The 288,358-nt window shown below is 40.4% G+C and overlaps 2 protein-coding genes, 1 long non-coding RNA gene, 1 other non-coding gene and 1 pseudogene across 5 annotated transcripts; 3 read left to right on the top strand and 2 right to left on the bottom strand.

Moving 5' to 3' along the window:
- The first annotated feature begins 7,939 nt into the window (after positions 1-7,939).
- On the top strand, positions 7,940-8,074 carry LOC120862293. The gene has a single exon (XR_005720723.1). It is a non-coding gene; the product is annotated as a small nucleolar RNA SNORA70 (small nucleolar RNA).
- Positions 8,075-31,042: 22,968 nt separating this feature from the next.
- On the bottom strand, positions 31,043-32,053 carry LOC120861720 (protein Churchill-like). The gene has a single exon (XM_040237468.1). The coding sequence runs from the start codon at positions 32,018-32,020 to the stop codon at positions 31,703-31,705; it is 318 nt and encodes a 105-aa protein (XP_040093402.1). The 5' UTR covers positions 32,021-32,053; the 3' UTR covers positions 31,043-31,702.
- Positions 32,054-71,082: 39,029 nt separating this feature from the next.
- On the bottom strand, positions 71,083-75,099 carry LOC120861722. The gene is made up of 2 exons (XR_005720592.1): positions 74,683-75,099; positions 71,083-71,621 (listed from the first exon to the last, which is right to left on the bottom strand). It is a non-coding gene; the product is annotated as an uncharacterized LOC120861722 (long non-coding RNA).
- ELOVL6 (ELOVL fatty acid elongase 6) lies at positions 73,988-222,623 on the top strand. 2 transcript variants are annotated; one of them, XM_040237469.1, is made up of 5 exons: positions 73,988-74,099; positions 74,254-74,374; positions 170,190-170,321; positions 206,292-206,443; positions 218,319-222,623. In XM_040237469.1, the coding sequence occupies exons 2-5, from the start codon at positions 74,292-74,294 to the stop codon at positions 218,744-218,746; spliced, it is 795 nt and encodes a 264-aa protein (XP_040093403.1). In that variant the 5' UTR covers positions 73,988-74,099; positions 74,254-74,291; the 3' UTR covers positions 218,747-222,623. The 2 variants fall into 2 exon arrangements, with proteins under 2 accessions (XP_040093403.1, XP_040093404.1); XM_040237470.1 differs by lacking the exons at positions 73,988-74,099; positions 74,254-74,374 and adding an exon at positions 75,222-75,455 and having other exon boundaries at positions 218,319-222,622.
- LOC120862211 lies at positions 130,021-147,401 on the top strand (annotated as a pseudogene).
- Positions 222,624-288,358: the final 65,735 nt, after the last annotated feature.

Genomic DNA, 288,358 nt, shown 5'->3' on the forward strand with positions numbered 1-288,358 from the left:
AATTAATTACTGCATGTGTATACGCTATTTAACATTTGTATCCATGTAATCAATAACCATTTTACTTTGTTTTGTTGTATTAAGACCTGAAACTGGTGTGTATTTTACACTTATAGGACATCTCAATCTGAGCCAGCCACATTTCAATGTTTAAAAGCTCCATGTAAGCTAGTAGCTGCCATACTGGACAATATAAGTCTAAAATTTACTCTTTTTTAGACTTCCTTGTGGTCCAGAAGCTAAGCCTCCAAGCTCCCAATGCAGGGGGCCCAGGTTCAATCCCTGGCCAGGGAAATAGACCTCACACGCTGCAACTAATGATCCCTTGTGCCGCCAAGATTGAAGAGTCCTCATGCCACAACTAAGACCCAGAGCAGCCAAATAAATAAGTAAATAATAAAATTTACTCTCCTTTGTCAGCTGTAGGAAAACTTAATTTTTAAAAATACCCACTTGGAAATGGTCCCCCCAAAAAAGAACAATAATAACTGTCAGTAAACATTATAATTTTCCTAAGCCTGGATTATCTATTCAAGAGTTATTCCACAGGCCAAGATCAAGGTCTTCACGACATGCCATAATTGGACATTAAATCAACAAAATTGTTATGTTCTTCTAAAATGAGGAGTTATAATACGACTCTTTCTAGTGAATGAATTCACTAGAAGAAAGATCTAAGAATTTTTTCCCCTATTTTTAAAGTTAGCAATCTAAAATCTTTCAGTTCAATATGGGTAAAAGTATGGCATTGGCATAAATTGAAGAGAACATGGTATCATTTAATAATTTTAACATCATCAGTTTTCCAGTGAACATGAAAAATCCCCCCAGTGAAAGAATTATTCTTTATTCCATGAAGTCAAAGTGAATAAAGGACACAGACTGTCTTATGCTCTGGACAGCCTCTACCTATTGCCAAACCATTGCAAGTGCATGCCTTGACTGCGTGCAGACTTCTTTAAAACACTCAACTATTGGCTGAGATTATACTTCTACTGCCAAAGTTCTAATTGGACTAACTTCAGTGCAAATATTGGACCTATCTTATCCCCTCATTTTGGCTAGCTTCACAAAGAGAAAAAACAAGCAATTGAAATAACTCAGTTCAGTGTTGACAGAACCTATTTCAAACTGTCAGCACAATTGTTCAAAATGTTCCCCACATAAGTCAGTTTGAATGAACCTGTTTAAAATTATCAAAATTCTGCCTAAATTGCCAGCAACTTGACTAGAAACACAGAAGGGTTTTTCTCCTTCCTTTTAGAAGCTATACTTCCAGTGGAGAAAGATTATTCACACCATTTCTTATTAGGTAAGATTTAATTTAAATGCAAATAATTTAAAACTTTAATTCTCTCACAATTCATTTTGATATCTGTCTTTTCTTTTTCATTTTTTTGGCTTTTGTATGACATACATGCTTATATATATGCACACACATATATATGTTTCATGTGTACAGCAATATAATTCAACATCTGTATATACTACAAAATGATTACTGCCACTAGTCTAGCTATCATCCTTCACAATACAATTGACCTTCTTCATTCATTTCACCTACCCACCCCCAACTGCCTCTTCCCTCTGGTAACCATTAGTGTGTTCTCTGTATTCATCAGTTTGTTTTTGTTTTATTTTATTCCCCCCTTTTTTTTAAAGAATCCATATATGAGTGAAATCATATAGTATTTGTCTTTCTCCACCAGAATTACTTCACATGGAGAAATATCTAAGAGGACTCTTGGCATGAGGACTCTTCTATCTAAGATAAAGATATCCTAGCATAATATCTTTAAAGTCTAGCCAGGTTATGATAAATAGCAACATTTCATTTTTTTATGGCTGAATAATGTTCTATTGTATGTATACGTGTATATACATACTATATCTTCTTTATCTGTTCATCCATCAATGGGCACTTATGTTGTTATCATATTTTGGCTATTGTAAATAATGCTTCAGTGAACAGAAAAAGGCATATTTCTTTTTTAATTAGTATTTTCATGTTCTTCAGTTAAATACCAAGAAGTAGAATAACTTGGTCATATGATAGTTCTATTTTCAATTTTATGAGGCATCTCCATACTGTTTTCTATAGTGGTTGCACCAGTTTATATTCCCACTGACAGTGTACAAGGCTTCGCTTTTCTCTTTGTACTCTCCAACATTGGTTGTTTCTTGTCGTTTCCATTATAACCATTCTAATGGGCATGAGGTGATATGTCATTGCATTTCCCTAATAATTAGACATGTCGAGCATCTTTTCATCTGTCTCTTGGCCATCTGTATATCTTCTCTGGAACAGAAGAAATGTCTATTGTCCACATTTCTATTTGGAATAGAAAATGTCTATTTATATTCTCTTTCCACTTTTTAATCAGAATGTTTGTTTTTTGTTGAGTTGTATGAGTACTTTTGGAGGAGGCAATGGCATCCCACTCCATTACTCTTTCCTGGAAAATCCTATGGACAGAGGAGCCTGGAACACTGCAGTTCATGAGGTCGCTGAGGGTCGGACATGACTGAGCGACTTCACTTTCACTTTTCACTTTCATGAACTGGAGAAGGAAATGGCAACCCACTCCAGTGTTCTTGCCTGGAGAATCCCAGGGATGGGGGAGCCCGGTGGGCTGCCGTCTATGGTGTCACACAGAGTTGGACACAACTGAAGTGACTTAGCAGTAGCATGAGTACTTTATTAATATTTTAAATATTAACCTCTTATCAGATACATGATATGCAAATATCTTCTTCCATTGAGTAGGCTACTTTTTCATTTTGATGTTGGTTTCTTTCACTTTGCAGAAACTTTTTAGTTTGATGCAGTCCCATTTATTCTTTTTTTTTCCCTCTTGTCTATGGAGACAGATAAAAACAAACAAACAAACATCATCAGTAAGCCAAATCTCAGCGAAGTTACTACCTTTATTTTTTCTTCAAGGAATGAAATGATCTCAAGTCTTACATTTCATTGTTTTGCCTTCCAGATCACTGATTTGTTGTGCCTCATCTATTCTGATACTGAACCCCTGTAATATATTTTTCAGTTCAGTTTTAAATTGTTTGTTACTTACTTATTTTTTCTATCTCTTTGCTGAAGTTATCATTCTGTTCATCCATTCTTTTCCCAAGTTCCGTGAGCATCTTTATGACCAATACTTTGAACACTTTATCATGTACATTGCTTATTTCCATTTCATTTACCTCTTTTGCTGAGGTTTTTGTCTTATTCTTTTGATTGGAACATATTCCTCTGTCTCCTCTGTTTGCCTAATTCTCTGCATGTTTCTATGTATTAGGTATGTCAGCTGTGTCTCCCAGTTTCAAAGGACTGTCCTTATTTCAAGGATGTCCTGTAGGGCTCAGAAGTGCCATCAGAGCCAGGAGATCAAAGGGTATCCCCTGTGGTCTGTGTGTGCCCTTCTGGAGTGGTTGGGCTATAGCTACTGCAGGGTGCTGGTGGGTAGAGATGGCCTCCAGATGGTTTTAAGACCCAGTGGTAGCTGCCTCAGTGCACCAGTGGCTATTAGGTAGGTGTAAGGTCCAGCTAAGGTGCAGTGTGGGTGGGCCTTCCTGTGGAATGTGCCCATAAGCGATAACAGGTTAGATAAAGAATTCCAAAATGGTACCTGCACTTCCTACTCAATATTTTTTTCTTCCATCTTTCTTTCACAGAGGTCATACCTGAACTAGAATTCTCCCCTGAACTAAAGCCTCCTCCAGCTTCCCCCTCATTTTCCCTCACAGTCATTTTCCCCAGGAAATAACTTGCATATTTAGTTCCCTTCTGGTGTCTTCTTCTCAGAGGAACCAAACTAATACAACATCATTCTTGTTTCTAGTCTTAAGAATATATTCCTTCCTCCTCCTGCTTAAGGACAGCTCATTCAACAGTGCTTTTAACCACAACCCCTCCTGTCATCTCCCGTACTTTATTACCTACACCATTATTACTTACAATACTTCCATTTTTCTTCTTGGTATTTACATTCTTTCCCAACCAAACAACAACTACCAACATATATACCCAGAGAACTGGACTCTTTCAGTCTGGATTTGGTTATGAAAGTAGAAGTGAAGTGAAGTGAAGTCACTCAGTCGTGTCTGACTCTTTGCGACCCCGTGGACTGCAGTCCACTGTCCATGGGATTCTCCAGGCAAGAATACTGGAGTGGGTTGCCATTTCCTTCTCCAGGGCATCTTCCCAACCCAGGGATCGAACCCAGGTCTCCCGCATTGTAGGCAGATGCTTTAACCTCTGAGCCACCAGGGAAGCCCATTATGAAAGTAGAGAAACTTTAAAATTCCAGAAATAAAGGGTTTATTATAAGAGTAAGGATTTATCCAAAGGATAGAAGAACTGAGGGAGCAAAGGTCAGGGATTTCACCACCAAAGTTCAGAAAAAATGAAACAGACACTGATGACCACAATCTGAAGCACTGAAGCAACAAGTTACCCATCTAAAGTTCATGTGAAACTTGGAATTTTCAAGTTTAAAAGTTTTCAACTAATTTATTCCAAAGCAATGAAGCAGATGGTTCTCAAACATTAAAAAGATTGTAGATCTCATTCAAGTATAGCATTAGCAAAATCTATGATCATATAACCAGAATCATATCATAATCAGAGTTATCAGAGTTTACAACGACCTAGAAAACTTGTGATTGTGAGAACTCTGGAAACCTGGGTCATTTCAATACCTCTCTCTACCTCTTTCTGCTTTCAGCTCATTGGTCCTCATGGCCAGGTCTGAGTTTCACTTAAACCTCCAAAAATAAAAGAGAAAAACCCACAAAACTATATTTCTCTTACCTAATTCAGAAAAGAATATGAGGAGAATGCTACCTTTCTTAGTACTATTTTAACAGGTCCTCAGAAAATTCTGAAAAAAATTCGAATTTCTGATCACATATCTATAGCAATTAGAAAGGAAACATTAGGTTTGTTATTTCTTTATTTGAAGACAAATGGTTAAATTGCAGGAACATGAGGTATTCATTCCTAGTCTTTGTTAAGAATGCAGGAGATCAGATACTCTGGCTCATAAGTGTTTAACAACTTATGGCAAGCATCCTGCTTATGCTGAAATATTTTTTCATGTATGCTAACTATTTATTGAGCAGTTGTTTCATTTGTTGTTTTGTTGTTCAGTCCCTAAGTCATGTCCAACTCTTTGCAACCCTATGGACCTCAGCACACCATGCTCCTCTGTCCTCCACTATCTTCCAGAATTTGCTCAGATTAAGTCCATTGAGTCAGTGATGCTTAACCATCTCATCCTCTGATACCCCCTTCTCCTCACGCCTTCAATCTTTCCCAACATCCGGGTCTTTTCCAATGAGTCAGCTCTTCACATCAGGTGGCCAAAGTATTAGAGTTTCATGTTCAACATCAGTCCTTCCAATGAACTGATTTCTTTTAGGATTGACTGGTTGGATCTCCTTGCAGTCCAAGGGACTCTCAAGAGTCTTCTCCAACACCATAGTTCAGAAGTATCAATTATTCGGTGCTCAGCTTTCTTTATAGTCTAACTCTCATGTCCTTACCTGACTATTGGAAAACCATAGCTTTGACTATATGTACCTCTGTTGGCAAAATGATGTCTCAATATGCTGTCTAGGTTGGTCATAGCTTTCCTTCCAAGGAGCAAGTGTCTTTTAATTTCATGGCTTCAGTCACAGTCTGCAGTGATCTTGGAGCCCAGTGCTTCCACTTTTCCCCCTTCTATTTGCCATGAAGTGATAGGACTGGATGCCATGATCTTAGTTTTTTAATATTGAGTTTCAGGCCAGCTTTTTCACTCTCCTCTTTCACTCTCATTAAGAGGTTCTTTTAATTCCTCTTTGCTTTCTGCCATTAGAGTGGTATCATCTGCATATATGAGGTTGTTGATCTTTCTCTTGGCAATCTTGATTCCAGCTTGTCAGCATCCAGTCTGGCATTTCGCATGATGTATCTGCATTGGGCTTCCCTTGTAGCTCAGCCAGTAAAGGATCTGCCTGCAGTGCAGGAGACCCGGGTTTGATCCCTGGGTTGGGAAGATCCCCTGGAGAAGGAAATGGCAACCCACTCCAGTATCCTTGCCAGGAAAATCTCATGGACAGAGGAGCCTGGTGGACTGCAGTCCATGGGGTCACAAAGAGTCAGGCACGACTGAGCGACTAACACTAACACTAAGCAGGGTGACAATATACAGCCTTGTCATACTCTTTTCCCAATTTGGAACCAGTCAGTTGCTCAATGTCTAGTTCTAACTGTTGCTTCTTGACCCACATACAAATTTATCTTGCTTCATATTCACTTCTAAATAATTACCCAGAAATTTAGAAATATATGTTCAATTTTCTCTCACATAAGTACAAAACATATATCCAGATAGCTACTCAGAACTGTTAAGAATCCATAGGTGGGATATCATGTCTGTCATGCTGGCTGTGGACATCTCAAGAGCCAATTGTATTGACAGCTATAGGAGCTGGGGAGAATGCAGTTCATACATACAAAAGGGCTATAACATCAGTTCAAGGACTGCAGCGTAAAATATATTACAAGTTAGCAGAAACTCAAATGTTTAAGAAAGGGAGCAGTCATCCAAGGAGCATACTTCTAGAAACATAACTGAACCAAAATTTCCTAGTTCTTAGGATTCCTTTTTGTATGCAAAGTATGTATTTGCAGAAGCTGGAAAAATTTGGAAGAATGTGATTTTCAGAATTATAAACCTGGCTTGTTCACGTATTCACCAAAAGACCTGGGGAAAAATAACTTTTGTAGCATCTCAAATTCCTCATTTGACTTTTAAAAATAACTATCTTAATTATCTCCAAGGGCTATTGTGGAAATCAAAGGCAACCTTGTGTGTAAAATAAATACACTCATACAGAATAAAATAAAGGTAAAATAATTGTTGCTTCCTAAACACTATTTTTGATTAGACCCTGAGAAAGTTAGGTTCATTCTGTATCATAGCATCATGTAGTGATTAAGATTGTAATATAATAATGTGTCCTTTCTCTTTTTATTAATATATGTTCTTCTTGTTCTTCAAAACTCAAGCTCAAATTTTCTACAAGAAGTTTAAGAGGGTGTACAGTTCAGTTCAGTCACTCAGTCATGTCTGACTCTTTGTGACCCCATGGACTACAGCACACCAGGCCTCCCTGTGCATCACCAACTCCCAGAGTTTATTCAAACTCACATCCATTGAGTCAGTGATGCCATCCCACCATCTCATCCTCTGTCGTCCCCTTTTCCTCCCACCTTCAATCTTTCTCAGCATCAGAGTCTTTTCAAATGAGTCAGTTCTTCACATCAGGTGGCCAAAGTATTGGAGTTTCAGTTTCAGCATCAGTCCTCCCAATGAATATTCAGGACTGATCAACTTTAGGATGGACTGGTTGGATCTCCTTGCAGTCCAAGGGACTCTCAAGAGTCTTCTCCAACACCACAGTTTAAAAGCATCAGTTCTTCAGCACTCAGCTTTCTTTATAGTCCAACTCTCACATCCATACATGACTACTGGAAAAACCATAGCTTTGACTAGATGGGCCTTTGTTGGCAAAGTAATGTCCCTGCTTCTTAATATGCTGTCTAGGTTGGTCATAGCTTTTCTTCCAAGTAGTAAGCATCTTTTAATTTCATGGCTGCAGTCACCATCTACAGTGATTTTGAAGCTCAGAAAAATGAAGTCTGTCACTGTTTCCACTGTTTCCCCATCTATTTGCCATGAAGTGGTGGGACCAGATGTCATGATCTTAGTTTTCTGAATGTTGAGTTTTAAGCCAACTTTTTCACTCCTCTTTCATTTTCATCAAGAGACTCTTTAGTTCTTCGCTTTCTGCCATAAGTGTGGTGTCAGAAATATTCAAAGATGAAATGTCATTATATCTGCAACTTATTTTGAAACGTGGCAAAATGTTAAAAGTGGGAATCTATTTGCATCCAATAAAGCAGGCTGTGTTCCTTTCCCCATGGGCGCCCAGTGTGCAATGACTGCAAAGAGCAGCCTTCTTGGTAGTGTACGCAGCCTGTTGCCTGTACAGTGTGCCCTAATGGACCTTGGAGACAACTCTTTCCAGGGGACAATCACGACTTGCATGCTGTCCCCAGTCTAGGCTCCAGACAGGTACGTGTGGTACATTTGGAAAACACCAGGGCATAGTGGCCAGGGTCCACATTGGCAAAGTCATAATGCCCATCCTCACCAAGCTGCAGAACAAGGAGCCTGTGGTTGAGGCCAGACCTTCCACAGGGCCAAGCTCAAGTTCCCTGGCTGCCAGAAGGTCCATATCTCCAAGAATTGGGGATTTACTAAATTAAATGTGGATTAATTTGAAAACATGGTGGCAGAAATGCAGCTCATCCTGGATGGCTGTGGGGTCAAATATATCCCTAATCATGACCCTCTGGACAAATGGCAGGCCCTGCATTCATGAGAACCTTGGCTCTGTCCTCTCCTTCCTTACTCATGTCCACCAATAAATCTTACTTTCCTATCCAAAAAAGAAAAAAGTGGGAATCTAAAAGAAGAATGTTCATTAAACTGTTTGTTTAACTTGTCTCCAAGTTAAAACATTTTCAGAATAAAAAGTTGATGGAGGAAGCAGAATACATTCCTCACTTCAGTCCTTCACACAGCTGTTCTTTTTCCTAGAACAGCTTTTCCCTTCACCTCTGTGTCTAGAATTTATTACAGTGATGAAGTTTAGAGTCATAGATCCTGATTCTGCCACATGCAAGGGGTTATGGGGCCTCTGAAATGTTATTTCACCCTTTGGAACCTCAGCTTTCTTATTTGTAAGGCAAGGATTTTAATAGTATTGGGTCTGAAGGCATACAGTTGATAGAACCTAACTCATGAGTTTATTTACTTTAAACCTATGCAAAGTAGCTTCAGTAACTTTTTGAGCTTCAGCTTTCTTACCCATAGATGAGGAGCAATGACACCTTATAGAATTGTGAAGATGATAGGTATGATCACTGTGAAAATATTTTGTAAAACACAATGTTCTGTTATTATTATTATTAATTTTTAAATTTTAAGTGCCTAATATATCATACTAGCCACATAGTATGGGCTTAGAAATAATTATGGATAGGTTTTTTTTTTTTTTTAAGCTTTCAGCATAAAGCTTTTTCTACAATAAACTGTTAGATTAGACTCTGTTCCCCTCAGCAGGTAATGTATCATGTTATGGTGTGAATTTGTTGTCCATGTACTGATGTCCCTAGATGTTAACAGCACCTGTTGGGAGGGAATCCAGTACTGGTCAGTTTGGGGACCATACCCCTCCTTTAAAATTGTACAAGACCCCTAATATTTATATAATTTGGTAAAAGTGAGGAAGATCTGGTGTTCATTCCATTACATCACTGCTGAGATGCTTATTGTCCAAGTCTACATGGTCCAGATGAAGATCAGTGAGTCAGTGAGCAGTGTCTACACCCACTGAGGCAAGTTTCACCACTGGGACCTTTGCTATCCAATCAAGGGAACAGTGTGAATGCCCAGTCCCCAGGCATCCACACAGTCAACTCTATCAGGCCAGTGCACTGATCACCACAGAACCCTTCTACCCTTCAGTCCTTCTAGTCTTGATAAATCCAACCCTCTTTCCAAGGTAAACCCACATCCTTGTCTTACTCTGGCAGAGCAGATGTTTCCTTTCACTCCCCACTTAGTACGCTCTTGGTTAGTATCAGTGGACCTAACACACTCAGAGCACAAAGAGCTGGCTGAGCATCCACAAAAGCAAAAGGAGAGGTAATCTTCGATTCTTTGTCCCTTCCTCCACACCAACAAAAAGACACTAAGTAATTAATCAATAACTCATCCATGACAATACAGAAAATTGCACTGACTCTTGCTAGGTCATCAGGATAAACTCTTCTCCAATTTTTTGATAATTCCAAGATACGACTGGAGTCTGCAGATGTAGTTTCAGATATTCATGGCTCTCAGGTTTAAGAAATCGTGATTTAAGGCAAACAGGTGATGATGTAAGCAAGCAGATGATATCAGGACCCTGATGAAATTTCTCCTCTCTCCAGAATTTCTATTTCAAACGTTCAGAAATTGATTCTTAAAATAGCTTCGTGTCTTTCCTTCTAGTCATCTTACTGAAAAGTTTTCAAATACCTGCGATTATTTAAACACTGAATATGTTGTCTTAATAGAAAATGGTATAGAGCCTGTTACACTAGATAATTAAATGCGATTCTTTCTTTGGTTGTCATGTATTCTTTTCTTAACTCACCACCTTCATAATCTCTGGTACCACTGCAGTTAATTAAATTCTGTTATCTAAAGATTTAGGAATGATAAAATCAAAACTAAAGGAGAATCTCTGGTTTGCTGGGTTTAGACTATAAATACTTAAGATATTAGATTCAGGGGGAAAGGTAGTCATTTTAATAGGCATGAACATTTAAAAGCTAAAAGAGGATAGAATCCACTTAGTTCAACTCATGTATTACAAATAAGAAGGATCAAAGAGATTTTTTGTCTGATCACATATTAAGGTAGTTATTAAATTATTTGTTTCAGTACAGAAACATTTCCATGAATATGTCTAGAATGAATGGTTGGTTCACTATCATCTTTTAGACTGGGCAATTGGTATTTGCTACTTCTTTTGGGTCACTTTTAACTTTGAAAAAAAAGAAAAGAAGAATGTACCTAATCTTTTGAGGAGCTATTAAATTTCATTTCTATGTTTTTTATTTGATTTCTCTCTTTTATTTTTTAAAAAATTTATTATTACTACTATTATTTATTTATTTTATTTTATTTTTATTTTTGGCTGTACTGGGCCTTCATTGCTGTGCCTGGGCTTTCTCTAGTTGCAGCAAACTAGGACTACTCTCTGGTTACAGTGCACGGGCTTCTCATTGTGGGGGCTTCTCATTGCAGTGGCTTCTCTTGTTGTGGAGCATGGGCTCTGGGGTATTCAGGCTTCAGGAGTTGTGGCAGATGGGCTTAGTTTCCTCAAAGCATGTGATTATCCCAGACCAGGGATCAAACCTGTGTCCCCTGCACTAGCAGGCACATTCCCAACCGCCGGAAAAGCAGGGAAGCCCTAGTGGCTCTCTTTTAGTTATGCCTTACCTTTCTTTGTTTATCCACAAGTAAGCCAGAATGATGGGTCCTCTTAAGCAGACTATGCTTCCATCCCATGCTCACTGAGATAAAGTCACAGTGATTTATCACAACCCTTCAAAATACAAACCTAATCCAAATTATGGTCAATTAGTACAGATTTTCCTAAAGACTTATTTACAATCATCTCCTCTCCAGCTCCCAGTGTTCCTCTCTTACAATCCAGTCATTAGATTATCTTTTCCTGTTTTCATCCCAGTGTAACATCTCTATCCGTTATTAATCTGTTGTCCCTCAGCTTCAAACTTGCCCCTTTATCTTTGTGATATTGAGACTGGGTTTCTGCAAATACTTCTATGGTTTCCTTTTAGAGGAAAGTTTCACCAGTAGGAGAAACTAGAGGGTGACCAGAAGGCAGGAGGAAGGAGAAAGAATTCACCATTTCCCTTTTTGCTTTCTACTGCTCTGTGGGTCACCCTAGTATGGCTCTTTACCCAAGTAGCACAGTTGGTTCCAGAAGCAGGTAGTTCCAGTTTCCAGGTTTTTCCCACCTCTTGGATCCAACCTCATATCAGGCCCCTTAGAGAGGTAACCACCAGGCAAGCAGTTCTGAGGAAACTTGCTCCAGGTGTCTAGGTTTTTTGAGAACCCTAATCTCTTCCCTTTGTTTCCCTAGTACTAAAAATGAAGGTACTTCCTGAAGTTAGTATCTGTTTTATTTGTATCCCTTCCATTTCCCATTTGACCAACTCCCCACATTAAATTGTCTTTGTTAAAACAGTTGTTGGGGTTTCTCTTTTCCTGACTGGACTCTGACTGACACATGCTCAACATCCTTTCTGTTGTAAAGAGAGAGGTCTTTAGCCCTATCACTCCTGAATTTCAAATCTCACATCTCACTTAGCAAAATGTTAGGGCACGTGCGTCTGTGCCAAGTCGCTTTAGTCGTGTCCAACTCTTTGTAGCCCTGTAGACTGTAACCCGCCAGGCTCCTCTGTCCCTGGAATTCTCCAGGGAAGAATACTGGAGTGGGTTACCGTGCTCTCCTCCAGGGGATCTTCCCGACCGGGGGACTGAACTCACATCTCCTGCATTGGCAGGCAGGTTCTTTACCACTAGCACCACCGGGGAAGCTTGTTAAGCACACACCTTCATTCATAGTTTGTCAAATACATCCCTGTTCAAGGTGATAGTTGGGAAAAGGGCTTCAGTTGACCTGTTTCCACCCCTTTTTGTCTCTCAGTTTCAAATGATGCACAGAAAAACTGTGCTCAAAGGGAACGAGATCAGGATAGTCTTGGTCCCAAATAGAGAAACTGAATGCTCAGTATCCTTTCTTTGGCTGTCAGAAACATCATCAAAACAGATATCTTGGATCAGTTTTTCCATGAATCCTGGTCTTAAATTCGGGATCTTAAAACAGATTTAGAGACTTGCAGAAAAGCCTCTCATCTGGGTTACCCAGAGGATCACAGATTGACGCTCCCCCATAGGGAAGAAAGAGATATAACCCCAAAAGGCAACTCAAGCTCTGACATTGTTTGAAGACAATTTTGTATGAATTAAAAGCTATAGCCTGAAAATTACAGGACCAAAGCACCCATTCTGAACAGCCCAGGGAATGAAATGGAAAAGAAGTAGGTGATCTGAGGCACTTAGGTCTAGAAAAGTGTCCAATAGGTTTAAAACTCTCCAGAAGATAGTTTTGGAGTGGAAACACAGTAAAGAATTTTTAAGTATTTCTATGTCATTTATTATTGACATGGATAGTTAGGGTTTGTTTAAATGTCTAACATAAATTACCATGTTGATAGCTTTTAAATTATTTTTCTTAGACTCATTTTTTCACTCTATTTAAGTTTGATAACTGACAACAAAGCTTTAAAGGTAAAATATGATGCTTCATGAATGTTGACTTGACCTCCTGAATATTTTATTAACAGCTGCTTCATTTAGTAAAATTAATAAGAAAAAAACCAGCTAATCAACTGTAGTAACCTGTATATCATTTAAATAAAATAATTATGTATTAATTAAATAATCTGTATGGTTTTCTAAATGACATCAATCATACTGTGCATTTTTTACATTTGATAACTGGTCTCTGGGGGTAGTTTTTTAGTTAGTAGAAGAAAAAGACAGGAAAATAAAAGGTATGGACAAGTCAGAAAGTTATGATTAAAAGACCATCCTTCTTGAACAAATCCTTATATTGTGTTTAATTTATTTATTAACTTATGCCCACATACCTATATCTGAAAAGAATTTGAGACAACAGATAAAATACATAAAATTAAATGGGATAAATTAGATAAAAGAGTCAAAGTGAAGGGGACTATGGGAGGAAGAGTAAAATAAAGCCAAAGTAAAATTTCCAAAAGTTCTTACACAGCTACTGAAGGTAAGGAGCAGATTTAGCTTTGAGTTTCCTAGCCACCAAAGCAAAGAAAGAAATTAATAAAATACATGAATCGAGTACACATTCAAAGCCTGCTTGTTGCACAAAACAAGCATAGCTTTTTTCTGGTATTATGGCTTTTTTCCCCTATAGATATTTATGAAGGGTTGATAGTTAGGTGTGTTATAGATGATGTTCTCAATATCATCCCCACAGTAAATATACCTGTGAGTTCTCTCTCTTTTTTTTTTTCAATTAAAAAAAATTTTTTTATTTATTTTAATTGGAGGCTAATTACTTTACAGTATTGTAGTGGTTTTTGCCATACATCAACATGAATCAGCCATGGGTGCACATGTGTTCCCCATCCAGAACCGCCCTCCCACCTCCCTCCCCATATCATCCCCCAGGGTCATCCCAGTACACCAGCCGTGAGCACCCTGTCTCATGCATCAAACCTGGTCTGGCAATCCACTTCACATATGATAATATACACGTTTCAACACTATTCTTCCAAATCATCCCACCCTTGTCTTCTCCCAGAGTCCAAAAGACTGTTCTTTACATCTGTGTCTCTTTTGCTGTCTTACACATAGGGTCATCATTACCATCTTTCTAAATTCCATATATATGAGTTAGTATACTGTATTGATGTTTTTCTTTCTGACTTACTTCACTCCGTATAATAGGCTCCAGTTTCATCCACCTCATTAGAACTGATTCAAATGTATTCTTTTTAATGGCTGAGTAATACTCCATTGTGTATATATACCACAGCTTTCTTATCCATTCATCTGCTGATGGACATCTAGGTTGCTTCCATGCCCTGGCTATTGTAAAGAGTGCTGCAGTGAAAATGGGGGTACATGTGTCTCTTTCAATTCTGGTTTCCTCGGTGTGTATGCCCAGCAGTGGGATTGCTGGGTCATATGGCAGTTCTAGTTCCATTTTTTTAAAGAATCTCCACACTGTTCTCCATAGTGGCTGTACTAGTTTGCATTCCCACCAACAATGTAAGAAGGTTCCCTTTTCTCCACACACTCTCCAGCATTTATTGTTTGTAGACTTTTTGATTGTAGCCATTCTGACTGGCATGAGATGGTACCTCATTGTGGTTTTGATTTGCATTTCTCTGATAATGAGTGATGTTGAGCATCTTTTCATGTGTTTGTTAGCCATCTGTACATCTTCTTTGGAGAAATGTCTGTTTAGCTCTTTGGCCCATTTTTTGATTGGGTCGTTTATTTTTCTGGAATTGAGATGCAGGAGCTGCTTGTATATTTTTGAGATTAATTCTTTGTCAGTTGCTTCATTTCCTATTCAGTTCAGTTCAGCTCAGTTCAGTCACTCAGTCGTATCCGACTCTTTGTGACCCCATGAATCACAGCATGCCAGGCCTCCCTGTCCATCATCAACCCCCAGAGTTCACTCAGACTCGCGTCCATCAAGTCAGTGATGCCATCCAGCCATCTCATCCTCTGTCGTCCCCTTCTCCTCCTGCCCCCAATCCCTCCCAGCATCAGAGTCTTTTCCAGTGAGTCAACTCTTTGCATGAGGTGGCCAAAGTACTGGAGTTTCAGCTTTAGCATCATTCCTTCCAAAGAAATCCCAGGGCTGATCTCCTTCAGAATTTTCTCCCATTCTGAAGGCTGTCTTTTCACCTTGCTTATAGTTTCCTTCATTGTGCAAAAGCTTTTAAGTTTAATTTGGTCCCATTTGTTTATTTTTGCTTTCATTTCCATTACTCTGGGAGGTGGGTCATAGAGGATCCTGCTGTGATTTGTGTCAGAGAGTGTTTTGCCTATGTTCTCCTCTGCGAGTTTTATAGTTTCTGGTCTTACTTTTAGATCTTTAATCCATTTTGAGTTTATTTTTGTGTATGGTGTTAGAAAGTGTTTTAGTTTCATTCTTTTACAAGTGGTTGACCAGTATTCCCAGCACCACTTGTTAAAGAGATTGTCTTATCTCCACTGTATATTCTTGCCTCCTTTGTCAAAGATAAGGTGTCCAGAGGTGTGTGAATTTATCTCTGGGCTTTCTATTTTGTTCCATTGATCTAGATTTCTGTCTTAGTGCCAGTACCATACTGTCTTGATGACTGTTACTTTGTAGTATAGCCTGATGTCAAGCAGGTTGATTCCTCCAGTTCCATTCTTCTTTCTCAAGATTGCTTTGGCTATTCGAGGTTTTTTGTATTTCCACACAAATTGTGAACCTATTTGTTCTAATTCTCTGAAAAATACCATTGGTAGCTTGATAGGGATTGCATTGATTCTATAGATTGCTTTGGGTAGTATACTCATTTTCACTATATTGATTCTTCTGATCCTTGAATATGGTATATTTCTCCATCTATTTGTGTCATCTTTGATTTCTTTCATTAGTGTTTTATAGTTTTCTATATATAGGTCTTTTGCTTCTTTAAGTAGATATAGTCCTAAGTATTTTATTCTTTTTGTTGCAGTTGTGAATGGAATGGTTTCCTTAATTTCTCTTTCTGTTTTCTAATTGTTAGTGTATAGGAATGCAAGGGATTTCTGTGTGTTCATTTTATATCCTTCAATGTTACTATATTCATTGATTAGCTCTAGTAATTTTCTGGTGGAGTCTTTAGGATTTTCAGTGTAGAGGATCATGTCATCTGCAAAGAGTGAGAGTTTTACTTCTTCTTTTCCAACCTGGATTCCTTTTATTTCTTTTTCTTCTCTGATTGCTGTGGCTAAAACTTCCAAAACTATGTTGAATAGTAGTGGTGAGAGTGGGCACCCTTGTCTTGTTCCTGACTTTAGGGGAAATGTTTTCAATTTTCAGCATTGAGGATAATGTTTGCTATGGGTTTATGATATATGGCTTTTATTACGTTGAGGTATGTGCCTTCTATTCTTGCTTTCTGGATGGTTTTTATCATAAATGGATGTTGAATTTTGTCAAAGGCTTTCTCTGCACCTATTGAGATAACCGTATGTTTTTTATATTTCAATTTGTTAATATGATATATCATATTGATTGATTGTGGATATTAAAGAATCCTTGCATCCTTGGAATAAAGCCCACTTGGTCATGATTTATGATCTTTTTAATATGTTGTTGGATTCTGTTTGCTAGAATTTTGTTAAGGATTTTTGCATCTATGTTCATCAGTGATATTGGCCTCTAGTTTTCTTTTTTTGTGGCATCTTTGTCAGGTTTTGGTATTAGGGTGATGGTGGCCTTATAGAATGAATTTGGAAGTTTACCTTCATCTATAATTTTCTGGAAGAATTTGAGTAGGATAGGTGTTAGAACTTCTCTAAATTTTGGTAGAATTCAGCTGTGAAGCCGTCTGGTCTTGAGCTTTTGTTTGCTAGAAGATTTCTGATTACAGTTTCAATTTCCATGCTTGTGATGGGTCTGTTAAGATTTTCTATTTCTTCCTGGTTCAGTTTTGGAAAGTTGTACTTTTCTAAGAATTTGTCCATTTCTTCCAAGTTGTCCATTTTATTGGCATATAGTTGCTGATAGTAGTCTCTCATGATCCTTTGTATTTCTGTGTGGTCTGTTGTGATTTCTCCATTCTCATTTATAATTTTGTTAACTTGATTCTTCTCCCTTTCTTTCTTGATGCGTCTGGCTAATGGTTTGTCTATTTTATTTATCTTCTGAAAGAACCAGCTTTTAGCTCTGTTGATTTTTTGCTATGATCTCCTTGTTTCTTTTTCATTTATTTCTGCCCTAATTTTTATGTCTTTCATTCTACTAACCATGGGGTTCTTCATTTCTTCCTTTTCTAGTTGCTTTAGGTGTAGAGTTAGGTTATTTATTTGACTTTTCTCTTGTTTCTTGAGGTAAGCTTGTATTGCTGTGAACCTTCCCCTTAGCACTGCTTTTACTGAGTACCATAGGTTTTGGGGCGGCAGCTAGGAGGAGCTACCCCACACCCAAAGAGCAGTGGCTGCACAGGCACAGGAGGGCCTAGAGGAGCTACTCCACGTTCAAAGTCAGGAGGGGTGGCTGTGAGGAGATACCCCTCATCCAATGTAAGGAGCAGTGGCTGTACTTTGCTGGAGCAGGCATGAAGGGATACCCCACCTCCAAGATAAGAGAAACCCAAGTAAGATGGTAGGTGTTGCAAGAGGGCATCAGAGGGCAGACACACTGAAACCATACTCACAGAAAACTAGTCAATCTAATCACACTAGGACCACAGCCTTATCTAACTCAATGAAACCAAGCCATGCTGTGTGGGGCCACCCAGGACAGGTGGGTCATGGTGGACAGGTCTGACAGAATGTGGTCCACTGGAGAAAGGAATGGCAAACCACTTCAGTATTCTTGCCTTGAGAATCCCATGAACAGTATGAAAAGGCAAAATGATAGGATACTGAAAGAGGAACTCCCCAGGTCATTAGGTGCCCAATATGCTTCTGGAGATCAGTGGAGAAATAACTCCAGAAAGAATAAAGGGATGGAGCCAAAGCAAAAATACCCAGTTGTGGATGTGACTGGTGATAGAAGCAAGGTCTGATGCTGTAAAGAGCAACATTGCATAGGAACCTGGAATGTCAGGTCCATGAATCAAGGCAAATTGGAAGTAGTCAAACAGGAGATGGCAAGAGTGAACGTCGACATTCTAGGAATCAGCGAACTAAAATGGACTGGAATGGGTGAATTTAACTCAGATGACCATTATATCTACTACTGCAGGCAGGAATCCCTCAGAAGAAATGGAGTAGCCATCATGGTCAACAAAAGAGTCCTAAGTGCAGTCCTTGGATGCAATCTCAAAAACGACAGAATGTATCTGACTCTTGCGACCCCATGAATTGCAGCACCCCAGGCCTCCCTGTCCATCACCAACCCCCGGAGTTCACTCAAACTCATGTCCATCGAGTCGGTGATGCCATCCAGCCATCTCATCCTCTATCGTCCCCTTCTCCTCCTGCCCCCAATCCCTCCCAGCATCAGTCTTTTCCAATGAGTCAACTCTTTGCATGAGGTGGCCAAAGTTTTGGAGTTTCAGCTTTAGCATCGGTCCTTCCAATGAACAGCCAGGACTTATCTCCTTTAGAATAGACTAGCTGGATCTCTTTGCAGTCTAAGGGACTCTCTAGAGTCTTCTCCAACACTACAGTTCAAAAGCATCAATTCTTTGGTGCTCAGCTTTCTTCACACTGCAACTCTCATATCTATAAATGACTACTGGAAAAACCATAGCCTTGACTAGACAGACAATTGTTGGCAAAGTAATGTCTCTGCTTTTCAAATATGCTATCTAGGTTGGTAATAACTTTCCTTTCAATGAGTAAGCGTCTTTTAATTTCATGGCTGCAATCACCATCTGCAGTGATTTTGAAGCCCCCCAAAATGAAGTCAGACTATGTTTCCACTTTTTCCCCATTTATTTGCCATGAAGTCATGAGACCAAATGCCATGATCTTCGTTTTCTGAATGTTTAGTTTTAAGCCAACTTTTTCACTCTCCACTTTCACTTTCTTCAAGAGGTTTCTTAGTTCCTCTTCAATTTCTGCCATAAGGGTAGTGTCATCTGCATATCTGAAGTTATTGATATTTCTCCCGGCAATCTTGATTCCAACTTGTGTTTCTTCCAGCCAAGCATTTCTCATGATGTACTCTCTGCATATAAGTTAAATAAGCAGGGTGACAGTATACAGCCTTGACGTACTCCTTTTCTTATTTGGAACCAGTCTGTTGTTCCATGTCTGGTTCTAACTGTTGCTTCCTGACCTGCATATAGGTCCCTCAAGAGGCAGGTCAGGTGGTCTGGTATTCCCATCTCTTTCAGAATTTTCCACAGTTTATTGTGATCCACACAGTCAAAGGCTTTGGCATAGTCAATAAAGCACAAATAGATGTTTTTCTAGAACTCTCTTCCTTTTTCCATGATCTAGCGGATGTTGGCAATTTGATCTCTGGTTCCTCTGCCTTTTCTAAAGCCAGCTTGAACATCCTTTTTCCTGTAGTTGACATCTAATCTTACCACATAGTGATCAGAAAAGATGCTTAAAATGATTTTAATGTTTTTCAGTTTACCAAGGCTAGATTTATGGCCCAGGGTGTGATCTATCCTGGAGAAGTTTCCGTGTGCACTTGAGAAAAAAGGTGAAATTCATTGTTTTGGGGTGAAATGTCCTATAGTTATCAATTAGGTCAATCTGGTCCATTGTATCATTTAAAGTTTGTGTTTCCTTGCTAATTTTCTGTTTAGTTGATCTATCCATAGGTGTCAGCGGGGTATTAAAGTCTCCCAATATTATTGTGTTACTGTTAATTTCCCCTTTCATACTTGTTAGCATTTGTCTTACATATTGTGGTGCTTTTATGTTGGGTACATATATATTTATTACTGTTATGTCTTCTTCTTGGATTGACTCTTTCATCATTATGTAGTGTCTTTTTTTTGTCTCTTTTCACAGCCTTTATTTCAAAGTCTATTTTATCTGATATGAGTATGCTACTCCTGCTTTCTTTTGGCCTCTACTTGCATGAAATATCTTTTTCCAGCCCTTTGGCTCAGACGGTAAAGCATCTGCCTGCAATGCGGGAGACCTGGGTTCGATCCCTGGGTCGGGAAGATCCCCTGGATAAGGAAACGGCAACCCACTCCAGTACTCTTGCCTGGAAAATTCCATGGACAGAGGAACCTTGTAAACTACAGTCCACGGGGACTCAAAGAGTTGGGCATGACTAAGCGATGGCACTTCACTTCTTCACTTCACTTTCAGTCTGTATGTGTCCCTTGTTTTGAGGTGGGTCTCTTGTAGACAGCATATATAGGGGTCTTGTTTTTGTATCCATTCAGCCAGTCTTTGTCTTTTGGTTGGTGCATTCAACCCATTTACATTTAAGGTAATTATTGATAAGTATGATCCCATTGCCATTTACTTTGTTGTTTTGGGTTTGAGTTTATAAACCTTTTCTGTGTTTCCTGTCTAGCAAAGATCATTTAGCATTTGCTGAAGAGCTGGTTTGGTGGTGCTGAATTCTGTCAGCTTTAGCTTGTCTGTAAAGCTTTTGATTTCTCCTTCATATCTGAATGAGATCCTTGCTGGGTACAGTAATCTGGTTTGTAGGTTTTTCTCTTTCATCACTTTAAGTATGCCCTACATTTCCCTTCTGGCCAGAAGAGCTTCTATTGAAAGATTAGCGCTTATCCTTAGGGGAATCCCCTTATGTGTTATTTGTTGCTTTTCCTTGCTGCTTTTAATATTTGTTCTTGCTGCTTTTAATATTTGTTCTTGCTGCTTTTAATATTTGTTCTTTGTGTTTGATCTTCATTAATTTGATTAACATGTATCTTGGTGTGTTTTGCCTTGGGTTTATCCTGTTTGGGACTCTCTGGGTTTCTTGGACTTGGGTGGCTATTTCCTTCCCCATTTTAGGGAAGTTTTCAACTATTATCTCCTTAAGTATTTTCTCGTGGCCTTTCTTTTTGTCTTCTTCTCCTGGGACTCCTATGATTCAAATGTTGAGGCATTTGACATTGTCCCAGAGGTCTCTGAGGTTGTCCTCATTTCTTTTAATTCTTTTTTCTTTTTCCCTCTTTGCTTCATTTATTTCCACTATTCTATCTTTCACCTCAATTATCCTATATTGTGCCTCAGTTATTTTACTTTTGGTTCCCTCAAGAGTGATTTTGATCTCAGTTATTGCCTTATTCATTATTGATTGACTCTTTTTAATTTCTTCTAGGACCTTGTTAAACATTTCTTGCATTTTCTCAATCCTTGTCTCCAGACTATTTATCTGTAACTCCATTTTGTTTTCAAGATTTTGGATCATTTTTACTATCATTATGCTTCATTATTCTGAATTCTTTTTCAGGTAGTCCCTATCTCCTCTCTTTGGTTTGGTTTGGTGGGCATTTATCATGTTCCTTTACCTACTGAATATTTCTCTGTCTTTTCATCTTGTTTAGACTGCTGTGTTTGGGGTGGTCTTTCTGTAGGCTGGAAGTTTATGGTTCCTGTTTATTCCGGAGGTTCCTTCCTGTGGGTGGGGTTGGACGAGTGACTTGTCAAGGTTTCCTGGTTAGGGAAGCTTGCGTCAGTGTTCTGCTGGGTGGAGCTGGGTCTCTTCTCTCTGGAGTGTGATGAAGTGTCCAGTAGTGAGTTGTGAGGTGTCTGTGGGTTTGGTGTGACTTTGGGCAGCCTGAATATTAATGCTCAGGACTATGTTCCTGCATTGCTGGAGAATTAGCCTGGTATGTCTTGCTCTGGAACTTGTTGGCTCTTGAGTGGAGCTTGGTTTAGTGTTAGTATGGATGCTTTTGGATGAGCCCTTGTCGATTAATGTTCCCTGTAGTCAGGAGTTTTCTGGTCTTCTCAAGTTTTGGATTTAAGTCTCCTGCCTCTGGTTTTCAGTCGTATTCTTACAGTAGCCTCAAGATTTCTCCATCCATACAGATGATAAAACATCTGGGTTAATGGAGAGAAGATTCTCGACAGTGAGGGACACCCAGAGAGGTTCACAGAGTTACATGGAGAAGAGAAGAGGGAGAAGGGAGATAGAGGTGACCAGGAGGAAAAGAGGGGGAATCAAAAGGGGAGAGAGCAATCTAGCTAGTAATCAATTCTCTATGTGCTCTCCACAGCCTGGAACACCCAGAGAGGTTCACAGAGTTACATACAGAAGAGAAGAGGGAGGAAGGAGGTAGAGGTGACCAGGAGGAGAAGATGGGGAGTCAAAAGGAGAGAGACAGGTCTAGCTAATAACCTGGAATTCCACAGCCTATGTAATAACCTGGAATTCCACAGCCTGGAATACTCGAAGAGACTCACAGAGTTGGGTAGAGAAGAGAAGGGGGAGGGAGGAGATAGAGGTGACCTGGGGGAGAAAAAGGAGAGTCAAAAGAGGGAGAGGGCAATCAAGCCAGTAATCACACTCCTAAGTAAAAATGAGTACTGAAGATTGGATTTTTAAAGGTACTAAATTGACAACAAATACCAAAAAGTAAAAATTAAAAATCTAGATATAGGTTAGACTCTCAAAAATACAATATTAAAAAAAATCATAAAAATTATAAAAAGTATATATGGAACTTCCTTTAAAAATAGGGTCTTTTATTTTGCAAGGTAATAGTAGGTTATAAAAATGAAAATTAAAGGAGTAATAAAGGACTTAAAATTTTAGAAATTTAAAATTAAAAGAATGATAATAGTAAAATATATCTAGGAATTTCTTTGGAGCTGTGGTGGCTATTGTGGGGTCAGTTCAGTTTCAGATAGTTACTTGTTCCAGCTTATACTTCTTCTTGAGGTCTATAAGCCCCTTCCAATGTAGTCGGTGCTAACTACAGGGGTTTAATCTGTTGCACCTGTCACTTCCAAAGTGGTTCCCTCTGTTTATTTTGACTTCTTCTGTTTGCAAGTCTCTTCAGTGTCTAATTTCTGCCCTGACAGAAGGCGACGGAGGTGGTCACTTATTTAGGCTCACTTGTTCAGTCTCGCTGTGGGGAGAGAGGAACACTGCAAACAAATATCACTGGCATGTATGGGGAGTGCTCATAGTGTCTGGGCCACACTGGCTTTTCCCCCACTCACGGCGTGTGTTCTTTCCCAGTCTACACTACTCAAGCTCCAGGTTGCACTGCAGGGGAACTGTCTAAAGCAGGCCCTGGGTTGCACACACTTCCCAGGTCTAAGCTGCTCAGGTTCAGGTTCTCGTGTACTCCACAAAGGAATAGACTCGGTTGGGCCTGCGTTTTGTGCCCTTCCCAGGTCCGAGCAGCTCAGGTGACCAAGTACTTGGCGAGCACACTCTCCCCAGGTGGGCGGTGCATCTTATCATCTCCCCCATCCCAGCCACTCGGTTTCCTGGGTGCAAGCAGGAGTGCCGTCTCAGGTGTGCCGTGTGTCTCCTCTGGGGAGCTGATCTCTGGCTGCGACCCTCCTGGCAGATGTCAACTGTCCAGGATCCCAGGAAGACTTGGTTAGCAACTGGGAGCCTGCTTGCAATTTGGTAGAGGATGCCGTCTCTAGGGCCGAGATTGCCCCTCACCCTCCAGCTCTGGCTGTTACTTGCCTGCCTCTTGCCTCCCGCCGGCGGGGAATGAGCTGATCCGCAGCCGACTAGCTCTCCTCTGGTATTCAATCAGTCCTTTGTTCTGTGAGCAGGCCTGGCAGTATCTTAGGTTAGAGCTTTTCACAGGAAAGTTCTCCCTCTCCCACTCTCTTTCTTTCTTTTTCTTTTTTTCCTCTCTCTGGCCATGCCATGTCTGGGTTGCTATCTCAAGTTAGTTCCCTCAGACTGCCCTCAGGGCATGCAGGCCCAGTCCTTACCCTAAGCAATGCAGCCCTCGCCTCCCTGTTCAGATCCCACTTGCTGGTTGCTATCAGGAGCGTCTGAGCTATTCTCTGCTGGGAGTTGTGGTTAGGCACGTAATCTGTGGGTTTTATTTATTTATTTTTTCTTCCTGGTTATGTTGCCCTCTGAGAATCCAAAATTCCCCACAGACCCGCTGGTGAGAGGGTTTCCTGGTATTTGGAAACTTCTCCTCTTTCATGACTCCCTCCCTGGGACGGGTCTCCATCCTTAATTCTTTCATCTCTCTTTTTATCTTTTATATTTTGTTCTACCTCCTTTCGAAGACAATGGGCTGCCTTTCTGGGTGCCTGGTGTCCTCCACCAGCATTCAGAAGTTGCTTTGTGGAATTTGCTCAGCATTCAAATGATATTTCAATGAATTTGTGGGGGAGAAAGTGGTCTCCCCATCCTATTCCTCCACCATCTTAGGACCACACACCCCCCACCACTAGTGAGTTCTTATTGTGTGTGTGTCTTTATTATTGAGTCTTGTGAAAGTGAAAGTGTTACATCAAAGCTTATTTCAGTAAAAGTAACCAGGAGTGACAAGGATACTCTAAGAAAAATCTTACTGATAATCTGGCTAGATTCAGGACTAGTAAATTTAATAATACCCAAAAGGATGAAAAGACAGTGTATTCAGTAGGCATGGGTATCATTTCTCACAAAGGAGTTTTTACTGAGAGAACTTCTCTGGAATTAAAAATTGATGGGAGTAATCAGAAGGTTAGATTGATGTTGTATAGTTTAAATCAATTTGATGAATGAGAGGCCAGCCTGAATGGATGTGGAGATGGGGTGATAGAGTTCCTATGGCTAAGTCCTGTGTGTCCCTCAGAAAATGATTATAAGATTGTGTAACCAAAAACAAATGAACTAACAAAGAACCCAGGTTCCATGTGATTGTTAGCTAGAAACTTCCCAGAGCATGTTTTCCAGCAGCTACAAAGTCATAAACACAAAAATCTCAATAAGAGAATCCTACCATGGCTTTCACATGTCCTCCTTGACCTTCTTTAATATGAGGAAAACTCATACAGGTTTGTCGGATGAAAGTCAATTAATAAAAGCTTTGGTTTTTCCAGTAGTCATGTATGGATGTGAAAGTTGGACCATAAAGAAGGCTGAGTGCCAAAGAATTAATGCTTTTGAATTGTGAAGACTCTTGAGAGTCCCTTGGACTTCAAGGAGATGAAACCAGTCAATCTAAAGGAAATCAGTCCTGAATTTTCATGGGAAGGACTGATGCTGAAACTGAAACTCCAATACTTTGGCCAGCTTATGTGAAGAACTGACTCATTGGAAAACACACTGATGCTGGGAAAGATTGAAGGCAGGAGGATAAGAGGACAACAGAGGATGACGTGGTTGGATGGCATCATTGACTCGATGGACATGAGTTTGAGCAAGCTCCAGGAGTTGGTGATGGACAGGGAAGCTTGGCATGCTGCAGTCCATGGGGTCACAAAGAGTCGGACACAACTGAGCGACTAAACTGAACTGAACCTAATGGAAGTCAATTAAATGATTGAAGATGTCTGCCCAAAATGCAATTTGGGGTTTAAGTTATTTGTGTTTACAGTAATTAGATAATATCCATTTATTCAACAATAAAACTTGACAATCTATTAGGTATCAGCAACTGTTCTGGACTTTGAGACAGAAATGCCAGCCTTCAGGGGACTGAAATTTTTCTAGTAGAACCACATTAAGCACATAAATAGTAAAAAAAAAAAAAAAAAAAAAAAAAAACCAGAAGTGCTATGGAAGATATTAAAGCAGTGAAGGGGGAAATAAAGTTCCAGGAATTAAAACAGGACTGCAGTTTTAATAAGAATTTTCAAGGAAGGCCTTTTATGTGTATGCTTAGTCACTCAGTCCTTTAGGATAGACTAGTTGGAATATTCTTTGGAAAGACTGATGCTGAAACTCCAATACTTTGGCCACCTGATGTGAAGAACTGACTCACTAGAAAAGACCCTGATGTTGGGAAAGATTGAAGGCGGGAGGAGAAGGGGCCGACAGAGGATGAGGTGGTTGGATGGCATCACTGACTTGATGGACATGAGTTTGAGTAAGCTCTGGGAGTTGGTGATGGACAGGGAAGCCTGGTGTGCTGCAGTCCATGAGGTCGTAAAGAGCTTGACATGACTGAGCTACTGAACTGAACAGAGTCACTCAGTCATGTCCTACTCTTTGCAACCCCATGGCCTGTACCCAGCCAGGCTCCTCTGTCAATGAGGTTGCTCCAGACAAGAACACTGGAGTGGGTTACCATGCCCTCCTCCATGGAATTTTCCCAACCCAGGGAAATTTTCCCAACCCAGGGAATTTTCCCAACCCTGGGATTGAACCCAGGTCTGCCACATTATAGGCAGATTCTGTACCATCTGAGCCACCAGGGAAGCCTGGCTCCCTAAAATATCACTAAGATAACCTGCTGATAAGACAAGCTAAGCTTATACCTACCTTAGTTAGAAAGAGCACAGAGTCTGAGCATCTCAGAAGGAGGAGGGCAAAGCGGGGATATTTGATGAGACCCTGAGTCAGTTTAAGGCAAGTCTTTCAATGGCAGCCTAAGGCCAGGATCCAAAGCAAGCCAAAATGACCAAACTGACCCCTATTTCCTAAGCACCTGAATCTCAAACTTTTCTAATCCAGAGGGAAAAGTTTGTCTAACAAAAAGCAGCAGCAGGGGAGTGCCGAGAGACAGAACAAAAAAGTTGGGTTCTTCCACAATGCCAAGAGACTCACTCCTTCCATGGGCTAGAGGAACAATCTAGACCAGCTTACTTCACTAGCTGTCAGAAGAGAATGCCCACATAATGGCAAAGAGTCCACCAAAGATCTGGTAGGAATCACAGTGCTGGCTACCTGGGGGAGAAAGTATTGACTAGGAAGGAGAACTAGGAAACCACCAGAGTCACAGACACATTTCTATTTTGATTTGGGTAGTCATTGCATGTGGATATATATAGGCAAAAATTCTTCCAACTGTTCACTTAAGATTTGTGCATTTCATTACATGTAGATTATACCTCAAGAAAAAAGGGGGAGGACATTTTTTTTAAAAAAGGAGACACATAGCCAAACTTTTTTCCAATAAGAAAAACTTTCAGACTTTCTTTAATTCTCTGGATTTCTGGAAGTGATAGATCCCAAAGAAAGAATTAAGGGGCAGTCATAAAAGAAGACCATGATCACAGAGCAGGATAGTTTCCATTTCCCTTCAAACTCATGGCAAAGCAACTGGAAGAGAGACAAAGAAATAATGCCCTCATCCCATCATGACTTAGTTCTCATGAAAGAGAGTGCATCACCAAAGTCATCACCTGTATGTACACCGTGACTTTAAAGCCCTTTCATGAAAACAACGAGGGCTCCATCCCAGAGAAACCTGGCCATATAGAGATAATGAGTCCAAACTGCTGTCCAACCCTTGAGTAACCTTCTCTGGAGGCAGTTTCACAAGTATAGTTCAGTGCAACTAATGTACAGATATATTCTTAGGGATGTGCCAAATGATTTTAATTTTTAGTTATTTTTGCTTTTACTTTTTGGCCACAAAGTGGCATGTGAGATCTTAGTTCCCTGACCAGGGAGTGAATTGATGTCCCTGGCAGTGGAAGCATGGAGTCTTAACTGCTGGACCACCAGGAAAGTCACAAATGACTTTCTCTTTAAAAGGGCTGCTGCATTATTCAAATTGGGGAAATAATGCCTCTGGGGGCCTTAGTTAGGATCAACAAAAAGAACACAAGAAAAAAAACTTTATTTGATATTTTAAAATATTAAAATATTCTTATACCCCCACTCCTCAATATTTTCTTCTCTAATTCCCCGTTTGGCTCCCCACACACAAACTACCACCACCATCAGAGAACCAGATGGTTCTACCTCCTGAACTACAGGAGGGGATGTGTCAACAAATTAAAAGATTTTATTCTTAAAAGATTTAATTTTTAATTTAAAATTTGGAATTTTAAAACTTAGGCAGTTTGGAGACCAACAAAGAACCATGATAGATACAATATAAATGGGAAAGTACCTGATACATAAGAGAAAAATATCCCATCCTCACTCTACTCCCTGTCAATCTCCAACCTCTAAAGTACAAAGGAGTCCTCAGGCTAAACGAAGACTCCACATTTTACTGCAATGGAAACGCAGAAGTGGTAACAGAGCATCTAAAGGGTCCCAGAAAGAGGAAGCTTGCCCTCGAGTTCTTGGGTTGAGTTCTAGGAAGGATTCAAAACCCCTATATGGGCCAGTTGTCTCTGGGAGGAAAGGAAACCAGCTCCCATTGTTTAGGCAAAGCCTGTGGAAAAGACATAGCCTTGGAGGAAAAGTTGTTACATGGCACGCCTACCCAGATGGCATTGGAGGCAATGCCTTAGGCTTCCCCACGCCCCAGCACAGACTGGATGATTTACGTGGCTCCTCAGAGAAGCACAGAGAGAGTGATAAAAGTGGAGGGCTCATGGATGGGAATTAGGTACAACTAGGCAATTACATAGACCTTCATTTAAAGACCAGATAGGATGACTGTTCCAATGGATGCCAGACAACATCAAGGACAACACTGACCTCCTGTCTTCTCCTCAATATGCAGCCATGACCACTGCTAGCCCACAGGGACTTTTGTGCAGCTTAGGAAAAATACCTGTAAAATGTATACTACTTAGTGAAAGGAGCGGTTAGCTTTCAGCTGGCTTTTCTCTCTACCTACTCCAACCCCCAAGCCATGGTACTTAGAAATAGAACTCAGATGGTCTAACTCTTATACCTGAGCCACATCAACTCCAAACCTACCTGAACAGTTAAGACTAACCCATCTCAGGAAATTTATCTAAAACTTCATGTAAATTAAATCTATCCCAATAGATAATCATGGTATTAAAAAAAATTATAATTAAGAAAATTGAAACTTATGCAACCAAAGATATAAAGGAGAAACCACAACGCAATGGTAGAAGGTACAGAGACATAGTCAAGACACATAACCCTAAATGGGCAACTCACAAATGGGAGTTGCAAATTAGAATTGCAGAGCTTCTCCCCAAGGAGCAAGGGGTCTGAGTCCTACACTGAGGTCTCCAGTCCAAGGGTCTGGTACAAGAAAGATAAGCCCCCAGAATATTTGGCTTTGAAAGCCAGCAGGACTTACTTTCCAGAGGGGCAGAGAGCTGTGGGAAATAGAGACCCCACTCATAAAGGGCACCTAGAAAATCTCACACACTCCAGGACCCAGAGCAGAAGGAGCAATTTGAAAGGAGCCTGGGTCAGACCCACTTGCTGATCTTGGAGAGTCTCCCAAAGAGGCAGAGGCAATTGGAGTTTATCCTGGAGACATAAACACTGGTGCCGGTCATTCTGGGGAGCTTGATCTACTCTGAGGACACTGGTTTAGGCAATGGACTGCTCCCTTTAGCTTTACTAGCGCCTGGGGCCCAGGGCCCGGGCCTGCCCACCAGCCTGTGGCACCAGTACTGGGATGCCAGAACAGTCTGGTACAGGCATAAAAACAGACACAAAAGCTCAATGGAACAGAACAGAGGGCCCAGAAATGAACCCCTCTTATATGGGCAATTAATCAATGACAAAGGAGCTAGGAATATAAAATGGAGAAAAAAACAAATAAACAAATAGATTCTATGATAAATGGTCTTAGAAAACTGGACAACTACATGTGGAAGAGTCAAAGTGGACTTTTCTATTGGGCTTCCTTGGCGGCCCAGCGGTCAAGAATCCGACTGCTAATGCAAGAGATGCAGGTTCAATTCCAGGGCCAGAAAGATCCCCTGAAGGAGAAAAAGGCAACTCACTTCTGTATCTTGCCAGGAAAATCCCCTGGACAGGGCAGCCCGACAGGCTACAGCCCATAGAGTTGCCAAGTCAGACACGAATGAGCAACTGAACACATTCTATCACACCAAGAACAAAAATAAACTCAAAATAGATTAAAGACTTCACTTAAGATCTCTGAAACCATGAACCCTCCGGAAAATAAATAGTGAAGTTAAATAGTGAAGTTCTCTGCTGTCAGTCTTAGCAATGGTTTTTTGGCTATGTCTCCTCAGGCAAGGAAAACAAAACAAAGAGAAAGAAATGGGACAACATCAAACTAAAAGGCTTTTGCATAGCAAAGAAAACTATCAGGTAAAACAAAAAGGTCACCTACTGAATGGCAGACGATGTTTGCAAATGATATATCCAACAAGACCCAAAATATTCAAAGAACTCATACAACACAACACCAAAAAAAAAAAAAAAAAAGATCTGCTTAAAAATTAGGCAGAGGATTTAAATAGACATTTCTCCAAAGAACACATACAGATAGCTACCAGGTACTGAGAAGGTGCTCAACATCACTGATCATCGGGGAAATGCAAACCAAAACCAGCTGTCATATAATGGCTGTCATCAAAAAGACAACAAAGAAGAAATTTTGGTAAGGATAAAGTGAACGAAAAAGTCCTCCTACACTGTCAGTGGGAATATAAATTGGTACAGCCCTTGTGGAAAACTGTGTGACGGTTTCTCAAAAAATTAAAATGTGAACTACCACATGACCCAGAAATTTCACTCCTGGGTATACATATGAAAAAAATACAAGCATTATTAGTAAAAGATACATGTATCCCCAATGTTCATAGCAGCATTATTTATGATTGCTTAGATATAGAAGCAAATTTAGTGTCCATCAACAGATGCATGGACAAAGAAGAAGTGGTATGTATATTAACATGGAATACTACTCAGTCATAAGAGAGAAAGTTTGCCATTTACAGCAACATGGATGGACTTGGAGGGGATGACACCACCCTTATGGCAGAAAGTGGAGAGGAACTAAAAAGCCTCTTGATGAAAGTGAAAGAGGAGAGTCAAAAAGTTGGCTTAAAGCTCAACATTCAGAAAACTAAAATCATGGCATCTGGTCCCATCACTTCATGGCAAATAGATGAGGAAACAATGGAAACAGTGGCTGACTTTATTTTTCTGGGCTCCAAAATCACTGTAGATGGTGATTGCAACCATGAAATTAAAAGACACTTACTCCTTGGAAGGAAAGTTATGACCAACCTAGATAGCATATTGAAAAGCAGAGACATTACTTTGCCAAAAAAGGTCCATCTAGTCAAGGCTATGGTTTTTCCAATGGTCATGTATGGATGTGAGAGTTGGACTGTGAAGAAAGCTGAGCCCTGAAGAATTGATGCTTTTGTTTTGTTTGGGGGGTGGTTATAATCCAATACTACTTTATTTTGTTGCTCAGATTATTCCAGCCTTGGTCACTGGGAGGTTCTTTGGGGGGTTCTTCTGTCCCTTTGATATACTCCCAATCATTGTGATTTCCCTTCAAGCTCTTCCTTTTTTTGTGGCTCAAGATACTCCAAGCTCATCTTATATATTTACTGCCCCGGTCCTAGACTCAGTCACTTCTCCAAGGAGCCCTAGATTCCTTTTGTTGGAACCAAGATCTGGGCACTAAATGTGCTTTCCATCCTAGTTATTTTTCGGCCACATAACAGCTAACAAAGATGCCTCATTCTGGCTGCACTGATATGCACTGGGAACTTTAGCAGAAGAGCTCAGCAATTTCCTAAGTTACTTTTTTTTGTGGGGGCAGTGGGGCCTGCACTATACAGCTTGTGGGGTCTTAGTTTCCCAGCCAGGGACTGAAACCTGGCCACAGCAGTGAAAGTGCCAAGTCCTAACAACTGGACTACCAGGGAACTCTTTTTCTTTCAAAGAACAGGTGAGTCTAAGCAGCAAAAAATAATATGCAAATAATTTCCATTATAAACTAAGCAAATCATCAGGTTTGCTGTATTGTAAACCAACACAACAGTATTACTACAGAACTGCAGAAGGATCCTTAGAATAACAGAGTCATTTGTCAGGGGTCATCCGGGAGAATGCTGATAGTATCTTTGGCTTTACCACATAACAGACACAGCATGGTATACTCCTGAAATTCATCCATGATACTGAATGTATACTCATGCCTGGCTATTACATGATGACAATTCTTACAAAGATGATCATAGGTAACTATTTCTTCTCCATCTTCCTCTTTCAAAGATTTGTTTGTGAACAGCATAAAATCTCGCTTACTGCACACTGCACAGCCTGTAAAGTTCAGCAAGAAATATCCATTTTCCAGGCAGATGTTACCCCGGTTGGGATATTCCTTCTCCACACAGTCCACACACATTGCAATGCCATTAACAGTGAAGATCCTTCGGTGCTTCCCAGAATTGATGCTTTTGAACTGTGGTGTTGGAGAAGACTCTTGAGAGTCCCTTGGACTGCAAGGAGATCCAACCAGTCCACTCTAAAAGAGATCAGTCCTGGGTGTTCATTGGAAGGACTGATGCTAAAGCAGAAACTCCAATACTTTGGCCACCTGATGCAAAGAGCCAACTCATTGGAAAAGACAGATGCTGGGAAAGATTGAGGGCAGATGGAGAAGGGGGCAATGGAGGATGAGATGATTGGATGGCATCACTAACTCAACCGACATGAGTTTGAGCAAACTCCAGGAGATAGTGGACAGGGAAGCTTGGTGTGCTGCAGTCCTTGAGGTACCAAAGAGTTGGACAAAGAGTTGAACTTAGAGACTAAACAACAACAAGTAGTACTTGTACTGTAAACAAAAAGAACAGAGTATCTCTCATTATTCAGTTATACAAAGAGTTAAGTTTCATCCCTTATTGTGACTGTGTGGATCACAATAAACTATGGAAAATTCTGAAAGAGATGGAAATACCAGACCACAAGATCTGCCTCTTGAGAAACCTGTATGCAGGTCAGGAAGCAACAGTTAGAACTGGACATGGAACAGACTGATTCCAAATAGGAAAAGGAGTGCGTCAAGGCTGTATATTGTCACCCTGCTTATTTAACTTCTATGAAGATTATATCATGAGAAACACTGGGCTGGAAGAAGCACAAGCTGGAATCAAGATTGCTGGGAGAAATATCAATAACCTCAGATCAGATGAAACCACCCTTATGGCAGAAAATGATGAAAAACTAAAGAGCATCTTGATGAAAGTGAAAGAGGAGAGTGAAAATTTTGGCTTAAAACTCAACATTCAGAAAACAAAGATCATGGCATCCACTCACCATTTCATGGCAAATAGATGGGGAAACAGTGGCAGAATTTATTTTTTTGAGCTCCAAAATCACTGTAGATGATGACTGCAGCCATGAAATTAAAAGACGGTTACTCGTTGGAAGACAAGCTATGACCAACCTAGACAGCATATTAAAAAGCAGAGACATTACTTTGTCAGCAAAGGTCCATCTTGTCAAGGCAATGGTTTTTCCAGTAGTCATGTATGGATGTGAGAGTTGGACTATAAAGACAGCTGAATGCCAAAGACTTGATGCTTTTGAACTGTGGTGTTGAAAAAGACTTTTGAGAGTCCCTTGGAGTGCAAGGAGATTCAACCAGTCCATCCTAAAGGAGATCAGTCCTGGGTGTTCATTGGAAGAACTGATGTTGAAGCTGAAACTCCAATACTTTGGCCATATCATACAAAGAGTTGACTCACTGGAAAAGACTCTGATGCTAGGAGGGTTTGGGGGCAGGAGGAAAAGGGGACGATGGAGGATGAGATGGATGGATGGCATGCCCAACTCGATGGATGTGAATTTGAGTAAACTCCAGGAGTTGGTAATGGACGTGGAGGCCTGGCATGCTGTGGTTCATGGGGTCACAAGGAGTTGGACATGACTGAGTGACTGAACTGAACTGAAGTTTCACCCCTCTGCAGTTGCCAAGGACAGCTGCCCTGAAGGGAATTTGGGCTGGAAGAAAAATAGGATGAAGCATTCATATTTTGGATATATGTATCCCTAGATAGTTCAGAGAAGGCAATGGCACCCAACTCCAGTACTCTTGCTTGGAAAATCCCGTGGATGGAGGAGCCTGGTGGGCTGCAGTCCATGGGATCGCTAAGAGTCAGACACAATTGAGCGACTTCACTTTCACTTTTCACTTTTCACTTTCATGCATTGGAGAAGGAAATGGCAACCCACTCCAGTGTTCTTGCCTGGAGAATCCCAGGGACGGGGGAGCCTGGTGGGCTGCCGTCTATGGGTTTGCACAGAGTCAAACACGACTGAAGTGACTTAGCAGCAGCAGCAGCAGTCCCTAGATAGTTAAGATACAGATCTAAGAGAGATCTCAGTGACACTGGATCTTATATCTTCCAGTAAAGAAGCACTGAAATCATTAAACTTGAAAAGTTAGTTTTGTGTGTGTGTATGATTAGCAGTAATCTTTTACTGAGATGATGCTTGACTATAGACTTTCCAAGTGGTCAGTAGTAAAGAATCCACCTGCCAATGCAGGAGACAGGGATTTGATCCCTGGAGAGGGAAATGGCAACCTGCTCCAGTATTCTTGTCTGGGAATCCCATGGACAGAGGAGCATAATGGGGCTACAATACATGAGATAGGAAAAGCGTTGGACACAACTTAGCAACCGAACAACAACCACCACAAATGCTTGACTACATCTATTTCCCAGATTTTAAAAAAAATTCATATATATATATACAGCTCCTCCCCTATCTCTTTGGAACAAGTCCTCCCAGAGCTTCTAAGAGGCTGTAGTCCTCAGGAAAGTGAAAGTGAAAGTCGCTCAGTTCAGTTCAGTCGCTCAGTCTTGTCCAACTCTCTGTGACCCCATGAATCGCAGCACACCAGGCCTCCCTGTCCATCACCAACTCCCGGAGTTCACTCAGACTCACGTCCATCGAGTCCGTGATGCCATCCAGCCATCTCATCCTTGGTCGTCCCCTTCTCCTCCTACCCCCAATCCCTCCCAGCATCAGAGTCTATTCCAACGAGTCAACTCTTCGCATGAGGTGGCCAAAGTACTGGAGTTTCAGCTTTAGCATCATTCCTTCCAAAGAAATCCCAGGGCTGATCTCCTTCAGAATGGACTGGTTGGATCTCCTTGCAGTCCAAGGGACTCTCAAGAGTCTTCTCCAACACCACAGTTCAAAAGCATCAGTTCTCCGGCACTCAGCCTTCTTCACAGTCCAACTCTCACATCCATATTTGACCACAGGAAAAAACCATAGTCTTGACCTTAGTCGACAAAGCAATGTCTCTGCTTTTCAATATGCCATCTAGGTTGGTCATAACTTTCCTTCCAAGGAGTAAGTGTCTTTTAATTTCATGGCTGCAATCACCATCTGCAGTGATTTTGGAGCCCCCCCCAAAAATAAAGTGTGACACTGTTTCCACTGTTTCCCCATCTATTTCCCATGAAGTGATGGGACCAGATGCCATGATCTTCGTTTTCTGAATGTTGAGCTTTAAGCCAACTTTTTCACTTCCTCTTCACTTTCTGCCATAAGGGTGGTGTCATCTGCATATGTGAGGTTATTGATATTTCTCCCGGCAATCTTGATTCCAGCTTGTGTTTCTTCCAGTCCAGCGTTTCTCATGATGTACTCTGCATAGAAGTTAAATAAGCAGGGTGACAATATACAGCCTTGACGCACTTTTCCTATTTGGAGCCAGTCTGTTGTTACATGTCTGGTTCTAACTGCTGCTTCCTGATCTGCATACAGATTTCTCAAGAGGCAGGTCAGGTGGTCTGGTATTCCCATCTCTTTCAGAATTTTTCATAGTTTATTGTGATTCACACAGTCAAAGGCTTTGGTATAGTCAATAAAGCAGAAATAGATGTTTTTCGGAACTCTCTTGCTGTTTCCATGATCCAGCAGATGTTGGCAATTTGATCTCTGGTTCCTCTGCCTTTTCTAAAACCAGCTTGAACATCTGGAAGTTCACGGTTCACGTATTGCTGAAGCTTGGCTTGGAGAATTTTGAGCATTACTTTACTAGCATGTGAGATGAGTGCAATTGTGCGGTAGTTTGAACATTCTTTGGCATTGCCTTTCTTTGCGATTGGAAAGTCGCTCAGTCATGTCCAACTCTTTGTGACTCCATGGACTGTAGCCCACCAGGCTCCTCTGTCCATGGAATTCTCCAGGCAAGAATACTGAGTGATTCTTTTGAACTGTGGTGTTGGAGAAGACTCTTGAGAGTCTCTTAGACTGCAAAGAGATCAAACCAGTCAATCCTAAAGGAAATCAGTCCTGAATATTCACGGGAAGGACTGATGCTGAAGTTGAAACTCCAATACTTTGGCTATCTGATGCGAAGAACTGACTCATTGGAAAAGACCCTGATGCTGGGAAAGATTGAAGGCAGGAGGAAAGGGGGATGACAGAGGATGAGATGGTTGGATGGCATCACCAACTCAATGGACATGAGTTTGAGGAAACTCTGGGAGTTGGTAGTGGGGTCTCAAAGAATGGGACACAACTGACTGAACTGACTGAGTGACTGAATGCTGGAGCGGGTAACCATTTTCTTCTCCAGGGGATTTTCCCAACCCAAGGATCGAATCCAGGTTTCCCACATTGCAGGTGGATTTTTTTTACTGTCTGAGCTACTAGGGAAGCCCAGTCCTCAGTAAGGTGCTTGAATAAAACTTGGAGCTTTTATGTTGTGTGTTTTTCTTTCAGTCAACAAGTTGTTTAGTTGCCAAGTCATATTTGACTCTTTTGCAACCCCATGGACTGACAGGCTTCTGTGCATGGGACTTCCCAGGCAAGAATACTGGAGTGGATTGCCATTTCCATTTTCAGAGGATCTTCTCAACCCAGGAGTTGAACCCAGGTCTCCTGTATTGGCAGGCGGATTCTTCACCACTGAATCACCAGGGAAGGCCATAATTGATATACAGTCTCATATAAGTTACAATAGAGTGCAATAGAGTGATTCAAAATTTTAAAATTTATCTATTTACAGTTATTATAAAATATTGGCTATATTCCCTGTGTAGTACAATATATTCTTGTAGTTTATTTTTATCCATAATAACTTGTACCTCTTACTCCCTTACTCCAGGTCGCCCCTCCCCCGTTCCCTCTCCCCATTAGTAACCAATAGTTTGATGCTTATATCTGTGAGAGACAGACAGATATAATTTTAATCACTAGAAATATTATGAAATAATGGCCAATAAAATCAGAAGTTTTGCATTTAAAAAATATCGTTTGTCTTGCAGAAAGTAGTTTTAAGTTGACCTTTTCCAGGGAGGATCAAATTAAAAGTGATGACAACTAAAGTCACAAACCACAAATGTTCATTTTATTCATACCCAAGAAATTGATGAAAATATTTAATATGCATATCCCCTATAATCAGGAACAGAAAAGAAATAATTGAGCTAATTAAATAAAGCACATTGCCCACAAAAATATCCCTCACGCTTAATGTGCATATTTTCATTCACTGACTCTTCAGCAGAGTTTAAACTGTACCCTGACAGGTTTCAGCATATTAAAATCAAGTTGCTAAAAATGAGTTGGTGTGAGTAAACTTACAAGAAGATAGGAAGATAGTTGAGAAAAATGATACCTACTTTCTCAATCTTCCAGGGCAAAGAGATGACCTCCTGAGAATGAAAGTTTTAAGTTAATGCTCAAGAGAATTTGGAATAGTCATTGAAGAGTAGAGCAGAGAAAGCTGAATGTTGACAGGTGGTATGGAAAGCTCATAAGATTGAATGGAGATAACAAGTTTGTGATGGTGCCAATCCATATGTCTCTCCAGCAGTACTCGCCGTCCAAGTTCAGAAGGATAGGACAGTTGAATACTGCTGCTGCTGCTAAGTCGTGTCAGTCGTGTCCAACTCTGTGCGACCCCATAGACAGCAGCCCACCAGGCTCCCCCATCCCTGGGATCTCCAGGCAAGAACACTGGAGTGGGCTGTCATTTCCTTCTCCAATGCATGAAAGTGAAAAGTCAAAGTGAAGTCGCTCAGTTGTGTCCGACTTTGCAACCCCATGGACTGCAGCCTATCAGGCTCCTCCATCCATGGGATTTTCCAGGCAAGAGTACTGGAGTGGGTTGCCGTTGCTTTCTCCGAGGACAGTTGAATAAATAGGACAAAAATACATATTGCCATCCTTGAATACCAGCAGTTTTGTTTGTACAATTGTCATAAGGGATCCATTGAAGTTCTTTGACTATTGAATTGTATTAGAGAGCAATATCTTGCAACACAGTATGAAATGGGGAGAAACTCCATGAGTTCACACATCAGGCTCTGAGAACAAGAATGGGGGCAGAAGCAGTGTGAATGTAAGGAAGCGAATAGGGTTAAGCTACATGCTAAGAAAGTAAGATGATTTTTTGATTGAGCAATCAAATGAAAGTAATGGAAGTGTCTAATATTTTGCACCAAGTTAATATGAAGAATTGAACAATGAATTTCCTTGTGCATCCCAAAAGAATATAAAATCAATCAATATACTGGAAAAGTTGATAGAAAAATCTGACATATTTTTTATTGTGTTGTTAGGAGGAAGGAGCCTTGAAACAAGTTATTTTGAGATGAGAGCAAGTCCAGCCAAGGGAGAAATAATAAACAGGCCATTGGTGCTGTTAGATGTCATGGCAGGACTGAAAATTCAAATGAAAATCGCCTAGAAGGGGTTGCTAAGGTGCAAAAAGAAAACAGAGAAGGAGAGAGAAGAAAAAAAATTGTAATCAGAGAGCCAAAAAAATGGAAAAGCTGTAAATAAATATTCAGTAGCACCAACAATATCATATTTCTGCAGTAATCACTGGAGGGGTGGTCTTCTCCACAAATGTAAATTACTAAAATTGACTGGAAAAAAAAAAAAATAAAGTTGACTGGAGAGGAGGCAAATCAATAATACACACTTCTCCACAAAAGATAGCATTGCTCACTATTATGTGTGTATGTAACACACAGATGGCACGAGTAGTAAAGAATCTGCCTGCAATGCAGGAGACGTAAGAGACACGGGTTTGATCCCTAGGTAAGGATAATCCCCTGGAGGAGGGCATGGCAACCCACTCCAGCATTCTTGCCTGGGAAATCCCATGGCTGGTGGAATCTGGCAGGCTATGGGGCCCGTGGTGTCTCAAAGGGTTGGACACGACTGAACACAAGCATGATGCACAGTATATGTATGTATATACACGGTTGACCATTGAACAACACAAGTTTGAACACAGATTTGAACTGTGTAAGTCCTCTTATATGTAAATTTTTTTCAATAAATACTGCGATACTCCATGATCCAAAGTTGGTAGAATCAGTGGATACAGAGGGCCACTATAGAACCGAGGCATGGATTTTCGACTATATGGAGGGTCAGCACCCCTAACCCTTATGTTATTCAGGGTCAACTGTATACCCTATTGCTTCTGTTTCTCTGGTGAATGTAATACACCATATATTTAATCTTTTAATCAGTTTGATGAACTAAAGTCCAGTGTGACTGGTTTGGGGGGTCAAGGAAGACATGGATTGAACTGGGATCACCTCAGGTGTACTCAGAAAATATAAATAGCATTATTATATGATTATTATGAAATTTAGTGAGTAATATAAATAAATTTCTAAAAAATTCAAACAAACAAGAATTCAAAAATGTTAGTATAACTACCACCACCACAATAATAACAGAACACCCTAGAGCAGTTTGATCCCAGGTGGGAGAACTAAGATCCCACGTGCTGCATAGTGTGAAGAAAGAAAATTAAAATATTTCTTTAAAAACCCTAGGCCAAAATAAATAAATAAATAAATAAGTAAATATAAATAAATAAATAAAAATAAAAAACCCCAGGCCATTCAGATGATATCCACCCCCTGGTTACAAACATTTAATGGCTGCACATCCCTTTTAGGATAGTTTTGAATCCTCCACAATTTATAAAGCACTCACTAATGACTCTCTTGTTTCCCTCTCCAGCCTTAATTCTCACCTTGTTAGCCTTAGTCTTGGTCTGCCACTTTCGGTTTCAAGCATCCTAATCTCTCCATGATTCACTAAAAATAGCACATATTCCTTCTCCCTTCTTCCATTGGCTCATCCCTACTCACTCTACATGCCTTAACTCTGGCATCCTTTTGTCAGGGGGCCCCAAGCTTCCAATTTTTAATTCTGAGTGTTTCTTACAAACTTCCATAAAAACTCTAATTCTTCATCTGGCAGCATCTATCACAGTAAGCTTTCCTCATCAGTTTACCTGTCTGTATCGTCTTGGGATACATAAGACCCTAAAGAGTGAAGACTAACTCTTATTCAATATATGTTTCCAGTGTCTCGCATACTGTTGGACATAGAGTAGTTCCCTAATAACTATTAGCTGAATTAAGATTATATATGTTGGAAGTTCCCTAGTAGTCCAGTGGCTAAGACTCTGAGCTCCCAATGCAGGGGCCATAGGTTTAATCCCTCATCAGGGAACTAGATCCCACATGCTACAACTAAGACTGGGTGTAGCTAAATAAATAAATTTTAAAAAAAGATTATATATGTTGAAGATCTATTTTATGCCAGGCAGTGTGCTGCTTGCTTTATAAATAGTATCTCATTTAAACCTCACCAAAACCTCCCTCAAGACACCAGTTTTTATCATAGGGAAATTGGGGCTCCAAGTAGTAAAATAATCCAGCTGGACCTGTGGTTTCCCAGCAGCCCACTGGCGAACAGTCTCAACAAGAGGAACCGCCAGAGAGTGAGGACATTCTACCTGGTCAAGGGAGAGAAGAGGAAGGAGTACCTGTCTTTCAAAGACCCAACCTGGAAGTTGATCGACTGGAACTGACTGGAGGTGAGTGTGGAGAGGGTCTAGAGGTCAAGAGAAAGCTTCTACCCAACCTTGAACTCACTGAAAGACAGTTATAGGTTTAAAAGAAGACAAACTGAAAGCATGTCATTTGTTCTTATACTGGACATTTATTAAGATTCTCTCAGTAAAGTTTTACAATTTTCTCTTCAACAGGTCACAAAGATGGTAAGTGGTGAGGGAAGATTTGAACCCAGCTTTGACTTTAGAGCAAAAAATATATTTCATCTATCTCTGAGCTTCAAAATGAATTAAAGAAAATTATATCAGAGTTGCTAGAAGAACCTTCATTATGATTCCAGGTCAAGGTGCCAGAGTGTGTGGCTCTGTTTTTTCAATATGTTTCTCTCTATGAGAACTTTTCAAGCTGTGCTGCTGGGTGGCATTTGACAAGTTTACCTTTCTCAATATAACCCTTTTACTTAATCACACAAAGAAACTTGTCTTGATGTGATAATGGTATAGAAATGGGAAAAGGTGAAAGGATGGTTAGTAAGAACATGAAATTCTGAGTCTTTAAATTTTACTCACAAAGATCCACATACTAGCAGAGAAATCCCTGAAAGAAAGGCAGGCGAGTCATCTTTTCCTGGTGGGACATCTCTTGGTCTTTAACATCCATACCTCATGATGGTACATATCTCTTAGCACAACATTTTGAGAAATAATATTTACATGGGCAAAATGTGTATGTATGTCTTTAAAACTCAATACAACATTTTAAACAAAACAATACACATAAAAAGCCTCAATTATTTTCCAAACTGACAGAATGAAAGAATCATATGAAAAGAACCCCAAGGGTCAGTTAAGTGGATGTATAATTCTTGCTGGCACCAAGAGAGGTTGTATTAACTATAGACAAAGCAAATAAATTAACATCCATATTAATTTTTTTTTGGTGACTGGGAAATGATATTTTAAACATTTTCCATTCTTATAGACAGTTTATTTATTATACATAGTATTGGATGTGTTTACATTTCAAGAAGTTGGCTCAGAGTTTGGAATTAATATGCAGCATTATATAATTTTTATAATTTAAAATAATGTGATATATATTTCCTGTGAATGTTCTTGTATTAATACCATAAAGTCTGATTATCAGAAATGAATTACTGGAATTAAGCAGGAAATACCTATCTATGCATACAAAGTAAAATCAGAAAGAGAGCTAAATTGTCACTCCTGCCCAGAAAAAGAAGTCCTACCAACTTAAACTCTGCTCTGAATTCATCCTTCCACATGCATAAAGGGACAAGGGACTGAGTCCAGAGCCCCTTCTAGAGTATACTCTGAGCTCCTGGAATCTTGAAAGTCCCTTCAGTCAGGAGGAAGAGAAGGAAAAGAAGGACTCTGTCTGTAGTATCAGTCTCCTTTTAAAGAGCTTTCCAAGAATGCCACCCTCTCATCACTTCTGCTTGTATCTCACTTGCTAGAACTGTATCCAATGACACCTCTACCTGTAAGAGAGACAGGACTTATGGCTGTGAGTATTACCATAACCAAAAATAAGTAAATAAAGGAAGGCGACACTTTTATATTAAGGAAAAAAGAGAAATTGGCCACAGATGGAATAATTTGTGAAGGGACAGTAATCTTCTCCTAAGCCAACAACATTCACCAGCATTTTGGTTTTTAGCCTGTTAACAGACTCAGTAGCACCTCAGTGGTCAGTTAGCAGGAGGGAAATATTGGAATATCTTTATTCCTTTGTCAGGAAGTTGCCAATGCTCCTAGATATGACAGGGAGTTCTGTCCATTAGTACCTTGGGAATATTTCTACTTTCTTATTCTAGAAGCATCTGAAATAACCTAGGATGGGCTGTTAACTCAATCTTGTTGTTGTTGGTTAGTTGCTATTGAGTGAAGTCGCTCAGTCCTGTCTGACTCTTTGCGACCCCATGGACTGTAGCCCACCAGGCTCCTCCGTCTGTGGGATTCTCCAGGCAAGAGTACTGGAGTGGGTTGCCATTTCCTTCTCTAGGGGATCTTCCCAAGCCAGGGATTGAACCCATATCTCCTGCACTGCAGGGCAAATTCTTTACTGCTGAGCCACCAGGGAAGCCCAATTCAGTCTTCAGTTCAGTTCAGTTCAGTCGTTCAGTCGTGTCCGACTCTTTGCAACCCCATGAATCGCAACATGCCAGGCCTCTCTGTTCATCACCAACTCCCGGGGTTCACTCAAACTGACGTCCATTGAGTTAGTGATGCCATCCAGCCATCTCATCCTCTGTCATACCCTTCTCCTCCTGCTCCCAATCCCTCCCAGCATCAGAGTCTTTTATAATGAGTCAACTCTTCGCATAAGGTGGCCAAAATACTGGAGTTTCAGCTTTAGCATCATTCCTTCCAAAGAACACCCAGGACTGATCTCCTTTAGAATGGACTGGTTGCAGTCCAAGGGAGTCTTAAGAGTCTTAAGAGTCTTCTCCAGCACCACAGTTCAAAGCATTAATTCTTCGGCCCTCAGCTTTCTTCACAATGCAAAGAAGTAGAGGAAAACAACAATGGGAAAGACTACAGATCTCTTCTGGAGAAGGCGATGGCACCCCACTCCAGTACTCTAGCTTGGAAAATCCCATGGACAGAGGAGCCTGGTAGGCTGCGGTCCATGGGGTCGCAAAGAGTCAGACATTACTGAGCGACTTCCCTTTCACTTTTCACTTTCATGCATTGGAGAAGGAAATGGCAACCCACTCCAGTGTTCTTGCCTGGAGAATCCCAGGGATGGGGGAGCCTGGTGGGCTGCCATCTATGGGGTCACAGAGTCGGACACGACTGAAGTGACTTAGCAGCAGCAGCAGAAGCAGAGATGTCTTCAAGAAAATTAGAGATACCAAGGGAACATTTCATGCAAAGATGGCTCAATAAAGGAGAGATATAGTATGGACCTAACAGAAGCAGAAGATATTAAGAAGAGGTGGCAAGAATACATAGAAGAACTGTACAAAAAAGATCTTCATGACCCAGATAATCACAATAGTGTGATCACTCACCTAGAGCCAGACATCCTGGAATGTGAAGTCAAGTGGGCCTTAGAAAGCATCACTATGAACAAACCTAGTAGAGGTGATGGAATTCCAGTTGAGCTATTTCAAATCCCGAAAGATGATGCTGTGAAAGTGCTGCACTCAATATGCCAGCAAATTTAGAAGACTCAGCAGTGGCCACAGGACTGGAAAAGGTCAGTTTTCATTCCAATCCCAAAGAAAGGCAATGCCAAAGAATGCTCAAACTACTGCACAATTGCACTCATCTCACACGCTAGTCAAGTAATGCTCAAAATTCTCCAAGCCAAGCTTCAGCAATATGTGAACCGTGAACTTCCAGATGTCCAAGCTGGTTTTAGAAAAGGCAGAGGAACCAGAGATCAAATTGCCAACATCTGCTGGATCATTGAAAAAGCAACAGAGCTCCAGAAAAACATCTATTTCTTCTTTATTGACTATGCCAAAGCCTTTGACTGTGTGGATCACCACAAACTATGGAAAATTCTGAAAGAGATGGGAATACCAGAGCACCTGACCTGCCTCTTGAGAAATCTGTATGCAGGCCAGGAAGCAACAGTTACAGCTGGACATGGAAAAACAGACTGGTTCCAAATAGGAAAAGTACGTCAAGGCTGTATATTGTCACCCTGCTTATTTAACTTCTATGCAGAGTACATCATGAGAAACACTGGGCTGGAAGAAGCACAAGCCGGCATCAAGATTGCCAGGAGAAATCTCAATAACCTCAGATATGCAGATGACACTGCCCTTATGGCCGAAAATGAAGAGGAACTAAAAAGCCTCTTGATGAAAGTGCAAGAGGAGAGTGAAAAAGGTGGCTTAAAGCTCAACATTCAGAAAACTAAGATCATGGCATCTGGTCCCATCACTTCATGGGGAATAGATGGGGAAACAGTGGCTGACTTTATTTTGGGGGGCTCCAAAATCACTGCAGATGGTGATTGCAGACATGAAATTAAAAGACACTTGCTCCTTGCAAGGAAAGTTATGACCAACCTAGATAGCATATTGAAAAGCAGAGACATGACTCTGCCAACAAAGGTCCGTTTAGTCAAGGCTATGGTTTTTCCAGTAGTCATGTATGGATGTGAGAGTTGGACTGTGAAGAAAGCTGAGTGCCGAAGAATTCAGTCTTAAAGGCACACTATTTGCGTCTGTGTATATCCCAAATTATGTCCTACAGCCTTTGGTTCAAGATGGCAGACAACAAAAGAGAACAAGAGGGCACAGTCAGTAGACATGAGAACTCAACAAGTTTCTAGTGGATGGAAAGAAGACGAAAATACCAGGGTCTTACAGGGGAAAAGGAAGGGATTTCAGCAAAAAGGAACCACTCATAGTTCTAAGACACTGAATGAGAATATCTGAAGTGGCCCAGGGGGGAAAAATAAAAGCAGGCCAAAGGCAGAGGTGTAAGTACAATTCTGGCCATGGAAAACATGCTCCAGTCAGTGAGCCACTGTCTGCCCTTCCCATCCTCATGTATTCCTATCTCTATTCATATGAGCACCAGCATTTTACCTACAGAGAAAAAATAAACAGACACACAACAACAAAACAGACACACAACAACAAAACATTAAGGATTTTAAAAAATACAATTGTAGCTCTTTCCTGGGGAGAATTAGGGAGGAAGGCCACAGAATGAAGTTCTCCCCATTCCAGTATTTGTACCTTCTCTATTCCCCTGATTAAACTCTGCACTTGCAGAAAGTAAAGTCTTCTGACCCAAATACACACATATACACACAGACTACTGTGTCTGTATACATACAGACTATTGGGAAACTAACCTACAACACCACAACAGACGAAACTCATGCTGCCTCCTTAGAACAATCAAATTAAGCTGTGCTCAACTTTCCAGCCAATATGGATGGATGCACAACATGGATCACATGAAAATGTAAATCCAAATGTGTGAATCCTTGAACCTGACCACCACCTTATAAATTTAAGATAATGAAGCTCCTCCAACTAACAAGTCCATCCTTGTTCCAAAAATAAATAAATTAATGTCCCTCTAGGTAGATCTCTCCTTCAATTTTAAGTCCCAGAAGAGGGAATCAATGCTTCTCCTCCCCAAATTTTTATTTTTCTCTGACCCAACAGGAGAGTTCACACTCCACGCCTGGGTTGAGTCTTATTCCTTCCTCAACAACTTGCACCAACTTTTGTATTTTTCTTTAGTGGGTCACGTTGGGGTAGCACCAACCTTAGCACCTGCAGAACTGGATCACTTCAACCCCAATGGTCTCATGAGTCCCAATCTTACAAATGTTCACCGGACCAGCCCTTCTGAAACTCCAGGACTTTGGCCACCTCATGTGAAGTGTTGACCCATTGGAAAAGACTTTGATGCTGGGACCAATTAGGGGCAGGAGGAGAAGGGGACGACAGAGGATGAGATGGCTGGATGGCATCACTGACTCGATGGACGTGAATCTGAGTGAACTCCGGGAGTTGGTGATGGACAAGGAGGCCTGGCGTGCTGTGATTCATGGGGTCGCAAAGAGTCGGACACGACTGAGCGACTGAACTTAGAACTTAGAAAACTTTATGGAAATGTCTAAAACAAAATGTAAGCCTTAACACTTAAATCTCAGCAACTACCCACCACCAGCTGCATTTCTTGAGCTGAAGTGGATATTTCAGACCTTAGCTACAACCTAAAACCACATCATTGTTACCAGTTGTAGGCCACCTCAGAGACAGTGTCATGGAGGAGAAGAAGGTAGATTATGGAAAATTGTAAAAACATCCTTCTTACTGATGGATGTGGATGCACTATTTGAAAGACATCATTTCCCTAGCCAAGGGCAGCCTAAGACCTGGGTCCAAAGCAAACCAAATGATCTACATTGCCCCTATTCCCTAAGCACCTGAATCTTAAACTTCTCCAATCCAGAGGGAAAAGCTTGTCCAACAAAAAGCAGCAGCAGAGGAATATTGAGTGACAGAACAAAAGAGCTGGGGTTCTTCCACAATACCAACAGACTCACTCTTTCCATGGGCCAAATGAACAATCTAGACGAGCTTCCTTCACCAGCTGTCAGGAGAGAACGCCCACAGAACGCCAAAGACTCCACCAAAGAGCTGGTAGGAATCACAGTGGTGGCTACCTGTGGGGAGAAAGTACTGACTAGGAAGGGGCATTAGGAAACCACCAGAATCATGGAACTGTTTCTATTTTGATCTCAGTAGTGACTGCATGTGGATATATAAGTAAGCAAAAATTCTTCCAACTGTTCACTTAATATTTGTGCATTTCATTGCATATAGAATATACCTCAAGAAAAAAGGGGAAAAAAATTTTTTTTAAAAAAAGAAGACACACAGACAAACTTTTTTCAAATAAGAAAACACTTCCAGACTTTCTGTAATTCTCCAGATTTCTGGAAGTGATAGATCCCAAAGAAAGAATTAAGGGCAGTCAAAAAGAGAAGAAGACAATGATCACTGAGCAGGAAATGATCATATTTCCCTTCAAATTCATGTCAAAGCAACTGGAAGTGAGACAAAGAAATAACCACGCTTAGCCCCATGCAACACAAGTTAGAGCTCATGAAAGAGAATGCATCCCCAAAGTCTTTACCTATATGTGCACTGTGACTTTAAATCCCTTTCAGGAAAACAGGGAGGGCTCTGTTCCAGGGAAACATCGCCAAATAAAGATGTTGACTCAGAACCCCTGTCCAGCACTTGAGTAACCTTCTCCAGAGGCACAGTTTCACAACGATAGTTCAGTGCACCTTCTCCACAGATTTATTCTCAGGGATGTGCCAAATGATTTTCTTTTTCTTATTTATTTCTGTGTTTACTTTTTAGCTACCAAGTGGCATGTGAGATCTTAGTTCCCTGACCAGGGAGTGAATTGGTGCTCCCAGCAGTGGAAGCGTGGAGTCTTAACTGCTGGACCACCAGGGAAATCACAAATGACTTTCTCTTTAAAAGGGCTGCTGCATTATTCAAATTGGGGAAATAATGCCTCTGAGGGCCTTAGTTAGGATCAACAAGAAGAACACAAGAACAAAACTTTATTTGATAGTTTAAAATATTAAAATATTCTTATACCCCCACTCCTCAATATTTTCTTCTCTAATTCCCCATTTGCCTCCCCACACACAAACTACCACCACCATCAGAGAACCAGATTGTTTCACCTCCTGGACTAAAGGACAGAATTTGTCAACAAATTAAAAGATTTAATTCTTAGATTTGGGATTTTAAAACTTAGGCAGTTTGGAGACCAACAAAGAACCATGACAGATACAATATAAATGGGAAAGTAAATGGGAAAGTACCTGATACATAAGAGGAAAATATCCCATCCTCACTCTACTCCCTGTCAATCTCCAACCTCCTCAGGCTAAAAGAAGACTCCACATTTTATTGCAATGGAAACACAGAAGTGGTAACAGAGCATCTAAAGTGTTCCAGAAAGAGGAAGCTTGCCCTCGAGCTCTTGGGTTGAGTTCTAGGAAGGATTCAAAACCCCTATATGGGCCAGTTGTCTCTGGGAGGAAAGGAAACCAGTTCCCATTGTTTAGGCAAAGCCTGTGGAAAAGACATAGCCTTGGAGGAAAAGTTGTTACACCGCACGCCTACCCAGATGGCATTGGAGGCAATGCCTTAGGCTTCCCCACGCCCCAACACAGACTGGATGATTTACATGGCTGCTCAGAGAAGCACAGAGAGAGTGATAAAAATGGAGGGCCCATGGATGGGAATTAGGTACAACTAGGCAATTACGGCAACCCACTCCAGTGTTCTTGCCTGGAAAATCCCGGGGATGGGGGAGCCTGGTGGGCTGCCGTCTATGAGGTCGCACAGAGTCAGACACGACTGAAGCGACTTAGCAGCAGCAGCAGCAGCAGGCAATTACATGGACCTTCATTTAAGGACCAGATTGGATGACTCTTCCAATGCATGCCAGATGACATCAAGGACAACACTGACCTCCTATCTTCCCCTCAACAATGCAGCCATGACCACTGCTAGCCCACAAGGACTTTTGTGCAGCTTAGGAAAAAACACCTATACAATGTATACTGCTTACTGAAAGGAGGGCTTCCCTAATAGCACAGTTGGTAAAGAACCCACCTGAAATGCAGGAGACCCCAGTTTGATTCCTGGGTAGCGAAGATCCACTGGAAAAGGGATAAGGCTACACACTACACAATCCTTGGGCTTCTCTTGTGCCTTAGCTGGTAAAGAATCTGCCTGAATTTTGGGAAACCTGGGTTCCATCCCTGAGTTGGGAAGATTCCCTGGAGAAGGGATAAGGCTACCTACTCCAGTATTCTGGCCTGGAGAATTCCATGAACTGTATAGTCCATGGGGCTGCAAGGAGTCGGATATAACCAAGAGACTTTCATTTTCACTTTAGTCAAAGGAGAGGTTAACTTTCTGCTCCCTCTCTCTCTACCTACTCCCATGGTACTTAGAAACAGAATTCAGTTGGTCTAACTCTTATACTTGAGCCACATCAACTCCAAACCTGCCTGAATAGTTAAGACTAACCCATCTCAGGAAATTTATCTAAAACTTCATGCAAATTAAATCTATCCCAATAAATAATCATGGTATTAAAAAAATTGTAATTAAGAAAATTCAGTCTTATAAAACCAAAGATATAAAGGAGAAACCACAACGCAATGGTAGAAGGTACAGAGACATAGTCAAATAGGCAAACCCCAAATAGGCAACTTACAAATGGGAGTTGCAAATTAGAGTTGCAGAGCTTCTCCCCAAGGAGCAAGGGGTCTGAGTCCTACACTGAGGTCTCCAGTCCAAGGGTCCGGTACAAGAAAGATAAGCCCCCAGAATATTTGGCTTTGAAAGCCAGCAGGGCTTACTTTCCAGAGGGGCAGAGAGCTGTGGGAAATAGAGACCCCACTCATAAAGGGCACCTAGAAAATCTCACACACTCCAGGACCCAGAGCAGAAGCAGCAATTTGAAAGGAGCCTGGGTCAGACCCACTTGCTGATCTTGGAGAGTCTCCCAAAGAGGCAGAGGCAATTGGAGTTCATCCTGGAGACATAAACACTGGTGCCGGTCATTCTGGGGAGCTTGATCTACTCTGAGGACACTGGTTTAGGCAATGGACTGCTCCCTTTAGCTTTACTAGCGCCTGGGGCCCAGGGCCCGGGCCTGCCCACCAGCCTGTGGCACCAGTACTGGGATGCCAGAACAGTCTGGTACAGGCATAAAAACAGACACAAAGCTCAATGGAACAGAACAGAGGGCCCAGAAATGAACCCCTCTTATATGGGGATATAAAATTGAGAAAAAAGGAGAGAAAACAGCTTTTCTGATAAAGGGTCTTAAGAGAATTGGACAGCTACATGTAGAAGACTAAAACTGGACTACTCTATTGGGCTTCCCTGGTGGGTGGCTCAGTGGTCAAGAAATTATCTGCCAGTGCAAGAGACCCAGGTTTGACCCCTGGGTCAGGAAGATCCCCTGAAGGAGGAAATGGCAACTCACTTCCGAATTCTTACCAGGAAAATCCTTGACAGTCTACAGACCATAGAGTTGCAAAGTCAGACATGTGAACATGTTCTTTCACACCATTAACAAAGATAAACTCAAAATAGGTTTTAAGATCTGATAACATGAAACTTCTGGAAGATAACGTAAACAGTTAAATTTTCTGACATCACTCACAGAACTTTTTTTTTTTTTTTAATATTTCTCAGGCAAGGGAAACAAAACAAAAATAAAAAATGGACTAATCAAATGAAAAAGCTTTTGCATAGCAAAAGAAACTATCAAAAAAACCCTGAAAAGGCCACTTACTGAATGGGAGAAGATGTTTGCAAATGACACATCCAACACGATGTTGATACCCAAAATATACAAAGAACTCATACAACTCGATATTAAAAAAACAAATGATCTGCTTAAAAATTTGGCAGAGAATTTAAATAGACATTTCTCCAAAGAACACATACAGATAGCTACCAGGTGCTGAGAAGGTGCTTAACATCACTGACCATGGGAGAAATGCAAACAAAAACCACCTGTCATAATGGCTGCCATCAAAAAGACAACAAAGAAGAAATTTCAGAAATTATATGGTGAAAGGAAAAGTCCTCCTACACTCTTGGTGGGAATATAAATTGGTGCATCCCTTGTGGAAAACCGTGTGGAAGTTTCTCAGAAAACTAAAACTTGAACTACCACATGACCCAGAAATTTCACTCCTGGGTATACATATGAAAAACATAAAAATATTAACAGTAAAAGATACATGTACCCCAATGTTCATAGCAGCACTGTTTATGATTGCTTAGACATGGAAGCAAATTTAGTGTCCATCAACAGATGCATGGACAAAGAAGCAGTGGTGTGTATACTAATATGGAATACTACTCAGTCATAAGAGAGAAAGTTTGCCATTTACAGCAACATGGATGGACTTGGAGTACTGTTATTATTCATAACAAGGTCCTTTCAATCACACCTGAGTTTTTATCAACAACAAGACTTTCAATTAGCTTCAAGATAAAGGCTGGTGGCCAAGGGAACGATCAGCCATCCCCTGACTATGGAAAGCTCTATACCTCGCCTTATGCATCTCTTCCATCTGGCTGTTCCTGAGTTGAAACCTTTATGATAAACTAGTAATCTAGTAAGTAAAATATTTTCTTCAGTTCTCTGAGTCATTATAGCATATTATTAAACCTATGAAGGGGTTGGGGAACCTCCTATTTGTGGCAGGCTATGTCAAAAGCACAGGTGATAACTGGGGACGTGGGGGGCAGTCTTGCAGGACTAAGCCCTTTAACCTGTGCAATCTGATACTATCTCCAGGTAATGTCAGAACCAAGTTCCACTCTGACACCCAGTTGGTGTCTATAGCAAATTGGAAAATTGCTCAGAGTGAAAAAGCCTACACATCTGGCATCAGAAGTGAAGTACTGAGAATGACATATATGGCACAGAAAAACAAGTTTTTTCCCACAACCTTCTTCCTTCCAAATGTGTCATGACTGCATCTAATAGACAGAACCTATGGCTCAGATGGTAAAGCGTCTGCCTGCAATGAGGGAGACCCAGGTTTGATCCCCGGGTCAGGAAGATCCCCTGGAGAAGGAAATGGCAACCCACTCCAGTACTCTTGCCTAGAAAATGCCATGGATGGAGGAGCCTGGTGGGCTACAGTCCATGGGGTTGCAAAGAGTCGGGCATGACTGAGCGACTTCACTTTGACTTTTCACTTTAACTGGCATCTAGATTACAGATGCAAAGGCAATTGGTCAACATAGTTTTCAGTTTTCCAGTCTCAAGTTTACATCAGTTCAGTTCAGTTCAGTTGCTCAGTCATGTCCAACTCTTTGTGACCCCATGGACTGCAGCACACCAGGCTTCTCTGTCAATCACCAACCCCCAGAGCCTACTCATACTCATGTCCATTGAGTCAGTGATGCCATTCAACCATCTCATCTTCTGTCATCCACTTTTCCTCCCACCTTCAATCTTTCCCAGCATCAGGGTCTTTTCCAATGAGTCAATTCTTCACATTAGGTGGCCAAAGTATTGGAGTTTCAGCTTCAGCATCAGTCCTTCCAATGAATATTCAGGACTGATTTCCTTTAGGATGGACTAGTTGGATCTTCTTGCAGTCCAAGGGACTTTCAAGAGTCTTCTCCAACACCACAGTTCAAAAGCATCAATTCTTCAGTGCTCAGCTTTCTTTATAGTCCAACTCTCACATCCATACATGACTACTGGAAAAACTATAGCTTTGACTAGATGAACCTTTGTTGGTAAAGTAATGTCTCTGCTTTTTAATATGCTGTCTAGATTGGTCATAGCTTTTCTTCCAAGGAGCAAACATCTTTTAATTTCAAGGCTACAGTTACCATCTGCAGTGACTTTAGAGCCCCCCAAAATAAAGTCTATGTCTGTCTCTGCTTCCATTGTTTCCCCCTCTATCTGCCATGAAGTGATGGGACTGGATAACCCAGGGATCAAACCCATGTCTCCCGCATTACAGGCAAATTCTTTGCCAGCTGAGCCACAAGGAAGAGCCCCCAAGTTTACATAAGGACATTCTAATAGGAGAGTGGAATGAACCTTAGCAGGCCATTCTTCAATATCTATCACAGACATTGTATCACTGTCCTAATATATTGTATTTGTGCATTCTAAAATTATACAGTGCCAGAAAAACATAATGGAAGTTGCCTGCTTTGGGAAATAAACTATTTTAAGTAAATCTATTCTGTTGAAAGCAGAGGAAATGCAAGTAGTGTTACCTGGCAACTTTGAATATCAATGAAATGATTAAGCATGCAGTTTCCATTTATTCATGATCTGTGGCTACACACTGCCAAATTTCTAACTGCTTGATATTACAGGGAAGGAGAAGAATCTGACATGTGTAGTGCCCATTTGATCTTGAAAGTATTTTAAAACCTGTGCTTTCCTCAAATTTATTCATTCTCTCCTATGGGGAAAAAAAAGATCCAGGAAGAAAGGCATTCTGGCTTGCCTCACATAAAATCTGAAAACTCTACAGATACTAAATAAAGTACTGCAGTAGGCTGAACAACAGCTACCCAGATATATTAGGTCCTAATCCTTGGAACCTATAAACATTACCTTATATGAAAAAAAAAAATCTTTTCAGATCTGATTAAAATAAGGATATTGAGATGGAGAGCTTATCCTGGTTTATCCAGGTGGGCCCTAAATGCAATTACATGTATCCTTAGGAGGAGGCAGAGGGAGATTTAACATGGATATACAGAGGAGAAAGGTATATGAAGACAGATTTGAAGATACTGGCCTCAAAGATAAGAGTGGTGCTGCCACAAACCAAGGAATGCCGGCAGCCATCAAAAATTGGAAGAACTAAGAGATTCTCACCTCTAGCCAACAAAGGAGCATGGCCCAGCTGACACCTTGATTTTGACCTAGTGATACTGATTTTGGACTTCTGGCCTCTAATATGTGAGAAATAAATTTCTGTTGTTTTAAGCTAACCAGGTTTACAGTGATTTACTGTAATAGTCACAGGACAAATATTTCACAATTGAAATATTAGAGCCTACTAGCTCAGTTGCTTGGGAGAAGGTGATGGCACCCCACTCCAGTACTCTTGCCTGGAAAATCCCATGGTGGGCTGCAGTCCATGGGGTCTCTAAGAGTCGGACACGACTGAGCGACTTCACTTTGACTTTTCACTTTCATGCATTGGAGAAGGAAATGGCAACCCACTCCAGTGTTCTTGCCTGGAGAATCCCAGGGACGGGGGAGCCTGGTGGGCTGCTGTCTATGGGGTCGCACAGAGTCAGACACGACTGAAGCGACTTAGCAGCAGCAGCAGCAGCAGCTCAGTTGCTTAAGGCAATTTTTGTCCAATGACGCGTTGCTATGGAGCCCCGACGGATAGAGCTGTGGAGGAGAGAGTCAGAGACAGAGCACATTGCTTTTTAGCTCACACAAGACAGACAGTGCCTCACTGGTGAGTTAAGCTTGGGTGCTCTGATTTCAGTAGTAGTGTTAGTCGCTCAGTCGTGTCTGACTCTTTGCGACCCCATGGACTATAGCCTGCCAGGCTCCTCTGTCCATGGGATTTCCCAAGCAAGAATACTGGAGTGGGTTGCCATTTCCCTCTCCAGCAGAGCTTCCGGACCCAGGGATTGAAGCTAGGCCTCTTCTGGTTCCAGAGGCTGTGCTTTCTCCAGTCTATGGTACGTCTGAAAAGTGGACACAAGTTCCCTTAAGTCACCACTGGAGTCCTAGTAGACTCCAATCCTAGTAGAAACCCAGGTTTCTTCCTCAATTTCTCCCTCTTCCTCTTACCCACACCTGTTCAACAAGGAAGCCATTCCTGTCCAAATTCAGTTACAGTTCTTAGATCCATTTCCTCCTCCCATCCCACTGCCACTGCATCAGTTTATGCCTTTTATATCTTTTCCCCCAGATCATGGTAATAGTTTGCCAACTCTTTCTACTTACTTTCAATGCTTCCCTGTTACCTAAGGTATAAAGTCCAAGAGTATGCTACTGATGCTGCTAAGTCACTTCAGTTGTGTCTGACTCTGCGTGACCCCATAGACGGCAGCCCACCAGGCTCTGCCGTCCCTGGGATTCTCCAGGCAAGAACACTGGAACGGGTTGCCATTTCCTTCCCCAATGTGTGAAAGTGAAGTCGCTCAGTTGTCTCTAACTCTTTGTGACCCCATGGACTGCAGCCTCCTAGGCTCTTCTGTCCATGGGATTTTCCAGGCAAGAGTACTGGAGTGGGGTGCCATTGCCTTCTCCTCCAAGAGTATAGCATCACACAAATAATTTTTCATTATCTGACCCCAAACTGCTTCACTACTTTATTTCTCCCCACACTCGTGGTTCTAATTACACGCTAACATTTTTATTCTCCTCCCATACACTATGCCTTCCCAAATGCATGGTTTTGCTTATGCTACTCTTTCTCTTGCCATCACTCTCACCCATCCTCCAAGATTCAGTGCAAATGTCACCTGTTTCATAAAGCCTTTGTTGATTTTCCCAGGTAGCCCTAAATGCTCCTTTTACATCAAGTAGTGCAGAGCATATACCAACTGGATCGTGAATTTCCTCAAGAGAAATGTATGAAATACCATGAGCTTCACATTCTGGTTCAGAGTCTCCAATGGTGGGATGTGCAATACCCATTTGTGTGCATAAAGTAAGTGTTAAATCTTTAATTAAAAAATTAATTTCTGTTTATATTTTCCTTTTATTTTAGATTTTTATATTTTTAATAATGCATAAAATGAACACACTACATACCAGTGGTACCTGTATATGATTTTTTAAAAATAAATGTGTATGAAGGGAGTGCTCACTAATTTTCTTTTTTATTTTACTAATAGAAGTGTACAATAAAATGTTTGGCAACCACTGGTCTTGCCTATTTGAGGAGATTTAATAACAAATCACCCAGATGCAACAGAGGAAGCCCTTTATCTCAAAAAAAAAAAAAAAAAAATCAGTATCTAGAACACTTATCTGCATTTGGCAAATAATCTGTGAATGTTAACTTAGCAAATAAATAAATGAGGAATACATTTTTAGCATACATGTTCATGGAAGATATAAGACATAGTCTTTTGATCCTGAAGGTCTTGGGTAAGAATACCAAATGTCATACTCCCCAAGTTTGAGTCTTTGGGTAAGTCATTCATCTCTTTGAACATGAATTTCCTGATCAGTAAAATGAAGATAATACAAGTTGGTTGTGAGAATTAAAAGAAACAATAAATGCAAGCTGCTTATCATAATGCCACACTAAGCACTCAGTAAAATGAAGCTGTTTTGCAGTACAGTATGGTAGAAAGTCCAAACTGGAAGCCCCTTATATCTTGTAGGTCCGCCCTTACTTCTGCTCAAATTATTTTGCTTTACTGTCATCCCAGGAAAGCACCTGAGTGTTCTTAGACATAGATGAACCTTACATGGATGAAATATGAGTATTTTTAAAGCCAGGTAAGAATCTTATGGATGGAGGTTCATGACATTGTACAGGAGACAGGCATCAAGACCATCCCATTGGAAAAAGAATGCAAAAAAGCAAAATGGCTGTCTGAGGAGGCCTTACAAATAGCTGTGAAAAGAGAGAGGCAAAAAGGAGAGGAGAAAAGGAAAGATATAAGCATCTGAATGTAGAGTCCCAGAGAATAGCAAGAAGAGATAAGATAGCCTTTCTCAACGATCAATGCAAAGAAATAGAGGAAAACAACAGAATGGGAAAGACTAGAGATCTCGTCAAGAAAATTAGAGATACCAAGGGAACATTTCATGCAAAGATGGACTTGATAAAAGACAGAAATGGTATGGACCTAACAGAAGCAAAAGGTATTAAGAAGAGGTGGCAAGAATACACAGAAGAACTGTACAAAAAAGATCTTCACGACCCAGATAATCACAATAGTGTGATCACTCACCTAGAGCCAGACATCCTGGAATGTGAAGTCAAGTGGGCTTTAGAAAGCATCACTACAAACAAAGCTAGTAGAGGTGATGGAATTCCAGTTGAGCTATCTCAAATCCTGAAAGATGATGCTGTGAAAGTGCTGCACTCAATATGCCAGCAAATTTGGAAAACTCAGCAGTGGCCACAGGACTGGAAAAGGTCAGTTTTCATTCCAATCCCAAAGAAAGGCAATGCCAAAGAATGCTCAAACTACTGCACAATTGCACTCATCTCACACGCTAGTAAAGTAATGCTCAAAATTCTCCAAGCCAGGCTTTAGCAATACATGAACCGTGAAATTCCAGATATCCAAGCTGGTTTTAGAAAAGGCAGAGGAACCAGAGATCAAATTGCCAACATCTGCTGGATCATCAAAAAAGTGAGAGAGTTCCAGAAAAACATCTATTTCTGCTTTATCAATTATGCCAAAGCCTTTGACTGTGTGGATCACAATAAACTATGGAAAATTCTGAAAGAGATGGTAATTCCAGAGCACCTGACCTTCCTCTTGAGAAACCTATATGCAGGTCAGGAAGCAATAGTTAGAACTGGACATGCCAAATGGCTTCACGGCTGAATTCTACCAAAAATTTAGAGAAGAGCTAACACCGATCCTACTCAAACTCGTCCAGAAAATTGCAGAGGAAGGTAAACTTCCAAACTCATTCTATGAGGCCACCATCACCCTAATACCAAAACCTGACAAAGATGCCACAAAAAAAGAAAACTACAGGCCGATCACTGATGAACACTGAGGCAAAAATCCTCAACAAAATTCTAGCAATCAGAATCCAACAACACATTAAAAAGATCATACACCATGACCAAGTGGGCTTTATCCCAGGGATGCAAGGATTCTTCAATATCCACAAATCAATCAATGTAATTCACCACATTAACAAATTGAAAAATAAAAGCCATATGAGTATCTCAATAGATGCAGAGAAAGCCTTTGACAAAATTCAACATCCATTTATGATAAAAACTCTCCAGAAAGCAGGAATAGAAGGAACATACCTCAACATAATAAAAGCTATATATGACAAACCCACAGCAAACATTATCCTCAATGGTGAAAAATTGAAAGCATTTCCCCTAAAGTCAGGAACAAGACAAGGGTGCCCACTTTCACTGCTACTATTCAACATAGTTCTGGAAGTTTTGGCCGCAGCAATCAGAGCAGAAAAAGAAATAAAAGGAATCCAAATTGGAAAAGAAAAAGTAAAACTCTCACTGTTTGCAGATGACATGATCCTCTACATAGAAAACCCTAAAGACTCCACCAGAAAATTACTAGAGCTAATCAATGCATATAGTAAAGTTGCGGGATATAAAATCAACACACAGAAATCCCTTGCCTTCCTATACACTAATAATGAGAAAGTAGAAAAAGAAATTAAGGAAACAATTCCATTCACCATTGCAATGAAAAGAATAAAATACTTGGGAATATATCTACCTAAAGAAACTAAAGACCTATATATAGAAAACTATAAAACACTGATGAAAGAAATCAAAGAGGACACTAATAGATGGAGAAATATACCATGTTCATGGATTGGAAGAATCAATATAGTGAAAATGCCCAAAGCAATCTACAGATTCAATGCAATCCCTATCAAGCTACCAGCAGTATTTTTCACAGAGCTAGAACAAATAATTTCACAATTTGTATGGAAATACAAAAAACCTCAAATAGCCAAAGCAATCTTGAGAAAGAAGAGTGGAATTGGAGGAATCAACTTGCCTGACTTCAGGCTCTACTACAAAGCCACAGTCATCAAGACAGTATGGTACTGGCACAAAGACAGAAATATAGATCAATGGAACAAAATAGAAAGCCCAGAGATAAATCTACACACCTATGGACGCCTTATTTTTGACAAAGGAGGCAAGAATACACAATGGATTAAAGACAATCTCTTTAACAAGTGGTGCTGGGAAAACTGGACAACCACTTGTAAAAGAATAAAACTAGAACACTTTCTAACACCATTCACAAAAATAAACTCAAAATGGATTAAAGATCTAAACATAAGACCAGAAACTATAAAACTCCTAGAGGAGAACATAGGCAAAACACTCTCTGACATAAATCACAGCAGGATCCTCTATGATCCACCTCCCAAAATACTGGAAATAAAAGCAAAAATAAACAAATGGGATCTAATTAAATTAAAAGCTTCTGCACAACAAAGGAAACTATAAGCAAGGTGAAAAGACAGCCTTCGGAATGGGAGAAAATAATAGCAAATGAAGCAACTGACAAACAACTAATCTCAAAGATATACAAGCAACTTATGCAGCTCAATTCCAGAAAAATAAACGACCCAATTAAAAGATGGGCCAAATAACTAAATGGACATTTCTCCAAAGAAGACATACGGATGGCTAACAAACACATGAAAATATGCTCAACATCATTCATTATCAAATAAATGCAAATCAAGATCACAATGAGGTACCATTTCACACACCAGTCAGAATGGCAGCGACCCAAAGTCTACAAGCAATAAATGCTGGAGAGGGTGTGGAGAAAAGGGAACCCTCTTACACTGTTGGTGAGAATGCAAACTAGTACAGCCACTATGGAGAACAGTGTGGAGATTCCTTTAAAAACTGGGAATAGAACTACCTTATGACCCAGCAATCCCATTGCTGGGCATACACACCGAGGAAACCAGAATTGAAAGAGACACGTGTACCCCAGTGTTCATCGCAGCACTGTTTATAATAGCCAGGACATGGAAGCAACCTAGATGTCCATCAGCAGATGAATGGATAAGAAAGCTGTGGTACATATACACAATAGAGTTATTACTCAGCCATTAAAAAGAATACATTTGAATCAGTTCTCATGAGGTGGATGAAACTGAAGCCGATTATACAGAGTGAAGTAAGCCAAAAAGAAAAACACCAATACAGTATACTAACACATATATATGGAATTTAGAAAGATAGTAATGATAACCCTGTATGCGAGACAGCAAAAGAGACACAGATATACAGAACAGACTTTTGGACTCTGTGGGAGAGGGAGAGGGTGGGATGATTTGGGAGAATGGCACTGAAACATGTATACTATCATGCAAGAAACAAATCACTAGTCTAGGTTCCATATAGGATACAGGATGCTTGGGGCTGGTGCACTGGGATGACCCAGAGAGATGATATGGGGAGGGAGGTGGGAGAGGGGTTCAGGGTTGGGAACTCATGTACACCTGTGGTGGATTCATGTCAATGTATGGCAAAACCAATACAGTATTGTAAAGTAAAAAAATAAAAAGTATATATATTTTGAAAATGAAAAAAAAAGGGTATATTGTAGAGCACAGGAAATACAACCAATATTTTATAATACTTATAAATGGAATGTAATTTATAAAAATACTGAGTCACTATGTTGTACACTTGAAACTAATATAATATTGTAAATCAACTATACTTCAATAAAAATAGATAAACCTGTTTAAAAAAAAAAAACAGCAACAAAAAAGAACTGGACATGGAACAACAGACTGGTTCTAAATAGGAAAAGGAGTACGTCAAGGCTGTATACTGTCACCCTGCTTATTTAACTTCTATGCAGAGTACATCATGAGAAACGCTGGGCTGGAAGAAGCACAAGCTGGAATCAAGATTGCCGGGAGAAATATCAATAACCTCAGATATGCAGATGACACTACCCTTATGGCAGAAAGTGAAGAGGAACTAAAGAGCCTCTTGGTGAAAGTGAAAGAGGAGAGCGAAAAAGTTGGCTTAAAACTCAACATTCAGAAAAAGAAGATCATGGCATCTGGTCCCATCACTTCATGGGAAATAGATGGGGAAACAGTGGAAACAGTGTCAGACTTTATTTTGGGGGGCTCCAAAATCATTGCAGATGGTGAGTGCAGCCATGAAATTAAAGGACGCTTACTCCTTGGAAGAAAAGTTATGACCAACCTAGATAGTATATTCAAAAGCAGAGACATTACTTTGCCAACAAAGGTCTGTCTAGTCAAGGCTATGGTTTTTCCTGTGGTCATGTATGGATGTGAGAATTGGACTGTGAAGAAGGCAGCGCTGAAGAATTGGTGCTTTTGAACTGCGGTGTTGGAGAAGATTCTTGAGACTTCTGCAAGGAGATCCAACCAGTCCATTCTGAAGGAGATCAGCCCCGGGATTTCTTTGGAGGGAATGATGCTAAAGCTGAAACTCCAGTACTTTGGCCACCTCATGCAAAGAGTTGACTCATTGGAAAAGACTCTAATGCTGGGAGGGATTGGGGGCAGGAGGAGAAGGGGATGACAGAGGATGAGATGGCTGGATGGCATCACTGACTTGATGGACGTGAGTCTGAGTGAACCCTGGGAGTTGGTGATGGACAGGGAGGCCTGGCGTGCTGTGATTCATGGGGTTGCAAAGAGTCGGACACGACTGAGCAACTGAACTTAACTGGAGAATCTTATAAATTCAAGGTCATTCATGGATTTCCTCATTCTGCCACGCACAAGAGAGGTTTACTGGATTTTGGCAGAATCATTTCAAAACACTTCAGAATAGAAACACAGTCAAGTCACCTTTGTTTGGGCTTAGACCTTTGTGTCTGTCTGAGCTCATCTGAGTTTAAGGGAGGCATGGCTCCTAAATGAATTATTGGCAGGAAGCAGATGAGCCTCTTCTTATGGTCACTGAGGGACTGAAAGGCTCCCTAAGCAGAGGGTCATCATCTTCTGCGACCTACGAGCACAAGTAGGTCCAACAGAACTTCACAACATTAGAGAGAGAAGCCTTAGAGAGAAAAACTACCTTAGGCCGGTAAGTCCTTAGTGAGATCAGAGCAACTAGAAGATTTGTTTAATTAAGTGTTAACCTATGAGTTTCTCATAGGATTGCCTCTTCCCATCCTCTCCCCAGATGGAAAAGAAGCTGTAGGGCAGGAAAATCTGGCAAATTTGCAGGGGATTGTGAGTCAGTCGAGAGTGCAGCTAAGGTGACCAGTGCAATTGCTCTATCAAGCAAGTCTATTATTTTAAAAATCCATTCTTCACAGTGCTTTCTTGACCCTATAATTGTCCAAAATTGCAAAACTTATCGTTCTCCATCATGGACAAATTCCTCAGAAGTGCCTCACGATGTAAATAATAAGGTCCCTATTCCTTAATTCAGAAAGACCCACAGGATCCTTTATGATCTGACTTGTGGCTAACCCTCTAGTTTGTTGTTGTGTTGTTAAGCCGCTAAGTCATGTCCAAGTCTTTGTGACTCCATGGACTGTAGCCCACCAGGCTCCTCTGTCTATAGGATTTCCCAGGCAAGAATACTGGATTGGGTTGCCATTTCTTTCACCAGGGGATCTTTCTGACCCAGGAATCAAACCCAGGTCTCCTGTTTTGGCAGGAAGATACTTTACCACTGAGCCACCAGGGATGCCCCTCTTTTTCGTTTTCTAAAGAATGTAATGTTTGTGGAGTTCATGGATCTAAATACACCCAGTGGCCCCAGAGGCCATGAAAATTGACAGGGTGGCAGCTGCTCTCTCAGATTATAGCTGAAGCTCAGTTTAGTGTTCTCTTGGTGGAAAGTTTGCTAAGTCATGAGCACCAGTGATTTCTAGTCTGAGGCTTTCACTGTTTCTAAATGAACAGGCTCTGAGAACAAATGCCTTTGCAAAAGCCACTCAACCTCTCTAAGCCTATTTCCCCATTTCTAGCATGGAAGTGGCTGGCCTGGTTTGCCTTCGGCACCCCTGTTGTTCTATAGGGACTTGAGGAAAGGTCATAACATGAATATCATGCTGTTATTGTCCCAGGCACTATGCTAGTCACATTATATAGATTATCCATTTAAGCCTTTACGGTATTTAATCCTCATTTTCAGTGAAGGAAATAGAGGTAAGAGAGAGCAATGTGTTGCCCCATGATTGACAGGATCCACATGGAATTAAGGGGCTTCCTAAAGTGTGATAGGGAAGAATCTTAGTATTCTATTACAAATTAATCACGAAAGGGATGTTTCCTATAAGTTTAAATCATACATAATGGCTCAGGTATATGAACATTAAGCTCAAACACTTTTGTTTGGCTCACAGGAAACATCCTGACCAGGCCCACCTGTGATTGGCTGCAGAAAGTAATATATTAATATGACCCCTCTAGAGTCTCGCTAGAACCAGGACTTTATGCCTTCTCCTTTGAGTATTAAAAAAAAAAGCCTGAGTTCTAACTCAGGGAAGACAGTTCTTTGGGACACTAGTGTTTCCAAATAACATCTCTATTCCTTGCTTCAACAAATCGTCTCTTGATTTATTCACCTGTCATGCAGATAGCAGTAGGAGCTTGGACTCAGTAACAAAAGCTCCCCAAAGCTGCAGTGGGATGCAGTTACCAAAAGAGGAAAGACCAAGACAGCAAACATCCAAATCAATATAGAAAGAAATGAGTACAGGCTCTGTTTTTCTGAATTTTCCTACTGATGCTATAAACACAATTCCTTATGTCACTGATCTCAAATCTTTCTATGGCTTTTGAAAGTTTTCAGTGTGTTTACTTTCAAACGTCTTTCAAGCCAATTTGCAACCCTTGTTTATGTCTAAAGAAAGTGAAAGTCGCTCAGTCGTGTCCGACTCTCTGAGACCCCAAGGACTATACAGTTCATGGAATTCTCCAGGTCAGAATACTGGAGTGTTTAGCCTTTCCCTTCTCAAGGGAATCTTCCTAACCCAGGATCCAAAGGGATTGAACTCAGGTCTTCCGCATTGCAGGTGGATTCTTTATCAGCTGAGCCACAAGGGAAGCCCAAAAATAAATGCAGTAGGTAGCCTATCCCTTTTCCAGCAGATCTTCCTGACCCAGGAAGCAAACCGGGGTCTCCTACATTGCAGGCAGATTCTTTACCAACTGAGCCATCAGGGAAGCCCTGTTTACGTCTAAAGAAAAGAAAGTGAAGTTGCTCAGTCGTGTCGGACTCTTTGCGACCCCATGGACTGTAGCCCACCAGGTCCCTCTGTCCATGGGATTTTCCAGGCAAGAGTACTGGAGTGAGTTGCCATTGCCTTCTCCGGGGATCTTCCAGACCCAGGGATCAAACCCGGGTCTCCTGCATTGCAGGCAGATGAGCCACCAGGGATATGTTTATGTCTAATCCCCTTCCTATTAACTTATCTCCAATAATCTTATTTTTTCGTCTCCCCCATCCTGATTAAAACTTCAGTTTTAAAAATTCAGTGATTAGAAGGTACACCCAAAGCAGCCAAGAAACCGCCTGAGGCAAGATTAAAGGGTCATCAAGATTAGGAGACTGGACCACCTACAGCTCTGTATACACCCTAATCTTGTCAGCAACCCCAACCTTTTGAAACTTTGTAGAAGAAAGAGGAATGCAAGACTGTTGTTATTGCCTTGATCTTTATCACATTCCCTTGCCTGACTTATAACTTCTCCCTATTTACCAGAGAATGGGGGCACATTTCTTGAGACCCTAGCCTACTGTGTCTTCCCCTTTGCCTGGCAAAGTAACAAAGCCACTCTTTCCTTCTCCACTAAAAGAAAAAAAAAAAAAAAAACTGGATCCAAATTCACAATACCCCGGAAATCATTAGACTTTATAACAGGTACTATATGATCTTAAGAAAAAAGCTTCAAAAGTCTAAAGTACGGAACTTCAAACAAAGAATCAGACATTAATAAATCAGTATGGGGACTTCCCTAGCAGTCTGACGCTTGGGAGTTCATTTTGCAATGCAGGAGACATGGGTTCGAATCTTGGTCCAGGAAACTAGGATCCCACATGCAGCTAGGCCTGAGGCGAGAATACTGGTGCTGCAACTTTTGAAGAGATCGCGCCACAGCTAGAGTCGGTTAGTCAAATTTGCTTAGTCACGTCCGATTCTTTGCGACACCATGGAATGTGCAGTTCTATGCACTTCTCCAGGCCAGGATACTGGAGTGAGTAGCCTTTCCCTTCTCCAGAAGATCTTCCCAACCCAGGGATCGAGCCCAGGTCTCCAGTGTTGCAGGCAGATTCTTTACCCGCTGACCCACAAGAGTCCATGAGCTGCAACAAAAGATCCCAAGTGCCACAGCTAAGACCCGTGCAGCCAAATACATAAATAAATCACCATGATTTTGGAAACCCCACATTTGGGGAACTGTTCTACTCATTTGGCTTCTTGGAAACTCTTATTTTGTGGATGATATTTTTTCTCAAGGTCACCTTATTTTCCAACTTTAAACATCCTCCAATCTCTTCCACAGTTTTTTCTCCTAGTTCAGTCAGTTCAGTCACTCAGTCTTGACTGACTCTTAGCGACCCTGCGGACTGCAGCACACCAGGCTTCCCTGTCCTTCACCCACTCCCAGAGCTTGCTCAAACTCATATCCATCGCGTCAGTGATGCCATCCAACCATCTCATCCTCTGTCATCCCCTTCTCCTCCTGTCTTCAGTCTTTCCCAGCATCAGGGTGTTTTCCAGTGAGTCGGCTCTTCACATCAGGTGGCCAAAGTATTGGAAGAGTTTCAGCTTCAGCTTCAGTCCTTCCAATGAATATTCAGGACTGATTTCCTTTAGGACTGACTGGTTGGATCTAAGAGTCTTCTCCAACACCACAGTTCAGAAGCATTAATTTTTCTCCTAAGATACTTGAACCATTACAAGAGTTCTCTACATGGTCTAATTGAGAAAGACTCCAGGCTCAAAGTAGAACTGTTGGAGAGGAATCCGCTGCTGTGAATGCCTGCAGCACTGAGAGAACATGAACCATAGATGGTCAGGCCAGGGTGTGGGTGTGGGTGTGAGCCTGGCCACCTGCAGCGTGGATGGCTAAACTCAGCCTTCCCTCTTCCTGCTTTTCCTACTAAGAACCATAAAACATGACAAGTGGAGGACACCTAACTGTCCAATAATCCTCATTCTACAGGAGAAAACTGAGGCCACCAAAGGGAAAGGGATTAGCCTAAGATACCTAGTAAATTAATTAATGCAGGGCTAGGAAAGAACTCAGGCTTCCCTGGCAGCTCAGTTAGTAAAGAATCTGCCTGCAGTGCAGGACACCGGGGTTCGATCCCTGGGTCAAGAAGGGCCTCTGGAGAAGGAAATGGCAAACCACTCCAGAGGAAAATCCCATGGACAAAGGAGCCTGGCGGGCTACAGTCCATGGGGTTGCAAGAGTCTGACATGACTTAGCAACTAAACCACCACCAGCATCCGGAAAGAACTCAGGCCTTCTAAGAATAGGTCTAGTGCTCTCCCCTTGTGCTACAGCTTTCCTCTTCTTATCCTTCCTCTAACAGGAGCTGAAATGACTTCTCCTGCCAAGGCTCCCTTTGCCTACATTTGGGGCTGGGTGGTCTTCTTCCCTCCAGCTCTCCCTCCCTCTCTCCTCCTCCCTTGCATTCTTTTCCTTCCTTGTTGTATATAAAACACAACAAAATGATGTATACAATACAATACAATCATAAAAACAAGTAACAGAAGAAAAAATAAGGATAGAGATTACAAGATGGAGATGGGAATAAGGTTAAAAGTGTGTATTATATTAAGGTAAAAACGTCTACAAAGGTAAGTCCCAGATTTGCTTCCATATTTTTCTAACAGTGGAAACATAATTTACATTATTCTTGATAATAAATCAAGTACCTAAGATGGCACAACTATTAATACTGAGACCAGGTAGAAATACTTTTCAGAGTTTCCTTATAATCAAAATATTTGAAGATTTGTTGTTGTTCCTTTTAGGCTATTTGCTGTAGAACACATTGAAAAGACAGTCTTTAGGAGTTTAATTAGTATTCACTGTCTTAGGCCAAGTCATAAGGTGGTAAAGTCCTCCTCAGTCTTACATGAGAGTAATTGCTCTGTAGGTCTGAAGGCTCAGCTATGGTCCACTGTCCTGCCACATGCCTCTGACAGGTTAAAGTTGGATCGTGGTGGGAAAGGGACTCACTGAGATTTATGCCTTTCTCAAGGTCTCCTTTATAGTTTGGACCAATATTTATCAGAGGGAGAGTCAGAGGGTCTAGGTATTTCTTTGTAATTAAAAGAAGTTTATTCACTATGAATTTCCACACATCTCCTGTTTTCTACTAACACAAAAATAAAGAATAAATGCAGTTTCCTAGCAGCCAGTTCATTAATACATTTGTTTAATGGCTAAGTTATGTCTGACTCTTTTGTGACCCCATGGACTGTAGCCTGCCAGTCTTCTGTCCATGGGATTTCCCAGGCAAGAATACTGGAGTAGGTTGCCATTTCCTTCTCCAGGGGATCTTCCCAACCCAGGGATCAAACCCATGTCTCCTGCATTGGCAGGTGGACTGTTTATCACTGAGCCATCTAGGGAAGCTCTCATTAATACATACAAACATATATAGGCATATATACACACACACATATATATATGGAGAGAGTGTGGGAACCTTAATATAATGTAAAAGTAACTCTTCAGTTCAGTTCAGTTCAGTTGCTCAGTCGTGTCTGACTCTTTGCAAACCCATGAATCGTAGCACGCCAGGCCTCCCTGTCCATCACCAACTCCTGGAGTTCACTCAGACTCACGTCCACCGAGTCCGTGATGCCATCCAGCCATCTCATCCTCTGTCGTCCCCTTCTCCTCCTGCTCTCAATCTTTCCCAGCATCAGGGTCTTTTCAAATGAGTCAGTTTTTCCCATCAGGTGGCCAAAGTATTGGAGTTTCAGCTTTAGCATCAGTCCTTCCAATGAACACCCAGGACTGATCTCCTTTAGGATGGTTGGATCTCCCTGCAGTCCAAGGGACTCTCAAGAGTCTTTTCCATCACCACTGTTCAAAAGGATCAATTCTTCAGTGCTCAGCTTTCTTCACAGTCCAACTCTCACATCTATACATCACCACTGGAAAAACCATAGCCTTAACTAGATGGACCTTTGTTGGCAAAGTCATGTCTCTGCTTTTTAATATGCTGTCTAGGTTGGTCATAACTTTTCTTCCAAGGAGTAAGCGTCTTTTAATTTCACGGCTGCGATCACCATCTGCCGTGAAAAGTAACTCTAGATTTCATTAACATGCAGGTTGCCTAATTGTTCTCCAGGGGTGCTTTGATCTTAATAGCAATAATAAGAAATTGTTGTCATTATCAAATAATGTTCTTGAGGTTTTCCTTTATATCTCAAATACATTTTTTGTGCTACCACATAATTCTGTGTGTTGAACACATACAGGGGAAGTTTATAAGAATATATCTGAATAAAGAAAGCACGTGAGGTAGGATCCCATTACCTCCTATTTGATCGTCTTTCCCAGCCGTCCCTCAAGGGCCAAGGAAAACTCATTCCTTTGGGCTTTAATTGCTCTTGGCTACTGCCAGAGCAAAAAGTCTTGGCTCACAAACTCAGAGGCTTTCAGGCAGCAAATGACTGTCTGCAGCATGGAAGGCACATGCTCAGAGTGTTGTGAAAACCCCAGAGTTAAACTGGATTTTTGAACACCTAGCACAGTCCCTTATTACGTTTTATTAAATCAGATGTCTTCCTCTGAAATGCTGTGCTCACCACTCACTTAATTGAACTTTTTCAATTCACTGAATTGAAAGTGTCTATTTTGGAGTGTGAGTTTATTTTTATGTAACTATTTGTACATCTCCTATTTACATAAAATTTTGATCTTTTATATTTCCCTTAATCTCTTCCAAGATTAATAAGGCATGTTGATCACTATGATAAGATCTTTTCAGGACAGGTCTACATGGGATGGGCTTTAAAGTGGCTCAGGCCCACCTCAAACTTTGGGGCAAAGGAAGATGATACTTTGGAACTCTGGCCAAGCACCATGATAGGGAGATGCAGGTTGCCACCTGAGGCACATACAGAGCACCTCTGGAGGGGGCAGTGGGAAGCAGGAGCAGAAGGTGGGTCTCTAGGTCACCCTGTTCCTCCCAGTGTTTGGGGGAGGCCTCTCCCCTGCCACAGTCTTTAAGAAGGCTCCAGGCCCCAACGTCCCTGTTCCAATCAAAAATCTTGCAGCCACCTCAGTTCTGTCAGTTTTTGTCAGAAAAGGAATGGGGAAAGTTAAGGCTCCTTGGCTTCTTTTGTTTGTAAATAAATTGTGTCTTTGAGAGAAAAAAAGATCTTCCTAAACTTTTTAATTTTCAGAGAGATCTAAAGTGAAAATTTAAAAAAAAAGAAAGAAAGTGAAAATGACCAGGAACTGAATATTGATTTTTCTCTCTGGGAGGTTTTTTTTTTTTCCAATGTTAGAATTTCTTGCTTACAAATCAATATAGTTTCCAACTTTGGAAACTATTTCCAGCTAGGTTAGCAAAGTTCATTGGGGAAAAAAAAAAATGAAATGTGGTCCCTGTATTGCCAACCTCTGTAAGCAGGGCCAGAATAAAATTGCAACCTACCACTGTTGTCAGAGAGATGTAGTCCCTTTCCACCTGTGCCAGATCCAATGCCAGCTTGGTGGCATCAAAGAAGGTACATGAAGAAATTATGATGTGAATCCCTCTCAAGGGGTCAACTAAATCAGAGGCCAAGGAAAAATGGAATCACCTACTTGAGGTGTGTTTTTCAGTTCAGAAATCTTTAGATCTGTTGAAACAGAGATGTGGTTGAAACAACTCTGATGTGATGTGGTTGTTTGTAGTCATTTGCTACAGCAGCCCTATGAAACTAAGAACTCATTGTCTCTGCCCTTAAGATACAAGGTACAATGGATTCCCCGGCATCTCAGTGTTAAAGAATCCACCTGCAAGGCAGGAGACATGGTTGGATCCCTCGGTCAGGAAGATACCCTGGAGAAGGAAATAGCAACCCACTGCAGTATTCTTACCTGGAGAATCCCATGGACGGAGGAGCCTGGCAGGCCACAGTCCATGGGGTCGCAAAAGTAGAAGACAACTTAGTGACTAAAACCATCAATCACCACCACCTCCCACGTGGCTGAGGGCTTCCGAGCTGTGGTAACAAGCACAAGAGTTTAGGAGGTGAGAGAGCAAGAGATCTTATATTTGAACAGATCTTATATTTGAAAAGCCTTAAGCCGGGAGTAGCTCGTGAATATCCAAAGGGGTTTCGGAAAGAAGGGTCTCCAAGCAGAGAGAATGATGGGACAAACAGAATCTAGACTCAAGATGTTCAGAGGATGTGAAATGGGTCAGCATGGCTAGACTCATCTAGGGACCAGAGGTCTAGAAAAGTAGGTTAGTGTTAGAAGGCCCAGAAACAATGAGTATATTTTAACATATTTCTGAACCAGTGAAATTTTGAGCTGGTAGCATGCAGCCCAGTGGTTATTTTACACAGAGAAAATGAAATTAAGGATCAATGTACTTTCCCCAATAGACAGGTCTGGAATAGAGTCAGGACCAAACTCCAGATCTTTTGCTTAGCTGTCATTCATCTTTGTAAATAAATATGTCTCTGAAAGTATGCCTTACTCTCTGAACTAATTTTGAGAATTTTACTACTAAATGTCAATTAGCTGTTAGTTTTTAAGCCCCAGTTATTTATATTCAATATTAACTACCTATCTGGTTATGGGTTAGAAACACACACAATAAATCTTTTCATCAGAATTCCTAGTGGTGTTGCTGGGCACCTTCCTAACATTCTTCTCCATTTCTCCTAAGCTTCTATAGCCCCCTTGCAGGAAAAAAATAATCAACACAAATAGCCAGGTCTTAGTATGTGTTTTGCAGTGCAAAATAAATGTAGAAAAATCATTTAAACTATTTTATTTCTAATAGAAAAATAATCCATTATTTCACTACTCATCTAACTCCTGTTGACTCTTTTTTTAATGAAATACAAATACATCATAAAATTCAAATACTGTGAAAAAATAAACACTACGAACTCTCTTTAGTTTGCTCCCAGGTCTTTCCCCAAACATATACATCACCAACAAACTCTTCCCTCCAAACCCCACAAAAGTGTACATTTGTAAATGTTTTTCTTAAATATATCATAATACAAAAGGCCCTTGTGCCTTGCTTTTTAATTTTCCTCAAAAATATTTCTGGAAGCTCTCTGAATATTGCAATCAACAGAACCATTTCTTTTCAACAGGCTTTAAAATATTCTACTGCAAGGGTTTGCCATCATCTAATTAATATTAACCATCATTTAGTTAGCTCCCCGTTATTTCCAATGTTTTCTTATTACAAACATTGCTGAACAATATACATATATCTAAAATGTGTTTATGAGTGTATCCACAGAGTAAGTTCCTAGTAATGGAATTACTAGGAATTATCATGCTATTCTCTATCTAAAATCCTTTTAATTTCTCCTCACCCCATAGCAGTTAATGTGTGTGTGTGCTCAGTCATGTCTGACTCTTTGTAACCCCATGGACTGTAGCCTGCCAGGCTCCTCTGTCCATAGAATTTTCAAGCAAGAATACTGGAGTGGTCTAATCCAATTATCTCATCTTGATTTGCCAGTCTGCCAAGATCTGGCCCGTGCCCTGCCTCGCCAACCTATCAGTCATTCCTTCCTTATGACCTGGAAACACACCAACCTACAAACTTATCCCTTACCTTTAGAGTGTTTGTACTTGCTCTTGCTTCTGCAAAAGTTAGTGACTCTTTGTCACTGTGGTTTCAACTACTGACCTATAACAAATACACTGGTGATTATTACTCCAGCAAGGATGAGTTTATTCAGAATTAATAGAGAATTACAATTGAGAGTGTGTAACTGTGGTAAACCATGTGCAAGTCACCGCAGAGGAAGGGAAGGAGAACACTCTTATAGAGGGGAAAAGGAAGTGGGGAGGGTGTAATAAACAAAGAGTCCACGTTTTTTCATTGATTCAGTTGTTGCCAGAAAAAAAGAGGAGTCTTTCTTCTTCCTGTTGGGCTCTGCTGTGGTTGCAGGGCAGGAGGGCTCCCCCTTCTGGTATCGCAACTTTATTTAATTGAGATTTCTGTGTATTAATTTTTTATAAGACTCATAGTCACCTTCTCAGTGAAGCCTTCAGCGTTTAAATGAACACTCCCATCTCTTCAGATGATGCTACTTAATTTTAATCTTAGAATGTCACCTTATATGAAATTATTTTGTCTTCTCTGGAATATGAGCTCCAAAAGGGCAGGAGATCTGTCTTTCTTCTTCCCCTGACTCCCAAGAGCTCAGCAGAGCACAGGCTCAAGGAATATCTGGTAAATAAATGGTCAAAGGATAGTGCATTTAGAATGATTAAATAGGCTGCCAAATTGCTTTCCAGGTAAAGTCACCAGTTTTCACTACCACTGACAGTGTCTGTTTTGAATACTCTTAAAAACACATAATACTATCAAGAATCTACCATTTTTTGGTACTTGTCCACTTTAAAGGTCAAGAAATAGGGACTTACCTCCCATTGTAATTTTTCTTCAGACACTGTTAAGAACAAATCAGATATTTGCTTTTAACAAAACCCCAACTCCATCTCCAGAAAATAAACAGGTAATAACAGACAATAAAGTAAGTCAATACAAATTTCTCATACTAGTTTAAAATTGACATGATGCCTAGTGAGAATAACAGTTTAAAAATGGGGTCTTTTAAGGCAAAAGTAGGACTTATCCTTGCAAAATATAGCAAAATATTTGCTGGATTTTCTCACCCTTGTTTCCTTTGTCACTTTCCTTGCTTCTTTAGGAGTCTTCCCTCGTGGCTCAGATGGTAAAGAGTCCACCTGCAGTGCAGGAGACTGGGTTCAATCCCTGGGTCAGGAAGATCCCCTGGAGGAGGGCATGGCAATCCACTCCAGTATTCTTGCCTGGAGAATCCCATGGACAGAGGAGCCTAGTGGGCTCAGTCCAGTGGGGTCACATAGAGTCTGACAGGACTGAAAGACTAACCAAAAACATGCCTCCCTTCTTTCATCTACTTAAATCACTTCACTTTACAAATATTTATTGCTTACTCATATGCCCAGGTGCAGTGCTAAAATCCTGATCTAATCAGGCCACACCCACCTTCCACCATAAGACTACTAAGTCTTTTGGCCTAGACTTTTGCTGCAGAAGTCTCTAGAATAACAACCCTGAAATGGAGAGATGAGGAAAGTTTGTATATGGAATATTTGGGAGCATCAACTTATAAATTAATTTGCCATATATGTGTGTGTATGCGCATGCCTGCAAAGTTGGTTCAGTCTTGTCCAACTCTTTGCGACACGATGGCCTGTAGCCCACCAGGCTCCTCTGTCCGTGGGATTCTCCAGGCAAGAACACTGGAGTGGGTTGCCATGCCCTCCTCCAGGGGATCCCCCTAACGCAGGGATTGAACCAGCGTCTCCTGTGTCTCCTGAATTGGCAGGCGGGTTCTTTACCACTAGCGCTACCTGGGAAGTCTGTCTGTCTCTCTCTATATATACTGGATTAAAAAAAAAAAAACCTAACTTTTTGTTATACCCTCCTTATTTAAAGAGACGTTTCTCACAGTTTCCAGTTTTCAGTGGTTTGAGGCACTCGACTTTAAATGAAAATATCCTCTTTGGACTGCCTTGGAGGTGGGGAGGTGCGGAGAAAGAGAATTTTCTTCCTGGTCCTAATGTCCACCTAATTTTTAAAGCATAGGTTCATTATTATTCTTATATTTTAAGCTTACAATTACATGCGTATATTATTAGATGCCTCGATGTCCCATTTCACTTTTCTTAATTTGTGGGGAATGAGTGGAGGGAGGGACAGAGTAAAAAATACTTCCTTCTGAGTAAAGAAAGAGGGTGTATATGGAAACTGAGATTAAAACACTGGTGTGAGACTGGGAGGTCAGTAGGGGTCAATGGTACGTTTAGCCCTCTCCTCAAAGGTGATTCTGTTCCACCTACACCCGTAAAATACATAAAGCGAATTTCTTATGCATGCAAATAGTTTTTGCATTGGACCAGTTGGTCCAGTTCTCCTATCTGCTAACTTGCTTACCCTCTTTGTTTAATTTCACTATCTCTCTGCTGCTGCACTATCTCTACCCTTTCCCATATCCAAATCCTCCACCTAACCTCCCTCCTCTTCTGGCTTCTAGTCACTCTCGACTTTCTGCCACCTTCGCCCTCAGCATCCCCAGCCGGCACGTGACTGGGGGGCTCTGCAGACCGGGCCCCAAGTTTCCTTGAATCAGAGCCAGAGCTCGGTGGTGAGCGACCTGGACGGTGCGGCAGGGGCAAGGAGGTAGCAAATGCGTTCGTTTCACGTGGCATCAGCGCAAATTTGCCTAGAGTTCTTGGCGAGGAAGCGGGCAGGTTTTATTATTTACTTAGAGCCTACGTACTAAGCTCTCCCTGGGGCTTCGCTTGGTTTTCAGAAACTTCATTCAAACGCCAGGCGAAGCGGCCCACGAGGTCGGGACTGGGCGTTGTAGATGACCTCAAAGCTACTTCCTCCCCTTCCAAGCCCTTCTTTCTCTTCCCTAGTCACCTTTACGTATACAAAACTGCCCCCGGGGCTAGAGAGGTCTCGCTCTCTCTCACAAAGGGTTAAAATTTGTCGGATCGCATGATGGGGAGGAGATTCCCCACAGACAAGTAAAAAGGGCGATGGACAAACGTGCGGGCACTAAGACCGCAAGGCATTCATTTCCTCCGACGGTGGATGCGGACGCCGGGAGGAGGAGAGTCCCGGAGAGAGGAGCTGGGAGCAGAGGCGCAGGCAATGCTCAACCCCGACTGTAGCTGAGAGAGGCTGGGGGAAACCGGTTGCCGGAGATCGACCGGCGAGGGGAAGACCTTGGGGGGTGGGTGGGGGAAACAGACTGGAGAGCACTCGAAATCTAGCGCTTTACAGATTATTTTATTTTGTGTAGAGAATACGTAGCGACTCCGAAGATCAGCCCCAGTGAACATGTCAGTGTTGACTTTACAAGAATATGAATTCGAAAAGCAGTTCAACGAGAATGAAGCCATCCAGTGGATGCAGGAAAACTGGTAGGTGATGCTTTCGTGTGATGCTGTCCCCAGGAGCCCCGCGCGTTTTCCCCGTGTGCCTTAATGTCGGTACTCCCTTTCTGGGGCGTGAATGGAGCGAGGAACCGCGGGTAGCGGGAGCGGATCGCTGAGTTCCCGGGTCTCCCCCGTGCAGGAGGCATTGGGGCTGCATGAAGCGCGTGAGTCTGTGGGTGCCCCTGGGTGAACCGTGGCTACACATGCATCTTTAACATAGATTATATAACATAGAACATACATGTGTACATAGAGTGCGACAGGGAAGGCGGGAGAGACGCCACAGACCCTACCTGTGCTGCTCCTGGTTTCCCTCTAGATTTGGGTTTTCTTGCTTGGCCTCCTGCAAGCAGAGTGTGAAAGGCAGTGGAGACAGGACCCGGTCTCCGGCTCTGTTTAACCCTCTCCCATCCGCCGTTCTCTGCTCTCTGGTCCTCGCCCTTTTCCCTTTCCTCCTGTCTGTCCTTCCTTTCTCCTTGCTGCTCTCCTACTTCACTGTCTTCCTCCTTGCTGCTCCCCAGCCAGATTCCTCCTTTCCTGGACCCCTTTTCCCCACGCAGATCCCTTTCCAGTTTCATGAAGAGACGGAGGCGGGGAGTGGGGGAGGAGGGGACAATGAAAACAGTAATAAAAATGAATGAACCCGAGCGAGTGGAGCCACGCCATTATTAAGTTTGTTTTACGGAAACGCCTTTTGGACACACTGGATTCTAATTTAGTGGGAAGCTGCTGATTGGAGTTGAGACAGATTAAAAACCCCTGGTCCGCAGAGTCCTTGTGGGGTGGGGAGTGTTCCCCACACAACTTCTAACCTGGGAAAGCATCTTTCTTGTTAACTGTATTCCCTCCGCCAGTCCTTTTGGAAATCCCTGTGTGGGAAGCGATCCCGTGTCACCTTGCAATATTTAACAGGGGAGGGTGTGTATGTTCATCTCGCTTCTAGCTTGTAGACGGAGCTGCTGTGGCAGACATTCTCTAACCACCCCACCTTAAGCCCGTGTCTGACGATCAGTAAAGAGAAAGCCCAAGGCAACCCCCAGCTAGGCAGCTGCTGGCAGCCTCCCAGGTACTGTTGGAGAGGGTCGGGCCGAGGGGGCTCTCAGAAGGTGGGGGATTCCGCCTGCCGCGTGCGCTAGCGCGTGCCCCCGGCGCCCTCACGACCTGCCTTCCCTCCCCCAGGTTATCAATGGGAAACCGGAGACGCTAGCGCGCCTGGAGGCTGGGGCGGGTGGGTGCTCTGCGCCGGAACCCAGGAAGGGGAACTCAACGCCTTCTCCCCGGGAGGTTCGGCCGCCGCTCCCGCCTCCTCCCTCGCGGCCGGCCCGCAGGGGACCGTAGCTGGCCATTTGCGGCCTCAGCGCGGCCGGGCCCGCCCCCTGCGCTGGGCGCGCCGGCGGGGCCGGGCCGGTTGGGGCGGGCGCGGCGCGCGGCCCGGCGCGCTCACACTTGCTGCGGCGTGGTTGGGGGCTTCCTCGGGCGCGGGGGCGGAGGGCCACAGCCGGAAGCCAGGAGGGCCGCGCGATTCGCTCGGAAGGCTGGGAAGTGCGGCAGCGCTCTGGGCCGAGGCCCGTCCTGGGCCTCCGAGGACGAAGGCGCCGAGGGTGGGCCCGGAAGACGGTTGTGCACCGAGAGGCTCGATTCCGTAGGAGTTTAGACAATTAAGGCCTCTGCGCTTGGGGAAGCCAAGCCTCCCTCGGGCCCCACCAAAGGGACCTTCTTTACAGGCACTTCCTCCTCCCGCGTAGGGGGTGGCGCTGAAGGCCGGGCGGGGGCGGTGCCTGGGGGCGGGGTGGCGCCGGGAGCCGCGCGGCGGACCAGCAGAAGGCGAAGGTCTTCTCTGCGACTGTTTGTCGTGGTGTCTTGTCACGCCGCTGAGTCCATCTTCCCGCCCCATCGGCCCTGCGCTCTCTGTGTTTCCTAATATCTGACCAGTCTCCAACTTGCTGCACCCTTGTTGAACCTGCCCCTCCGGAGCTGGCCTCCCCTCAGGCCGGCTGCTCCAGCTCACTGTGGGCTAGCCCCTCTCCTTGCACCTCCTCGGTGGATACTCCTACTCACTTGTTGCCTTTTCTCTGGGGCCACTTTCTGTGTTTCCAGTACCACTTGGTACTATTTCCCGCCTCTTTCTCTATTGGACTTCCCTGGTGACTCAGACCATAAAGCGTCTGTCTACAATATGAGAGACTTGGGTTCGATCCCTGGGTTGGGAAGATTCCCTGGAGAAGGAAATGGCAACCCACTCCAGTACTCTTGCCTTGAAAATCCCATGGACGGAGGAGCTTGGTGCAGGCTACTATCTATGGGGTCTCGAAGAGTCGGCACGACGGAGCGACTTCACTTTCACTTTCTCTATTGACCAATACACCAAACATCAAACAGGGCCTAACCCTCTGGGGATTGAAAATGGGAAAAATGCACCAATTATCTTCGCCTGTTGGACTCTTACCACTCTTAGCTCTTTTTCTGTACATTTCATCTGGCAGTATCTTTCCTAGCTTTTTATTCATATGCGTAAGTATTTAGATGTATGTCTGTGCCTTCTAGGAGAAGGAAATGGCAACCCACTCCAGTATTCTTGCCTGGAGAATTCCATGGATGGAGGAGCCTTGTCGGCTACAGTCTATGGGGTTACAGAGAGTCGGACACGGCTGAGTGACTAACACACACTGTGCCTCCTGCTAGACCATCATCTCTTCAGGGCATGCTTCTCATTCCGCTCTTGAATGCACCTTGAAGAATGCATTGTACAGGCAGATGCCTGGGGAAAGTCTTAACTAGTGAGTTAAAGTGATGATGGATGTCTATTTTATTGCGAGCACAGCTACCTGAACCTTAGCAGACTTGGCCTTCCCTTGAGTTTTGAATACTATGCCATAGTCACATATTAGAAGTTCCCCTTCCTGACTTTTTCTCTCTTTGACCCTAATTGTCTTGTTTCCTTTTTATATCCCAGAGTGTATGCATTTCTCCCAGTATCCTTGGGTGCCCATTTTATAAACCTCTCCCAAAATGTCAACAGCCAAAAAGTCTTGAACTAGGTTAATAAGAAAATGAAGGTTTTTTCCTTTTCATTTCCCTTGTAAACCAAAGCTTACACCCTCTTGAGGAGAGGGAACGTTTAGGAAGCACAAGGTCTTGCATTTGCCAGACTCATTAACTACAGATGACTTGAAATAATTTCTGGAGGAAAAACAATGTTGTGAAGTTTCTACTGTATTTTTTTGACAAATTATTTTCAGTTGTCCTTAAAAATTCCCTAGACATAGCCTCAAATAAAACTCAGTTTACAGAATTAAGTTATAACTTATCTCTCAAAGATTAAGCTGCACTCACTGTGTTTTGAAGAATTGTAAGGAAGGTCAGGAGTTTGTCAGGATGCTGTCTGCACTACCTTTTGAATATGATTTAAGAAGGCCTTTATTAAACTTATCCTATAATCTGTACTCATTACTTTATTACATATTAATGTAATGGGACCCTTATTTTGGAGTGATGTTTTTATAAACTAAAGAGTTCAACTGAGGCAAGTTTATCAGGTTTATTGCTGCTCAAACAATGATTAGCCCTGTATTCATTGTTTTAGACATGGGATAAATACTATAGACCATTTTACTTTTCTAGCAAATAGTTTCACATATAATACATTAGAAAAACTATGGAAAAATCAGAGTAATAAATATGCCTTGGAGAATCACCCTGAGCCACATCTTTATATGGCAATTAAAAAATATCCTGGGTTATATTATCTGGTAAATGAGGGTATATTGCATGAGATAGAGGAAAATACCTGCTTTTAGCTTAACATTTTTAAGTTCTGATTTGACACTGAAAAGCCCTTGTGGTTTTACAGCATTGAAAATAGAGGCGTTTTGTTCTTTTATGAGATGTCTGGGCTTTACCTGTTATTTTCACAAATAGCTGACTTCATTTATTAGGTCTGCTGGGAAGGGGGCAAAATCGCCTAGGGATTGGTAAAGTGACATAAAATTCACTGACTGAGAAGGGCAGCTGGGCTCTGCTCTGCCTTCTCTTTCAGCAGCTTGCCAGGTCTGTGCTAGCAGTGGTAGATGCTAGTTGCTTCAGTTGTAATTGTCTGACCAATGGTGATTATCTTCTGATGTCGGCTGACACGGTGTTCACCAATAAGAAAGCAGGAGGCCTGTGCTGACTGCTTTAACATTATGTATGTGAGGTGACGTCATCACAGGGTTTGCCTAGAACCTCACGAAACCCTCCCCCGCTCCCCCCTCCCCTCCCCTCTGGCATCCTTCACATCCAGCCTTTCACTGCTTTGTATATTTTTCTGACCTTCTTTCCACCCGTGGCAATGGTTATAAAGATTTTTATTGTTTTTATATTTTGTATGCTGTGTTTGAGATCTATAAGAGTGTGGGGATTTTTAGAAGTAAATACTGTCTGGTTAAGGAAACTACAGATTGGTTTTTACTAAGGGCAAAAATTAAACACTGTTAAAAAGAAATTGCACATCTTTTTGTTTTTTGTTAGATGTGAGATTTGGAAGGTAACATACAATTTCAATATGAAAAAACATAAAAGTATTATAAGCCTGTGTTAGATTTTTACTAAAAATATAGCATTTAATGTCTATCACACTTTGGAATGCAGGCTGTTTTTCCTGTAGTGACAATTGCTTTGCATTGATCTCTAAAATCCTCCTTGTGACTTGTATGTTTTTGTAAGAAAAGTGGCTGTAAAACAGTACCGTCTGTGGTCATAAGACAGAAAAGGCCACAATGTGTCATTTAATCAATACAAATTTGGTCAGCTGTCTAGGAAACTACTGTGTCCACACTGTACCCAGTGTGTTTTTTGCCATTTAGTTTGGAGAATCACAGTTCATATTAGCCTTAAAACTGAAAATCCTAAGTGTGAGGAACTTAACATTCATTCAATAAACTTTAGAAAGCACTTGAGATGTTGGCCTCTTATGCACTAGGTTAAGAGTGAGAACACAGAAAATGTATACAGAAGAAAATTGTGATCTCTGATGTGATCCTAGCAAATAATATTGTGTAAGAACTTTAATCTGAACTTTTATGTGATGTATATTCATGCAGTCTGGTTTCTCTAGGGTTTCCAGGAATAATGCAAATTATTTTATGATTATCTGTCTCTATATTCGCATTAGTAACTAAATATGAATATAGTGATAAAGTGTTTACATAGGCCTTTTGTTAAATTGGAAGTTAAATTTTGTGGTCTAGACATGACTCCTTGGTGCTTTTAATGTTCAGTTCAGTTCATTTCAGTCCAGTCTCTCATTCGTGTCCGACTCTTTGTGACTCCATGAATCGCAGCACGCCAGGCCTCCCTGTCCATCACCAACTCCCGGAGTTCACTCAAACTCATGTACATCGAGTCAGTGATGCCATCCAAGCATCTCATTCTCTGTCGTCCCCTTCTCCTGCCCTCAATCTTTCCTAGCATCAGGGTCTTTTCAAATGAGTCAGCTCTTTCCATCAGGTGGCCACAGTATTGGAGTTTTAGCTTCAACATCAGTCCTTCCAAAGAACACCCAGGACTGATCTCCTTTAAGATGGACTGGTTGGATCTCCTTGCAGAAGGGACTCTCAAGAGTCTTCTCCAACACCACAGTTCAAAAGCATCAATTCTTTGGTGCTCAGCTTTCTTCACAGTTCAACTCTCACAGCCATTCACGACCACTGGAAAAGCCATAGCCTTGACTAGACGGACCTTTGTTGGCAAAGTCATGTCTCTGCTTTTGAATATGCTATCTAGGTTGGTCATAACTTTCCTTCCAAGGAGTAAGCGTCTTTTAATTTCGTGACTGCAATCACCATCTGCAGTGATTTTGGAGCCCAAAAATATAAAGTCTGACTTTATATTTAACTGTTTCTACTTTTTCCCCATCTATTTGCCATGAAGGGATGGGACCAGATGCCATGATCTTAGTTTTTAATCTTAGCTTTTAATGTTAGATGATAGTAAATTCTAAGTGTCAGGATCACATTGGAATTTAATTACAAAGTCAATCCACTCTAGATCCAAAATTTGCTTTGCCTGTTTATCTTTAAGGAGAATCTATTTTGTGGGAAAGTTTTGAGAGGGGAAAGAGGCTTAGAAATACTTTGGAGAGCATAAACAACCATCTGACCTGTCTTAAGCCAACAAAGTAAAATGGAGTACAGCAAATCAAGAATTCATATTTGGTTCAGTGATCTGGATATTTCATGCCCAACACTTTCTAAGATGAATTATCCAAAAATTGTTGCTACAATTCACTTAATTTGTCATGTCTGGATACAGGTGAGCTGAGCTGGCTTTTATTAATAAGAATCAGACAGCAGTCCACAAATTTGCCTTAGCTTTCTATTTTTATTCTTAGCTTCAAATCCATCTGGTCCACCTACTTTCCATTTATCTTTGTTAGAAGAGCACAGACACTTACCTGGAAGAGTTTACTTTCGGAAAAGTACCCATATCATAGTTATTCCTGTTGATAGTCTAAGGAAATCCGAATGAAAATATAACATGGCTTTATTGAAAGGTAAAGGCTCATAACTTCATTCTTTGTTTGTATTCTGATGATGAGTATATGGCTTCCCTGGTGGCTCAGAGGGTAAAGCGTCTGCCTGCAATGCAGGAGAGCTGAGTTCAGTCACTGGGTGGGGAAGATCCCCTGCAGAAGGAAATGGCAACCCACTCCAGTACTCTTGCCTGGAAAATTCCATGGACAGAGGAGCCTGGTAGGCTGCAGTCCATTGGATCACAAAGAATTGCACACAACTGAGCAACTTTACTTCTTCTGTGAGTATATACAGGCAGGTATAACATGTAAAGTTCAGAACTTTAACAGCATCCTTAACTGTATTTAACTTACAATAATTTTATAAGATTAATCCTTTTTTGAAAGAAGACTGGCCTAGTCAAAAATGGATTTGTAATTTTAAGTTCATTGAGCAAAAAGCATCCTGAATCCCAGATCTTTGTAAGTCATCTAAGCTTACATCTAAGCTTTGTAAGTCATCAAGCTTACAATTTTATTGTGATTTCTTTCTGTACTGAGTACTCATGATTTTAAGTTTCAAGGTTATTTATCTTAGTATATTAGAATGACAGGTATTCTTAGGAACCCTTTTGTTGAGTCAGTCACCCACTGTGAACTTCCTAAAATTTAACTTTAAACCTGTGTGTCCAAAATAATGTACAAATGAAAGATTCATTTTCTTAAAGATAAATTTCAGATGTCTTTCGCTCAACCCTTAATTTTTTTTTAAACAATCGTTTAAATTCTGAGACTGATTTTTTTTTTCCTGGATTTTATTTAAAATTTATTGTAATGAGGTCTGCACAAAAGAAAGGGGTGAAGAGTGGGGAACATTCAGGGGCCACAGGAATGTGGCCAGTGTCACAGGTTCTTAGTGGGGGAGAGGGGTGAAAAGAGAAGGCCAGGCTGGAGCTGGTGTGGAGTAGGGAAGGGGGAGACTGTGGCTGCATCCTCCCACCCCAGGAAGCGCCTCTCATCCCTGAAGCCCCTCCTTTGCCCTGGGCCCCCGGGGTCCCATCCCTTGTCCTGCCTCGGGCCCAGTGGCTTCTTTGCTCCTCTTGACTTGTTTTCCCTTGGCAGATTTTTAAGCAGGATAATGTTCAGGGCCTGACCTCAAACAATCCCACCTGAAGAAAGTACAGCCTTTGTGAGGCTGAATTTTTGAACTGACTATTAACACTTAATGGGCAGCACACAAGATCATTCTTTGAAGACTGGCAAGATTAATGAAATGCATGTTTATGCATAAATGTCCATACATTTACTTAGAAAAGTATATGTTTATGTATATACACACAAACCTGTAAGTACACATAACTATGTTAAAATGACTTTAAAAAGCTGAAAACCGATACCCCATTAAAGACAGCTTTTTGTGTATTTCCTGCTAATAGGAGAGCATCTTCCTTGGGAATTCCCTGGAGTTCCAGTGGTTAGGACTTGATGCTTTCACTGCCATGGGCCAAGGTTCAATCCCTGGTTGGGGAACTGAGATCCCACAAGCTACCTAGTGCAACAAACACAGGAACAGAAGCATCTTCCTGAACCCAATGTACTTTTCTAAAATTTGCTGCAAATAGGTCCTAATTTGAATATTTTGTCAAGTTTTTAAACTAAATACTATTTTAGTAAAGTTCTTAAAACTACAAAATTTGAACATTTAGTACTTGAATTTAACCCCAGTTACTAATAAATTTAAAAAATCTTCAATATGGGTAATAGTAGGGGAAACCCTCAAGTCCCAATTGCCTGGCTCCTTCTATTTATAATAGAAGTACGATATAAAAGTTTTTAAGATAATTGGTCCACTCCAACCGGGGTAATTGACTTTTTCAGGTGAAGTGGGTTCAGTTGAATTGAACGCTTTGAACTTGAGAATTTCATGATCTTGTTTTAGGAGCCTCAATGAGGTAGTGGCAGTGCAGGGGTGGCGCCTGGTAGGTTTACACCTGAAACTTTCTTTTCTTTTTTTTTTTTTTTAATGTGTGAGATTTCTCTTGAACTCTATGGATGCCTTAAGCATTTAAAAGCTGGTATAGCAGTGGTTATCATTACAATAAGAGGGTAGGAAGCTCTATAAAAAGTTACTCTAAATATCAAAGTCTGTAGTTTCCTTTCAGTTTTATGACTTTTTGACACAGATTTAAAGATCTTAGGAAGGAGGGTAAGTTTTCTTCATTCTGAAGTAATGATACTAACAGTTGAGAACATGGTCATTTACTGATTGCAGGTATCCTTTTAAAATGTTTTATATATGTTAATAACTAAATCCTCCCAGCCACCCTTTGATGTATTATCTTTTTGATTTTAAACAACAGGAAATGAGGCCCAATGGGGTTTCACAAGTTGGAATTTGTATGTAGGGATGAAAAAAGAGAAATGGGCTCCAGCATTGACCAAAGCTTAGCCACCCAGGCCTTAATCATCCCCCTGTTTGTGTTAGAATAAATATTCAATCAATAAAAAAATGTGCTTGGAGACTTGGCAGCACTGTAAACATGGAAGAGATCTGCAGTTTTTAGTTTAGGATCTTACAGTGTCTGTTTCCTATTGTTCAATAAGTGGATCCTGAACACTGAAGGCAAGAATAACTACAAAAAGCACTATTAATGTTATAATTGCCCTATACGGATACTGTAATCACGCAGAACGATTATTTTTGGAATATTACTTAATCAAAATCTATCAGTACTTTTAAAATTGTGGAAAGCCATGTCACCTTTAATAATGCTTCTATCATAAAATATTTCAGTTTCATCTCAAACCATGACACACTGACTTGGAACATTTCTTACAAAGCATACTTTCTATCTGCTTTTCTATGCTCTATTCTTTGTCCACTCAGCTTGGTTCTAGACTCCAGGCTTGTACTTCTACCTGTTAATTCTGCCTGTCAGCAGGGGGAAAGAATATATTTATATACGTGTATGTCTGTATGTGTATATATGGGCTGCCAGGTGGCAGTAGTGGTAAAGAACCCACCTGCCCATGCAGGAGCCATGAGACATGGATTCGATCCCTGGGTATTCTTGCGTGGAGAATCCTATGGACAGAGGAGCCTGGCAGGCTACAGTCCATAGGGTTGCAAAGAGTCTGACACAGCTTAAGCGACTTGGCATGCATGCACGCAGACTCACACACACCCATATGTATGACTTGGAGATGTCCCTGTTCTTAAAGGTCAGTTCCTCCAGTGTGAAGAAATAGAGCCTGTTAAAATTCAGTTTTAAATCCTTTTCCTGATTTTAAAGTAAATATTTATTATAGAAAAAAGAAATAAAAACGTTAAAAAGCATAAAGATTCCAGAAAGAAAACACCTTTAATTCTTATCCAAGGGTAACCACTGTTCTTTGCCACATTTCTTTCAGCCTTGTTTTTAAGATTTTTATGTACTTTAGATCATTCAGTGCATGTCAGCAGTGAACTGAGTTGTCTCTTATATGCCAGGGACCGCACTGGATAGTTTTTAATCACCTACTGCCTCATTACAACTTTATATGTTGCTTTTGTTTCCTCTTTACATTATAAATGTTTTTCATGTCACTAAAACCTCTCCTCTCCATAGGTATAATTTTCAGTGACTATTTAACATTGTATTGTTTGAACTTTAGGTAACCATTCCCTTATATGTTAGGTTGAACGTGTTAAATTTCTAATATTTTTGCTGTAGAAATAGACCTCTTGACATCATAGGAGGTCATCAAGAGTATACGGCCCAAAGCTGACCAGAAAGCCAGCCCTGGGCAATCAAAGCTCCTCACGCTTCACCTGCCCTTGGAATGTGTTTTGCCCGCTGTTCCCACAGCAGGAGCCGTTTCAGGGATGCAGCCTTGAGAGGGTGATGTGTTGCTGAGATCATCTGGATGATACGCGCACTGAGCCTCATTAAGGACAGTATATGGACTCCTAGCTCTGGTCGGCAGCCGCCCAAGACCAGCCTGGTAGGCAAGTCCCTTGCTCACTACCTGCCACCCTACCCGTCTCGAGCGGCTGCCTTCTTTTTTGGCCTCTTCCTGCCTTCCAGTGTAAGGGGTCCACTTTCAAATTTCACTTTGGAACTCCTGGGGATACAAACTAACAGCTCTCCTTCTAGGCCCGGAGTTGACATTGCAGTGGGCATCTTGAGCCCTTCTTTGTGATGAGAGGACAGGTAAAATGTGCCATGCTATTAAAGATGTTTTATAATTAACCTGTTATTACTAATGCTTAACTCATACGTGGCCTGACCACTGGGCCCCTATCCACTGTAGGGTGATTCCCCTTTAAGACCTAGTGTTGTAGATGGAATTTGTGCTTTTAACCCCAGCAATTTTGACTTGGAGAATGCTCCAGCAATCCAGGAAATGAAACAGTTTGGGGTTTTTTGTTTGCTTGTTTGTTTTTTTGCTTAAGTTCTCAGCACAGTTATGTTTGCTTTCTTTTATTGTCTGGTAGGTAGGAAATCTTGGAGGTAAAAGCTTATGTCCTTGTGAAAAATGGCCCCACAAAGGAGTGCAACACTGGGTACTGACTCTAAAAGTAAGAGAAGATTAAGGGATCAAGGAACATTGTGATCCTTAATCAGGAAAAAAATAGGTGGTTTAATTAAGTTTTCTATATTAAAGGAGGATTCTTCAACTGTTTTTGCTGACATCCACCTAAAAGATGTTTGAAAAATTATGTACTGCCTCACACATTTAATATTTTTTCCTTTGTAAGTTGAAGTAAATTAAATTTTTAATAGGGATAGAAGAAATAAGATGAGGATGGGCTAGTTTTAATCAATATTTCATGACTTGGTAAGATAGGTTTATCTTTTTAGTGAGTAATGGACAACAAATCTGAAATGCATAAGATTCCAGTCCATGGTTTCATTCATTGTTAGCTGAAAAAAACAGTCTGTATTCCACACTGATAACATTTAAAAGACTTCCGGTATACTCATCCTATACTGTTTCTGGTTGGTAAGAATTCAGAGCAGCTTAACATTCAAAATGTGTGGTCTGATCAGTAGGGGAAAAAAATGAAGATTATCATCATGCCTCACATCATTGTTCATTTTTACTCTGCTTTGGGGGCAAGAAGGAGAGATGCAGGTAATGTCTTAAATGATCCTTTCTTGACTATAGAGAAGGTTATAGCCGATAACATTTCTGTGTCTGTTGCCATTAGGGCTATTCTCCTAATCGGGCAAGTGTCAGTCACTCAGTCGTGTCTGACTCTTGGCAATTCCAGGGACTGTAGCCCGCCAGCCTCCTCTGTCCATGGGATTTCCCAGGCAAGAATAACTAGAGTGGGTTGCCATTCCCTTCACCAGGGGATCTTCCCAACCCAGGGATCAAACCCAGGTCTCCTGCATTGTGGTGGACTCTCTACCACCGAGCCACCAGGGAAGCCTCTAATTGAGCAAAACACTTCCTTATTCTTGACTTGGTCAACCATTGAAAGAACCTGAGAACTTTCTCAGGAAGCTCCTTTCAGTCCATTCTACTTGGGGTGGCTCTGATTATTAGAAGACTGTTCTAATTACTGCCTGAAAGTTACCATCCTCCTAGTCCTGACTAGCTGTAATTTATTCTCACATCTCTGTGACTGTCTTGGATGCATTTGAAAATGACTCCTATCTCCTCTCTAGGCTTTCTTTTTTAGAATGTCATCAGCAGTCCTCTAGTAATCCACATGGATACTTGTGAAAAATAAAAAATTAGAACTCCTATACTTTTGAATAATTAAATGTTACCTACTAGGAAACTCCTGAGAAAGATATTAAAACTTACTCAAATTTGGCACTTATACATTAAAATGAGTAAGCCTATATTAGAGGTGCAGCAGGCGAGGGGGGACTTCTAATTTAGTATTCTGCTGAAAAGTCTGCCACGTGGTGCTTTGGAACATTACAAAGCTCCTATTGTATATGACATTCTGGAAATTTTAAGGACTCTGTTAACCCTGAGCCACTGGGCTTGTCTTGAGTTGTAGTTGCTTTTCAGTGACTGTTCCTGCTTTCATGTTTGCAGAAACATTTTTTGGAAACTATTTCATGATGGCTGATATTGTTTATGATTATACTGCTTTGGTTGGTGCTCAGCTCTTCTTCAAGGCAATGGCACCCCACTCCAGCACTCTTGCCTGGAAAATCCCATGGGTGGAGGAGCCTGGTGGGTCGCAGTCCATGGGGTCGCTAAGAGTCGGACAGGACTTTGTGACTTCACTTTCACTTTTCACTTTCATGCATTGGAGAAGGAAATGGCAAGCCACTCCAGTGTTCTTGCCTGGAGAATCCCAGGGATGGGGGAGCCTCATGGGCTGCCATCTGTGGGGTCGCACAGAGTCGGACACGACTGAAGCGATTTAGCAGCAGCAGCAGCAGCAGCTCTTCTTCAGTTCTTTATAATTACTGGGCTTACTTTCTACCGACAAAAGGGTAGCTTGGGGGTAAAGAAAAAAAAAAAAAGTGAGAACCGAGTTCTGTGTCCTCGATCCTTAACCAGGTGTTTGGGCCAGGGTCACACGGAGAGTTTGTTTTTCCTCGGAATACACGTGTATGGGCTTCATCTCTGAGATTCAGAAATGATGGGTCCTTGGTGGGGCCCAGGTACTAGGAAAGATCTTCCAAGCTGAAGCTTGTGTCAGCGACGAGCGCTGCCCTGGTAACTGCTGATTTCATCTCCGTCTCTGGGTCTGTCTTCTCAGGTCGTTGATCTCACACATTGGACGCCTCTTCCTCTTCCAGCCTGCTTTGCCTCCTTTGTCAGCTCCCTGGGACCAGGATATCAAGCTGCCCAACACCCTGCTATTCCTCCTTATCTCTAATGCACAACAAAGACCTTTGTGATCTGGGCCTCAATTTGCTTCCTCTCAATGGTTTCCATTGCCAGTCACCTCCTTCAGGCCCCCGTCACTCCTTTTGTTTCCTACCTCCATCTCTCCTTGCTCACTTTCCTGCCCAAGCTCTCTGCCTTCTCCTGTCACTCCTATGGTAAAAAACTCTCAATGGTTTCCCACTGTCTGTAGGATAAATCCAAAATGTTCTGATTGATTTGAAAGGTCATTCAAAATCCAGCTCCAAGATTATCTTCCTAATGTTACCTGTTGAAAGGACTTCCCTGGTGGCTCAGACGGTAAAGTGTCTGCCTACATGCAGGAGACCTGGGTTCGATCCCTGGGTCGGGAAGATCCCTTGGAGAAGGAAATGGCAACTCACTCCAGTATTCTTGCCTGGAGAATCCCATGGATGGAGGAGCCTGGTGGGCTACAGTCTATGGGGTTGCAAAGAGTCGGACACGACTGAGCGACTTCACTTTCTCCCAGGCCTATTCAAATAAAAATTCCTTCTCTTCCCCACCCATCAAAATCTGTTGCTTTTTTTTGTGTGTGTGTGTGGTTTGCTTGCACTTGGCTCATAAATAGGTTAGTATTCTTTCTTCTATATTGGGCTTCCCTGATGGTTCAGATGGTAGAGAATTTGTCTGCAATGCAGGCGATCTGGGTTCGATCTCTGTGTCAGGAAGATCCCCTGAAGTAGAAAATTGCAACCCACTCCAGTATTCTTGCCTGGCGAATCCCATGGACAGAGAAGCCTGGTGGGCTACAGTCCATGGGGTCACAAAGAGTCAGACTCGACTGAGTGACTTTCACTTTTCTCTCTTCTGTCTTTGAAATAAGTGCCTATCACAGAATTTGGCGTGTAGTTGCCCTTACTGTGTGTGGACTAGATGAATGCAGGTATGCATGGATGTTATTGTTGTTTAGTGGCTAAATCCTGTCTGACTCTGCAACCCCCTGGACTGTAGCCCACCAGTCTCCTCTGTGCATGGTAGTGCTGGAGTAGATTGCCATTTCCTTTCCAGAGGATCGTCCCGACGCAAGGACCAAACCCTGTATTGGCAGGCAGTCTCCTGCATTGCCAGCCAGATTCTTTACCACTGAGCCACCAGGGAAGTCATGGATGGATGCACAAGGCTGTTTACTCACTCTCAGATGTATTTATTATTCAGTGTCTCTTTATGTTGTCCTTAAGTGGATTATGGACTGATTAGTACCTTCTTGAAATAATAATACTCCAATCAGAAAGAAGTCAAAAGTTTGCTTAAAGTGGTAGGGAAGGTGGGATTGTATACACAAGGGAAAATCAGGAAGAAAATAATACCAAAATAGTAAAAAGTAGTTGTATAAAATGATAGTTATTTATTTTTCTTTTTGCTGTTCCAGTTTTCTATTACGTTCTGGGTATGTAAGGTGGTGAGATTTTGCATATTGGTCTTTTTTTTTTCATTTTTTGCATTAACTATAATATATTTACTTCATAGTAAAAGACAGGCTTTATTTTACAATGGTGTATTATCCAATATAAGGTAAAAATTACTTAAAGAAAAAACCAGTACATGTTTCAATAAACATTAAGCAGCATCAGTTCAGTTCAGTCACTCAGTCGTATCCAACTCTTTGCCACCCCATGAATCGCAGCATGCCAGGCCTCCCTGTCCATCACCAATTCCCAGAGTTCACCCAAACCCACGTCTATCGAGTCAGTGATACCATCCAGCCATCTCATCCTCTGTCGTCCCCTTTTCCTCCTGCCCCCAATCCCTCCCAGTGTCAGAGTCTTTTCCAATGAGTCAACTCTTTGCATGAGGTGGCCAAAGTATTGGAGTTTCAGCTTTAGCATCAGTCCTTCCAATGAACATCCAGGACTGATCTCCTTCAGAATGGACTGATTGGATCTCCTTGCAGTCCAAAGGATTCTCAAGAGTCTTCTCCAACACCACAGTTCCAAAGCATCAATTCTTCAGTGCTTAGCTTTCTTCACAGTCCAACTCTCACATCCGTACATGACCACTGGAAAAAACCATAGCCTTGACTAGATGGACCTTTGTTGACAAAGTAATGTCTCTGCTTTTGAATATGCTATCTAGTTTGGTCATAACTTTCCTTCAAACATAAAAGCATTTTGTGAGGACAGAAATGCACATTCTTACTTCAGATAAATGTACTTTATCAGATTAAGGTAGAGGTAAGCCATAGTGTTGATTGAGGTCACAATAAATTTCTCTCTCTCTCCGATTCCAAATTATACAGTTTGATTTTTTTTTTTAAGTAGGAAAGTGTCCTGCTTCTTTAAGGGAAGGTTATAACAGACACTTGTTTGACTTGAACATGACAACTTTTACGTCTGGGTTTCAGGAATGTATCTAATAGGGCAAAGGTTCCCCAGGGACAAGAGTCATCTAATCTAACAGCAATGAAAGATTAAACATAAACCTGCCTCTGGAGAGCAAAAAACAATAGGATAATTGGCTCAGGGACCTTGTGGCATCTGGAAACAGACTGAACACACGTACATTGGATATATCATTAACAAATACTCCAGCACTGCCCATTGTCTGGGAGACGGAGTCTGATTTAGAGGCACTGGAAGGATTTAGTTACTGTCTGCCGTGAAGGTTATAAGGGGTATAAAGGACCAATCTAGTCCAGAGGCCAGCCTGTGTGGAGCCAGAAAATCTGGTGTGTCTGGTCTGGTAGGAAGGACCAGGGATCTGATTGGGAACTAAGTGATGAGAGATTTTTCACAGGATTGCCTTGCAGAGATCTAATCACTTTGGGGCATTGCTTTGAACACTCACTGCTTCTGTATTTCCTCTTAGAAGAGAGAGACAGGGATTTCCATGTGAGCACATGAGAAGTAATGTTTTGTTTTTAGTTCGCTGTGTCTAGGAAGACTTGGTGTTTCTTTTTCCATAAGAGTCTTTGCATTGTCTCAGCATACAAAAGGTTAGTGGAGCGGGGAAAAGAGGGTGGAGGAGAATGGCTCCAAATCCTATGGGATATAGTTTGTAACAAAATTTCTGTAATTGAATTAATGATGAGATTTTGGTTTTACCTTTTATAAATTTAGAAAAAGTTCTGCACTTAAACTCCAGACAACTTAAGTGTTCTTTTTAGAAACAAGAAAACAAGAAATATGGTTAGAAATATTCTAAAGGACCAAAAAAGAAAATACTCACTATAAGGAAAACACTGAATACTTAATATGTGTTAGGTATATTAGACTTGATTTTTCTAAAAGAGTGTTGCTGCTGCTGCTGCTAAGTCGCTTCAGTCGCGTCTGACTCTGTGTGACCCCACAGACGTCAGCCCACCAGGCTCCCCCATCCCTGGGATTCTTCAGGCAAGAACACTAGAGTGGGTTGCCATTTCCTTCTCCAATGCATGAAAGTGAAAAGTGAAATTAAAGTCCCTCAGTCATGTCTGACTCTTAGCGACCCCATGGACTGCAGCCTACCAGGCTCCTCCATCCATGGGATTTTCCAGGCAAGAGTACTGGAGTGGGGTGCCATTGTCTTCTCCGAAACTTTCCTCAAAAAATAATATTTCTTGAAGTAAATTTTAAAATTTAATTTGCTAAACATTTATGACTTCTATAACATTAGAAGAAAAAGTACCTTCATTCTTTTCCAGGTAATTTTTTAAGGCAAGTTTTTTCCTCTTGTAGAAAAAAATATTTTTTTTTTAATTTGACAACTACTCTAAAATAAAACATAAGAAATTGTTCATCATTTCATATTCTAGAGCAACATGCTTATGAGTCTGATACCAAAATTACAGCCTATCAGGTATACGGTGTTCTGATTGGCAATCTCTGAGTATGTAGTTACAGTTCCAACTGGTAGAGGGTGAGGGCTATATGATTCTCCTTGACTTTGTAAAACATTTAAACAGAAATTTTCAGATTATGAACTTGGATAAATTTTGTAATGTTCAAACAAATTTTCACATTTTAAACACTTGATATCTATTTATGCTTTATCTTGAAAATAAGCTTTCATTTCAATGCCATATGATATGAATATTGTGGTACTTTTACAAAGAAATCTTTATTATTGGATTCTTTTTTTAATTGAGCCAATGTTGATGCTTATCCCTCGTTTAGTTCTGCTGAGGCAGATAAGAAGTGGTCAACATCCTGCAGCTGCTATGTAGGCTTGGATTGGTGGTGTTTATGTAGATAGTTCAGGCAAACCAGAGAGCTGCTTTTTTAAATTTGCATTATTACATAGAGAGACTAACACACTCACAGTGGAAATCTGCACAGAATAAACTGGACGAAAAAAAAGAAGAAAGACTCTACTGTGTTTTTGTGAATTATCTCTTGGCTAAGGAACAAAAGCTCAGTTTTGGGGAGATTGTTTCTTCCCCACAAAACATTTGGTATCCAGAGCCTCTTTTTTCCCCAGCAATGCTGAAGAGACAGGGTATAGGGACTCAAGCTAGTGAATTATGCTCATCCTACCTTCGCACATTGAAATATTGTTCTTGTTCAGTTGCTCAGTTGTGTCTTTAGTCTTTGCAACCCCATGGACTGCAGCACACCAGGCTTCCCTGTCCTTCACTGTCTCCCGGAGTTTGCTCACACTCATGTCCATTGAGTCGGTGATGTTATCCAGCCATCTCATCCTCTGTCATCCCCTTCTCCTCCTGCCCTCAATCTTACCCAGCATCAGAGTCTTCTCCAGTGAGTCGGCTCTTTTCATCAAGTAGCCAATATATTGGAGCTTCAGCTTCAGCCTCAGTTCTTCCAGTGAATATTCAGGGTCGATTTCCTTTATGATTGACTGGTTTGATCTCCTTGCTGTCCAAGGGACTCACTGGAACATAGATTCTAAGGAAAAGTGGTGCAATTGTATACTCCTTTCAGGATAAAACTTTTCTTAGTAGAATACATTTTTTTGTTTATAGTCTATCTTGTCTAGATTTAAACTATTTTCCTTAGGTGGTTACAACTATTTTCCTTAGGTGGTTACAACTATTTTCCTTAGGTGGTTACAATAGAACAGCTCCAAATGCCTTGTTATATGCAAAGTCTAGAATATTTGGAATATAGTAGTTTACCCAAGTATTTCTATAAGCTGTATTTTCATTGATCTTGAGTCAGACCATCAATAGCATGCCAGTTGTTTTCAGTAGTTGGCTTAAATTGCTTTTTTTTCACCTGAAAATAATACTCTTGTTTTCTCGTGAGTTCAGCTGAGTTTAAGGATTTAATATTTCCATGCTAGTTCCTGAAGTTTGTATATGCATTGTTTTTCATCAAATGATATGCGTATGGAGGCCTAGAATTAGGAGATATACATAAAATCTTTACTTTTTTCTTACAATTTTATGTAGAAAAGTATTAGGATGCATCTTGATAGACATATGTACTGTCACAAACACTTTGTAAGGGAATAAACTCTTATTAAGTTGTAGCTTCTGCTTTTTTTTTTTTTTTTTCAGTTTCTTTGTAGTTATAGTTTCTTCATTGGGTAGGCCTGGTGCAAGTAACTTGAAATTATACATTGTCAGAAATTTAGGAAACATAAGGGAAAATAGAGTAAAAGTTACCTTTAGATAAACATTTTGGTGTAAATCTTTTTAAACATCTTTCTTTCCATTTACCCATCTTTATATTTTTAGCAATACCCTATTTTTCTGTAACCTGACTTTTTTTTCTTGATAAAGGATGGAACATTTTTCCCTATTCTTAAATACTTCTTCACCAAATTGTTAAGTGGGATAATTGTGTTTCTTTAATGTAGTGTTCTAGCTGACATTGGAAAAGCTTGAGGAGACATGTGTCACTATTTTCAAAAGAGCAAAGACTACACTGGTTAATAGCATGAAAATGGTTTTAAGTTTGACCAGTAGAATAAATATGCAGTATATTTCAGATTATTTTCTTCATGGATTATGTCTTCTTTGGGTAATAACATCAGTTTGCTGTGCAGAACAAACCAGCAATCAAGGAACAGTGTTAAGATGCTTTTAACTGCAAGTAACATTATAATTAACTGTGTCTTAAAACATAAAAACTTTCAGTTATTTCACATAAGAGTAGCTCCGATTGGAAAGCTCTGTAGTCGTTCAGTGGCTTAATAATGGCATCAGTGTTTCAGGTTCTATCTGGGTTTTTACCATCCTTACTGTGTCTACCTGCTTCTGTGATGGTCTGCTCCTGAGCCTTGTCAGGCCCAAGTTCACCTTTCTCTGTTGGCGTTCATTCTCACGCTTGACTAAGTCACACCCAGCAATTTGTGTTTGTTGAGGCAGGGAAGCAGGTCAGAGGTGCTATTTGAATACAGTGATAAGCAGATGAGGTCAGTGGATGAAATAGCACACTACTATGGTTATGCAGGTTGGGCTTTTTCTACTTTCTTACACAGATCTGCAGATGACTCAGCGCAGGGCTGATACAGGAAGGTATCACATGAACATAGGAAAAGCCAGCATGGCTCTGAATGCTGTTTTTCCTCTTGTACTTAGGATCTCAAGAAAAGCAGGTTTGGGAGATCCATGAATGTTAGTTAGTGTACTTCCTCTGCACTAGGTAACATAAAGTTCAGATGGAAACTCCCCATATTCCAGGCAACGTAGGTTCATTGTCTCACTGTGTTAGTCTCTCAGTTGTGTCCAACTCTTCGCCACCCCGTGGACTGTAGCCTACCAGGTTGTCTGTCCATGGAATTTTACAGGCAAGAACGCTGGAGTGAGTTGCCATTCCCTTCTCCAGGGGATCCCAACCCAGGGATCAAACCCTGATCCTGCTGCACTGTAGGCAGATTCTTCACCTTCTGAGCCACCAACGAAACACCTGTCTCACTGTAACAAGACTTAAAAGCCTTATAGAGTCCTTGGTTACAAAAGGGAAGGTAATCACTCACTAAGCAACCGATACAAAGTCCAGATTATACTCCACAAAGTTCTTGTATGGATTAGTACTGTCTCCCCCTGTCCACTTTCCTTATAGGTGGTACAACTGATTCTCATTACTTGACTAGATATGTTCTATAAAGTCACTGGAAACACTAACTTGGCAAATTCTGTTCCTAGAAGAAATACAGAGTTAGGTTCCTGCAAGCTTCTGGCCATATTTTTGTCAACCAGTCAACACATAACTGTTTTATGTGTTTCTGTTTGCATGCTCACTTGTTCGGTCATGTCTGACGCTTTGTGACCCCATGGACTGTAACCCACCAGGCTCCTCTCTGTCCATGGAATTTCCCAAGCAAGAACATTGGAGTGGGTTGCCATTTCCTACTCCAGTGTTTCTGTTTAAAGACACCTTATTTTACACTTTATTTATATATAGTTGATTCATGAACACTGAACTCAGCCAACAGCACCATAACTCATGCCTGAAAGAATGTTATCTAACACATGAATTTCTCTGTAAAACAGCACAGCCTTGTATTTAGGAACACCAGTTAGATGGCATTTCAGCCCTGGGGGCTATTTTTAACAGGGAAATCACCAACAAAAAAGCACAAAAATGCAGAACATGTGACCCTGCTGCTGCTGCTGCTGCTGCTGCTGCTGCTGCTGCTAAGTCGCTTCAGTCGTGTCCGACTCTGTGTGACCCCATAGATGGCAGCGCACCAGGCTCCCCCGTCCCTGGGATTCTCCAGGCAAGAACACTGGAGTGGGTTGCCATTTCCTTCTCCAATGCATGAAAGTGAAAAGTGAAAGGGAAGTCGCTCAGTCATGTCCGACTCTTTGAGACCCCATGGACTGCAGCCCACCAGGCTCCTCCGTCCATGGGATTTTCCAGGCAAGAGTACTGGATTAGGGTGCCATTGCCTTCTCCAACATGTGACACTAAGTAGACTGAAAAATGGACACTTATTTACAATATGAGAGTTGAAATAAGAAGGCAGAGCATTACCTTGTTTGACCTAAGCCTGAAACTCAGGCATTGGGCAACTCAGATTATTCACCACTCTGTGAATGACCATGAATGACCGTGGAAGCACTGTGTGGGGGTGAGAAATAGAGTCTAATGAGTAGGTGAACTTGCAATAATGAGGAGCAACTGTATTCTGCTATAGGAGGTAACATCCAGAGTTCAAGTGTTCGTACTGTCCTGGATAACCCTGATTTATAATGGCAGCACTCAGCTATGCTTAGCAGTGAAAATACTTTTTCACAGAATGCTGAGAAGGCATCTCTTCATACATACAGAGAACTTGTCGTTTCAGATTTGTATCACAAAGCATGCCTTTAAAAGCTCGAGATTTGAAATTTTATTAAGGGACAAAAGAAAACTTGGGGTTTTCTAAGGGAGAATCCAGAGAGAACTGGGGAGAGAAGGATGGATGATTGAAAACACACCTATACATGCACTCAAACATATACAATTAATCCTTATCAATTGGATTTATGATTGTGGAAAGTGATTAAATTGTGTTTGCTAGAATTTGTGAGTAATGCTTATTTGAAGACTTCTGGGCATTTAATAAGGGTATTATGTGTGTGTGTGTGTGTGTGTGCTTAGTCATGTCCAACTCTTTGCAGCTCCGTGGATTGTAGCCCACCAAACTCCTCTGTTCATGGAATTTTCCAGGCAAGAACACTGGAGTGGGTTGCCATTTCCTTCTCCAGGAGATCTTCCCGACCCAGGGATCAAACTCGTCTCTTGCATTGGCAGGCAGACTCTTTACCACTGTTCCACCTGGGAAGCCCAACAAGGCTGTTAACTAACAGTTATTGAGAGCCTATCCCAGGTCTAACATGGACTTTATGAACACTGACTCAACTAAGGTTCCGGTTTACAAAATACACTTTGTGACAGGGCCTGTTTTGCAGCTGAGGAACCCCAGGTACAAAGAGCATGAGTAACTCACAGAGACTCCTACAGAAATGGGTTCAGATGCTGGGCATCCGCAGAGATGGGCTCATGGCCTGGTAGGCTGAGTACACCCATTGGGCTGCACTCTGTCTCCCACTTTGGCCTGCAACCCAGCACTTACTGGGAAAATCACAGAAACCATTTCCAAAGACAGTGTTTTAAAAGTGTAGGGATGGGTGACAGAGTGGGCTTCATTCATTTTCTTTAGGAAAGTCCAGATCACTGGAAGTATACTGTATGAAATAGGAGTTTTGGTAATAATTATGGTTGTATCTTTTGGATGGGACTCTTATTCCAATAATTTACAGCAATATAATGCTCACTTAAGAAGCTAAAAATACTTATAGAATATGCTTATTCACTCTTGAAGAGTTTCATTTATTTATTTATTTTTGGTAATCTCTTCTGTGTTCACATATTCTGGGTTGTAGTCTTACAGCGATACAAAGGCAGAATTTCTACTGAACATTAATCTTAAAAAAAAAAATTCCCTTACTGGATTTTCCAATTGGAATCAAGCACTAAATCTAGAATTTTATACCAAAAATACAAGAAAGAACTTCCTTAATTGGACTGATATTTGTCAGCACCTATAGGCCTCAAAAAGTTTTGTGCAGACTATTAAATTAGCCTTAAACATTGAAGTAGGCATTCTGTTCTTCTATGGCTAAGAAAATAACTCTACAAAATAAGTATATATATGTAATTATTATTAAAAATTGATATCAGTGATCTTCTTGTATATACTTGACTAAGATCAGTTGTAGTCAAGAATAGTCTGATAGAAGCGTCTTCTACCTGCCCCCCCCAAAAATAACCCCCAGGAAAACCTTTATAGATACTTATATACCCATTAAAATTACATTACTGAGAAATATATCTTGGTAGAAAATATACATCATATAATGTTACCGGGGGAAATTACCTGCCGACAAAACAGTCTGGCCAATTTGTAAAACACACACATTGCACACATACATATACATAGTTAGTACAGTTAGTTTGTTATGGTTTTAACTGTATATGTACCAAAATTCTAATTATGATCATCTTTTGAAGACAGGGTTAAGTTTTTACTCCAGGGAACCAATAGTTGTCTTAATGCACCTAATATTTTACTAGTGGAGAGACTTCTAGAGGTCTTGCTCTTCAGCAGCTGTGTGCATCCAGGCTGATACGTCTGTTCTTGGGTCAAACCAGCTAGTAATTACTAAAAGATCAGAGTGTGCGTGACATGCAGGAGACGGGCAAGAAGAGAGAGAGGAAGGCAATGTTCTGTGAGTTAGATCCTCTGTAAATATCTCTATTTGAATTACAATCCATTCAGGAAGGCAAATGTCCATGCAAAATATAGGTGTCATATAGCAGAGCAAATATTCAAGTGCTGGAATATAGGAATTATAGAAAATAGAAAAGAAAATCACTATAGTGGGACTTTAGAAAGACTCCATTAAGAGGCAGGAACCTTGAGAGCTTTTATTGTGGGTAGATTGACAAAAAGGAGAACTGGGCATTTACTTTTAAGGTAGTAGAAGAGAAAACCAACCCCACGTTCTCTGATATGCCAGCCATGACTGTATACAGAAGGCTGAGATTAAGAGGCAGTGTTCAGCTGCTCTGTTAGCCAGGCCAAAAGTACAAACACAGAATTTAAGAGAGTTAATATCTGAAAAGAGGAGGGCATCTGGGTATCTAATTATTGCTCAAAAGACTTAGATGATTTTGGCAATAAGGTAAGGATAAGGCAATGTCCTAGACCAAAGACTAGAGCAATGTTTGAAGAAAGTCAGTGATACGATACCAAAGAACACACCAGCAAAGGGCCCAGATTCATGTGGCCCAAGGCATTTCCTAATCTCACTAGCAGGCTAGAATTCAGTCCCCAGGGGAATGGATTGCTGTATCATCCTTCAAGCTGGGCTCTGAGCCAGGCTGTGTTGATAAGCTGTCCCAGGAGTACTGGGACTCTGTGTCACTGACAGGGGAAGTGGCCAGGTATATTGAAAAGCGGATCACTTGTTGATAATTAGGGAGGTAGAAAAGCCTAGTTGGTCGCGTTGCTTAGAGAGGACCACCCCTCCTTTCCACCTGCCCTGGTGGGCCAAAGGGTGTAGGTGGACAGTGTAGGGTTGATTGTCCTCGGAAGTCCATCTTGGCTTCTCTCCAAAGCATGGGTAAATGTTTGGTTTTTTTAAGCAGACATTACCGGTAACTTCCACATACCTTATTTCATAAATTCCCCTGATAGTCTGGGCAGGAATGCATTGTAACTGTTCCTTTATCGTTGAGGAAAGTGAGTGTTAAAGAAATGATTGGCTCACTTCTGCCCCAGAGCGAATGAGTGACTGACTTGGGATTCAATCTTGAGCATGCCCATCTCCCAGGACTGGAATCCGTGCTCCTCCTGACCCACTACAGCCCCACACGTTGAGGAGAACAGGTAAAGCGTGGCCCTTCCTTGTCTCTGTGAGTTGGACAAGCCGAACTCATTCCCACCTGCTCTTTCTTGCAGTGACGTTAAAATGAAGGATTTGATAAGCATCACTAGCTGGAAGGAGACTCAGCCCTGCCTGACTGAGGTTTACTTGAGGTTGTTGTAAGGAATGAAGTTGGATACGTGCGGGTAGATTGGCAACTTGGAAACCAGCCTTAGGAATTGGAGTAACTTCAGTAGGCGTGGTGTTGGGGGCTGGGGGGCGGGAAGGGGAAGAAAAACACATGTAAATCAGGTAGGAACATAATGGTAAAAGCGCCCTCTTCTTTCATAAGCCCAAATCATATTTAGGATGAGCTATACGCAAGTATACATTCAACAAAAACAAGACCAGGAGCTGACTGTGGCTCAGATCATGAACTCCTTATTACCAAATTCAGACTTAAATTGAAGAAAGTAGGGAAAACTGCTAGACCATTCAGGTATGATCTAAATCAAATCCCTTATGATTATACAGTAGAAGTGAGAAATAGATTTAAGGGACTAGATCTGATAGATAGAGTGCCTGGTGAACTATGAAATGAGGTTTGTGACATTGTACAGGAGACAGGGATCAAGACCATCCCCATGGAAAAGAAATGCAAAAAAGCAAAATGGCTATCTGGGGAAGCCTTACAAATAGCTGTGAAAAGAAGAGAAGTGAAAAGCCAAGGAGAAAAGGAAAGATATAAGCATCTGAATGCAGAGTTCCAAAGAATAGCAAGAAGAGATAAGAAAGGCCTTCTTCAGCGATCAGTGCAAAGAAATAGAGGAAAAGAACAGAATGGGAAAGACTAGAGATCTCTTCAAGAAAATTAGAGATACCAAGGGAACATTTCATGCAAAGATGGGCTCGATAAAGGACAGAAATGGTCTGGACCTAACAGAAGCAGAAGATATTAAGAAGAGATGGCAAGAATACACAGAACTGTACAAAAAATATCTCCACGACCCAGATAATCATGATGGTGTGATCACTCACCTAGAGCCAGACATCCTGGAATGTGAAGTCAAGTGGGCCTGAGAAAGCATCACTACAAACAAAGCTAGTGGAGGTGATGGAATTCCAGTTGAGCTATTTGAAATCCTGAAAGATGATGCTGTGAAAGTGCTGCACTCAATATGCCAGCAAATTTGGAAGACTCACAGGACTGGAAAAGGTTAGTTTTCATTTCAGTCCCAAAGAAAGGCAATGCCAAAGAATGCTCAAACTACCGCACAATTGCACTCATCTCACATGCTAGCAAAGTAATGCTCAAAATTCTCCAAGCCAGGAGATTTCAGCTAAAACAGATTCCCTGTTGTTTTAATCACACTTTTTCTTCACATCCACTTTCACCGAGAGGCTGTTGGAGAGGGTTGCCTTTAATTTAGCAATATGTGAACTGTGAACTTCCTGTTGTTCAAGCTGGTTTTAGAAAAGGCAGAAGAACCAGAGATCAAATTGCCAACATCTGCTGGATCATGCAAAAAGCAAGAGAGTTCCAGAAAAACATCTATTACTTCTTTATTGACTATGCCAAAGCCTTTGATTGTGTGGATCACAATAAACTGCAGAAAATTCTGAAAGAGATGGGAATACCAGACCACCTGACCTGCCTCTTGAGAAATCTGTATGTAGGCCAGGAAGCAACAGTTAGAACCATACATGGAACAACAGACTGGTTCCAAATAGGAAAAGGAGTATGTCAAGGCTGTATATTGTCACCCTGCTTATTTAACTTATATGCAGAGTACATCATGAGAAATTCTGGGCTGGAAGAAACACAAGCTGGAATCAAGATTCCCGGGAGAAATATCAATACCCTCAGATATGCAGATGACACCACCCTTATGGCAGAAAGTGAAGAGGAACTAAAAAGCCACTTGATGAAAGTGAAAGAGGAGAGTGAAAAAGTTGGCTTAAAGCTCAACATTCAGAAAACGAAGATCATGGCATCCAGTCCCATCACTTCATGGGAAATAGGTGGGGAAACAGTGGAAACAGTGTCAGACTTTAATTTTTTGGGCTCCAAAATCACTGCAGATGGTGATTGCAGCCATGAAATTAAGACGCTTACTCCTTGGAAGAAAAGTTATGACCAACCTAGATAGCATATTCAAAAGCAGAGACATTACTTTGCTGACTAAGGTCCATCTAGTCAAGGCTATGGTTTTTCCTGTGGTCATGTATGGATGTGAGAGTTGGACTGTGAAGAAGGCTGGGCACCGAAGAATTGATGCTTTTGAACTGTGGTGTTGGAGAAGACTCTTGAGAGTCCCTTGGACTGCAAGGAGATCCAACCAGTCCATTCTGAAGGAGATCAGTCCTGGGATTTCTTTGGAAGGAATGATGCTAAAGCTGAACCTCCAGTACTTTGGCCACCTCATGCGAAGAGTTGACTCCTTGGAAAAGACTCTGACACTGGGAGGGATTGGGGGCAGGAGGAGAAGGGGACGGCAGAGGATGAGATGGCTGGATGGCATCATGGACTCGATGGACGTGAGTCTGAGTGAACTCCGGGAGTTGGTGATGGACAGGGAGGCCTGGCGTGCTGTGATTCATGGGGTCGCAAAGAGTCGGACACGACTGAGCGACTGAACTGGACTGAACTGAACTGAACTGATACGCAAGTGCCCATACTAAAATGTTTTGACCTTTGAAATGACACATCATAGATTTCAGCTAAAACAGATTCCCTGTTGTTTTAATCACACTTTTTCTTCACATCCACTTTCACCGAGAGGCTGTTGGAGAGGGTTGCCTTTAATTTAGCATTGTTTGCAGACACCAAGAAAACAATCTGTATTGCTTGTCCAAGTAGTTGGAAGTCAGTTCTCTTTGTGCAGAAAAAAAGGCCAAATCTGCTGTACAAGTTTACGTATATGCCACGATTACAATAAACATTATAAAAATTAAATTCAAGAGAAAGGTCACGGACAGTATTACTTTTTGGAAATCTTTGCTTTCATCAGAAACAAACAGCCTACCTGCCTGCCTTCTGTCCTATTTTCTGTCTTTCAGCAAATCCTCATGACATGTCTATGGAAGACTGGTGATAGTGGAATTATTTAAGTGTTTACCTAGAGCCTGGGTTATAATACCCATGCCATAAATGCAGTTTTCCATTTCTCTTCTTAAAACCATGACCTCAACTTTCCTTTCCCTGAATGTGTCATTAAAGAAGCAGTGTGTGACTGTCTGGCACCTCTTTCTGGTATTTCTTTCTAATTTTATTCCTTTGTGGTAGAGAATATACCCTGTATGATTTCAAACTTTTAAACTATTTTGAAGGTTGTCTTATGGCCTAGTATATAGTCTGTCCTGTGGATGCAGGCACACTGAGTTCCAGATCCACCTATGCCATTTGCCACTTCATGGTTTGCTGAATTTCAGTTCAGTTCAGTTTAGTTGCTCAGTCGTGTCTGACTCTTTTCGACTCCATGGACTGCAGCACGCCAAACTCATGTCCATTTAATCAGTGATGCCATCCAGCCATCTCATCCTCTGTCGTCCCCTTCTCCTCCCACCATCGGTCTTTCCCAGCATCAGGGTCTTTTCAAATGAGTCAGGTCTTCGCATCAGGTGGCCAAAGTATCGGCATTTCAGCTTCAACATCAGTCCTTCCAGTGAACACCCAGGACTGATTTCCTTCAGAATGGACTGGTTGGATGTCCTTGCAGTCCAAGGGACTGAAGAGTCTTCTCCAACACCACAGTTCAAAAGCATCAATTGTTCGCGCTCAGCTTTCTTTATAGTCCTACTCTCATATCCATACATGACTACTGAAAAAACCATAGCCTTGACTAGATGGACCTCTGTTGGCAAAGTAATGTCTTTGCTTTTTAATATGGTGGCTAGGTTGGTCATATCTTTTCTTCCAAGGAGCAAACATCTTCTTTTTCATGGCTGCAGTCACCATCTGCAGTGATTTTGGAGCCCAAGAAAATAAAGTCTCTCACTGTTTCCACTGTTTCCCCATCTATTTGCCATGAAGTGATGGGACTGGATGCCATGATCTTGGTTTTCTGAATGTTGAGCTTTAAGCCAACTTTGTCACTGTCCTCTTTCACTTTCATCAAGAGGCTCTTTAGTTCCTCTTCACTTGCTGAACTTGGGCACATTCATTAACCTCCCAGGGTCTTCATTTCTCAGTGTGAAATTTGGGTAATCAAATGGGGTTCTGGCCAGAATTAAACTCGATAAAGTGTGTAAACCTCTTACAAATGTCCAGAGTTTCATAAACCCTCTGTAAAAGGTAGCTTTTTACTGGTTTGTCTGTGAACCACCATTTTATTTTTACCTGGCTCTCCATATAACAACAGGGTTCCTAATCCAACACTTCTTTTTAACTTCTCAGTAGGCATTCAGAAACATTGTATCACAATTCTGTCTAAAACCTTTTCACTGCTGGAGATTGCCTATCCATGGACTCAGATTTCACAACCTGATAGGCAAGATTCTTGGCAATATGATCTCAACTCACCATTTCTGTATTCAGTTCAGTTCAGTTCAGTCGCTCAGTCGTGTCCGACTCTTTGCGACCCCATGAATCGCAGCACGCCAGGCCTCCCTGTCCATCACCAACTCCTGGAGTTCACTCAGACTCACGTCCATCGAGTCAGTGTTAGTTCCCTCTTTTTCCTAGGGATAGCTTATGTTTATGGCAGACTGAAGCACTTCTTACTTCCCTTGTGTTTCCGACCCATCTTTTCCTTTTATTTCTGTCACCAGGAATATCCATCTCTTTTCCCTGCTTTGAAAACGTACCCAGAAAGCTCCACGTTCCCTACCACCTTCATAAATACTTTTGAAATGGTTTTAATCTTTGCCTTTAAACCCCTAACTCTTCCATTTGCATTTAAAACCCTTAAACTCCAATTTAGCTCTGGCAGATTCTCTCTTAATAGTTAGTTGTGATGTATTATCATCTTCATAGCATTTTATACTAATTTTGATAAGATTTGCCTTTCAGTCAAGCCTACCACAAAGCACAGTAAGTTCAATAACTATTTGTTGTTGTCATTTAGTCAGGAAGTCGTGGCCGACTCTTGCAACCCCCCAGGCTCCTCTGGAGTGGAGCCATTTCCTTGGAGTGGAGTGGGTTGCCATTCCTTCTCCAGGGGATCCTCCCAATCCATGGGTCAAACCCACATTTCCTGCATTGGCAGGCAGGTTCTTTACCACTAGTGTCACCTGGGAAGCCTGATATTTCAAGTACCTTAAAATATATTATCCTATTAAAATAAATTATCAGTATGGTACGTAAATCTAGATTCTGAGCTTGTGTTTCTATATCATTGCCACTCATTTCAGTGGTTAAACATTCATTGCTGTGGAGTTTTCATCTTAAAGCAAATTTATGCCTGCTAAAATCAGAAGCATAGCAAGTCCTCAAGGAAGGTGCCTGCACACACACTCCTCTCCCCAAAAACCCCCCAAGGAGTTGTTTTGATGAGGGAACTATGGTGATTTAAGAATAGACTATAACATGTTAAGTGAGCTGGAGAAACTGCCAGTAGATATTTCCTTAACCAAAATATGATTCAATTTGTCTTTGGAGTCCAAATTGGCATGTTTCAGGATCCCTTATTTTATATTTACAGCAGTGAGAGACAAGAGGGAAAATGGCCAAAAAGAAAAAAAAAAAATTCTGGGGAAAAATTGTTCAAAATAGCTAAATATATTTAGCAAAATTGTTTATTATACCACTTTGAAATAGCCACATTAAAGCTGTATGGAGTCAAAAGTTGATAGAATTTTGGTATTTGGTTGTCTATTATCTTTATAATTCTACTCTGGGTAGCCTTTAAAGCCAGTTGTTGAACTTTCTACTGGTAACATTCTTTTAGTTAATTTTTTTTTACCTTTAGTTTTATTCATTTAAAAAACAATTTAAAACAGGCATGGTATAAAATAAAAAATGTACACAAGGGTACTTATTGGAAAATGTATTCAATGTAATGTTGTTTAGTCGCTAAGTTGTGTCTGACTCTTTTGTGACCTCATGGACTGTAGCCCGCCAGACTCCTGTGTCCCTGGAATTCTCCAGGCAAAAATACTGGAATGGGCTGCCATTTCCTTTTCCAGAGGATCTTCCCAACCCAGAGATCAAACCTGTGTCTGCTATACCTCTGAGCTACTTGGGAAGTCCATAAAAGGGTATAAATCCAGTTTTAATTCACAATGCCCCTTCCTGTGGATAACCAGCATACCTTTATGGTCTTGCATGTAAAAGCAACTGTGAATACAGTCAGTTCTCATTATTGGTGGTACATGCATGCTCAGTCACTTCAGTCATATCTGACTCTGTGTGACCCTATGACTGTAGCCTGCCAGGCTCCTCTGTCCATGGAATTCTCCAGGCAAGAATACTGGAGTGGGTTGCTCTCCAGGGGAATCTTTGCAACCCAGGGATCAAACCCACAGCTCTTACATCTTCTGCACTGGCAGGTGGGTTCTTTACCACTAGCACCACCTGGGATGTATTACTGGTGACAGCTGCTCCTGCTGCTGCTAAGTCGCTTCAGTCGTGTCCAACTCTGTGCGACCCCATAGACGGCAGCCCACCAGGCTCCCCCGTCCCTGGGATTCTCCAGGCAAGAATACTGGAGTGGGTTGCCATTTTCTTCTCCAATGCATGAAAGTGAAAAGTGAAAGTGAAGTCGCTCAGTTGTGTCTGACTCTTAGTGACCCCATGGACTGCAGCCCACCAGGCTCCTCCATCCACGGGATTTTCCAGGCAAGAGTACTGGAGTGGGTTGCCATTGCCTTCTCCATTGCTGATAGCTATGTTCTATAAAATCACCACAAACACTGAATTAGCTAATACAGAACCAATGCACTCAGGGGAAATACAGGATTTGGTTCTTGAGAGCTTCTCATCACTTTGATCAATATGTATTTTTGTTTTGTATGCATTTCTGTTTAAATACATACTATTTAATATATATTTGTTCATTCATTAACAGTGAACCCAGCCAGTGGCTCTCTGATTCATGCATGAAATTTCTTCAAAAGACATATCACAGCTTTGCTTGGGAACACTAGGCAGCACATTAGCACTGGGGGCCATTTTTAAAAAAAACATCAACAAAAAAGCACAAAAATGCAAGAGACAGAGTGCTAAGACCTGGAAAGGACACGTGCTTAAGTGCGAGAGCTGAAATTGGAAGCAGAGAGTCCTTTGTCTTGTTCTACCTCAGTTGGGCACATGTCATGTGACTCAAATTTTTTTGCCACTCTGTACATGTCCACAGTTGATGCTGAAAGTGCTTCAGGTGTTGATTTCAGAAGAGGGTAGACATAAATTTTAGTGAGTAGGAGGATTTGCAAATACAAAATCTGCAAATATATTCTATTTTCTAATTTTAGACACACAAGTGGTAGGACACTATACATAATGTTCTACATCTTCATTTCTTCACTGAGCACTACTATTTAAACTTATTTTATATACACTTACATGTATTGTTTTTATTTCAGTGAAAAAGGAGCTTCTGCATTGTGTATTTCTGAAGCTGTATATTGTTTCATTACATGGGCATTTGTGTTGTTTCCAGTCCTTTATTATTTGAGATACAGTATATCTGTAAGATATACAAGGAACAAACTGCAATGAAAATGTTGATGGATATTGTCAAATTGCCATCTCTGATGATGGACATTATACACTGCTACCACTATTTTAAGAGGGAATGGTATTCTTCCTCATAGCATCATCTTCTGCTGGTTGTAAAGATATGAATTATATCTTAATATCAATCACCAATGTCAGAGAAAGCATCTTATTAAGTTTCCCAATAAGGCATAAGAACCTACTGAATAGAAAATAGTTAAAAAAAAGAAAAAAACCTCAAAGGAGTCAGTGTGTGAAATAATGAGTTTCCTTTCCCCCTTTGTCTACCTATTTCCTAAACTTTTCATTTGGTACATCACCCTTCTTGTTATTTCCCATTCTAGGTACACTTTCTATAGAAAATATCATGTTTCCAAAATCAGTACATGTTGTAGCAACATACGGGCCACATGCATGCTTTTAGTATTGTAACAACAGACTAGAGTGGATAATTTGAATACATTTAAAATATCTGAAGCTTCATTACCATGAAGTTGATGTGCATTAAACCTAGTAAAATGGCATGGCTGTGCAGATTGTTTAATGAAATAGCATTTTTAATCCCTGCCTCTATGAAGGTCACAAAGAGTCAGACATGACTGAGTGACTTTCACTTTCTTTTTATGAAGTTTATATATTAGTAGTAAGAGATAGATAAAATAAGTTAACAATGTATATTTCTGGTTTATATCTAGTGTGCCTGATAGTGATGTGTGCTATGGAGAAAAGCAAAGCAGGATGGCTTAGACAGGAATTGGGAATAGTTGGAAGGTCCGGTTTGGCAGGAATGTTAGGAAAGATAGTATCTGAGTCAAGATTGTAAGGTAATGAGGGTAAGCTATGGATATTCTGGAATGAGGGAAGGGCCCAAGAATAGGCTCTGTCTGGCAGGAAAGTCACATGTCTGTCAAGGCCAGGATGGCAGGAGCAGGTTAGTGAGGGGACAGGTAAGAGGGAAAAACTCCAGGCAAAGAGTCAAAGGAACTAGAGTTTAAAATTTGATCACTATCAGTGTGTTGAGGGTATGGGAGAACAGATTGTCATATGTACTATTGGTGGGACAGTCAATGGCTACAGTCTTGGAGAGCTTTAGACACTGTCAAGACTTTTCCATGTAAAAGCGTTTTGCCCATGACTAGGATCCCGATGCCTCCCATCCCCCTGCTGCCCTTATACACGTGTACAAAACGATGCAGGTGCAAGAATGTTCTTTGCAGTATTGTTTTTAATAGCAAACAATTGAAGGCATTCTATATGCTTTCCGAGGGCACATTGAAGCCATGAAATACTACAGAACTGCAGAAAAAATGGGGTCAAGCTTCAAGTGCTGTGATGGGAAGATCTGCCATACACATTGTTAAAATGATAAGAAATCATGGCATTTAATAGTACATGCCTGTGTGTGTCTTTTATGTATTTGTATTTAATGTGGAGCAAAGTGGTAAACAAATTCCCATTGTGTTGTTTAAAAAAAATATTTAATTTTTGTTTTAGTGTTTGCTTTAGGTGCCAATTTAGGAGTAGAAAACAGCAATGAGATACTACTTTCATCTTCTAGACTATGAGATTAAAATTTTTCCACACTCTCAATGCTAGGGAGTATGGGAAAGTATTTTGGTTGAAGGATAGAAATTCTTGTACTTTTTGGAGTCATTTTTGAGGGTAATTTTGTATTCTCTATGAACTGTTAGAAAGATGGAGGTAGTGACTCCTGCTGATGTGAAAAGAGTTCAGATACATTGCCATAAGTAAAAAACATAAAAATATGCAATAGTATTAAGATACACCTTTTAAAAAGCATGTATGCATGTATTAATACACAGATATACATAAAAATCCAAGGAGTGGAATTGGGAGTCAGTGGAAAAGGGAAGGAGACTTGGCTTTCACTTTGCATCATTCCTGTATTACTTGACTTTCTCTTTTTTCCCTAACCCTGGGCATTTCTTATTTTTATGGTAAAAATTTTAATCTCACCTACTTAAATTGAAAAACATTTATCTTTTCATGATTAAGCAAAGTAATCATCAATTTTTAAAATTTCCTTCATATATATTATTGACTGACAGTCCTCCTGTATTATAAATCCCATGACAGTGGAAGATTTGCCTGTCTTGCTCTCCTGGGTATGCTCTGATTCCTTGGCATGTGGTAGGCACTCCATGAAAGTTTGCTGGCTAAATGAATAAAGGAAAATGATTTTGAAATAGTGTTCAGTATTCCAACACTACCATCATCCTGGGCAGGTACACTATTACCTCTGTTTTACAGACAAACTATGGAAAAACTTACAAAGTTTTTGTAAGCCTGTTGTGAATAGAATAGAGAAAATAAAGCAACTGTGCAAAGTAAGTTTGGCATTAGAGCTGAGGCTAAGATTTTGTGCGTCATGACTAGGTGTTTAACTTAGTGTACTATCCAGCTTTCTTGGTTACCAGCTGGAGAATGGCTGTTCCGTTTTGTCCTGCTTCTTGATAAATGGTGTGCCAGGGGTCCAGAAAGATGTTAATGAGAGTGGAGTTTCCCTTCATCAAAGCTGTGTTTCTGTCTCAGTAAACAGATCACAATTGAAGAAAATGTGCAGATTGATTCCACAGGTGGCACAAAATAAATTACATCATGTTTGGCTTAAAATTTGTTGTGATATTCAAAATGGGGTTACTTAAATTATGGACCCTCTATACAATGGTCACTGTGGAGTCCTTTCTCTATTTCTGTGGCGATGGATGAATATGCAGTGCCATGGGAAAATGCACCCTTATATAATATAAAGTAATATAGAGATGTATACTATGATTGGATTTTTTTTAAATAACATTCATGTTAATAAATTCAGTAAACTATAAATAAGTACAAGAAAAAATGTAATAAGTTTCTTAAGCTGTGTATGAAAGCATAATTGACTGATTTGGCAAACTTATTTTTCAGTGTATTATATCCATGAATTTTGGATTACCTTTATATTTAAATATAAAGTAACTGAGTATTTGGTTACTATTTATATGTATTTGTTTAGTCCTTCCTTTTCCTAGAAAAGAATTTGTGATTAGATATCAAAATACTAAGCACTGATCTCTGGTTCACTTCTTAGTGTCATGAACATATTTCTTACTTCTTTTCCTTTAAAAAATTTACTTTGTATAATGCAACAATAAGGCTGCAAAGAGTCGGACAGGACTGAGGCAACTTAGCATGCAATGACAAAAAGTGTCATTTAGCCTAGTGGCTAATTCAACATGTGTAACTCCTGAAGGTGTTTTTATATCTTCCATGGCAGATACATAATTCTTTGAGGGAGTTAGTACTCGGCAAGTGTTTATTGAATTGCTGTTGGTTTTCTTTCTAAAGATAAAATATCTTTAAGAACTATATTAAAGATTATTCGGTCAGCACCCTCCTCCCCAATACTGTGTAGTATTATTTGGCATCTGGCTCTCTTTGCTTCACATTGCATATTCCACATTGTTACTTAACTTAGGGACCATCTGTACAATGGTCAGTCACTGTGTACAGATGTTCCTGTTATGCTTCAGTTAGCAGTAAATTATGAAGGGAACAAGTGAGGTTGGTATTAGGATAGATGAAATGTCTGAGACTCTCTCACAAACCTCTCACTAATCCTGGGCTCTGGCCTTGCTGCAAGGAAACCCGGGGGGGCCTGGCCTTATGCTCTTGGACTGTCCCCCTGTCCAAGTCTTCCAAAAACGGGTCCAAATGATGATGACTAGCCAGTTGCATAGGTTGATACAGATCAGTCGAGTGAGTGAGGAAACAGCATCTTTTTCCAGTTTGGCTGTGGCTTCCTGTAGCCACAAATATCCAGCCACAGGCTACCATCTGAAAGAGTTTTTTGAGGAATAATTTTGTGCTTGGGTGTAGATGCTGAGTCTTGATACATTTTGTAAAGGCAGACATTTGTTAATCAAATTTTTATTTAACTAACCAAGGAAGTACAAAACTAACTGCTTAGAGAAACTAATTCAATTCTCCTGTCCTTCCTTTCCTGAAAATGAAGTATGTAATTCAGGATACATGGAGTCCTTTCATTTCTGTTCATGAACATTAGTAAGATTTTAGACAGCGGAGGCAAGGAAGTGTCTTAGAAAAACCCTTCCTTTCATTACACCCTCTGTATAGTTCTCTCCTTTAGGGAGAATCCCATCCTAATTTCAGGTCACTTGTTACCTAATCCTCTTTCCTGACACGCCTCCCACTCTTGAAAGCATCTGAACTTCCCAGATATTCAGATTTCACCAAATGTGGCAGGGTCAGTAACACTGGGCATCTCTTGCATTTTCAAGGTGGCTCTGATGGAATCCTCCTTTTCCAGTAGGTTCTGGTTTTCTTTTGTCTACCTCTTCTTGTTCTATCCTTTTTTTTTTTTTTTTTTAATCTTTTTCAATAGATATTTAAAGAGAAGACAGCAGGCATATTTGGAGGTATGCCCACTAAGGCACTATTCTTAAGAGAACATTTGTTCATGTCTTTTTTAACACTCCTGTGCTTTACTATTCCTGCACTGCCTCGTAGCCATTCTTATTGTTTAGCATAGTTGGTTCTTCACATGACTTGCACTTCCCACATTGTAATCACCTGGAAAGATTTTGCAGTCACCATGCAAAGTCACCTTAGCATCTCTGGAGGTGGAGATCAGGTTTAAAACCTTACTAGGAGATGAGGAGAACCTGTCTGTAGGAAGATGTTAGAGACATGAGGTCTGTTTATCTGCCCAAGTAATTCTGATTATTTAAAATCTACCTAGAAAACGTAGCCATTCTGCCATGCCTCTAGATATGAGTATATGAACCAGGACAACATGAGTCTCTTTTTCTTACTCTCTGAAAAAACTGAAATTGTGTTACAGTAAAAATAAATACTCCAACAAATGCCTATAAAGTAGTTAAATCTTGATACTTAAACAAGTTTTTAAATTTTGATTTTGTTATATATTATCTGATATGAAATAAAATGCATTTAAATACTTTCAGTAGATTTTATAGTAATCTTTCTTGTTTTCTTTTTTCCATTATTATAAACAAAATTTTTTGCTAAAGATAGGAAAGTTTTCTATTCCCTCAGGTCCTGGGGCTAATCATTTTTGGTGCCTATATTTTTAAATAATGTTTTAAATGATACATAAATACTAATATATATGTTAACACACTAATAAATATGTGTGACTTAATTGTAAGAGGATTTCTAAAACCACAAGGTCATTAGTATGTATTAGGTTTAGGATTTGATTCCAAACATGCAATTATAATCATTTATCATCTGAAAACTTCTAAGAAGTAAAAGTTAGTTTTTGTCTATGTAAACGTGTTCAATATATATGTTAACATTCTATTTTCAAGGAATTTAAAAAATGTGTTACTAGTTGTGCCCGCAATTTGCTACAATTTGTTGTGGTTAATAAAGTAAATTAATTGCCTGTCCTGCTTAAATTGATTACTTATTTAATTCTCAGAATAATGCTACAGGGAGGAGATTCTCTCCATTTTACAGATGAAGAAGCTGGGGCTCCATCACAGAATTAGTAACTCAGAAGGGTAGGATTTTGACTCAGCGCTGTCTTTCTGAAAGGCTTTTTTTGTTTCTGCTTCTGCCCTTTTTTTGGCCTTACAGCAGCCAGAATAGCATTTCTTCTCCAAGGTAATTACAAATAAGAAAGGGAGTTTCACAGTTGGAGAGCAGCATCACAGGAGCTCCGTCTTGGCCTTTACATTGCCTTTCCTGTTTCATTTACATGCACACCACCCCCGCCTCGGTGTACGAGACAAAAGGTGGCAGCTGATAAGAAATTCAGGCAGAGTTTGGGTCCCATGACAGAGATAGCCCTAAAAAATTCCTGGAGAGAGGCAGTTAGGAAGACACTAAGAAATTAGTATTGGCGACACAATGCCTGGAACTTTTAACATTTCTGAACTTTTCTAAACAAAAGAGGAAATATAATTTTTAATAGACAAGGTCTATGCCTTGGTATAAAATTGCCTTTCGAGAGAAAACTATTTCTGTTTCATTGCAAATGAGGTAAAGAATGCTGTTAGGTCAGTGGAGACAGCTAAGCTCTGTAAAGCTGCTTACTTTGCATTAAGAAACTACAAAATAAGAAACAGCCCATTATTCCATCTCTAGAGTTATTTCAGGAATGGCACTGCAAAGTTCAGTGGATCCCATTTTAAACAAAGATCTGTTAGTTTTGTTTAAATATGTAAAATCATCCTTAAAATTTTCTAGATTATAATACTTTTCACTTCCTTTTTTACATGGGAGCAAAAGATTTAAAGGTTTAATTTTTGAAACATCAAAAAAAAAAAGCTGTCTTCTTTTAAGATTTACATGGAGAATAAAATATGTCAGCAGCTTATGAATCTTAAGCATTTTTTATACTTTGTTTCCCTTATATGGCACCATTCATGTAACTACTCTATTGGATTTCATATCATCAAATAAGTTTTTTTTTTTTCAAATGAGCTTCTTCAGAATTGCCACCCTTAGAGAGGATATTTCTCATGTTGTTCCTCTATCAATTAAACTTCACCTCACTGTCTAATAACTATCTATGAACTTATCCTACTGTCTCTTAAGGTTTAAAGCATTCAAGAAAGATAGGTAGGTGGTTAATGCTGTCATTCTGTTTAAAAGATAAAAAATTTTGGGTAAGAGATTAAGTATGGCCTTAAATAAGGTTTCAAAAGTGACACTAGACATTTACTTTGTACAGAATGGTATCATTTTCACAAAGTTACCAAAGTTATAGTTTACTGTTATTATTAATAAATTTGAAAAATATTATCCATGACATCAGGAAACTGCCCTCACATATATTCTGTCTGTAGTTTTCTTCGTGTCTGTCAGTACCTGCTAGGCTGATCATGACATTAAAAAGTGACCGTGGTATATCAGAGAAGTAGTTCATTAACTACTGTGTCCTCTCTGCTCTCTCACAGGCCAGTGTCTTTAGTTATGGAGGGGTCACCTAGGTTTCAGAGCCTTATTGTGAGAGAAAAAACTGTCTTTACCAATTTGAAAAAGCAAATTTTGGAAGAACCAAGTGTTCCTCTTGAAATAAGGTTTCTAGGACAGTGCAGCGAGTGCTCCTCTCTTCTTCATCTAAAAATGTCTGGAATATTTTTAGCCAGGTCACACATGCATACGCTCATGCACGTGTGCATGCGTGCACGCACACACACACACATACATACTATAGTGACCTCACTATGATTGTCACAATCCTCCCTACTTAGGACCTGGCGCTGTGTGTGGACCAGCACCATCACTGGGGAGCTTGCTACACATATAGCGTATCAGGCCCCACCCCAGACCCACTGAATCAACATCTGCATTTTAACAAGACCTCCAGGTGTTTCTTATGCTCAAACATACTCAGAATTTGAAGAGCTGGTGTCACGGAATCAATCACTGTCTGTCAGAAAGGCACTGTCTGTATTTTTCTGTGCTTGAGAGAATCCTGCTTTTTTTTTTTTTCCCTAGGCAAGGGAGATCCTGAATGGGGTGGTGGAGAGGTGAGACTTAGACTGGTAAAGGTTTTATAACCATAATAAAGTGACAGTAGCAGCTGGAGAAGGCAGTGGTACCCCACTCCAGTACTCTTGCCTGGAAAATCCCATGGATGGAGGAGCCTGGTGGGCTGCAGTCCATGGGGTCGCTAAGACTCAGACACAACTGAGCAACTTCACTTTCCACTTTCATGCATTGGAGAAGGAAATGGCAACCCACTCCAGTGTTCTTGCCTGGAGAATCCCAGGGATGGGGGAGCCTGGTGGGCTGCCGTTTATGGGGTCGCCCAGAGTTGGACACGACTGAAGCGACTTAGCAGCAGCAGCAGCAGCTGTCAAATAATACCTGGGAAACAGCTGAAAAGAATCCATTGTGACAGATTTCTTTTTTTTCCCCTCAGCAGTTTCCTCTTAGATGGTGTCTTCAGTTAAAGATCTGCAAAGAGAAAGGTCCACTTTGGGGACTGGGATGATGTAAAATGTGGCCTTGCAGTAGTCTCTAAGGAAAACTGTTTCTTTTTATAGTAATCCAAACAGTATGAAGCTGTAAAAATTTTTGGAGGGTGTGGGGGTTCTAAGAGCCAAATCAATAGGAGTCCACTGTTTAGAATTGAGTACTTCTCATGTAATATTCATTTTATTGTTAACATGTGTCAACTAAAAAGAGATGCACAACATGAGAGTTGCAAGTTAAGTTTTATTGGTGGCACAATGAGGACTGCAGCCCGGGAGATAGCACCTCAGAGAGCTCTGAGAGAGGAGACTGCTCCAAAGAGGGAGTGGGGGAAAGTCAACATATCAATATATGATTTTGTTGAAGGCGGAGTTGAAGCACTTCTTTTACAGAAGGTTTTCTGCTAGTCATGAAGCACCATGAAGAAATTTACTGCTTTTCTAGATATGAGGAGATGCAAGGATTGAATTATGAAATCATTTCCTGAAAATATCTAACCATCTAAAGACCTGGTCCATCTAGTCAAGGCTATGGTTTTTCCATTAGTCATGTATGGATGGTGAGAGTTGGACCATAAAGAAAGCTGAGTGCTGAAGGATTGATGCTTTTGAACTTTGGTATTGGAGAAGACTCTTCAGAGTCCCTTGGACTGCAAGGAGATCTAACCAGTCCATCCTAAAGGAAATCAGTCCTGAATATTCACTGGAACGACTGATGTTGAAGCTGAAACTCCAATACTTGGGCCACCTGATGTGAAGAGCTGACTCACTTGAAAAGACCCTGATGCTGGCAAAGATTGAAGGCAGGAGGAGAAGGGGATGACAGAGGAAGAGATGGTTGGATGGCATCACCGACTCAATGAATATGAGTTTGGGTAAGCTCCAGGAGTTGGTGATCGACAGGGAGGCCTGGCATGCTGCAGTCCATGGGTCTCAAAGAGTCGGACAGGACTGAGCAACTGAACTGAACTGAAAGACCTGTTCCACCAGTTTGCCTGGTGTGTGACTCACTCTCCACCCTGAACTCCCTTTGGGGTGTGTCAGAGGTCTGCACAAGATTCTATTGCAGAGGCAGATATCTCTTTGGCAAGCACCAGTTTCTAGTTGACACATGTATTAGATAAACTTTCTTTTTACCACTAGAATTTCATTACAGTTTAGAATTTAGAGATGTTGATAGTTTTAGGTAATGACTTCTTATTGTTGACTGCTACAGCTTCTCTAAGATTAATATTTCTTAGCTGATTAGTAAATGCAGCCATCAGAATTCATTAAGTTAATCATCACAATACTCCTAGGCAACTAAGGACTAATTATTTACTTTTAGTACTGATGAAGAAACTGAGATGCTACAAAATTACATAAATTGTTAAAAACTGTATAGCTAGTAAGTGGCAGAAGCAAGTAATAAGTTCAAGATCACTCATTTCAAAGTCTCTCAATTATGATGCTAGATTGCCTTCTAGACTTCTTTATGGCCCAAGAGCACTGGCTCTTAGGAATGGAAAATATTTCAAACCTCATTATTGCTCTAGTTACTAAAACCTTTCTGTAAAAAATTACACGTAAATCTTTTGAGACAATCAAGCACCTATCTTATCATTCCCACCCAAATACTGGTCTCATTGGTGACTCATTACTATAATAATGCTATTAAAAGACTTCGAAACCTCTCTTTTCATGTGGAACTTATGCAAATAAGAGGTATAGAAATCTAGCTAAGAATTTTAGTTTCATTTTAAAGATAGATTTTTATTTTTTAAGTTATCAATATATTGCCAAATAAGGTTAAATTATAGAAATGAAGGGATCATGTAGTGAATTAATATCTAAAGTCATTTAAATCATGTCAAGTTGATGCTTTAAGTAGTCTGCTTTTTAAAAAAATTATGTTAAATTGTATTTATTTATTTCTGGTTGTGCTGGGTCTTTGTTGCTACGCCGGCTACTCTCTAGTTGCGGTGTGCAGGCTTCTCATTGTGGTGGTTTATTATGTTGTTGGGGCGTTCCAAGTGGCACTAGTGGTAAAGAACCTACCTGCCAATGCGGAGATGTAAGAGACGTGGGTTCGATACTTAGAGGGGGAAGATGCCCTGGAGAAGGGCATGGCAACCCATACCAGTGTTCTTGCCTGGAGAATCCCATGGACCAAGGAGCTACAGTCCGTAGGGTCCTAAAGAGTTGGACACAATTGAAGGGACTTCACACACACACACACACACACACACACACACACACACACTCTTGTTGCAGACCACGGGCTCTAGGACACAGAGGCTTCAGGAGCTGTGGCATGGGGGCTCAGTAGCTGTTTCCAGGCCCTAGAGCATAGGCTCATATTAGTGGCACATGGGCTTTGTTGATCTCCAGCATGTGGGATCTTCCTGGGTCAGGGCTCAAACTCATGTCTCCTGAATTGGCAGGTGGTTGCTTTACCACTGAGCCACCAGTGAAGCCCTTAAGATTTTTAAACATCTTTTAGTTTTGTAAAATATAAATTGGAGGACTTTTGAAAATATTTGCTTAATTTTACTTACTGTTGAGAAATCATCGGTTTTAGAAACTGGCTTGACTTATTGCTTTATTGATGAGTAAGAGATTTCCTTTTGCCAGACAATGTAGTGTCATATGATAATATGGAAATTACCAGTATGTTTGGATGTTTATGGAGAATCATGAAAAACAAATCTAGATCAAGCTATACAAGCCAAGAACCTTTAAACTTATGAGTTTAATTTTTGCTGCCTCTGTGTTTAAAAGAAAAACTGTTAGTTGCTCAACCGTGTCTGATCCTTTGCAACCCCATGGACTATAGCCCCCCAGGCTCCTCTGTCCATGGAATTTTCTAGGCAAGAATGTTGGAGTGGGTTGCCATTCCCTTCTCCAGGGATCTTCCTGACCCAGGGATGGAACCCAGGTCGCCTGCATTGCAGGCAGATTCTTTACCGTCTGAGATACTAGGGAAGCCTCTATGTTTAAATTTGTCAATTCAGGAATAAGAGTGTTGTATGAACTTGAGTGCATGTGTTTTCACGGTTATTTTGGAAGTATATGGAATATAATGCAGAAAAGAAGAAACAGTTCCCACTCAGATTTTTACTTTTTAACAACACAATTGCTCACTGGCTTCATTGAGGTCCTTTGTTTAAAGAAATTAGTAAGAATTCAACCAAGAATGTGATTAAGAAGGTATTAACCAAAGCAGAAGATATTAAGAAGAGGTGGCAAGAATACACAGAAGAACTATACAAAAAAGATATTCACGACCCAGATAATCATGATGGTATGATCACTCACCTACAGCCAGACATCCTGGAATGTGAAGTCAAGTTGGCCTTAGAAAGCATCACTACAAACAAAGCTAGTGGAGGTGATGGAATTCCAGTTGAGCTATTTCAAATCCTGAAAGATGATGCTGTGAAAGTGCTGCACTCTATGCCAGCAAATTTGGAAAACTCAGCAGTGGCCACAAGACTGGAAAAGGTCAGTTTTCATTCCAATCTCAAAAAAGCAATGCCAAAGAATGCTCAAACTACTGCACAATTGCACTCATCTCACATGCTAGTAAAGTAATGCTCAAAATTCTCCAAGCCAGGCTTCAGCAATACGTGAACCATGAACTCCCTGATGTTCAAGCTGGTTTTAGAAAAGGCAGAGGAACCAGAGATCAAATTGCCAACATCCACTGGATCATCGAAAAAGTGAGAGAATTCCAGAAAAACATCTATTTCTGCTTTATTGACTATGCCAAAGCCTTTCAGTGTGTGGATCACAACAAACTGTGGAAAATTCTGAAAGAGATGGGAATACCAGACAACCTGACCTGCCTCTTGAGAAACCTATATGCAGGTCAGGAAGCAACAGTTAGAACCGGACATGGAACAACAGACTGGTTCCAAATAGGAAAAGGAGTACATCAAGGCTGTATACTGTCACCCTGCTTATTTAACTTCTATGCAGAGTACATCATGAGAAACACTGGACTGGAAGAAGCACAAGCTGGAATCAAGATTGCCAGGAGAAATATCAGTAACCTCAGACACGCAGATGACACCACCCTTATGGCAGAAAGTGAAGAGGAACTAAAAAGCCACTTGATGAAAGTGAAAGAGGAGAGTGAAAAAGTTGGCTTAAAGCTCAACATTCAGAAAACGAAGATCATGGCATCTGGTCCCATCACTTCATAGGAAATACATGGGGAAACAGTGGAAACAGTGTCAGACTTTATTTTTTGGGACTCCAGAATCACTGCAGATGGTGATTGCAGCCATGAAATTAAAAGACGCTTACTCCTTGGAAGAAAAGTTATGACCAACCTAGATAGCGTATTAAAAAACAAAGACATTACTTTGCCAACAAAGGTCTGTCTAGTCAAGGCTATGGTTTTTCCAGTGGTCTTGTATGGATGTGAGAGTTGGACTGTGAAGAAAGCTAAGCACTGAAGAATTGATGCTTTTGAACTGTGGTGTTGGAGAAGACTCTTGAGAGTCCCTTGGACCACAAGGAGATCCAACCAGTCCATTCTAAAGGATATCAGTCCTGGGTGTTCATTGGAAGGAATGATGCTAAAGCAGAAACTCCAATACTTTGGCTACTTCATGTGAAGAGTTGACTCATTGGAAAAGATTCTGATGTTTGAAGGGATTGGGGGCAGGAGCAGAGGGGGATGACAGAGGATGAGATGGCTGGATGGCATCACCGACTTGATGGACATCAGTCTGAGTGAACCCCAGGAGTTGGTGATGGACAGAGAGGCCTGGCGTGCTTCAATTCATGGGTCGCAAAGAGTCAGACACAACTGAGTGACTGAACTGAACTGAAACTCTCTAAAGTCTATAGGGAACAAATTCATTTGTCAATATTGGTGTACTTATAACATGTTTTTCTATGTACGTCTTTTCTAAGTGGAAATTATTCTATGTAGGCAGGTAAATGTCTAGTCTTAGGAAGACACTTTAACAGGGAGATAACAGAAAGTGGTCCCAATAAAATTCAAACCCATATCTGTTTCATTCCATAATCTGTTTCTGTCTCTAATAGCTGTCTTTTTCTGTCTTGTCTTTGTCCTGATTTGTGATCACCCAGATGTCCATAGATTGATTCACCTCTTTTCTGCAACCAAAGCAGAAGTGTTTACTATGGTAAACTGCTCATCTTGCAAATGGCCGTGGTGACAGTTTTCTCATCAGCATCCTCAGTTTCTTGAGTAGGGGGTTTCCAGCCAGGATTCACCTTGCGGAGTGGGCATTGGGATCGAGTAGCTGGTAAACAATCCTTTTTTGATCAATTTTGTCTTCTCTCTTTATTCTTCCTCATTTGAGGGGGATGCATTGTTTCCCTACCTAGCTTTAAACTGAAATCTTTCCTTCTGAACCTGCTTTGCAACTACTCTAGAAATACAAAACATGAAACCAGAGCTTGACATATTTTGACCTTATCCACAGATTCAGGAATGCCATTAAAGAGTACTTGAACTAATGAAGTAATTGGGAGACTTGTATTATATCTTGTGTGAAAACAATATAACATTATTTATGGAGAAAATATTTATTTTTTTATCATTTGTATTTTATTTCCCAAAAAAACTTTATGGAAAAAATGTAAAGATAAAGACAACATCACTGGACTCTGGTTGGAAACACTCTGCACAGCTTCTCTCCATCTCTCCCCTGTTCTTCTGTCTGCCTGATCTGCGGCCCAAGCACACCTTTCCCTTCCACCTCAATCGCCATCCTCCCTCATTCCCTCTCCAGCTGGCATGGACCTCTTACACTGTAGCATGCTGGATACCAGCCTTCTAGGGAAAAGGACTTTAACACGCTCCTGGGAGCTTGTGCTGAAAGTGAAGGAGCAAGTCAGACCAAATAGAGAGAGGTGACTGCCTGATGACAAGATAAGAAAGGTTTCAACAACCAATGGTTTCTGGCTTCTGAAGTTAGTTAGATCTTTTGAAGGGCTGGGATTTCCTTCTTTACCATTGTATTTCTTGGCAGATGTCCTCTTTGTAGTGATTACTGTTGCTGTATTTGGAATTAATTCTGTTCTTCAACACAAGGAGAATCTGCTTAAAGACTTAGCTTCACGTTGTGTTTTATTGGCAGTGGTCACTCCCGTGTGACACCTAACAAGCAGGATGACACTAACTTGCATCTGTTCTGGCTCATGATATGTCATTAAGATCATTTCTGCAGGTTGGGGACAGTGGAAGGCTGGAGAGAGCAGTGCACAGCTGACTCCCCAGGAAGGGCTTCCTGAGTCATCTGTACTTTCAGAGGCTCGTCACTCCAATGGTGGTCATGCTGGTTCCTTGGGCGGGGTGCGGGGGGAAGGTATTCATATAATATGTTCATATTTGTCATCAAAAAATTGGAAATGGACTAATGATTTTGATGCCAGTATAAACTTGGCACTACGTTTATAGTATATACCCTATAAAAGATTATAGGGTATATACTATAAACGTAGTGCCAAGTTTATAGATTTGTAGTAGAAGATGGCTTTTCCAGTATTTAAAATATTCATAACTACCCAATGTGGCTCTCCTTTTCTTGTAAATAATCCATAAGAATTATGGGTTGGGGTGGAATCAAAATGCAGGGAACCACCTAATTTTGTGGGTTATTTCACCTGTAACAGCAACTGACAAGACTGTGTATTACTAGTATTCAGCACATCATGGAGCATGCCCCTATATGACAGATTAAGTATTTTGCTTTAAAATTGCTATGTCAGTCACTTGACAGGTTTTTTTCCAAGACCACTCTTCTTATGTTATGAAAGTCACTTGTGTTCCTATTGTTATTATTGTTTTCTGTATGGAAAACTAAACCTTCTAATACAGTATTGTTCAAACTTCAGTGTGAATCCAAACTGCCTGAAGAACTCTATTTCAGGAAGTCAGTCTGTGGAAATACAGATTTTTAATCATAGATGGTGCTGGTGATGATGGTTGTCACTACCCTTTGAGTAGCAAAGTTCTTAGTCATCCTAAGAAACGGCTGAGATTTCTTAGGGTGGGTTATTTCTATATAACCTAGTGGTTCTCTTCTGAACTTGGTTTGAATTTACTCTATAAATGCAAAATATGAAACCAGAGCAAAAACCAAAACAAAAAACCCAAGAGCATGGAATTTTTTGACCTGCCATTAAAGAATAACTAACAATGAAAAACTTATCTTATATGATACAACATATTATTCAGCATAATATATTATATTGTTTTATACTTATAGAAAAAATTTATTTTAAGATAAATGAAAAACAGCACTGGAGTCTAGTTTGCATGAAAATCTCACTCCTAACTTTTTGAGCTGGCATTGGTGAGATATGCCATGTTTAATTAGGTCAAATGAGGCTGTTTGTTTTCTTTTTTAATGATGTATCCTCACCATATCCTGGGATTAGGTATTTGATATTCCTCACAGTGTTATGATTCAGTCTACAGTAACTATTGACTTGCTAGGTACATAGAACAGAGATTGGTTATTAGTTAGCTTTTAACCGGTAGATTTAAGAGCCTAGGAACTCGACAAAGGTGTAAGTCATTCTGTGTAGGCTGAGGGGTGGAGGAGGGAAGTGAGTATGAAGGAGAATCAGCAAGTCATAGTCGTATTTTTTAGAAGATTTAGCATTGATGTTTTTCCAAAAGGTAAAATCACAATTTGAACATAAGATATACTGAAAAATGTGTATGCTGTAGCGCTGGCAATAACTGGAAAAAATGACAACGCGGTAAAAAGCTCCTGGTCAAGTGATATGAAAAGGAATTAACTCAGAATGGCACACACAACTTAAAAGTTCTAAATTGTCTGTTTCTGGGATTTTCTATTTAATATTTTTGTCAAATATTTATATATTTTCATCACAGTTAACTGAAACTGAGGAAAAGCACAGGTAAGGGATGGGGGGCACTACTGTACTCTCCCAGTATACATGACAGAGGACTTCTTAAAAAGAAAAAACAAAAATATACAGACTTTTTAATTTTTTTACCTGGAGGAGTGTAAAATTAGGAATGCAGTGAATACTCTTAAAACATACACACAGGAATCAAAACCTTTCTGATTGTTAAAGCCTAGTCCCAGTGCTGTTAAACACAGGCCTGGGAGATAGTAAGAAGAGGTAATAGCAAGAAGAGCATGTGACAATTTCCAGCAGTATCCCCTACAATTTAGTGGGTCTTATGAGACGGTAAAGCGTCTGCTCGCAATGCAGGAGACCCGGGTTCGATCCCTGGGTCGGGAAGATCCCCTGGAGAAAGAAATGGCAACCCACTCCAGTATTCTTGCCTAGAAAATTCCATGAATGGAGGAGTCTGGTGGGCTATAGACCAGGGGGTAACAGAGTCAGACATGACTGAGCGACTTCACGTGATGAATTAAGTGGTACCACTTTTCATATAGTGCTAAGTTTTTAAAAATACAACATCCATGCAAGAAATTTGCAGAAAATAGTTAAACTGACAATTTGAACTATTTGTGTACCATAACTTACTCTGGGGATGAAATTCTCCAGACTAAGCTACTTCTCAGGTAAGTGAGCATAGCCAGCTCTAATACTATGTCACAACCCACTAAAAAGTGTATTCCTCACTTGCCATAGTAGAGATAGTAACTCTGGGAATGTGAAAACTTATTTTGTGATTAAGAAAAAATTTTTAAACCTGTTAGTATGGGAATGGAAATACGTCTTTATAGAATTCAATCAGGAGGTATCCTTTTGCATATGAAAAATTCTATTTCTACTAGAGAGAAGAGCTGCTCATTTCAGAATCAGTCATTTTGTGATATCTGTATGAAAAAGGAGGCATCCCACCAGTGAGGAAAAAGCAAAGTGCTTCTCTAATCTTCGGAGCTTAAAGAAGACTTCAAAGAGGGGACATGAGATATCTGCCATTATATAAATTCAGATCATGAACAAATTTCCATTTCAGTTAGTTTTAGTGGGGAGAAGTGTCCTGCAGTGGTGGCCAGAAAATATCAAGTTTCCCTTTTGGTTGTCTGCCAGCTCCACTGGACCATGGAACACGATGGGTATTGGCATTTGATACAAACTGGAAAGAGAACATAGTAATAAGTGGACAGACATGGATGGGTGGCCATTGTGGCTTACAGGGCACTTTCCCACTGAAAAAAATGTGAGCCATTCGGGGGTATTCTGCAAGTTCAGAAGTGGACAAAAGGAATATGATCAGAAGCGCAGGACCAGCTTACAGGAGAGTTGCAAAGTGAAGCTACTACAGTGGTGCTAAGCTATCTATATGGAAGTCATTCTGCTTTATTGTATAGTCTCTCACACCAGCTGACTTTCTCATATTTGTAAACATTTTACCTGAAATTCCAAAGCATCACAAGCTTCTTTTAGATTAATAAAACACAAATTCATACTAGTAGAATTTGAATATTTCTGCAAGAATCATAGTGACTCTCCAGATAAGGACCACTCCCCTCCATGTGGTTAATTATCAGTCAACTTCAGACTTCTCACTTATTCTACTGCCCTCCTTGTGGGTCATCTGATAGACCCTTTTCTGAGTAGGTGGCCTCAGGAAATGCTGTTTCTGTTGTATTCCTCAGGTACATTGTGAGTATCCTTCAGATGTGCTGGAGCTGAATATTAGTTACCTGGGCAGCTTTTAAAAGATACCAATGTCTCTTACCCCTAGACAGATCAGATCCTCTAGGAGGTGGTTCTCAAATACTGTATTTTTTAAAGCTCTCTAGATGATTCTAATGTGCTCCAGGGCTTAGAACCATGCAACTTTCAAGAATTAAACATGAAAACTATCATTCATTCATTTATACCTCAAGGTGAGTCAGTTTCCCCCTGGACTGAGTGTTTTCAGAACAAAGAGCTATGAGAATGAGTGAATGAGAAATTTTAATAGTCATTGTGAGCCATTAAAAAAGCAAACATTTTAATAGTCTATAAACTTGGGGTAACAATTAAGTCAATATTTTGTTTAGTTTAAGCTGTAAGCTATTCAACTGGTAGCAAACCACTTGCAGAAAAACAGCATAAGACTTTGCCTTTTTCTTGGAGCCAAGAGCAGGGTATTGATGTAATATGCCCTCAATAAGTTGTTAAATGTCCCTTTACCTGTTGGTTGTTAAGATCAGAATTAATGGTTATCTAAGAAACATTAGAAAAACTAATCATTCTGGAAGAGTTTGCTGCTGCTGCTAAGTTGCTTCAGTCGTGTCTGACTCTGTGCAAGCCCATAGACGGCAGCCCACCAGGCTCCCCATCCCTGGGATTCTCCAGGCAAGAACACTGGAGTGGGTTGCCATTTCCTCCTCCAATGCATGAAAGTGAAAAGTGAAAGTGAAGTTGCTCAGTCATGTCGGGGAGACATGCGACCCCATGGACTGCAGCCTACCAGGCTCCTCTGTCCATGGGATTTTCCAGGCAAGAGTACTGGAGTGGGGTGCCACTGCCCTCTCCCCTGGAAGAGTTTACTGTGGTGTTTTTATGGTATCCAAGAGGTGCCCTTTACACACGGTATTGTTTGTGTGTTGTTAAATCTTAGACCCTTATTGAAGACCTCAACATTAAGAAATATTATCCTTGGTTGCAATTAACAAGCAGTCACTGAAGGCACTTAGACAATAAGAACATGCTTATTATCATTCAGATATTGTCAAAATGTTGAGTATTCGTTGATCTTAAAAATTCACAAAAATATTGTCTCTTGGTTACAAGTAAACAGTGCTCAGAACTGAAGGCAAAAAGTGATCCAAAACATTAAAAAGATCTAGACCCTCAGCATCAACAAATCTCTTTAGCAGAGGAAGTGGTTGAGATTAGTCCTGCCTTGATACTTGAGTGCACAAAAACTTAGAAGTGAGGAGCATAAAGCAGCTGATCATTGCAATTGCAGAAACAAAGACAGTACAGGCTTCCTCTGGTCTTATCTTCTTGTAAAAAGAAAAAGTGGGAGGAGACCCAACTTCTCCACCTTTCTGTGGAATGCAAAGTCAAGTTTGGGACTTACAGACAAGTGCTAGCCCTACCTCCAAAGTGCCATGGGGAATAAAGGAGAAGTTTTCACTGAGTAAAAGAGCAAGTGAGTTCAGCCCTATCTATGGCAGCCTGGGACTAGGGGAGTCACAGATAATTAACATATGCTTGGAGTAGAGGGATACCAAGCGCATGGGGGTGACAGAACTATCCTGAACCTTCCCCAACGAAGCTAAATATGACTAATTTAAGGGCAATTTAGGTAAGGTGTTCTGCCATAGAAGGGAAGGGGCAGGACAAAACCTGTCAGACACTTAGATGTGACAAAACAGTTTGTAACCAATGAAAAGTTGAGATTCTCTGCTATGAAAGTTCAGCCACGGTAAGATGGTTGCAGTTGTTAGAGATTGTTATTGCTGAAAAAGAGGAAGGAGGCTAGAGTTAACCTAAAAAAGAAAACAAACAAACAAACTTAAGATGTACTTACACTTAAGATGTACTTACACTTAAAAATTCCAAGTTAAAACACTGTTTAATAGAAAGAGTTGGGCCAACTGTGGTGGTCCAATGGTTAAGACTCTGCACTTCCACTGCAAAAGACTTGAGTTCTGTTCCCAGTTGGGGAATTAAGAGCCTGCATGCTGAGTGACACAGCCAAAAGAAAAAGAAAGAACAAGAAAAAGAGAAAGAGTTGGGTCAACTCTACAGCCATTCTCTTCTTTGCTTCCACATCGCCTCTAAAAAAAGATAAAAGAGTATATATATAAAAGAAAAAGTCCAGATCCACCAGAGCAAAAGGAAGAGTTTTTATGTGCATGGCTGTTCTCTAAAAACATATCTGTGAGCCAAAAAAAAAATAGAGTCATCTTTAACGGCAAAAATGCTTTGGAAAGAAGACTGATTTAAATAAGGGAAAGTGTTACTGAGGTCACCATGATTACCTATGCTGTCTGCCCATCTCTGAAAAGTAAAATATTAACATCCCAGGGCCCTAAGGGGATACAAATGCACATTCAATTCTTATTTAAATAAAAATTCATAGGCTCAGGTCCAGGGAACATTCTTGAATTTGATTTTTTTCTTTAAGCTTCCAAAATGTAGCCAGCTGAAATTCTGCTTAAAACCAGGCTTTCCTAAAAGCAAAAAGAACATTTTCATTTTGCTGTTTATTTCCTTAATTTAAAAAATATACACAAAAAGCAAATCCCTATAATCTGACTCCCTGTCCTCCCACCTTGAGATATACTACTTTTCTTCTAGAACACTAGAGATATGTATCTCTCCATTCTTGTTTCTATATCGGTATCTATAATGATTTAACTTGATGTAAACCTTCATTAAAAAGATGGAAACTTGTGTCCCCTTGGTCTAGGTAGTCTTTTGATATTATATTTTTAGCTTTATCTGCTTAATCAGGGATAGTTTCTGGATTACAAGGCAGTTGAAAGTGAAAGTGATAGTTGCTTCAGTCATGTCCAACTCTTTGCAACCTCGTGGATGTAGCCTGCCAGGCTCCTATGTCCATGGGATTCACCAGGCAAGAATAGTGGAGTGGGTTGCCATACCCTCCTCCAGGGAATCTTCCCCATCCAGGGATTGAACCCACATCTCTTACATCTCCTGCTTGGCAGCTGGGTTCTTTACCACTAGCGCCGCCTGGGAAGTCACAGGACAGTTAAGTGTAGTCAGTTGAAGGCAAGTAATGGGGTAGGCTGGAGAAGGCAGTGGCACCCCACTCCAGTACTCTTGCCTGGAAAATCCCATGGACAGAGGAGCCTGGTGGGCTGCAGTCCATGCGGTCGCTAGGAGTCGGAGACGACTGAGTGACTTCACTTTCACTTTTCACTTTCATGCATTGGAGAAGGAAATGGCAACCCACTCCAGTGTTCTTGCCTGGAGAATCCCAGGGACGGGGGAGCCTGGTGCGCTGCCATCTATGGTGTTGCACAGTCGGACACCACTGAAGCTACTTAGCAGCAGCAGCAGTAGGCTAGGCGATGCCTTGAGGCAGTTAAAAGACAGAGAAGCCTGACAGGCTGCATTCAGAGTGAGACAGTATTGAGCCACTAAGCACACACAAAGCAGTTTAGGACTCCAGCCTTATCTCAATCCTTCCCTAACACTGCCTGGTCCTACCCACACAATGACTGTTTCTGAGTCCGTTACACAAATGAAACTCTAGTGTTCAGACTTTTCAGCATGTGTTTCTTTCTACCTTGCATATTCTTCCATGCTTCTCAAGGCCAGCTCTTTCTCATTTTTGTGATCTCAATTTATGCGCCACCTCTACTGAAATATTCTCATTCTCCATCAAAGAGCTTCCCATCCTCAAACACTCTCCCAGTAATCTTTCGTGGGCCCTCTCTGGCAGTCCAGTGGTTAAGACTGCATTTCCACTGCAGGGGACATGAGTTATATCCCTGGTCAGTGAACTAAGATCCTGCATGCCTCCAAGTGTGGGGAAAAAAAAAAAAGCAACTCCTAGTACTCTCATTTTTTTTCAAAATGCACCATACCGGGTTATTTTTGTTTATCTGTTGATTAACGTCTCTCCCCTACTCAACAGAATGCAGTGCCCATCTTTTTTCACTACTGTGTATCCAGCACTTCACATAGGGTCTGGCAGTGAATAGGTGTTCAGTATATATTTGTGGAATTAATGATCTGTATATCTGTTTATTATCATTATATATTATCATTAGCACAAATCCACAAACATAGCTTACTTTACAACTGTGAGGTATTGAAGGGGTTAGTGTTGGGTTGCTTTTTATTAGTCATGTTTTACCAAATTAAAAGTTACTAGTAAACTTCTAGTAGTAGCTTTGTCAGTAGTAAATTACAGAGCATGCTGTGTTACTAAAGTGGGTTACCATTCTTGAGAAACCCAGCAGCAAGGGATAAGAACCTCCCTGCACATTTTTATAATGACTTGGCAGAAGCTGTGGGATGGAGGAGAGAATTGTACTTTTTCTAATCATAGATCTTCTATTTCTTAGTCATTTATTAGTAACTTTTTTTTTTTAAAGAGACTCCATTTTCTTACCTGTAAAAGGTAAATGATTTGGTCTCATAGGAATAAGGTAGGTGATAACATACAATTAAAGCCTGCCATAATATATAAGTGAAGCTGAAAATCTTATTATTTTGAAATGAATGAAAAGAGGATCACATGCAGCTGGCTGCCTGGGAATTCCAGACATGTGTGAGCACACTGCCAATTTTGTTAGTCCCACAAATTTGTTTTTGTCTCAGAGTGGGTTGCTGAGGAATCTGTATAATGTTAGTAGACATGTTTTGTGAATTACAAAGTGCCAGATGAATTTATGGTCGCTTTATTATTATATGGTTAAAAAAAAGATTCTATTAATAAGTAAGATAAATCAATTAATAATGACTTTTAGTTTTTACCTTTTAAATTTAGATAGACTTACTAGAAGCATGGGCTTCCCTGGTAGCTCAGCTGGTAAAGAATCTGTCTGCAATGCCAGAGACCCTGATTCGATCCCTGGGTTGGGAAGTTCCCCTGGAGGAGGGCATGGCAGCCCACTCCAATATTCTTGCCTAGAGAATCCCCATGGACAGAGGAGCCTGGCAGGCTACAGTCTATGGGGTCGCAAAGAGTCGGACACAACTGAGCGACTAAGCACAGCACTAGAAGCATCAGATTAAGTGACTCCAGTATAGTCAAAATAACTTGTAAAACCTGGTCAATGGTAATGTTTCTTCATGTAATCAAGCGGGACCCTGTAGGGCCTTCTAGGGACAGACTTCCTCCCCCATACCCTCTGCTTCAGCTCCTCTCAGAGGTGCTTAGATAATACCACCTGATGCACATCAGAGGCTAAAATTACCACCAAGTGAAAGCAATTAACTACTTAATGACCATGAACATGCAGCCCCAAGACCTCCTGGCACCTAAGACTCATTAAGTCCTGTGACGCCGCCCTATTACCTCACCATCCACCAATCAGAGAATTGTGCCTGAGCTGATCGCTTGCCCTGGGACACCCCTCTCTCACCTTGCCTTTAGAAGTGCTTTGCTGGAACGCACGGGGAGCTCAGGCTTTTTGAGTGCTGGCTGCCCTGGACTCCTTGTCTGGTACCTTACTTAAACTGCCCTTTTCTTCACAACAACCTGGTGTTGGTACATTGTACTGTGCACGGGTAAGTAGACCCAAGTTTGGTTCAGTATCAACAGTGAAAATGTCCTCCTCACCAGGGAGTGGAAGGTGAGTTTGTTTGCTCCATTTCAGATTGACTTTGCCCTCTGCTGGACTTCCCTGGTAGCTCAGATGGTAAAGCATCTGCCTACAATGCGGGAGACCCAGGTTGGATCCCTGAGTTGGGAAGATCCTCTGGAGAAGGCAATGGCAACCCACTCCAGTACTCTTGCCTGGAAAATCCCATGGACAGAGGAGTGTTGTAGGCTACAGGCCATGGGGTCCCAAAGAGTTGGACACGACTGAGCGACTTTACTTTCACTTCCCAACGTACCACCCAAGGAATTAGTCACAATGGTGCACTTTTTAAGAGGAGGCAGCCATAAAGTGCAAAATCACTAAAGGCAGCCAGCCAGTGCCAGGGTTATACTCAACCAAGGTAAATTTAATACCAGCTCAGAGTTAAGGAACCTCTGAAATCTAGTGCTGGAAGGAACTAAAATGTGCTTATATTAACCCCAAAGGTCTCTTGATTTCCAGTCTTCTAAGGAAACCAAAGAAACCAGTTTTATTGTATTTCTTGACCTTTATATAAGGCCAGACCATAAAATTTCCAAAGGTGCCATTTTCCCTACCAAACTTTGACCTGTGTCGTCAGGCTTCCAGCCAAGAAGAAGCAAAGAGCAGAATTCTAAGTTTATGTGATTTCCACAGCTCTTTAAATGACAATCCCAGAAGACGGGATGTTTCTGTGATAGGGTTTTTTTTTTTTTCTTCAGACCTCTTTTCTTTCTTCCTTCCTAGGTTTTCCTTTACTGAAATAATCACAGGCTTTACTCTTGCTAAAGTACAGATGGTATGCGTTCTTATTTTCTAAAGGTATAAAAACAGGGTTTCCAACTACTTGTTTTAGAGGCTTAGAGGTCAAGTTTGCAGAGTCATTTTAAAAAGTCCCACGCCCTATGGGTCTCTCTTAATCTCTACCAGCAAGTCACACAATCTTATTAACTCTTTATTAGTAAATATTAAAATGTCACTTCTTTACTCCCCACCCACAAAACTAACACCAGTTACCAAGTCACACAAACCAGAAACTTAAGAACCATCACCTAACCTCTCCTTTTTGCTTTTCTCCCCATGTTAGCTTAGTTGCTAAGGGCTTCCCAAGTGGCACTAGTGGTAAGAAAAAATTTACCTGCCAATGTAGGAGACGCTAGAGACACAGGTTCGATCCCTGGGCTGGAGTGATCCCCTGGAAAAGGAAATGGCTACCCATCCTCTTCCAGGAATGGTGTTTAGAGGCATTCAACATAATGGTCCCAAGCTTGACACACCATCGCAGGCTCTCCTGAAATACAGCCTCTAATAAAACTAGGCAGTATTGAACCCCTGGTGGTAGAATTACTTGCTTCTATACCAAGAGGATTAGGGAAAGCACCAAAATCTGTATGTGGTGTGTGCTGAGAAGTTCATGCTATTCATGCTAGACCTGAAGTTCTTGAGAGGTTACCTAAAATGAAAAAACATATCAGCAGGGCCTGTGGTGGGCCCATGTGTGCTAAATGGGTCTGTGATTGGGTCAGGCTCACTCTCCTTACTGAGGAACAGAAAATCCTGGTCAAAATATGAAAGGCACAACTACAGAGTCAGAAAAATTTTTTTAAAAAGTTTTTTGGTAATTAAAAAACCTGAAAGACTTGTTTTATTTTAAAAGAGAAAAACAGAACGAAACTAAGGCACTGTGCTAAATAACTATGAGATGAGGTTTCAAAAATGTAGTCCAGAAACATTTCAGTTAAATTTGGTGGGTTTAATTCTTTCCTATCTTCTTCTTCTTGCAATACCAAAAGAGTCTTTTGGGAAATAAGGAGTTCTCAGCAGAGGACTTTGCTCCCCAGGCAGACATCGTTAAGATGGAGTTAAGTCAGGGTTAAACAGAGAAAAGCTCAGGATGCGGAGGTGATGCTGCAGTGCCTTTTTTTCCTGTCCTTCCTTTCATTTCAGACTCCTTCCTTCTGAAGCCGATTACCTCACCTCTTTTTGCTGTCTGCCCACCTGCAGTTTGCCCCAGTGCTTTGCATACGAATCCAATTTCCATTCACATCTACAAAGTGCAACATTTGTAAGGAAATGGAAGTGCTTTTGTTATGCTTTCAAAGTAGGATGATCCTGTCCTTGAGGTTTATCTTTCCAGCACCTAGCACTCAGGGACTTCAGTAAATATTTTAAAAAATGAATGATCCTTGCACAGAGGAGGCAAGCCTTTGGAACACTCTTTATCAGCACTTATCTGTCTTGATTGCTCAAAGACACTTGACCCTCTCTGCTGTGACCTTTTTTTCCATGATACTCCCAGGTTTTCTTCTTACCTTTTGATTGTCTCTTGTTCTTTCCTACTCTTTACTACTTTCTTTTCACCTCCCCCTTAAATGGTGATACCTCCCTCCCAGGTGGAGAAGGAAATGGCACCCCACTCCAGTACTCTTGCCTGGAGAATCCCATGGACAGAGGAGCCTGGCAGGGTACAGTCCATAGGGTCGCAAAGAGTTGGACACGACTGAGAGACTATCACGCCCTCCCTCCCTCCCTCCCAGTTAGGCTCTACCTTGATTTTCAGGACATTCCCCGTGGATGATCTCATCCAGTTTTGTGACTTCAGTTATCACCACGCAGACGTGGATGGCTTCCAAATAGATACCAGACCAACCCAGACATTTCTAAGTCCCACGCCCTATGGGTCTCTCTTAATCTCTACCAGCAAGTCACACAATCTTATTAACTCTTTATTAGTAAATATTAAAATGTCACTTCTTTACTCCCCACCCACAAAACTAACACCAGTTACCAAGTCACACAAACCAGAAACTTAAGAACCATCACCTAACCTCTCCTTTTTGCTTTTCTCCCCATGTTAGCTTAGTTGCTAAGGGCTTCCCAAGTGGCACTAGTGGTAAGAAAAAATTTACCTGCCAATGTAGGAGACGCTAGAGACACAGGTTCGATCCCTGGGCTGGAGTGATCCCCTGGAAAAGGAAATGGCTACCCACTCCAATATTCTTGCCTGGAAAATCCCACGGCAGGCTGCAGTCCATGGGGTTGCAAAGAGTTGAACATGACCGAGTGACTGAGCACAGCCACATTAGTTGCTAAGACCTATCTGTTCCTCGCCTATTGAATTCACTTCAGTCCACATAGGGAATGATTACTGTGGGTTCAGTTCAGTTCAGTCGCTCAGTCGTGTCCAACTCTTTGCGACCCCATGAATCGCAGCACACCAGGCCTCCCTGTCCATCACCAACTCCTGGAGTTCACTCAGACTCATGTCCATCGAGTCAGTGATGCCATCCAGCCATCTCATCCTCTGTCGTCCCCTTCTCTTCCTACCCCCAATCCCTCCCAGCATCAGTCTTTTCCAATGAGTCAACTCTTCGCATGAGGTGGCCAAAGTACTGGAGTGTCAGCTTTAACATCATTCCTTCCAAAGAACACCCAGGGCTGATCTCCTTCAGAATGGACTGGTTGGATCTCCTTGCAGTCCAAGGGACTCTCAAGAGTCTTCTCCAACACCACACTTCAAAAGCATCAATTCTTCAGCCCTCAGGCTTCTTCACAGTCCAACTCTCACATCCATACATGACCACAGGAAAAACCATAGCCTTGACTAGACGGACCTTTGTTGGCAAAGTAATGTCTCTGCTTTTGAATATGCTATCTAGGTTGGTCATTACCATCTCCCAAATGGCATGCACCTGCCTTCACCAGTCCTGGCTTCTCTTGAGAACTGCAGTTCCCTGGCCTCTCTTCCTCCATCAGATTGCATTCCTCCCAGGTGTCCTCTGTGTGACTATGGCCTGCAAGCTTTCTAAAAATTGAATTTAACTCTGCCCCTCATCCTCAACCCTCAGCTACCTCCTGTGCCTTCAAAGGTTCAAACAAGTCCCACATAGAAAAGTCATTCGGGACACCACTTACCAACTCTCCCACCTCATTTCCGACTCCTTGGGTGTCCCGGTGAGTCCAGACTCCTCGTTTAGTTCCCAACAAGCCTTACCCGGTGCTTGCCCTTGCCGTGCTTCTTTCTGCCTGGGCGCTTTCCTCCCATTCTTTGGCTGTTCCACTCTTTTAAAACTAGTTCATGTCACAAAGGAGCTTAGTCTCACTTGTGCACTCAGTTTTATGCCTTCACTCCTCTCGGAATACTTTGAAGGCATTGGAAAATTATTGTTTCTTTTTGCCTCTCACTAGTCTGAACAGTCTGAGCTTTGTATCTCTAGCATCTAGAAGCATATAGATTAGCATTTCTCAAAGGGAGGTCCACAGGCCTTCCTGGGTCAGATTCATTTAGCCGTTGTCAACATTCATGTTGTTGGGCTCTCCTCTCCCCCATAGGACCCAGAGAGTCAGAATTTCTGTTTTTGTTTTTTAACAGATTCCCCAGATAGTTTTATGAATATATGTATTTAACAAATATTTTAAAATAAATCAGCCAGTGCCTTTGAGCTTACATTTTACTAGTTCACGTACACTGTAGTAACTTGGATTTGTTGCTGATCATTCTATAAATACTCATCCTGTTTCTAAAAAACCATTTAATTTCTTAAAGAAAAGTTGACCTCTATGTCAAAATGAACTGAGGATTTGAAAGTCCCGTGGTCAGTTCTAATCAGTTTAATAAACAATTTGAACAGTTCAAATGAAATAATCCATACAACTAGATTTAAGCAGGCCAGATGACTCTTCTTGTTAATTACATAAGCACTTGGTCTCACCTCTCTGAAACTCAGTTTCTCTCTGTGCAAATTCAAATTCCTGGGCATAGCTCCAGATGGCTTCTAGGAATTTGAAAATCACTGTGGCAGACACTTTATGTGTTCCATCATTTTGAGTTCAATGTTCAGTGTAGCCCCTACACATAGTGTAGTATGAATGCTTAGGAAGCTCCCTTAACTGAAATTTTTATTATATGCAAAGAAAACTAAAAAACAGTGCAGCCGGAATTCTATATATGAGTGGGAGTGAGAAGTCTCTTGTGATGTTTAAACTCACATACTTACCAACATTTATTCCTTTTAAGTGCCAATATAAATACATACATGCATAAGGATGACTTCGCTGTGTTTGGTATCCTATAAAGACTTATCATCATGTGCTTATAAACTAGTCTGAAGATCCTGGAGTCTGCCAGACAGGTTGCACAATAGGCGGTAGCTGTTGTGAACTTTAGCTCACATGTTTGTGCAAAGAGAACCATCCAGTCCCTGGTGGCTAATGCTTTTGGCTGGTTTGCACAGTGCTTACTATTGCATAACTTTAATTTGCCCCAAATTATCCATAAAACATCTGGTTCTTGATTTTTTAGAAAGTTATATCCTTGGGCCAGTGTGTCTCTTTCAGAGCTCAGTCATTTTTAATACTTGACCAATCAAGCTCAACTAAGTGAAGGTAATTGTGGCCAAAATGCCTTGGCAGAATGTAGAGAGTTTGGGGGGGGTTTGTTTCCCTGCTGTTTTTTGGTAACAACACAGAAGATCAGGTAGCTCAGCATTTTTTCTATAAGGAGGCTCTACAAATGTCATGATATAAACATTTATGTTTTGGAGGTAACGGCTTGCTTGTTCCCAGCCAGTGTCATCAACTCGCCACAGAATTCCATATATATCAGTAGCAAAGAGAAGTTTGAATAGAAATTCAGGGTGCTGATTAAGAGTATGTTGGAAACTAACAGAAAAATCAACAAATAGAACCTTAATTAAGTACAGAGATTTCCTTGTTTCATTCAACAGAAATCCAGAGTTGGTAAAGCAGCCCAGTGATGCCATCTGAAAACCAAGCTTATCTCACCTTTCTGTGCTGCCAACTTTCTCTCCCATGGCTACAAGGTGGCTGCAAACAGGCATCTGCTCTGTGACAAGGCAGGAAAGACGTGCACAGCAGCAAAACTCTGAAGGGGCATGTCAGCTTAAGCAAGAAACCCATCTGGCCACTTCTACTTTTTGCATCATTGCCAGAACTCCATCATGTGATTAGCCCTAGACCATTTGCTGGAAGGGAGCCAGGGAGAAGGGCATTGTGATCAGCAGCTCAGTCATACCGCCATCCTCAGACAACCTCCCTAAGGATGCATCCTGCTGAAACTAGGGTTCCAATCAGAGGCCATCTGCAGAGCACATCACTCTCTGTAATGTTTGCCCTGGTGGTGGGGCATCTCTTGAGAGATTAGGGACTTTGCAGGAAATGACACTGGGGACACTCTCCTCAGCTGGCAAGAAGCTAGAGCAATCCAGTATAGATGTGCCTCACTTGCAAAAATATATACTACAATAACAAGATTTGATCTTTACAAGTAATCAGTTCCTCTTCAGTAGGGAAGCTCCCCCAAAGTTTCTCAAAATAGTTTAAAATAATTTATACAATTGTATATAATTAAACAATTGTACAATTAAACAGTTTTCTGGGGAATGTGTTGTTTAAAGCAAGATAAACCTGTACTTTAGAAAGGTATATTTTACTTTTGAGACATGACTATAAAATTCCTAACAAAATCTTGGTAATCAGTCACTTATGTATTAAATCTTCATGAGCTTAGAACTTTAAAAGTTCTGCCTTGTTGGTTAGGAAAGTAGGGGAATGTTTTCTTAGTTCTGACATCATTGCACGTCACTGTTTGACACATTATAGGAAGGAGCATAATTTTATAGCCAAGATCATAAGCACCAAAACCATGAGGAAATAATATACTTTGCTGGGTTCCCTGTACTCATGGATGGGTAGAGTGAAAATAATTTGTAGAAGTCACTTGACTAACCTCATACACCCTTCCTTACACTGAGCATTATTAAAGTTTATGATCTGTTCCTATGAAATGACTCCCCAACTCGGAATGTTCAAACAGGAGACTTCCTAAAACCATTCTGCACTCTCCTCCCTTTTCCTCAGCTCCAGGACCTGCCCTTATCTAAAACCTGTGCCACTCATTCAAGACTTAGACAAGGTCCTGCCTTCATCTTATCAGTGAGCAATCCTTACATATCACAAATAGGAGCATATTGACTTCATTTATTTAAAGTCTTCAGTGGCTTCCTGTTGCTCTTAGGATTAAAAAGAAACATTTTAACATAATCTCTAAGAGCCCTCATACTCTTGCTTCTACCCATTTCTTGGGCTGTCAGCTCAAAACTCTCAAAACCTTCTCTTGGAATTTGAAGATCAAGCCCACTAAATTTCTTATAGTTGCTGGAATGTGGTTTCTCCCTCTGCCCATGCTATTCCCACTCACTCACTCATTTGGTCTAAATATGGCTTAAAGAGCATCCTTATTATTTTTTTAATTGGGGTATAATTGCTTTACAATGTTGTATTAGTTTCTAACATGAAATGGATCAGCTACATGTATCTCTTCCTCTTGAGCCTCCTTTCCATGGCACCCACCCAACTAGGTCATCACAGAGCATGGGGCTGAGCTTCTGTGCTGTATAGAGGGTTCCTACTAGCTAGGAGAATCCCAGGGACGGGGGAGCCTGGTGGGCTGCTGTCTGTGGGGTCACACAGAGTCAGACACGACTGAAGTGACTTAGCAGCAGCAGCAGCAGCAGCATATATATGTTAATCCTAATCTCGCAGTTCATCACACCCTTCCCTTCCCCATGTCTGTTCTGTATGTCTATGTCTTTATTCCTACCCTTCTAATAGGTTCATCTGTACCGTTTTTCTAGATTCTATATATATGCATTAATATATTTGTTTTTCTCTTTCTGTCTTACTTCACTGTGTATGACAGATTCCAGGTTCATCTACACCTCTACAGATGACCCAGTTTCATTCCTTTTAATGGCTGAGTAATATTCCATTGTACATATGTATCACATCTTCTTCATTCATTTGTTCTTGGGCATTCAGATTGTTTCAATGTTCTGGCTATTGTAAATAGTGCTTCAGTAAACATTGGGATACATGTGTCTTTTTGAGTTATGGTTTTCTCAGGTTATATGCCCATTTGTGGGATTGCTGGGTCATATGGTAGTTCTTTTTTTTTTTTTTTTTTTTAAGAAATTTCCATACTGTTCTCCATAGTGGCCGTATCAATTTCCTTCCCACCAACAGTGGCAGGAGGGTTCCATTTTCTCCTCACCTGTTACTGGAGTGTTTCCTTATTATCTATTCCTCCACTTTCCCATTCACTTGTCTATTACCCCCCAAAAGCTTTAAAGTCTCCAAGGGATCAGGGAGTGTATCTGTTTTGTTAACCCTTCTCAATGCCTTGAGCATAATCAACTCTTCTCAATGCCTTGCATGTAGTCAGCACTTAATAAATATTTATTGAATTGCAATATGAAAGAATGAATGAATCAGAACTTTCCATACTCTTGGCCCAGATAAACTCTTAGCAGTACAAATTCAGCACAATTTGATTCTGTAAGCCAAAAGACTTCATAAATTTATATTAACTAGGAGGTAAGTATCTTTGATCTATGCTATTAGACTAAATTCTCCTCCTCCAAGGAATTCCTTAAAAAGTGTGTCTTTCAACTGAAATAGCTTATCTACGAAGAAAAGTTTCTATGTGTTAGTTATCTGTCTAAAGGGCAAAGAATGAGACTAATGTGTGTATTAAATTCTCACGTAAATGAGAAGCTTAGCGAGATGTAGACGTACCTTCTCATCATCAGAGTCCTCGGGCAGCTGCAGTGCAATGTCCTGTCTCTATTGTCAATGCAGAGCACAAGAGATGTGCGCCACTCTTCCTTCCTTGGGTCTTCCCTGGTGGCTCAGTGGTAAAGAATCTGCCTGCCAGGGCAGGAGACCTGGGTTCAGTCCCTGGGTCAGGAAGATCCCCTGGAGAAGGGAATGACAACCCACTCCAGTATTCTTGCCTAGGAAATCCCTTGGACCAGGGAGCCTGGCGGGCTACCATCCATGGGATCGCAAAGAGTTGGACATGACTGAGCGACTCAACAACAACTTCCTTTCTTTTTGTTTTCCTCTCTTTTGTCAGAGTCTTTGCTCTTTGTAATGCACTGATTTTTTTAAATTTTTCTTTATTCTTTTTTTGTGAATATGGTATTAGAAGTTTTTAAATTTGATTGTAGGATATAACTGATTTTGCTGTGCATTACAGTTGTGTTATATTTGGGGTAGGAAATCAAAGAACCAGGAGGGATGGTGTTGGCCAAAGACAGGAAGCTGTTTGATCCTGACGTGGGTTGATCAAGCTCAAGTCTAAATGTCTCCTCAGAGGTGTACTGAAGTGCAGACTTTTAGGGTTACTTTTTATTCTTAGTCTGTTCAGGCTGCTATAACACAAGACCATAGACTGAGTTACTTAAGCAACAAAGTTTTCTCACAATTCTGGAGACTGAAAAGTTCACAATCAAGACAGCGGCAGGTTCCATATCTGGAAAGGTCCTGCTCCTTAGATGGCCATCTTCTCTCTCCAACCTTGTGTAGAACTTTCTTTTATAAAGACACCGATTCCATTCAGGCGATCTCTGCTGTCTCCCAAAGGCCCCGTCTCCTACCAGTGTCACACTGAAGGTTAGGATTTTGACATCGATTTTAAGGGAACACAGACATTTGGACCATAGAACTCTCTAGATTCAGGTCTAGGTCTGGGAAGGGAGAATCTGCCACTGTAACAAGCACCCAGAGGCTCTGAAGCAAGTAGTCAGTGGACCACGTTGAGAAACACTTAGGATTTGCTAGGAAAAGGTGCATAGTTAGAAATGTGCACTTGTACATAGATGTTAGAAGACCAGCACCCACCTCCAGATCGGCTTAAACTCTTGCCATACTATCAGGGATCAAGTGAGAAGGTGGGAGAAAATTGGCTTCTAATCACTCATCACCTTCCATAGAAACACTTGTTCCAAAGGCCTCCTGAGCTACCGAAGGGACAACACTGAGCCACTGGTTTGCCATTACTGGAAATGCCAGGCCTTCCTCCAACTCAGACTAGTACTGGACATTTTTTAAGACTTTCACTTTTTGCCAGTTTTCCTCCTCAGTTCTCACTCCCAATCTCTAGCTCTCTTATCTCACTCAAATTAAAACTTATAAAATATATCCTGTTTTAAAATATATCTTGCAAAACACAAGTAGAAAATAAGTTACCCCTAAGCCTACCATCTCAATGTTTCTTTTTAATAAAGAGTAAATAAAATTAACTTTTATCCACTCTTTTCTTTATATATATATATATATATATATATATATTAATATAGTTTTAGCCTTTCATTTCGCAGGCAGCAATCTGAGTTCTGTAAGGATGGGAAGATAATCTTTCGTGACATTAGAAAGGATGAACTAGACAAATACAGAATTTTTTTTTTAAGTAAACTATTAGTTTTTGGCGTGTAGAGAAACAACTAGCCCTTATATTTGAAGTATTATGATGACTTCCTAAAATTGGGATTAGGTTATAGTTATATTGTGTTATTACTTGGTTGAAAACTTAAAACCTAACTGCAACTCATTTAAGCTCTAGAATAAAAAGCCTAAATTTTTTTAAAAAATGGAAAGAGTTGCTACAGTATATTTTAAAAGAAATTCACTTAGTTCCTTTTTTTTTTAGTTTTAAAGTCATATTTTACTCATTTGCCTCTTTTTCTAAAGTTTTGATTTCTACAGTACCATTGGGCTTTGCTTCTTAAAGGACATTTAGAAAAATATACATTAAAAAGTCACTTCTGTCCTACAACCCCCCACCCCGTCCCTCCCCCCGTTGATTCAGGAAGAAAACTGAAAACTTATTTCCTTGTCCTTGTCAGGAATTATTACCCCCTTTTTTGCTACTTGGACCTAAAGCCATTTTGCCAGTGAAGCAGAATTAACATGCTCACAGAAAATCAAATTCTGTCTCTAGTTGGGGAATAATCTTGGCAGTTTTTGTTGCTGTTGTTAAGAACCAGCCCTTGCTTTTGTATATTCAGGTTTGGGTTTGCAGGAGGAAATCCTGAAAGAATAATATACATCTTCTTTATGAGAAAGATTAAATAAATTCATCTCTAGTGTCAAGCTACTTTAGATCTCTTAATTTAAGATTCTACCATGGTACCTCATAATCTTTTGTCTACAGACTACCTTAATTTACAGGAAATCAGAAACTCAAAAGTTTGGGGATTTCTTAGGAACTCAGATTTTCAATTATAATTATCCCCTAAAAAATATTATTTGCTTATATAAATTAATAACTTTCTTTACCATAGTCAAAATACTTTTATGCTCATTCTTTCTGAATGATATTTATGACTATGCAAACATAGCTATATTTAGAAGAAAAGGTACTGAAACAAGCAGAATTACTTTTTCAGATGCACACTTAGAGATTCATGCCCAAAGGATATCCCAGTATACTGAAATTTCCAAAGGCCAAACTGGCAGAACGTGGTAAAGGTAAACATGGAAGACAGTTCTTGCCCTGGTTTTTTCCTCAGCCTTACACAGCTTTTCTCAGAGTGGTTCACTTCCTTTCTATACTTTTTTGGCTCAAATTCACCTTCTCAGTGTGTCTGCCCTGGCCACCCTATTTAAACTGTGGTCTGCCCCTCATTTCCTGCCTTGTTTTTCCTGCACACTGCTTTTACTTTCTCTTCTTTCCACCATATGTATAATCTTCTAACATACTTATTCTTTATTTCTCTTATAAAAATTTATTTATTCACTCATGTATTTGTACCAAGTCTTACTTGTAGCACGTGGGATCTTCCGTGGGACCAAGGAACCATAAAATCTATATGATTTAATGTTTATGTTTCCTTAGATATAGTCTTGGACATGTGTCCTCAATAATTTTTGAATACTAGATTTTAAAATCCAAAACACAGGAATACAGCATGTCCTTTTGGACAGCTAGAACTACAGAGTACATCATTCTAAGTAGGAGGACACAAAGGCAGAAAATTATGATGCCACAGATTACAAAGAAATCACATGGAGAATTGTGTAAAATCCGAAAGTATGTCCAGCCATTCAGTGATCCAGGGAATATGCCTGTCAGCATACGAAAAAAGTAGGCAAACATCAGATTGAAAGAGTCAGCTTCTAGTATGTATTGGCTTTTTGAGATGCATTCTCTAGAGACTTTGACCTCTTGGGCAAGGGCTCTGCTTTAGTTTATCTTCAAGCTATTTCTCTCTATTGAAATTAATAGCCTTGTTAATATGACTTAAAAGGAATACTTTTTTTGAAGAACAAGTGGCTTTCAAGAGTAAGTGATTATTTACATTCGTGAATGGTAGCGTGATGGAGAACTAGAAAAAGGGATGATACACTACCTTTGAAAGAACCAATGAGGAAATAGTCTAATATTTTGGATAGGAACCCAATGTAGTGGTTCAGGGCCCTGGGCTAACACTTGGCTGCCTTGGTTTAAGTCCCAGCACCATCACTGAAAAGTTCTGGGTTCTTGTACAGTTTATTTATTCTTGTTCTTTCGTTTTTTTAATCTGCAAAATGGACATGTTCTCTGAAATGTAAATAAGACATTTTGTATAACAAGTCCTTGGAACACTGAGAATTTGGAATGTAGTAAGTGCTTGGTGAAACAAGTTATTATTACTTACCAAGTTGAATCTTAGTGGTCTTATACCAAATATTCCATCTTAGTGGTCTGGAGCAGTACACAAATATACATTCTAGGCCAGTGTTCAATTTTGTGTCTACTGTGGAATAGTAAATTCATGTAATAGAGATTCACTGTGGGTGCTCAGTAAACACCCACGGTAATGTTGGTGTTGAATGTTCTTGCTGTTTAAATGTCTTTATAGCACATAGGTGAGGCTTCCCAGATGGCTCAGTGGTAAACAATCCTCCTGCCAGTGCAAAAGGTGCAGCAGGTGCAGGTTCAATCCCTGGGTCTGGAAGATCCCCTGAAGAAGGAAATGGTAACCTGCTCCAGTATTCTTAGTTCACGGGGTCGCAAAGAGTCGGACACGACTTAATGACTGTGCAGGCACATGCACGCTCATAGCACGTAGGCATCTAGAATTTCTCAGATTGTTTCAAAAATGCTTTAGACTGAAGGATGTATTTTGAATTACCACTTGCCAAATCATTTTTTAACTTTTTTTTGTGGGGGTGGGGTGTGGGGCATGGACCCTTTGTGTAAACATAGCTAAGTAAAGAATATTCTTTCTCCCAAATCTTGTTGCTTATTAAATTGGCCTTGACAAGTAAGAAAAGCAAAGTCTGAGGTTTCCTATTTAGAGTGATGGCTCTCTTGACACAGCGTGTGCGTGCTACTGTGAATAATCGCAAAGACTCAGTCCCTCATAATGCACTGTCCCCAGAGGAATGCTCTTGGGAATATGGGAAGACCCATCAAGCTGCCAGCCTTCAAAGAAACCGTGAGTCAGATACACATGTGTCTCCTTAAGAAATTTTACTTCCTTCTGAAATTGTCTGATTGAAGAAAGGCGTGCTCTGGGCATATTGCTATTTTAAGAACCTCTTTTTCTCAGAACACTACTTGATAAATCCCAGCTGTACCTTAGTCATGTCTCAAGATTCAGCTGCCATGCAAGTGAAGTAGAAATTATTCTTGTCTTAGAGCCCAGTAGTAAAAAGAAACCTTAGAAATGAGACAAATTCTCTTTTCACTTTCTGGAGAGTTGGGAGCTATGCTCTTCATTTCTATGTTTGATAGACCTGGAGATTTTTCTATTAAACATTTTCCCCAAGAGAAATTTTTATCATTGTTCCTAGCTTTGATCCTATAATTGAAGATTTTTTCTTTTTTTTTTTTTTAAAGCAAAGTGAAAGTCTCTGTGGGAAACGGGAAACAATGAACACAGATATAAAGATTAAAAGCTCCTAAAACCAGTTATTGGCCACTCTCTGGCAGGTTGTATTCTGGTTCCTCCGATAGAAATTGATGAAACACACGTAATAGAGAGCAGCTTCCTGTTTGACTCGTTCAGCTTGGTGCACAAACATCAGGGGAGGAAGAGTATCTCTCGACATGGCAGAAATGCAGGAGACCCAATGCCTGAGTGTGGCTAGTGAAAATAATAATTTGTTCTAAGATTTAGAAAATAGTGCAGTTCATTTTATTGATTACAATTGGCATTCTTTGGAATATGATAGCACCTACTTACATAGTTCTGAGATTTACATAAGAGTTATCTTAATTTTAAAAAGGTTGCAGCACAGAAACCTTTATTGTTATCAAATTGTCATACTTTGATTTAGAAGAAATTGGCTAAGAACATTTAGATCAGATTTAGGGGTGTAAGTCCTGATCAGTTCAGTTCAGTTGCTCAGTCATGTCCGACTCTTTGCAACCCCATGAATCACAGCATGCCAGGCCTCCCTGTCCATCACCAACTCCCGGAGTTCACTCAGACTCACATCCATCGAGTCCGTGATTCTATCCAGCCATCTCATCCTCTGTCGTCCCCTTCTCTTCCTACCCCCAATCCCTTCCAGTATCAGAGTCTTTTCTAATGAGTCAACTCTTCGCATGAGGTGGCCAAAGTACTGGAGCTTCAGCTTTAGCATCATTCCTTCCAAAGAAATCCCAGGGTTGATCTCCTTCAGAAAAGACTGGTTGGATCTCCTTGAAGTCCAAGGGACTCTCAAGAGTCATCTCCAACACCACAGTTCAAAAGCATCAATACTTTGGCACTCAGCCTTCTTCATAGTCCAACTCTCACATCCATACAAAACCACTGGAAAAACCATAGCCTTGACTAGACAGGCCTTAGTCGGCAAAGTAATGTCTCTGCTTTTGAAAATGCTATCTAGGTTGCTCATAACTTTTCTTCCAAAGAGCAAGCGTCTTTTAATTTCCTGGCTGCAGTCACCATCTGCAGTGATTTTGGAGCCCCAAAAAATAAAGTCTGACACTGTTTCCACTGTTTCCCCTTCTATTTCCCATGAAGTGATGGGACCAGATGCCATGATCTTAGTTTTCTGAATGTTGAGCTTTAAGCCAACTTTTTCACTCTCCTCTTTCACTTTCATCAAGAGGCTTTTTAGTTCCTCTTCACTTTCTGCCATAAGGGTGGTGTCATCTGCATATCTGAGGTTATTGATATTTCTCCTGGCAATCTTGATTCCAGCTTGTGCTTCTTCCAGCCCAGTGTTTCTCATGATGTACTCGGCGTAGAAGTTAAATAAGTGGGGTGATAATATATAGCCTTGACGTACTCCTTTTCCTATTTGGAACCAGTCTGTTCCATGTCCAGTTCTAACTGTTGCTTCCTGAACTGCATATAGGTTTCTCAAGAGGCTGGTTAGGTGGTCTGGTATTCCCATCTCTTTCAGAATTCTCCACAGTTTATTGTGATCCACACAGTCAAAGGCTTTGGCATAGTCAATAAAGCAGAAATAGATGTTTTTCTGGAACTCTCTTGCTTTTTCCATGATCCAGAGGATGTTGGCAAGTTGATCTCTGGTTCTTCTGCCTTTTCTAAAACCAGCTTGAACATCAGGAAGTTCACGGTTCATGTATTGCTGAGGCCTGGCTTGGAGAATTTTGAGCATTACTTTACTAGCGTGTGAGATGAGTGCAATTGCGTGGTAGTTTGAGCATTCTTTGGCATTGCCTTTCTTTGGGATTGGAATGAAAACTGACCTTTTCCAGTCCTGTGGCCACTGCTGAGTTTTCCCAATTTGCTGGCATATTGAGTGCAGCACTTTCACAGCATCATCTTTCAGGATTTCAAATAGCTTAACTGGAATTCCATCACCTCCACTAACTTTGTTCATAGTGATGCTTTCTAAGGCCCACTTGACTTCACATTCCAGAATGTCTGGCTCTAGGTGAGTGATCATACCATCTTGATTATCTGGGTCATGAAGATATTTTTTGTACAGTTCTTCTGTGTATTCTTGCCACCTCTTCTTAATATCTTCTGCTTCTGTTAGGTCCAGACCATTTCTGTCCTTTATCGAGCCCATCTTTGCATGAAATGTTCCCTTGGTATCTCTAATTTTCTTGAAGAGATATCTAGTCTTTCTCGTTCTGTTGTTTGCCTCTATTTCTTCGCATTGATCGCTGAAGAAGGCTTTCTTATCTCTTTTTAAGCTATTCTTTGGAACTCTGCATTCAGATGCTTATATCTTTCCTTTTCTTCTTTGCTTTTCGCCTCTCTTCTTTTCACAGCTATTTGTAAGGCCTCCCCAGACAGCCACTTTGCCTTTTTGCATTTCTGTTCCATGGGGATGGTCTTGATCCCTGTCTCCTGTACAATGTCATGAACCTCATTTCATAGTTCATGAGGTACTCTATCAGATCTAGTCCCTTAAATCTATTTCTCACTTCTACCATATAATCATAAGGGATTTGATTTAGGTCATACCTGAATGGTCTAGTGGTTTTCCCTACTTTCTTGAATTTAAGTCTGAATTTGGTAAAGAGTTCATGATCTGAGCCACAGTCAGCTCCTGGTCTTGTTTTTGTTGACTGTATAGAGCTTCTCCATCCTGGCTGCAGAGAATATAATCAGTCTGATTTTGGTGTTGACCATCTGGTGATGTCCATGTGTAGAGTCTTCTCTTGTGTTGTTGGAACAGGGTGTTTGCTATGACCAGTGCATTTTCTTGGCAAAACTCTATTAGTCTTTGCCCTGCTTCATTCTGTATTCCTAGGCCAAATTTGCCTGTTACTCCAGGTGTTTCTTGACTTCCTACTTTTGCATTCCAGTCCCCTATAATGAAAAGGACATCTTTTGGGAGTGTTAGTTCTAAAAGGTCTCTTAGGTCTTCATAGAACGGTTCAACTTCAGCTTCTTCAGCGTTAGTTGAGGCATAGACTTGGATTACTGTGATATTGAATGGTTTGCATTATCATTTTTGAGATTGCATATTATAAGTCCTGATAGTCTAATGTTATTTTTACAGCAATACCCTAGCCAGGGTTAGGGAAGTGTTGGCTATCATCGAATTTTTATACTCGGGGTGAATGGAAATAAGTGAAATTCTACTTCAAAAGGAAGTTGTCTTGGCGGCTACTGTTCTTCATTTCAGGTTGTTTGTTTCTCTTGCTTGGAGTGATGTTATAAAATGCAGTCTGGATGACCTTCTTGGCAAGGGAAGCATTGCAACAGGTGTAGAGTTTGTAAGAATGGATCATTCCAAGTTTCCCATGGTGGCTGGACCATGACTTGATTGTAGGCAGAAATGAACCTAATTCTAGAGCAGTGCAGGGAAATATTGCTCCATATTGGTGGTTCTGTTTTAGTCTCAATTTTAAGCAAAACTGCTGATTTGAGACCAGGTGCTTACTTTGTTTACTCTGGAATTGGTTTGAAGCAGTTTAGCCGGAGGGTATCTGAAGGATAAGTGATTGTCATTCTAACCAACAAACACTTTGTGTTTTGGAGGCTGTAGTACATTTCAACATACACTGTTACATGTTTCAACTTCTCTGTTCTTCAGTTCGATCACTCAGGTGTGTCCAACTCTTTGCAAACCCATGGACTGCAGCACACCAGGCTTCCCTGTCCCTCACCAGCTCCTGGACTCTTTATATTTTTCTTCTCAGACTTGGCACTGTTGACCTTAGGTGTGGATAGTGCTTATTGTAAACAGCTGTCCCGTGCAGCACCCAGCAGGCCTTCTACACACCAGATGCCAGCAGGCAGCCCTCCACCAGCTGTGTGGACGTCTCCAGACATTGTCAAATACCTTCAGCAGGAGGGTATCGCCCCCTTTGAGAAGCACTGGTGTGGATGAAGAGAAAAGAGGTCCACAGACTGTACCCTGGGAGCCCTTCAAACTTTAAAGATTGAGGAAGCTGAAGAGGGAGCTAGCAAATGAAAACAGAAAAAGGGGCAGTGGTGAAATGGAAGAAGAAACGAGAGAATATAGTGACCATAAATCAAGTGAAAAAAGTGTCGCAGAAAAGAAGCGATTACCGTTTGTGTCAAATGCTGCTGTTCATCAGGCCACTCGAGATGAAGACTCTTCCTTAGGTATTTAAGGGTTTTAAAGTTTAGAACAAATGGATTGCTGCGGTGGGAAAATGCACGTGATGGAGCCTTTAGTGTGTGTGTTTCTATGACATATTAAACGCAAGATTGTGTAACAGGCCATAGAAGCAAGTTCAATTGCTTTTTCATTTTTGGCCACACCAGGTGGCATGTGGGGTCTTACTTCCCCAACTAGGGATTGAACCTATACCCCCTGCAATGGGAGGACCAAGTCTTCACCACTGAACCGCCAGGGAAAGTCTCTATAGTATATATTTTAAAATTGAAACTCAGAGAGTGGTCACAAGCCAAATAAACTTGTTGAAAAATAGTATAAGATGGCACTTTAGAACCTGTGACATTTGGGATAAACTGAGTACATACTAATTTCTGACTGCACGTTTCACTAGAAATTCTGATCTTTGGTGCTTTGTCCATTTATGGTATTGATAGTACATGATAACTCATTTGTTACTAATGCAAATTCAAGTAAATTTGTGAATTTATATATTTATGAGTCGTTTCAGGACAATCCTTAACAGTGTGACTCAGCCCATTGAATTCTAAAATGCTTTCTTGAGCTGAAGAGACTGCTTTTGGATCTAGCAAACCAAGAATAAAGGTGAAGGTTTGCCCTCTGTAGGGGATTCCTCTCTGTCACAACAGAAAAGGGCCTTTAGACTCTGCTGTCAAGATTTTGAAGTAGCAGTGTGAATAGCCTAATTAAAATCTTGCCTTATTATTATTTTCAAGAGTAAAATGAAATTGATAGTCTTTGCTTGGATAAGTGGGTGGTATCTCATGGGTGAAAAAATGTCTGTTAACCTCACTAATGGGCTTCCTTGGTGACTCAGTGGTAAAGAATTTGCCTGCCGATGCAGGAAATGCAAGTTCAATCCCTGGGTCAGGAAGATCCCCTGGAAAAAGAAGTAACACCCCACTCCAGTATTCTTGCCTGGGAAATCTCATGGAGAGAGGAGCCTGATGGGCTACAGTCCACGTGATCACAAAAGTGAGACACAACTTAGCGACTAAACAATAAACAACTACAGCAACCTTGCTAATATGTCATTGCTTCTTCTTGTCATTGCTAATTTTTACTCAGTCTTCATTTCTCATGTAAATATGATTTGGTGACAAAAAGGTGGCCCTGATTTAGACCATGAAGTAATCTTTATTATTGCTGACTTATTTTCTTCCTAATCCAGAAATATGTTTAATCACCCAATAGTTAACATGAAAACGTAATTTTTTTTTCCTTGAGAGTATTTTCCAACTTTAAAGTTGCCTGAAGCAATGAATGTCAACAAAAAAAATTTTTTTGACTTGTTATTTTGTATTGGGATACAGTTGGTTAGCAATGTTGTGATAGTTTCAGGTGAACAGCAAAGGGACTCAGCCATACATCTACATGTATCCATTCTCCCCAAGCTCCCCTCCCATCCCAGCTGCCACATAGCATTGAGCAGAGTTCCCTGTGCTATACAGTAGGTCCTTTCAACTAAAACTCTTTGTAAATATAAGGAGATGGTTAACAGAAATGGATCACCTTTCAGTTCAAACAGTTCCTCCTTGAGTGTAGAGAAAATGCTCTCAGATTTGGGTACATTTATGCTTATTTACATAGTTATCTGTGTGGCTGTCATTTTGACTTATATCTGGGAACATTTTATGTCTGAATTGGATTTAATCTTGTAAACCTGAAATCCGGTTTCCCTTCCACTGTGAACAATCATATGCTTTTCATAGTGTTTTTTCATTTCTGGTTTTAGTCTCCAGCGCTGAGATAAACCCATTATCCACAGAACATTCAGGGCTTCTTCAGAATAAAGACAAACAGGAAACATTTTTAGTTTGACTCTGATTTTATTTTTATTTTTTATATATTTTATATTTCTATAGTCAGCTGGCCATATAAGTGGATGACAAGATCTTTTTTTAAGCTTGCAGCCTTGAAACAAGCCCATAATTCTACATTGTACAACTTCCGGTCTAAGAAAATTTCATATTTGCGGGAAAAAATCAAGACCTCATTTATATTGGTAGGTTTTAAGCCTATGAGAGGCACAGTTTAATCTGTTCACAGGAGTGTCCTTCAACTGCTTCTATTTAATAGCCATTTCAGAATTCTGGTATGCTTTCTGTATTATCTTTATTATTATACTTTAACCAACAAGTGAGCATTTCTTCACTGGAAATTAAGATGCAAGCTTTCTGTTCCTTAGAACAAAGGGCATTTCTTTAAGGGCTTTAGCACAATGAAACGGAATTGTTGATGAAATTACTTTCTGGATTCTCTTTCTGCTTGGTGCCTCTCCTATTAGGAATGTACTGTGTTTTGTTGTTTGTTTTTTTTGGTAATGGCCTCTAGAGTTTAACGTTTTACCATGACTAGTATCAGTAGCTTATGTATTATATAAGACAGTTATTTGAAAATTCTAACTTGAAGTGACAATCATTAGCAAAGAATCAGGATGATTGAGAGCAATATTTGCAAACAAAACAGAAGCTAGAAATTGTTTTGTCAATGCAGAGCTCATTGTAAGTTAGCATTGTAAGTTGGGAGGAGATGTGTCTAATTAAAACCACTGATACATTTTTGGCTAGCGTGTTATTCAGAGGTTTTGGCATCTGTTTACCCTTTTTAAGGAAATAAAACTTTGTCAAAGAATTCTTTTCCTTTTATTTACTGTCCTCAAAAATCTTTGATGCTAACTTTGACATTAATTCTTTCTGATTTGTTAGGTTAAACCATGTCTTCCAAAACAAAAATATTCTTGTATCTGTCGAGGATGCAGTACTTTAGGATTAAAATTGACCTTTACTCTATGTGACAGTTCAGGACACAGCTTGACTGAAATAATGCCATGATTAGCCAAGCCATTTTCAAAAGTTTTCTCAGAACAGGAGGATATCCATTCTTAAGTGATAATTTAAAGAAGGTCTCATCTGATAATGCCTGTGAAGAGGAATAATTCATTAAAGGAGATCCGTCAGTTCATACATGTGCTTCAGCAACTCCTGTAGCTACAGATGCTGACAATATAGGCTGTGGGGAATATGCCAGAATGTACTAACTTAGAGTACTAGGATTAAAGTTCAGCCACATCTGCCCACTGGAATAGATGTATTTAATGCCAGGTTTCTCTGTGAGCATATCTTTTCTTTAATTCTTTGTTGTAGTTTAGTCGCTATGTCGTGTCTGACTCTTTGCAACCCCAAGGACTGCAGCATACCAGGCTTCCCTGTCCTTCACCATCACCTGGAGCTTGCTCAAACTCATGTTCATTGAGTCAGTGATGCCATCTAACCATCTCATCCTCTGTCGTCCCCTTCTCCTTCTGCCCTCAAGCTTTCCCTCAAGCTGCATTTCTCAAGCTGCAGCATCAGGGTCTTTTCCAGTGAGTCAGCTCTTTGCATCAGGTAGCCAGAGTACTGGAGTCTCAGCTTCAACATCAGTCCTTCCAGTGAATATTCAGGGTTGATTTCCTTTAGGATCGACTGGTTTGACCCCCTTGCAGTCCAAGGGACTCTCAAGAGTCTTCTTCATCACCACAATTTGAAAGCATCAATTCTTTGGCACTCAGCCTTCTTTATGGTCCAACTCTCACATCCATACACGACTATCTTAAAAACCATAGGTTTGACTAGATGGGCCTTTGTCGGCAGAGTAATGTCTCTGCTTTTTAATATGCTGGTTTTGTTTGTCATAGCTTTTCTTCCAAGGAGCAAGCGTCTTTGAATTTCATGGCTGCAGTCACTACCGTCAGTGATTTTGGAGCCCAAGAAAATAGTCTGTTATTGTTTCCATTGTTTCCCCATCTATATGCCATGAAGTAGTGGGGCTGGATGCCATGATCTTCGTTTTTTGAATGTTGAGTTTTAAGCCAGTTTTTTTCACTCTCCCCTTTTACCTTTATCAAGAGGCTATTTAGTTCCTCTTTGCTTTCTGCCATGTAGGGTAGTGTTATCTGCATATATGTGGTTATTGATATTTCTCCCAGCAATCTTGATTACAGCTTGATCTTCATCCAGCCTGGCATTTTGCATGATGTACTCTGTTCAGTTCAGTTCAGTTCATTTCAGTCGCTCAGTCGTGTCCAACTCTGCAACCCCATGAATCGCAGCACGCCAGGCCTCCCTGTCCATCACCATCTCCCAGAGTTCACTCAGACTCATGTCCATCGAGTCAGTGATGCCATCCAGCCTTCTCATCCTGGGTCGTCCCCTTCTCCTCCTGCCCCCAATCCCTCCCAGCATCAAAGTCTTTTCCAACGAGTCAACTCTTCGCCTGAGGTGGCCAAAGTACTGGAGCTTCAGCTTTAGTATCATTCCTTCCAAAGAAATCCCAGGGTTGATCTCCTTCAGAACAGACAAAGTTGAATAGGCAGGGTGACAATATACAGCCTTGATATACTCCTTTCCCAATTTTGAAGTAGTCTGTTGTTCCATGTCCAGTTCTAACTGTTGCTTCTTGACAGGCATACAGGTTTCTCAGGAGTCAGGTAAAGTGGTCTGGTATTCCCATCTCTTTAAGAATTTTCTAGTTTATTGTGATCCACACAGTCAAAGGCTTTTTTATTCTGCCCCCTCCCATCTCTAAGTCTTTCATTGCTCTCCACAACTTAAACCAGCATTCTCCATCTCTCTCTTTCTGGAATCACTATCCATCATTCTTCCCCCCCTTCTTCTTGCATCCAAGTCACATAATATATTTTAAGAAGGAGGAAAGAAAAGAAAATTAAGCCACAAATTTTGGTACTGTACTTTAACTATTAATGGTAACAAATTACTGGCCACCTGCCTTAAAACCTATTGCAACTTTGAGCTAAGATACAGGCAGAGTTAGCTCTGCTGTTTTCAGAACTCTAAATACTTTGACTTTCCCCTTTATTTCCAAGCTAGCTTTCTCCACTCCACTTAGCTCATGCCAAACACCACTGCTTCTTCGCACCCAAGTTCTCTTGCCTCTGTCCATCCATCCAAAGCCTTAAGGGTCCACCTGAAAGCACCAACACATTTTTTCCTGTCAAAGGCAGAATTTGTGCCTACATAGCAATTTTTTAAAACCGTTTAATGGCATACTAACCACACTGCAAATGAAAAAGATGATTACATTTTGAATGGATGGACAGATGTCAGCATTTTTCATCAACAGGTGAAAATATCTAGGGAAACAAAGGTAATTAACTTGTATCTTACCAATTTAAGTATTAGAGAGGTGGTATATTTTAGGGGGCTGTGTGTGTGTGTGTTTTACACATTTTGAAAGTATTTTTCCCCAAAAGATCTTATTTCCAATTGTAAAAAGAAAATAACAAGAAAACAGTTTATCAAGTTGGGTTTGTTTGTTTTTTTGTAGCAAAGGTAAAAAAGATGTTGACAGAAAATGTACAGACAACATGCTACAACAGGTCTGTCCTAAGAGCAGGGCTCTTCCCTGGAAAGGAATATATGACCATGTCATTGAATCCATTGTATTAATGTAACTACTTTGATCATGACCTACTTTGACAATAGAATGGTTAAAAAAAAAAATGGTTTTCTCACCTTAAATAAAGAGAACCTGTGATCTTTAAATTAGCATGTGAGGGGAAAGCAGAATGAGAAGCAGAGGTGTTTGCAATTCAAAGCTCAGAAGTCACACTATATGTGCTGGGTCAAACATATTAGAATAACACCCTTTTCTTTACTAATGGCTTGTCTTGCCATCATAAACTCACCATTTGTGTTAATTATGGACATACTCCATTATTCACAAAATTATTTCTCAGAATTTCTGGGCACAGAGTTAATTCCCAAATACAATTTACTTAAGGATAAAAACTGCTGAAAATTTCCCATCATTTTTAATATAGAAAAATGCTTGAAGTCTTGGTGGAACTCTCAAGAAAGTGACAATCCATCCCTGGCTAGACTGTGCATAATTTCAGGATCCCTCACCAGAAAACCTCCTTTTATACCCTCATCAAATTGTAACCACGATACACATCCCCTGAGTGTCTTGTCGAGGGGAGAAAGCAGTATATTTCCTTCAGTCTCTGGGTCTTGTTTGACATCAAACAAATAGATGACCAGATCTTTCTCCAGCAGAGATGAATTTGTTGGGGCTCAGCAGAGAATTTCAGTTTAGGGTGTTATAACCATGGTGAACCTCATGCAAGGGAAGGAGAATGCTTTTATAAGGAAGTACAGAGGGCTATAATAAGCAGAATCCATGACTTTTCATTGGCTGTGTTGTTGCCAGGAAAAAAGAGCAGGTGTTCTTTTTCCTGTTGGTCTCTGCTACGGTCAGAGGGGCTTCCCGGGAGGCTCACTGGCAAAGAATCCGCCTGCCAACACAGGAGACGCAGGTTTGATCCCTGGGTGGGGAAGATCCGCTGGAGAAGGAAATGGCAGCCCACTCCAGTATTCTCACCTGGAAACCCCATGGACAGAGGAGCCTGGCAGACTACAGACCATGGGGTTGCAAAAGAGTCAGACACGACTTAGCGACTAAAACAACAAAGAGAAGATGGCCCGGGATGGGAATTTCCCCTTCAGGTCTCCAGACTCTTTAACTGAGGTTTCTGTTCATTGATTTTTAGTCTCCAATTCGTGTGTGTCCTACAATTACTTTCAGAACCTTGAATTATTTTTGTGACTTGAATCAGCAGCCAAACTAAAGGAGAAATCTTAAAGGAGATGTGGCCTTACTGAGCAGCATACTTTCTGGGCTTCACACTCTTTGGCTTAGAAGGTGGAGACTTTCTATGTACCAGATAGATCAGCCGAAGTCCTTTTAGGTTTCCTTTTTGTTCCTTTTCTCCCTCACATAATTTGTGAAAGTTGGGTTTGTTGGTTTGTTTGTTTTTGTAGCAAAGGGAAAAAAGATGTTGACAGAAAATGTACAGACAACATTCTACAACAGGTCTAATATAATTTTCTCTTTCACAACTCCTTGTGTCTGACACGTACACAGTAGCCATTAAAACAAAATTGCTGATATAAAGAGGTCATCTCCCCATGGGTATCATTAGCAATTATCTGATGTGAAATGCTACCCACATGAAAGTTTCACCAATTTCAAACCTGTCTGACTTCCAAAGGAGTGCAGGTCATCTGGCAGAGATTTTGATGGGCTACTCAAGCTACTAAGTGCTGGTTCAGTGTAATCCCAGGAGTTGAAAAGAAAAAAAGTTAAATACACACACACACACACACACACTCGTTAAGAAGTTTTGTTAGATAGAACAATAAATATCAATACGAATCATAAGCAGGTACACAGACTAAGTCGGAATGGGAAATACATGTAGAAATGTTTTGGAACAATATAGCATGATGAAGAAATCCAGATCTGAAGATAAAAAGTAAAACTATTGTTTTGATTAATTATGGGCTATTTTCATTAATCACAGGGACAGAAATAAAAGGAGAAGAGAGGGTATATACAAACATATCCGTATTGCATTTGGGTGGTCCTTATTTGGTTGGTTACTTCTTGTGTGTCCTAGGTCACTTCTGTCGTGTTTGACTCTTTGCAACCCCATGGACTGTAGGCCACCAAGCTTCTCTGTCCATGGGGTCTCCAGGCAAGAATACTGGAGTGGATTGCCATTTCCTTCTCCAAGGGATCTTCCCAACCCAGGGATCAAGCCCACATCTCTTATGTCTCCTGCATTGGCAGGTGGGTTCTTTACTATTAGCGCCAACTAATGTAACTGGGCTGTACAATGACTATCTCAAAAGTATTCAGTTCAGTTGCTCAGTCATGCCCGACTTTTTGCAACCCCCATGGACTGCAGCATGCCAGGCCTACCCATCCATCACAAACTCCCAGAGTTAACTCAAACACATGTCCATTGAGTCGGTGATGTCATCCAACCATCTCATCCTCTATCGTCTCCTTCTCCTCTCGCCTTCAATCTTTCCTGGCATCAGGGTCTTTTCAAATGGGTCAGTTCTTCACATCAGGTGGCCAAAGTATTGGAGTTTCAACTTGAACATCAGTCCTTCCATTGGAGATTCAGGATAGATTTCCTTTAGGATGGACTCATTGGATCTCCTTGCAGTCCAAGGGACTCTCAAGAGTCTTCTCCAACACCACAGCTCAAAAGCATCAATTCTTTGCTCAGCGTTCTTTATAGTCCAGCTCTCACATCCATACATGACTACTGGAAAAGCCATAGCCTTTACTAGACGGACCTTTGTTGACAAAGTAATGTCTCTGCTTTTTAATATGCTGTCTAAGTCGGTCATAATTTTTCTTCCAAGGAGCAAGCGTCTTTTAATTTCATGGCTGCAGTCACGATCTGTAGTGATTTTGGAGCCCCCCAAAAAACAACATCTGTCACTGTTTCCACTGTTTCCCCATCTATTTCCCATGAAGTGATGGGACCAGATGCCATGATCTTCGTTTTCTGAATGTTGAGCTTTAAGCAAACTTTTTCACTCTTCTCTTTCACATTCATCAAGAGGCTCTTTAGTTCTTCAATTTCTGCCATAAGGTTGGTGTGATCTGCGTAACTGAGGTTATTGATATTTCTCCCAGCAATTTTGATTCCAGCTTGTGCTTCTTCCAGCCCATAATGTACTCTCATAACGTACTCTGCATAGAAGTTAAATAAGCAGGGTGACAATATACAGCCTTGATGTACTCCTTTTCCTATTTGGAACCAGTCTGTTGTTCCATGTCCAGTTCTAACTGTTGCTTCCTGACCTGCATACAGATTTCTCAATAGTCAGGTCAGGTGGTCTGGTATTCCCATCACTTTCAGAATTTTCCACAGTTTATTGTGATCCACACGGCCAAAGGCTTTGGCATAGTCAGTAAAGCAGAAATAGATGTTTTCCTGGAACTCTCTTGCTTTTTCCATGATCCAGAGGATGTTGGCAATTTGATCTCTGGTTCTTCTGCCTTTTCTAAAACCAGCTTCAACATCTGGAAGTTCATGGTTCACATACCGTTGAAGCCTGGCTTGGAGAATGTTGAGCATTACTTTACTAGCATGTGAGATGAGTGCAGTTGTGCGGTAGTTTGAGCATTCTTTGGCATTGCCTTTCTTTGGGATTGGAATGAAAACTGGCCTTTTCCAGTCCTGTGGCCACTGCTGAGTTTTCCCAGTTTGCTGGCATATTGAGAGCAGCACTTTCACAGCATCATCTTTTAGGATTTGAAATAGCTCAAGTGGAATTCCATCACCTCTATTAGCTTTGTTTGTAACAACGCTTCCTAAGCCTTGCTTGACTTCACACTCCCCGTGAGTGACCACACCATCATGGTTATCTAGATAATTAAGACCTTTTTTGTACAGTTCTTTTATGTATTCTTGCCACCTCTTCTTAATCTCTTCTTCTGTTAGGTCCTTGCTGTTTCTGTCCTTTATTGTGCTCATTTTTGCATGAAATGTTCCCTTGGTATCTCTAATTTTCTTGAAGAGATCCCTAGTCTTTGCCATTCTGTTGTTTTCCTCTATTTCTTTGCACTGATCACTGAGGAAACCTTTCTTATCTCTCCTTGCTATTCTTTGGAATGCTGCATTCAGATGAGTATATATTTCATTTTCTCCTTTGCTTTTCACTTCTCTTCTTTTCACAGCTATTTGTAAGTTCTCCTCAGACAGCCATTTTGCATTTTTGCATTTCTTTTTCTTGGGAATAGTCTTGATTCCTGTCTCCTGTACAATGTCAGAAATCTTTGTCCAGAGTTTATCAAGCACTCTATCTATCAGATCTAGTCCCTTGAATCTATTTGTCACTTCCACTGTATAATCGCAAGGGATTTTATTTAGGTCATATCTGAATGGTCTCGTGGTTTTCCCTACTTTCTTCAATTTAAGTCTGAATTTGTCAATAAGGAGTTCATGATCTCAGCCACAGTCAGCTCCCAGTCTTGTTTTTGCTGACTGTATAGAGCTTCTCCATCTTTGGCTGCAAAGAATATAATCAACCTGATTACAGTATTGACCATCTGGTGATGTCCGTGTGTAGAATATCTCTCGTGTTGTTGAAAGAGGGTGTTTGCTACGACCAGTGGGTTCTCTTGACAAAACTCTATTAGTCTTTGCCCTGCTTCATTCCATACTCCAAGGCCAAATTTGCCTGTTACTCCAGGTGTTTCTTGACTTCCTACTTTTGCATTCCAGTCCCCTATAATGAAAAGGACATCTTTTTTTGGGTGTTAGTATAGACTTGGATTACTGTGATATTGAATGGTTTGCCTTGGAAATGAACAGAGATTATTCTGTCATTTTTGAGATTGCATCCAAGTACTGCAGTTTGGACTCTTTTGTTGATTAGGATGGCTACTTCATTTCCCCAAAGGATTCTTGTCCATAGGAGTAGATATAATGGTCATCAGCGTTAAATTCACCCATTCCAGTCCGTTTCAGTTCTCTGATTCCTAAAAGGTTGACTTTTACTCTTGCCATCTCCAGCTTAACCACTTCCAATTTGCCTTGATTCATAGACCTAACATTCCAGGTTCCTATGCAATATTGCTCTTTACAGCATTGGACCAGGATAAAGGAGCAGTGACTCCACAAGAGACTGACCCAGAATTGCCCGTGAGTGGCCAGTAGTCTCCGGTGGAGACATGGGTAGCCTGGTGCAGGTTTGGGGGCACCGAGCGTAGCAGCACATGCATAGCATCTTTTGAAGGAGGTCACCATTCCCTTCATTACCTCCACCATAGTTTCTGAAAGTGAAGTCGCTCAGTCGTGTCCGACTCTTTGCGACCCCATGGACTGTAGCCTACCAGGCTCCTCTGTCCATAGGATTTTCCAGGCAAGAGTACTGGAGTGGGTTGCCATCTCTTTCTCCAGGAGATCTTCCCCACCCAGGGATCAAACCCAGGTCTCCTGCATTGTAGACAGATGCTTTACTTTCTGAGTCAAGGCCCCAGGTAAATAGCAGGGAGGGAACACAGCTCCACCCATCAACCGAAAATTGGGTTAAAGGTTTACAAAGCATGTTGATGGGTGGAGCTGTGTTCCCTCCCTGCTATTTACCTGGGGCCTTGACTCAGAAAGTAAAGCATCTGTCTCTACAATGCAGGATACCTGGGTTTGATCCCTGGGTGGGGAAGATCTCCTGGAGAAAGAGATGGCAACCCACTCCAGTATGCTTGCCTGGAAAATCCTATGGACAGAGGAGCCTTGTAGGCTACAGTCCATCGGGTCAAAAGGAGTCAGACGCATTGAAACCATAATCACAGAAAACTAGTCAATCTAACCACATGGACCATAACCTTGTCTAATTCAATGAAACTAAGCCATGCCATGTGGGGCCACCCAGAACGGGCGGGTCATGGTGGAGAGATCTGACAGAAAGTGGTCCACTGGAGAAGGGAATGGCAAACCACTTCAGTATTCTTGCCTTGAGAACCCCATGAACAGTATGAAAAGGCAAAATGATAGGATACTGAAAGAGGAACTCCCCAGGTCGGTAGGTGCCCAATATGCTACTGGAGATCAGTGGAGAAATAAATCCTGAAAGAATGAAGGGATGCAGCCAAAGCAAAAACAATACCCAGTTGTGGATGTGACTGGTGATAGAAGCAAGGTCCGATGCTGTAAAGAGCAATGTTGCATAGGAACCTGGAATGTTAGGTCCATGAATCAAGGCAAATTTGAAGTGGTCAAACAAGAGATGGCAAGAGTGAATGTCGACAGTCTAGGAATCAGTGAACTAAAATGGACTGGAATGGGTGAATTTAACTCAGATGACCATTATATCTACTACTGTCAGCAGAAATCCCTTAGAAGAAATGGAGTAGCCATCATGGTCAACAAAAGAGTCTGAAATGCAGTACTTGGATGCAATCTCAAAAATGACAGAATGATCTCTGTTCATTTCCAAGGCAAACCATTCAAAATCACAGTTATCCAAGTCTATGCCCCAACCAGTAATGCTGAAGAAGCTGAAGTTGAACAGTTCTACGAAGACCTTCAAGACCTTTTAGAACTAACACCCAAAAAAGATGTCCTTTTCATTATAGGGGACTGGAATGCAAAAGTAGGAAGTCAAGAAACACCTGGAGTAACAGGCAAATTTGGCCTTGGAACACGGAATGAAGCAGGGCAAAGTCAAATAGAGTTCTGCCAAGAGAATGCACTGGTCATAGCAAACACCCTGTTCCAACAACACAAGAGAAGACTCTACACATGGACATCACCAGATGGTCAACACCGAAATCAGATTGATTATATTCTTTGTAGCCAAAGATGGAGAAGCTCTATACAGTCAGCAAAAACAAGACTGGGAGCTGACTGTGGCTGAGATCATGAACTCCTATTGCCAAATTCAGACTTAAATTGAAGAAAGTAGGGAAAACCACTAGACCAGATATGACCTAAATCAAATCCCTTATGATTATACAGTGGAAGGGAGAAATAGATTTAAGGGACTAGATCTGATAGATAGAGTGCCTCATGAACTATGGACGGAGGTTTGTGACATGTACTATGGACCTTGTCCAGAAGACAGAGATCAAGACTATCCCCATGGAAAAGAAATGCAAAAAAGCAAAATGGCTGTCTGGGGAGGCCTTACAAATAGCTGTGAAAAGAAGAGAAGCGAAAAAGCAAAAGAGAAAAGGAAAGATATGAGCATCTGAATGCAGAGTTCCAAACAGTAGCAAGGAGAGATAAGAAAGCCTTCCTCAGTGATCAGTGCAAAGAAATAGAGGAAAACAACAGAATGGTAAAGACTAGAGATCCCAAGAAAATCAGAGATACAAAGGGAACATTTCATGCAAAGATGGGCTTGATAAAGGACAAATGGTATGGACCTAACAGAAGCAGAAGATATAAAGAAGAGGTGGCAAGAATACACGGAAGAACTGTACAAAAAAGATCTTCAAAACCAAGATAATCATGGTGGTGTGGTCACTCATCTAGAGCCAGACATCCTAGAATGTGAAGTCAAGTGGGCCTTAGAAAGCGTCACTACAAACAAGGCTAGTGGAGGTGATGGAATTCCAGTTGAGCTATTTGAAATCCTGAAAGATGATGCTGTGAAAGTGCTGCACTCAATATGCCAGCAAATTGGGAAAACTCAGCAGTGGCCACAGGACTGGAAAAGGTCAGTTTTCATTCCAATCCCAAAGAAAGGCAATGCCAAAGAATGCTCAAACTACCACGCAATTGCACTCATCTCATACGCAGGAGCCAGTCGCTGGACTGGTTTCCCCCGTGTCTCTCTCTCTCTCTTTTTCCCTTCTCTTTGCCTTAATTTCAGGCTGAATTTCCATCTGGGGCACGGAGGCTCACCAAGTCTACTTACTTGCCCTGGCTGTTAAGACCCGCATGAAAGGGAGCCTAAGGCGAGGCACCCTTAGATATTCAAGCGAGCGCTGGTGGCCCAACGTAGATGGTGCAAATTCCTTGTCTGGAATTTTATTGGTCTTCCGCGTAATCCAAGCTATTCAGCCCTCTTCCTCCACTTAATCTTCCTACTACACTATTTCTTCCTAATCTAATCTTATATTAATAAGTAAATAAGTCTTTCCTCGCCGACTATGTCCACCGTTCGAATTCCCTGGATCCACCAGGGCTGGACCCCGGCAATCACCGACTTGATGGACGTGAGTCTGAGTGGACCCCGGGAGATGGTGATGGACAGGGAGGCCTGGTGTGCTGCAATTCATGGGGTCGCAAAGAGTCGGACACGACTGAGCTACTAAACTGAACTGTACCGGGAGTTGGTGATGGACAGATTATGAACAAGCCTGGCGTGCTGCAGTTCATGGAGGTGCAAAGAGTCAGACCTGACTGAGCGACTGAACTGAAGCATGGCCCTGCCCATCAGAACAAGACTCAGTTTCTCCCTCAGTCAGTCTCTCCCATCAGGAAACTTCCATAAGCCTCTTATCTTTCTCCATCAGAGGGCAGAGAGAGTTAAAACCACAGTCACAGAAAATTAACCAATCTGACCACATGGAACACAGCCTTGTCTAACTCAATGAAACCATGAGCCAAGCTGTGTAGGGCCACCCAAGATGGACAGGTCATGGTGGAGAATTCTGACAAAATGTGGTCCACTGGAGAAGGGAATGGCAAATCACTTCACTATTCTTGCCTTGAGAACCCTATGAACAATATGAAAAGTATTAAGTACCTACAGTTAAAGGTTGTGCTGTGTGATTGTGCATTTAAGAGTGCATTTAGTAAACAAGAGTCTGTACCATCTAGAAATTTCCAGTTATCTGATGATAAAACAGTGCAGTGTTACCATTATACCCAGATGTGGAGACCTGTCAGAATATGAGGTATTATTGGATTACTGTTGAAGTTTTTGGGAAGTCATCTATCCACATTAAATAGTAAGTGGACCTGCAGCAAGTCGTTATTCATCTTGACTGTAATTGAAACTTTACCAAAGAGATAACAGGATGGAAATACAGTTTTAATCCACTTAAATCACCCTTTTGGCTAAAGAAAAATTTTCTTCTAGCAAAATGGAAAAATCATAACATTCAACTATGAATGATTAATTTTTACTCAGTTAATGCTTCCTCATGTGACTCCTTCTCTTAATAGAACCCTAAACTAACTTCTAAATTAACTCAAAGCATTATTTCACATTTTTATTTTTTGTGTATTTACTCATTTTTACTACAATTTTTAAAGTTTATACTCCTTTTACAGTTATTGCAAAACATTGGTTGTATTTCCCATTTGTCAAATACAACCTTGTAGCCTGTCTTACATCCAACAGTTGATTTCTTCTTCTCTCCCACCTTTATACTACCCCTCTGCTTCCTTTCCCCACTGCTAACCAGTAGTGCTCTATATCTGTGAGACTGCTTCATTTTTCTCATATTCATTACTTTGTTGTATTTTTTAGATTCCTTCTATAAGTAATATCATACAGCATTCTTTCTTATCTGTCTCATTTCGCTTAGCATAATGGCCTTCCAAGTCCGTCCATTGTTGCCAAAACATTATTTAAATTTCACCGCAGTGGAAGATTTATGTAGGATACAATAAGTAACTTGGTTTTTATTATACTATTTATACTCAGTTCCTGTGATTGACTGGGGGCTTCCCAGGTGGCTCTAGTGGTAAAGAACCTGCCTGTCAATGTAGGAGACATTAAGAGATGTGGGTTCAATCCCTGGGTCAGGAAGATCCCCTGGAAAACTAGCAATCACCACTAGTGGAGAAGGGCATGGCAGCCCACTCCAGTATTCTTGCCTGGAAAATCCCCATAGACAGCAGAGCCTGGCGGGCTACAGTCCATTGTGTCACAGAGAGTCAGAGACGACTGAAGCAATGGCACTCATTATTGACTGCCTGGGACCCAGATAGAGCCTAGACAATTGATTTTTGTTTACCTGCATGCTTGATCACAGCCATTTCAATTTTTGGTAGTTGTGACCAATATGTGTAAATGCAGCCATGTAACCCTGAACAACCAATGTCATCAGCATGCCCCACCTCATTTCCTTTTCTGTAGAACATTTGTCCCTCACAGTTCTCAAATTCTGCATGTTTATATTGATCAGCTTGGTTGCTCTAGCTGTGGAATTTAAGATTCTTAAAGAGATCTTTAGTAAACATGTGAAAAAGGGAACAGCCCTGACCAGGAACGTAGCAGTACCTTAGGACTAATTCTCATTCTAGAACTGAAGAAATTTGAGGAAAGACTACAGAGGGAAGACTTGAATTCTTTGGTTAGTTCTTCAAGGCACATTATTTTCCCCTTAGATTAGAATGATGGGATCATATAGACATTCTTTAACTTGGTTCATAATTGTGAGTAATATAATTAATGTAACTATACCTGAACTTGGAATTAGAGTGAATGAGCAAGAGAAAGAATAATAAATTGTTGAAAGGAAGAGTTTTCAGTGATACATATAGTGAATTTGTTCTGAAGAGGATTTGGATCAAAGACTTCCCAGAAAATGTGGTAGTTGAAACAAAGGTGTAGAGATTCCTCTTCATCTTTTCACAAACAGCGTGCCACAAAGTTACACAACAGCCTTGTAGTTCTGTAAAGGTGTTTAAGGAATTCTTATAACAGCAGATAAACTCTTCTTACCATAGGACTGAGGCTACTTAATCTCTAAGTCAGTCTCCTTGGCCATAACATGAAGAAAATGTTTTACCTACATTTAAGGATGACAGGGAAGCCTGGCATGCTGCAATTCATGGGGTCGCAAAGAGTTGGACACGACTGAGCGACTGAACTGAAGAGAATTAAATACCAAAGCTTTTTAGCACTATCTCTACCCCCAGGAATCACTCCTTAAATCATAATACTATGATTATTGTCACTTATCATTACCTTGAATTTACAAAAGAATATATGCTTTTGCTTATGACTGCTGCTGCTACTGCTGCTAAGTTGCTTCAGTCATGTCCGACCCTGTGTGACCCCATAGACGGTAGCCCACCAGGCTCGCCCATCCCTGGGATTCTCCAGGCAAGAACACTGGAGTGGGTTACCATTTCCTTCTCCAGTGCATGAAAGTGAAAAGTGAAAGTGAAGTCGCTCAGTCGTGCCCGACTCTTAGCGACCCCATGGACTGCAGCCCACCAGGCTCCTCCGTCCATGGGATTTTCTAGGCAAGAGTACTGGAGTGGGTTGCCATTGCCTTCTCCGTGCAGACTACTGTCTACATTAACTTAATAAATTTTGTTTTTCTTGAGTGAATCCTTATGTGCACATAAGTAGAGATAGTGATTCTGATTTTTAAAGTAATGCCATATACTTTCAAAGTTCAAAGGAGTAAAACAATAAATGTATTTATGGCCAAAACTGCTTTATTCTTCAAATGTTCAATAGTTAAGTTTCCATAAAATTGTTTCACATTTCCGCTTCTCTTTGAAATACAGAAATAGTCTCTTTCTTTCTGGAGGAAGAAAATGGATCTTTTTTTTTTTTCTAAATATTTTATTCTTTAGTTACTAAGACATTAACTAGGAAAGGGAAAGTGAAAATGTGAAACTGTTAGATGTTGAGTTGTGTCTAACTCCTTATGACCCCATGGACTGTAGTCTGCCAGGTTCCTCTGTCCCTGGAATTCTCCAGGCAAGAATACTGGAGTGATTCCCTTCTCCAGGGGATCTTCTCAACCCAGGGATCGAACCTGGCTCTCCCACATTGCAGGCAGATTCTTTTCCATCTGAGCCACCAACTGTTAATTTACTCAGTGTTCTCTGAGCTTCCATGTGCCTGAGTACATTAATTATATTTTCTCTTATCAGAAAATTCAGTCATGATCATTCAATAAATATTTATTAAGCACTAGTCTGTGCCAGGTCTTAATGTTTCCAAGAGTTTGTGACACTTGGTGAAAGTGATTTATTTAAATCTATTTACCAGTTGATTTCAGAAATCACCACTTTATTTGGTGGTGTTCACCAAGTCAGTCACTTGCAATCACTGGAAGAAGAGTGATGCTGTGTGAACAATAAGATCTCGCATGAGTCAGCAATTCGTGGCAGTTGTTGGGGAAAAAATACAAAACCCTTTACAAGTAATGCTCTTTGGGTGAATGCATTTTTCTTTTTGTATTACATCTCAGAACTTATTTTTCAGCCCTTGAGTGAGGAGTACCCATTTTAAAAGAAACATTGCTTTATCATATCAGAAAGTACTCAGTTGTTTCAGTTATTTATAATACATGACCTCTGTTACTTTCTATTGAATTGTACTCTGCGAAAACTTTGTGTTTTTGTTCTTTATGGCATTAGCGATACTATTGTTCACTTCTCCTTGGTACACTAATAAATGTGCAGGACATGCAGATTCTATTCTATTTATCTAGACCTTCCTGACTAAAAGTCCACCTAAACCTAACAAAAAGAAAAAAGGACTCATAAGATCCTGTGTTCCATCATTTTTTTAATTACTCTCCTTTCATCTCTCCATTATTTTTTCTTTTTTATCTTTCTTATTTCTGAAATTTCATTTATTTTTCTGAAAATTTTTTAGACTTGTTAAAAATTACCACTTTTAGATTTTCATTAAAAATAACAGTGTAACAACTAGGACCTGTTGTATAGCCCATGGAACTCTACTCAGTGTTCTGTACCAGCCTGGATGAGAGGGAGATTTGGAGGAGAATGGATACATGTGTATATATGGCTGAGTCCCTTTGCTGTTCACCTGAAACTGCCACAAGATTGTTACTAAAAAAAAATAATTTATTTTGTTAATACAAAATAAAAAGTTTAAAGTTTGAAAACTAATCAGCTTACTAATATATGAGGAAGCCAATTAAAAATTATTATGTTATTTGACATAACTCAAATGAAGATGGACTTTAGCTAAAAATTTCCTATGGATTCTTATATAATTTAGTAGTAAAAATGGGTGAAGTTCTGTTTGATTCAACTGTTCTTAAAACTTAATTGATTCTCTTGAGTTTGCCTTTTGATTTAGAGTGCCTGAGCTCTTGGTTGTTTTCCTAATTTCATACATTATGTTGATAAAACACTCTTCAAAAACAAACAAGTTCTTTAAAAGTGTTTGTTGGTGGGTAGGTATTTCCTGAAATGTGAGGGGGTTTTGTGGTTTTTTTTTTTTTACTTTATTTTTTAATTGAAAGATAATTGCTTTGCAGAATTTTGTTGTTTTTAAACCTCAGCGTGAATCAGCCATAGGTATACAGCCCCTCCCTCTTGAACCTCCCTCCCATCTCCCTCCCCATTCTACCCTTCGAGGTTGATACAGAGCCCCTGTTTGTGTTTCCTGAGATAAACAGCAAATTCCTGTTGGCTATCTATTTTACATTTGGTAATATAAGTTTCCATATTACTCTCTCCATAATCTCACCCTCTCCTCCCCTCTCCCCATGTCCATAAGTCTGTTCTCTATGTCTGTTTCTTCATTGCTGCTCTGCAAATAAATTCTTCGGTACCATCTTTCTAGATTCTGTATATATACGTTAGTATATGATATCTCTTTCTCTTTCTGACTTACTTCACTCTGTATAATAGGCTCTAGGTTCATCCACCTCATTAGAACTGACTCAAATGTGTTCCTTTTTATGGCTGAGTAATATTCCATTGTGTATATGTACCAAAACTTCTTTATCCATTCATCTGTCGATGGACATCTAGGTTGCTTCCGTGTTCTAGCTATTGTAAACAGTGCTGGAATGAACAATGGGATACATGTGCCTTTTTCAATATTGATTTCCTCAGGGTATATGCCTAGGAGTGGGATTGCTGGGTCACATGGTGGTTTTATTCCCAGTTTTTTAAGGAATCTCCATACCATCATGCATAGTGGCTGTATCAATCTACATTCCCACCAACAGTGCCGAGTGTTCCCTTTTCTCCACCCCCTTTCTAGCATTTATTGTTTGTAGACTTTTGATGATGGCCATTCTGACCAATGAGAGGTGATATCTCATTGTAGTTTTGATTCACATTTCTCTAATAATAAGCAATGTTTAACATCTTTTCATGTGTTTGTTAGCCATCTGTATGTCTTCCTTGGAGAAATGTCTGTCTAGGTCTTTTCCCACTTTTTGATTAGGTTGTTTATTTTTCTGGTATTGAGTTGTATGACTGCTTGTATACTTTGGAAATTAATCCTTTGTCAGTTGTTTCATTTGCTATTATTTTCTCCCATTCTGAGGGTTGTCCTCACCTTGCTTATAGTTTCCTTTGATGTGCAAAAGCTTTTAAGTTTAATCTTGTTTACTTTTGTTTTTATTTCCATTACTCTAGGAGGTGAGTCATAGAGGGTCTTGCTTTGTGTCATCCAGTGTTCTGCCTATGTTTTCTCTAAGTTTTATAGTTTCTGGTCTTTCATTTAGGTCTTTAATCCATTTTGAGTTTGTCTTTGTGTACGGTGTTAGGAAGCATTCTAATTTCATTCTTTTACATGTAGCTGTCCAGTTTTCCCAGCACCACTTATGGAAAAGGCTGTCTTTGCCACATTTTATATTCTTGCCTCCTTTGTCAAAAATAAGGTACGCATAGGTTCAGTACAGTTCACTCACTCAGTCGTGTCCAACTCTTAGCGACCCCATGGACTGTAGCATGCCAGGCCTCCCTATCCATCACCAACTCCTGGAGTTTATTCAAACACATGTCCATTGAGTTGGTGATGCCATCCAGCCATATCATCCTCTGTCATCCCCTTCTCCTCCCACCTTCAATCTTTCCCAGCATCAGGGTCTTTTCAAATGAGTCAGCTCTTCACATCAGGTGGCCAAAGTATTGGAGTTTCAGCTTCAGCATCAGTCCTTCCAATGAACACCCAGGATTGATCTGCTTTAGGATGGACTGGCTGGATCTCCTTGCAGTCCAAGGGACTCTCAAGGGTCTTCTCCAACACCACAGTTCAAAAGCATCAATTCTTCAGTGCTCAGCTTTCTTTATAGTCCAACTCTCTCATCCATATGTGACTAATGGAAAAACCATAGCTTTAACCAGAAGGACCTTTGTTGGCAAAGTAATGAGTTTATTCTGGGCTTTCATCTTTTTCCATTGGTCTATATTTCTGTTTTTGTGCCAGTACCATACTGTCTTGATAACTGTAGCTTTTTAGTATAATCTGAAGTCAGGAAGGTTGATTCCTCCAGCTCCATTCTTCTTTCTCAAGACTGTTTTGGCCATTTGGGGTCTTTTGTGTTTCCATATGAATTGTGAAATTTTTTGTTCTAATTCTGTGAAAAATGCCATTGGTAATTTGATAGGGATTGCCCTGAATCTGCAGATTGCATTTGGTAGTGTAGTCATTTTCACAATATTGATTTTTCCTACCCAAGAACATGGAATATCTCTCCATCTGTTTATGTCATCTTTGATTTCTTTCATCAGTGTCTTACAATTTTCTGCATACAGTTCTTTTGTCTCCTTAGGTAAGTTTATTCCTATATATTTTATTATTTTTGTTACAATGGTGAATGGGATTGATTCCTTAATTTTTCTTTCTGATATTTCATTGTTAGTATATAGGGATGCAAGTGATTTCTGTGTATTGATTTTATATCCTGAGACTTTGCCGACTAGATCTAGTAATTATCTGATACTACCATTAGGGTTTTCTGTGTATAGTATCTTGTCGTCAGCAAACAGTGAGAGCTTTACTTTTTCTTTTCCAATCTGGATTCCTTTTATTTCTTTTTCTTCTCTAACTGCTGTAGCTAGGACTTCCAAAACTATGTTGAATAATAGTGGTGAAAGTGGCACCCTTGTCTTGTTCCTAATCTTATAGGGAATGCTTTCAGTTTTTTCCGTTGAGAATGTTTGCTATGGGCTTATCTTATATGGCCTTTATTATGTTGAGGTTTGTTTCCTTCTTTGCCCATTTTTTTGAAGAGTTTTAATCATAAATGGGTGCTGAAGACCCTTTGTTCCATCATTTTTTAAAAAATCTCCTTTCATCTCTCCATTCTTAATACTGCCTCAGTTCTGTTTGTTTCCTAGACTATTTTAAAGCAAATCCAAGACACATAATTTCACCCATAAATATTAACTGATAACTTTTAAAATTATGACTGATAACTTTCTGATTTTATGAAAGATTTTTTTAAACATCTGTTCAAATAAGGGTCCCCAAAAGTTCAACATGTTATATTTAATTATGTCTCTCAAGTTGCTTTTAATATAAAACAGCCCTAGATTTTGATTTCTTACCACTGACATTTTGAAGAAAGTCAGCCAGCTGTCCTACAGAATGTCCTGGGCTTCGCAGCTGGCTCAGTGATAAAGAATCTGCTTGCCAAGATGGAGACGCAGGCTCAATCCTTGGGTGGGGAAGATCCCCTGGAAAAGGAAATGGCAATTCACTCCAGTATTCTTGCCTGGATAATCCCATGGACAGAGGAGCCTGGCAGGCTGTTGTCCACAGGGTTGTAAAGAGTTGGACACAATTTAGCAACTAAATACCAACAGAATGTTTCAGTTTGGCTTTATCCCCTATCTTTCCTATAAGCAGGTAGAAAAATCGGATATTTGCAGAGATTCAACCTCAAGGTTTTAGGCCACTGTACTGTAAGAAGTTCTGTGTTCTTCCTATTGCATTGTATGATGTCTGACGATTAGGCTTATTATTAATGATTATACTGACATTTAATACCTGCCTCCCCTGGTGAAGATGTCAGGAATCTATCTTTCAGGAGCCGTAATTCATGTAGCTTCATTTTAGTGTTTTAAATCATGAAGTGTTTCTCAAATCATTTTTTTAGTATCATTAGTCTTTTAGGAAGATGCCATTTTTAAAGGCTTTCTTGTCCTAGGACACAGGTCTGTCACCTAGTTTTTCTATTTCCAACAAAATGATCCTTTTCAATTAATCTATCGAAATTGTCCAACAAACTCTGAAAATCAGTTCTCTTGGTAAAAATGTTTCTCTTTGTACCTCAGTACCATGTTGATGAAATGTTTAGAGTTACAGAGTCCCCCAAGAAAATACATCTATCCTGACATGAGTTAATCTGGATGGCCTACTTTATCAGGGGAGGAGTCACTAGCCACCATGTTGCCAAATGGACTCACGTTTCTCTCTTCCGGGAACGGGGCACATTCCCAAGGGTATATTTTCAGTGCTGCTTAAAGACCTTTATTTGATAAGATTTTGTTTTTCTGTTTGTTCCCAGGAAGAAATCTTTCCTGTTTTCCGCTCTGTATGCTGCCTTTGTCTTCGGTGGTCGGCACCTAATGAACAAGCGGGCGAAGTTTGAACTGAGGAAGCCTCTAGTGCTCTGGTCTCTGACCCTCGCAGTCTTCAGGTAGGTTGTGTTTTTTTTTGTTTTTGTTTTTCATTTTCCAAATAAAATCCATCTATTTCATCAGATTAGCTAAAAGACAACCACGTTTAATCCTGCATCTCATATTTTTTGTCATTAAGGATGTAAAATAGCACCACCTCCCAAGGGAAAGGCTTCATGCAGTCAAGCTTGCCACGCTCTCCTCATTTTGAGAACCCTCAGGCCACCTCCTCTCTTGTCCAAACTGTTCATGCAGTAACTCCGTTTATGTCTTAGGACTATAAGCAGTACATCAGTTCCATTCTTTGGCGTATAAATATAGATGTAGGGGTAAATGGAAAGCTGCAGCAATAAACTGTGGAAGTGTATGGTGGTGTTCAGATGGGGTGGGCATACTCTTACGGACTGGTACATAGTCAAAAATGGCTTTCGGGCATTTGATGAGACACTGGACCAGAGAATGCTTCTGTCCCATATCCCCAAAGCATCCTCCACCTGAACTGACTCACAGGCATATGCTTATGCATTCAGGTCTTAACTTTGTGTCAGACAAAAGTCGTCATAGAGGCTGGTCAGGATCAGGTCTGGTCTCTCCAGGAGTATCTGCCAGCCAACATGCAGACACACTCCTGGAACCCTGAAGGAGCATTCCCTAGCTTTGTAACATTTGGTGATTTGACAATCATAAGATGAATTAACACACAGCTGGTATCCAAACAGGTGCCAGCACTTACCTACAGTGCTAACAAAGGCACCTATTCCTTTTGTGTTTTGCTTGTCAAAACCAGCACATTGATAACTGGCCTTGGGGGCGGGTAGGGAAGCAGATATAAATATGCTACAGAATAAAAACCTATTCTTTCTAATATATAGGAGTATTTCTACTTTTCTTGTATTACATATTAACAGTTCTACTTCTTCTGTGGTTCAGTAGTAAAGAATCTGCTTGCAATGCAGGAGCCACAGTAGACACTGGCTTCGATCCCTGGGTTGGGAAGATCCCCTGGAGGAGGGCATGGCAACCCACTCCAGTATTCTTGCCTGGAGAATTCCATGGACAGAGGAGCCTGGTGGGCTATAATCCATGGGGTCACAAAGAGTCGGACATGACTGAAGTGACTTAGCATGCACCACTAACGAGAAACACGTGGAATCATTAAAAGCCTCATTAGTCACTTAAGGCTTTTTAAAGACGATCAGGCAGGAAGAGAATTTTCACAAACTCTGATCTGTACATTTCCGTCAAGCTGGCTCCCTGCATCTGAAACACTGATGTGCTTGCTACTGCAGGCACTCTTTATTTTGGTGCATTTCATAAGGCGTGTGAGATACTTGTGATTTGAACCTATCACTAAAGACTCCTTCCATTTCATATGTATCAGGTCCTAATTCTCTAATACAAAGCAGCATTTTTATTTTTATTTACATTGAAGGTTCACAGAATCTGCCTTAAGTACTTTGATATTTGAGGGGAAATTTATCTTGATGATGCCTTTCAGCATTTTACAGATCTTTCAACATCCCCTGAACCTTTATCTTCTGTTTTTTTAAACGTAGCACATATAAGAGGGAAGAAGAAAGTCCAGGGACCCCCACACACCTGTTCTCCTGCTTAAACAGTTATCAACACTCTTTCCTCTGTGGACCCCCACACACCTGTTCTCCTGTTTAAACAGTTATCAACACTGCTTCGTCTGTGTTCCCACTAACTTCTCCCATGACCCAAATTATTGGGAACTATTACAGACTCAATTATTTCTGAATGAAAGGATACCATTTCTAAAAGTTAAGTAGTCTTACTAGACTGGTCAGTGTCGTTATCTCACCTAAATTAGTAATAATTCTTTCTTACTGAGTGTTCCATTTTCTCCAGTTGTTTCAAATTTTTTTTTTTGTACAATTTATTTTTAAGAATTTTGACCCAAAGGACTTACGCACACTGCTGCTGCTGCTAAGTCGCTTCAGTCGTGTCCGACTCTGTACAACCCCATAGACAGCAGCCCACCAGGCTCCCCCGTCCCTGGGATTCTCTGTATATAAAATAGTCAACTGATAAGGACCTAAAAAAAAAGTAAAGAATCCTTACCCAAACGGGTCCACACTTTCCCATTAGTTGATTTAACTTAGAGGTTTTGTCTTTCCTTCCACTTCCAATCCATTCTTCGGATAATCCAAATTGTTTCTCTTTTAGAGTTTCCCCCAGACAGGATGTTACTGATTATATTCTTCTGAAACCCTGTATTATTTGTTAGTCAACAGAGGTAGAAATTTTTATATTTAGATTTGATAGGACTTCTTATAAGAAGTTAGTGAAACAAAAGCAAGGATAAATACTTGATTCTTTACTCATATTTAGCAGTTTCAAAAACATTAATTTGATTACTTAGCATGTGAATAATAATGGGTGTTTTTAAGTATCATTATGAACTTACAGAATAACACTTTTTTACATGTCAGTGAGTGTGAGGTGAATTTGGATATGATGTATTATAGTCCAATGCTATTATTCTTTTTGATGCTAAGTTAACCCATGTTTGTCCAGAGGGAGCTCCTGAATCCTTTCCCCATCCTGAGTAGTGCTCATAGCTTGATTTTGTGTATGTGTGTGTATTTTGGGGTGTGTGTGTGATTGGGGGAGGGGGTGGGGATGACAAGCTGTCCCAGGCCAAGCATGTTTCATATCCTTGTCCAGAATTGAAATCAGTCATTTCTCAAAAGATCCCAGCTTCCTTTGGGAGAAGTAGTATTTAGAAATAACTCTAAGTACCAGGGCTGGTTGTTGTCACTAAGTTCTTATTTTTAGGCCTCTAAGAGAGCAGGAAAAAAATTATTCGTTTTTTTGAAAGAATGTATCCAGAGTTAGTATTCATACTTCTGATTCATATTTATGACTAGAGAGTTTTTACTTAATAGATTTCTCTTTCCTCCTATGCCAAAACCCAAGTTCCCAAGGTCAGTACTTACTTACACCATAGAACATATGCAATAGTCATTAACACTACCATCTTTTTTAGATTGACAAGTTCCTGTTTCATCTTCAGTTTCCTTAATTCTATTGGTTACTTTACTTTCTTCAGAGCCATGTTTTGTATAAAATTGTAAAAGCTGGAACTAATGAAAGGTGTCCAAGCACGGACTGTCTTGGGTCTTATAAAAATTGATCATAATATTCTAATCATTTATTTGGAAACATTATAATGGAATTCTGTGGTTGTATTAATTGAACATGGTCCCATGTTAGGAAGAGTATATTAAGGTTTCTCTGTGCTTCATTCTGATCAACAGTGCATTGAATGAAAAGGCTTAATACAGAATGAATTTTTTAATGGAATGTTTATGTAAATTTTACTCCTAGACATAAAACACATGTTGTTCATTAATACATTTAAGTATTTGTAAAAATATCTAAAAAGATAATAGAAGAAAACATACTCAATTCTTATTACATCTATAGTAAGGGAGAGGAGACAGGTTTTTTTTTTAATGCCCACTATTTACTGTAAAATAAGCAGAAAAAAAATTCAGAGCTTATAGAGGTTGGTTCTAGTGGACCAGTAATCTAGAGCAAAAAGGATTTAAATTTTTTGTGATGCCTTATCTTCTTATTCAAAAGAAATGAAACAAGCATCATGTTGACAGCTCAATTCTGGATATTGGGGGTTTATTATTCTTTGTGCTCTACTGCATTTACAGCATTTCCTAAAATATACATACATGCATAACAATCTCATACACAGCTTAGAGAATCTCAAGTGATATTTGCTCTTTTAGAATCTAAATAGCTTTTGAATGCAATTGACATAAAGCATCAAAAATTTATATAAAGCATCAAAAAAATAACACAAACATGTTTTGATGAGTATTAATAAAAATTCTCCTATCTAGGTCATATATTAATAAAATAACTTCATTATTACAAGAATATGTTTGTAGAAGATTATGACTTATTTTACTATAATTCACAAATTTTCAAATTCACCTATAAATGGTGTTTAATATATAAGCATATAAAGTCCTTACACAAGAGATTCCTGCATGAAATGGCATGCAATTGTGTAGGACCCTTAAGAGCCACTACTTACCACTAATAGGATATCATGGATTTAGAAAAAAGAGGAGAGAGAACCTAACTTTTCTGTTAGAGGAATTAGAAATGAGGGAGAGGAAGAGTAAGATTTTGCTTTTGGAAAATCACTGAAAAGAATTTTTAATGTATGCTGCTGCTGCTAAGTCGCTTCAGTCGTGTCCAACTCTGTGCGACCACATAGACGGCAGCCCACCAGGCTCCCCCGTCCCTGGGATTCTCCAGGCAAGAATACTGGAGTGGGTTGCCATTTCCTTCTCCAGTGCATGAAAGTGAAAAGTGAAAGTCAAGTCGCTCAGTCGTGCAACTCTTCACGATCCCATGGACTGTAGCCTACCAGGCTCCTCCGTCCATGGGATTTTCCAAGCAAGAGTACTGGAGTAGGGTGCCATTGCCTATATTACTGCTTAAAACGAATGTGTTTCCCCCAGTTTTTCAAGCTTGCCTGTTAGCTCCTTTACAGTAACTAGAGACCCAGCTTAGACTTATTTCCAGATACCCCAAATTGTGTTTACTCATGAATGAGACAACTGGGTGGAAATTAAATCAGATATGTAGGCTCCCTAAGCAAAAAGAAACCCCTGCTCTGTTTCAGAAGGAGGGAGGGGGTGTTATATGATTTGGTGAGCATTACCTGTAGCGTGTTTTCTTTCTTTATCTTTGTATTTTGACTGAATATAACAGCAGTTTTCATATAGGTCAAATACATTGTAATTTATTGAAGGCTGTCACAAGTTTTGATGGAGTAGATAGGATATGATCAAGTGAGGTTTTTCCCAGTTCCACCATGGATTTATTTCATTGAAAAATGACTTCTCTGGGGTTTTCTTAACAATTTCTTTCCATTAACCTCAAGCCATGCCTCCCCTTTTAGATCCAAGCCATCAGCTTCTGTATCGGTCTTCAGGGATAAGATTAGGACATAGCAGCCTACAACCCAAGGATAAGCATTTTCTTATTTGATGAGACAATTCCAGGTGGCATTTGGCCCTAGATATTTGGATATTTCCTTAGGGTAATACTGAAAAAAATTCTGGTAATTTGAACTAGTAAATCCTGAGATTATTGCTTATGACAGACAGCCTCAAGCCCTTCAAGGTGCCAGCCACCCATTCTTCCTGAGTCATTAAATCATGTTGCTATGGCGTCTCAGCAGGGTTACTTCTGTTGATTTGTAAAGGACTTTCTATGTACTGATTTAATAACTTCAGATCCTTCTAGATTGGGCACAGATGTGCATGCTTCTGATTCAAGCAGCCTTCACCAGGTCGGTGTCTGGCAGAGCTTTCTTCTCACTGGCAGAATAAGGAGCCTTCTAGGTCTCTGACCCAGAGCAAATCAAAGGACAGGTGTCTAGTCAGTGCACATTAGAATAAGTTAATTACTTTGTGCAGCATACTTGTAGATGCCAGTGCACACCTGCTTCAAATTTGCTTATTCCTGTCTCCTGGTGATTCACTCTGGCGTCAATTGCTTTAGGCTTTATTTGTTCAAAGCCAGATACACTCACTTTACAGTTGGACTTTTTGCCGTGTTATTATCCAGCGATTTTCTCTGTTGAAACTCATTTTTATTTCCTGGCCTTATTTTTATTTTGTCATTGAATTTTATCTTCGGCCTAGGTATAAAATATATTCAAAGTGAATAGAAAATTACTCTTTTCTTTAGTAAGAGTTCCATGAACAAAAAGGCTTATATATACCATAGGACACATTCAGAAAAGTGTGTTTAACAGAGCAAAGATGCATATGAATGATATTTGATCAAATCCACTTGTGGTTTTATTCACCCATCAGTATTTAATATTGGAAGAATTATTGGCAACTGCCTTATTTTTAAAGAAACAGATATATAATAAAACTAACTGAAACTGTTCAGATGAGAAAAATATGACATTTAAAAAACCCATATTGAAGGAGTTAAGTACATCATTGGCCTATAAAGTGATGAAACATGGAAAATAACAAATTTCAGAACTGAATTTATACTCACGCGCCTTGTATCTAGTGCTTTGTTTTGGTTTCCAGAAGTGGTCCTTCTTAATCCACAGAGAACATTACAGACAATGATTACAGTGATATTAATATCATGAAGGAAATGAATACATAAACTATAAATGTCATAGGGGAAAAGCTCCTAGTTTTTCAACAACAGGTTATAAACGTCACATTTTTTAAGACACAGCATCAAAAGGCCAAATGTAACAAAGCAGAAGGTATTTCTAGAAAGCATATACTAAGTAGCAAAAAAAGGCAAACTGATGAATAATTGTGGTAATGTGATACCTTTTGTAAAAAGTTTAATAACCCATAAATTAACACTACATTGTATTTATTAACCCTACTCCAGTACTCTTGCCTGGAAAATCCCATGGACGGAGAAGCCCTGTGGGCTGCAGTCCATGGGGTCGCTAAGAGTCAGACACAATTGAGCAACTTCCCTTTCACTTTTCACTTTCATGCATTGGAGAAGGAAATGGCAACCCACTCCAGTGTTCTTGCCTGGAGAATCCCAGTGACGGGGGAGCCTGGTGGGCTGCCGCCTATGGGGTCGCACAGAGTCGGACACGACTGAAGTGACTTAGCAGTAGCAGTGTAGTAAAACATAAAAACAACATTTCAGAAATTCAAGCTAGTGATTCTTTTTGGGGATGCAGGGAGCCCAGTGAGATCAGAGAGGGTCTGACGGAGGCTTCCCTGATTTTGTATGACCTTGTTATTATGAAAAAGTTAAATTAAAAAAATAACTGTTCGATACAAGTATGGATAGCAAACTTTTTTAAGTTGAAAGCAAATAATGAAAAGAAGTCAGTTGTTTAAAGGAAAGCTAGCAACTGTAGTCATTTATAAGATTCTGGCAAAATGCTGGTGTACATTAAATAAAGCAAGTTTATATCAAAACACAAACTTTGTGCCCTATTGATCCAAACACACACCACAACAATGGCAGATTTATAGTTAGAATTAAGAATTTTTTTTTTTTATATTGTTGTTGTTCAGTTGCTAAGTTGTGTCCGCTCCTTGTGACCCCATGGACTGCAGCACTCCCGGCTTCCCTGTCCTTCACACAAACTTTGTGCCCTGTTTAATGGCAGATTTATAGTTAGAATTAAGAATGGTTTTTTATATATTGTTGTTGTTCAGTTGCTAAGTTGTGTCCGCTCCTTGTGACCCCGTGGACTGCAGCACTCCCGGCTTCCCTGTCCTTCACTATCTCCTGGAATTAGCTCAAACTCATGTCCACGTGGACTTGCCTGGTGGTGCAGACGGTAAAGCATCTGCCTACAGCGCAGGAGACCTGGGTTCAATCCCTGGGTCAGAAAGATCCCCTGGAGAAGGAAATGGCAACCCACTCCAGTGTTCTTGCCTGGAAAATCCCATGGATGGAGGAGCCTGGTGGGCTACAGTCCATGGGGTCGCAAAGAGTCGGGACCCAGGGATTGAACCCAGGTCTCCTGCATTGCGGGCAGACTCTTTACTGTGTAAGCCACCAGGGAAGCTGTTTTATATATACATTCTTTGTTTGGCTGCTCTGGGTCTTCATTGCTGCGCTTCACTGCTGCTGTTTTCTCTGGGTGCGGCCATGGGCTTCTCGTTGCGGTGGCTTCTCGTTGCGGTGGCTTCTCGTTACGGTGGCTTCTCGGTACTGAGCACAGGCTCTGGACACTCAGGCTTCGGTAGCTGCAGCCTGCGGGCTCAGTTGCTCCGTGGTATGAGGAATCTTCCCAGACCAGGGATCAAACCTGTGTCCCCTGTTTTGGCAGGCAGGTTCTGATCCACTGTACTTCCGCAAAGTCCAAATTAAGTACTTTTTTGGTTTTCTATTTTCTGAAAGTGACCCTGAGCTCAGTGTGTATGTGTAGCTGGAAGGATAATTTGGGGACCTTTCTTCTGGTTGTTTTCTTGTGACACTATTTGAGTCACTTTTGACGCGTGTTGAAAAACCAAGAGCACTACTAAAAAGAAATGGCAACTCTCCATCCTTTGAAGTGGAACCGGTACACTAAAATCCATACATCCTGGTTTGCTCAGGGTAACCTTAGTTTTATACCCATTGTCTCAACATTAATAACTCCCCTTTCACTCTCAACAGTGACTCACTTTGAATGGTAAAAGGTAACGGTTAATCTAGTTACAACCCACTGAGAAGTGAGTTGGCTTAATAAAACAGAAAAAGGGGAAATTCCAGCTATCGTTTGCCAAGTTGCCCCAACAAATCTTTTAGAATTTCTCTCCTCTCTGAAACTTGCTCTTCTGTCCATAATATTCCCAAACATTTAACATATTGTCACTCAAATTTAAAGTATTCAAACCAGATGTCTTTTTGATAGCCCTTTAAAATTTTTCAAAATTTGTCACTATTTTCCTAGTGAACATCTTTAAGTCATTCAAAAATAAAAGCTCAACTAGTCACTGAATTGTAAAGTGAAGTGTTAGTCATTCTGCTGCTGCTGCTGCTAAGTCGCTCAGTCATGTCAGACTCTTCGCGACCCCATGGACTGCAGCCTACCAGGCTCCTCCATCCATGGGATTCTCCAGGCAAGAGTACTGGAGTGGGGTGCCATTGCCTTCTCCAGTTAGTCACTCAGTCATGTCCAACTCTTTGCAACTCCACGGACTGTAGCCCACCAGACTCCTCTGTCCGTGGAATTCTCCAGGCAGCAAAACTGAAGTGGGTTGCCATTTCCTTCTCCAGGGGATCTTCCTGGCCCATGAATCAAGCCTGGGTCTCCCACATAGTGGGCAGATTCTTCACAACCTAAGCCGTCTAAGTGAATGCTGGAGACCATGTCACTTCTCGGGAAGATGAAGCCAGTTTGAGACCTGTGGTCAAATAACCCAGTGGAGTGTGGGTTTCATTTTTCAGCTCATGAGCTTGGTGCCAGGTAGCTGTATTCTCTGTTCAAAACAAGACAGCCATACTCATACCGGTAATTCTAAAGGATGAGGTAATGAAGCTATGCAATAGAAGGAACTATGAACTGGACTAATCTAGATTTTACTGATCCAGCTCATCTTTTATGGATTTTAAAATCTTATCTAATACGCTCTCTCAGGGCAACCTGAGAGGCAGGAAGGACTGAGAAGATGGGTAAATTCAACACAGTTGTTGATTCTTATTTCTCCCTTTGCCTTGCACTATGCTAACCCACCCCACCCCCCCCAACCCCCCCTCAAAAAAGATGAATACTAAAGGAGAGAAATAAATCCAGAGTGAAACAGAACCTCAACCCAAGTAAATCTTCTCTCATTGCTACTGAGAGGCTTTTAAAGGTATCAGTATGCATTCCCCGACCAAGGGTCACTTCCTATCTCAACACTCTGGAGTTTGGGGTCAAACTGCCTTCAATACTCCCTGAGTTGATTCTGGGGGCACCTAAGGACCTTTCTACACTGTGACTGGGAGATGATACGCCATGTACATGACAAGGTTATGGCCAAAACCCAGGGAGACTGAAAGATCTGGAGAAAAATCTCTTTGGAAAAAAATCATCATAAGGCGATATTATTCAAAAATACTCTGATACACCTGGTCATAAAGCTATAAATCAATAGTCAGTTGCATCATATGATAATCTACTATTGCAATAAAAAGATATTTCTGGATTGAATAGCAGGAAGTATCGTCCACCTGTAACTCTTTTTCCTCTGTTTAATGGTTCCCGTGGGTCATATAACTGCTCCAACCCCACCCCTGTGCCCTAATATTGTTACTGATGTAAAGCTAAGTCCACTCCAGAAGTAACAGCTAGAACCAACAATACTGATTCGGTTTGGCTTGTTTTTAAAGGCTGTTATTTAAAGACTCACCAATTGCTGGATTCTGAATATCCAGTGTCCTTAGTGTCAAAAAACTCCTCTGAGTTATAAAATTCTTCTTAAATATGTTGAGTAGCTGTCTCATCTCCATTTCCATGCTGGAATCTCTGGTCTGGCCTTTATCACTTCACATCTTAGTACTGCAAACCACCAGTTCCTATTTCCCAAATGTTTTCTCCATCAAAGCTACTCTACATATCTTACTTATTTCCCTGCTTAAGCATTAATTGAAATGCCTTTGTCTTTAGGTTGACACTTCAACCTGCCCATCAAAAATTAGTCTTTCTTTGATGGATCTTTTACCCTGCCCTATGCAAGCTTTCCATTCAAGCCAACTTGCCTCCTCATTGCTCCCCAAAATACATACATTTGCCTGTGCTCATTTCATATCTTTGAACCCAATATCCCTCCTCTTTCTCCATTCATCCTCCATTTTTTTCCCCACTTTGAGTCTTATTCATTTTAGAGTGTCTTCTCTGTAAAGGATTCTCTGATCATCTCAGCCCATATCTCAGCCTCTATCGACCTTGTTGCTGATGGTCACTCAGCCAGGCTATATGCGACCTTATCTGTGTACCTCTGAGGGGCCATGTGAGTTCCTTGGGGCCAGAATTGTGTCTGGTTGTTCCTGGAACACCCTGGCATGCACACAATTTCTGAATTAATGAATAAAAATCTCACACTGTTGGGACCTAATAAACGCCATGGTAGGCTTCAGGGACTAAGGTAGGACTCACGGGAAAAGCTGAGTCATTGCCCAGTGAGGTCATCCCTGCGGATGCCAGGACTTGTCTAATCAGCATACTCCCCGTAACCTAGTTTGAGTTTATCAGGACATAAAAGACATCCCCCTCAGCCAATAGCCAATTAGTAAATACCAGGAAACCCCTGCAGCCAATAAAGATTAGCCAATTAGTAAATACTAGGAAACTCCTGCAGCCAATCAGCCCTTGCCAACTCTCTGTTCTAAAACCTATAAATACTGCTGTAAATCTGGGCTCAGGGCTCCTCGCTCCACTCCATTGTGTTGGATGTGGCAGGAGCCCTAGCTCGAGCTAGAAATAAAACCCCTTCATGCTTTTGCATTGCTGTGGACGTCTTATTCTCTCAGTTTTGGGGACTCGGACTCTGGGCATAACAACACTTAGCCACTTCTCCAGTCATGTGTAATCAATGTTTTTATTCATTGCACTTGTCCATCCTTTATATTTCTTGTATCAACTGCCACAGACAGACGCCAGTCTAGTCTTCCTTTGGTGTCATCAGGCTTCACCTGTGAAAGTACAGATGTGCTTCAAGAAATCCAGGGTTGATGCCCTGGAGTTGGAGGTGCCTTGCAGAGGCCTGCAGAGTGGTGCACAGAACTGCCTTTGTTCCTGTCTGACCTCTCCTCCTCTCCCATCCCTCAGGCCAGAGTGGCAGCTCCCTTCTTCCTCAAACCTATTAACAAGGCTGCTGCCTCAGGGCTCTCACACTGTCTGCTCCCTTGACTGGAACATTCGTTGCCCATTATTCTAATAGCCTGTCCTTCGCCTCCTTCAGACCTTGGCTCAAATCTCACCTTCCCACCTCCCTGTCTAAAATCACACAAACACCCACCCTCACTCCTCATTGTCCTCATTTCCTTTTCTCCTTGACACGGATCACCTTCCAGCCACTATGTGTATTGCTAATTCTCTTGCTCATTCTGGTCTGTAATTCAACTCTGAGTTCCATGAGGGGAAGGATTTTGTCTGATTTTTTTTTGCTGTGTCTCTAGTGTCCACCTAGGCATTGAAAAAAATAGCTTTTCAAAATGAAAAAAGGAAATGAAAAGAGATTTGTAAATAGTTGTAAATCTCCTTGCCTTTTTTGAAAAGTCTTTCCAAAGAGGGAAATAGGGTATTTTATATGCTTTTCCCTTGACTCCAGGAACAATGTGGATTTTCCAGTATTCCTAGGAAAATAGTAATTAGATTGATTAACTAAATGCTTAATATTTTGCTTTAAAAAAAATTAAGATGTCCATTATAGGGGAGGATTTGGAGCTGCTGTAAGAGGCGCTTTCTGAGGAAGGCCAGGAGAGCAAACATCACTCTGCTTTGCAGGGGGTATCTGGGCTCTCGACAGAGCCCTGGCCTCTTCCTTGGGGGTGGCATGGACCTGCAGGTCACTCTGCTGCTCCAGATTAAGAGAAAAATCAACTCATAGTGTCACGATCTGGTCCAAATAGGAGAAAAGTGTATAGTTTGTTGTAAATGTAAATTATGAGAGGACCTGGACTGTCCCCAGTGTGTGCATGAAGGGACGTGCAGGTTAATGAGTCCAGGCGGCAGTGGCCTCCTGCTCCCAGAACTACAGTCTGCCTGCCAACCTTTGCTTCTTTACAGCTAGAAATGGGATCCAGTAGTCATTGTTTTATTAAATGATTTTTTATAGTTATAAGAGTGAGAATTTACTTTGGCCACCTCATGTGAAGAGTTGACTCATTGGAAGAGACTTTGATGCTGGGAGGGATTGGGAGCAGGAGGAGAAGAGGACGACTTAGGTTGAGATGGCTGGATGGCATCACTGACTCGATGGACGTGAGTCTGAGTGAACTCCGGGAGTTGGTGAACTCCGGGAGTTGGTGATGGACAGGGAGGCCTGGCGTGCTGCGATTCATGGGGTCGCAAAGAGTCGAACACGACTAAGCGACTGAACTGAACTGAAGAGTGATAATTCACTGTTCGTAAAACTGGTAACTGTGGAAAAGCACCAACACAAAACCTTTCCTTTCAGAAATCCATATATATTTGCTATTAATATTTTGGTGCATGCCCTCTCAAATGTTAAGCTTGATATTCTTTCCTCATAATTTTAATTTTGTGTAATCCAATTAATATATTTGAGTCTGGGTGAAAATGGGACTTCAGTAATATGTTTGTATTACAGGTGCTAGAACAACGTAAAACAGTGGCACATAGGGCATTTTAAATCATTTTACCAAAAGAAATTAGTATTTAAATAGCTAGAATAACAGCTTTTCTGAAACTTGTGTGAGAAATAACATGAGTGTTCTTGAAGAAATTTCGCAGTCATTTAGGATATAAGTGTTATAATTTTGAACCATTTGTTAAGGATTATTTTGAGTTAAAGCTGAGTTAAGGATTACTTTGCTTATAAATTTGCAGTATTACCTCACAAATTCTTAAAGAATCCTTGTTTCAGTTCAGTTCAGTTCAGTTACTCAGTCGTGTCCAACCCTTTGTGACCCCATGAATTGCAGCACTCCAGGCCTCCCTGTCCATCACCAACTCCCAGAGTTCACTCAGACTCACGTCCATCAAGTCCGTGATGCCATCCAGCCATTTCATCCTCGCCATTCCCTTCTCCTCCTGCCCCCGATCCCTCCCAGCATCAGAGTCTCTTCCAATGAGTCAACTCTTCCCATGAGGTGGCCAAAGTACTGGAGCTTCAGCTTTAGCATCATTCCTTCCAAAGAAATCCCAGGGTTGATCTCCTTCAGAATGGACTGGTTGGATCTCCTTGCAGTCCAAGGGACTCTCAAGAGTCTTCTCCAACACCACACTTCAAAAGCATCAATTCTTCAGCACTCAGCTTTCTTCACAGTCCAACTCTCACATCCATACATGACCACAGGAAAAACCATAGCCTTGACTAGACGGACTTTAGTTGGCAACGTAATGTCTCTGCTTTTGAATATACTATCTAGGTTGGTCATAACTTTTCTTCCAAGGAGTAAGCGTCTTTCAGTTTCATGGCTGCAGTCACCATCTGCAGTGATTCTGGAGCCCCAAGAAATAAAGTCTGACACTGTTTCCACTGTTTCCCCATCTATTCCCATGAAATGATGGGACTGGATGCCATGATCTTCGTTTTCTGAATGTTGAGCTTTAAGCCAACTTTTTCGCTCTCCTCTTTCACTTTCATCAAGAGGCTTTTTAGTTCCTTTTTACTTTCTGCCATAAGGGTGGTGTCATCTGCATATCTGAGGTTATTGATATTTCTCCCAGCAATCTTAATTCCAGCCTGTGCTTCTTCCAGCCCAGAGTTTCTCATGATGTACTCTTCATAGAAGTTAAATAAGCAGGGTGACAATATACAGCCTTAACGTACTCCTTTTCCTATTTGGAACCAGTCTGTTGTTCCATGTCCGGTTCTAACTGTTGCTTCCTGACCTGCATACAGATTTCTCAAGAGGCAGGCCAGGTGGTCTGGTATTCCCATCTCTTTCAGAATTTTCCACAGTTTATTCTGATCCACACAGTCAACGGCTTTGGCATAGTCAATAAAGAAGTAATAGATGTTTTTCTGGAACTCTCTTGCTTTTTCCATGATCCAGCGGATGTTGGCAATTTGATCTCTGGTTCCTCTGCCTTTTCTAAAACCAGCTTACTGGACATGTGGAAGTTCACGGTTCACGTATTGCTGAAGCCTGGTTTGGAGAATTTTGAGCATTACTTGACTAGCATGTGAGATGAGTGCAATTGTGCAGTAGTTTGAGCATTCTTTGGCATTGCCTTTCTTTGGGATTGGAATGAAAACTGACCTTTTCCAGTCCTGTGGCCACTGCTGAGTTTTCCAAATTTGCTGGCATATTGAGGGCAGCACTTTCACAGCATCATCTTTCAGGATTTGAAACAGCTCAACTGGAATTCCATCACCTCCACTAGCTTTGTTCATAGTGATGCTTTCTAAGGCCCACTTGACTTCACTTTCCAAGATGTCTGGCTCTAGATTAGTGATCACATCATCATGATTGTTTAGTAGGGTTTAAAAAATATATGATATTGACAAAAAATTGAATCCTCAAAACTCTTCAGACCTAACTTTTCATAAAATCCCCTAACTGCATAATCTAGAGTGCATCAGATGATGTGACATCCTTATCAAGATGAAGTAACTAGAATCACCACAATTGTAGACTGGCTGAAGAAAACAAAATGAGTAACATGGAAAAGTACTAGAAGCTTGTTCTGGAAAGGCCTGTTTGCACAGAATTAACTGAAATATGGAGAGAGAGAACTTCCTTCTTCTCAAGGGCCACATGTCTTCAAGGCATGAGTGTGAGTAGAGAGTGAATGAGATGAGGGTTCAGGAAAGAAACATTGATCACTCATGCTAGGGTTAACCACAGCTGTCAGAATCAATGGAAATATGAAATAGTTCTCGCAGGAAACTTCTGACCTCCATCTTGAAAGTATCAGCAGTCCTTTCATGAGAGCTATCAATTTTTATTCTCTGTATTTCAACCAAGAACCCACATAGTGCTCATCTATTTTTGATGATGCTGTAAAATTGACAGGCTGCGCACACCCCACTTGATTTTGCATGTGATAGAAGGACCCAGTTTTCCCCCTGGTAACTAACGTGTCTTGTAGTCCATGCTACCAATAGATGGATTATTTTAATCGATTGCTGGTTCTCCTTGGAACTTGATTCCTGCCATTTGTTTTACCAACTCTTGAGTGAAAATTGATGGGCACTGTTGGGCTCCTTCTCATCACTTAGGACTGGATGGTTGTTTGTGGTGGAGGCTGTGGTACCCCAGCAGTCCTCACTGTATTCATTGCAATCCACTATTTCCTTTATAGTTTTCAGAGCCCTGGGGTTTAGAAACAAATTGATATGACCCAAATGGTTGATTTGGGGCATAATACTTCATAGCTCTCATGCTGCATTTTCCTAACAGCATGATTTTCTTTTATTCTTTTTTATTTCATTATTAACAGTACCATGGTGGACAGACAGGTGGCTTTTTGTTTTCTTTTGTTCTGAGAAGCAGATGAGCAGAGTGATTACAGTAGCTGGAGAAAACTGTCCATTGATTCTAGGTTTATATGTGTTAACCCATAGCAGAAATTGTCAGTACAGCTTAGAGAATTGCCTATCACTTAAAGAAATTATGAATCATTAGCTATTCAGAGTTCTCTTATGCAGGAGGCAGGGATTCGGGTTCTCTGAAAGGGTTTAGCTTTAAAATATAGTTTATACTGACTTGGTGGAAAAAAAAAAGGTTTCAAAAAGATCCAGGTCAAAGACACAGAGATCAGGAAAGAAGTGCTGAGGAAGGAAAATAAAAATTTTGCCTTTAAAAAGAATATAATTTAAACTCTTAAAAAAAAGAAAGAAAAACCCTGTAGAATTTTTCCAATTTTGAATGGACAGCCTGGCCCAGGAGGTTGCATCCAAACTTCTCAAGATAGTCTTACCACCACTTACATTCTTGCTGAGACCAAACCCATCTTTTGTCACAGGGAGCAGTGAGGGAGTTGCACTTGAGCATGCACTAATCCGCTGATTGACACCTCTAGGATGTAAATATATGACATTTCCTGCACTCCTTAAGGACTTCTCCTTAAATGCATTGAGGAGAATGGGGTGAAAGTTTGAAGTCATTAAAAATTAAAGCAAAGACCTATTTTCCTGCCTTGTGTATTTCTTTCTTTCTTTTTTTTTGAGGACCGATGCTTATTTATTTATTTATTTTTGCCACTTTATTTCTTTAATTGAAGGATAATTGCTTTACAGAATTTTGTGGTTTTCTGTCAAATGTCAACAAGAATCAGCTATAGGTACACCCATGCCCACTGTTTTTTTTAAGTTAACATTTTTTTAATGGCCATGATCTGTGGTATATGGGATTTTAGTTCGCCAGCCAGGGATCTGACTTTCACAGCTGCCTTGAGGTATATGTTTTCTCCTTTTACAAATGAGGAAACTGAATCTCAGAGAGGTTTAAGTAATCTTCCCATGCTTACTGCTAGGCAATAAACTTAAAGCCTATTGTGTTTTACAAAGAAAATTGCTGCAAAGAACCTATTGCCCTTTGGGGTAAATTACTGCTGTCTTCCTCCTCACAGTCCTAGTCGTTATCACCGGCTGTGCTCTTCTGCAGCCCACGGCCCTTTGGGTAGGAGTACTACACTGGTAATTTTATGACTTGCTGTCCTGATGCAATACCACATCAGAACAATGAGCAGTTCTGAGGAGAAAATATGGCTCATCTGATGACAAGTTCTCATTGGGCAAGAATCCCATATAGTCCACAATCTAAAATTTTTTTTTAAAGGCACGTGATCTGTTAGTGATTTCAATTATTGAGAAATGCAGGGATGCAGTGTTGATCCATTTGTGAGACTGCCAGCAGAAATGGACACCAGGTGTGTAGGCAGCCTAGTAGAGTTTTCTGTTCAGCCAAATGCATGTTTTCATACACAGTGTCCATTATTTCTTCATCAGGAAAAGACTGAACATCTATTTCTTCATGAGGAAAAGCCTGAACTGTTAATTTTGATTTTTTTTAAAAAACACTTTATCCTAAATATGTGATTATCACTTGAAATATTTATCAAAGTAGCATCTGCCAGAAAGGGAAAAAAATAAAATAACCCCCCCAAAAAAGACTTTTTTTTTTTTTTTAAAGAGGAAATGGAAATCTGTTGTGAAAGTTCTGGCTAAGTTAAATAATAGAGTCTCTACATTAAAACACCAGTATACCCAAGTAAGTCCTCCTGCTTTCACTTACTCTTGCTGCACTCAGCATTTGGATAGAAAGTAATATTTGTTCTCATGAAATATACAAGCCATAAAACCCTGATGTTGGCTTCGGTGAAAACAAACTCCATATTTAGTTCCACTGAAGGCTTTGAGGAGAAATGACCAAAGGTTGTGTAAGCTTCTGTACCACTGTCTCATGTTTCCTTGAAACTTCTGGGCAAAACCCTATGAGATGTTCTATAAATCCTAAATAGACTTATAATTTAAAATATTTTTAAAATAAATAAAACCATATTTTTTAAATCTTTATTCAAAAGGAAAGACTAGAACCAAAGTGACTGATTTTTAAGGACAAAATGAGCACTTTTGACAAAACTAGTAGAAATCACTATGATTAAAAGTATTTTGTACCAAAAACCAACCAAAAAATAGGAGCTACTTTAAAAAATTAACTCTTCCTCTAACCCACCGTAAGTTTTAAATTATTATTTCTTAATGCAGTTTAAGTAGCTACACAGACAAGGCAAGGCCGAGTGTCTCTGCTGTGACATTAGTGACAGGCACACTAAGAAACTCATTCAAGTATGTTTGCAGAATGAGAAGTGTCAGAGCCAACTGGGCTTGCAAAACCTTCCGGAAGTCTTTTATTGTTTCCTGTATTGGATCAAGTCCAAAAGTGAGGATAATTACCCTCTAGAACTGCCAAGGTTTCAGGCTATTCAGAAAACCCTGATCTTGTAGTAGGAAAGAAATGTGGGCCAAGGTATAAGAATAGTGACTAGATTTTAAAAAGAATATTTCCAAGGAGCAATTTTCTCAAAAGCGGTCCTTTTGCTTTGACTAACAGAATGCAAAGTAGAGAACCATCCAGTCAAAACCACAGACAATAGAAAGAGGAAATCAGACTCATTATCCACTCCTAGGCTCCCCTAATAATCGAAGAGCTGAGAATTTCAACCAGGCTTCATTGGGACTTTTATTTAGGTAATTCATGAAAGCCTTTGCTGGGACAGGGAAACAGACGTAGATCTCGATGTTGAATGGGAAATTTTTATTGTCCTGAAAGCTCCTTATTTTCCAAAATTTTTAAAGATTACCCTGATTTAAAGTGAACAGTTCCCCTTTGTTAAGAATAGAGAAGAAATGATAGGTTTTGCTCTAAATTTCCAAACCTAATAACCAGATCAGAAGGTATACGCTGGTTACTTTATCTACACTGTTGTATTCATCCTCACAACAGAAAATACTCTTCTAGGGAGGTCACATTTTTCCAGATGAGATGAGTTCTTTGGATATTTCAAATAATTTAGAACTTTCATAATTCAAAAGCATTTTCCCATAGGAATAATTTTAAACACAATAAATATATACCCAAGAGTAACTTTTCATCATATCTAACTTTTGTTTCTTCATTTGAAAGTTCTTGGTTTCTAACACATTTTTCTGTTCTACCACTAACCCCTCCACTTAATGACTACTCAAATAGCATTGTTATAATTTATCAACAATGATTGTTAAACTGACAGCCCCCGGTAGTCACCAAAATCACCACTAAGACTTCTGAGATACCTGAACGAAAAAGTGGTTCAAAAGATAATGACCAAAGCTCTGGGTATTTCTGTTCCTCATTGATGTGGTGCACCCGTGGGCAACACTGTAAAGGTAGTTTAAATCAGGTCCACCAGCTTTGAAATTGTATGATTCTTGAGTGTAGTTTAGATGTGGGGAATTCATATTCCTTCAAATTTCACATATTAGGTACATCCTGATTGATATCATATAATACATCAGTATTTCACAATTCATGATCCAAATCTATGTAAAATGCATCTACGTTGCTATTTTGCTTAGAGTGATGAAGAAATTTACCTTACAGCTTATAGGTGACAGGACCACATTTAGTTGGTCTGACTCAAAAACCCACACTGTCTGCTCAATGCCATGCTAGTCACGTAAAAGTCCTCATCCCAGAAAGACTTCGTGAGTAGCTTACATAAGAGGGGGAATATGATCTTAAGAGCCAGGGAAGGAGGAGAAACAACTGTTTCTTAAACTGCATCAAAACATCTGGAATGTCTATTAAAAATTCCCAGTTCTGGGTCTTCGTCCAAAGCTATTAAATTGGCACCTCTGGTGGTAGAGCTTGGAAATCTGCATTTTTTTATTGACCTCCATGGTTTACTGTCATTAAAATTTCTGTGTAATTTCAGGGCTCTTGAGACATCACCCTATCCCCTAATCCGAAATCTAGATAACTCCCCTCTACACACACACACACATAGCCCTACACACACACTGGCAATAGAACAGCAAAAGGCTTTCAGAAGATGTTCAGTGTGTGGTGAGCTGCCCTACAGGGGTGACAAACTGACTGCCAACGCCAGCACGCTTGATCCTTACTCATGCATTCTTACTGTGCCTCTGCCTTTCTACAGACTTTCTCCAGCACCCTGGAGTATTCACTCAGGTGCATTATATCACAATCAGCTTCCTGGTCGCCCAAAAGCCATCTTGGCAGAACTAGGGGAGGCAAAGCCAGCCCCCCCTCAACAGTGTCTCAGACCTCCACTATGACTTCCTGTGAGGGAAATCTCTCCCTAATTCTGGTTTCTCCACCCCACCCCCCTCCGCTCAACATGCACACGTGATTTGCCAAGTCTTGCATTCCTGTTCAGTCTGGATTATCTCTCTTGGCTGCCACATCTGGCCTCAAACTCAACACTACCTGAACCTGTTTAATGGAAAATGTTCACAGCCAGTCCCTGAACTCAAAATTTCACCATGGGGAATATATTGCCAGGAAATAAATTCAAACAAGGAGAGGCTTCCTGTATAATGATATTTATGGTGGCATTATTGGCACTTAAATAAGCAATATAGAAAGAAATAAGAAGGGAGTGGTAAGTTACAGTGCAAACATCCGGTGGAATCATGATGCAGATATTAAATAGGGGGTTCAGGAAAACTGGGTAAATATGGGAAAATTGCTGATGATAAGTTGGAAATGTACTTAGGCAGGCTGCTCTGCTTGGGTACTCTAAGTTCAACCATGAATGGAAAGTGAACAAGACTGGAAGGTAATAAAAATTATAACCATTGTGTTATGTTTATAGGATCATGATTGGTCTTTTCCTCTGTATTTTCTGAATTTTCTAAAGTCTATCTGCTGTAATTATTTATTTATCTTTTTAATAAAGCTTATCAAACTTTGCAATCAGGGTGGCCTGATTTTGTCCTATTTACGAGGCTCAGAGGAGAGAGTAAGCTTTGACTTCACCCTCATCAGGCAGCTCTCTGCTCAGGTGACAGCTCCAGTGGATCTTCCAGCAGCTTCCTCACTCCCTCTGCAGCAGTGCTCCATTGCACCCCTCTGCTCTGACCTCTAGAAGTCAAAGTGTCCTGGGGCTCAGTTAGGTGCTCTGTTCCCCTCTATTTCAGTTCTCTCCTTAAGGGATCTCACCTTATTCAGCCCATGTTTAAGTATCAGATGACTCTTATACTGAAGTGTCCAGCCCTGATCTCTTCCCTAAACTACGAACTTCCCTTCATCCAAAGCTACACCTTCACTTAGAAGCACACCTTCACTTAGATGTGCATACGGTAGGCATCTCCTGTCTTACGTCCTTAAACAGAGGTCTGGATTTCCTCTCCACCCATGCCCCACTATGACTTAACTAACATGCAGATAAGTTAATTATTAGGTCAAGTCCTCTCTAGCTAAGTACCTGGCATCATTATCTATTCTTGTTCATCAGGCCAGAAATCTTAGTCTTCCTCCTTGTTATTTGGCCCCACTCACAGTGGTCCAGGGCATCCTCTCAGGTATACAGATTTGTCTGCTGCTTTCTGTTCATATCTGCTGTGACCACCTCTCTCATTTGGAAATAGAAATACAATATCCTTCTAAATGTTCCCCCTGGTGGATTTCTTACATAATCATAAATTATCATTTAATATTATTCATAATTACACATTAGTCTTCATTATATATGATTATCGATTTTTTAAGAATTTGTTTATTTATCTGGCTGTATCAAGTCCTAGCTGCAACACCCAGGATCTTCGTTAAGTCACGATGGATCTTTTGTGATACAGCTGGGGCTCACAGACTCCCTAGTTGTAGCCTGGAACCTTAGTTTCTTTGAGACATGTGGGATCTTAGTTACCCAATCAGGGATCAAACCCGAGTCCCCTGTATTGCAAGGTGGAGTCTTAACCACTGGACCACCAGGGAAGTCCCTATGATTAGCTATTAATGTTACATTAATTATTGTGGTTGTCTTTGATTGTATTATAGTCTATTCTTTGCACAATGGTCTGAGTGATCATTAAAAACATATATCAACATTGTGTCACTCCCTTGCTTAAAATCCATCAATGTCTATGCAGTGCAGTTGGAATGTTTTATGACGTTGATTGTTAATTTTTAATATTACTATCACTGTGACATATGAACTCCCCAAAGGCCCTACCAGTGCTGGGCCTGTCCACCTGTTGAAGCGCATTTCCCTCCTGCCTCTGTCACCTCCCAGCCTCACACCACAAGCACGCACAGCTCACTCCTGCTCTGCTGTCACCTGTCCCTGTCACGTTCTCCTCCAGGTCTTGGCCAGAGTGGCTCCTTTTCATCAGTTCTCATATCACTTTTTTTTTTTCTGTAAGCCTTTTTATTTGAGATATTCATATATATTCAGAAAAATGCACAATAATTAATGTAGAACGCAATGATTTTTCTTTTAACAAAGTAAACTCACTTGTGTAATCCCCACCCCAGTCAAAGTATAGAATATTACCAGCACCTCGGAAGTTTCCCTCTGTCCCCCTTTCCAACTTTTATCTCTCCAAAAGTAACTACCAATCTGACTTTGCCTGTGTTTGAACTTCACATGAACAGGATCACACAATGTATATCCTTATGTGTCCAGATTCTTTCATTCATTACATTTGTGAGAATCATCCATGTTTTGCATGTAGAAGTTGTTGCTTTGCTCTTATTACTCTATAGTACTTCATTTATTCATTTATTTTACTCTGTGGTAGGTTGACATTTGGTCTTTACTGTGTAGATATTATGAATAATGCTGTTGTGAACATTTGAATACTTGTCCTTTAGTGTGTACTATGTTGGCATTTCTGCTCAGTTTTTACTTAAGAGAGGAATTGCTCAGTCAGAGGGTTTGGCTTAAATATTTTCCAAAGAGTTTGTACCAATTTAAGTTCGCACCAACAGCATGTGAAAATTCCAGTTGCTCCCCATTCTCTCCAACCATTGATATTGTCCCTTTCTCTTAGCTTTAGCAATTCTGATGGGAGAATTAGTTGTTTCTTTATGGTCTTTATTTCTTTTGAAATAAATCAGCTGCCTGGATGGATTAAATCTCCAGGGACATTTTTGTTTTTTCCTACTGATGTTGTGTGTTTGTCAGCAGATCATAGGAACTTTCACACCATGAGGAATAAAAAGGTAGTAGTATTTTTAAATGAATAAACCTAGGTAGAAACAATCTGATAAAATTAAATTTTTGTAAAGGGATATATGTGCAATGATTTTACTTACATTGAGTGCCAGATTCTTGTCTCAGGATTCAAGTAAGGATTATGAACTCTGATATTTACATGAAACAATACCAATGGGTTCCTTAATCTGAAATTTCTATGAACCTCCTAAGAGGGTTTGTTGATAATGGTTGAGTTCATTATGATTCTATAATGAAGACCATAAAGAAGGCTGAGCATTGAAGAAACGATACTTTCAAATTATGGTGCTGGAGAAGACTCTTTCTTGGACAGCAAAGAGATCAAACCAGTAAATCCTGAAGGAAAACCATCCTGAATATTCACTGGAAGGATTGATGCTGAAGCTCCAATACTTTGGCCACCTGATGCAAACAACTGACTCATTGGAAAAGACCCTGATGCTGGAAAAGATTGAAGGCAAGAGGAGAAGGGGACGACAGAGGATGAGATGGTTGGAGGGCATCACTGACTCAATGGATATGAGTTTGAGCAAATTTTGGGGGTTAGTGAAGGACAGGGAAGCTTGGCATGCTTCAGTTTGTGGGGTTCCAAAGAATGGGATGTGACTTAGCAACTGAACAACGAGAATGAAAACTTGATACATCCTATAATATATAGTTATATATAGTATATTATAGAGAAGCGTTCTGATTTCATCCTCCTCCTCCTCATGTTTTGTAGCATTCCTATCCCAAGACATTTGTACTAATGTTTATTTCTCTTTCTTTCCTCCAACCACTCATCACTGATTCTTCACCTCTAGTGATAAATGCATTCAGTTTATGGCTGCAAGTGCTGAGTCATTTATCAGCAGTCTCTTAACTCTGGTGTTGATATTGGCTGTGACTGGGCAATTTGAAACCAGTCTGTTCCATGTCCGGTTCTAACTGTTGCTTCTTGACCTGCATATGGGTTTGTCAGGAGGCAGTTCAGGTGGTCTAGTATTCCTATCTCTTGAAGAATTTTCCATAGTTTGTTATGATCCACACAGTCAAAGGCTTTGGCATAGTCAATAAAGCAAAAGTAGATGTTTTTCTGGAATTCTCTTGCTTTATTGATGATCCAGCAGATGTTGACAATTTGATCCCTGGTTCCTCTGCCTTTTCTAAATCTAGCTTGAACATCTGGAAATTCTTGGTTCACGTACTGTTGAAGCCTAGCTTGAAGGATTTTGAGCATTACCTTGCTAGCATTGAAATGAGTGCAATTGTCTGGTAGTTTGAGCATCTTTGACATTGCCTTTCTTTGGGATTGGAATGAAAACTGACCTTTTCCAGTCCTGTGGCCACTGCTGAGTTTTCCAGATTTGCTGGTATATTGAGAGCAGCACTTTAACAGCATCATTTTTTAGGATTTGAAATAGCTCAACTGGAATTCCATCACTTCCCATTAGCTTTGTTTGTAGTAATGCTTCCTGGAGAAGGAAATGGCAACCCACTCCAGTACTCTTGCCTGGAGAATCCCAGCTACAGTCCATGGGGTCGCAAAGAGTCGGACACGACTGAGCGACTTCACTTTCACTTTCAATGCTTCCTAAGCCCGGCTTGACTTCACACTCCTGGTGAGTGGCCTCAGCATGGTGGTTATCCAGGTCATTAAGACCTTTTTTGTACTTCTTTTGTGTATTCTTGCCACCGCTTCTTAATCTCTTCTTCTTCTGTTAGGTCCTTGCTGTTTCTGTCCTTTATTGAGCCCATCTTTGCATGAAACTTTCCCTTGGTAGCTCTGATTTTCTTGAAGAGATCTCTAGTCTTTCCCATTCTGTTGTTTTCCTCTATTTCTTTGCATTGTTTGCTTAAAAAGTCTTTCTTATCTCCTTGCTGTTCTTTGGAACTCTGCATTCAAATGGGTGTATCTTTCCTTTTCTCCTTTGCCTTTAGCTTCTCCTCTTTTCTCAGCTATTTGTACGGCCTCCTCACAGCCATTTTGCCTTGCTGCAATTCTTTTTCATTTCATGCATCCATTTGTCTAATGGATTTTTAGAACAGCCCAACAAAAGGAATTGGGCATAGAGAACAGAAACTTATGGCTTATGTCTCCTCCCTTTCTTATGGGTAAAACATGATCTCATGTAATTTTAGGGCTCAAATCCTAAAAGACATTCCTAGTCCCCAGTTTTAAGGATGTGGAAAGCTGAGCATCATAGTTACTTTTCTCTTCTTTCCTCACTTTCTTTCTTTTTTGTTTCAGTTTTTGGGTCAGGGGAGAGACCATGTATACAAATAATATTACATATCATTATTCAAGTACTCTCCCAATGAAATTTTCATTAATCATCTCTCAGGTGGAAAAAAAAAAGTTTGATTTCTTCTTGCAGTTGCAAACCCTAGTTAAGACTGTGCAATGGAATTAATGGGTCAGTGCTATTTGTCCTGGCACTGGAGTTACCATTGCCTAGTAATTTGGGAATATTCCAAAAGAGATTAAGAGTTTTCTCAAAGGAACAAAGCTTTCTGTAGAAACAAGATATGTAACCACTTTTGTAGTTCTGGTGAGTTTTTTGCTTCAACATTAATTTTTACTATGCCCACATTTATTTTCAGGTTCTTTTTAGTTCATTCAAGTCTCTTTCTTTAATTTTCTGCCATACTTAATTAGGATCATTAATCGTAAGACTTTATCTCATTTTTCCCATCTTAAAAGTTCAGGAATCAGCACATTGTTCTTTCCATATGTTGGCGACAGTCAATAAACCTTAGTCATGAGCAAGTCTCCACTCACCCAGGCATGAGTTAGATGGCATCCCATCAGTGGTGAAATTCAGGGAGAAGAGCTGTCACCTAGGACAACAGTGATGCAGAGACAGGCATCTGTCTTCATCAGTTACCTGGACGGCTTCATCCAAAGGCTCGTGGAATAGGGAGTGGAAGGCAGTCTGCAGGGTGAAGTCTCCAGGACACCCCTAATTCAGAGCCAGCACTCATAGGTGCTTCCACATCCAAGATGCCAAGTGAATTGGTATGAGGTGGGTCCTGGGTATTAGAATTGTTTTAGCATGCATCTTGATGACTGTAATGTCCATGAGAATCACTATACTAAATGAAAGCCTCCTGGCAAGTTCAGGGTCAGGTCTGGGTAAAGGGCAAAGGACTGGAGCTATAGTCAGAAGATTCTGCTATTTAATAACTGTAATCTCAGGCCAGTCCCCTGCCGTCTCCATACCTATTTCTCTCTTTGTCTATGTAACCATGAAGGTTACATACCACACCATAGTGGTACCACATGAAGTTGTTGTGAAAATCAAATTTCATAATGTAGGGACTCAGTAAATTTCTTTAAATGTGAAATACTATGCCACCATCTAGTTAAACACTTGTTAGCCAGAACTGAAGCTGGTTTCATGTGGCTTACCTTCTTATATATTTGTACATCTCACAGTCTATGTATGTATAATCTTTTTTAAATGTATACAACCTGGATCATCCTATAGAATATTCTGTTCCTTATATTTTTCACTTAATCACCACATATCCTGGAGCCCTTCTATGTCAACACCTAAGGCAAATGTACCTGGTATATTTTATTGCTATATTGTTTTCATTGTAATTAATTTAATCATTTCATGTCAGCTATATTGAGATGTTTATATTATGTCTTAGCCATCTTTTTTTTTTAATCAATTTTTTAAACTGCAGTAACATTGGCTCATAATATTTTACAAGTTTTATGGGTATCGAAAGTTGCTGGTCGCTCAGTCGTGTCTGACTCTTTGCCACCCCATGGACTGTAGCCCATCAGGCTCCTCTGTCCATGGGATTCTCCAGGCAGGAATGCTAGAGTGGGTTGCCGTGCCCTTCTCCAGGGGATCTTCCTGATACAGGGATTGAACCTGAGTCTCCTGCATAGCAGGCAGATTCTTTACCATCTGAGCCACCAGGGAAGGCCCCTGGTAGTGGGTTGGCCAAAAATTCATTCGGATTATTCCACAGGATTTTACAGAAAAACCCAAATGAACCTTTTGGCCAACCCAGTACATAACATTTTTACTTCTGTCTACCTTACAGCTTGCTCAACAGCAAACTTCTGGTATCTGTTACCATACAGTAGATCCCCTTTATCCATTTTGCTCTCTAGTAATCAATACCTTCTCTCTTCTGCATCTACGTGTTTTTTTTGTTTGGTTTGATTTATTCATTTGTTTTGTTGTTAGTTTATTAGTTTTCTCATATTCTACATATGAGTGAAACAATATGGAATTTGTCAGTCTGACTTTTTTCACTTACCTATTCAACCACTTCAGGGTCCACCCATGTTGTCCCAAATAGCTTGGTTTCAAAAGTTGTGTATATTTTCAGTTTTGATAAATATATATATGTTGTTCAGTCGCTATGTTGTGTTTGACGCTTTGTGACTCCATGGACTGCAGCATCCCAGGCTTCCCTGTCCTTCACCATCTCCTGGAGTTTGCTCAAACACATGTCCATTGAGTCAGTGATACTATCCAACCATCTCATCCTCTGTCAACCCTTTCTCCTCTTGCCCTCAGTCTTTCCCAGCATCAGGGTCTTTCGTAATGAGTCAGCTCTTCGCGTCAGGTGGCTAAACTATTAGAGCTTCAGCATCCGTCCTTCCAATAGACTATTCAGTTGCAAACTCTAGTTAAGACTGTGCAATGGAATTAATGGGTCAGTGCTATTTGTCTTGCACTGGAGTTATTGCTGTCCTAGTAATTTGGGAATATTCCAAAAGGGATTCAGAGGTTGATTTGCTTTAGGATTGACTGACTGGATTAGTCTCCTTGCTGTCCAAGGGACTCTTGGGAGCCTTCTCCAGCACTACTGTCCAAAAGCATCAATTCTTTGGTGTGTAGCCTTCTTTATAGTCCATACATGATTCCTGGAAAAATCATAGCTTGGACTATACGGACCTTTGTCTGCAAAGTGATATCTCTGCTTTTTAATACACTGTCTAGGTTTGTCATAGCTATTCTTCCAAGGAGCAAGTGTCTTAATTTCATGGCTACAGTCACCATTGGTATTGATTTTGGAGCCCAAGAAAATGAAATCTGACACTTTCCACATTTTCCCCATCTTTTTGCCGTAAAGTGATGGGACCGGACTCCATGATCTTAGTTTTTTGAATGCTGAGTTTTAAGCCAGCCTTTCAGTCTCCTCTTTCACCTTCATCAAGAGGCTCCTTAGTTCCTCTTTACTTTATGACATTAAAATGGTATCATCTGCATATCTGAGGTTGTTGATATTTTCCCCAGCAATCTTGATTCCAGCTTCTGAGTCATCCAGCTCAGCATTTCACATGATGCACTCTGTATATACGTTAAATAAGCAGGGTGACAAATATACAGCTTGGACTTATTCCTTTCCCAATTGTGAACCAGTCTGTATTTCATGTCTAGTTCTAACTGCTGCTGCTTGTCCTGCATACAGGTTTCTCAGGAAGCAGGTAAGGTGGTCTGGTATTCCCATCTCTTTAAGACTATTCCACAGTTTGTTGTGATCCACACAGTCAAAGGCTTTAGCATAGTCAATGAAGCAGAAGTAGATGTTTATTTATTTATTTCTTTAATTCCCTTGCTCTTTCTATCATCCAGCATATGTTGTCAATTTGATCTCTGGTTCCTCTGCCTCTTCTAAATCTAGGTTGTACATCTGGAGATTCTTGGTTCACATACTGCTGAAGCCCTACTTGAAGGATTTTGAGCATAATCATGCTGGCATGTGAAATGAGTGCAATTGTACAGTAGTTTGAACATTTTTTTGGCATTGCCTCTCTTTGGGATTGGAATGAAAACTGACCTTTTCCAGTCCTGTAGCCATTGCTAAGTGTGCCAAACTTACTGGCATATTGAGTGCAGCACTTTAACAACATCATCTTTTAGGATTTGAAATAGCTCAGCTGGAATTACATCACTTCCACTAGCTTTGTTAGTAGTGATACTTCCTAAGGCTTACTTGACTTCGCTCTCCAGGGTGTCTGGCTCTTGGTGAGTGACCACACCATCGTGGTTATCTGGGTCATTAAGAGCTTTTTTGTACAGTTCTGTGTATTCTTGCCATGTCTTCTTAATGTCTTCTGCTTCTGTAAGGTACTTGACATTTTTGTCCTTTATTGTGCCAGTCTCTGCATGAAACTTTCCATTGGTATCTCTAATTTTCTTGAAAAGATCACAGATCTTTCTGTTTTACCCTATTTCTTTGCATTGTTTGCTTCAGAAGTCTTTTCTTTCCCTGCTATTCTCGGGAACTCTGCATTGAGTTGGGAATATCTTTCCCTTTCTCCTTTGCCTTTTACTTCTCTTCTTTTCTCAGCTATTTTTAAGGCCTCCTTAGACAACTACTTTGTCTTCTTGCATTTCTTTTTCAAGAAAAAAAATATATATGCATTACATTATACAGTTTTAATATCAACTTTCTTGATCCACAAGAAACTTCAAACTTGCTAATGGAGATATGCAACTAAATATCCAAGTCAAGAGCAATCAGTCACAGCTATAAATAACCACTCAGTAAAAAAGTGAAATTGTGCACTCTGAATTGTTAGTGAAGGAGAAGTAGAGAAAATAAATTTTAAAAAACTACATTGTGTGGGGTTGGCCAAAAAGTTCGTTCTGTTTTTTTCCATAGTATTGTACAGGAAAATATGAAGGAACTTTTTGGCCAATCCAATACATCCCCATTTTACTGCCTGTTTATTGGACAAAAAAAACCCTGCAGACTTTGACTTGTTATATTATTATTGGAAAATGTGTTTGTAGCAAGGAACAGTCTAGACCAAACAAAAGGAGACATTCTCTATTACAGATACGTGTCCTCAAGTGTGGAAAGGTGGGTTGTCGGTAGAGACAAGATACTGATGTGGAGGTGCCTTCATTCCCTGTCACAAGCACTGTAATATTTTGGTTCTCATTGATTTGCTTTAACGTATTCAGGGATCATTGAGTATTCTTCCTATTCTGGAAACTGTCAGAGTCTAGGACAGTTGTCAGAGTCTGGCTCAGTCGGTAAAGCGTCTGTCTACAATGCAGGAGACCTGGGTTCGATCCCTGGGTTGGGAAGATCCCCTGGAGAAGGAAATGGCAATCCACTCCAGTACTATTGCCTGGAAAATCCCATGGACAGAGGACCCTGGTAGGCTACAGTCCATGGGGTCGCAAAGAGTCGGACATAACTGAGCAACTTCACTTTCACTTTAAGATAGTCTAATGGCAGTTAAAGTTTGTTGTCAGGGAAATCAGTGGCTTCGCCCTTGTTTACCAAGTTGCTACTGTTAGATGAGCCATCCCCATTTATTTGACAACTGATAAGATCTGGTAAGTATTTTTTCTGATGACAAATACAAGTGTAATGAAACATTTTTGTTGCTCAATACTGGAAGGGATTGCACCTTTGGTTGTTGAGTTAGCAGGGGTTATGGGGGCGAAGGAAGGGAGACCAGGGTGGTTGGCACTGTAGAATAAAAAATCTTTGAGAAACCTTGTTTTGATCCCTAAATACATTTAAGTTGAGGGCCAAGAAGGAAGCAATGCAAAAGTGGTTTTATCAACTCTTAGTGTTCATGTAGAAGTAATTGAAAGTATTATATTTATACCCAAGGCTCTTTATTCTTAGGGTAGAATTCTGTAATTCTTATAGTCATTATTGAGATATTCCACTTTGACTTCCAGAAGGCACTAAAATTGGAAGATTAGAATACAGTTATTCAACTTTTTCTCAGGTAAATACATAGTCAAACCTCATGATCACAGCATGGGTTTGAAAGATTAGCCATATTGCTCAAGCTTTTTTAGAAGGGCCCCCAGTGTTTATACCATGAGTTGTTTCTGTCAGAATTTGAAATTTGTTTATATTATATATATGTTTATTACCACTTATAATGAGCTGTAGAGAGTCTCTCTCTGCCCCAGTGGATTATAATATCTGATACTAGGTGGATGGTGATGACATAGATGTTGATTCAATAAATGATTCCGTCTTTCTTCACCAGTGCCTGTGTGTCATCCACGGGCAGATCAGGGAGGTGTCCTGTATCTCAGTCTCATACTCAGAAGTTGCAAGCTAGTGCCACCGTGATTATTCAGCATATCAGTTGTAAGTAGGTGCCTATTTTAAAATATATTTTTTAAATTGTCCGTCTAATACCAGCTTGCTATCCAGTAGTCAGGCATTGCAGAAATCTGTGTACGGTACAAAATAGAAGGTTCCCATCTCCATCCCCAGAGTGTCACAGTAGGAGTCCAGTGGGCATTCTTGGCACCTCCTTGAGTACATGCTGTGGCAAATGGTAATGATGATGAAACAGGCTTCTTCTGGGCCAGAAATCTAGAACATCTGATTGAGAAGAAGCACCTTAGTTAATCAGGGCTGTGGTTTCTTCCCGATCTTCCTGCATTGTGTCTAATAGGACCCAGTAGCTGAAGCAGGGCAGGAACATCTACCTCCATTGAGCTCTCCCCCCCTCTTCCATTAACTGTTCTAATCAAAACTAGACTCAGGCAAGAAAAATTATGTATTTCTTTTAAAAAAATAAAAGGATCCTGGTGTGACTTTACAGCTGGGAAAAGGATGTGATGATGTATGTAGTCACATGCCCCCATTAAATACAATGGCCCATACTCTTTGCCTCTTTGAAACCCTAGATTTACAATCTTTATCATCTGATCAAAAGGTAAATTTCCCATGAACCAGGAGCTTTTCTATACCAACAATCTCTTCTTTCTGTTAGCAAATGCCCATAACACTTAAGAATAAAACACATAATAACATGAATAATCATCAGTTCAGTTCAGTCACTCAGTCGTGTCCGACTCTTTGTGACCCCATGAATCGCAGCACACCAGGCCTCCCTGTCCATCACCAACTCCCAGAGTTCACTCAGACTGACGTCCATCGAGTCAGTGATGCCATCCAGCCATCTCAACCTCTGTCGTCCCCTTCTCCTCCTGCCCCCAATCCCTCCCAGCATCAGAGTCTTTTCCAATGAGTCAACTCTTTGCATGAGGTGGCCAAAGTACTGGAGTTTCAGCTTTAGCATCATTCTTTCCAAAGAACAGCCAGGACTGATCTCCTTTAGAATGGACTGGTTGGATCTCAGTGCCAATCAAATTCTCCATTTATCAATTTCCTTGACTTCCAATTAGGACAATTTCAATTAAGGATATTTAGCCTTAACTGGAGAAAGTTAAAAGTGATTTTCAACACTAAAGGACAGACGAAGTAAAGCAGCAATGATAATAATAAATAGTAAAAAGATAATAATAGTATAATAATTTATTCAGCACCTACATATGAGAGGCTGTGTGCTAACTAAATACCTTACTTATATTGTCCTATAAAATTTATAGAACTAATGTACAAATTAGGTATTAATTCAGATGAATAAAGTCTGAGAGAGGTTAAGTAGTTTGTCTAGCCATGAAACTAATGAGAGCTCTGTGATTGGAATTTGCAACTCTAATCTATGGGTATCGGCTCAGTGGTCCGGGCACGTGGCCTGGAAAGTGTGTCAAGATTGGTAAGAATACTGTCTGCCGTGAGTATGAATAAGGACTGGGAATAGCCAGATATAAGCTGTATATTTGTCTCTTGCATCATATCAAGATGATGTAAATTATGGAGGGGAAAAAGCCTCCTCCCTTAAAGTACATGTTGGTGAAGTCTCCCAGTCTAAGAACCCTGTGCCCACTTATAACAGAAAGCTGCCTGGTTCCAAAGTGCACGGTGGCTGAGATATGCCAGGGCCAGAGGTACTGGTTTCCCACAAATAACAATCAGCCCATTAGCCAAGCAGCTCCCTGACGGCTCCCCGGCAATGGCATTGTCATATCACAACAAAGCGCTTTTGCCCTCAGACACATGCACCCGACGGCTGGCACTGAGGTTTTCCCTGAAAAATGCACTGTCCTCTGTTCTGAGTCAGCCTTATTGTTCAGAGCTTAGGGTTGAGGCGCATGTCCCGATATGGGACAATAAGATGAGCTACGGACTTGTTGCCAGTAATATTGTGGGTCACTGTGAGACCTAAACTTTCAGTTCTGCAGTGCTCTGAAATGACCTCCCCTTCGTGCCCTCCCCTCAGAGTCTGGATACCTATTTAACCCTAACTCAAATGCCACCTCCTCTTCCAGGACTACTAGCAGCAGCCAGTGTTAGAGTACCCATTCTTGTCACCCTAGCACCTGGAACATTGCCAATGGGTATTTAACAAGTGAAAGAATGAATAGCTGTGCCAATACTTAGACTATTGGGTATAGTTAAACTACAGTGACTTTTGAAACTCAGAAAGATAAACAAAGTCATTATTCCAAATCTCCTTTCCTTGGATCTACTATGGTCATGTCTGAAGCACATAGTCTAGCAGCAAAATGTGGTGGAGGAAGGGCTCTGCTTCCTGGGTGTGCTGGGCGAGGCTCAGCAGGGAAAGACATGGTCTCTACAATGCATTGATTTTTCAGAAAAGTCACAGATCTGGGGCCTCAGGAGCAGGGACTGATACATCTTAAAGTATGCAAAGTGTGTGTTTCTTTGCTTTCAACTGGTATAGAAATCACTGATGTGTCTCCCACTGACATATCTGTCTGTGAAAACCAGCTAACTGATACAGTAGGTGGTTCACCAGCAGCATCTGTGACCAAGACATATTTGATAGCTACAAAAGGTTAACCAGTGTTCAGAAGTTTCCTGAAAGTAGGATGCTCTGGGGTCTAAATAATAAAAAGCAGGCCTGCAAATGGCTTATACAGGAAGGAAGCTGTACCCCCAAGCCAAGAAGTCTGGTGGTAAAGTCACTGAAAGATGGGCGCATTCAGCAGGTCAGTCACACCTTGGAGGGATACTTTGAGATCCTCTCTGACTGAACTTTATCCTCAAGGGAGCTTCCTCCTGGTGGCAAGACATCTGCTGCTCTTCCAAGTAGTATGTGCTAATGAGCAAGGGAAACTTTCCCCAGAAGGCCCCCAGCAGCTCTCTCCTCACATCATATTGATTAGAACTGGGCCATCGTCCACCCTAACAAATCACTGTGAGAAAGGGAAATGGGATTACTAAACCTTGCTTAGGTAATTAGGATTTACTCCTAAATTGTAGATAAGATCGCCTTCCTGGAGGCAATCATGATTTGAGAGAACCTGGACAAAATCAGAGTTCTTTTCACATGGAGAAGGAGGAAGGGACTTGGTCCCCAAATAGACAACCAGAAAGTCTCTCTGTAGGCTCAGTGGAAGTACTATATCCATTTTTGCGTACTACCTTCCACAGCAGCAAATCAGTCCCCAATTTGCTAATAATTTGGTGATGGTGGCAACTTTTCATATGAAATTTAGCCATCGTCAGGTGGAATAAAGACAAAACAGGAAAAATCAATTCAGGTTAAGACAGAAAATTCTGCATTATTTGACAGTACCAGTGAAATCCAACTCCCCATTCTCGAATTGGGACAAGTTTATTGACTAAAGGCTTTTAGGTCATTCCACCAGGAGGGGACATTTCTTTGAGACAAGAGAGTAAGAAGAGCAGCCTTCGAGTAAACACAGAAAAAAGCTCCCCAAGAAGAGGAAATATCATATGCACAGGTCCTAAGGCAGAAAACTGGAAGGATCGGAACTTGTTGGAGTGATTGGCTCACAGGAACAGGAAGCGGGTGGCAGGATGCAGGGGTAAGAAGGACAGGCCATCCAGAGTCTTGCAGTTTCTATTAGGGAGTTGGGGGTTACATTCTGTGTTCAGCAGGAAGACACTGAAGGATTAAACAGGGATCTGCAACTGTAAAATCATACCAGTAATCCTATGCAGAATGGTTTTATGTGTTGGAAAGAGTAACTCTGTTTAAGGTAGGCCATATGTTATTAGAGAAGCTGCTTATAGAGTCCTCACTTAATTAATAGGCAGTTGCCAAGAATTCAACTTCATCACCTCTATTCTCTGCAAAGCTGGCCTTTAGTTCTCGCTGGTGGATGCATGTTTGTGGATGAGGTAGCCAAGTGGAATGACTTAGTCAAGCAACACTGAAGACGTTTTAAATGCTAAAGTGATTCAGTTATACATACATATATATGTATATGTGTGTGTAGTTCTTTTTCATATTTTCCATTATGGTTTATTATAAGATACTGAATATAGTTCCCTGTGCTATACAGTAGGACCTTGCTGTTTATTTTTTATATAGCAGTGTGTGTCAGCTAATCCCAAACTCCTAATTTATCCCTCCCCCAACCCCCTTTCCCCTTTGGTAACCATAAATTTGTTTTCTATGCTGACTTTGGAACCTAAAAACGGAATGCTATCAGAAAAAAAGATGGACAAACACATCTCTCCCATGATCAGTCAGCTCTCCCTTCACTCATGCATGTGGCTTGTGAACTCTGGGACACATGTCTATGGGGTTCACACCATGATGGAGCCTGTGTGTTCCAGTTGACAAGTCCTCTCATACTTCACTTACGTCGCTGAGCTCAACACACTCCAGAGCTCTCCTGTTTCTTCAGCAGTTCCATGAGAACAAGTCCACGTGTGAGTTTACTTCTCAACCGTGATCTGACTTTTTCAGCACTTGGAGCTCCTCTGACTACGCAGAGACAGATACATTACAGGGCACTGAAGAACAGTGTTGGCACAGTGTCAGGGCCTAGTTCTGGGAGCTCGGGGGGGGTGAACCTGGATGCACTGCAGGGTTGACAGTAGAGCTCAGCCTTCTTCCTCTGGCTTCTGTGAGAAAAAAATGGATTAGAGAGATTCAGGGGAACAGAGGCAGGGGATTTGGAGAATGATTGGGCAAGGGACAGAACTGAGATAATTCCAAAAGTTTTCAGCCAATTCCCTCTCATCCCCAAGGGATAGTTCTCAAGTTGAAACACTAAGGTGATCGGAGTTCTTGAGCTCCTGCCCTGGGGGATCTAGTCCCCTTTTCCATGACCTCTTTTTGGAACATGGATGAAGAGTGAAGTGGCATGGCCTTCAGAATAAAGCTCTGAGCAGTTTTCTTGCTCTTAACAAAGCATTTTTAAATGCTTCTGGGTAAATGCAAATGATTGTGATGCAGTTTTGCCTATTTCTGCCGATGGCAGTCTTCTACTATGGTTAATGTCAGACATGAAATTATTTTCCTGAATATTGTTTCTTTTCTCTTTTCATTATGAAGTATATTCGGTGCTCTTCGAACTGGTGCTTATATGGTGTACACTGTGATGACCAAAGGCCTGAAGCATTCAGTTTGTGACCAGGGTTTTTACAATGGACCTGTCAGCAAATTCTGGGCTTATGCGTTTGTGCTAAGCAAAGCACCCGAACTAGGTGAGTGTCTTTTCTCCTTCCATTTCCTCTCCCACCCTCACCCCTTTGTAGTTACATATGCGTAATATTTATTGAAAAATGAACAAAGAAATAATTTGAAGGTCCTATTTTACTGGTTGCAGGAAAATTACAATAAGTGAATTTGCATTCTTAACTAACTTCTGTTATTTTTGTTCTTTTCCCTCCTTTTAAATAATTGTACCTTGTGTGTATCAAGAGCCAAAAAGTTTATATAGAATGTGCATGGATCCAAGCCTCACTGAAAGCACAGTTCCAGGGGCTAAGAACATCTATCTAGCCCCTTCTCTGAGACCTTTAACAGCTGAGCTCATATTAGAATATTGGGGAAAGTTAGCCTTACAGCTATTTCCCAGTCTCACAGCAAAGTGTATGTTCAGCTCTGGAGTTTGGATACAGACTAGGACATTCAGCCTTTGTTTGGGTAGCCTTATGTTCTCATTCACAAAATATTAAGGGTTAGTTTCTGATGTTGTTTAATTTTAATCAATTGAAGAAATAGGCCTTAGAGAAATGTAATTCATCTTCTAGAAATTAGTCCAAAATTCTGGTACTAGATAGATAGGTAGATTCCTAACAGTTTTTGCTTTAACTCTTTAATAGTCTTGAATATAAGTGTGTCACAAGTTAACAGACAGTGGAAAATCAAGTAGCAAGGGCTTTTTTTTTTTTTTTTTTAAACACAGGCACAGTTCCCCAGAAAAAGGGAGCCACCAGTGATAAAAAGATCTGAGTTCATCTATGAGCCATGCTGGCCAGAGTCTCACAAATTGGTCCACATCCTTAGGGGACACCTGTGCATCCTCTGGGTTTCTTAATGTTTTATCTATAATTAAGAATTGGCTTATTTAGTTCAAAATTCTTATCTATCGATTGTGTTCCATCTCCTGTTTCTCCTGAAAAGGGGGTTGGAAGTTGTAATTTCAAGTTACCTACAGTGTTAGCTATCGAGTCTTTCTGAAAGGTTCCCCTGGTCTGTATCTGTTCACAGAGGATATGATGTGTCTCTGATGTATGCATCCTCTGCCTCTAGCCACTCTGCAGCAGGAGCTCTAATCTGCTGGCAATTGGTTTGAACTGTTGGTTTGACCACTTCTTCCCAGGTCAAAGACACGGGAGGAACAGCAGGGAAAAACTTCAGCACTCACACACACAGCCGATCAAAAGTCTTACAGTGAAATGCATTAGTATGGACTCACTGGTTTATTCCTTTAATAAATTTTTAAATTTTTTTATTGAAGTATAGTTGATTTACATGTTGCCATACAGTAAGGTGATTTCTGTTATTTCTGCTGTACAGTAAGGTGATTCTGTTATTCATACACATTCTTTTTTTATACCTTCTTTTTCATTATGGCTTATCATAGGGTATTGAATATATGAATAGTTCCCTGTGTTCTACAGTAGGACTTTGTTGTTATCCATTCTATGTACAATAGTTTGCATCTGCTAATCCCAAACTCACACTTCATGCCTTCCCTGCTTGCCCCCTTGGTACCCTTGGGTTGTTTCTCTATGTCTGTGAATCCATTCCTGTTTTGTAAAATTCGTTCATGTCATATGGTGGATTCCACATATCAGTGATATCTAACGGTATTTGCCTTTCTTTTTCTGACTTATTTCACTTAGTATGATCATCCCATCCACACTGCTGCATATGGCAGTATTTTATTTCTTATGGCAGGGCAGCATTCCACTGTATATATGTGCCATGTCTTTATTCATTTGTTGACAGATACCTTAGTTGTTTCCATGTCTTGGCTATTGAGAATAGTGCTGTTATGAACATAGGGGTTGCATGTATCTTTTTGAATTATAGTTTTGTCTGAATATATGCCCACGAGTGGGATTGCTGGATCATGTGGTAGCTCTGTTTTTAGTTTTTTAAGGAACTTCCATACTGTTCCATAGTGGCTGTAATAACTTACATTCCCACCAACAATGTAGGAGGGTTCCCTTTTCTCCACAGCCTCTACAGCATTTGTTATTTGTAAACGTTTTAATAATGGACATTCTGGCTGGTGTGAGGTAGTACATCATTGTGGCTTTGATTTGCTTTTCTCTAATAAGTACTGATGGTTGAGCATCTTTTCATGTGCCTACGGGTCATCTGTATGTCTTCTTTGAAGAAATGCCTATTAGGTCTTCTGCCCATTTTTCAATTGGGATGTTTGTTTTTATTGTTGTCAAACTGTATGCACTGTTTGTATATCTTGGAAAATGAGCTCTTGTTGGTCATGTTGTTTACAAATATTTCCTCACAGTCCATGGGTTGTCTTTTTTTTTTTTTTTTTTTCCCTATGTATGTTTTCCTTTGCTGTGTAAAAGCTTGCAAGTTTAATTAGCTCCTTTAATTTCTGCTTTTATATCTATTGCCTTGGGAGAATGGCCTTAGAAAATATTGGTAAGATTTACATCAGAGAATGTTTTGCCTATGTTCTCTTCTAAGAGTTTTATGGTATCATGTCTTACATTTATGTCTTTAAGCCATCTTGAGTTTATTTTTGTGTATGGTGAGAGGGTGTGTCCTAACTTCACTGATTTATTTATGAAGCTGTCCAACTTCCCTAACACCCCTTGCTGAAGAGATTGTCTTTTTCTTACCCTTGCCTCCTTTGACAAGTGCGTGTCCTTTAATAAACTTACCATAAGCATCTACCATGGGCCATGCATTTAAAATGCTGAAATGCAATTGCTGCTTTATCAAAAAGAGAAATTTATCATATGAATTTTTTTATGAACCAGGCCCCCAGGCAGCTATTTTTTAATATTTAGATTAGGACCACTAGCTGAAAAGTCTTACACTAGAGAAGTGTTTTTCAGACTTGGAGCTACAGACAATGCCTAAAAGCCAACAGATGTGTTTTTTAGGAATTTCAAAATTCTGTGAGGACATTTTAATTTTGTATTTTCAGGTATAGATAAAAGATTGTCTACATTTCTCATAGTGATTTTTTTATTTAGAGTCATAGAGTCTCTGCTATGAGTCAGACTAAAGAATTATTCAAATTGAGAAATATATCCCTTTGACTTTTACTTTATTCTGTGTAAGTATCCTTATGAACTGCCTCCCCACCTTTTTGATAAAGAATTGTCTATAGATACATGAATACAGTAAATGCATGAACCTTGATTCCCTCTGCATGCCATCCCTGAACACCTTTACAGTTTCCCCCTCCCTACCCTCAGAAAGTACTTTCTTGCTTGCTTTAATCAGGAAAGGTGCCTCTATGCTTCTGGCCTTTAGGCCTCTAATTGCAAAGGAGCTACTTCAGTCTTGGCTTCTAGGAATGCATTTCCCTGCCAGGGCTGCTTATCTATGTTCTGAGTTTTATCCAGTTGTGTCTGAGGGACTGGAGAATAAAAATAGCTCCTTCTACCTTTTGAAAGAGTAATACATGGCAGAGCCACACCAACCCATTCATAGTGGCCATTTTCCTTCAAAGGCGTGAGTAGCTCTGTGCTGTCTGTCCTCCCAGCTTCTACTCTAGATGGACACCTGAGTCGTAAGGTTAGGATCTGTGGATGAGAACTGCATCACTCAGGGGTATTTGTGCTATAATCCTCTGTCTTGTTGGAGTGTTGTTGGTCCTGAGGAGGGTAGGGCAGTCAGTCACCTGTCTTTATTAATCTAGGCTCGAACATACCACTCCCTCCTGCCCCAATGTAGACCTTGTAATTAGACACAATTCTGCTCCCTCTTGAGGCCCAAAGGAGCTGTACTCTAGTTCCTTATGCCACTGGCTTGATAATCACTTTGCCTGGAGAAGCCTCATTCACCACAGCAGTTTATAGGCTGCATATCAAACAATCCATTCCTTCACAGTTCAAACAAGGGATTGAAGTGCTGTCAGTGGGCTAAAGAGTTGAAAAATAAATCCTAACTTGATGCAGCTCTTTAATGAGGGTAGTGTGTGACACCAATTCTTCCTGTGGTTTCAAATCCATTATACAGATATTTTCAGTCTTGAGTACCCTTTTCCAATTTTCAAAAAGACTTATTCCCTTTCAGATATCCTGGATCTTACTTGATAGCTATCTTCCCAAGGTAAACCGCTTCATCAAAATAGATCCTAAACCAGCTCGCCTAGTTTAGTGAACATGTGTGCTTTAGATGGCTTTTTGTTGGTTTGGGAAGTTAAATTCCTTCCCTGTAAAACACTCTAAGAAGACCTTGTCGCTACTATTTAATTAAGAAAGCTTCATTCATTTGGATTATTTAGAATTTTTCTTATTTTTTAGGTTCCCAGTTCTGCTTTCAGTTCTCTATTCTGAACTTCCTAATGTATAGCAGAAAGAAAAGGTCTTGAGAGAGAAAAAAGAACAGTTCTTCCATGTTCAATACTGAAAACTCAATTTTCCCACTCCCAAAAGGTGCCTGCCTACAGTTTTCACTAAAGTGTTTTTTTTTTATTGTGGCAAAGCATATGTAAAATTGGCCATTTCTAGGTGACAGGCCTGCTGCCTTATGGGCGTTGGCATTGTTGTGCAACCATCACACCATCCACCTCCAGAACTTTTATCTTCCCCAGCTGAAAACTCTGTGCCCATTAAACACTAACATTCCCCCTTCACTGGACTTTTAACAGCAAGAAGGGTTTCTGTCTCAGCAGAGAACAATGAGCTCATTTCAGTGAATTCCACAGCTATGGTCTACTAGAACAAGTGAGGGGAAGAGAGCCACCAACCTGCTTTGTATGCCAAAATCTTTGACTGACTACTGTTTGAATTATATTAAAACCTGCTGAGATTTTGTTTTGTTAAAACTTGGAAACATCTGCTCTGAGTCTAGGTCCTTGCTCAGTTGAGCTCGTCATTGTTTTTGAAACTCTGACTCAGCGGAGCTCCCGCTAACTCTGCAAAGAGGGGCGCAGCCATCTGTAACAAACCACACACCCAGTGGGCGCTCCATCTCTTGGCGGCTGGGGCTTCTGCATGCTCGTGAACTTCTCCAGAGCTGCACACAGGGCTGCATTTGACAACACATGTGCAGCAGGCATAGTTCAGGAGGGATACTTAGATCCCGGATCACCATGCTCTGGCTTCAGGCTGGCTCTTGACTAGAAAATAGCCAAAGCAAAGGTTAGACTGCGGTAAAGAACATGAACCAGAGGAAGCTAAAATATGTGACATGGCCAAAATATTCACAGGTCAGAAGATCCACTGCTTATATATGGCCAAAATTCTTCCCATAATGCCCACAGGACCTTTGACCAAGAAAGATTGGTTGTCTGACACTGCATTCACAGTCTCAATATCTTTTGTTTGCATTTCTCGGTCACTCTGTAGCTTTTGATAGGCCTGGATGTGGAATGCTATCAGTATGATTGGCTCACAACAAATTAAATGAGTTATTGTGTAGTTTTTCCCAGAGGAAAAATAATTCATAATTCCCAGAGCTGCATGACTGGTGCATCTCAGCTGTGATATCAGAAGAACCATGAGAGGTCTCAGGGCATCCTTTCTAGAACCTCATTCAAGGGAAACTCCCCTTCTCTGGGTTGGTGGCCTGCCTGTAGACAGTAACTTTGATATGGAATGGGAGCCCTACTCCTGAGAGATTCAGGGCCATTACTGGAAGATTCTCATCTTCTTTCTCCATCTAATCACCCTGTATAGCTGTTCTGAGAAAAACTGTTATGTGTATCTAAGTTAATTTCATTTTGGAGATCTCATGGCATGACCTTTGCCCCCACCTCCCCATGTTAAATGAAAACACCTAGTATGTCTTATATCAAGCCAGAGACCCCCGCTCAGACAGGAAGAACACAATATTATTCCAGATTTGTAGCTTCTATGTTAGCCCATTCTCATGATCTGTGTTTTGTCCCCTTCCACTCTTCCCACTCAGACTGTTCTTTAGACAATAAAGTTTTAATATAAAGGTGATGACAGAGGTAAAATTAAATCTAAGTAATTTAAAAGGATAAAATGCTCATTATTTTATGGCAAATAATTATGTTTGAATATTGTACAGGCTTTATTTTAGTTAATACTTAGAGACTCAGAGTCTCAATTACAAATAAATAAATTTGCTTTTAACATACAATTCCTTGGAAATTCGACCTTGTTTCTGCTGTGAACAAAGATAAGTTGAAATTACTGTGTCTATGTTATAGTCCATAGAAGGAAGGGAGGCGCAGAGTAGTAATTACACAGAAATAGTGGACCTTTGACAAGCACACAAAAATAGCACAGATTAAGACAAGTAAGTAGACACCAGGTCTCCTAACACTAGTTGTCTCCTTTTAACATACAACTGAGAGTTACTGTCACCATCGATCATTATTATTCTGTCTGACATTTATAGGTTTAATATGTCAAACATCTCACAATAGAGAAGACTTCAAAGAAAATTTTATAAAAGTTTCAGAAATGCAGCAGCTGGAAACTTCCTTTCTGTTCTAAACAAATAAGTAATAATGTTGGAGTTTGCTTTTTCTTTTTTTTCATATTCTTTAGGTAGTAGCTGACTATGTGTTTTCTTGAAGAATAGCTGATTTACAATCTTGTTAATTCCAGGTGTACAGCAAAGTGATTCAGATTTTTTGTTAAAAATTTTTTTTTCCATTATAGTTTATTACAAGACATTGAATACAATTTTCTACGCTATACAGTGAATCTTTATCGATTTTATGTATAATAAATAGCATGTGTATCTATTAATCCCATTGCTGTTGTTGTTCAGTCGCCAAGTTGTGTTTGACTCTCTGTGACCCCATGAACTGCTTCCGATCAGGTGGCCAAAGTATTAGAGCTTCATTTTCAACATCAGTCCTTCCAATGAATATTCAAGGTTGATTTCCTTTAGGATTGACTGGTTTGATCTCCTTGCTCTCCAGGGGACTCTCAAGAGTCTTCCCCAGCACCGCACTTCAAAAGCATCAATTCTTCAGTACTCAGCCCTCTTTATGGTCCAACTCTTATATCCATATATGACTACTGGAAAAACCATAGCTTTGACTATATGGACCTTTGTTGGCAAAGTGATGTCTCTGCTTTTCAATACACTGTCTAGGTTGGTCATAGCTTTCTTCTAAGAAGCAAATGTCTTTTAATTTCATGGCTGCAGTCATCAACCGCAGGATTTTGGAGCCCAAGAAAATAAAATCTGACACAGTTTCCACTTTGTCCCCATCTATTTGCCATGAAGTGATGGGACCAGATGCCATGATCTTAGTTTTTTGAATGTTGAATTTTAAGCTAGCTTTTTCGCTGTCCTCTTTCACCTTCATCTAGAGACTCTGTAGTTCCTCTTTGCTTTCTATCATCTGCATATCTGAAATTATTGATATCTCCTGTCAATCTTGATTCCACTTGTGATTCATCTAGCCTAGCATGATATACTCTGCATATAAGTTAAAAAAGCAGGGTGACAATGTATAACCTTAAGTTACTCTTTTACCAATTTTGAACCAGTCCATTGTTCCATGTATAATACTAACTGTTGCTTCTTGTCCTGCATACAGGTTTCTCAGAAGGTAGGTAAAATAGTTGGGTATTCCCATCTCTCTAAGAATTTTCCACAGTTTGTTGTGATCGAGACAGTCAAAGGCTTTAGCATGGTCAACGAAGCAGAAGTAGATGAGATTTTTTGGAATTCCCTTGCTTTGGCTGTGAACCAGCAGATATTGGCCATTTGGTTTCTGGTTCCTCTGCCTTTTCTAAATCTAGCTTGTACATCTGGAAGTTCTTTTTTCACATACTGTTGAAGCCTAGCTTGAAGGATTTTGAGCTTTAACTTGCTAGCATGTGAAATGAGTGCAATCGTACGGTAATTTGAACATTCTTTGGCATTGCCCTTCTTTGGGATTGGAATGAAAACTGACCTTTCGGATCCTGTTGGCCACTGCTGAATTTTACAGATTTGCTGGCATATTGAGTAGAGCACTTTCACAGCATCATCATTTAGGATTTGAAATAGCTCAGCTAGAATTCCATCACCTCCACTAGCTTTGTTTGTAGTAACGCTTCCTAAGGCTGACTTGACTTCACACTCCGAGTGACCATACCATCATGATTATCCAGGTCATTAACTGTCATTTTAGTACAGTTCTTCTGTGTATTTTTGCCACTTCTTCTTAATCTCTTCTGTTAAGTCCTTGCTGTTTCTGTCCTTAATTGTGCCCATCTTTGTATGAAATGTTCCCTTGGTATCTCTAATCTCCCATTCTAGTATTTTCCTCTGTTTCTTTGCATTGATCACTTCAGGCTTTCTTATCTCTCCTTGCTATTCTTTGGAACTCTGCATTCAGTTGGGTATATCTTTCGCTTTCTCCTTTGCCTTTAGCTTCTCTTCTTTTCTCAGCTATTTGTAAGCCCTCCTCAGACAACCATTTTGTCTTCTTGCATTTCTTTTTTTTGAGGATGGTTTTGGTCACCACCTCCTGTACAATGTTACAAAGCTCTGTCCATAGTTCTTCAGGCATTGTCTACCAGATCTAATTTGATCTCTGGTTCCTCGGTCTTTTCTAAATTCAGCTTGTACATCTGGAAGTTCGTGGGTCATGAACTGCTATAGCCTAGCTTGAAGGATTTTGAGCATAATCTGCTAACATGTGAAATGAATGCAAGTGTATGATTATTTGAACATTGCTTGGCATTGCCTTTCTTTGGGATTGGAATGAAACTCCTAATTTATCCCATGCCCTGCTCCCACTTTTCCCTTTGGTGACCATAAGTTTGTTTTCTATGTTTGTGAGTCTGTTTTGTAAATGAATTCATTTGCATATTTTTAGATTCTACGTATAAGTGATATCATTATAATATTTGTCTTTGACTTCACTTATGATATTCTCTAAGTCCATTCATGTTGTTGCAAATGGCAATATTTCTTTTTTATGGCTAAGTTATATTCCTTTGTGTGTGTGTGTGTGTAGTAGTTGTTGTTTAGTAGCTAAGTACTGTCCAACTCTTTGTGACCCCCATGGACTGTAGCCCACCAGGCTCCTCTGTCCATGGGATTTCCCAGACAAGAATACTGGCATGGGTTGCCGTATCACATTTTTATCCATTCATCTGTTGATGGACGCTTATGTTGTTTATCATGCTTGTATGAACATTGGAGTGCATGTATTTTTTTGAGTTAGAGATTTTGTCTTTTTACGATATATGCCCAGGAGTGGGATTGCCAGATCATATGGTAGCTCTGTTTTTAGTTTTTTGAGGAACCTCCATACTGTTCTTCATAATGGCTGTACCAATTTACATTCCCATCAATCTTATCTTTTCTGTTTACTTAAGGTCCCATCAGAACCTTAAGTCTTTCCAAGATCCAACATTGTCTGACCTTCCTTTGTACCCAATGTTTTAGGGCATCCTTGAAGAATAAGGGATAAGACAAGGGTAAGTACTAATTCCCCTTGTGGTTAATTAAATTTCAGAATAAGAAGAGGGACCACCTAGTTACCCTTGTTATACAAAAAGAAATCGAGGTCACCAAAGGTCATGAAGGATATTGATTTTTCTCATATCTGAAAACCACAGAGATAGGAAAGAGAATGAAGCATCTGCCACATAAATCCTGCTTTTGTCCCACATCCCAGAGTTTGTTGTTCTGGTACTTGTTAATGGAACTGGGTGTATTTGTTACTGTGCCTGCTCTTCATCTATTTTTATGTAAGTGTTCTAAAGTATATTTTTCAGAATCCCTAGGCTTTTCAGAGAATCATTATCATCTACTTACATGAGCACCGTTCTTGCTTCTATAACATAAATTCTCTACCTTAGATATGAATAGTGGTCTTTTGGGTAGCAAGAATAGCTCAGATGGGAGAGTCAGACCAAAGAAACAATAGTCTTTTTCTTCAAGGGGTTAATGTTACTGAGATTTTGGATAATCCTGTAAAGCATTTTCAGAGTTAATTCCACAAGAAAATGTCATTCTCAGTTTTTTATCACTTGATTCATTGCTACCAAAATAATACCTATTATCCTCTTCAGTAAATACAGAGGATTTTTGTTCTTTTTCTGTTTTTGTCTTTTAACTTTTCAAAATTTATATTAGAGTACAGTTGATTTACAGTGTGGTTAGTTTCAGGTACACAGCAATGATTCACTTATAAATATCCATCCCAAATCCGTCTCATTCTTTTTCAGATTCTTTTCCCATGTAGATCATTAGAGTATTGAGTAGATTTCCCTGTGCTATACAGTAGGCCCTTGCTGATTATCTAAATGCCTAATTTATCCCTCCCCCGCCCTTTGGAAACCATAAGTTTGTTTTTGAAGTCTGTTTTGCAAATAAGTTCATTTGTATCATTTTTAGATTCCACATATAAGTGATATTGTGTGATATTTGTCCTCCTCTGACTTATTTCACTTGGTATGATAATCTCTCATCCATTGCTTCAAATGGCATTATTTTACTCATTTTTTATGACGAATATTCCATTGTATATAAGTACCACATCTTTTCCATTCCTCTTGTGATGAACATTTATATCACTTCTGTGTTTAGCTATTATAAATAGTGCTACAGTGAACACTAGGGTGCATGTATCTTTTCAAGTTATGGTTTTCTCTGAATATATGCCCAGGAGTGGGATGGCTGGATCATAGGATAGTTCTATTTTTCATTTTTTAAGGATCCTCCGTACCGTTCTCTATGGTGGCTGTACCAATTTACATTTCTACCAACACTGCAGGTTGCTTTCCTTTTCTCCACACCCTCTCCAGCATTTATTGTTTGTAGACTTTTTAAAAGCAATTTATTGGAATATAGTTGATTTACAGTGCTGTGTTAGTTTCAGGTATACAGCAAAGTGAATCAGTCGTATATAGGCCATTATAGAGTATTGAGTAGAGTTCCCTGTGCTCTACAGCAGGTTCTGAGTTATCTAATTTATATACTGTAGTGTATATAAGTCAATCCTGGTCTCCCAGTTTATCCCTCCCCTACTTTATCCCCACATACCATAACCTAGTTTTCTACATCTGTGATTCTACTTCTGTTTTGTAAAAAAGTTCCATATACACACTGGAATATTACTCAGTCATTAAAAAATTACAAAATATTGATATTTGCAGCAACATGAATAGAGTCAGAGATTGTCATACTGAGTGAAATAAGTCAGACACAGACAAATGTTATATAATATTACTTATATGTAAATAGCCTAAAAAGGTATTTTTTATAGACTTTTTGATAATGGCCATTCTGACTGGTGTGATGTCTTTGTCTTTGGATATAGAGTATCTTTTTTGTCAACAGTTGTTCAGTAGTTACTTGTGATTTTGATGTTTTTATGAGAAGAGGTAAGCTCAAATCCTACTCCGCTATCTTGTCTCTTATCCAGGAATAGCCTTTTGTTTAAATTTTACTTTTCTAATTTCCACACGCCAAGGCTTCACATTTTATAGGGAACCTGCAAAAGTGTACTTTTGTCGTGTACCAAAGAAAGGTGGTTTTATTACCCCAGAGCAGCCTAAGAACATTTTACTGGGCACTTGAATTCAAATTTGTTTCTCTTGATTAATGAGTATCACTTGACTCTCTTCTAGGTGATATTTCCTAAAATGCATAGCCTCACTGGAAATGGACAATATACTTTTCCAAATCAAAAATATGATTGTGTGCAAAACACCTTTCTGACAGTAACATTTATGGAGTGCTTGCCATGTGCCTGTTTTGTATCCTATTGAATCTTCAAATAATTCCAAGCTATTATCTCCATATTACACACGAGGAAACTAGCAAATAGGATGAATAACCTGCCAGGGTCACCGAGCTAGTAAATATCAGTCCACAAGTCTAACCCAAATCCGCCTCATTCTGAGGTACAAGTTCAAGACATTCACCTTCTTGATGTGGCGTCCAGTCAGGGGCCTCACGTCCGTTTCCGTTTGTGTCTTCCAGGAGATACAATATTCATCATTCTGAGGAAGCAGAAGCTGATCTTCCTACACTGGTACCACCACATCACTGTGCTGCTGTACTCCTGGTACTCTTACAAGGACATGGTTGCTGGGGGTGGTTGGTTTATGACTATGAACTATAGCGTGCACTCTGTGATGTACTCTTACTACGCCTTGCGAGCGGCGGGTTTCCGCGTCTCCCGGAAGTTCGCCATGTTCATCACCTTGTCCCAGATCCTTCAGATGCTGGTAGGCTGCGTCATCAATTACCTGGTCTTCCAGTGGATGCAGCACGACCAGTGCCACTCCCACTTCCAGAACATCTTCTGGTCCTCGCTCATGTACCTCAGCTACTTCGTGCTCTTCTGCCACTTCTTCTTCGAGGCCTACATCGGCAGCAGGATGAGGAAAGCAACGAAGGCTGACTAGTGTCGGGACTGAGGAGGAAGCCGTAGCTCAGGGTCATCAAGAAAAATAACAGACAAAAGAAAATGGCACAAGGAATCACATATGGTGCAGCTAACACAAAATAAGACATATGAGCAAACACACAACCCCAGGCAGCTTAGGGATAATTAGGGTGACTTCACCCAGTAAGTTAGTGATCCTTTTTGGGTGAGGACTCACTGAGTACACCTCCATCTCAAAGGACTGCTGCTGGAAGACCCCATTCCCTCTTGATCTGTCAGCTCTAGGACAAATGAGAACAAAGTGGGCCAGAGGCAGAGAGAAGGCAAACAAGCTATTAACAGTATATGGAAAAAAATGAGTTTACTGTTATATTTCTCTAAGGATCAAAGAAGTTTACTTAAAAACCATGTGAGCACATACATACAATCCTTTCTAATCTTTTTTGACACTAAACTGGAGCCAACAGAAAAGGTAACAATGGAAGCGACACGGGCTGTATATCTAGAGTAACGCTTTTGCAAAATTGAAAGTACTTTTTCAGAAAGGTTATGGGTTGTAGCCCCCCGTGAGAAAAGATGTCTTAATCACCTCCTGAGAAAACAGATGATAAACTATATTTCAACTAAGAGAAAGACTCGTTCCCCTTCAGAGCACAGCCTCAGTCTAGTGAGTTCACCATAACAAAACGGGGCACAATATTTTCCCAGGGTTCTCCCTGGGAGGAAGGAAACAGTGCCGCCCAACTCCTGAAAGGGCAGCTCCAATCTCAGTATTTGTGATAGTTTTATTTCTACCCCTAAATGGAGTAGGACACAGCATCCTTTGTTCAGTTGCCTTGGGCTTTCAAACAGAAGAATAAATATAGAAAACAGACAACTCAACCAAATTATTTGAAAAATAGACTCTCTTACCTGTAAAAAGTTGCAGCCCTACACCGAAGTTCTTGAGCTGGGAAAGAGGAATGAGCCGAAGATCAATATAAGAGAATAAGTACACCCCTCCATAGATGACCCCACACATAACTTTCCACATGAAACCCTGTGGTACAGTCCATATTTTCTATATTTTTGTGAATTTCACAAAGCAACCCACAGGGCTCTCCTTGATCTTGGGTGAACACTGTGTTTCTGCATCATCTGCCTTTGCTCCCTAAAGCAATGCAGAGGTGTTTAAAGTGCCCTCTGCTGGTCAAGCGGAGATACTTTGACAAACACACTTTATGGCAAGTTGAGCTGAACAGTTAACACACAAACGGCCCCCTTCGAGACTTATTCTTCAAATTTTAAATGATATAAAATATTCACCATATTTTTGGCCAAATCAAAAGACATTCTTCCTACTTTGAGTCAGCTTCAGAAATTTTTTGAAAAGGGACTTATGCTCTGGAATTCAAAAATCAACTTATTAAGAGCCATATTCTTTTAAAAAAAGCTAGATACTATAATATCTGTAATATTTCAGTCCTTTACAAGCCAAATAAATGTGTAAACATTCCTGTATTTCAAAGAAGCAATTATGTCAAGTTGTTCAATGTGATATAATAGTATTCTAATTGGTTATATAGCTTAATGATTAGACAAACTAGATAAAAATTAGGGGCTACTACACTGCATAGATTAGACACGCATAACCACACATATATACACACAGATGTGAAGTCCACCAAACTTTAAAGCCCAAATAAATAGAAACATGTTTTCTGGCTAGCAGAAAAAGAAGCTGTTTAGCTTTCTTGCTTTGAGTGTGTACAGAAAAGGGATTTTTCAAATTATTTTTATATTATTTTAGCTTTAATTGTGCTGTCATTCATGAAACAGAGCTGCTCTGCTTCTCTGTCAGAGATGACAAGGGCTTTCTCAGCATCTCGTCTATGTGTGGAATTGAAAAGAATAAAGTTTTATTCCATTCTGTGTGAATGGTCTGAACCATGAACAGAGAATCCGTGCAAACCAAGTCATGACTGATGGGATGGAGGGTGGGCTGTATGCAGGGAAGGGAAGCTGTTATGTCTGTTAAATTATTGTGAACAATCTATGACGTCTTGACATTGGTTCATAGATGCATTGATCGAAGAATGTATTATTAGGGCAAAAACTGACGTGGACTGAAAAGACAAGTCCTGCTATAACAACTAATAGATTATTAGGATGCAAACAATGTTATTTTGAGCTTTGAAAATACATGATACTGTGCAATAAGCTTTTTTTTCTTATAACAGAAAATGAGCAGAATAATGAGGAAAAGGCCAAATAACAGTTGACTTGAATTTAACTGAAGGACAGTTAGAGCTTATTTGGTTAATTTAATTTAATGATTTAATCCATTGATTTATCAGTGGTCCTTTAATGCAGGTTAGAATAAGGAAATAATCATAGACCTTAAACAGACTCTGATGCTTCCAAAGCACTTTCATCTTGGTACAGGTTCATACTTGTGTCTACTTATGAGATAATTTAGAAATTTTGTTTACGGGTTGAATGTCTAATAAATAGTTTTAAAATTAGCTAAATATATCTAAAGGCATTTCCGACATTTATCATGGGAGGGGGAAAAAATCACACCTTTAAAAAAATTGAAATTCTGGTATTACAGGTTCAATACACTGTCTTTAACATCTCAGCTTAAGTGATTAATTCTATTAATATATGAGGCTGGACCACTACCCCATGGCAAATCTGAAGCCTATCAGAGAATTGACTGCCACATAGATAATCCTGCTGTCACTTAACATTCCAGAAAAACTTGGGCAGGCAAGTTTTTATAGCTGCCTCACTATGCTGCAATAGGTTTCCTTTCTCTTGAAGACTTTCCACTGCACTTCAATTCCAGTATCGTGAAAACATTCCTGGATTGAAAAAGTTTTTTAAACCAAATCTTCATTTCAAACATAAATACATGCAATTTGATACACAAGGTCTGAGCATCAACCCAAGTCTATGAGTTTGCAGTGAAAAACATTCTAGTGAGAAATGCTGTATTCACAGATCAGGAGGTTTTATCTGGACCTTCTAATTTTGCTCATGAGAACAGAGCCACTACTATATTCAAAAATCATGTATTGAGATGATTATTCCAGTTAATTTACTCCCATCCTTCTAACCATCTGTTCCCTTCTCCAGGGGATCTTCCCGACCCAGGGATCAAACCCGCATCTCCCACATTTCAGGCAGATTCTTTACCATCTGGGCCACCAGGGGAAACTTTCTAATCATACGCTGCTATAAACACAAGGGGACAGGGACAATACATTCAAATACGTTGCTGATGGGGAAAGAAAAAATTATATCCCCTGTCATTTCTATTAATGTGGCTCTGAGTCTGGAACTTTACTGAATAGGGTTTTTGCAGAACGAGATGGAAGAACACTTCTAGGAAAGAGACTCACAGAAAAAAAAAAAATTTTTTTTTTTAAATCAGCTGCGGTATCATTATCATAAGATAAAACCTGTCGCATTAAGAACAACAAAGCACCTGGAGTAAACTACACTGGAGTAGAATATTCCACAAGTCTGGTCTGGTTCCAGACTGCTGGGTTACCAGGGAGAAATAAGCTCAGGTTGCTATCTATTGTGAGAGAACAGCCTTTCTTCAGATACAACTAAGCTCCAGCACACTTTTTCCCCCCCGTTTGGTTAATGAATCTTCAACATAGTTGTTGGGTTGGTCATGCGCTGACTCAAGAGGGCTGTTAGGAGAGTGGAGATGGTCAAACAGACCACCTCCTTGAGTTCAGTGCTTTGAGCTGTGTGTGCATGGTCTGTGCCTGTCTCTTAGACACTTCTTTCCCTGAAAATGTTTCCATCCTGAAAATTAAAATTGTGTGAGAGCTTTATGATGAAAGTCTAGTGGTCCAATCTTTTTGTTTTCAATAATAAATATTTTGCTATCAATTCAGGATGATAGTAGAGCCTATTTTCATGCTGTGAGTCATTGTCTCCTGTAACTTAACTTGTTATTCTGTCCCTTTTCTATCTGTATACAGGAACCAATTCTTTGTGCCTCAGACCCATCACCAACCAAAAGAGATTTTGATAAGAATGCACCACAGGGTTTGGCCTCTCTTGCATACACGTTAAAGTGATAAAGCAATGATACTCTATTTTGTGCTGACAATCAGGATGAAGTGTTAGGTCCCAGTCTTGCAGTGAACCAACAGCCTCTGTATGCTGGTACCCAATACTTAAGCAAAAAAAGAATCATTGTAGTTAAAGCATTTTCTTGAATGCCAGTTGTAACATGCCAATTATAAACATCTTTGAGCCATATGGCAAAACCCATAGCTAAAGAGACCAGTTAGGTACCCCTGTGCAGAGCATCAAAGACTATTCACAGGCCTGTTGAATCACCAAGTTACTTGCTTCATCCTCAGATACTCTGAAAATTCAGGGCTCACAGAGAGGGAAAAATAGGCTCCAGGTCTCCCTTCCTTCTGAATTATACTTTTTTTTTTTTTAAAGTGAAACAAGTTATTCTAGCACTAAAGAAACAGACAGTGGGAACACATCTGTGGCGGAGTTCAGGGGGGCTGGGGAAATCTTAAGAATGGCAGTTTAATTTCATGTTGGGCAAGTAAAAGTCTTCACATCAGATACACTTCACAGAAATCCAAACGTGACCCTACATTGTAGTAAACAGCTCCTGAAGCAACTGGTTAAAGAAACTGGTTGCATAAATCACAGTCAGGCCATTTTTGCAACATATTTAAGCCAAGGTTTCAAGGTCCCAACTCAATGCTGGTATTGAACACTGTCATTCTCTCAATGCTTGGTGTCTCTGGAGACTTTTCCCCAGAAGACAGAACCCTAGAATGCTCCAGAAGTAGCCTCATAGTGCTGCCCAAGCCTATCAATTCAAACAGGTCTGCTCTCTGGGCATGTTCAGGCAGGAGGTTGCTTACTGCTACCTGGAAAACCACTGGAAGATTCTGCTGTTTAGACGACCCCGTGACTCTATTCAACTAAAAGCCCACCCATATAAGCCTCACAGAGCAAATCACAGCAATGTTGGAACTGTTATTTTCAAGTGCTGATTTCACGACATTAAAAGAAATATTTTTTTCTGGTATATTAAAAATAAAATCATAACTTTTTGACTTAAAACTAAACTGTTTCCGGTTTCTTTCTTCTTCTGGGCAGTGCAAAGGAGGCATCCATAAAGGCTACTTAGAAATCTCAGAAAGGCCTTCCAGTGTGCTCATGGACACAGGAGAGTCACTGAAACTCCCCAGTTCTCAAGCAAAGCCCAGGACTAATGTGGGTGCCAGATACTTCTGATCAAAACCCAACAGGTATCCAGCTCTCCCATAGTGTTTCAAGGGTGAAACACAGCACATTGTCCAGACCTGACATGTCAGGGCAGTCCTCATGGGGCAGGTACTCTAAGTTGGATCCCTGTTTAACAGGTTGAGAAAAATATGTTCGTTAGACCAAATGTCACTGAAGTAGAAGGAACAAGATGTGAACATAATCTCCTGAAAGAAATTCCAAGGCTCAGCCCTGCACTAGGAAGCACGGTGCCATGTCACTGGACAAAGAGTTCCAGGACAAAATGTGTTGGAAACAGGAAACGTTTCACCTACCTCCCATCGCTTACACTCCCGTGACTAGCAAGGGGAGCACAGCCGTCTGCTCCCCACTCCTACAATTTGGCTTCAACTCCTAACATTTTTGTATGATCTGTTGTATATGTTTCAGGCTACACGTTCGTGTTTTTCTCTACAATATGGACAATAGCAAAGTGCCTACAGTACTTATATTTAAAACCAAGAACCTTTTACTTGTGAAAGTTCTCTATAGCTAAATTGCTATGAACACACCTCTCTTTTCACATCATCTCAGAATAAGACAAAACTTCCATTTGTAACTCATTTAATGTATGTTCTGAACTCAGGTCAAAATGGGTGGATGGGAAGGGGGAGACCTATACTGCACAGAAAGTCATTTTTATTAACTTCGCAACATCAAAAAATAGTGTGTGTTAAGGAAAAGCAGAAGCAAACCTTAGAGGTGTTTCTCTTTTCCATAGCATTCTCAGAACCCCAGCACAAATGATTGTGCCATCAGGTAGCTTCTGACAGAAACACAATCTCGTATAATAGTATACAAGCTTCAGAAATGAATATGGCACACATGAAAACATGAGCATTTTATATCACTATATAGCAAAAATGTTGTACTGATGACTCTTCAAGACCAAGAATATGTTATAGCAGGCTTCCTAGGGATGGAAAAATACAAATAGGGTCAGAATACAGTATTTCAGCAACATGACCACTCTTGGTTGTTTCTGCAACATGAGTGAAATTAACTGGACCCATAATAAGGCATCATTAAATGCATGGTCAACACAAAGTAATTAAAAGGGCTCCCCACTGGTTGCTCTATTGCTGATGAATCTCCAGGTCTCATAGATCTGGGGCAAGGTTTCATTTATTGCCAAACATTTGTCCTGAGACTAAACAGGGAGGTCTTGCTCAGTGCACTGGTGACTACAGGGGTTTCCATTGAGCGGGGAGAGGTGGCCTGCACCAAGTGACCCCAGCCCTCACAAAACTGTACACTCAGACATACACAGAATCATACATATGCTCTCCCCCTTAGCCTGTGATATCTGCACCCTCATGTCACCATAAAGGGCTCCAGGCAAGATTAGAAGCTCTGGATTAGATCAGATGAAATGCACCAACCCAGTTCACTATGTAACCTTTGACATTTCCTTCTGCTTTTCATTCTTTACCTATGTAATAGTTGAAGGATGTAACCATTAGTATTCCACCTTACTTATACATGGCTCCTCTGTCCATGGGGTTCTCCAGCAAGAGTACTGGAGTAGGTTGCCATTCCCTTCCCCAGAGGATCTTCCCGACCCAGGGATCGCACCCAGGTCTCCTGCACTGCAGGCAAATTCTTTACCATATGAGCCACCAGGGGAAATACATGCATTATAGAAGACATATTTATATGGAAAAGATAACATACATAGGCTCTCAGAAAACAACACAGCATCCTCAGGGTTAAACCCGTGGGGTGGCCCCTCCTGACACAACCCCTGCCATCTCACTACTGGATTCTGCAATCTTTGGTATTTTCAGCCCCCCAGGGTGAAAGCCCTGTGCTACAGGCTGGGGTTTCATACACAGCTTCCTTTTCTATCGACTACACTAATTCCTTTCATACTAGAGGGAAAAACTGCCCCCCTGGGTGTTGCTCTGCTATGTTTTATTTATGAAAACTCTACTGGGTGTTTCTTCAGGCAGCCAATCTCTCTCTACAAAAAGAAGGCAAACAGGTTTGCAATGCTTGCATCTTGTCTGGCTCGTAATTCTGTGTGAGTTACTATAAAATACCAGTTCATTTTTGCAAAACGAGCACTTTGTCTCCTAATCAGAAGCAGTTCTTATTTCAGCTTGGTTTTAGAAAAATCAAATCTATACAACATAAATCTACTGAGCTTCTAAACTGACTTAGGCAGCCAAGGCAACTCATTTGTTTATTTTCACCTAAGCCGAATTTCCCCTGGACCCACTGGCCTGTAGAGGCAAATTGTTTGCTGGTTTGTAGCTCCCACTGATGCAGGACCTCTGACTTCCTGCCAAGTCCCTTGCATCTAATTCTAGAAATCGCCAAGGGGAGTCTCACAGCCTCTGTCAGGCATTTCTGCTATGTGGTCACTCCCACCCCACCTCCCTGCCATCCACAGCCAGCCCAGCTGCTATTGCATCTGTCCACTGGGCCCTGCAACCTCTTGGCCTGGCCAGGTGGAGCGGTTCTCAGAAGGCCTCCACTGCCCCTCAGAGAGACAGGACACCCTCTGGTCTGCAGTGAGACAAGATGCCTCTTTCCCTTGGTCAGATGTGCTTTGTGAGAAAAACCACCCCTTTCTCTACCTAACAGCCAGACATGCATCCAGGAACTGAAGAATGGATTTGAGAAATGGCCACTGCACTGAATCAGAATGTCTATTTCTTCTCCTGCCGGGGGCAGAGCTGGCCCTTGGATTGAGCTAATTGGATCTCCTTTTACCTGGAGAAGTATTATCCCCAGAAGTCCCTCAGCCCCACTATAAATGGACTCCCATGCTGACCACCTCTGCTCCCTAGACTTGCCCTGACATCTCTGAGTCTAGCAGAGGACACAGGTGGAGTTCCTTTTCTAGAAGCCTCCCAGGTCTCCTCCAGGCTCCCCATTATCTGTCCCCACTACAGCTCCAGGCATCTCTGAGATGCACTTAAATTCAGCCCAGGCACCCTGCCAAGTTTGTAAAAATGAAATGCTAAGCACACTGACCAAGGGAACATTTCATGCAAAGATGGGCACAATAAAAGACAGAAATGGTATGGACCTAACAGAAGCAGAAAGACATTAAGAAGAGGTGGCAAAAGAACTGTATGAAAAAGGTCTTAATAACCTGGATAACCACGATGGTGTAGTCACTCACCTAGAGCCAGACATCCTGGAGTGTGAAGTCAAGTGGAACTTAGGAAGCATTACTACAAACAAAGCTAGTGTGGGTGATGGAATTCCAGCTGAGCTATTTCAAATCCTAAAAGATGATGCTGTTAAAGTGCTGCACTCAATATGCCAGCAAATCTGTAAAATTCAGCAGTGGCCACAGGACTGGAAAAGGTCGATTTTTATTCCAATCCCAAAGAAGGGCAATGCCAAAGAATGTTAAATCTACCCCACAATTGCGCTCATCTCATGTGCTAGCAAGGTAATGCTCAAAATCCTTCAAGCTAGGCTTCAATAGTACATGAACAGAGAACTTCCAGACATACAAGCTAGATTTAGAAAACCCAGAGATTAAATTTCCTACATCATAGAAAAAGCAAGGGAATTCCAGAAAAAAATCTACTTTTGCTTCATTATATACACTAAAGCCTTTGACTGTGTGGATCACAACACATTGTGGAAAATTCTTAAAGAGATGGAAATACCAGACCACCTGAGCTGCCTCCTGAGAAACCTGTATGCAGGTCAAGAAGCAATAGTTAGAACCAGACGTGGAACAATGAACTGATTCAAAATTAGGAAAGGAGTATGTCAAGGCTGTATATTGTCATCCTGCTTACTTAACTTATATACAGAGTAAATGAAGTATGTGAAATGCAAGGCTGGATCAAGTTCAAGCTGGAATCAAGATTGCTGGGAGAAATATCAATAACCTCAGATATGCAGATGACACCACCCTTTAGCAGAAAGTGAAGAAGAACTAAAGAGCCTCTTGATGAAAGTGAAAGAGGAGAGTGAAAAAGGTGGCTTTAAATTCAACATTCAAAAAGCTAAGATCATGGCATCTGGTCCCATCACTTCATGGCAAATAGATGGGGGGAAAAATGGAACTAGTGACAGACTTTATTTTCTTGGGTTCCAAAATCTCTGTGGATGGTGATTGTAGCCATGAAATTAAAAGATGCTTGCTCCTTGGAAGAAAGCTATGACAAACCTAGACAACATATTTAAAAGCAGAGACATTACTTTGCCGACAAAGGTCCATCTAGTCAAAGCCATGGTTTTTCCAGTAATCATATATGGATGTGAGAGTTGGACCATGAAGAAGGCTGAGCACTGAAGGATTGATGCTTTAGAATTGTGGTGCTACAGAAGACTCTTGAGAGTCCCTTGGACTGCAAGGAGATCAAACCAGTCAATCCTATAGGAAATCAACCTTGAATAATCATTGGAAGGACTGTTGCTGAAGCTGAAACTCTAATACTTTGACCACCTGATGAAAAGAAGCGACTCACTGGAAAAGACCCTGGTGCTGGGAAAGATTGAAGGCAAGGAGAAGGGGGAGACAGAGGATTAGACGGTTGAATGGCATCACCAGTTCAATGGACATGAGTTCTGAGCAAACTCTGGGAGAAGGACAGGGAAGCCTGGCGTGCTGCAGTCCATGGGGTCACAAACAGTCGGACACGACTGAGTAACTGAACTGAATTGAGCTACTGAACAATGAAAACATACTTAAACAAGTCCTTTCCTTTCTAGTGAAAATCAACTTTTGAATTAAACAGGCATATTGCAGAAAGTCATGACAATTTCTTAGACTTTCTCTCTATCCCTGACTATGGCCTTCTCATGTGCATATTTCATCTGCTTGGAAAGTAGAGGTTAGGGCACTTGTTGAATGCTCATATCCCTGCCTGCGCATTCCTACCTTGTGTGGCTAATCACCATGTAAGTATATAATTTTTTATTTGTGGACTGTTGAAAAATCTGACTTCACTAGATTACAATCTTTACAGCAGTGGTCCCCCACCTCCAGGATCTAATGCCTAATGATCTGAAGAGGAGCTGAGGTAATAATAATAGAATTAAAGTGCACAATAAATGTAACACTTGAATCATCCTCAAACTATCCCCCTCACTCCTGATGCATGGAAAAATTGTGTTCACAAAACCAGTTCTTCGTGCCCAAAAGGCTGGGGACTGCTGCTTTATAGCACAAAGAATCAAGTTCTCCCGTCCCCCCGCCCCCTGGCAACTGCAGTGCCTTGGAGTTAAATATTTGTTGAACTGATGAAAAAAAAATGTTAGTTGCAGCTGTGCATGTAAACAGCATTTTAGATTTCTGTCTTCTTTCTCCTCTGTGTGCTGTGTGTGTTTGTAAATGTTTGTGTGCTCTGGGAAAGCTCTTGCCCTTTTTCACTGTATACTTACAAATAAGCAGAACTGTGTTTTGAGCCACTGGATTAGTTGCTTATTCCAGTGGGAATTTTTTAAATCTCATGCAATATCATGGTTTGATTAGCAAAAGTTCTTGTCTAGGACTTCAGAAAACAGGCTCTGGCATCAAGTTGCCTAACTCTGCCATCTGCCTGGAGGTAGTTATTTGACTACCCTGTGCCTCAGTTTCCTCATCTGTGAAATGGGCATAAGAATGATACCTAAGTGTTAGTCACTCAGTCGTGCCCGACTCTTTGCGGCCCCGTGGACTGCAGCCCACCAGGCTCCTCTGTTCATGAGATTTTCCGGGCAAGGATACTGGAGTGGGTTGCCATTTCCTTCTCCAGGGGATCTTTCCAACCCAGGGATCGAACCAGGTCTCCTGCACTGCAGGCAGATTCTTTACCAACTGAGCTACAAGGGAAGCGTGAATCTCAAATACATCAGAACATAAAGAAACCTATACACTTTCCCAGAATACTGAAGGTTTATAATAAGATTCATTAGCTCCAACTCCATGTTTAGTCAGCTGCTTTTTTCTTCTGAATTCTTCTGGATTCTAATTTCTTTCTCAGACAAAAGAAAAGGAAAAGTTACTCTCTGCAAGAATGTTTCAGTTTAGTCACATCTCAGAAATAAGCCAGCCCTCTAATTTGGGAATATGAGAGAGAGAGAGAGAGAGAGACCCTGTGTGTGTGTGTGTGTGTGTGTGTGTGTGTGAACACGTGAGCATGTGTGTGTGTGCACACATGAGCATGTGTGTGTGCATGCACCTTCATGTGTGTGGGAGGTGACGTGATGAAGGAGTGGAATAATACTATTCTAAGCAACGGCCATTGGGTAGGTTTTCAAATACTTGGTTTCAGTGTCTATGCTACAGTATGTACTCCTAAGCATCTAAGAGAAAGAATTTTCCATCCTTTGCTCACAATCTCTCTTTAAAAGAGATTGTGCCCGATTGTAGGGGAAAGATGCCTTATTATGTTACAGTATATCAGAGCCTACCTTTGGAAATGGAACGGGACGGTATTGGTGAGATCTCTGTGTGGTAGTTTGGTCCATGTTGGTGGTCCTGTCAGCAAATGTTAGTTACAGCAAGTCCCACTCAATCATAGTGATCTGGACTTACACTGGTATACATATAGTGACATTCATCAACCAGAAGGGCTACAAAATGTGGATTTTATTTGTTTGTTTTTTAAGTTCAGAGCCTATGTGATTTTATGGGGAAAACCCTCTTCTAAAAGTAAAAATTCCTAGATTCAATGGGCAGTCATTCAGATAGGATCATTAGAAAACCATTAAGAAATCAGTGATCTTAAATGACATCTTGGACTAGTTGTGCTTAATATGTAATTACATCCAAAAACAGGAACACATTCTTCTCAAGAGTACATGCAATGTTCTTCAGGATGTATGTTAGGCCACAAAACAAGTCTAAACAAATTTAAGAGCACAGAAATTATATCGAGCATTTTTTCTGACTACAGCATTATGAAACTATAGGTATCATTTACAGGAATAAGAATGAGAAAAAACACAAACAGGTGGAGACTAAAAAACATGCTACTAAAAAAACCCCCAATGTTTCAATCAGTAAATCAAAGAGGAAATCAGAAAATACCTTGAGATAAATGAAAATAAAAACTATCTAAAATCTATAGGATGTAGCAAAAACTGTTCTAAGATTATAGAAACACATGCCTACCTCAAGAAACAAGAAAAGTCTCAAATAAACAACCTGAAAGAAAAAGAACAGAGCCCAATGTCAGTGAAAGAAGGAAATAATAAAGATCAGAAAGGAAATAAATAGAAACCTAAAAAAATAGAAAAGATCAATAAAATCAAGAGCTGTTCCTTGGAAAGATAAACAAAATTTATAAATGTTTATCCAGATTCACCAAGAAAAAAGAGAGAGGACACAAATTAACAAAGTAAGAAATGAAAGAAGAGAAATTATAACCAATATAACAAAGATTAAAAAACATGAGAGAATATTATGTGCAGCTATAAAGTATAAGGCAATAAATTGGACAACCTAGAAGAAATGAATAAATTTCTAGAGACATACAATCTTCCAGACTGAATCAGGAACAAATAGACAATCTGAAATAGACCAATTTAAAAAGAACTCCTAGCAAACAAAACTCCAGGACTAGCCAGCTTTACAGGGGAATTCTACCAATATATAATATATAGAGAGAGAAGAGTTAGTATCTATCCTTTTCAAAATATTCTAAAAAAACTAAAGAGGAGGGAACACTTCCAAATTCATTCCACAAAGCCACCATTAATTTGATACTGAAAATAAGCAAAAACAGTACAAAAAAATTATAAGCCAATATCTCAGATGAATATAGATATAAAAATCCTCAACAAAATATTAGCAAACTGAATTCAACAATAAATAAAAAAGATCAGACACCATCAAGTAGGATTTATTCTAGGGATGGAAGGATGGTTCAAGATCCATATATCAATCAATGTGTACACCACATTGACAACAGGAATACAAAATATACAAATAATAAATGTTGGTAAGGATGTGGAGAAAAGGGAACCCTGGTAAGACGCTGGAGGGAATATAAATTGGTCCAGTCACTATGGAAAGCAGCATGGAGGTCCCTCAAAACAATAAAGAGAACTATCATGTGATTCAGTAATTTCAGTCCTGGGTATCTATCTGGAAAAAAAGTGAAAACACCAATTTGAAAAGATAGATGCACTTCAATGTTCATAGCCAAGATATGGAAACAGCCTAAGAGTCACCAGCAAATGAATGGTGAAAAAGAATGAAGACATACAGATGGCTAACAAACACATGAAAAGATGCTCAACATCACTCATTATCAGAGAAATGCAAATCAAAACCACAATGAGGTACCATTTCATGCCACTCAGAATGGCTGCTGTCCAAAAGTCTACAAGCAATAAATGCTGGAGAGGGTGTGGAGAAAAGGGAACCCTCTTACACTGTTGGTGGGAATGCAAAATAGTACAGTCACTATGGAGAACAGTGTGGAGATTCCTTAAAAAACTGCAAATAGAACTGCCTTATGACACAGCAATCCCACTGCTGGGCATACACACCGAGGAAACCAGAATTGAAAGAGATACGTGACCCCAGTGTTCATCACAGCACTGTTTATAATAGCCAGGACATGGAAGCAACCTAGATGTCCATCAGCTGATGAATGGATAAGAAAGCTGTGGTACATATACACAATGGAGTATTACTCAGCCATTAAAAAGAATACATTTGAATCAGTTCTAATGAGGTGGATGAAACTGGAGCCTGTTATACAAAGTGAAGTAAGCCAGAAAGAAAAACACCAATACAGTATACTAATGCATATATATGGAATTTAGAAAGGTGGTAACGATAACCCTGTATGTGAGACAGTAAAAGAGACACAGATGTATAGAACAGTCTTTTGGACTCTGTGGGACAGGGAGAGGGTGGGATGATTTGGGAGAATGGCATTGAAACATGTATAGTATCATAAATGAAATGAATCACCAGTCCAGGTTCGACGCAGGATACAGGATGCTTGGGGCTGGTGCACTGGGATCGCCCAGAGGGATGGTACAGGGAGGGAGGAGGGTGGGGGTTCAGGATGGGGAACACATGTACACCCGTGGCGGATTCATGTTGATGTATGGCAAAACCAGTACAATATTGTAAAGTAAATAGCCTCCAATTAAAATAAATAAATTTAGATATATATATAAAAGAATGAGAGCCTGCTATTTGCAACAACAAATATAATAAAAACAGAAACAGACTCACAGATATAGAGAACAAACTAGTGGTTACCAGTGGGAAGAGGGAAGCAGGGAGAGGCAAGATAAGGGTAGGGGATTAAGAGATGTAAACCACTATGAATGAAACAGGCTCTCAGGATATATTGTACAGCACAGGGAATATAGCCAATATTTTATAGTAACTTTACATGGAGTATAATCTGTAAAAATATCGAATATCTATACTATAAATCAAGTCTTCTTCAGTTTTTTTAAAAGGCCCTATTTGTATATGTTAAATTCCATCAGAGTTACTAAAGTTTTCTAAATATATGCAAATTTGAAAACAATGTACATGAGATAGCCTTACAAAACCATTTCTGACAATGACTTCTCTGGAGGGGTTTTATTCAGTGGTAAAAGCTTCTTTTTAAAATCAGATGAATTGTTTTGCAAATTTAATGGAAAAAGCCTGGCTAATCACAGTATGTTCAGGAGTAACTCTTGGGCATGTCCTGAATAATTATAATGCTAGGCAAATGTGCTGAGGTAAACCATTTTTCTACAGGGGCCTCTCCACGTCACGTTAATAAGTCACTTACTAGACCCAGCACATCAAAAACATAATTCTGTGTAGCTTGTTAGTTTTACAAAAGGGAAGGCATTCCTCTGACTTCTCTGAGTGGGTGAGATTAAGGTAACCTCAGAGAAAGCGGAAGGGAGAGGAAGTGATGATGCAAGCACCAAGCCGTTCACTTGGAATCAACTTAAAACAACTGCCTGACTGCCTCATAAATCATCTGGCACACTGTTTCCAGTGAAGGCTCTCAGGCTCCGTTCAGTAGTTTAATAACTTGAGCCAGCAAATGAACAGCAAGGTCTGGGTGAAAACTTAAATGAAGGACTTCTGACGCAGGTGAGGCAGCCACAACCAAGTATCATTGCAGACTTAGTACAGGGTTCCAGAATTAAGTATGGGAGCTGATCGGTGCAAAACAACCCATTTAGATTATCATCCAGATTCCAACCTATTTTTATGGTGGTTTGAACCAGTTAATTAATTTAATTTCCAACAGCTCTTTTTCTAAGTGGAGGATACTTAAGTAAAATTTCTTTTTGTTTCCTTGCTTCCAACATAAAGGAAATTACTATGCATCCTGCAACAAGTAAACAAGGCCTCCTCCTGCCAAATCTGTTCTTTATTGATAATGGGCATACCAATAACTTAACACATCAATCTAAGAACATAATGAATAAACTGACATATGGTTAAAATTTCAAGATCAGAACTACAGTGAGGATACATATCCATGTGTGATATCACACACATACACACACACCCTTATTTATGACCATCCCACTGATTTCTTTTCTGCCAAGTTTCCACTTAACTCTTTATCCCAAGTCCTAACCTTGTGCTTCAGATTTATTTATCCAGATATCTTCTAGACATCTCTTCCTAGATATCTAACATTCAGCACATTTGACACCAAACTCATGACCTTCCCTTCTAAACCTGGTTCTTCTATTTCTAATGTCAGTGAAAGGTGGGCTGTCAAATCAGACTTCTGGAGTATCCTTAATCTGTAACTTTAGCTCATCTCTTCCCCATAGCCAGTTAGTCTGCCAGTCCTGACTATGTTGCCTCCACACTGTTCCCTTCATTGTATTCTCTTCTGTCTGTCCTGAAGTCACTGTCCTACCTGATCCTTATCATCTCTTTCCTGGATACCTGCAGTTTCTCTCATATACTCATGTATAAATTTAGTTCTTTTCTCCCCACGTAAATAGTCATGGGTTAACCTTTTCTGCATAATGCCTTTCATTAATTAATTATCCTTACTTTTTTTCCCAATGGGTTTTCCAGACTTATCTCTAGCTAGCATCTTCAAATAAACCTCTCCTACAAAGGTATTTCTTCTCCTTAATCTGCTTTTTTGACGTAGTGCCTTTCCTTTTTGCCTGCTTTTTACGTTACTTGTCTCTGCCTATTGAAATCCCACCATTACATCAAAATTCAGCTTCAATCCCAGCAACACTGTTGTTGTTCAGTCGTGTCCGACTATTTGCAACCCCATGGCCTGCAGCGAGCCGGGCTCCCCTGTCCTTCACTGTCTCCCACGGTTTGTTCAAACTCATGTCCATTGAGCCAGTAATGCTATCTGTCTCATCCTCTGCCAAAACCCCAGAAAACCCAAACTGAAAACTGTCTGTCCTTCTTTTAAGTTCTTGTTGTAATTCCTATCAATTCCAATGATTCTCAGTCCTTAAAGTATGAAGATGTCATTCCTAAGTCAAAAAAAGAGATTTTACCAGCTCCTCTTGCCTTTGACAAGATACCTACCACATAGTTATTGTGAGGAATTAATGAGCTAATCCATGTAAAGCCCTTAGCATAGTACTTGTCACATAGCAACTGCTCAATAAATATTAGCTAATATTACTACTTCTGTTATTTCTTACTTTCTCTCTTCTGGGTGATAAAATATACGTGTTGTACTTAGTCACTCAGTCATGTCTGACTCTGCAACCCATGGACTATATGAAGCCCACCAGGCTCCTCTGTCCATAAGGATTCTCCAGGGAAGAATACTGGTGTGGGTTGCCATGTCCTCCTCCAGGGGGTTTTCCCAACCAAGGGATTGAACCCAGGTCTCCCACACTGCAGGTGGATTCTTTACCACTAGGCGGATTCTGAGCCACCAGAGAAACCCAAGAATACTGTAGTGGGTAACCTGTCCCTTCTCCAGTGGATCTTCCCAACCCAGGAATCAAACCAGGGTCTCCTGAATTGCAGGTGGATTCTTTACCAGCCTGAGCTACCAGGGAAGCCCGCAAATACACGAACCTCTGTTGTCTTCACTGTGATCCTCCTAAAGTTTGCCTATATAAATTGTCTTATTATTATAATGCATTCTACAAACAACAAAAATATCTTTTCTAGGTTAAAATAGAATGAGATGCTAGGTTAAAAAAAAAAATCAATGAGGGTAAATGTATAGTTTTTTCTGACATTCCTGTCATGGTTTGTTTTTTGTTTGCTGCTTTTGATATCCATTCCTGATCAGCCAAGATCCTTGAGAGAAAGAAAAAAAAAAAATCTTTCATCTGAGTACCCAGTATTTGTGCCCAGATATTATTCTTGCTTGCTTGCTTGCTTGCTAAGTCACTTCAGTCGTGTCTGACTCTGTGTGACCCCATAGACAGCAGCCTACCAGGCTCCCCCATCCCTGGGATTCTCCAGGCAAGAACACTGGAGTGGGTTGCCATTTCCTTCTCCAATGCATGAAAGTGAAAAGTGAAAGTCAAGTAGCTCAGTCATGTCCAACTCCCAGTGACCCCATGGACTGCAGCCCACCAGGCTCCTCTGCCCATGGGATTTTCCAGGCAAGAGTACTGGAGTGGGGTGCCATTGCCTTCTAACTTGTCCTAAAAGATCATTTGGCTCCACAGCTCACTTCTAGCATCAATACTGTAGCAAAAAAGAGTTCTTGAGGAGATAGAGGTGAGTTCTTGTGATGCATAGCTTTAATATTAGGTTTTCAGCATGACGCACTGAAAAGTTGCCAGGGCTCTCAATACAACACGAACAGAATGGCCTTCCTGTGTCATGGCTCTGGTGGCTGTGTCTGTCAATAACAAATGTGTGTTTTTTAATGAAGCTTTCTAATAAAAGAAACTTGACTCCAGGCATACAGACATCTCCCAAAGGATTATTATATTCAAAAGGCCCTAAAACTCTGGAATTTACATATAAAATTCTAAGCTAATTAAATATGTACTTGTCATTCAAAAGTAGTAAATGAAACATTGATCACTAGAAGCATCATTAGATGTAGACCTATTCCTTTACCTTTAAGCTCACAAATAAAACTTCAACTTTTAAGTGTCTGTAATGAAGTCTTATGAAGAAAACTTGTTCCCGTGTGAGGAGGTATGTTTGTCTATTTGAACTAGATTAAAGGCATTTTGAGGTTTTAGACCATGGATTTTGCTTTGAACTGTCGGAATTATTTAAACCTCACTTAATTTATATTGCCATTAAATATAATAATAGTGTATAATGCCACTAAAAAGGGTTCTCTTTGTCTAGAATTTTCATGCACTTTACATTTCTGTATTAATCTGCAATTATTTTACAGTAACTGCATTTCAATTATAACAGCATGGTTTTTCTTCAAAACTGCAATTCTACTTAGTGGATTTATCCAACACATAGCTCTGAAACTAGAATAAAGTCAGCAGCCCTAACAAACAGGATGTTAGAATCTGTTTACATTTCTTTTTGTTGTTGTTACATAAAAATTGTTTATCAAGAAAAATCCTTACTATATCTGAAAAGCTGTTCAAAATATCCCACATTTACATATATATGTTTATTTTTTTAAGGAATTTTCAGTTTTTTCTGTATTTTGGGCTGCTCCTTAGAGCTTAATTCATAAAGATTTTATTGAGCCTAACCACTCACAATGAGGAAACAGTGGAAACAGTGAGAGACTTTATTTTCTTGGGCTCCAAAATCACTGCAGATGGTGACTGCAGCCATGAAATTAAAAGACGCTTACTCCTTGGAAGAAAAGCTATGACAAACCTAGACAGCACATTAAAAAGCAGAAACATTACTTTACCAACAAAGGTCCATCTAGTCAAAGCTATAGTTTTTCCTGTGGTCATGTATGGTTGTGAGAGTTGGACTATAAAGGAAGCTGAGCGCCAAAGAATTGATGCTTTTGAACTGTGGTGTTGGAGAAGACTCTTGAGAGTCCCTTGGACTGCAAGGAGATCCAATCAGTCTATCCTAAAGGAAATCAATTTGAATATTCATTGGAAGGACTGACGCTGAAGTTGAAACTCCAATACTTTAGCCACTTGGTGTGAAGAACTGACTCATTTGAAAAGACCCTGATGCTGGGAAAGATTGAGGGCAGGAGGAAAGGGGTCAACAGAGGATGAGATGATTGGATGGCATCACTGACTCAATGGACATGAGTTTGAGTAAACTCCGGGAGTTGGTGATGGACAGAGAGGCCTGGTGTGCTGCAGTCCATGGGGTCTCAAAGAGTTGGATATGACTGAGTGACTGAACTGAACTGAACCACTCACGAATCCTTTTATTATAAGAACTTTTAAACACATATAAAGACAGAATAATATAATAAGCTCCCATATTCTCAGCACCTAGATTTTTAACATTTATTAACATCTGCCATATCTGCCATATTTGTTTTAAGGCAAATCACAGGCATTGTATTTTATTTTTAAATATTTCAAGAATCACTGCTTTAAGAAAAGGTATTTGTTTCCATAGCCACAGTATAGATATTGTGATACTTAGAAAAATTACTAATAATTTCTGATAACCATCTAATATGCCAGACATTTTTTTTTTTTTTCAAAATCCCTGGCTATCTCCAAAATGCCTTTGTTCAGAGAGCTTCTCCTTTTTTTTTTTTTTTTTTTTCATGCTGAGTGCTTTATAAAGAAACAGGGTTAATGGTCTTATGAAATATCCAACATTCTAGATTTTTCTGTTTGCTACTGTGGCATCATTTAACTTACTCATCTATCCCTTGAGAAGTCAAAATTTTTTGCCTATCAGCGAGAAGTCAAATTTTTTAACTTTTTATTTTGTACTGGGGTGTGTGCTAAGTTGCTTCAGTTGTGCCCAATTCTTTTGCATCCCCATGGACTGTATCCCATCAAGCTCCTCTGTCAACAGGATTCTCCAGGCAAGACTACTAGAGTGGGTTGCCATTTCATACTCCAGGGGATCTACCTGACCCAGGGATTGAAACTGAGTCTCTTGTTTCTCCTGCATTGGCAGGTGGGCTGTTTACTTCTAGCACCACCTGGGAAGCCCAGGGCTGCGACTGTATTGGGGAATAGCCAATTAACAATGTTGTGATAGTTTCACGTGAACAGTGGAGGGACTCAGCCATACATATACATGCTTCCATTCTCCCCCTCCAATCTAGGTTGCCACATAACACTGAGCAGAGTTCCATGTGCTGTACAGTCGATTCTTGGTTATACATTTTAAATATAGCAATGTGTACATGTCCATCACAAATTCCCTAACAATCCCTTCTCCCCATCTTTCCCCCCATTAAACCTTAAGTTCATTCTCTAAGTCTGTGAGTCTCTTTCTGTTTCATAAGTTGATTTGTATTATTTCTTATTTGATTCCACATATAAGGGATGTCATACAATATATCGCCTTCTCTGTCTGACTTAGAGAGGTAAAATCTTAAAGTTTGATTAGATTCAAGCTATTTTTGGCAAGAACATGTCATTGGTTTCCTAGGTGGTACAGGGGTAAAGAATCCACCTGCCAAAACAGGAGACACAAGAGAAGTGGTTTTGATCTTGGGTCTGGAAGATCCCCTGGAGTAGGAAATGGTACCTTACTCCAATTTTCTTGCCGGGAAAGTCCATGAACAGAGAAACCTGGTGGGTCATGGTCCCAGGGTTACAAAGAGTCAGACACGGTCAAGCATGCACACATGCTTCAAGCATGTGACACTGCTTCCCAAAGGAGGCATGCAATGCCTGCATATCCTACTTTTAGGGAGGCTGAGATTAATGTCCTCTTTCCTCCTTATACTATAGGCTAGTATTTTGACATCTTTCAAATATACAGTTCCCTAAATTAAAAGACACTTATTCCTTGGAAGAAAAACCTATGACAAAACTAGACAGCACATCAAAAAGCAGACATCACTTTTCCAACAAAGGTTTGTATAGTCAACGCTGTGGTTTTTCCAGTAGTCAGACATGGATATGAGAGTTGGACCATAAAGAAGGCTGAGCACTGAAGAATTGATACTTTCAAACTGTAGTGATGGAGAAGACTCTTGAGAGTCTCTTGGACAGCAAGAAGATCAAACCAGTCAGCCCTAGAGGAAGTCAACCCTGAATATTCATTGGAAGGACTGATGCTGAAGCCGTAATACTTTGGCCACCTGATGCAAAGGACCAACTCACTGAAAAAGACTGAGGATGGAAAAGATTGAGGGCAGGAAGAGAAGGGGGAGACACAGGATGAGACAGTTGGATGACATCACCGACTCAATGGACATGAATTTGAGTAAACTCCAGGAGTCGGTGATGGACAGGGAGGCCTGGTGTGCTGCAGTCCATGCGGTTGCAAAGAGTCAGACATGACTGAGCGACTGAACTGAACTGAACAGTCTATGGAGTCACAAAGAGTTGGACACCACTTAGCAAATGAACAACAATAAAACTTTCAATCAACCTAATCCTTTGGGCATCCATTTTGATAATAGTTACCTGAATCATCTACTTCACTGGGGGATTAAAAAGAGCTGAGATTTTATAATTGTTTTATTTTATCTCACAGTAACTCAAAAAATTTTTTGCTTAAAAAAAAAAATCACTCCTTATAGTGAGGCAAGGTGAAGGCCCACTGGTGAGGAGCACAGGCTGAGATGCAGGCAGCGGGGGCCTGATGAGGAGACCATGTGCGCCTCAGCCTCCTGGGGCCTGTCCACCAGTGTTCTGGCTCCCTACCGAGAATCAGAGGAGGCACCAGGCCTAAACCAATTGCTTTTGAAGCTGCTCTTGGAAATGCTGAGCTACCTGCTGCCAAGCATGCTGCTCCAGCAATGCTGCCAGATTTGCTGGTACTGGCACCCCTGGTGGACACCCAGGACGTGTAGCTGAACATCCTGCCCTATAACCACGCCAAGCTGTGGCTCATCATCAACACTTGCCTGTCTCCCCACTCCCACCCCACTCAGGATGACGACAACCCCAGGCCCTGCATCCTAGGCTGCTTCTGTGAGTGCAGAAACAAAGGATGTAAATTCATCCCCACAGGCAAAAAAGGCTTCTGTAACCATATGATGCCAAATGGTGGCAATGACTAGGAGGAAGAGGAGTAAAACTTGGGGGTCATGCCAGGAGCTTCTTGGGAGGCAAGCTACTGCCCTGCCTACAGGTGTTGGTACAGGGGAGAAATGTAAGACTTGGAGAAGGAGGGTTTGTGGCCAGAACTCCTGGGTAGAGCAAAGATTTGGATTTGTGTCTCTCTCTGTTGGACAGAACAAGGCAGTGACCATCTGTATCTGCTAGTCATCAAACTTTTAGATGATAACTATGCCATCCTGCCAGAGAAGGCAATGACACCCCACTCCAGTACTGTTTCCTGGAAAATCCCATGGATGGAGGAGCTTGGTGGACTGCAGTCCGTGGAGTCACGAAGAGTCAGACACAACTGAGTGACTTCACTTTGACTTTTCACTTTCATGCATTGGAGAAGGAAATGGCAACCCACTCCAGTGTTCTTGCCTACAGAATCCCAGGGACAGGGGAGCCTGGTGGTCTGCCATCTATGGGGTCACACAGAGTCAGACACGACTGAAGTGACTTAGCAGTAGCAGTAGCATGCCATCCTGCATCATTTTTTAATAAACATTTTCCCATCTGGTGGCAGAGAGTTTCTCCTTGTGGATCACACATGCATTCACCAACATCAAGAAAGGCATCTGCTTTGTGTTCTTTGAGCACAGGATCAAGGGCTTTGACTTGAGGCCTGAGCAACGTGGAGTCTCTATGTCCCAATCCAGTGTCATTGGGCAGGTCCGTCAGACCTAGTTGATGGCTGTCCCTGTAAAACAGTGTGACCGTGCCTTCCAGGAGCTGGGCCCACTGGCTGAGCCAACTCATTCATCAAGGGTTTGCAGATCCTGGCATCCTGGGTTCTCCTGGGTCCAATCAAGGGTCCTACTCAGCCCTGTTTTTAAATTCTGGAAGCTATGAGAAGAACGCTTTTACATCAGATTTACTAACTGCTGCTGCTCTAACGCAGCCCCTGTTCTACTGGGTGGAGATGCATGAGTAAACACAGGGAAATGGTGAGAGGGCTTCTCACCCTCCCCTGCTCCATGCCAGGCCCCTCTGGTTTAGTCCCATGCCCTCTGCCCTTGTCTTCTATTTCTGCTGCAGAGGCTTCATTGGTCCCTTCCAGGAAGCCCTCTCCTCATGTTTGAACTAGAAGGTCATCTCTATAACTGAGTAATTCCAGCCCCTAACTTTCTGTGATTTCAAGCCTGGGACCAAGACTCAGAGCTGAAATCTAAACTAACTCAAAACACTGTTTGGAGGCAGAGGGTTCTGCCCACCCTGTAAACAATGAATTTGGTCCCCTGAGTCCCACCCTACCCTGGATTGTATGGTGTATAAAACTTTTACTTTGTTACTTTGAAATTCTTTTTGAATATGGAGATAATAAATCAGGGATATATCTTTCAGTCATAGGTAATAAATACAATATTTGCTTTAAAAAAATCACTTCTTAAAATTCAACATCCATTCAAGATTAAAAAACCTTATTAAAGTGAGTATAGAGGGAACATTTCAACAAAATGAAAGCTATTTATGCCAAACCCACAACCAATCTAATACTCAATGGTGAAAAACCAAAAGCCTTTCCACTGAAATCAGAGCAAAACAAGGATGCCCATATTGGGGCACTTCTATTCAGCATAGTATTGGAACTTCTAGATTGAGCAATCAAAGAAGAAAAAGAAATAAAAGGTAACCAAATTGGAAGAGAAGGGAGCAATCAAGATGGTGGAGGAGCAGGACACAGACATCACATCCTCTAAAAAATACATGTACATGTGAACAATTCTTACAGAACATCTACTGAATGCTGGCAGAAGACCTCAGACTTCTGAAAGGGCAAGAAAACTTCCACATAATGAGGTAGGGCAAGAGAAAAGAGAAATAGGAATCAGGATGGGACCTGTACCCCCACGAGCGAGCTGTGAAGGAGGAAAGTTTCCCCCACCCTGGGATGTCCCCTTGCTGGCACGAAGGTCAGCCTGGATGAAGGGGGAGCTTTGGAGCCTTGGAGGAGAGCACAGAAATCAGTCTCAGGAAGGAAAAACAGAGAGTGACCTGCATAGATGGTTGGTACCACTGCCCTGCCCTGCACTCTCCAGGCTGAGATGCTTGTCTGCCAGTAGAGGTGGGGGCTGGATGCTGAAGCTCAGGATTTAGGGGTCAGATCTGGGAAAAGGACCATGATTGGCTGTGCAGAGACAGCCGGAAGGGGCTGGAGTATGGCAACTGAGGATATATGTGAAAGAACATTGGACGCGCCAGAGAGGCAAAGTGCCATTGTTAGTGGGCACATGAGGAAAGAGGTGGTACTGTCATAGAAGCTTCTTTCCCCAAGCACATGCTCTCAGGCAATAGGAGATCACCAGGAGCAGACATGAGATCCTATCAGAACAGCAGACAGAAAGCCAAATGAAAAAATGAAAGCAATATAAGAGAGACCTATTGGTAATATATAGCATGCCAATTTACACACAATAAAGATTTCAGAAGGATAAGAAAGATAAAAGGGGATTGAAAATGTATTTGAAGAAATCTGGCAGAAAACTTCCCAAACCTAAAGAAGACAAATAATCCAGATACAGGATGTACAGAGTGTAACAAGATGAACCCTAACAGACCAACATCAAGACACATTACAATAAAAATAGCAAGTTAAAGAAAGGATTCTAAAGACAGCAGAGAAAAGCAGACAGTCAATTACAAAACCATATGGCTATCACCTGATTTCTCTACAGAAACACTGCAGGCCAGAAGGGAGTGGCAAGATATATTCAAATTCTTGAAAAGAGAATATATGCAATCTAGACTACTCTACCCAGCAAGATAATCATTTAGAATAGAAGAAAAGATAAAGAATTTCTCAGATAAGCAAAAACTAAAAGAGTATAGCAATACTAAACTTATCCTTAAAGAAATATTGAAATAGCTTTTCTAAATAGAAGATGATATAAGAAACAGGAAATCAAAATTCGAAAGTAAATCACTTAAGCCAGTATACAGATCAAAAAGGAAAAAAATAATCTATTTGTGAAAGTGAAGATAAACACAAGTGTCGGGAGCCGCGTTAGGCATTACTGACAAAATGGAGGCATGGCCCCAACCCCGCTCTCTTTGTCCCACAGGCACGGACCTGGGATGAAGGAGTTCGGTCTTGTAATTCTGACTTTTTTCCTCTCCTCGACTGAGTTGACTGAAAAGGAATATTAAGGTGCTTATTGTTCTTGAGAGGAGCATGAGAAGGCACAAAGCCTTCTGCAGCTGTGCTCAGAGAATAATTCATAAAGTTAATCATTGACATTTGTTTAAGGACTTTTACAAAAGAGTGTTCCAGGATGAGCACATAGGCCGCAGCTTGAGGCCATGGGAGGGATTGCTATCTGAAGCCTATTTGTGAGGAAAATGTTTATGGCAAAGGAGTTTACTGAATTTAGGGCTTAGAAATAATTAAAATAGTTAGAAGTTAAAGATTTAAGGAATGTTGTATTGTTAGCATATTTTACTATAGCTTATAGAGGTTAGGAATTTTAGAGATACTAATAGCTAGATGTAAGAGGAGAGTGGCTGTGACCCGGCGCACTAAGCACAGCTGAGAGGAGCTACCCAAGTCTGAGGTCTGGGGTGGCAGCTGGGAAAACCTACCCCACGTCCGAGGTCAGGAGCAGTGGCAGAGAGGAGCTACCCCTCGTCCGAGGTCAGTGGCGGCCGCGAGGAAACACCCCACGTCTGAGGTCAGGGGCGGTGGCCTAGAGGAGCTACCCCGTGCCCGAGGCCAGGGGCGGCGGCCAAGAGGAGCTACCCCGTGCCCGAGGCCAGGAGCGGCAGCCAAGAGGAGCTACCCCATGTCCGAGGTCAGGGGCAGTGGCCGAGAGGAGCTACCGCACGTCGGAGGTCAGTGGTGGCCAGGAGGAGACACCCCGCGTCCGAGGTCAGGGGTGGCGGCCAAATGGAGCCACCCCGCATCAGAGGCCAGGGGCAGCCAGGAGAAGCCACCTCGCACCCAAGGCCAGGGGCAGTGGCCCTGGCCCTGAGGAGACACCCGGTGCTCAAGACCAGGGACGGCGGCCAGGAGGAGCAACTCGAGGAGCAGTGCCTGTGCAGGCGCAGGAGGGCCTAGAGGAGCTATCCCACATGGAAGGTCAGGAAGGGTGGCGGTAAGGAGATACCCCTCATCCAAGGTGAGGAGCAGTGGCTGTGCTTTGCTGGAGCAGCCATTAAGAGATACCCCATGTCCAAGATAAGAGAAACCCAAGTAAGATGGTAGGTGTTGCAAGAGGGCATCAGAGGGCAGACACACTGAAACCATACTCACAGAAAACTAGTCAATCTAATCACACTAGGACCACAGCCTTGTCTAACTCAGTGAAACCAAGCCATGCCCGTGGGGCAACCCAAGACAGGCTGTCATGGTGGAGAGGTCTGACAGAATGTGGTCCACTGGAGAAGGGAATGGCAAACCACTTCAGTATTCTTGCCTTGAGAACCCCATGAACAGTATGAAAAGGCAAAATGATAGGATACTGAAAGAAGAACTCCCCAAGTCAGTAGGTGCCCAATATGCTACTGGAGATCAGTGCAGAAATAACTTCAGAAAGAATGAAGGGATGGAGCCAAAGCAAAAACAATACCCAGCTGTGGATGTCACTGGTGATAGAAGCAAGGTCTGATGCTGTAAAGAGCAATATTGCATAGGAACCTGGAATGTCAGGTCAATGAATCAAGGCAAATTGGAAGTGGTCAAACAAGAGATGGCAACAGTGAACGTCAACATTCTAGGAATCAGCGAACTAAAATGGACTGGAATGGGTGAATTTAACTCAGATGACCATTATATCTACTACTGCAGGCAGGAATCCCTTAGAAGAAATGAAGTAGCCATCATGGTCAACAAAAGAGTCCGAAATGCAGTACTTGGATGCAATCTCAAAAACGACAGAATGATCTCTGTTCGTCTCCAAGGCAAACCATTCAATATCACAGTTATCCAAGTCTATGCCCCAACCAGTAACACTGAAGAAGCTGAAGTTGAACAGTTTTATGAAGACCTACAAGACCTTTTAGAACTAACACCCAAAAAGATGTCCTTTTCATTCTAGGGGACTGGAATGCAAAAGTAGGAAGTCAAGAAACACCTGGAGTAACAGGCAAATTTGGCCTAGGAATACAGAATGAAGCAGGGCAAAGACTAATAGAGTTTTGCCAAGAAAATGCACTGGTCATAGCAAACACCCTGTTCCAACAACACAAGAGAAGACTCTACACATGGACATCACCAGATGGTCAACACCGAAATCAGATTGATTATATTGTTTGCAGCCAAAGATGGAGAAGCTCTATACAGTCAACAAAAACAAGACCAGGAGCTGACAGTGGCTCAGATCATGAACTCCTTATTACCAAATTCAAACTCAAATTGAAGAAAGTAGGGAAAACCACTAGACCATTCAGGTATGACCTAAATCAAATCCCTTATGATTATATAGTGGAAGTGAGAAATAGATTTAAGGGCCTAGATCTGATAGATAGAGTGCCTGATGAACTATGGAATGAGGTTCGTGACATTGTACAGGAGACAGGGGTCAAGACCATCCCCATGGAAAAGAAATGCAAAAAAGCAAAATGGCTGTCTGGGGAGGCCTTACAAAAGGCTGTAAAAAGAAGAGAAGCGAAAAGCAAAAGAGAAAAGGAAAGATATAAGCACCTGAATGCAGAGTTCCAGAGAATAGCAAGAAGAGATAAGAAAGCCTTCTTTAGCGATCAATGCAAAGAAATGGAGGAACAGAACAGAATGGGAAAAACTAGAGATCTCTTCAAGAAAATTAGAGATACCAAGGACAGAAATGGTCTGGACCTAACAGAAGGAGAAGATATTAAGAGGTGCCAAGAATACACAGAAGAACTGTACAAAAAAGATCTTCATGACCCAGATAATCATGATGGTGTGATCACTCATCTAGAGCCAGACATCTTGGAATGTGAAGTCAAGTGGGCCTTAGAAAGCATCGCTATGAAAAAGCTAGTGGAGGTGATGGAATTCCAGTTGAGCTTTTTCAAATCCTGAAAGATGATGCTGTGAAAGTGCTACACTCAATATGCCAGCAAATTTGGAAAACTCAGCAGTGGCCACAGGACTGGAAAAGGTCAGTTTTCATTCCAATCCCAAAGAAAGGCAATGCCAAAGAATGCTCAAACTACTGCACAATTGCACTCATCTCACATGCTAGTAAAGTAATGCTCAAAATTCTCCAAGCCAGGCTTCAGCAATACGTGAACTGTGAACTTCCAGATGTTCAAGCTGGTTTTAGAAAAGGCAGAGGAACCAGAGACCAAATTGCCAACATCTGCTGGATCATGGAAAAAGCAAGAGAGTTCCAGAAAAACATCTATTTCTATTTCTGCTTTCTTGACTATGCCAAAGCCTTTGACTGTGTGGATCACAATAAACTGTGGAAAATTCTGAGAGAGATGGGAATACCAGACCACCTGACCTGCCTCTTGAGAAACCTATATGCAGGTCAGGAAGCAACAGTTAGAACCGGACATGGAACAACAGACTGGTTCCAAATAGGAAAAGGAGTACATCAAGGCTGTATACTGTCACCCTGCTTATTTAACTTCTATGCAGAGTACATCATGAGAAACGCTGGGCTGCAATAAACACAAGCTGGAATCAAGATTGCCAGGAGAAATATCAATAACCTCAGATATGCAGATGACACCACCCTTATGGCAGAAAGTGAAGAGGGACTAAAAAGCCTCTTGATTAAAGTGAAAGAGGAGAGTGAAAAAGTTGGCTTATAGCTCAACATTCAGAAAACGAAGATCATGGCATCTGGTCCCATCCTCCATGGGATATAGTTGGGGAAACAGTGGAAAGTGTCAGACTTTATTTTTGGGGGCTCCAAAATCACTGTTGATGGTGACAGCAGCCATGAAATTAAAAGACACTTACTCCTTGGAAGAAAAGTTATGACCAACCTAGATAGCATATTCAAAAGCAGAGACATTACTTTGCCGACTAAGGTCCGTCTAGTCAAGGCTATGGTTTTTCCTGTGGTCATGTATGGATGTGAGAGTTGGACTGTGAAGAAGGCTGAGCACCGAAGAATTGATGCTTTTGAGCTGTGGTGTTGGAGAAGACTCTTGAGAGTCCCTTGGACTGCAAGGAGATCCAACCAGTCCATTCTGAAGGAGATCAGTCCTGGGATTTCTTTGGAAGGAATGATGCTAAAGCTGAAACTCCAGTACTTTGGCCACCTCATGTGAAGAGTTGACTCATTGGAAAAGACTCTGATGCTGGGAGGGATTGGGGGCAGGAGGAGAAGGTATGACAGAGGATGAGATGGCTGGATGGCATCACTGACTCGATGGACGTGAGTCTGAGTGAACTCCGGGAGTTGGTGATGGACAGGGAGGCCTGGAGTGCTGTGATTCATGGGGTCGCAAGGAGTCAGACTTGACTGAGGGCTGAACTGACTGAATAGCTAGAAGCCTTTTAAAGAGATAGTGAGCTCAGGATGTTAGGGGCAAACAGAATTTAGAAAGATAAGAAATAAACTGAGGAATGTAGCATGAGTTACAATATAATCACAAGTTAACTATAGAACACAGAAGAGGAAGTAGATAAAACATGGTAAAGCTGAGTCCGAGAGAATCGCTGAAGCGGGAACTCTGTTTGAAGGGCAACAGTGATTTATGGAGATATTAAATGGGTGAGGGGGAACCAAAAATGTCAAACCTCTGACCTAATGCTTTTGTAAAAGTATAAAAGAAAATCTTAAACTTGAAATAAATGTGCAGTCCAAGAAAACTGAGAGGCTGCATCGTTATTTGCTGACACCGTCCCTCCCTTCAGGTTGAATCCCTGGCTGCTGGAGCTGGACTCCGGCACACAAGGAACAGCAAAAGGATAAACATAAAGATATAGAAGAGGACATCAAAATCATAAAATATGGAGGAGGAGAGTAAGAAAATGTAGATTCTTGTTTGAGAATGTGTTTGACTATCAGTCTAAGGTAAGAAGATATAGGAAGGAGTTTTTATGCTTAAAAAACAGGGTAACCACAAATCGAAAACATACAATAGAGTCACAAAAATCAAAAAGAGAACCTAAGAATAAAATAAAATCAAACTACAAAAACAAAAATAAAAAAAAATATAGAATCAACTGGAAAACAAGGTTTAAAATGGCAATAAATGCATATTTATCAGTAGTTACCTTAAATGTCAATGGATTAATGCTCCAATAAAAAGACAGAGGGGCAGACTGGATAAAAAAAACAAGAGCCTATATATAATATGCTGCCTACAAGAGACCTACTTTAGGGCAAAAGATGCACATAGATTAAAAGTGAGGGGATGAGAAAAGATAGTTCATGCAAAAAGAAATGATAAGAAAGCAGGGGTTGCAATATACAAAGCACACAAAATAGACTTTAAACAAAGGCCATAAAGAAAGATAAAGGACACTATAAAATGATAAAAGGATCAATACAAGAAGAGGATTTTACACTTATCATTATATATGCACCTTACATGTGTGTGTGCACAGTAAGTCACTTCACTTGTGTGACCCCTGACCCCATCCCAGCAGCCTCCTCTGTCCATGGGATCCTCCAGGCAAGAATACTGAAGGAGGCTGCCATGCCCTTCTCCAGGGATATGTACCTAATATAGGAGCCCCCAATACATAAAATAAATATTGACAGGCATAAAAGGAAATGTTGATGGGAATACAATACTAGTAGGAAACTTTAACACAGCCCTCACATCAATGCACAGATCTTCTAGACAGAAAATTAGAAAGACAACAGAGATCCTAAATGATACAATAGAACAGCTAGACTTAATTGATATTTTTAGGACATTACATGCTAAAATTCAGAGTACATATTCTTTTCAAATGCACATTGAACATTCTCTAGGACTAACCACATACAACACAGGAGACCAGGGTTTGATCCCTGGGTCAAGAAGATCCCCTGGAGAAGGGAATGGCAACTCACTCCAGTATTCTTGCCTGGGAAATCCCATGAACAGAGGAGTCTGGTTGGCTACAGTCCATGGGGTCGCAAAAAGTAGGACACAACTAAGCAATTAACACTTTCACTTTTCAACCACATAATAGGGCACAAACGACAACAAATTTAAAAGTATAGGAATTATTTCAAGTATCTTCTCTAACCACAACAGCATGAAACTAGAAAAAAAATTACAAAAAAAAAAACAAAACACACAATTACATGGAGACTAAGCAATATGTTACTAAAAAACTCATGGATCAATGAGGAAATCAAAAAGGAAATTTAAAAATACCTTGACACAAATGACAAGACATATCCATAAAAAATCTGTGGGATGCAGCAAAAGCAGTTTCTATACTGAAGTTCACAGCAATACAGGCCTTCCTCAGAAAACAAGAAAAATCTCATAAACAACCTAACCTACCACCTAAAATGACTAGAAAAGAAAAAACAAAACCTAAAGTCAGCAGGAGGAAGGAAATAATAAATATCCAACAGGAAACAAAATAGAATAAAGTCAATAAAATCAAGAGTTGGTTCTTTCACAGGGTGAGCCTCTGGCCAGGTTCACCATAAAGAAAACAGAGAATACAAATAAATAAGAAATGAAAAAGAAACATCAACCAATACCAAAAAAAAATTTTTTGAAGAATACTATGAACAATTATATACCAGCAAATTCTACAACCTACATGAAATGGACAACTTTCTAGAAACATACAGGCCACCAAAGCTGAATCAAGAAAATATTTGAACAGGCTGATCACTAGAAGTAAAATGTGTGAAAAGTGAAAGTTGCTTAATCATGTCTGACTCTTTGTGACTGCATGGACTATACACTCCATGGAATTCTCCAGGCCAGAATAATGGAGAGGGTAGCCTTTCCTTTCTCTGGGGGATCTTCCCAACCCAGGGATGGAACCCAGGTCTCCCACATTGCAGGTGGATTCTTACAATCTGTAATTTAAAAAAATAAAATAAAAATAAAACAAGAGAAAACAAACCCTCTACAAAGAAAAATCCAAATCTAGATGTTTTCAGAGGCAAATTCTACTAAACATACAAAGAAGAACTTTGGCCGATCAGTCTCAAACTCAAAATATTGAAGGAGTGGGAACACTCCCAAACATATTATATGAAGCCACCAACACCTTGATTCCAAAACCAGACAAAGATACCAAAAACTGAAATTAAAGGCCAGTATCTTTGATGGATATAGACACAAAAATTCTCAAACACTAGCAAACCAAATCCAACACATAAAAAAAAATTATATACTATAACCAAATGGGATTCATTCCAAGCTCACAAGGATGGCTCAACATATGCAAAATCAACATGATACATACCACATCAACAAAAGAAACGACAAAAGACATATGATAATCTCAATACATGCAGAAAAAGCATTTGACAAAATTCAACATTGATTCATGATAAAAACTGCTACCAAAGTGGGTATAAAGGAAGCACCTCTCAACATAATAAAAAGCCATTTATAACAAGCCCACAGCCAATATAATACTCAGCCATGAAAAGCTAAAAGTCTTCCTGCTGAAATCTGGAACAACACAAGGGCACCCACTATCACCACTTCTCTTCAACCTAACATACGTAAAATAGATAACCATTGAGGACTTACTGTATAGCACAGGGAGCTATACTCAATATTCTGTTATAACCTAGATGGGGAAAGATTTTGAAAAAGAATAGATACTTATATATGTATAACTGAATCACTTTGCTGTACACCTAGAACACAACATGGTTAATCTACCATGTTCCAATATAACATTGGAGAAAGACATGGCAACCCACTCCAGTGTTCTTGCCTGGAGAATCCCAGGGATGGGAGAGCCTGGTGGGCCCCCATCTATGGAGTTGCACAGAGTCGGACATGACTGATGTGACTTAGCAGCAGCAGCAGCATATCCAATATAAAATAAAAAATAAGGGAAAAAAGGACAGAGAAAATAAATAGTCAAGTCTACCTGAACCAATGTAGTTTTCCTATGTGAAACTCTAAAACTGTGCTTTTGCTCACCCTCACTGAAAAAGCCATATGGCTTTCATTGTATAAAGATAGAATTGTATCCATTCATATCTGGTTTAGTTTTTGTATCCATCTTTCTATTTTAGTAGAAGTATAAATTCAATTATTTTTGATAAAGATAAAAAGGAATCTTCAAATTGTTCGTTACACAAAAATTAAGGATCCTTGTGCTAACTGGCTGCTCATGAACAGAAATTAAATGTCACACACATTACAGCAATTTCTACAGATTACAATTACTACCACAATTTTATGTGGTACATATTATATGGAAGTAGAATTTTAAAAATTGCAATAACAAAAAGCACTTTGTTTCCCTACATATTTCCTATTGAAAATATTTGAAGTTCAAAACTGGTTATGGCCTAAGAAGGCTTATGATATTTGACAACACTAGGTACAGCTGCTGAAGAAGTTTGAGAATTTTTTAAGCAATCAAAAATGGATTAATTTGATACTAATTTTATCACAATGAAGTTTAGTGAAGGATTGCCATTATCAGATTTTTAAAAAATGTTACTACTGGTAATACAATGGTTAAAATAAAAGTATATACCTTCCAAAAAAAGAAAACTGGGCTAAGACATATAAATGGCCAATAAGCGCATGAAAAGATGCTCACCATTGTTAATTATTAGAGAATGCAAATCAAACTTACAATAAAGTATCACCTCACATCAGGCAGAATGGCCATCAAATCCTCCTACACTTTGCAGGAATGTAAATTGGTCTAGTCACTATGGAGAACAGTATGCTGCTGCTGCTGCTAAGTCGCTTCAGTCGTGTCCGATTCTGTGCGACCCCATAGATGGCAGCCCACCAGGCTCCCCCATCCCGGGATTTTCCAGGCAAGAACACTGGAGTGGGTTGCCATTTCCTTCTCCAATGCATGAAAGTGAAAGTGAAGTTGCTCAGTTGTGTCCGATTCTCAGTGACCCCATGGACTGCAGCCCACCAGGCTCCTCCATCCATGGGATTTCCCAGGCAAGAGTACTGGATTAGGGTGCCATTGCCTTCTCCAGAACAGTATGCAGACTCCTTAAAAAGCGAACAGTAGTGTTGCCACATGACCCAATAATCCCACTCCCAGGCATATATCTGGACAACTCTAATTCAAAAAGATACATGCATCCCTATGATCATAGTATCACTATTGACAATATATGCCCAAGACATAGAAATAATCTAAGTACCTCTTGAGAGAGGAATGGATAAATAAGATGTGATATATATATATATATATATATACACACACATACATACATATACATACACATACACACAGGGATTCCCTGGTACCTCAACTGGCAAAGAATCTACCTGCGATTCAGGAGACCCCAGTTTGATTCCTGGGTTGGGAAGGTCCCCTGGAGGAGGGCATGGCAAATCACTCCAGTACTCTTGCCTGGAGAATCCCCAAAGGACAGGGGAGCCCGGTAGGCTACAGTTCATGGGTCACAAACAGTAGGACACGACTGAGTGACTAAGCACAATACAGCACAAATACATATAATGGAAAATTACTCAACCATCAAAAAGAATGAAATACCATTTTTATCCACATGGATGGACCTGGAGATGATCATACCAAGTGAAGTAAGGAAGAAAGAGAAAGACAAATATCATATGGTATCACTTATGTGAAATCTAAAATAAGACACAAATGAACGTATCTATGAAACAGAAACAGACTCACAGACATACAGAACAGAATTGTGGTTGCTAAGGGGGAGTGAGGGTTGCAGAAAAATGGACTGGAAATTTGGGGTTAGTAAATGCAAACTATTGCATACAGAATGGATAAACAACAATGTCCTACTGTACAGCACAGGGAACTATATTCAGTATCCTGGGATAAACCATGATGGAAAAGAATACCAAAAAAAAACGTCTACATATGAATAATTGAGTCATTTTACTCTATAGCAGAAATTAATACATTGTAAATTTATTATGATTCAATAAAAATGTGAAAACATAAATTGGAAGGTAAGAGTAAAATTGTCACTGTATGCAGATGATATGATACTCTATATAGAAAACCTTAAAGACTCCACACAAAAGCTACTAGAACTGATAAATGAATTCAGCAACATAGCAAGACACAGGATTAACACACAGAAATCGCTTGCATTTCTTTACACTAACAATGAAACATTGGAAAGAGAAACTAAAAACAATCCCCTTTAAAACTGTATCCTAAAAAATACTTAGGAATAAACCTGATCAAGGAAGTGAAAGACTTATACACTGAGAACTATTCAACGTTGATAAAGAAAATGGAAAATGATTCAAAGAAATGGAAAGATATTCATGTTCCTGGATTGAAAGAATATTGTTAAAGTGGCCATGGTACCCAAAGCAATCAACACATTTAATGTGATCTCTATTAAATTGCCCATGACACTTTTCACAGAAATAGAACAAGTAATCCTAAAATGTATATGGAACCACTAAAGACCCAGACTTGCCAAAGCAATCCTTAGGAAAAAGAAACAAGCTAGAGGCTTAATCCTCCAGATTTCAGACAATAACACAAAGCCACAGTAATAAAAACAGTTTAGCACTGGCACAAAAATGATATATGGACAAATGGAGTAGCATAGAGGGCCCAGGAATAAACCTGCACACCTAGAATAAATTAATATTTGACAAAGGAGGTAAGAATATACAATGGAGAAAAGACAGTTTCTTCAGCAAGTGGTGTTGGGAAAGCTGAACAGCAAAATGTAAATCAATGATGTTAGGACACATCCTCACACCATACACAAAAATGAATTCAAAATGGCTTAAAGAAACCACAAACAAAATGAAATGACAACCTATGGACTGGGAGAAAACATTCAAAAATGATGTAACTAACAAGAGCTTAGTTTCCAAAGTATACCAAAAACTCATACAACTCATTAACAACAACAAAAAAAAAAAAAAAACAATAGTCTAATTGAAAATGGGCAGCAAGACTTGACCTGAACAGTCATTTCTCCAAAATAAACAAAAAAATCCAGATGGTCAATGGACACATGAAACAATGGTCATCATTACTAATTCCAAAAGTAATGAAGAGGCTGAGTCAAAGCAAAAACAATGAAGAGCTGTGGATATGTCTGGTGATGGAAGTAGAGTCTGATGCTGTAAAGAAGAATATCGTGTAAGAACTTAGACTGTTAGGTCCATGAATCAAGATAAGTTGGGAGTGGTCAAACAGGAGATGGCAGAGTGAACATAGACATTTTAGGCATCCGTGAACTAAAGTAATGACCAACCTAGACAGCATATTTAAAAGCAGAGGCATTACTTTGCCAACAAAGGTCCATCTAGTCAAGGCTATGGTTTTTCCAGTAGTCATGTATGGATGTGAGAATTGGACGGTGAAGAAAGCTGAGTGCTGAAGAATTAATGCTTTTGAACTGTGGTGTTGGAGAAGACTCTTGAGAGTCCCTTGGACTGCAAGGAGATCCAACCAGTCCATCCTAAAGGAGATCAGACCTGGGTGTTCATTGGAAGGACTGATGTTGAAGTTGAAACTCCAATAGTTTGGCCACCTCATGCAAAGAGTTGATTCATTGGAAAAAAAAAAAAACCCTGCTGCTGGGAGGGATTGGGGGCAGGAGGAGAAGGAGACAACAGAGGATGAGATGGCTGGATGGCATCGCTGACTCGATAGACATGGGTCTGGATGGACTCTGGGAGCTGGTGATGGACAGGGAGGCCTGGCGTGCTGCGATTCATGGGGTCGCAAAGAGTCAGACATGACTGAGCAACTGAACTGAACTAAAATGGACTGGAATGGGTGAATTTAATTCAGATGACCATTATATGTAGTACTGTGGGCAAGAATCCCTTAGAAGAAATGGAGTAGCCCTCACAGTCAACAAAACAGTCCGAAATGCAGCACTTCGGTGCAGTCTCAAAAATGACAGTATGATATCTGTTCATTTCCAAGACAAACCATTCAGTATCACAATAATCCAAGTCTATGCCCCAACCACTAATGCTGAAGAAGCTGAAGATGAATGATTCTATGAAGACCTACATGACCTTCTAGAACTAACACCAAAAAAAAGATGTCCTTTTTCATTATAGGGGATTGGAATGCAAAGTAGGAAGTCAAGAGATACCTGGAGTAACAGGCACGTTTGGTTTTGAAGTACTAAATGAAGCAGGGCAAAGGCTAACACAGTTTTGCCAAGAGAACATACTGGTCATAGCAAACTCCCTCTTCCAACAACACAAGGAACAACTCTACATATGGACATCACCAGATGGTCAATACCAAAATCAGATTGATTATATTTTGCAGCCAAAGATGGAGAAACTCTGTACAGTCCACAAAAACAATACCAGGAGCTGACTGTGGATCAGATTATGAATACCTTATTGCCAAATTCAGACTGAAATTGAAGAAAGTAGAGAAAACCACTAGGCCATTCAGGTATGACCTAAATTAAATCCCTTACAATTATACAGTGGAAGTGACAAATAGATCCAAGGGATTAGACCTGATGGACAGAGTGCTTTAAGAACTATAGACAGAGGTTCATGACATTGTATAGGAGGCAGGGATCAAGACCATCCCCAAGAAAAAGAAATGCAAAAGAGCAAAATGGTTGTCTGAGGAGGCCTTACAAAAGCCAAGAAAAGAAGAGAAGCAAAGGGCAAAGGAGAAAAGGAAAGATATACCCATATGAATACAGAGTTCTAAGGAATAGCAAGGAGATATAAGAAAGCTTTCCTAAGTGATCAGTGCAAAGAAATAGAGGAAAACAATAGAATGGTAAAGACTAGAGACCTCTTCAAGAAAATTAGAGTCGGACACAACTGAGTGACTGAACTGAACTGATTTACAACAGTCAGGACATGGAAATAATCTAAATATCCATCACTAGATGAATAAAGAAGATGGGAGGGGGACAGTCCTAAGATGGCAGTGAAATAGGAGGGGCAGACCACTTTCTCCCCCACAAATTCATCAAAAGAACATTTGAACACTGAGTAAATTCCACAAAACAACTTCTGAATGCTGGCAGAGGTCATCAGGCACCCAGAAAAGCAGCCCATTGTCTTCAAAAAGAGGTAGGAAAAAATATAAAAGATAAAAAGAGAGACAAAAGAGGTAGGGATGGACATCCATCCCGGGAAGGGAGTCTTAAAAAAAAGAGAAGTTTCCGAACACCAGGAAACACTCTCACTGGCAAGTCTGTGGCGAGCCTTGGAACCTCAGAGGACAACATAACCAGGAGGAAAAATAAATAAATAATCAAAACACAGATTACGTGCCAAACGGTAACTCCCAGCAGAGAAGCAGTGCAGACGCCTGCATTTGCCACTAGCAAGCAGGGGCTGGGCAGGGAGGCACCAAGCCTGAATGCCCCGAGGGCAATCTGAGGAAACTAACTTGAGACAGCAGACCAGACTGTGGCATAGCTATCCCGTGAAAAGCCCCAACCTAAGAAACTGCCAGGCCTGTTCATAGAACAAAGGACTGAGCTGAGCTAGCCAGCTGTGGACCGACTGGAGACAAGCAGGTGGAGGCAGCCAGAGCCAGAAGGGGGCAATCGTGGCCCCAAAGAGACATCATCTACCAAACTGCAAGCAGGCTTCATTGCTAACCAAGACTTCTTGGGATTCTGGATGGTCAACATCTACCAGGCGGGTTGCAGCCAGAGATCAGCTCCCCAGAAGAGACACAGGGCACACCTGAGAAGGTGCGCAGGTTGTACACCCAGAAAACCAAGCGGCAGGGACAGGGGAGGTGATAAGTCGCAGCAACCGTGCTCACCAAGCACCTGGTCACCTGAGCTGCTCGGACATGGAAAGGGTACAAAACGCAGGTCCAACCGAGTCTGCGCCTTTGTGGAGTACCCAAGTAACTGAACCTGAGCGGCTTAGACCTGGGAAGTGCACTCAACCCAGGGCCCACTTCAGACAGTTCCTGGCAGAACAACCTAGAGCCTGAGCAGTGTAGACTGGGAAAGCACACATGCCGCGAATGGGGGCAAACCCAGTGTGGCTGAGACACTGCGAACACTCCCCACACACGCCAGTGTTATTTGTTTGCAGTGTTCCTCCCTCCCCACAGCACGACTGAACAAGTGAGCCTTAAAGAGTGTCCACCACCGGTCCCTTGTGTCAGGGTGGAAATTAGACACTGAAGAGACCAGCTAACAAGCTAAAACAAACAAAGGGAACCACCTTGGAAGTGACAGGTGCAATAGAATAAAACCCTGTAGTTAGAACTGACTACATAGGAAGGGGCCTATAGATCTTGAGAAGTATAAGGTGGATCAAGGAACTATCTGAAATTTAACTGACCCCACACTGTCCACAACACCACCAGAGAAAATCCTAGATATATTTTTACTATTATCATTTTTTAAATAAATTTTTTTTAATTTTTAAGTCCTCTATTACTCCTTTAATTTTCATTTTTATAACCTACTATTACTTTGCAAAAAAAGACCCTATTTTTTAAAGCAAACTTCATATATATATATTTTATAATTTCTATGACTTTGTTTTTTTCTTTAATATTGTATTTTTGAGAATCCAATCTCTACTCTAGATTTCTAATCTTTGCTTTTTGGTATTTGTTATCAATTTTGTACCTTTAAGAACCCAATCTTCAGTATCCATTTTTACTTGGGAGCGAGATTACTAGCTTGACTGCTATCTCCCCCTTTGGACTCTTTTTCTCCACTAGGTCGCCTCTATCTCCTCCCTCCCCCTTCTCTTCTCTCCCCAACTCTGTGAATCTGTTTGTGTGTTCCGAGTTGTGGAGAACACTTAGGGAACTGATTACTGGCTGGATCTGTCTCTCTCCTTTTGATTCCCCCCTTTATCCTCCTTGCTACTTCTGTCTCCTTCCTCCCTCTTATCTTCTCTGTGTAACTCTGTGAACATCTCTGAATGGTCCCGACTGTGGAGAGCACATAAGGAAGTGATTACTGGCTAGCTTGCTCTCGCCCCTTTTGATTCCCCCTCTTCTCCGCCTGGTCACCTCTATCTCCCTCCTCCCTCTTCTCTTCTCCATGTAACTCTGTGAACCTCTCTGCGTGTCCCTCACTGTGGAGAAACTTTTAATCTTTAACCTAGATGTTTTATCATCAGTGCTGTATAGATGGAGAAGTCCTGAGGCTACTGTAAGAATAAGACTGAAAACCAGAGGCAGGAGGCTTAAGTCCAAATTCTAAGAACACCAGAGAACTGACTCCAGCGAACATTAATTGATAGGAGCTCATCAATGCCTCCATACCTCCACTGATACCAAGCACCACCCAAGGGCCAACAAGTTCCAGAGCAAGACATACAATGCAAATTCTCTAGCAACACAGGAACACAGCACTGAGCTTCAATTATACAGGCTGCCCAAAGTCACACCAAACCCATAGACATCTTATAACTCACTACCAGACACTTTATTGCACTCTAGAGAAAAGAAATACAGCTCCACCCACCAGAACACCGACACAAGCTTCCCTAACCAGGAAACCTTGACAAGACACCCATCCAACCCCACCTGCAACAAGGAAACTCCACAATAAAGAGGAACCACAAACTGCCAGAATACAGAAAGGCCACCCCAAACATAGCAATATAAACAAGATGAAAAGGCAGAGAAATACCCAGCAGGTAAAGGAACAGGATAAATGCCCACCAAACCAAACAAAAGAGGAAGAGATAGGGAATCTACCTGATAAAGAATTCCAAGTAATGATAGTGAAAATGATCCAAAATCTTGAAAACAAATTGGAGTTACAGATAAATAGCCTGGGGACAAGGATTGAGAAGATACAAGAAAGGTTTAACAAGGACCTAGAAGAAATAAAAAAGAGTCAATATATAATGAATAATGCAATAAATGAGATCAAAAACACTCTGGAGGGAACAAACAGTAGAATAATGAGGCAGAAAATAGGATACGTGAGGTAGAAGACAGAATGGTAGCAATAAATGAAACAGTGAGGAAAAAATAAAAAAGAATTAACAGAAATGAGGACAATCTCAGAGAACTCTGGGACAATGTTAAATACCCCAACATTCAAATCATAGGTGTCCCTGAAGAAGAAGACAAAAAGAAAGACCATGAGAAAATACTTTACATAAGAGTAGAAAACTTCCCTAAAAGAAAGGAAATAATCACCCAAGTCCAAGAAACCCAGAGAGTCTCAAATAGGATAAATCCTAGGTGAAACACCCCAGTTCAGTTCAGTTCAGTTCAGTTCAGTTCAGTCACTCAGTCGTGTCCGACTCTGCAACCCCATGAATCGCAGCACGCCAGGCCTCCCTGTCCATCACCATTTCCCGGAGTTCACTCAGACTCACGTCCATCGAGTCAGTGATGCCATCCAGCCATCTCATCCTCTGTCATCCCCTTCTCCTCCTGCCCCCAATCTCTCCCAGCATCAGAGTCTTTTCCAATGAGTCAACTCTTCACATGAGGTGGCCAAAGTACTGGAGCTTCAGCGTTAGCATCATTCCTTCCAAAGAAATCCCAGGACTGATCTCCTTCAGAATGGACTGGTTGCATCTCCTTGCAGTCCAAGGGACTCTCAAGAGTCTTCTCAAACACCGCACTTCAAAAGCGTCAATTTTTCGGCGCTCAGCCTTCTTCACAGTCCAACTCTCACATCCATACATGACCACAGGAAAAACCATAGCCTTGACTAGACGGAACTTAGTCAGCAAAGTAATGTCTCTGCTTTTGAATATGCTATCTAGGTTGGTCATAACTTTTCTTCCAGGGAGTAAGCGTCTTAATTTCATGGCTGCAGTCACCATCTGCAGTGACTTTGGAGCCCCCCAAAATAAAGTCTGACACTGTTTCCACTGTTTCTCCACCTATTTCCCATGAAGTGATGGTACCAGATGCCATGATCTTCGTTTTCTGAATGTTGAGCTTTAAGCCAACTTTTCGCTCTCCTCTTTCACTTTCATCAAGAGGCTTTTTAGCTCCTCTTCACTTTCTGCCATAAGGGTGGTGTCATCTGCATATCTGAGGTGATTGATATTTCTCCTGGCAATCTTGATTCCAGCTTGTGTTTCTTCCAGTCCAGCCTTTCTCATGATGTACTCTGCATAGAAGTTAAATAAGCAGAGGGACAATATATAGCCTTGATGTACTCCTTTTCCTATCTGGAACCAGTCTATTGTTCCATGTCCAGTTCTAACTGTTGCTTCCTGACCTGCAAACAGATTTCTCAAGAGGCAGGTTAGGTGGTCTGGTATTCCCATCTCTTTCAGAATTTTCAACAGTTTCTTGTGATCCACACAGTCAAAGGCTTTGGCATAGTCAATAAAGCAGAAATAGATGTTTTTCTGGAACTCTCTTGCTTTTTCCATGATCCAGGGGATGTTGGCAATTTGATGTCTGGTTCCTCTGCCTTTTCTAAAACCAGCTTGAACAACTCCAGAAATAATGTAGGGATGGAGCCAAAGCAAAAACAATACCCAGTTTTGGATGTGACTGGTGATAGAAGCAAGGTCTGATGCTGTAAAGAGCAATATTGCATAGGAAACTGGAATGTCAGGTCCATGAATCAAGGCAAATTGGAAGTGGTCAAACAAGAGATGGCAAGGATAAATGTGGACATTCTAGGAATCAGCGAACTAAAATGGACTGGAATGGGTGAATTTAACTCAGATGACCATTATATCTACTACTGCAGGCAGGAATCCCTCAGAAGAAATGGAGTAGCCATCATGGTCAACAAAAGAGTCCAAAATGCAGTACTTGGATGCAATCTCAAAAACGACAGAATGATCTCTGTTCGTCTCCAAGGCAAACCATTCAATATCACAGTTATCCAAGTCTATGCCCCAACCAGTAACACTGAAGAAGCTGAAGTTGAACAGTTTTATGAAGACCTACAAGACCTTTTAGAACTAACACCCAAAAAAGATGTCCTTTTCATTCTAGGGGACTGGAATGCAAAAGTAGGAAGTCAAGAAACACCTAGAGTAACAGGCAAATTTGGCCTTGGAATGTGGAATGAAGCAGGGCAAAGACTAATAGAGTTTTGCCAAGAAAATGCACTGGTCATAGCAAACACCCTCTTCCAACACACAAGAGAAGACTCTACACATGGACATCACCAGAAGGTCAACACCGAAATCAGATTGATTATATTGTTTGCAGCCAAAGATGGAGAAGCTCTATACAGTCAACAAAAACAAGACCAGGAGCTGACAGTGGCTCAGATCATGAACTCCTTATTACCAAATTCAAACTCAAACTGAAGAAAGTAGGGAAAACCGCTAGACCATTCAGGTATGACCTAAATCAAATCCCTTATGATTATACAGTGGAAGTGAGAAACATATTTAAGGGCCTAGATCTGATAGAGTGCCTGATGAACTATGGACTGAGGTTCTTGACATTGTACAGGAGACAGGGATCAAGACCATCTCCATGGAAAAGAAATGCAAAAAACCAAAATGGCTGTCTGGGGAGGCCTTACAAATAGCTGTGAAAAGAAGGGAGGCAAAAGGCAAAGGAGAAAAGAAAAGATATAAGCATCTCAATGCAGAGTTCCAAAGAATAGCAAGAAGAGATAAGAAAGCCTTCTTCAGTGATCAATGCAAAGAAATAGAGGAAAAGAACAGAATGGGAAAGACTAGAGATCTCTTCAAGAAATTAGAGATACCAAGGGAACATTTCATGCAAAGATGGGCTCGATAAAGGGCAGAAATGGAATGGACCTAACAGAAGCAGAAGATATTAAGAAGAAGTGGCAAGAATACACGGAAGAACAGTACAAAAAAGATCTTCACGACCCAGATAATCATGACGATGTGATCACTAATCTAGAGCCAGACATCTTGGAATGTAAAGTCAAGTGGGCCTTAGAAAGCATCACTATGAACAAAGCTAGTGGAGGTGATGGAATTCCAGTAGAGCTATTTCAAATCCTGAGAGATGATGCTGTGAAAGTGCTACACTTAATATGCCAGCAAATTTGGAAAACTCAGCAGTAGCCACAGGACTGGAAAAAGTCAGTTTTCATTCCAATTCCAAAGAAAGGCAATGCCAAAGAAACACCCCAAGACACATATTAATCAAATTAACAAAGATCAAACACAAGGAACAAATATTAAAAGCAGCAAGGGAAAAACAATAAATAACACACAAGCGGATTCCCATAAGGATAACAGCTGATCTTTCAATAGAAACTCTTCAGGCCAGGAGGGAATGGCAGGACATACTTAAAGTGATGAAAGAAAATAACCCACAGCCCAAATTACTGTACCCAGCAAAGATCTCATTCAAATATGAAGGAGAAATCAAAAGCTTTACAGACAAGAAAAAGCTGAGAGAATTCAGCACCACCAAACCAGCTCTCCAACAAATCCTAAAGGATATTCTCTAGACAGGAAACACAGAAAGGGTGTATAAACTCAAAACCAAAACAACAAATTAAATGGCAACAGGATCATACTTATCAATAATTATCTTAAATGTAAATGGGTTGAATGCCCCAACCAAAAGACAAAGACTGGCTGAATGGATACAAAAACAAGACCACTATATATGTTGTCTACAAGAGACTCACTTTGAAACAAGGGACACATACAGACTGAAAGTGAAGGCCTGGAAAAAGAAATTTCATGCAAATAGAGACCAAAAGAAAGTAGGAGTAGCAATACTCATATCAGATAAAATAGACTTTAAAACAAAGGCTATGAAAAGAGACAAAGAAGGACACTACATAATGATCAAAGGATCAATCCAAGAAGAAGATATAACAATTATAAGTATATATGCACCCAACATAGGAGCACCACAATATGTAAGACAAATGCTAACAAGTATAAAAGGGGAAATAAACAATAACAATAATAGTGGGAGACTTTAATACCCCACTCACACCTATGGATAGATCAACTAAACAGAAAATTAATGAGGAAACAAACTTTAAATGATACAATAGACCAGTTAGACCTAATTGATATCTATAGGACATTTTACCCCAAAACAATGAATTTCACCTTTTTCTCAAGTGCACATGAAATCTTCTCCAAGATAGATCACATCCTGGATCATAAGTCTAGCCTTGGTAAATTCAAAAAAACTGAAATCATTCCAAGCATCTTTTCTGACCATAATGCAGTAAGATTAGATCTCAATTACAGGAGAAAAACTATTAAGAATTCCAACATATGGAGGCTGAACAGTATGCTGCTGAATAACCAACAAATCACAGAAGATATCAAAAAAGAAATAAAAATATGCATAGAAATGAATGAAAATGAAAATACAACAACCTAAAACCTATGGGACACTGTAAATGCAGTGCTAAGGGAAGGTTCATAGCAATACAGACATACCTCAAGAAACAAGAAAAAATGTCAAATAAATAACCTAATTCTACACCTAAGGCAACTAGAAAAGGAAGAAATGGAGAACCCCAGGGTTAGTAGAAGGAAAGAAATCTTAAAAATTAGGGCAGAAATAAATGCAAAAGAAACAAAAGAGACCATAGCAAAAATCAACAAAGCTGGTTCTTTGAGACGATAAATAAAATTGACAGACCATTAGCCAGACTCATCAAGAAGCAAAGAAAGAAAAATCAAATCAATAAAATTAGAAATGTAAATGGAGAGATCACAACAGACAACACAGAAATACAAAGGATCATAAGAGACTACTATCAGCAATTATATGCCAATAAAATGGACAACGTGGAAGAAATGGACAAATTCTTAGAAAAGTACAATTTTCCAAAACTGAACCAGGAAGAAATAGATAATCTTAACAGACCCATCACAAGCACGGAAATTGAAACTGTAATCAGAAATCTTCCAGCAAACAAAAGCCCTGGTCCAGACGGCTTCACAGCTGAATTCTACCAAAAATTTAGAGAAGAGCTAACACCTATCCTACTCAAACTCTTCCAGAAAATTGCAGAGGAAGGTAAACTTCCAAACTCATTCTATGAGGCCACCATCACCCTAATACCAAAACCTGACAAAGATGCCACAAAAAAAAGAAAACTACAGGCCAATATCACTGATGAACATAGATGCAAAAATCCTCAACAAAATTCTAGCAATCAGAATCCAACAACACATTAAAAAGATCATACACCATGACCAAGTGGGCTTTATCCCAGGGATGCAAGGATTCTTCAATATCCGCAAATCAATCAATGTAATTCACCACATTAACAAATTGAAAAATAAAAGCCATATAATTATCTCAATAGATGCAGAGAAGGCCTTTGACAAAATTCAACATCCATTTATGATAAAAACTCTCCAGAAAGCAGGAATAGAAGGAACATACCTCAACATAATAAAAGCTATATATGACAAACCCACAGCAAACATTATCCTCAATGGTGAAAAATTGAAAGCATTTCCCCTAAAGTCAGGAACAAGACAAGGGTGCCCACTTTCACCACTACTATTCAACATAGTTCTGGAAGTTTTAGCCACAGCAATCAGAGCAGAAAAAGAAATAAAAGGAATCCAAATTGGAAAAGAAGAAGTAAAACCCTCACTGTTTGCAGATGACATGATCCTCTACATAGAAAACCCTAAAGACTCCACCAGAAAATTACTAGAGCTAATCAATGAATATAGTAAAGTCGCAGGATATAAAATCAACACTCAGAAATCCCTTGCATTCCTATACACTAATAATGAGAAAGTAGAAAAAGAAATTAAGGAAACAATTCCATTCACCATTGCAACAAAAAGAATAAAATACTTAGGAATATATCTACCTAAAGAAACTAAAGACCTATATATAGAAAACTATAAAACACTGATGAAAGAAATCAAAGAGGACACTAATAGATGGAGAAATATACCATGTTCATGGATCAGAAGAATCAATATAGTGAAAATGAGTATACTACCCCAAAGCAATTTACAAATTCAATGCAATCCCTATCAAGCTACCAGCGATATTTTTCACAGAACTAGAACAAATAATTTCAAGATTTGTATGGAAATACAAAAAACCTCGAATAGCCAAAGCAATCTTGAGAAAGAAGAATGGAACTGGAGGAATCAACTTGCCTGACTTCAGGCTCTACTACAAAGCCACAGTCATCAAGACTGTATGGTATTGGCACAAAGACAGAAATATAGATCAATGGAACAAAATAGAAAGCCCAGAGATAAATCCACACACATATGGACACCTTATCTTTGACAAAGGAGGCAAGAATATACAATGAGGTAAAGACAATCTCTTTAACAAGTGGTGCTGGGAAAACTGGTCAACCACTTGTAAAAGAATGAAACTAGAACACTTTCTAACACCATACACAAAAATAAACTCAAAATGGATTAAAGATCTAAATATAAGACCAGAAACTATAAAACTCCAAGAGGAGAACATAGGCAAAACACTCTCCGAAATAAACCACAGCAGGATCCTCTATGACCCACCTCCCAGAATATTGGAAATAAAAGAAAAAATAAACAACTGGGACCTAATTAAACTCAAAAGCTTCTGCACAACAAAGGAAAATATAAGCAAAGTGAAAAGACAGCCTTCAGAATGGGAGAAAATAATAGCAAATGAAGCAACTGACAAAGAATTAATCTCAAAAATATACAAGCAACACCTGAAGCTCAATTCCAGAAAAATAAACGACCCAATCAAAAACTGGGCCAAAGAACTAAACAGACATTTCTCGAAAGACGACATATAGATGGCTAACAAACACATGAAAAGATGCTCAACATCACTCATTATCAGAGAAATGCAAATCAAAACCACAATGAGGTACCATTTCACGCCAGTCAGAATGGCTGCAATCCAAAAATCTACAAGCAATAAATGCTGGAGAGGGTGGAGAAAAGAGAACCCTCTTACACTATTGGTGGGAATGCAAACTAGTACAGCCACTATGGAGAACAGTGTGGAGATTCCTTAAAAAAACAGAAATAGAACTGCAATATGACCCAGCATTCCCACTGCTGGGCATACACACCGAGGAAACCAGAATTAAAAGAGACACATGTACCCCAATGTTCATCGCAGCACTGTTTATAATAGCCAGGACATGGAAGCAACCTAGATGTCCATCAGCAGATGGATGGATAAGAAAGCTGTGGTACATATACACAATGGAGTTATTACTCAGCCATTAAAAAGAATACATTTGAATCAGTTCTAATGAGGTGGATGAAACTGGAGCCTATTATACAGAGTGAAGTAAGCCAGAGAGAAAAACACCAATACAGTATCAGTTCAGTTCAGTTGCTCAGTCATGTCCAACTCTCTGTAACCCCATGAACTGTAGCACACCAGGCCTCCCTGTCCATCACCAACTCCCGGAGTTTACTCAAATTCATGTCCATCCAGTCGGTGATGCCATCCAGCCATCTCATCCTTTGTTCTCCCCTTCTCCTCCTGCCCCCAATCCCTCCCAGCATCAGGGTCTTTTCCAATGAGTCAACTCTTCATATCAAATGGCCAAAGTATTGGAGCTTCAGCTTCAGCATCAGTCCTTCCAATGAACACCCAGGGCTGATCTCCTTTAGAATGGAGTGGTTGGATCTCCTTGCAGTCCAAGGGACTCTCAAGAGTCTTCTCCAACACCACAGTTCAAAAGCATCAATTCTTTGGTGCTCAGCCTTCTTCACAGTCCAACTCTCATATCCATACATGACCACAGGAAAAACCATAGCCTTGACTAGAGGGACATTTGTTGGCAAAGTAATGTCTCTGCTTTTCAATATGCTGTCCAGGTTGGTCATAACTTTCCTTCCAAGGAGTAAGCGTCTTTTAATTTCATAGCTGCAATCACCATCTGCAGTGATGTTGGAGCCCAGAGAAATAAAGTCTGACACTGTTTCCACTGTTTCCCCATCTATTTCCCATGAAGTGATGGGACCGGATGCCATGATCTTCGTTTTCTGAATGTTGAGCTTTAAGCCAACTTTTTCACTCTCCTCTTGCACTTTCATCAAGAGGCTTTTTAGTTCCTCTTCACTTTCTGCCATAAGGGTGGTGTCACCTGCATATCTGAAGTTATTGACATTTCTCCTGGCAATCTTGATTCCAGCTTGTGCTTCTTCCAGCCCAGCATTTCTCATGATGTACTCTCCATATAAGTTAAATAAGCAGGGTGACAATATACAGCCTTGACGTCCTCCTATAATAACGCATATATATGGAATTTAGATGCTGGGAGGGATTGGGGGCAGGAGGAGAAGGGGACGACCGAGGATAAGATGGCTGGATGGCATCACGGACTCAATGGACATGAGTCTGAGTGAACTCCGGGAGATGGTGGTGAACAGGGAGGCCTGGCGTGCTGCAATTCATGGAGTCGCAAAGAGTCGGACACGACTGAGCGACTGAATTGAACTGAACGGAATTTAGAAAGATGGTAATGATAACCCTGTAAGCAAGACAGCAAAAGAGACACAAAATTATAGAAGTCTTTTGGACTCTGTGGAAGAAGGTGAGAGTGGGATGATTTGGGAGAATGGCATTGAAACATGTATATTATCATATGTGAAACATCGCCAGTCCAGGTTCGATGCATGATACAGGATGCTTGGGGCTGGTGCACTGGGATGCCCCAGAGGAATGAGATGGGGAGAGAGTTTGGAGGGGGGGTTCAGGATGGGGAACACGTGTACACCCATGGAGGATTCATGTCAATCTATGGCAAAATCAATACAATATTGTAAAGTAATTAGCCTCCAATTAAAATAAATAATTTTTAAAAAGAAGATGAGGTATATAGATATCAGATAAAATGGAATATTACTTGGCCATAAAAAGAATGAAAAATGCCATTTGCAGCAATATGGATGAACCTAGAGATTATCATGCTATGTGAAGGATGTCAGACAGAAAAAGACAAATATTATGATATCACTCTCATGTGGAATCTTAAAACTGATATAAATGAACGTATTTATAAAATGGAAACAGATTCACAGACATTGAAAACAAACTTATGGTTACCAAAGGGGAAAGTGGGTGGGAGGATGAATAAATTAGGAGTTTAAGATTAGCAGATACACAGTACTATAAATAAAATAAGCATCAAGGTCCTACTGTAGAGCACAGGGAACTATATTCAGCATCTTGGAATAAGCTATAATGGAAAATAAAAAATAATCATTCTCTATCAACTCAGGTAATTCAGGCCTCTAAAATACAATTTATGTTGGAAACTAAAGGTAGGATAAATTCTTAATTCTATCCTTAAATGATTTTCAGAGTATCTTTCTGGTGCAGCCATGACTTCCAAAGGTGACAAATGAGTTTTGAGATTTTTTTTCCCCTTTCACTCTTTTATTTTCATTATCTTTATTAACTCATGGGTTTTTATATTTTTCAACCAGTTGTAGTCATTATTCTCTTTTGGCTACTCAGCTTGTCCCATCTTTAGGCAATGAGCACCCTTTGGGACTGCTGCTGTGTCCCTCAGGGACACATGCATGGCCTCAGAAGTCTCTGAGAGGTTCCTCTCCTTCAGCCAAAACAGAAAGTCCCAAGCTCACCTGTGCTTTTCCTCACCCAGACCCTGAATCAACCATCTCTCTAAGGAGTCACAGTTACTCTTAGTGGGGGAAAGCTCCAATTTTTTTCTACTCTAAAATACATTTCAAAATGAAGCTGAATTTAACTACATTATCAATTTGAAAATCAACTTATTTCAGAGACTAAAAACCCATTTATGTGCTACTCACAAAAGATGTTTTAATTAATATAATAATCACCAGGCACACACAAGTAAGATTATCAAGGCACTTTGGGCATTTCATCACTGGTTCTGCAATATTCCCATTAATTTGGTACAAGATAGTTTTATCCCCATCTAACTAGGTGAGCTGAATAGAAAAGCAGAAACTTAATTGCACAGAATATTAGATGCATGTAAACCTTAAGGCATGAGTCGTGTTCTCTCACTATTAACAAAAAGCTAGTCAAGACTTTAAAGAAATTGTATGAAGCAGTCCAAAAACTATTGTGCAAATAATACTTAACTGGCAGTTCTTTGATTAAATGTTAGTTAAGTAACTTAAAAGAAGTGTTTTGAGCATAATTTTGAATTTTTATTTCACATAAAAATAAAGATTAGCCAGGGATGTAAAGTACTGGCTAGAGCAAACATTCATTTAATCAATAAATATTTATGTACTTAGAAATATGAAGCACTAACACTTAGTCTTTTGGGTTGTGATGTTTTAAATTAATTTTTAGAGATAGAATACTTTTCCTGTGACTTTAAATTAACTACATTTGAATTATCCCACAACTGTCAAAGGTAGGATTACAGTATCATGATCTCTTCAAGATATAAGAAGAAGAAATTGGTCTAATTTCTCGAGATATCAAACCCCTTGAGTTCCTTAGCATTTGGTAGTTGATAGTCTCTTGTTTTACACTGTGGGTTGGGGTAAGATTTTCAAGCTATAAGTCTGGGTTATTCTCATTTTGGTTGCCAGCTTGTCTTTATCACCATCAGAACCAGCCCCAGCCACCTCATTGTCAGGCATCTATTGTACCAGCGAGTAAACCCGAGCTGAACATATTCCTCCCCAGAGGGCTTTCTCTGGCTGAAAGGCCCTGGAGACTTCCAATAGGACAGTTTCACCATAGGAGTCTGCCTCTGTCAGCAGATGCCTTATCACCAGCACTGTTACTTTTCAGCTTCTTCAGTTTACAGGGCACTATTTTGGAAAGAACTCTGTTCCAGAAAGTGAGCACCCTAGGCTCCCAAGAAGTCCCTCTTTGAACTATGGCCCCTGATTATGCACAAGTCTCTGACCCTCAAAAATCCGATAAATTCACATTAACAAAGAGAAACACGCTCAAGGTCAGATCCAGGCGACTTCATTTACATCACTGCACTTCAGTTCTTTTTAGTTGGTACAGACCCAATCAATACAATGAGATGGAGAATTTAGGAAAATGGGTGGAAAAAAAAAAAAAAACAGTAATTGAGAACTTAGACACCATCCATCATAGCAACCTGACTTTTTCAAAATATATGGGTTGCCAAATAGGTTTGACTGAATTCACCAGAAAATAATCCAGTGCTTCACTCAACATTTTTGCTGGGACACTGCCTTTCTTCAAAATAATTTGAATGATATAAGCCTACAAATGCCTCCTCCTGGTTCAGGTTATGCCTTTGGAGGCTGTGTAGCAAAATGGAAAAAGACCATGTGCTCTAGAGTTAAACTATCTGGACTGAAATCTTACTCCATCATTAATTAACTGTGTGACCATGGGCACGTTGCTTAACCTCTCTTTGTCTCAATCGCCTTATCCATCAAACGTGGGTGGTAAAAGTACCTCCCTTGGGCCTCCATGGGGGTCCAGTGGCTAAGACTCTGAGCTCCCAAGGCACGGGGCTCAGGTTCAATCCCTGGTCAGGGAACTAGAACCCACATACCACAACTAAGACCTGTAGCAGCCAAATAAATAAAAATAAATATAATAGTAAAAAGTACATCCCTCATAAGCAAATACACTTAAGTTCTCAAATAGTGTTTGGTACAGCCTGTGCCCTCAATAAATATTGACTAGTATGCATCAAACCAAGCTGCCATTCCTGACCGAAAAAAGAGAACTGTGATTTCTTTCAACGTATCACCATCACCCTTCATCACCCACCACCAAAAGCTCATGAGTCACTACATTTTTACAGATTATACAGCACCTGTGGGGACAGTTAAATTTTCAAGGCAGTCCAATAGAGAAACCATAATTTCCACATATTTCTAGAACACTTTCTTCGAGTTAGTGCCTATCCAGTTGCAGATCAATCAAACCACTGCTGAGCCAGTATTGCTCTCCTGAGAGCTGTTCAAACATTCTGTCTCCTGGCAGGCAAAGCAATCTACCTCTTTGGTGGATTTTTTTTCCCCCTGAAAGGTCATTATCTACTTGTGGCCTTAAACTTACACTGAAATGTGTAAGTCTTTAACAGGATTCTTTGGGCTACTCGTCCTACACCACAGACCCTAGAAGCTCTCACTTCTAATTCTCACAACCAATGACTTGAACAAAGATTGAGCACTTCCTCAACAAAGATTGAGCACTTCCTGTCTGCATGATTGCTGCAACTGTTACAATATTTTCATAAGAAAAATTTATAAATGGGTTTCACTCAATGCAAAGTTTCCCCTAAATTCCTTCACGTATGCCGAATGTGGAAAGAAAATTAGAGTTACCTTCAGAAAAGTCCTTTTTTTTCCTTTTCTGCTGTGAGGACTAGTCAGAGTAGCTTGAAACTATGAGAACATGCCTGAGATGTATTTGCTTGTCAGCTATAAATAGATTCACATTTGTGGTTTAATAGATCACTCTGGAAGTCTCCCAGCAACTTTCAGAAAAGCAATTTCTCAGGTGTTTCCATGAAATTATTGAGACAAAATGGATTTTTCTACCCAAAATGTTAATTCTGTTTCACATATTGAAGCATGTAGTTTGGTAAATATATAATGTAATACTGTATCCTTCTAAGCTAGCTGTAAGCAGAAGACAGGGGATTAATTCACCAAATGGAAAACCTTTGCCTGGATTGTAGCTGACCAAAAAAAAAGAAAAAATGTTCTTACCTCAGAAGCCAACAGACAGGCATGCTTAGGAGAGGAGTCGGGGGGGAATTCATCGGGAGGCCTATGGGGAAGGGGAAGAAAAAATTATTACAATGTACCTTTTTATTAACACTCTGTTTAATAAATTCACTTGTTTTTCCCATTCAAATTAAAAGACTGTTCCACTTGGACACAGTTTAACATTAAGGAAAATATAGCCTTTAGTAGGAGGGAAAAACTGGCATCAGTTTCACAACAGTTAAAGGGAAACTTTCTAGTTGTAAAACTGGGAAACTTTCTGGTTGTAAAACTACAAACTACTTTTCCATAATATTCTCCATCATGTCAATGGATAACAGTTTTCTAATGATGGGTACCACCCTCCCTTTACAACCTGGCCCACCCATGCCCCTAGTCACTGTGTTATAACTAAGGAAGACAGTTTCAGTGATATAAACAAAGTCAGGACACAGTCTCCACCTGAAGAATTGCAAAATGGATCAGAAGCCAGGATGCTTTCAGAGAATAAAAAATAAGAAAATTTTGGTAAAGGAAGAGAAAAATAGAAAACATATGATTGGCCAAGCCACACAGTTAACCCGGGATGAAAGAACAAGGAAATAAGTAGAGTCCAGAGTCATCTGGGCATTTGGGGACTGGTTGGCTGGATGTACTGCATTTCTGGTCAAGAGGGGACTTTATTGGGACACACAAGGTATCTAAGTATCTGTTTGCTGATAAAGTACCCCAAGCAGGCTCCTTCCTGGGCCTAGAAATTCAATTCAACAGCTGATAACAACTCAATGGAGAGCTGCCCACTGCTCTCAGGGTGTATACTGACGGGGCTGGGGACCGAAAAGGCAGACAACCAGGCCTCTCACCTCAGGAGAGGTGAATCCTTCAGGGCAATTCCTGCCCTGGATTTTCCACACCAGAAAGCCGGTCTCTAGCTCTGCCCTATCCCTGCCTCCTCTCCTCTTCTCTAGAAAGCTTTCTTCCAATAAACAACCAGAACACGAAACCCCAAGCAGGCTCCTTCTGAGGAATCTAACCCGGTGTTGCGTTTGGCCCTAGGAAGCAATGCCGAGGATGGACGCTCTGCCTCCCTACCTGGCTGGTTGGAAAGGAGGCTCACTTCACTTCTGGGGCTGGGGGAAGGCTGCTAGTTCTCAGGCAGGCTGATTGCTGAGACTTTAACCTGTGGAGAACTGCAATGAGACTCAGGTGGAGAGCTGTGCGTTAACTGGTTCAATGAGCTAGGCATTTAGGGTATGTGGGAAACAGTAAGGCCAGAGGAATTTAAAAAGAAAATGACTGGCAGATCTATTAACCAACAATTTAAAGCAAAGTTTGAGAGCAAAAAAGAAAAAAACTCTGGCAGTTTTTTACAGGGACCCTCCTCTCCCAAAGTGAGAAGACTTACTTGTAAGAACAGCAGAAGTTGTGAGAAAGTTGGGTTCCCAGCAAAGGCCAAAGTCAGGGCCCTAATGGGGAAGACGTGTCTCCCCGTTGCTGCATTTCTCTTTGTGGGATCCAGTCTCTGGCAGGCTTTCCCCTGGGGGTGACTCCCAGCTGCACCATCATTATGTCTTATCAGCTCAGCATCTCTGCAAAAACAAAGGGAAGAACTCTATCTCAGGGAATTTGCTGGTGGTTCAGTGGTAAAGAATCTGCCTGCCAAGCAGCAGGGGAGGGTTCAATCCTGGGGTAGGGGTTGGGGATCCTGGGAAGATCCCCTGAAGAAGGAAATGGCAACCCACACCAGTCTTCTTGCCTGGGAAATCCCATGGACAGAGGAGCCTGGTGGATCACAAAGAATAGGACACAACTTAGCAACAAACCAACCGACAAACTCAAAAGAGCAGAAATCCCAGGAGAGAATGTTATTATCCTGATTGAGATCAAGTGTCCATTTCTGGAACCAGTCAATGTAAACTGAGGGATGAGAAATTACCTAAAGAAAGAACACAAAGGAGAAAGGAGCCGAGACTACCAATAAGATACCGCCCTTTCCTGAAGGTACAGAGCTTTCTGCTTTCTAGAGATATTAACTTCCCTGCCTCATCCCTCATTGGAATACTCTTGGCCTACAGGAATCTTTCCCTTCTTTAGGCTGACTGATTCTCCTACAACAACAATAGTGGCTCACCCTTATAACACTTACTATGTGCTGTTTACATGTTTTTACTCATTTATTCCTCACAGTGTCCAATGAAGTTGTTACTATTATCAGCCACATTTTATAGATGAGGAAACTGAAATACAGAGAAGTAAATAATTTGCCAAGTTTACACGCTAGTGAGTGGTGGAACTGAGGGGCAAACCCAGCAGGCTGGCTTCAGTGGATATTAATATCTAACTTGCTATTTTGCCTTTGTAAAACACTTTTCTTTTATTGCCATTTTATACAATTAAACTGTTTAAAGCATGGTTTCAAAAGCAAGAGTGATGCCTGAAATCTTTTTCTCCCTAGGTTTACATAGAATTCAATTAATCACAGAACTCAAAGGCTCTGCAGTGGGTAACGGTGACAAAAATTCTTAAAGATTTTTACATGTTGATTTTTTGACTCAATCAAGAAAAGCCTTGGAAATAGAGGAAATCTGAAAAAAGATCCTCTGTAACAGTGTTTCTCAAGCTTCTCTCATTCACAAGTTTTCCATATCTATACACCATCTCAACTATTATTTACTTGGTGTTTTTATTGAACTTGATCTTAAATTGACTCACTATTTGGACTCCAGCATGACTTACTTGAAATTATGTTGTTCTAATTGTCTTTTTCCTTTGTTGTTGTTCAGTTGATAAGTCATGTCTGATTCTTTGTGATCCCGTGGACTTCAGTACGCCAGGCCTCCCTGCCCCTGGAGCTCAGGCAAGTTTATGTCCATTGGATTAACGATGCCATCCAACCATCTCATTTTCTGCCTCCCTCTTCTCCTTTTGCCTTCAGTCCTTCCCAGTATCAAGGTCTTTTCCAATAAGTTGACTGTTCACATCAGGTGGCCAAAGTATTGGAGCTTCAGTTTCAGCATCAGACCTTCCAATGAGTATTTGGAGTTGATCTCCCTTGGCATTGACTGGTTTTAGATCCTTGCTGTCCAAGGGATTTTCAAGAGTCTTTGCCAGCACCACAAAACATAAAATATATTAAACATAATATTAAATGTAAAGTGTATTTCCTAAAACATGTTAAAAATAAGCACCTGAGAAATCAACTTACCATGAGGTACTACCCAGAAAAGCTAAAATTGAAAAGACTGACAGGAGGATAGCCAAACCACACATGCATTATTGGTGGAAATATAAAATGGTACAACCATTTTAGAAAAAAATATGTTTCTTATAAAACTAAAAGATACACCTAGAATTAGAATCCTACCTGAGAGAAATAAAAATATATCTCCACAAAAAGACTGGCATAAGAATGATCATAGAGGCTTTATTTATAAAGCCAGTTAAAAACTGGAAACAGACAAGAGAATGGAAGCAAACAGAGGTGTATTAGCATAATAGAGTACTATTCAGCAACATAAAGGAATACAGTACCAGTGAGCACAGAAAAATAGGAATGAAGAAAAAATTAGGCTGAGTGAAAGAAGTCTTACACAAAAGAGTACCTATCATGATCCTAGTTAACTGAGGTTCTAGAATAGGTAAACTTATCTATGGTGAAAAAAATCAGAACAGTGGTTCCCTAGAGATGAGGGTGGACAGAGATGAAGGAGGACCAGGCAAAAGGTAGCTTTTTGCGGTGATTCTGTATTTTTACAGGAGTTTGAGTTACAATATGTAATCATTTTGTCTACTCAGTAAATTTTACTAATACACACAAAAAAACTAAATAGATAATCAACAAGGACCTACTGCACAGCACAGGGAATACTACTCAATATTCTGTAATAACCTGTATGGGAAGAGAATCTGAAAAAGAACAGATATGTGTATATGTATAACTGAATCATTTTGCTATATGAAACTAACACAACATGGTAAATCAACTATACCCCATATAAAATAAAGAAAAATTTTAATGTAAAAAACAGAAAAGGAAAAAGAAACTATTAGCAAGTATTGACTAGCTTGCTCTCTCCTCTTTTGATCTCACCACATCTCATTCCAGTCACCTCTAACTACCCCCTCCCTCTTCTCTTCTCCATGTAACCCAGTGAACCTCTCTGGGTGCCCCTCAATGTGGAGAAACCTTTCATCTTTAGCCTAGATGCTATATCATTGGTGTTGTATAGATCGAGAAGTCTAGAGACCACCGTAAAAATAAAACTGAAAACCAGAAGCAGGAGGCTTAAGTCCAAAGCTTGAGAACATCAGAGAACTCCTGAATTCAGGGAACATTAAGCAATAGGAGCTCATCAAATGCCTCCAAACCTACACTGAAACAAAGCTCCACCCAAGGGCCAACAAGTTCCAGAGCAAGACATATCACACAAATTTTCCAGCAACACAGGAACACACCCCTGAGCTTCAATATACAGGCAGTTCAAAGTTACTCCAAAACTTTACGTCTCATAACCCATTACTGGTCACTCCACTGCACTCCAGAGAGAAGAAACCCAGCTCCACCCACCAGACCTCCAACACAAGCCTCCCTAACCAGGAAACCTTGACAAGCCACCAATACAACCCCACCCACAGTGAGGAAGCTCCACAATAAAGAGAACTCCACAAATTACCAGAATATAGAAAGGCCATTCCAAACACAGCAATATAACCAAGATGAAGAGACAGAGGAATACCCAACAGGTAAAGGAGCAGGAGAAATGCCCACCAAACCAGACAAAAGAGGAAGAGATAGGGAATCTACCTGAGAAAGAATTCCAAATATTGATAGTGAAAATGATCCAAAATCTTGAAGTCAAAATGGAATCAAAGATAAATACCCTAGAGACAAGGATTGAGAAGATGCAAGAAAGGTTCAACAAGGACCTAGAAGAAATAAAAAAGAGTCAATATACAATGAATAATGCAATAAATGAGATCAGAAACACTCTGGAGGCAACAAATAATAGAATAACGGAGGCAGAAGATAGGATTAGTGAAATAGAAGATAGAATGGTAGAAATAAATGAATCAGAGAGGAAAAAAGAAAAACGAATTAAAAGAAATGAGGACAATCTCAGAGACCTCCAGGACAATATGAAACGCTCCAACATTCGAATTATAGGAGTCCCAGAAGAAGAAGACAAAAAGAAAGACCATGAGAAAATCCTTGAGGAGATAATAGTTGAAAACTTCCCTAAAATGGGGAAGGAAATAATCACCCAAGTCCAAGAAACCCAGAGAGTCCCAAATAGGATAAACCCAAGGCGAAACACTCCAAGACACATATTAATCAAATTAACAAAGATCAAACACAAAGAACAACTATTAAAAGCAGCAAGGGAAAAACAACAAATAACACACAAGGGGATTCCCATAAGGATAACAGCTGATCTCTCAATAGAAACTCTTCAGGCCAGGAGGGAATGGCAAGACATACTTAAAGTGATGAAAGAAAATAACCTACAGCCCAGATTACTATACCCAGCAAGGATCTCATTCAAATACGAAGGAGAAATCAAAAGCTTTACAGACAAGCAAAAGCTGAGAGAATTCAGCACCACCAAACCAGCTCTCCAACAAATTCTAAAGGATATTCTCTAGACAGGAAACACAAAAAGGGAGTATAAACCCGAACCCAAAATAATAAAACAAATGGCAACGGGATCATACTTATCAATAATTACCTTAAACGTAAATGGATTGAATGCCCCAACCAAAAGGCAAAGACTGGCCGATTGGATACAAAAACAAGAACCCTCTATATGCTGCTTACAAGAGACCCACCTCAAAACAAGGGACACATACAGACTGAAAGTGAAGGGTTGGAAAAAGATATTCCATGCAAATAGAGACCAAAAGAAAGCAGGAGTGGCAATACTCATATCCGATAAAATAGACTTTAAAACAAAGGCTGTGAAAAGAGACAAAGAAGGCCACTACATAATGATCAAAGGATCAATCCAAGAAGAAGATATAACAATTATAAATATATATGCACCCAATATAGGAGCACCGCAATATGTAGGACAAATGCTAACAAGTATGAAAGGGGAAATTAACAACAACACAATAATAGTGGGAGACTTTAATACCCCACTCACACATATGGACAGATCAACTAAACAAAATTAATAAAGAAACGCAAACTTTAAATGATACATTAGACCAGTTAGACCTAATTGATATCTATAGGACATTTCACCCCAAAACAATGAATTTCACCTTTTTCTCAAGTGCTCATGGAACCTTCTCGAGGATAGATCACATCCTGGGCCATAAATATAACCTTGATAAATTCAAAAAAAATCGAAATCATTCCAAGCATCTTTTCTGACCATAATGCACTAAGATTAGATCTCAATTACAGGAGGAAACCTATTAAAAATTCCAACATATGGAGGCTGAACAACACGCTTCTGAATAACCAACAAATCACAGAAGAAATCAAAAAAGAAATCAAAATATGCATAGAAACTAATGAAAATGAAAACACAACAACCCAAAACCTGTGGGACACTATAAAAGCAGTGCTAAGAGGAAAGTTCATAGCAATACAGGCATACCTCAAGAAACAAGAAAAAAGTCAAATAAATAACCTAACTCTACACCTAAAGCAACTAGAAAAGGAAGAATTAGAGAACCCCAGAGTTAGCAGAAGGAAAGAAATCTTTAAAATTAGGGCAGAAATAAATGCAAAAGAAACAAAAGAGACCATAGCAAAAATCAACAAAGCCAAAAGCTGGTTCTTTGAAAGGATAAATAAAATTGACAAACCATTAGCCAGACTCATCAAGAAGCAAAGAGAGAAAAATCAAATCAATAAAATTAGAAATGAAAATGGAGAGATCACAACAGACAACACAGAAATACAAAGGATCATAAGAGACTACTATCAGCAATTATATGCCAATAAAATGGACAACCTAGAAGAAATGGACAAATTCTTAGAAAAATACAATTTTCCAAAACTAAACCAGGAAGAAATAGACAATCTTAACAGACCCATCACAAGCACGGAAATTGAAACTGTAATCAGAAATCTTCCAGCAAACAAAAGCCCAGGTCCAGACGGCTTCACAGCTGAATTCTACCAAAAATTTCGAGAAGAGTTAACACCTATCCTACTCAAACTCTTCCAGAAAATTGCAGAGGAAGGGAAACTTCCAAACTCATTCTATGAGGCCACCATCACCCTCATACCAAAACCTGACAAAGATACTACAAAAAAGGAAAACTACAGGCCAATATCACTGATGAACATAGATGCAAAAATCCTCAACAAAATTCTAGCAATCAGAATCCAACAACACATTAACAAGATCGTACACCATGACCAAGTGGGCTTTATCCCAGGGATGCAAGGATTCTTCAACATCCGCAAATCAATCAATGTAATTCACCACATTAACAAATTGAAAAATAAAAACCATATGATTATCTCAATAGATGCAGAGAAGGCCTTTGACAAAATTCAACATCCATTTATGATAAAAACTCTCCAGAAAGCAGGAATAGAAGGAACATACCTCAACATAATAAAAGCTATATATGACAAACCCACAGCAAACATTATCCTCAATGGTGAAAAATTGAAAGCATTTCCCCTAAAGTCAGGAACAAGACAAGGGTGCCCACTTTCACCACTACTATTCAACATAGTTCTGGAAGTTTTAGCCACAGCAATCAGAGCAGAAAAAGAAATAAAAGGAATCCAAATTGGAAAAGAAGAAGTAAAACTCTCACTGTTTGCAGATGACATGATCCTCTACATAGAAAACACTAAAGACTACCAGAAAATTACTAGAGCTAATTAATGAATATAGTAAAGTTGCAGGGTATAAAATCAACACACAGAAATCCCTTGCATTCCTATACACTAATAATGAGAAAGTAGAAAAAGAAATTAAGGAAACAATTCCATTCACCATTGCAACAAAAAGAATAAAATACTTAGGAATATATCTACCTAAAGAAACTAAAGACCTATATACAGAAAACTATAAAACACTGATGAAAGAAACCAAAGAGGACACTAATAGATGGAGAAATATACCATGCTCATGGATCGGAAGAATCAATATAGTGAAAATGAGTATATTACCCAAAGCAATTTACAAATTCAATGCAATCCCTATCAAGATACCGGCGATATTTTTCACAGAACTACAACAAATAATTTCAAGATTTGTATGGAAATACAAAAAACCACTAATAGCTAAAGCAATCTTGAGAAAGAAGAATGGAACTGGAGGAATCAATTTGCCTGACTTCAGGCTCTACTACAAAGCCACAGTCATCAAGACAGTATGGTATTGGCACAAAGACAGAAATATAGATCAATGGAACAAAATAGAAAGCCCAGAGATAAATCCACATACATATGGACACCTTATCTTTGACAAAGGAGGCAAGAATATACAATGGAGTAAAGACAATCTCTTTAACAAGTGGTGCTGGGAAAACTGGACAACCACTTGTAAAAGAATGAAACTAGATCACTTTCTAACACCGCACACAAAGATAAACTCAAAATGGATTAAAGATCTAAATGTAAGACCAGAAACTATAAAACTCCTGGAGGAGAACATAGGCAAAACACTCTCCGACATAAACCACAGCAGGATCCTCTACGATCCACCTCCCAGAATTCTGGAAATAAAAGCAAAAATAAACAAATGGGATCTAATTAAAATTAAAAGCTTCTGCACAACAAAGGAAAACATAAGCAAAGTGAAAAGACAGCCTTCCGAATGGGAGAAAATAATAGCTGAAGCAACTGACAAACAACTAATCTCAAAAATATACAAGCAACTCCTGCAGCTCAATTCCAGAAAAATAAACGACCCAATCAAAAAATGGGCCAAAGAACTAAATAGACATTTCTCCAAAGAAGACATACGGATGGCTAACAAACACATGAAAAGATGCTCAACATCACTCATTATTAGAGAAATGCAAATCAAAACCACAATGAGGTACCACTTCACACCAGTCAGAATGTCTGCAATCCAAAAATCTGCAAGCAATAAATGCTGGAGAGGGTGTGGAGAGAAGGGAACCCTCCTACACTGTTGGTGGGAATGCAAACTAGTACAGCCACTATGGAGAACAGTGTGGAGATTCCTTAAAAAATTGCAAATAGAAATGCCTTATGACCCAGCAATCCCACTGTTGGGCATACACACAGAGGAAACCAGAATTGAAAGAGACACATGTACCCCAATGTTCATTGCAGCACTGTTTATAATAGCCAGGACATGGAAACAACCTAGATGTCCATCAGTAGATGAATGGATAAGCAAGCTGTGGTACATATACACAATGGAGTATTACTCAGCCATTAAAAAGAATACATTTGAATCAGTTCTGATGAGATGGATGAAACTGGAGCCGATTATACAGAGTGAAGTGAGCCAGAAAGAAAAACACCAATACAGTATACTAACACATATATATGGAATTTAGGAAGATGGCAATGATGACCCTGTATGCAGGACAGCAAAAAAGACACAGATGTGTATAGCGGACTTTTGGACTCAGAGGGAGAGGGAGAGGGTGTGATGATTTGGGAGAATGGCATTGAAACATGTATAATATCATGTAAGAATCGAAATGCCAGTCTATGTCTGATGCAGGATATGACATGCTTGGGGCTGACGCGCGGGGATGACCCAGAGAGATGTTGTGGGGAGGGGGGTGGGAGGGGGGCTCATGTTTGGGAACGCATGTACACCTGTGGTGGATTCATGTCAATCTATGCCAAAACCAATACAGAATTGTAAAGTAAAAATTAAAAATAAATAAATAAATAAATTTAATTTTAAAAAAAAAGGAAAAAAAAAAACAGAAAAGGAAAAAGAAACTATTAGCAAGTATTGAACTCTCATTAATAACCTGCACACAGAAGGGTTTTAGGAGAAATGCTCCATTGTCTGCAATGCATTAAAAATAAGATGAGTTGATGGCTCCATCAAGGGGTGGCTAGTTTAGATATGTGATGAAGCAAGCACAGTGAAATGTTAGTGGAGAATCGAAGTAGCAGGTTTACTGCTGTTCACTGTAAAATTCTTTACAACTGGCTGCATTTCAAAATTTTCCATAATTAAATGTTGGATGAAAAGTAAATACCTAACCATTAAAATAGTTCACCTAGCTACCACTTGAAAGCACTTCACCTCCCTCTAGTAGTCCATATTCAGAGCCTGCAAACACCGCTGGAGCAGAAATTTGCTTTTTCTTGACATCTAGATTTGCAAAAGAACATTTTTTTCAGCTCTGTTTAAGCCTATAAACTGAGTGAAAAAGTTATGATTTAGGTTCATATCCATCTCTCCACTTTTCATGTCAAAAATTACACATTTCCTCCAATCTGTCTTCTTTCCAAGCTTTTCTGAAACAATGGAACAACTGACTAAAATTTTGTAAATGAGCTCTATTTTCCTGCAGGAAAGTCATTCTTTAGGAAAAGAGAGGGATTTGGTGTTTGGAAGTCTTGGTCACTGCACAAATATGTCTCTAACTTAGCATGGAAACAAATGGAAACAGGATGGGAGAAAGAAATCAAAGCTGACCCTTATGGAACTTAGTAAGTTTTGTAAGCGTTACCACTTAAATCATTGCCTGAGATACTATTAAAGTTACAGTATGCAGCTATCAAATACTTGAATGCAATAACAACCCAAATCAATATTGATTTGGACCAAAATATTTTTGTGTGACAAATTAATGACTGCCATTCACAAGGCTGAAACAGTAGTCCTTCATTAAAAGAAACTGAGAAAGCCAGAACAGCAGAGCAAGCTAATATAAACCAAATTAGAATGGAAGATCTGGAGCTTGGCAGAATAAATAAAATGATTATTTTTCAAAGCCATAACAATTACTATCTTGATCAAGAAAAGCACTAAAGACAAATATTCATCAGTCTGAAAGAGTTTTAATAGCTATTAGCATAGATTAAATTTGTGAAGGAAAAAAATAGCACATAGGCTTGTAACTTGCTATGGAATCCAAAAACTCAAAGCCTATAAAATGCAGAAATTATTCTAATTAGGCAATAATAAGACTGTTTATTAGAACTGTAATTCAAATGCAAGCTTCCATTTTACATTATCTAGCACTAAAAGGAATAAATTAATTGCTATTAGGAAAGAAGAAACCCTCATTGCTATGTGCTTTATATCTGTGTATAATCTAATAGAAGGTAGGAATCAGATCAATGTTTCTTCATATAATATCTACATGAAAATTATACTTATACCTAGATGAGATAAACTCAGACAAACTAATGATGTTTATTTGAACTTTTTTTTAAAAATGACAGTGATACAAAAATAAAAATTATAGAGCATATTAAGACTATCAGCCTTCAAAATTGCCTCCTATGGGTAGAGGACAAACCTCTGCAGCTACAGCCAAAGATAAATTACAGATAGCTAAAAAAAAAAAAAAAAAAGACAAGCGAGACATTCCCACTAAGAAAATCAGAGTGAAGAAACTATGGATTTGGTCTTGGTATCTCCCATTTGGTAAAAATGGAAAACTCCTGTTGAAACCGTGTGATAAACAGACACCCCCATGAACATGGCTGGAATCATGCATTAGTGGTACCGATGCTGACAGATTCACACAAAGACGCTTCCATTTATTTTTCAGGGGCTTGAAAATTGATCTCTACTATGGTCCCAGGTGAGTGTCTTTTTGGCTTAACAAATCTCCCAGAGTACTTTGATTTTCTTTGCATCTCAAATGAATCTATCCATTGTGGCTATGCCTCTTAATTGACAAAATTGAAGAGATGGAAAGGAAGCCAAGTTTCTGATTAAATTAATGTGCCAATTTGCTGAATTATGGATAACCTCTTGCAAACCCCAAATGGATCCTATGGCTTTTCTAGGACTAGTTTTTTGTTTTTTTTTTTTTAACTGGATGAATGATAGTAACCAACTCTGACAAGCCAGGCCTGAGATGAACGGTTACAAGGTTTCATCCTAGGCTCCCCAAAGTAGAATCACATGGTTACCTTCCCCAGTCTCGTGCCAGAGAACTTTCTCATTTTTCTGTCTTGTCATCACTTCTCCATTGCACACTCACTCAAGTACTTCAGTCTCTAGAAACTACCTATGTACTAGAGACTAAAGAAACTCTGGAGCCAATTAGAATACCGAAGCACTATAGTATCACTACCAAGGAGGAAGCATCTAGATTAGGGAGCAAAAGTAAAATGCTGACATGGTTTCCAGTATCTGTAATGTAGCAGGGAAGTCAGCTTTCTGCATGGTATGTGGGTGGGGGTACTGAGTGTAGGTTTTCATTCTGAACTACAATGTTTCCATCTGGATATTGTTTGCACAGTTTACAAATCACACTCAGACTCCTGGAAGGGCCATGCAGGCCCACCATGAGAGGCTATTGAAAAGGGACATTTGACCATTGTAATTTGCACCTTCAGGGCCTGGTACAAAGATCAAGAACGCAATATAAAGGGTTTCCTTTAGGATATCTGATGTGAGAGCAAGTCTGTTTCCTTCCAAAATCTCACTGAAATGACAGAAGAATAGAATCTAAAGTATCAACATCTATTTTAAGAAGATAACCGATAATTTTTTCTTTTTTGGAGTATTTTAACTTGACAGTTGTAAGCCCCACACGTCGAAAATAGGTTTAACTTAACGATGTGGACAGGGTTTAAAGGAAATCAGAACCATGCCAATCATGTTGAAAATGACAGTCTTTCCCGTTAGAAAAACTATACAAGGGCAAGATGTAAAATTTGGCTTAGTGAACCATTTGTACAAAAATGACCTGGTTATCGAGTTGACTGATGCCATAGATGCACCGTGGCATTTGGAACCACTCAGTCTACCCACAGCTCCTGGTGAAAGGGCCAACCAAGGTGGCTGTGTTTGTATTATGACCATCTATTCTCCTGCCAGTGGCTAATTGGAGCAGGGTGACCCAGGGTGAACAAACCAAAAATTAAACAAGGATAATCAGATTCCTTCTCCCAGGAACTGGGGACTGGGAAACTGGCTCAGCTGCATCCCAATTGCTTTGCTTCTCCAAATGTGATTTGTGGGTCAGCAGCATCAGGGTCACCTGGGAACTTTAAAATAGATACTCCTTCCCTTAGACTGAGGGAACCATTCCTCACATTTTTTTTAAATAGCTCTATGTGATTTGGTGGATATGAAATTCTGAGAGACACTGAGCTGGATGCTGGGGAGGGAGGCATTTCAAATGAAAGGTTGTGTAGAAATTGGGTTAGGTTGGCTTCAGGGCACACTGGCAAGCCAAAGTTACAAGGAAACAGAAAAGGCTGGAAGAGGCCACGTTGTTAAGAGGGAGAACAGAGTGGAGAGAAGCAGAGATGAGAGCTCCTTCGGGGTAAGAGATGAAGAAAGAGCCTAACTTCTTACATGCATGACCAGTCCTTAGACCCAGAGATCTCTCTCCTCACATCTTGGATGGATGCCCTGTAACCTGTGGCAGTGTTACATTGAACACTTCTTTAGGGCTAATCTCTAATCCCTGATTATTTATGTTTCCCATCTGATGTAGTTGCTATCAGAGCTAATAAGATTTAGGAAGCTGAGTGCAAAAGAGGAAATAAATCACTTAGTTCTCCCAGGATCTGGGCCACATCTGGAGTATGCTTAGATGCTCAGGTGGTGCTAGTGGTAAAGAATCTGCCTGCCAATGCAGGAGACATAAGAGACACAGGTTCAATCCCTGGGTTGGGGACGATCCCTTGGAGGAGCGCATGGCAACCGACTCTAGTATTCGTGCCTGGAGAATCCCGTGAACAAAGGAGCCTGGTGGGCTACAGTTGATAGGGTCACAAAGAGTCGGACACGACTAAAGTGGACTTAGCACGAGCATGTTCAGTTTGGGCCTCTCACATCAAAAAGGATGCTGCCACCCAGGAGTCAGACCTCCAAAGAGGCACAGTCTGAACTATGTTGGCAAGGTCTGAAATGTAATCGATAGCAGAATGGTCAACGAAAGCAGGAGTATTTGGCTCTTGTAAAGGAAGATTCTCAGGACACATGGTTTGAAAAAGGAGATACTATTTTCTGATAATTTAAGGATTAAATTAAGAATGGATCTTTCTAGATGTCAGACCCAGCCCAGTGGATGAGTTAACAGCTCATATAAGGAAGAATTTTCTTACAACTCAGACGGTATAACAAACTGTCTTTTGGAGTACCAAGCTCCCTATGACCACAAGTCTCAAGTCAAAAGCTGAAGCCAAAGACCCTCTTCCAAGACTTGGGAGAGAAAATCCTACTTTGAGCATGGACCTAGAAGATCTTTAGGGTATGCTGTATCTCTAAGATGTTCCAGTTGCAGAGCTAGGATTTTAAAGGCTCTTTTCCCTCTTCTGTTCTTGAGCAGACAAAGAAGGACTGCTTTAGGGATCTGAGTGATCATGGAAGTCCAGACTTGGCTATTTGCCTTTATTGTCTGAAAACTCTACTGAGTTTTATGACAGTTTTTGAATAACAAGACGGGAGAGTTGGACTGTGAAGAAGGCTGAGAGCTGAAGAATTGATGCTTTTGAACTGTGGTGTTGGAGAAGACTCTTGAGTCCCTTGGACTACAAGGAGATCAGCCCTGGGATTTCTTTGGAAGGAATGATGCTAAAGCTGAAACTCCAGTACTTTGGCCACCTCACGCGAAGAGTTGACCCATTGGAAAAGACTCTGATGCTGGGAGGGATTGGGGGCAGGAGAAGGGGACGACCGAGGATGAGACGGCTGGATGGCATCACTGACTCGATGGACGTGAGTCTGAGTGAACTCTGGGAGTTGGTGATGGACAGGGAGGCCTGGCATGCTGCGATTCATGGGGTTGCAAAGAGTCAGACACGACTGAGCGACTGAACTGAACTGAACAATTGTGAGGGAATAAAAAGTCACTTGCAGTCCAAGAGAGAAACGGAAAGAAAGCTATGAGTTTGGAATGAGAAAGGAACAAAAGTTGGTTCCAAAAGTAAAAATTTTAATATTGCAGAAGGTTAAAAAAAGCTGTTAGAGGATCTTGAAGCTTCTGCTTTCTTGCAATTGTGATCTTGATTCCCTCTCTATTTTAACTGCTCAAAAATTATCCCTATCAACTGTCTTATGATTGCAGGAAGTACAGACAGCTTCATTATCATTTCCAGCTCAGACCAAACATAAGCAATGTTGTGTGAATCTATTGAGTAATTTAGCAAACACAGAAAGTTGCATCAGGAATCGAAAGGCAGAATCTAAAACAAAAAGTTAAGGGGAAAGCCTTAACAATGAATTGGTAAAGGTCAGATGTGTTAGAAAAAAGAAGCAAACAGTATCACCAGAATTTGCATGACTCTTTTCATCATATTTATAAACATCATTTTTACTATCCCCAAGCAGGTAATTTCTTATGAGACTCCAAATGCCAATCTCTTATTGCTCTATATGTTGCCTCCTACACAGCCTTTCTTTCTTCATAATCTGTTATCTCATTCTTCTTTCTTATCCATTTGCCAAAACTGTTCAGAGTATGTGGTAAACAGCACTCCATGCTTCTCTTCATTCTTCCAACTGTGGAGGAAAATTCCCAGTTCAGAAACATGTTAATCCAGCATACATGTTCCATGGCTTCCGTGATCCAGAGGTCAGAAAACCTAACCCAGACAAATGCAAGGAATGTGAATAATTCT

The sequence above is a fragment of the Oryx dammah genome, unplaced genomic scaffold (assembly GCF_014754425.2).
Source record: "Oryx dammah isolate SB20612 unplaced genomic scaffold, SCBI_Odam_1.1 HiC_scaffold_3, whole genome shotgun sequence".
Lineage (NCBI taxonomy): Eukaryota > Metazoa > Chordata > Mammalia > Artiodactyla > Bovidae > Oryx > Oryx dammah.

Excerpts from the sequence above, each read along its gene's own strand:
- ELOVL6 (XM_040237469.1), top strand. The coding sequence starts at position 74,292 with ATGTCAGTGTTGACTTTACAAGAATATGAATTCGAAAAGCAGTTCAAC. Across the intron at positions 74,375-170,189 it reads CAGTGGATGCAGGAAAACTG|GAAGAAATCTTTCCTGTTTT; the intron begins GTAGGTGATGCT and ends GTTTGTTCCCAG. Across the intron at positions 206,444-218,318 it reads AAGCAAAGCACCCGAACTAG|GAGATACAATATTCATCATT; the intron begins GTGAGTGTCTTT and ends TGTGTCTTCCAG.
- LOC120861720 (XM_040237468.1), bottom strand. The coding sequence starts at position 32,020 with ATGTGTGTGGACTGTGTGGAGAAGGAATATCCCAACCGGGGTAACATC.